Source organism: Oncorhynchus nerka, linkage group LG17 (assembly GCF_034236695.1).
Source record: "Oncorhynchus nerka isolate Pitt River linkage group LG17, Oner_Uvic_2.0, whole genome shotgun sequence".
In the NCBI taxonomy this organism is placed as follows: Eukaryota; Metazoa; Chordata; class Actinopteri; order Salmoniformes; family Salmonidae; genus Oncorhynchus; species Oncorhynchus nerka.
In genome coordinates, this window is record NC_088412.1 from 41,942,692 (window position 1) to 42,231,049 (window position 288,358).

The 288,358-nt window shown below is 43.2% G+C and overlaps 4 protein-coding genes, 1 long non-coding RNA gene and 1 pseudogene across 8 annotated transcripts; 3 read left to right on the forward strand and 3 right to left on the reverse strand.

The window, feature by feature from the left end:
• Positions 1-17,239: 17,239 nt before the first annotated feature.
• Positions 17,240-29,128, forward strand: LOC115145405 (aldehyde dehydrogenase family 16 member A1-like; annotated as a pseudogene).
• An 8,434-nt stretch (positions 29,129-37,562) lies between these two features.
• On the forward strand, positions 37,563-165,510 carry LOC115145273 (insulin receptor-like). Its single transcript, XM_029686714.2, has 20 exons — positions 37,563-38,746; positions 100,055-100,603; positions 134,086-134,410; positions 139,510-139,649; positions 139,861-140,008; positions 140,231-140,445; positions 141,435-141,561; positions 142,443-142,693; positions 142,920-143,087; positions 143,287-143,485; positions 151,368-151,651; positions 151,803-151,951; positions 154,602-154,758; positions 155,041-155,137; positions 155,283-155,350; positions 155,466-155,695; positions 155,932-156,205; positions 156,575-156,704; positions 157,165-157,299; positions 157,563-165,510. The coding sequence occupies exons 1-20, from the start codon at positions 38,668-38,670 to the stop codon at positions 157,921-157,923; spliced, it is 4,086 nt and encodes a 1,361-aa protein (XP_029542574.1). The 5' UTR covers positions 37,563-38,667; the 3' UTR covers positions 157,924-165,510.
• A 43,047-nt stretch (positions 165,511-208,557) lies between these two features.
• Positions 208,558-214,550, forward strand: LOC115145274 (claudin-18-like). Of its 2 annotated transcripts, none has more exons than XM_065003178.1 (5): positions 208,558-208,859; positions 209,765-209,812; positions 213,357-213,489; positions 213,678-213,797; positions 213,937-214,550. In XM_065003178.1, exons 1-5 carry the CDS (start codon positions 208,640-208,642, stop codon positions 214,070-214,072), a joined length of 657 nt encoding a protein of 218 aa, XP_064859250.1. In that variant the 5' UTR covers positions 208,558-208,639; the 3' UTR covers positions 214,073-214,550. The 2 variants fall into 2 exon arrangements, with proteins under 2 accessions (XP_064859250.1, XP_029542575.1); XM_029686715.2 differs by lacking the exon at positions 209,765-209,812 and adding an exon at positions 209,600-209,764 and having other exon boundaries at positions 208,560-208,859.
• Positions 214,551-229,394: 14,844 nt separating this feature from the next.
• LOC115121643 (vitellogenin-like) lies at positions 229,395-239,603 on the reverse strand. Of its 3 annotated transcripts, none has more exons than XM_065003181.1 (34): positions 239,564-239,603; positions 239,378-239,398; positions 239,085-239,236; positions 238,742-238,993; positions 238,491-238,652; positions 238,253-238,398; positions 238,011-238,161; positions 237,745-237,902; positions 237,517-237,682; positions 235,730-235,855; positions 235,268-235,486; positions 234,956-235,173; positions 234,764-234,861; positions 234,531-234,655; positions 234,336-234,437; positions 234,106-234,225; positions 233,824-234,010; positions 233,634-233,727; positions 233,364-233,549; positions 233,081-233,240; positions 232,748-232,961; positions 232,275-232,660; positions 232,180-232,203; positions 232,012-232,077; positions 231,695-231,901; positions 231,404-231,555; positions 231,159-231,306; positions 230,930-231,056; positions 230,646-230,829; positions 230,462-230,556; positions 230,238-230,332; positions 229,939-230,104; positions 229,693-229,854; positions 229,395-229,588 (listed from the first exon to the last, which is right to left on the reverse strand). In XM_065003181.1, the coding sequence occupies exons 1-34, from the start codon at positions 239,601-239,603 to the stop codon at positions 229,476-229,478; spliced, it is 5,022 nt and encodes a 1,673-aa protein (XP_064859253.1). In that variant the 3' UTR covers positions 229,395-229,475. The 3 variants fall into 3 exon arrangements, with proteins under 3 accessions (XP_064859253.1, XP_064859254.1, XP_064859251.1); XM_065003182.1 differs by having other exon boundaries at positions 232,180-232,239; positions 232,383-232,663; XM_065003179.1 differs by lacking the exon at positions 232,012-232,077 and having other exon boundaries at positions 231,695-231,985; positions 232,180-232,208; positions 232,268-232,660.
• An 18,535-nt stretch (positions 239,604-258,138) lies between these two features.
• On the reverse strand, positions 258,139-258,733 carry LOC135561330 (uncharacterized). Its single transcript, XR_010459377.1, has 3 exons — positions 258,619-258,733; positions 258,390-258,516; positions 258,139-258,290 (listed from the first exon to the last, which is right to left on the reverse strand). It is a non-coding gene; the product is annotated as an uncharacterized LOC135561330 (long non-coding RNA).
• Positions 258,734-267,545: 8,812 nt separating this feature from the next.
• Positions 267,546-277,776, reverse strand: LOC115145407 (vitellogenin). Its single transcript, XM_065003183.1, has 34 exons — positions 277,737-277,776; positions 277,551-277,571; positions 277,257-277,408; positions 276,914-277,165; positions 276,663-276,824; positions 276,424-276,572; positions 276,182-276,332; positions 275,916-276,073; positions 275,686-275,851; positions 273,895-274,020; positions 273,429-273,647; positions 273,117-273,334; positions 272,925-273,022; positions 272,691-272,815; positions 272,496-272,597; positions 272,266-272,385; positions 271,984-272,170; positions 271,794-271,887; positions 271,524-271,709; positions 271,243-271,402; positions 270,910-271,123; positions 270,545-270,825; positions 270,342-270,401; positions 270,165-270,239; positions 269,848-270,054; positions 269,557-269,708; positions 269,312-269,459; positions 269,083-269,209; positions 268,800-268,983; positions 268,616-268,710; positions 268,392-268,486; positions 268,093-268,258; positions 267,847-268,008; positions 267,546-267,738 (listed from the first exon to the last, which is right to left on the reverse strand). Exons 1-34 carry the CDS (start codon positions 277,774-277,776, stop codon positions 267,626-267,628), a joined length of 4,965 nt encoding a protein of 1,654 aa, XP_064859255.1. The 3' UTR covers positions 267,546-267,625.
• Between the last annotated feature and the right edge of the window lie 10,582 nt (positions 277,777-288,358).

Sequence of the window (288,358 nt, forward strand, 5' to 3'; positions counted from 1 at the left end):
TAATTTTACTTTTGTTAGTTTAAATGTAAGGGGTTTAAGGGATTTTGTTAAGAGGAGGGCGGTTTTTAGTTATTTGGAGGGTGTGGGGTTTGATTTTTGTTTTTTACAGGAGGTTCACCTGAGGGATGGAGGGGATGTTAATAGGTTTAAGAGGGAGTGGGACAAGGGGGAGTCGGTTTGGGGTGTTGGGGGGGTGCACTCATCGGGGGTAGGGATTTTGTGTGGGCACAGGGAGGTAAAAGTGGAGGATTCTTTTGTGGTAATGCAGGGGAGGGTTATAGGGGTGGATGTCACGATAAGGGATTGTAAATTTAGATTAGTGGTGGTGTATGGGCCACAGGTGGTGGCAGACAGGAGGGAGATGGTGGACTGTCTGACGCCCCTGTGTGTCACAAATAGGAAATTAGTGATAGGGGGGGATTTTAATACAGATTTAGGAAGAGGGGGGGATAGCAGGACTACAATCACGGACTACAAGAAGAAACCCAGCCCAGTCACGGACCAGGATGTCTTGCTCCCAGGCAGACTAAATAACTTTTTTGCCCGCTTTGAGGACAATACAGTGCCACTGACACGGCCTGCAACGAAAACATGCGGTCTCTCCTTCACTGCAGCCGAGGTGAGTAAGACATTTAAACGTGTTAACCCTCGCAAGGCTGCAGGCCCAGACGGCATCCCCAGCCGCGCCCTCAGAGCATGCGCAGACCAGCTGGCCGGTGTGTTTACGGACATATTCAATCAATCCCTATACCAGTCTGCTGTTCCCACATGCTTCAAGAGGGCCACCATTGTTCCTGTTCCCAAGAAAGCTAAGGTAACTGAGCTAAACGACTACCGCCCCGTAGCACTCACTTCCGTCATCATGAAGTGCTTTGAGAGACTAGTCAAGGACCATATCACCTCCACCCTACCTGACACCCTAGACCCACTCCAATTTGCTTACCGCCCAAATAGGTCCACAGACGATGCAATCTCAACCACACTGCAGCAGCGCCTCTTCAACCTCAGGAGGCTGAAGAAATTCGGCTTGTCACCAAAAGCACTCACAAACTTCTACAGATGCACAATCGAGAGCATCCTGGCGGGCTGTATCACCGCCTGGTACGGCAACTGCTCCGCCCTCAACCGTAAGGCTCTCCAGAGGGTAGTGAGGTCTGCACAACGCATCACCGGGGGCAAACTACCTGCCCTCCAGGACACCTACACCACCCGATGTTACAGGAAGGCCATAAAGATCATCAAGGACATCAACCACCCGAACCACTGCCTGTTCACCCCGCTATCATCCAGAAGGCGAGGTCAGTACAGGTGCATCAAAGCTGGGACTGAGAGACTGAAAAACAGCTTCTATCTCAAGGCTATCAGACTGTTAAACAGCCACCATTGAGTGGCTGCTGCCAACACACTGTCATTGACACTGACCCAACTCCAGCCACTTTAATAATGGGAATTGATGGGAAATGATGTAAATATATCACTAGCCACTTTAAACAATGCTACCTTATATAATGTTACTTACCCTACATTATTCATCTCATATGCATACGTATATACTGTACTCTACATCATCGACTGCATCCTTATGTAATACATGTATCACTAGCCACTTTAATTATGCCACTTTGTTTACTTTGTCTACATACTCATCTCATATGTATATACTGTACTCGATACCATCTACTGTATGCTGCTCTGTACCATCACTCACTCATATATCCTTATGTACATATTCTTTATCCCCTTACACTGTGTATAAGACAGTAGTTTTAGAATTGTTAGTTAGATTACTTGTTGGTTATCACTGCATTGTCGGAACTAGAAGCACAAGCATTTCGCTACACTCGCATTAACATCTGCTAACCATGTGTATGTGACAAATACAATTTGATTTGATTTGATTTTTAGCAGTGCGGGCGCCATTGCCAGGCTAATGGCTTGCCATGGTCTGGTAGATGGTGGTCTGCACACTACTCCGAAAATGGACGGTCCTACATGGCGTAACTCCAGGGGGGTTGAGCGGAGGCTCGACTATATTTTTGTACCCAGGTCTTTGGGTAAGTTGTCTGGGCGGCTGTTGCCTGTTTTCTTTTCGGATCACAACGGGGTGCTCCTGCAGGTGGGGTCGCCAGTCTGCCTCTTTGGTAGAGGGTACTGGAAGCTAGATCGGGATGTGCTGGAGGAGCAGGCTTTTGTTGACGGGTTTTATGGTTTCTTTTGGAGGCTTGAGGGCCTCCGGTCCATGTGCGAGGGGGTGTTAGAGTGGTGGGAATTAGTTAAGGTGAGGATTAGGGCTTTTATAATAGGGTATTGCAAGAGGAAAAAAAGGGAGGAGAGGAGGGAGGTGGATCGTATCCAGAGGTTAATTGAATACGAGGCAGGCAACCTCGGCGGGTCGTTTGACTGGGAGAGATCCGCAACCCTAAAGGCGCAGCTCAGGGAGTTGCAGGAGCGGAAGGCTCGAGCTTTCCTTGAGCGAGCGCATAGTGGCTTTCTAGAACATAATGAGACTTGTTCTGCTATGTTCTTTAAGTTGGTTAGGGCAAGACAGAGTAGGAAGGTAATGCATGGTGTTAGGGAAGAAAATGGTAGTATAGTTAGAGAACCAGAGGATATGGTCAGGGTGACAACTGATCATTTCAAGGTTTATTTAAGGAAAGGGAAATAGATGTAGAGCAGGGAAATGTGTTTTTAGAACACTTGTCCAGGCGGTTGCCGGAGGACATTAGAGAAGTGATGGAGGCCCAGATCTCACTAGAAGAGGTTGAGAGCGCTCTTAGGAGGATGGGAAAAGGGAAGGTGCCTGGGATAGATGGGCTGCCGGCTGAGTTTTATCTCAAGTTTTGGGGTATACTTGGACCAGTGGTCCTCGAAGTCTTGAAGGCCATCCTTGAGACGGGGTCCCGGGGGATCAATGGCTGTTGGTGTGCTGTCACTTTTATATAAGAAGGGGGAAGTAACAGACCTTGGCAACTGGCGGCCGTTGACCATGCTGTGTGTAGATTACAAGCTACTTGCAAAGGTTTTAGCAGACCGGTTGCGCACAGCCCTTCCCTACGTCGTTCATGAGGATCAGACGTGCGGGGTAGAGGGCCGCTCTATTAGATGGAACCTACAGTTAATCAGGGACTCCATCGCTTGGGTTGAAGATAGAGGTCTGCCTTTAATGGTAGCAGCGCTAGATCAGGCGAAAGCCTTCGATCGCGTGAATAGATCCTTTTTATTCAGAGTGTTAGGTCGATTAGGATTTGGGGAGAAGTTTATAGGATGGATTCGTACATTATATGTCGGAGCGGGGTGCCGAGTTAGTGTAAATAGTCACTTGGGTGATGTTTTTGACCTCTCGTCTGGGGTCAGGCAGGGGTGCCCACTCTCGGCTCTCCTCTTCGTTCTGTACATGGAGCCTCTGGGGGCTGCCATTAGGGCAGACACAGGGGTGGAAGGTTTGCTGATCCCTGGAAGTGGTGGGCTGCGTGTTAAGATGACGCAGTACGCCGACGACACTTCCTTGCTGTTGTGCAAGGACTCGTGCCTGACAAGGTCCCTTGCCATCTTTGGGGATTTCACCCGAGCGTCGGGAGCAGTTCTGAACCATGCAAAGTCTTCAGTCAAGTTTTTCGGAAGATGGCGCGGTAGAACGGATGTGCCTGGGGGGTTATCTCTCTGTGAGGGGGCCCTGAGGATTCTCGGGTCCATTTTGAGACCTCCGGCTCAGCGACGCTAAACTGGAACATGCGTATCGCAGTGGTACAGAGGAAGCTAGCAATGTGGAAAGCTAGGTATTTGTCTTTTATGGGCAAAGTCCTGGTCCTAAAGGTGGATGTGTTGCCGTCTCTTTTGTATTTGGCATACATCTACCCATTGCCGGCTTGTCTGAGGAGGCCTCTAGTGAGGCTTGTGTTTCAGTTTATGTGGAGTGGCAGGTGCGAGTGGGTCGCCAGGGCACGCATGATCTGTCCCATCGGGGAGGGAGGTAGGGGGTACCACATTTCCCCTCAAGCTGGACTCAATTTTGTTTCCTTCTTGTTAACGGAGCTTGCTCAGCCAGTGATACACCCGTCCGGTTACCTGCTACGGGTGTTTTTCTCGTATCAGGCGAGAAGCATAATGGTGTGGTCTAACACGGGTCCTCGGGCGGAACAGCTGCCGTGGCACTTTGGTCATGCGGCCAAGTGGCTGCGTGCGCACCCTGAGGTTGAAGTTGCCCGAGTAGGTTTAGATCACAGGCACCTGTACGAGGAGGTCAGAAGGGCAGGGAGTCCGGCGCCTGTAGTGGGCATCTCGGAAGTGGTCTGGGAGGGAGTGCAGGCGCGGGTCTGGATAACAGGCTCAAGGACCTGAATTGGTTGAGCCTTCATAAGTGTTTGCCTGTACGTTCCATCTTGTACCGGTATAATTTGGTGCAATCCCCCACCTGTCTAAGATCCTCTTGTGGCAGGGAGGAGACTGTGCGCCATGTCTTTTGGGACTGTGCCTTTGCCGGAGTAGTATGGGCTAGGGCACGGGTGTTGTTAGGTTTGGTAAAGGGGGATTTTGTATTGACGTGGGCCAGGTTAGAGAGGGGTGTAGGGAGAGCGAGAGGGACGGATAGGGACAGGTTTCTGCTCTGGCTTCTCATGAGTCTCTTTAAACGGGGCTGTGGGAAGCAAGGCAGAACATGGTGAAGACAGGGAAAGATTGGGGGTGGAAGGGATAGTGAGGAGGGTGGAAGGAGATTTGAGGGGGAGGATGAAGAGGGAGGAGAGGAAGTGGGGGCAGCATGCTGCTCGGGAGAGGTGGAAGGGGGGTTTAGGGCTGGGTGTCATTTAGATTTGTAAGAGGATAGATTAGGGACGGGGAGATAGGGAGAGGTATTTTGTAGGGTAACGGGGAGGGAAGATGCTCCCCTGAGGTTTTGTTTGTGGTTTATGTTTTAGTTTAATTAGTTTATTTAAAATACCATTATTTGTGTATGTATGTAAATTATGAGTTGTAAAGAATGAATGGTATTGAAGATAATAAATTATTTTTATTTAAAAAATAAATAAATAAAAAATAGGCTGTATAGGTTTTCACTTTCCGTTTGTTGTTTTTGTATTGTTCATGTTTTTTCTTCATTAAAGATGTATAGAACTAAAAAAATTTAAAAAATAGGCTGTAATTAGTTTCACGTTCCGTTTGTTGTTTTGCTTTGTATATTATTGAGTTATTTCATGTACGCATTCTTTCATTAAAGTCATGAGTAACCTACACGCTGCATTTCGGTCCGACTCTCTTTCTACAAACGAAGAACGCCTGTTACAGAAACACCCACCACTCACGGACCGAGCAGGATCTAAAGGAGGACGTTATGGACAGCAGAAGCATGGATTATACTACGTGGGAAGAAATCGACAGGTGGGCGGCCAATCCAGAGCGAGTGCAGGAGCCCGCCTGGGATTCCCTACAGCAATGCGAAGAGGGCTATAGACGTATGGATTCGAGAAGGAAAGCACGGCTATACAGAGTGAAAACGGAAAGTAACGGGGGAAAGCGCAGAGAGAGAGTGGCTGAGTCAGGAGTCAGACCTGAGCCTACTCTCCCTGTTAATCATGAAGAACAGTTGCAGTGGGAGAGACTGCACCATTTGGAGATTTGGACATGGGAGGAGGAATTAGATGGTAAAGGACCCTGGGCGCAGCCGGGAGAATATCGCTGTCCCAAGGAGGAAATAGAAGCAGCTAAAGTGGAGAGGCGCAGGTATGAGGAAGCAGCACGGCGACACGGTTGGAAACCGGAAAGTCACCCCAAAAAATTTATTGGGGGGAGGCTAGAAGGGAGAATAGTTATGCCAGGTAGGAAACCTGTGCATACTCCCTGTGCTCACCGTTGGGCTAGAGAGACCGGGCAGGCACCGTGTTATGCTATGGAGTGCACGGTGTTTCCAGTGCGGGTGCAGAGCCAGCTGCGACACATACCAGCTCTTCCTATTGGCCGGGCTAGAGTGGGCATCGAGCCAGGTAAGCTTGGGCAGGCTCGGTGCTCAAGAGCTCCAGTGCGCCTGCACGGTCCGGTCTATCCAGAGCCACCTCTACACACCAGTCCTCCGGTAGCAGCTCCCCGCACCAGGCTTCCTGTGCGTGTCCTCGCGCCAGTACCACCAGTTCCAGCACCACGCACCAGGCCTCCAGTGCGCCTCGCCTGTTCAGCGCAGCCAGCGCTTTTCTACTCTCCTACGCTGTTGGAGTCTCCCGCCTGTTCAGCGCAGCCGGAGCCTCCTGCCTGTTCAGAGCAGCCTGAGCTGCCAGTCTGCCAAGTGCTGTCAGTCTGCATGAAGCAGTCAGAGCTGTCAGTCTGCCCAGCGCCGCCAGTGCTCCCCGTCTGCCCAGCGCTGCCAGTGCTCCCAGTCTGCCCAGCGTCGCCAGTCTGCCCAGCGTCGCCAGTCTGCCCAGCGTCGCCAGTCTGCCCAGCGTCGCCAGTCTGCCCAGCGTCGCCAGTCTGTCCAGCGTCGCCAGTCTGCCAGTCTGCCCAGCGTCGCCAGTCTGCCAGTCTGCCCAGCGTCGCCAGTCTGCCAGTCTGCCCAGCGTCGCCAGTCTGCCAGGATCCGCCAGAAGTGCCAGTCTGCCAGGATCCGCCAGAAGTGCCAGTCAGCCAGGATCTGCCAGTCTGCAGAGAGCTGTCAGCCTGCATGGAGCAGTCAGAGCTGTCAGTCTGCATAGAGCAGCTAGATCCGCCAGCCAGCCAGGAGTTACCGGAGCCTACTACCTGTCTGAGCTTCATCTCAGTACTGGGCATCCTCTCAGTACTGGGCTTCCCCTCAGTCCCGGGCTGCCCCTCAGTCCCGGGCTGCCCCTCAGTCCCGGGCTGCCCCTCTGTCCCGAGCTGCCCTTCTGTCCCGAGCTGCCCCTCAGGCCCGGGCTGCCCCTCTGTCCCGAGATGCCCTTCTGTCCCGAGCTGCCCCTCTGTCCCGAGCTGCCCCTCTGTCCCGAGCTGCCCCTCAGTTATGTGGGGATCAGGGTGAGGACTATTAGGCCATGGTCGGCGGAGAAGGTGGATTATCCCAGGACGCGAAGGGGAGGAACTAGGACATTCATGGAGTGGGGTCCACGTCCCGAGCCAGAACCGCCACCATGGACAGACGCCCACCCGGACCCTCCCTATGCTCTTGAGGTGCATCCCGGAGTCCGCACCTTAGGGGGGGGGTTCTGTCACGCCTTGGTCAATATATTTTGTGTTTTTGGTATATGTTTGGTAAGCCAGGGTGTGACATGGTTTTATATGTTGTGTTTCGTATTGGGGTTTGTAGTAATTGGGATTGTGTTGATTAGGGGTGTGTCTAGTTAGGCTTGGCTGCCTGAGGCGATTCTCAATTGGAGTCAGCTGCTTATCGTTGTCTCTGATTGGGAACCGTATTTAGGTAGCCTGAGTTCGCGTTGTATTTTGTGGGTGTTTGTCCTGTCTCTGTGTTCTAGTCACCAGATAGGCTGTAATTAGTTTCACGTTTTGCTTTGTATATTATTGAGTTATTTCATGTACGCATTCTTTCATTAAAGTCATGAGTAACCTACACGCTGCATTTCGGTCCGACTCTCTTTCTACAAACGAAGAACGCAGTTACAGTGTGTACACATACAGTACCAGTCAAAAGTTCTGACACACCTACTCATTCAATGTGTTTCTTGATTTTACTATTTTCTACATTGTAGAATAATAGTGACGACATCGAAACTATGAAATAACACATGGAATCATGTAGTAACCCATTTTTTTTTTTTTTTTTAAACCTATCAAAATATATTTGAGATTCTTCAAAGTATTTGATGCCAACCAATTTTTCAACCCTTGTATTTGTCAGCCTGTTGCGGGCTTTGGTGTGTGTGTGTGTGTGTTCCCAAACAAGCACCAGTTGCGCTCTGATGCGGCTGATGTTGGTGCGATTTGGAGGATGACGAGGGAACAGGGGAAAGATAATCAGATCCACAAAGTCCCTTCTACCAGGTGACTGATGAGATATGTTGGCATGACTGCCATATTGCATCTCCATCCCAAAGCCCTTGCTTGGAAGTGTACTTCGCCAGACTGCTAAGAACCTTGCCCTCATCCAGGCCAAGGTGGCGAGACACGGTAGTGATGACACCATAGGCCTTGTTGATCTCTGCCCCAGACCGGATGCTCTTGCCAACATACTTGGTGTCCAACATGTATGCTGCGGCGTGTATGGGCTTCAGACAGAAGTCTTCACTCTTTTTGATGCATTTCAGAACTGCAGTTTCCTCTGCTTGGAGCAACTGTGAAGTTGGCAAGGCAGTACATATTTCTTCTCTTACATCTCTGCAAGAGGAGTCTGAACATCAGACAGGATGGCATTGTCTCCCTCAATCTGTGCAATGGCTGCTGCTATATGTTTCAGGTTGCTTACCACTTTCTCCCAAAATACATCATCCAGGAGGATCCTCTTGATGGGGCTGTCCATATCGGCGGACTGTGATATGGCCATTTCTTGGAGATATTCTCCTCCAGGAGAATGTCAAACATGATGACAACACCACTCCAACGGGTGTTGCCGGGCAGCTTCAATGTGGTGCTCTTACTCTTCTGACTTTGCTTGGGGAGGTTGATTACTGGTATAACTTGATGAACCTTCACATACCTAACCATTTCCTTGGCTCTCTTGTAGAGTGTATCCATTGTTTTCAGTGCCATGATGTCCTTGAGGAGCAGATTCAATGCATGAGCAGCACAGCCAATGGGTGTGATGTGAGGGGGGGAATCCTCCACTTTAGACCAAGCAACCATTTTCGCAGCATTGTCTGTCACCAGTGCAAATACCTTCTGTGGTCAAAGGTCATTGATGACTGCCTTCAGCTCATCTGCAATGTAGAGCCCGGTGTGTCTGTCCCTTGTGTCTGTGCTCTTGTAAAATACTGGTTGAGGAGTGGAGATGATGTCGTTAATTATTCCTTGCCCACGAACATTCGACCACCCATCAGAGATGATTGCAATAGTCTGCTTTCTCTATGATTTGCTTGACCTTCACTTGAACTCTGTTGAACTCTGCATCCAGCAAATGAGTAGATAAAGCATGTCAGGTTGGAGGGGTGTATGCTGGGTGAAGAACATTCAGAAATCTCTTGCACATTGCCTGTGAGCATCAGAGGAACCAGTTGCATATACAGCTTGAGCAAGACATTCATCAGCATTTCTCTGACTCCGTTGAGTCAAAAAAACTTCTGATTCCATGAGGACCATGAGCTGTTGCTATCGATAAGGTGTCTGATTCATCATTTCCACCTCAAATAGAAGTAGAGGGACTTTTGTCAGAGGTTTCTTGTTGTGAACTTTATGCACTTGGCCAGATGATTCTGCATCTTTGTTACATTCTTCACATGTGATTTGGCACAGTATTTGCAAATGTACACAGCTTTTCCTTCTACATTAGCTGCAGTGAAATGTCTCCACACATCAGATGGCATTTTCCTGTAAAGATTAGAAAAAAAAGAGTAAAATAATACAATTCAATGTACAGATAAATGGTTAAGCAGTTAGATTAAAGAACTCCTTTGAAAGATACATGTTTAAAAATGAAAAGTGTATAGAAACCGGTGAATTAACACTCCTCAGTTAGCAGGCTCAAGCAAGCTAAAACTCACATGTTAGCACAAACGAACTAGCAGAAATGACTAGTTAACAAAAAATAATTTACACTACTGTTCAAAAGTTTGGGGTCACTTAGACATTTCCTTGTTTTTGAAAGAAAAGCATTTTTTCCCCCATTTGAAAACAACATCAAATTGATCAGAAATTCAGTGTAGACATTGTTATTAACCTCTGAGCACAGAACTCTGTAGCGGGCTGAAATTCCACAACATACGGTGATCGCTACATAAATAGTCATATTAAACATTCATGAAAATACAAGTATCTCACATGTATTGAAAGCCTAGAATCTTGCTAATCCAACTGCGTTGTCAAATTTAAAACAGGTTTTATTGCGAAAGAATACGATGCGATTATGAGTATAGAGCATTTTGTGCTCTGCTTGTCGTGAATTCCGTCTCATTCCATTTTCGACGACGCATTCCAGGTAAATAACCCACACAGAACGTGACTTTTCCGGTCATGTTTGGTTTCATTGCAATCAACTGGTTTGTTTGTAACACAACCAAACCTGATGGGCCATTTCGCGGGACGTATTGACTGAAAGAAACCGATTTGAAGACAACAAGTCATGATATCACTGTGACTGTATTTTAACCCAATGACCACTGATCGTCTTGAAATCTAGCTGGGTAGATAACCATTGCCGTTTACCTCAGCTCATTGGCTATGTGTTGGAAGACCAACCCATGTCGTAAACTCTGGCGTAAAGAGTCATTCGCTATTGAAGTTTTATACCGGAATGAGCTACGCATTTTACACACAGCGTTGTTTTGGTAAACTAGCAGATTCAGCGGTTTATATATCAATCAGTATGGCGACTAAGTCAGGGAAATCTAAGTCTAGATATACAGGTGTACACACAATTTTAGAAATTCATCTGAAAAGTGAGAGATTGTTGTAGGACTATTCATTTAGCGATTCCCAAGTGGAGGAATATTTTCTGAACTGGGAGGACACCGGTTGTAGCCACTGTGTATAATCTGTAATGTTCCTGCAGAAGAGGAACAATGTCACGGTTTTGGACTGATAAGTTCTTCTCATGCTAATGCCCTTGTTTGACATTAATAATATAAAATATTACTTGTGTTTTTTAAAGTTTTTTAAAAATTTAGAAGCAATCTATACAGTGGGGCAAAAAAGTATTTAGTCAGCCACCAATTGTGCAAGTTCTCCCACTTAAAAAGATGAGAGAGGCCTGTAATTTTCATCATAGGTACACTTCAACTATGACAGACAAAATGAGAAATAAAATTCCAGAATCTCATTGTAGGATTCTTTATTTATTTATTTGCAAATTATGGTGCAAAATAAGTATTTGGTCACCTACAAACAAGCAAGATTTCTGGCTCTCACAGACCTGTAACTTCTTCTTTAAGAGGCTCCTCTGTCCTCCACTCGTTACCTGTATTAATGGCACCTGTTTGAACTTGTTATCAGTGTAAAAGACACCTGTCCACAACCTCAAACAGTCACACTCCAAACTCCACTATGGCCAAGACCAAAGAGCTGTCAAAGGACACCAGAAACAAAATTGTAGACCTGCACCAGGCTGGGAAGACTGAATCTGCAATAGGTAAGCAGCTTGGTTTGAAGAAATCAACTGTGGGCGCAATTATTAGGAAATGGAAGACATACAAGACCACTGATAATCTCCCTCGATCTGGGGCACCACGCAAGATCTCACCCCGTGGGGTCAAAATGATCACAAGAACGGTGAGCAAAAATCCCAGAACCACACGGGGGGACCTAGTGAATGACCTGCAGAGAGCTGGGACCAAAGTAACAAAGCCTACCATCAGTAACACACCACGCCGCCAGGGACTCAAATCCTGCAGTGCCAGACGTGTCCCCCTGCTTAAGCCAGTACATGTCCAGGCCCGTCTGAAGTTTGCTAGAGAGCATTTGGATGATCCAGAAGAAGATTGGGAGAATGTCATATGGTCAGATGAATCCAAAATATAACTTTTTGGTAAAAACTCAACTCGTCGTGTTTGGAGGACAAAGAATGCTGAGTTTCATCCAAAGAACACCATATCTACTGTGAAGCATGGGGGTGGAAACATCATGCTTTGGGGCTGTTTTTCCTCAAAGGGACCAGGACGACTGATCCGTGTAAAGGAAAGAATGAATGGGGCCATGTATCGTGAGATTTTGAGTGAAAACCTCCTTCCATCAGCAAGGGCATTGAAGATGAAACGTGGCTGGGTCTTTCAGCATGACAATGATCCCAAACACACCGCCCGGGCAACGAAGGAGTGGCTTCGTAAGAAGCATTTGAAGGTCCTGGAGTGGCCTAGCCAGTCTCCAGATCTCAACCCCATAGAAAATCTTTGGAGGGAGTTGAAAGTCTGTGTTGCCCAGCAACAGCCCCAAAACATCACTGCTCTAGAGGAGATCTGCATGGAGGAATGGGCCAAAATACCAGCAACAGTGTGTGAACTTTGTGAAGACTTACAGAAAACGTTTGACCTCTGTCACTGCCAACAAAGGGTATATAACAAAGTATTGAAAAACTTTTATTGACCAAATGCTTATTTTCCACCATAATTTGCAAATAAATTCATTAAATCGCACCAAACAGTGGGCTCCACAAACATCCGGAATTTTCAACTTCAATTGCTCCACCTCCACACTTAATTCTACCCCAGAAATCACTCCCTTCAATGGTGCCCTGTACGTAATTTGCAAATAAATTCATTAAAAATCCTACAATGTGATTTTCTGGATTTTTTTTCTTCTCATTTTTGTCTGTATCTATGATAAATTACAGGCCTCATCTTTTTATGTGGGAGAACTTGCACAATTGGTGGCTGACTAAATACTTTTTTGCCCCACTGTAAACATGTAATGTCATGAAATGTGAGATGCGTGTGTCTGCCGCCCCATCCCAACCCACATGAAATAGCCTATTTGAGGCTGTTGAGGGGAGGGCAGGCCCACAATGGCCAAAGTGAAATGGAGACAGTAGATACAGCTGGTCTGTTGTAATATAAAAGACAGATGTAGCAGGTATATAATAATATATTCAACCTTATGTTCCCTGTACTATATATATATATCTGTTTATTATACCTCAGCAGCACAATATTGTGTAGAGCTTTGACGAAGTGGGTGATGTTATATCCTTCCTGTTTGGCCCTGTCTGGGGATCTCATCGGATGGGGCCACAGTGTCTCCTGTCTCAGCCTCCAGTACTTATGCTGCAGTAGTTTGTGTCGGGGGGCTAGGGTCAGTTTTATATCTGGAGTACTTCTGTCTTATCCAGTGTCCTGTGTGAATTTAAGTATGCTCTCTAATTTCTCTCTCTCTGAGGACCTGAGCCCTAGGACCATGCATCAGGATTACCTGGCATGATGACTCGCTGCTGTCCCCAGTCCACCTGGCCTTGCTGCTGTTCCAGTTTCAACTATTCTGTCTGCTGCTATGGAACCCTAAACTGTTCATATTTACTCGGGGTGCTGTCCTGTTGCATCCTCTACAACTACTGTGATGATTATTATTTGACCCTGCTGGTCATCTATGAAAGTTTGAAAATCTCGGACATGTTCTGTTATCTCCACCCGGCACAGCCAGAAGAGTACTGGGCACCCCTCATAGCCTGGTTCCTCTCGGTTTCTTCCTAGCTTTTGGCCTTTCTAGGGAGTTTTCCTAGCCACCGTGCTTCTACACATGCATTGCTTGCTGTTTGGGGTTTTAGGCTGGGTTTCTGTACAGCACTTTGAAATATTAGTTGATGTACGAAGGGCTATATAAATACATTTGATTTGATAGAGGACTGAGGGTCTTCCAAATATTGAAAGTGTGTAAATAGTTACCCATGTTATTTTATGTGTGTATATATATATATATATAACACTTTTTTTCTCCATTTTTTTGGGGGGGAGGTGTGTTAGAATACCACTTTTGGCATTTTGTTTGTAGTTTTGTTTCAATGTATACCTTCACCAATTTGGCCACTTGGGTACATTTGGGCTACTTGTGTGGGACACCTGGGTGACTTCATGATAAATGTCATGTCGCACACTCATTTTGGAAGTTTTCATTCTGTAACTTTGCAGAAGTACTGTTGCCTTCTTATTTCATTGATATTGTCCCCATCTTCCTATCTGAATGTTTGTTTTATCTTGTTCATTTTAAAGATGATACAACAATAAAAATAAAAAACATGTTTTTTTTCTTTCATTGTATTATCAAAACCAGATCTATTGTGTTATATTCTCCTACATTCAATTCACATTTACACAAACTTCAGTGTTTTCTTTCACATGGTACCAATAATATGCATATCCTTGCTTCTGGGCCAGAGCTACAGGCAGTTAGATTTGGGTATGTCTTCAGGTGAAAATTGAAAAAAGTAGGGGGGTGGCTCTTAAGCGTTATGATGTAAATGACAATTGTAGCTGGAAATGGCTGATCTTTATTTTTATGAAATATCTAGAGGCCCATTATCAGCAACCGTCACTCCTGTGTTCCAATGGCACGTTGTGTTAACTAATCCAAGTTCATCATTTTAAAAGGCTAATTGATCATTAGAAAATAATTTAGCAAATATGTTAGCACAGCTGAAAACTGTTCTGATTTTAAAAGAAGCAATAAAACTGGCCTTTAGACTAGTTGAGTATTTGGAGCATCAGCATTGATGGGTTCAATTACAGGCTCAAAATGATCAGAAACAAAGAACTTTCTTCTGAAGCTTCTCAGTAATGAAGGCTATTCCATGCTATTGCCAAGAAACATAAGATCTCGTACCACGCTGTGTACTACTCCCTTCACAGAACCGCGCAAAAGGGCTCTAACCAGAATAGAGTGGGAGTCCCCGGTGCACAACTGAGCAAGAAGACAAGTACATTAATGTCTAGTTTGAGAAACAGACGCCTCACAGGTCCTCAACTGGCAGCTTCATTAAATAGTACCCGCAAACATCAGTCTCGCCAGCAAAGAGGCTACTCTGGGTTGCTGGCCTTCTAGGCAGAGTTCCTCTGTCCAGTGTCTGTTCTTATTCCCATCTTAGTCTTTTTTAAAATTGGCCAGTCTGAGATATGGCTTTTTCTTTGCAACCGCCGCTCTAATATCCAATAGTTCTTCCCGGCTGTATGTAAGAACACATTTCCTGAGCTAATAATGTAAAAAAAAAAAAAAGTACATCAAAAAACAAAATACTGCATAGTTTCCTAAGAGCTGGTCTCGATGCTGCCATCTCCGTCGGCGCCATCTTCTCGTTTGACCCTTCTCATGTTTTGTTACTGCGGTTACGTTATTTTCTTTCAATGCATTCAATAATATTATTAGTTTTCATTGTTGGACACATTGTGCGCTCTGCAAACAATCTATGCTGCACTTGTGAGAAACAAGTTTTTGTTTATTTAATTCCATTTACAAGTTCTGTCATTTTAGTCATTGTCTTTTGTTTGGAGCGTTTCTGTCAATGTTGAGTAAGGACATGCACACATAGGCCTATAGGCTACCTGGCCTGCATGCAAATGTAGGCATATAAATGTGACCTTTTGGGGTTCTGATTAAGCATAACCACTTTGGGAGGCTGTGGAGCTTCCCAAAGTAATGTTTTTTTCACCTCAAACAGCAAGCCAACAAAGTCTATTTTTCCATCCATTGTGAAAGACAATATTTCATTTTATTTCAAAAATCTTTCCAGCTCTCTCCCTTTCGTTTACCACTCAGCGTGAAAGGGAAAAATATTCAAATTATATGCATCAGGTGTAGACCTAAACAAGTGTCAAAGTAAAAAAAAAAGAACAGTAGCGATGTAATATACAGGGGGTACCGGTACCGAGTCAATGTGCAGGGGCACCGGCTAGTCGAGGTAATTGAGGTAATATGTACCTCAAGGTAGAGTAAAGGGACTAGGCATGGATAATAAGTAGCAGCAGCTGAAGAATTGGGGTGGAGGGGGACAATGCAAGTTGTCCGGGTTGCCATTTGATTAGCTGTTCAGGAGTCTTATGGCTTGGGGGTAAAAGCTGTTAAGGAGCCTTTTGGTCCTAGACTTGGCCCTCAGGTACCGCTTGCCATGCAGTAGCAGAGATCTATGACTATGGTGGCTTAAGTCTTTGGCAATTTTTGGGGCCTTCCTCTGACACCGCTTGCTATAGAGGCCCTGGATGGATGGATGCCAGGAAGCTTGGCCCCAGTGATGTACTGGGCCATACGCACTACCCTCTGTCGTGCCTTACCAGGCGGTGATGCAACCAGTCAGGATGCTAAAAATGTTGCAGCGGTGTAACTTTTTGAGGATCTGAGGACATATGCCAAATCTTTTTCAGTCTCCTGAGGGAGAATAGGTGTTGTCGTGCCCTCTTCACAACTGTCTTGGTGTGTTTGGAGCATGATAGTTTTGTCGGCAATGTGGACACCAAGGAACTTGAAGCTCTCAACCTGCTCCCTGTCAATGAGAATGGGGGAGTGCTCGGTCCTCCTTTTCCTGTAGTCCACAATCATCTCCTTTGTCTTGAACACGTTGAGGGAGAGGTTATTAGCCTAGCATCACACTGCAGGTCCCTGACCACCTCCCTATAGGCTGTCGCATTGTTGTCGCTGATCAGGCCTGCCATTGTTGTCTCGTCGGAAACCTTTGTGATGGTGTTGGAATTGTGCTTGGCTATGCAGTAAAGGGTGAACAGGGATTACAGGAGGGGACTGAGCAAGCACCCTTGAGGGGCCCCCGTGTTGTGGATCAGTGTGGCAGATGTTGTTACCTACCCATACTATCTGGGGGCGGCCTGTCAGGAAGTCCAGGAACCAGTTGCAGGGGGAGGTGTTTAGTCTAGGGATGCACCGATATGACATTTTTGTCCGATATCCGATATTTTCGTTGCCAACAAATACCGATAACAGACATTTAAAATTGTATCAGCCTTTTTAAGCATTCGTACAGTTATTGTTAACACACACACACACACCCACTAAGGCACTACATCTCAGTGCAAGAGGTGTCACTATGGTCCCTGGTTCGAATCCAGGCTGTATCACATCCAGCCGTGATTGGGAGTCCCATAGGGCGGCACACAATTGGCCCAGCGTCGTCCGGGTTTGGCCGTCATTGTAAATAAGAATTTGTTCTTAACTCTCTTGCCTAGTTAAAGGTTACACACACAACACACTGACCAAAAAGTTATTTTGTTGGCATTTACATATGTCCCCATTACCAGTAAAACATAATCGAAACCTATTTATTTCACTTGCTGTGCTGTTTCACTGTTCATTTGTTCAGTCTCAACCAAGATTTCATCATACATGTCAAACAGTGAAGTTTCAGCTGTCTTTCCATGTTTCCATCTTGTTCAGCTGTGTATGTAACATTTCACGTAAACCCTGTTTCTTGTCTGCATCAAAGTACCTAGCATCAAGCATGGTGGCGACACAGTAAAGAGGCTCAGAGAGAATTCCACCGACTCGCTTATTTACAGCCTCAAGTTCTTTTGTAAGTTTTAACCCCACAGTCTGTGGGGTTAACTTGTTGAGCGTGCATTTCAATGTCAATGCAGGGGGTATCACATCTGCTGCAGACGCAGTTGATTAGCTTTTTTATTTTTTTTAATTCTTTCTTTTTTCGCTTTTTTCTTGAGTCATTTGTTAGTGGCGCTAGGAGTGTGTTGATGTTTCAAACATGCTCTCAGGTGGCAGCAGCGGTATGAGACCCAGCACATTCTTGAGCATGCAATACGGCTTTTCTCAGTACGACATCCTCGTCGCCCCACTGTGCTGTCAGACTCAGAATGCTCATGGGGCTGACATCGCTGGTCCAAATGTCAGTCGTGAAGCTAATAACAGTGACGCCCATAGCAAGTAGCTCATGGATGTGCGTTTCAACAATACTGTGTAACTCCGGTAGGGCATCATCTGAAAAATAGCGCCTACATGGTAGTGTGTTCCGGGGCTCGAGGTGCTCGACCAGTCAGCGAAAGCCAACATCATCCAGGACAGAGAACGGTTGATTGTCAAGGGCAATGAATTCCATTTATCTTGGTGTTGTAATGGATTTCGCCTTTTGAGTTGTCTCGTTGAAATGTTCTTACTCCTTCAAATGACTGCTCGACCTGACCTTGTTTAGTTGTTGGAAGTGTGAGCTTAGTATTTTTCTGCTTTTGTTCAGTGTAGTGCTGTATTTTTAGTGGCGTCATTACATCTACCTACGTTAAATAGGTATGCACGTCAGCTTTGACATGGGTTTTGAACATCGGTGTTAAACTAGACGTCAGGCCAACTTACATAGGTATTCCTCTTGTCCAGATGGGTTAGGGCAGTGTGATTGCGTTGTCTGTGGACCTGTTGGGGCGGTATAGCAAATTGGAGTGGTCTAGTGTGTCAGATAGGGTGGAGGTGATATGATCCTTGACTAGTCTCTAAAAGCACTTCATGATGACGGAGGGGAGTGCTACGGGGAGATTTTCATTTAGCTCAGTTACTTTAGCTTTCTTGGGAACAGGAACAATGGTAGCCCTCTTGAGAGATATGGGAAGAGCAGACTGGGATAAGGCTTGATTGAATATGTCCATAAACACACCAGCCAGCTGGTCTGCGAATGCTCTGAGGACACAGCTGGGGATGCCGTCTCGGCCGGCAGCCTTGCGAGGGTCAACACGTTTAAATGTTTTACTCACGTTGGCTGTGGTGAATGAGAGCCCGCGGGTTTTGGTTGCGGGCTGTGTCGGTGGCACTATATTGTCCTCAAAGTGAGCAAAGAAGTTGTTTAGTTTGTCTGGGAGCGAGACTCAGGGTCCCCGACAGGGCTGGTTTTCTTTTTGTAGTCCGTGATTGACTGTAGACCCTGCCACATACCTCTTGTGTCTGAGCAGTTGAATTGCGACTCTACTTTGTCTCTATACTGATGCTTAGCTTGTTTGATTGCCTTGCGGAGGGAATAGCTACACTGTTTGTAGTCGGTCATGTTTCTAGTCGCCTTGCCCTGATTAAAAGCAGTGGTTCGTGCTTTCAGTTTTGTGTGAATGCTGCCATCAATCCACGGTTTCTGGTTGGGGAAGGATTTAATATTCGCCGTTGGTACATCACCGATGCACTTGCTAATAAACTCGCTCACCGAGTCAGTGTATACATCAATGTTGTTGTCCGACGCAATCCAGAACATATCCCAGTCCACGTGATCGAAGCAATCTTGAAGCGTGGAATCGGATTGGTTGGACCAGCGTTGAACAGCCCTGAGCTGTTCCTGTTTTAGTTTCTGTCTATAGGCTGGGAGCAACAAAATGGGGTCGTGGTCAGATTTGCCGAAAGGAGGGCAGGGAGGGCTTTGCATGAGTCGCGGAAGTTAGAGTAACAATGATCCAGGATTTTGCCGGCCCAGGTCACGCATTTGATATGCTGATAAAATTTAGGGAGTCTTGTTTTCAGATTAGCCTTGTTAAAATGCCCAGCTACAATAAAAGCAGCCTCAGGATACGTGGTTTCCAGTTTCTATAGAGTCCAATGAAGTTCTTTCAGGGGCGTTGAGGTGTCTGCTTGGGGGGGGGTGATATACACGACTGTGATTATAATCGAAGTGAATTCTCGGTCGGCATTTGATTGTAAGGAATTCTAGGTCAGGTGAGCAAAAGGACTTGAGTTCCTGTATGTTGTTATGATCAGACTACAACTCGTTAATCATAAGGCATACACCCCCGCCCTTCTTCTTACCAGAGAGATGTTTGTTTCCGTCGGCACGATGTGTGAAGAAACCAGGTGGCTGTATCAACTCTGATAACGTATCCCGAGTGAACCATGTTTCCGTGAAACAGAGAATGTTACAATCTCTGATGTGTCTCTGGAAGGCAACCCTTGCTTGGATTTCGTCTACCTTGTCAAGAGACTGGACATTGGCAAGTAGTATACTCGGGAGAGGTGGGCGAGGTGCCCGTCAACGGAGCCTGGCCAGAAGACCTCTCTGTCTGCCCCTTCTGTGGCGCCGTTGTTTTGGGTCGCCTGCTGGGATCCGATCCATTGTCCTGGGTGGGGGACCAAACAGAGCATCCGCTTCGGGAAAGTCGTATTCCTGGTCATAATGTTGGTAAGTTGACGTTGCTCTTATATCCAATAGTTTCTCCCGGCTGTATGTAATAAGACTTAAGATTTCCTGGGGTAACAGTGTAAGAAATAATACATTTTAAAAATCTAAAGACTGTGTTGTGGTCTAGTAGGCCATTCTATCATTTGTTTACGTTGGAGGGTAAACTTTGTCCTGAGCTTCGTGGATGGCCCAGCCTGGGTTTTTTTCCTCAGTTGACACCTCAAAGATTTGAACTAAAAAAACAGGTCAGTGTTTCTTTCAAGTTCACACAATTGCAGAATGCTTCGCAGGGGTTCAGAAGAGAGAGGACTCCTCTTCCTAGGTGGTAGTGGTACCTTGAACACTGTCAGACTCTGTGAATGGCTTAACCTGTGGCATTTGCTCAGTGGACACCTCAAACATTTGCCCGGAGTTTGGAGGTGGCTTGGTCTGTCGGAGGATTCAATCCATTGCCCTGGTACTTATTGGTGCTCAGATGAGTCAGCTTGAACACGTCCAGGGGCTTTGTTGATGGCTCCATGCACTGCTGGTTCGCAGGTGATGCCTCAATCTGTTGCAGAAGTTCAGCGGGCATTTAAAACATCTGCTTAGAAAAGGCTCACTCTTCAATCCCTTATCCTGATCCACTTGGTAATTCAAGTAGTTGCTTGCTTGGGTTCAGTAGGAACCTTGAGTACTTCCTGAGAACCATTGGATAGATCAATCCTTTCCCTGGCATTTTTAGGCAGGGTTCATAATTGGATTCAACAGGTTGTTCAGTCACACGTGTTCTCAGGAAGCATTTTGAATGGTTCTGAAACCTCTGCTGACTCAATTGGCCTTTGAAGCTCAGCAGACATCTGAAATGTGTCTTTGTCAGAGCTGGGACCGAGAACGAATTGCAAAAATCGCTGAAGTTGGAGACTTTTATCTCCCTCACCAACTTCAAACATCTGCTATCTGAGCAGCTAACCGATCGCTGCAGCTGTACATAGTCTATCGGCAAATAGCCCACCCATTTTTACCTACCTCATCCCCATACTGTTTTTATTTATTTACTTTTCTGCTCTTTTGCACACCAATATCTCTACCTGTACATGACCATCTGATCATTTATCACTCCAGTGTTAATCTGCAAAATTGTAATTATTCGCCTACCTCATGCCTTTTGCACACAATGTATATAGACTCCCCTTTTTTTCTTCCTTTTTTGTTATTGACTTGTTAATTGTTTACTCCATGTGTAACTCTGTGTTGTCTGCTCACACTGCTATGCTTTATCTTGGCCAGGTCGCAGTTGCAAATGAGAACTTGTTCTCAACTAGCCTACCTGGTTAAATAAAGGTGAAAAAAATTTAAAAAATGATAATTGAAAAACAGGCCATCAGACTGTCAAATACCCATCACTAGCTGGCCTCCACCCAGTACCCTTCACTGAATTTAGTCACTGTCGCTAGCCGGCTACCACCTGGTTACTTAACCCTGCAGTTTAGAGGCTGCTGACCTATGTACACAGACATGGAATCACTGGTCACTTTAATATTGGAACACTGGTCAAATTAATGTTTGCATTTTGTTTTACTTATTTCATATGTGTATATACTGTATTCTACTGTATATTAGTCAATGGCACTCCGACATTGCTTGTCCTAATATTTTATATATTTCTTAATTCCATTATTTTACTTTGAGATTTGTATGTATTATTAGATACTACTGCACTGTTGGAGCTAGGAACACAAACATTTTGCTACACCCATGATGACATCTGCTAAATATGTGTATGTGACCAATAAAATTTGATTTTGAAATACTTGTTCTGAGTTAAGTCAGCTGTCTCTTGATTTGTGTCAATACCAAAACCATGCTCGGTGGAATGCTTGTCAGTCTCTTCAGGCCCAGTTTCAGTAAACAATAGTGTGTGTAAACTTATGACCCACTGGAATTGTGAAATAATCTGACTGTAAACAATTGTTGGAAAATGTACTTGTGTCATATAAAGGAATGTTCTTACCAACTTGCCAAAACTATAGTTTGTAAGCAAGAAATATGTGGAATGGTTGAAAAACAAGTTTTAATGACTCCAACCTAACTGTGTGTAAACTTCCGACTTCAACTGTACAAAGCTGTGTACTACTCCCTTCACAGAACAGCTCAAACTGGCTCTAACCAGATTAGAAAGAATGGGAGGCCCTAATGCACAACTGAGCAAGAGGACAAGTACATTAGTCTCTACTTTGATAAACAGATGCCTCACAAGACTTCAATTGGCAGCTTCATTAAATAGTACCCACAAAACACCAATGTCAACAGTGAAGAGGCGACTCCGGGATGCTGGCCTTCTAGGCAGAGTTGCAAAGAAAAAGCCACGTCTCAGACTGGCCAATAAAAAGAAAGATTAAGATGGGCAAAAGAACACAGACACTGGACAGAGGAAGTCATCCCAGAGTCGGCTCTTCGCTGTTGAGACTGGTGTTTTGCGGATACTAACTTCCAGTTGAGGACTTGTGAGGTGTCTGTTTCTCAAACTAGAGAAACAGACCCCGAAATTTGAACAGTAGTGTATATGTAAACTCGATCTTTGTCTCCTTTTCTCAGGCTTGGCTTGAGCCTCAGTCTCGTGCTCTCGGCTTGTTCATTGATGGAAAGTTTGTTCGCCGTGCAGACAGACAGACATGCAATGTGACTGATTCTTCAGGTAAAAAGAGAACCTACTGGGGAGCTATCCCCTCAGTTTAATTTTATTGTTCTGTCTATCTCTTTCTTCCTCCACTAGCCACTGTTTTCTTGTTATATTTTAAATGCCTTGTTCATCAATATAATACTATTTTGACATATTTCTCTCCCTCTCCCTCCTTAGGTGGTACTGTGTATAGTACTGTGTGTGCTGTGAATGAGGATGTGTCCCTCTCTGTGTCCTCTGGGGCCAGTGGCTTCAAGGCCTGGAGTGCTCTCCCCTGTCATCTCAGAGCCAAGACTCTACTCAGGTAGCTACACTCTGTACTCCTTTACCTCTGTCTATGGTTCACTGATACACACCTTTACCTCTGTCTATGGTTCACTGACACACACCTTTACCTCTGTCTATGGTTCACTGATACACATCTTTACCTCTGTCTATGGTTCACTGATACACACCTTTACCTCTGTCTATGGTTCACTGATACACACCTTTACCTCTGTCTATGGTTCACTGATACACACCTTTACCTCTGTCTATGGTTCACTGATACACACCTTTACCTCTGTCTATGGTTCACTGATACACACCTTTACCTCTGTCTATGGTTCACTGACACACACCTTTACCTCTGTCTATGGTTCACTGACACACACCTTTACCTCTGTCTATGGTTCACTGATACACACCTTTACCTCTGTCTATGGTTCACTGATACACACCTTTACCTCTGTCTATGGTTCACTGATACACACCTTTACCTCTGTCTATGGTTCACTGATACACATCTTTACCTCTGTCTATGGTTCACTGATACACACCTTTACCTCTGTCTATGGTTCACTGATACACACCTTTACCTCTGTCTATGGTTCACTGATACACACTACATCTTTTCAACTCGCTCTAGGGTTGACTGAAATACACACTCATAATAATACTTAATTTAAAGTGTTTCTCGAAAATTATATATATATAAATTATGATAACAACTATCCAAAACACAGAACATTGTAAGCAGACAACAATCAAAGCTATGTGCAGGTGTCGTCAGGAGAACGGAATTAACATAGGTCCTTGAAAGCCTTTCTGAACAGCTCAGTCTTTAGCATGTGCCTTAAACGAGGCCAGAGACTCTCCAGCCCTGACAGTGACTTGAAAGCTGCACTGAGGTCCAGCACTATGAGGATGCTGGCAGCCCCAGAGTCAGCATTCATGAGGTCATTGGCAACCCTTACCAAGGTGCAGTCTCTGTGCTGTGTAGCTCTGATACTCTACTGGAAGGGCTCGAGAAGGTTATGAGTGGCCGTTGAAGTTTGCTAGACACAGCATGTTCAAGAAGCTTACTCAGAAATGGCAGGTTGGAGATGGGCCTGTAGTTCTGGAGGTTGTCAGGGTCAGATCCAGGCTTTTTAAGTACTGTTAAGACTGCAGCAAGTTTGAGCTGAAGAGGGACACAGCCAGTGGTGAGGGACTTGTTGATGATTTCCGTGAAGAAAGGCTCCAGTGCAGGTAAGCAGGTCTTTACAAGGGAGGTGAGTCAAGTGAGCAAGTGGTGGTCCTCATTGTTCTAACCAGCTTGGTTATGTCAGCTGCAGTGAAGGTGGAGAACCTTGACTCAGGGAGCAGAGGACTGGCTAGATCAACTACAGCGGCTGGAGAGGACAGGATGGTGTTATTAATGTTTTCAATTTTGCTTTGGAAGAGGCACAGATATTGATTGCATCGTTCTGGGGAGGCTAAGGCTGGAGGAGCTTGCTCACAGTAGAAGACGGCACCCAAGAGTTTCCACTGCCGTTGCTGATCAGTTGGGAGTAGTTTGATGTCTGAGCTTTAAGGCCTTTCTTTTTTTGCCTTTCTGATGTTGCTCAAACATCTGCACATGTACAGTTCAAGATGAAGGCCAGTTGCTTTGAGAGAGCGTAAGTGTACCAGGGAGAAGATTTGGGGAAAGACACTAGGCACATTTTCAAAGGAGCAACTTCATCGAGTATGGAAGCCAAGGCAGTGTGGTATTGAGCCACAGAGCCAGTAACTGGCAAGTTGGAGATGGATTCAGTAAGATGGCCTGTGTTTTATAGTTTTAAGACTCCTAAACTGAATAGAGTGTTTCTTGTGCTGAGTGGGCAGAGGAATAGGTAGGGTGAAGGTGATGAGTTTGTGGTCGGACAGGCTTGGCATAATTCCATCCACGCCTAGTGTCTTTCCCCAAATCTTCTCCCTGGTACACTTACGCTCTCTCAAAGCACGGGCTGTTATCTGTGCCCAATAATGTCTGTACCATGCTTTATGCTGCTTCTGTGTTGTGTTGTCATGTGTTGCTGCCTTGCTATGTTGTTGTCTTAGGTCTCTCTTTATGTAGTGTTGTCTCTCTTGTTGTGATGTGTGTTTTGTCCTATATTTATTTTGTTTTTTTATTTTATCCCAGGCCCTGTCCGGCCTTTTGCCTTTTGGTAGGCCGTCATTGTAAATAAGAATTTGTTCATAACTGACTTGCCTAGTTAAACAAATTCTTATTTTCAAAGACAGCCTACCAAAAGGCAATTGACAAAAAAAAGAAATGTCCTCTCACTGTCAACTGCGTTTATTTTCAGCCAACTTATGTGTAAATATTTCTATGAACATAACAAGATTTAACAACTGAGACAAGTATTTTCTGGGGGGAATGGCCCTAGCCCTCACCCTCCGATCCAACAGGATCCGGGCTCTTCGCTGGCCATGGCAGAACACTGACATTCCTGTCTTGTAGGAAATCACGCACAGAACGAGCAGTATGGCTGGTGGCATTGTCATGCTGGAGGGTCATGTCAGAATGAGCCTGCAGGAAGGGTACCACATGAGGGAGGAGGATGTCTTCCCTGTAACGCACAGCGTTAAGATTGCCTGTAATGACAACAAGCTCAGTCTGAAAAGCTCAGTCTGGGAAACAGTGTTTAATCCCTTTACAATGAACATCTGTGAAGTTATTTGGATTTTTACGAATTATCTTTGAAAGACAAGAGGGACGTTTCTTTTTTTGCTGAGGTGTGTGTGTGTGTGTAAATAAATAAATAAATCCCACACACAGTTAAAAATCCAGGCTATCTAATCAACATGACCAAAGGTTAATTTCCTAAAAAGTCATGAAAACAAACAGTTTCAAAACGGACCCGGTCACATTCTACCCTGACAAAGATACCCTTCCGGAAGGTAAAGATTTACTCTACCTTTTATGACCCTAGCGTTTCTGTTTCCCAGGCAACACAGTGGTTGCGATCCCTGGCGTGGGGACAGCGCCCCCTGTTCTCTTATTGTCACTGGGTTCTAAAGTGGCTCAAAACCCCCACGTCAGCTATGTCACTTACAGTGGCAACAAAAAGGTGGGCACACACTCAGACCAATTTTTTTTTTGTCAATAGGGGTTATGCTTCCTTTTTGATGTATTTTTCACGTGCATCTTCTTGCACTAACACTTGTCTCTTCTTACTAGCACAATTTTTTTCTGATAGCTTCTTTATTGAGGAATGTTTTTACTTGCTATGACTGTGGTATGCGGTTGTTTTTTCTACCCTCGTTGAAACCACTGACTGACTGTAAGTCGCTCTGGATAAGAGTGTCTGCTAAATGACCAGGATTCTATGTAAATGTAATGGGACCGTAATTAGCTGTGTGAAGTGAACATTTTCTGTTGGCGCAGCAGTGAATTGACAGTTGTCCCACGACAATCGTGTGTGCTTTGGATTGTGAACTTCCTCGTTTTCTCTCTCACACTAACTAAAACCTTTCCTCCAATCTCTTCTTTCCTTCTTTTTCAGGATGGAGAGATTCTGTGCAGGCATGGGTGTTCCCGTCTCTCTCTCTCCCTCTCCCTCGGAGCCACCTGTCCCTTCATCATCTTTGAGTCTGCCGATATCGACAGCGCCGTGGATGGAGTGATAGAGACCGCCTTTAAGAAGACCAGAGAGGAGAAACAGATGTCTTTCTTTTGTCAGTTGCTTTTTGAAGCCAAATCAGTGAGTCAAAAGATTCCAGTGAAAGAATAAGATGGCCAAAGGTGGTCAGTATTGTACAGTATGACCGATCTCTACCTCTCCCTCGCTCTATAAACTAACACAAAAATATACACATTTTAAAGCCTTCTCACACTGACTATATAGGCCTATATATGACTTATCTGAACAGTAGACTAATGAAATAACCTGCCTTCTCCCCCCTCTCCATCTTCATTTCGGTCTCTCTTTCTCACCCTCCCTCCTCATTGCCAGTGGATGCTGTGTGTCCAGGAGTCAGTGTGGGACAGTGTTGTAGCCCGTCTGAAGGTTCGGATGGCTGGGATGAAGAGTGTTCCTCTCCTGGCCGAGGGGGACCGAAGGCTGGTGGACGCTGCAGTACAGGAGGCCCAACAGCAGGGGGCCACGGTCAGTCACTACATTTACATTTAACATTTTAGTAATTTAGAAGTCATTTATCTAGAGCGACTTACATGAGCAATTGGGGTTAAGTGCCTTGCTCAAGGGGACATCGACAGGTGTTTCACCTTGTCGGCTTGGGGATTCAAACGAGGGCCCTTTCGGGTTACTGGCCCGATGCTTAACCGCTAGGCTACCACATACACTGAGTGTACAAAACATTAGGAACACCTTTCTAATTTTGAGTTGCACCCCCTTTTGCCCTTAGAACAGCCTCAAGTTGTTGGGTGTCGGACTCTACAAGGTGTCAAGTGTTCCACAAGGATTCGGGCCCATGTTGACTCCAATGCTTCCCATAGTTGTGTCAAGTTGGCTGGATGTCCTTTGGGTGGTGGACCATTATTGATACACAGAAGAATGTTGAAAAACCCAGCAGTGTTGCAGTTCACACATACACAATAGCACACATACAAAATCCATGTTTCAATTGTCTCAAGGCTGAAAAATGCTTCTTTAACCTGTCTCTTCCTCTTAAATCCACTTCAATCAGAGGAAGAGGAATTAACAGGTGACATCAATAAGGGATCATAGCTTTCACCTGGATTCGCCTGGTCAGTCTGTCATGGAAAGCGCAAGTGTTCCTAATGTTTTGTACACTCAGTGTGCAAACTATAACCTGTGAAGTAACTGCCCCTTCCTCTTTACTTTATGGGCTTGACGATTATATCATAACGTGTGAAAACACGGTCATTTTAACATATACAATTATATTAGTGTTTTGTGGAGGAACTTCTCCAGATGCCTTTTATGAAATATTTGACTTGAAGACCATTCAAAAAGCCTACAGCATTTAGTAAACTACAAGGCTACTTCCTGGTAAATGGCGTGTCACTTTCATAGCGTATAGCCCTTAGCACAGGTGGGGGGCATCAGTCACTCAATACCGCATAGGCATTTTGCACAAGCACTGCAGTGGGCAAAATAATCATGACATTTCAAAAAGACCTGAAGGCAGTAAATCCAATCCAAGTTCCAAATACTGCTTCTCGGAATTCCATCTCTTCACTATATGAATTATTTCCTCTTTATTTTTGTAATTTGCGTCTTCTTTGTTTTGTACCACCATTTTGTTAGATGTGGTGTTGAGCACAATTAATAAAAAGTACCTTTTTTTCAATAAATGCTTGTAAATTAGCTGATCCAGCCGTGTCCCCCGCCCTCCTCCAGTACTGCCTATCCCCCCACGGTGCTGTGTGGAGTAGCCCCCTCCTGCACCTGTGTGGTGACCCCATCCCCCGGCCCTCTGCTACCCCTCCTCTCCTTCAGGAGCCACGGGGAGGGCGTCACTCTGGGTAAGGAGGACCACACCATACTATTTATATGACCAAACCACACTCACACTAATGAAACACTCACATCTATCCAACTCCATCTGTCTATCTGTCTTGTCAGGGAACCACAGCCCTCACGGCCAGGCTGCCTCTCTCTGGACTGAAGACCTAACTCTGGCCCTGGAGGCTGCCAAGAGGTACAAGGGACACACGCACACAAATGCACCCATACTTACTTACACTTACACACACACACACTATCTTGATCTCCCAATATTAATCTCAAGTCACCACGACTGAAAACATTTTGTGTGGTGTATCCTCTCTGCATTAGATTGATAATTCCTATCACCCAGAACCCACCTGATGAATAATGGACTATGAGATATAACACACACACACCTTATTAACCCTTCCTCGACCTCTCTCCCCAGCCTGTCTGTGGGTTCAGTGTGGGTCAACTCCCACTCTGTTATGGACCCTTCCCTGCCTCTCTCTGGCCACAAGGAGAGTGGCAACTGCATCGATGGAGGGAAGGAGGTATGGACAATAGCCATTTTTTGTCCCTGTCCCTGTCCAGAGGGAATTTTGTATTTTCAGATCTTCACACATGCCTTCTAGGGTGTCGGGCTATAGGTTGTTTGTAGACAGGGTTCCTTTATATCTGATTGTCTCCTAAATTACAATTTCCTCCTTTTTTCTAGGGTCTGTTCCAGTTTCTCCGACCTTCCTCCTCTACCCCGCTCTTCTCCAGCCTCTGTTGATTACTCCAAGTTTGGAACGGCGGCATCACCGGCCATCATTCCAGAGGGATCTAATTTATCCAGGTGTGTGTGTGTGTATGTGTGTCTTCACTTCTTTCAAATATGCTTTTGCACTTATTCAGTCACTTGTAAGGTTCATTATCCCCCCCCCCCTGTTTCTATCTCTCCTTCAGTAACCCTCGTTCCTACCTGCAGTATGTGGGGGGGAAGCAGTGTAAGTCTGAGTCTGGCAGCAGTGTGTGTGTCCTGGCACCAGGGGGAACTGTTCTCGCCTACTGTCCTGACGGGGGGAGGAAAGACGTTCGCAACGCGGCCATTAAAGTCCAACCTGGGTGAGCTCGGCTCTAGGCTGGATTTTTATCAACCAAACGTCACCGACAGTGTCATCAAGGTCATATGGTACTGGGGCCATATGGAGGTGTGTTTGACCCCTGTATAATCGCATATCGGGGACCCACACCAACAAACAGCACTTAATTGTATTCCAGTAGAGTATGTAAGTGAGCCGTGTTTAATGGTCATCTAGTTTTGTCTCTTGGTCTCCCCCGCACCTCTTAAAAGCGGAAGATACATTTTGGGTGAATTTATTCAGTTGTGCAACTCACGAGGTGTCCCTCTTTCCCTTTAATACTAGCAAGCACCACAATCTCTTTGCAGAGCCCTCTGAGGTGTGGTGAAGGTGGTTATGGAGTACATTTAGTGGAGCATTAATCTTACTCTGGGCTCTGTACAGTATGGACTATCACATATAAATGCCTTCCTTCTCTAATCTCTTCCTTTGAAATGACTGGCATGAAAGGAGTTTGAAAAGAAAATGCATGCGAGTCTGGTACTCTGTGTGATTTTCACTGAGTATACCAAACATTAGGAACACCTTCCTACTATTGAGTTGCATCCCCTATTGCCCTCAACAGTCTCAATTCATCGGGGCATGGACAAGGTGTCGAAAGAGTTCCACAGGGATGCTGGCCCATGTTGACTCCAATGTTTCCCACAGTTGTGTTGAGTTGGCTGGATATCCTTTGGGTGGTGAACCATTATTGATAGACACGGAAACTGTTGAGCGTGAAAAAACCCAGTAGCGTTGCAGTTCTTGACAGAAACCGGTGCGCCTGGCACCTACTACCATACCCTGTTCAAAGGCACTTACATTTTTTTTTGTCTTGCCCATTCACCCTCAATGGCACACACATACAATCCATGTCTCAGTTGTCTCAAGTAGAGGGCAACCGATTGATCGGCATGGCCGATTTAATTAGGGCCGATTTCAAGTTTTCATAACAATCAGTAATCCGTATTTTTGGACGCCGACTACATTGCAATCCACGAGGAGACTGCGTGGCAGGCTGACCACCTGTTATGCGAGTGCAGTGTCAAAAGGACCTTGTGGCTGCATGGAGCCAAGGTAAGTTGCTAGCTAGCATGAAACTTATCTTATAAAAAACAATCAATCTTCACATAATCACGAGTTAACTACACATGGTTGACAATATTACTATTTTAACTAGCTTGTCCTGCGTTGCATATAATCAATGCGGTGCCTTCATTTAACATCGAATAACAGCCTACTTCAACTTTGCCACACGGGTGATGATTTAACAACAGCGCATTTGTGAAAAAAATACAACGGTTGCACCAATGTACCTAACCATGAACAGCAATTTGCAATTTGCAAATAAATTCATTAAAAATCCTACAATGTGATTTTCTGGATTTTTTTTTCTCATTTTGTCTGTCATAGTTGAAGTGTACCTATGATGAAAATTACAGGCCAATCTCATCTTTTTAAGTGGGAGAACTTGCACAATTGGTGGCTGACTAAATACTTTTTTGCCCCACTGTATGTGTGTATATATATATATATATATATATATATATATATATATATATATATATATATGTATGTATATATATATATATATATATATATGTATATGTATGTATGTGTATATTTGTATGTATACATAAATATTTTTTTATTTTTTAAATTGGGCGATTTAATACGTATCAGCTTATTTTGTTCTTCCAATAATCGATGTAGGCATTGAAAAATCATAATTGGTCGGTCTCAAGGCTTAATCCTTCTTTACCTGGCGACCTTGGTTAGCGTGCACTGCGCCCGGCCCGCCACAGGAGTCGCTGGTGCGCGATGAGACAAGGATATCCCTACCGGCCAAACCCTCCCTAACCCGGACGACGCTAGGCCAATTGTGCTTCGCCCCACGGACCTCCCGGTTGCGGCCGACCGGGAAGAAATTACTTAATAAATTGCAAATAAATTACTTAAAAATCATACAATGTGATTTTCTGGATTTTTGTTTTAGATTCCGTCTCTCACAGTTGAAGTATACATATGATAAAAATGACAGACCTCTATGTGCTTTGTAAGTAGGAAAACCTGCAAAATTGGCAGTGTATCAAATACTTGCTCTCCTCACTGTATTTGTGGCTCATATGATTTGAAAAACGAATCATCAGGAGTAGGCAGCGCCATAAGTAAGTGGGTAAACTGAGATATGACTAAGGAGTTACTGCTCCATGGTTGCAGGATCTTGTCTATTTTTTACAAGTTTTCTATTAAAATACATTGTGGAGAGCTCATTTATATATTTTGTTTAATGAATACCAAGTATGTCTACTGCTATTTGTAAGTTATTTTGTACATAATGTTTCTGCCACCGTCTCTTATGACTGAAAAGAGATTCTAGATATCAGGACAACGATTACTCACCTCACACTGGACAAAGATTTTTTTAACGAGTTAGATGTGAAGGATTTACTTCAGACACCCAACAAGGTCCACATCCCCATCATTGGCAGGAGAAAGAGACAGATATCGGGGACGTAGGTTGGGGTGCCTTGTAAGGATCCGACGGCGAGTGGGTAATCTGCCTCTACCTTCAGTCCTATTAGCCAACGTACAATCATTGGATAACAAAATAGGCGAGCTACGATCACGAATAGCCTACCAACTAGACATTAAAAACTGTAATATCTTATGTTTCACCGAGTCGTGGCTGAACGATGACATGGATAACATACAGCTGGCAGGGTTTATGCTGCATCGGCAAGATAGAACAGCTGCCTCCGATAAGACAAGGGGTGGCGGTCTGTGTATATTTGTAAACAACAGCTGGTGCACGAAATCTAATATTAACTTCTTGGTGACAGGGGGCAGTATTTTCACGTCCGGATGAAATGCATGCCCAAATTCAACTGCCTGCTACTCATCCCCAGAAGATATGCATATTATTAGTAGATTTGGATAGAAAACACTCTGAAGTTTCTAAAACTGTTTGAATCATGTCTGTGAGTATAACAGAACTTATTTAGCAGGCGAAACCCCGAGGCCAAACCATTCAGATTTTTTTTTTTTAGGTCACTCTCTTTTCAATGGTTTTCATTGGGAATCCAGATTTCTAAGGGACCTTCTTGCAGTTCCTATCGCTTCCACTGGATGTCAACAGTCATTGTAAATTGGATGAGGTTTTTCCTTTTTGTAATGAAGAAGTACGGCCATATTGAACGAGGGTAACTTGAAGTGTACTGTTAGATAGAGGCGCTTGACCAGAAAGCTAGCTACAGTTTGTTTTCCTCCTGTATTGAACACAGATCATCCCGTCTTCAATTTTATCGATTAATTACGTTAAAAAGTACCTAAAGTTGTATTACAAAAGTAGTTTGAAATGTTTTGGCAAAGTTTACAGGTAACTTTTGAGATATTTGTAGTCATGTTGCGCAAGTTGGAACCGGTGTTTTCCTGGCTCAAACGCGCCAAATAAATGGACATTTTGGATATATATCGACGGAATTAATCGAACAAAAGGACCATTTGTGATGTTTATGGGACATATTGGAGTGCCAACAAAAGAAGCTCGTCAAAGGTAAGTCATTAATTAAATCAAATCAAATTTATTTATATAGCCCTTCGTACATCAGCTGATATCTCAAAGTGCTGTACAGAAACCCAGCCTAAAACCCCAAACAGCAAGCAATGCAGGTGTAAAAGCACGGTGGCTAGGAAAAACTCCCTAGAAAGGCCAAAACCTAGGAAGAAACCTAGAGAGGAACCAGGCTATGTGGGGTGGCCAGTCCTCTTCTGGCTGTGCCGGGTAGAGATTATAACAGAACATGGCCAAGATGTTCAAATGTTCATAAATGACCAGCATGGTCGAATAATAATAAGGCAGAACAGTTTAAACTGGAGCAGCAGCACAGTCAGGTGGACTGGGGACAGCAAGGAGTCATCATGTCAGGTAGTACTGGGGCACGGTCCTAGGGCTCAGGTCCTCCGAGAGAGAGAAAGAAAGAGAGAATTAGAGAGAGCATATGTGGGGTGGCCAGTCCTCTTCTGGCTGTGCCGGGTGGAGATTATAACAGAACGTGGCCAAGATGTTCAAATGTTCATAAATGACCAGCATGGTCGAATAATAGTAAGGCAGAACAGTTGAAACTGGAGCAGCAGCATGGCCAGGTGGACTGGGGACAGCAAGGAGTCATCATGTCAGGTAGTCCTGGGACATGGTCCTAGGGCCCAGGCCAGTTGAAACTGGAGCAGCAGCATGGCCAGGTGGACTGGGGACAGCAAGGAGTCATCATGTCAGGTAGTCCTGGGGCATGGTCCTAGGGCTCAGGTCCTCCGAGAGAGAGAAGGAGAGAATTAGAGAACGCACACTTAGATTCACACAGGACACCGAATAGGACAGGAGAAGTACTCCAGATATAACAAACTGACCCTAGCCCCCCGACACATAAACTACTGCAGCATAAATACTGGAGGCTGAGACAGGAGGGGTCAGGAGACACTGTGGCCCCATCCGAGGACACCCCCGGACAGGGCCAAACAGGAAGGATATAACCCCACCCACTTTGCCAAAGCACAGCCCCCACACCACTAGAGGGATATCTTCAACCACCAACTTACCATCCTGAGACAAGGCTGAGTATAGCCCACAAAGATCTCCGCCACGGCACAACCCAAGGGGGCGCCAACCCAGACAGGCTGACCACAACAGTGAATCAACCCACTCAGGTGACGCACCCCCCCCAGGGACGGCATGAGAGAGCCCCAGTAAGCCAGTGACTCAGCCCCTGTAACAATTATATTTTTATTTCTGCGTTCTGTGTCGCGCCTGCAGGATTGAAATATGCTTCTCTCTCTTTGTTTACTATGGTGCTATCCTTTTCGCCAAAAAGCCTTTTTGAAATCTGACATGTTGGCTGGATTCACAACAAGTATAGCTTTAATTTGCTATCTTGCGTGTGTGATTTCATGAAAGTTTGATTTTTATAGTAATTTATTTGAATTTGGAGATCTGCATTTTCACTGGCTCTTGGCCAGGTGTCCCACATATCCCAGAGAGGTTAAGCCAGTACATGTCCATGTCCGTCTGAAGTTTGCTAGAGAGCATTTGGATGATCCAGAAGAAGATTGGGAGTATGTCATATGGTCAGATTAAACCAAAATAGAACTTCTTGGTAAAAACTCAACTCGTCGTGTTTGGAGGACAAAGAATGCTGAGTTGCATCCAAAGAACACCATACCTACTGTGAAGCATGGGGGTGGAAACATCATGCTTTGGGGCTGTTTTTCTGCAAAGGGACCAGGACGACTGATCCGTGTAAAGGAAAGAATGAATGGGGCCATGTATTGTGAGATTTTGAGTGAAAACCTCCTTCCATCAACAAGGGCATTGAAGATGAAACGTGGCTGGGTCTTTCAGCATGACAATGATCCCAAACACACCGCCCGGGCAACGAAGGAGTGGCTTCGTAAGAAGCATTTGAAGGTCCTGGAGTGGCCTAGCCAGTCTCCAGATCTTAACCCCATAGAAAATCTTTGGAGGGAGTTGAAAGTCCGAGTTGCCCAGCAACAGCCCCAAAACATCACTGCTCTAGAGGAGATCTGCATGGAGGAATGGGCCAAAATACCAGCAACAGTGTGTGAAAACCTTGTGAAGACTTACAGAAAACGTTTGACCTCTGTCATTGCCAACAAAGGGTTATTGACCAGATACTTATTTTCCACCATAATTTGCAAATCAATTCATTAAAAATCCTACAATGTGATTTTCTGGATTGTTTTTCTCATTTTGTCTGTCATAGTTGAAGTGTACCTATGATGAAAATTACAGGCCTCTCTCATCTTTTTAAGTGGGAGAACTTGCACAATTGGTGGCTGACTAAATACTTTTTTGCCCCACTGTATGTGAATTGAACCATATTGCTGGACTCCTGCCTGAGTATTCGAAATGTAACTAGTACCTTTGGGTGTCAGGGAAAATGTATGGGAGTAAAACGTACACATTTTATTTAGGAATGTAGTGGAATGAAAGTAAAAGTTATCAGAAATATAAATAGTAAAGTACAGATGCCCCCAAAAACGACTTTAGTAGTACTTTAAAGTATTTTACTTTTTTTTATAGTACTTAGACCACTGCTTTTGGAGGATGAGTGCACGACTGGTAAATAGTCACTTATGGATAGGTCAGTCAGTCAGTCAGTTGGCTAGCTACCGGTAGAGACTTATTTTAGTATTGCAGTAATGTTAAAGGGCTCTGGCTAGTGTTAGCCAGCTAGCTAGCTAGAAGGATGAAGTAAGAAGCAAACGTTAAACAGAGCTTGACCTCAGCAGGAGAAAAAAATAGGCTACTAAGTTCTCATCATAACTTTGCTTTACAGAGAGTACTGCTGAGGCAGTCTACAATGCATGCAGGAGGAGGCAGAGGAGACAGAGAGAACCTTTGTGAAGCTAGTCACAATAAGGATTAGCCACAATAGTGGAATTTGCAGTTGGCCTTCAAAATAAAAGGCCCTCATTGAAAGTGATGAAAATGTTTTCATATTGAGGAGTCATTACATATTTGGACTAAATAATAGTATAGAAGGTTGGAATGTTTTTATATAAATGGAACAAATACAATAATTTGTTAATTTGACAAATGTTGAAATCGCACTGTGGATGTTTTACACTTCAGAATTGCATTGGGGACATACTTATATTTCACTGTACAGCCTGACCTATGAATTGTAGATACATTAAATGGGGTATCAGTCTACTCAGTGACACCCACAGAAGACAACTGTGAAGAGATTACACAAATATTAGGGCCGTAGTTCATATTGCCAGTCTCCGAAACCACAGTGAAATGAGCCAACTTAAGTTTACCAGTGAAATTACTATGTGTATTGGACATAAATATTGCACTGTGCAGCCTTACAAATGGATTGTGGATCAATGAAATGGTCTACTCAGTGACACCCATAGAGCACAACTGATAAAAGTCTAAACAAATATTAGCATCATAGCTCTTATTGCGGAACTTTGACTGTGGGAAATCACCTCCCCATTCAGCCAACTGTGCATACTGACGTTCATATTCAAATAAAATTGTATTTGTCACATGCTTCGTAGACAACAGGTGTAGACTAACAGTGAAATGCTTACTTACGGGTCCATTTTCAACAATGCAGAATTAGAGATTAAATAACAAATAAAATAAAACATTGAAATAGTGACACAAGTAATAAATACAGGGAATAACAAATAAATAGTCAAAATAACATGGCTACATATAGAGAGTAGAAATTAACATGGCTATCAATATACAGGGAGTACCAGTACTGAGAGATGTGCAGGGGTACGAGGTAATTGAGGTAGCCATGCACTGTACAGCCTTACCTATGGATTGTGGATAATTGAAAGGGGGTATCAGTGTATTCAGTGACACCCACAGAACACAACTGTTTAGAGATTACACACATATTAGCATCATAGCTCTTATTGCAGGACTTTGACTGTGTGATATCACCTCCCTATTGTGCGTATTGGTTTGTTTCAAACCTGTCCACATGCCCATAGTTGGCAGCACACATGTAATCATAAACTCAGAGTGCAGCTGCATGAGACCTGATCGTAATGCCTGAGGTAACTTTGGGTTAACTTTGGATATACCTATAGGGCTAGTTAGGAACCATAGGTAAATTACACATTGTACATGGCAATATGTTAAAATTCCAATAGCTCCAAATTTCAATTACTTAAAAACTTCAAACCAACTTTAAAGTGTAGAAATTCATATTCAAATATTGAAAGCATTTAATGATAACAACTGAAAGGTGTGCAACATAAAAATATTTTCTAATTTCCATTGTGTAATTATTGATGGTCCCTAACTAGCCCCTGAGACAGGCTATCCAAAGTCAAACCTATTTTGACTCGGTCACACACCAGAAGCTAATTGGCTAAATGATTTGTCTAACTCTTCCCACCTGTGAACACACACACACAGACGAGACGCCTCATCAAACCACAACCAACTCATGTTTGAATTCAGTCATGGCCCATAGAGATAGACAGGACTTTAAATCTGCAACATTATAGCGTCTTTGACAGCACCATTGAGGCAACAATCCATTGGAATCCCCACCCAGTTGACTACTTTAAAGTTGTGGAAGTATAGTGGAAGCTTTCAATGGCAATGTCTATGCTAAAATGATCTATATCCATTATGAATCCTCTATCTATCTCTATGTCATGGCCGCTAGCATTGAACCAAATCTAAAACGAGGCCAAATCGGGAAATTCAGCCGCCCTTTAAAAGAAAAATGGGGTCGAGAATGGGCTTCCATACTAACACAATTTTGTTAGACTGTTGGTTTTGTATAATGCTATACACTGCAATCCACACATTGCTAGTTGTGCGCACCCGTACTCCAGTCCGTGTTTTCCTACATACCCTATCTGCCCCAGCTGACTGGTAGTAGTTGTTTACTGGTGGATAGACATGGAGAAAAAAAGGTGGGAACCTGAGAGGTGCTGTATACGGTAATCGAAGTTTTTCCCACATAGCAGTTTATTATGCCATTAAGTTTGTTTACCTCATATTTCTGATTCTGACAGCGGTTAATTATTTATTTAATTGCCGGTTTTGAAGCTTCGTTGTTTATATGAGCTGTTTTGCCAGATTATCTGAAGACGGGAGTTCTCACAGTTTTTAGCAATGTGCTGGAAGCGGGGGGATATTTGTTTAGTGGCTAAACGTAATGTTCGCTGGATCCATTTTTTTTTTTTTTGGGGGGGGGGTGTTTTTCATGTTGTCGTGGGCTGGCTGTAGCGACTGAATCAGTTCAGAGGAAGGTCGTTCAAATATTATCCACGTTTTTCCTGCACGTATCCACATTTCTTGGGATGTGTTCACATTTTTCCTCTCACGTTTTAAAACTAGGTGTTTTTCCTGTGATACGGCGAAGAAGTGCAACATTGGAGTGCATGAAACACTCAGCGACCTGTGGATTACAGCAAGCTAGCCAAGGTTAGCTAGCTTCTTGGGTCTATAGAAGTTCGGCTACATAGCTGGATTTTTGGAAAGAAGAGGACACCCAGATTTCTAAATTATCAAGCATTAATCTTAAAGAATTGCTTTATAATACGGAAATACGGTCTCTGAGTGCCTTTCAACAGTGGGACCTCGTTTATCGTGGAATGAGGCCGTGGCTAGTTACTTTCTAGTTTAGCTAACGTTAGCGGTGTGGGATTTATTTTTTCTCGAATCGGAATACTTTAAAAAGAAAAATCAAACATTAAAGTGAACTATCCCATACAATTGTGGGAAATGACTATTTTTATTCTCAAATGTGTCGCCAGAACACACGATCAAGCTATTTAGTGGTAATTTTTTTCAGGGAGAACCGAAATCCCAAAGTTAGCTGAGAAGATATTGCTGTTAATTAAGATACAACCACGTTGGACCCCTGGCCCCTTTTTAAGGGGGCTAACTGGACTAGCTAGCTTGATTTATCTTCTCCTTTTGAAAACTTTTTGTTTGTATTGGATTTCTTAAACGAACTTTGGATATCTTCAAAACACACAGAGAACACACTCGAAGTCACAATGCGGCTTGGGACTTCAGCGGTTGTTTTGGTTACTTTTATCTACATTGGATGTCAGTGTGTCCTAACAAATGGAGAAAGTAAGTAAAGCTATAGTTGTAATGCAATGTTATGTTGCTGACTATACACGCCACATTATTCTACTAACGAATTATTTGTTGCACATTTCTTTCTGCACAACATTTAAAAGTGAATTTATTGAAAATGAATTAAGTAAAGGATTATTCGCCGTGGTCAGTTGAACAATATGGTTGTTTCACCATTTTGTCACGACACAATTTTTACCTTAGGGTGGAAATGTGATTCTCATAGTTATGTTTCTAATATTTGCTTGCAAAATTATTACAGAATGCCCACCGCCTCTTAAAATATAGTATTGAGGCCTGGCGTTGATTCGTTAACCGGAGGGCCAGATTAGCTCCTGTTACTGGACTACGGTGGTCTTTTACAGCGAATCTAAACTGAAAGTTGCAGGATTCGCTTGCACAAATAGGCAGGCCTCTTCGTGGCGACTTGCTACACACAGTCTCGTTGTAGCAGGACATGTAAATGCATTTAGCCATCTTTAAGGTACCTGAAAACCCCATAAATGCAGGTTTAGCCTACATTCTGGGTTTGCTCTAGCTAACTTTAGCGATTGAAGAACTAGGTTTTCTGGTATGACGCTAATTAACTATCGCGAGCCGTATGAATGTTGTGCGTTCGATTGAATTATTTGCCGGAGGTAGAGGCGAGCAAAACCCTATCTAGTTATTGACTACGGTGTTTATATAGCTTGCTAGCTAGCGTCGATTGCTAACATCGCTCCCAAATGCCTAAACGACTATATGGGTTAGCTGCGTAGCTAGATTATATTGTTTACGCTTGTCCATCCCTCAAAATAAATGCCAAAAAATAATTTTGACATTCACACCGTCTCATTTCACCATGTCCCAGACAATTACTGTGAGGATGTTTACTACAGAGTAATTTAGTATTGAAATGGGAGAAACAAAACAAGATTATAGCTGTATATCCTATTCCTTGTGTTATGAGAAATTTTATTCCTTTTGTTATGCGGGGCATTTTGTATGGAAAAACCAGGCAAATCAATGTTTTTAAACTGTGGCTTGTAGCTACATTTGCAGTTTATTGATAGTTGTTGGCCTAGTCTTTATCACAGTTTTATTTGAGCTATCCACGTCTGAGAGAAATATAAACCCCACAGTCCCTGTTTTGATCCAAACATGTTCAGATCATGATGAAATAATTTCACAGCATACAATATGATTGTCTCTAATCTTCCATGTTTGCATGACTCAGAGCCATGCATATTATGAAGACCTGGTGCAAGATAAGGTGCTATTCCATACATTTTATTGAATCTACATTACATATTTATTTTCTAGCAATATGGAATGTTTTCTAGATGAGTGGACCTGGAGTAGCTTTTTTCAGACTTGACTGTGGCAATTTTGTGCTGCACTGAATTTTGCATAATGACAATGTCTAATTTACAGTCTTTGCATATTTCTCTTGCTACAAGACTGTCAGAATTATGCTGTTTGCTTCCTTGTAAAGCTGACATATCTCTAGAACGTTTTATCTAGAACATATGAGGCTGTTTGTAAACATTAAGGAAATAACTAGTAGGCATTCCAAATCCCCGGCTGGGATTTGGAGTCCCATAGGGCGGAGCACAGCATCCGGGTTTGGTCGGGGTAGGCCATAATTTTAAATACAAGGGGTGGCAGGTAGCCTAGTGGTTAGAGCGTTGGGCCAGTAACCAAAAGGTTGCTAATATTGTCTGGAACTGGAACACTGTCGATCCAGAGCATCCCAAACATGCTTAATGTGTGACATGTCAGGTGAGTGTGCAGGCCACTGGGACATTTTCAGCTGCCAGGATTTTTTTATTACCCCCCTTTCTCACCAATTTTGTGGAATCCAATTGGTAGTTAGTCTTTTCCCATAGTTGCAGCTCCCCTACAGACTCGGGAGAGGCGCAGGTTGAGAGCCATACGTCCTCCAAAACATGACCCGGCCTGGGCTCGAACCCGGGGCTGTATTAATGCCTTAGACCGCTGTGCCACTCGGGAGGCCCCCAAGATTGACCTCCTTGGTCAGAATGCCAAGTTTCACGTCTGGAAGACACCTGGCCCATCCCTGGTGAAGCATGGTGGTGGCAGCATAATGCTGTGGGGTTGTGTTTCAGCTGCAGAGACTGGGAGCCTAGTCGGGATTGAGGTGAAGATGAACGGAGCAAAGAACAGAGCGATCCTTGATTGGAACCTGCTCAAGGCTGCCGACTGGGACGAAGGTTCACCTTCCGACAGGACAACGACCCTAAGCACACAGCCACAACAACGTAGGAGTGGCTTTGGGACAAGTCAATGACTGTCCTTGTGGCCAAGCCAGAGCCCGGACTTGATTCCAATCAAACATCTCTGGAGAGACGGGAGAATAGCTGTGCAGCGATGCTCCCCATCCAACCTGACAGCGCTTGAGAGGATCTGCAAAGATGAATGGGAGAAACTCCAAATACAGGTGTGCCAAGATTGTAGTGTCATACCCAAGAAGACTTGAGGCTGTAATCACTGCCAACTGTGCTTCAACAGTACTGAGTAAAGGGTCTGAATACTTAATTGAAGTCAGAAGTTTACATACACTTAGGTTGGAGTCATTAACTCGTTTTTTCAACCGCTCCGCAAATTTCTTGTTAAACCTCTTAGAACTCCCCCCTACTTTGTGCAATTTCTGCCTGAAGACATACCCAAATCTAACAGCCTGTAGCTCAGGCACAGAACCAATGATATGCATATTCTTGGTACCTTTTGAAAGAAAACACTCTGAAGTTTCTGTAAATGTGAATTGAATGTAGGACAATATAACACAATAGATCTGGTTTAGATAAAACAATGGAAAAAAACATAAGTTTTTTATTTTTATTGTTGTATCATCATCTTTAAAATGAACAAGATAAAACAAACATTCAGATAGGATGATGGGGACAATTTCAGTGAAAAATAGAAGAGGGCAACAGTACTTGTATAAAGTTTCAGAATGATAACTTTCAAAATGAGTGTGCTACCCAGGTGTCCCACACAAGTAGCCCAAATGTACCCAAGTGGCCAAATTGGTGAAGGTATACATTTTGAAACAAATAACTATATACAAACTACCAAAATGGTATGGGTAACTATTTACACACTTTCAGTCCTCTAACAAATCAAATCTATTTATATAGCCCCAGCCTAAAACCCCAAACAGCAAGCAATGCAGGTGTAGAAGCACGGTGGCTAGGAAAAACTCCCTAGAAAGGCAAAAACCCAGCCAGTCCTCTTCTGGCTGTGCCGGGTGGAGATCAGTGGTTGTAGAGGGTGCAACAGGACAGCACCTCGAGTAAAAATGAACAGTTTATGGTTCCATAGCCGCAGGCAGAACAGTTGAAACTGGAACAGCAGCAAGGCCAGGTGGACTGGGGACAGCAAGGAGTCATCATGCCAGGTAGTCCTGACGCATGGTCCTAGGGCTCAGGTCCTCAGAGAGAGAGAATTAGAGAGAGCATGCTTAAATTCACACAGGACACCGGATAGGACTCTCATTCGGAGTCAGTGTCACTGTGAAAGAAAATGTTCAGTTAGAATAGTTTCACATATGAGCCCTTATTCAATAGGTATAATAAACAGATATATATATATATATATATGGGGTACAGGGAACATAAGGTTGAATATCTTATTATGACCTGCTAGATCTACTGTCTCTTTTATATTATGACAGACCAGCTAGATCTACTGTCTTTATTATATTACAACAGACCAGCTGTATCTACTGTCTCCATTTCACTTTGGCCATTGTTGTGGGCCTGCCCTCCCCTCAACAGCCTCAAATAGGCTATTTCATATGGGTTGGGGTGGGGCGGCAGTCACACGCATCTCACATTTCATAACATTACATGTTTATATATTGCTTCTAAAATAAAATAATATTTTATATTATTAATTTCAAACAAGAGCATTAGCATGATAAGAACTTACCAGTCCAAAACGATGTCCTCTCCCTTTCAAAAAATATTCCACCACCGCTAAATGAATCGTCCTACAACAATCTGTCTCACTTTCCCAATCAATTTATTCAAAAATGGTGTGTAATATCTGTATATCTAGACTTAGATTTAGCTTTCCCTGACTTAGTCGCCATACTGATTGATATATATAAACAGCTGAATCTGCGCGTTTACCAAACAATGCAGTGCGTAATATGTGTTTCTCTTTCCGCTATGAAACTTCAATAGCGGATGACTCTCTTTACGCTGGAGCTTACTACATGGGTTGGTCTTGCAACACATGAACTTGACCTATTGCCGTTTATCTCAGGTCATTGGCTATCTACCCAGCTAGATTTCAAGACGATCAGTGGTCATTGGGTTAAAAGACAGTCAATCAACAAAACAGCGGGCAAATCATTGGTGCACAATGATATCATGACTTGTTGTCTTCAAATCGGTTTCTTTCAGTCAATACGTCCCGCGAAATGGCCCATCACGTTTGATTGTGTTACAAACAGACCAATTGATTGCAGTGAAACCAAACATGACTGGAAAAGTCACGTTCTGTGTGGGTTATTTACCTGGAATGTGTCTTCAAAAATGGAATGAGACGGAATTCACGACACAAGCGGTTCACAAAGTGTTCCGTGTTAGGCTATAAAAACGGATTTTATCAAACAAAAGATCATTCATTGTGTAACAATGAGCATTGGAATTGCAAACAGATGAAGATGAAACTATTTTAATGCAGTTTGTGATTATGTTACGCCTGTGCTGGTTAATTAAAAAAAATGTATGCTCTATGCTCAGATAATCGCATCGTATTCTTTCGCAGTAAATCCTTTTTTAAATCTGTCAACACAGTTGGATTAGCAAGATTCTAGGCTTTAGATACATGTGAGACACTTGTATTTTCATGAATGTTTAATATGACTATTTGTGTAGCGATCACCGTATGTTGTGGAATTTCAGCCCGCTAGCGGGTTCCGTGCGCAGAGAGGTTAACAAACTATAGTTTTGGCAAGTCGGTTAGGACATCTACTTTGTGCTTGACACAAGTCACTTTTCCAACAATTGTTTACAGACAGGTTATTTCACTTATGCACTGTATCACAATTTCAGTGAGTCAGAATTTTACATACACTAAGTTTACTGTGCCTTTAAACACCTTGGAAAATTCCAGGAAATGGTGTCATGGCTTTAGAAGCTTCTGACAGGCTAATTGACATAATTTGAGCCAATTGGAGATGAACCTGTGGATGCATTTCAAGGCCTACCTTCAAACTCGGTGCCTCTTTGCTTGACATCATGGGGAAATCAGCCAAGACATCAGAAAAAAATTGTAGACCTACAAGTCTGGTTCATCCTTTGGAGCAATTTCCAAACACCTGAAGCTACCATGTTCATCTGTACAAACAATAGTACGCAAGTATAAACACCATGGGCCCATGCGGCCTTCATACCGCTCAGGAAGGAGGCGTGTTCTGTCTCCTAGACATGAACGTACTTTGGTGCAGAAAGTTTAAATCAATCCCAGAACAACAGCAAAGGACCTTGTGAAGATGCTGGAGGAAACGGGTACAAAAGTATCTGATATCCACAGTTAAACGAGTCCTATATCGACATAACCTGGGAAGCCGCTCAGCAAGGAAGAAGCCACTGCTCCAAAACCGCCATAAAAATGCCAGACTACGGTCTGCAACTGCACATGGGGACAAAGATCATACTTTTTGGAGAAATATCCAATATACAATGACCCTAAGTATACTTCCAAAGTTGTGGCAAAATGGCTTAAGGACAACCATGTCAAGGTATTGGAGTGGTCATCACAAAGCCCTGACCTCAATCCTATAGATAACGTGTGGGCAGAACTGAAGAAGTGTGTTATGAGCAAGGTAACCTGACTGTTACACCAGCTCTGTCAGGAGGAATGGGCCAACATTCACACAACTTATTGTGGGATGCTTGTGGAAGGCTACCTGAAATGTTTGACCCAAGTTAAACTATTAAAGGTCAATGCTACCAAATTCTAACCGAGTCTATGTAAACTTCCGACCTACTGGGAATGTGATGAAAGAAATAAAAGCTGAAAAAAATAATTCTCCTATTATTCTGACTTTTATCATTCTTAAAATCAAGTGGTGATCCTAACTGACCTTAGACAGGGAATTTTTACTAGGATTTATTGGTCAGGAATAGTGAAACTGAGTTTAAATGTATTTTGCTAAGGTGTATGTAAACTTTCGACTTCAACTGTATGTAAATGTGATATAAACGTTTTTTTATTTATTATATCACTTTGCTAAAATGTATATAAACCTGTTGCTTTGTCATTATAAATTGAAGAGGGACTTTAAAAAACTCAGTTTTAGTATAAGGCTGTAACATAATGTGCAAGTCAAGGGGTCTGAGTACTTTCCGAATGTACTGTACATAAGGTCATTTTCTGCAGAAAAGTATTCTGTTTGATGGCATTCTAAAAGAAGACCATGTTCTGTGAAATGTATTTTATACAAACCCACCATAGCTAGGATTTATAAAAGAGCCCTAAGCCATTGCGATGCAAATGTTTGTCTGAGAAGTTGTTTTCACTGGCCTTTGTTTTGTACCTTTTTTGATTCTGTATTCTATACAAGTATTTTTTTTGCATTCTGTTTATTAGATTAGAATATGGCCAAATGCCACAGATTAAGTCTAACAGGCAATGGTAATCTCAGGAGTTGTGAACAAAACGATTTCCGTGTCCTTTGTCTGTAAGGTGTTTGTGGGGAAGCAGGCAATACGCACTGTAAAATAAATTAACGTCTCGTTCCTCTTCCTAAATGTTTCAGGTTTTATCCCTCTCAACGTACCCTTTTCAGTCTCTCCCCTGTCGCTGTCACAATTTATAATCTGGTTTGTATGTGTTAAGTGAGCTCTTCCTCTCACACTCAGTGTTCACTAGGGATGCAACGGTACAGTGGGCCCACGGTTCGGTATGTATCACATTTTGTGGGTAACGGTACGGTTTCGGTATCATGTATTTAAGTTTTGTCTTGTATGACTCTCATACAGTGGATGAGTTTGCAACACGTAGCTCTCCCAGTCTAGTACAAATTGATCTGTCAGTGAGGTAGCTATGAGTTGCTCTGGAGGTCCATCTATCAGTGTAGAGAGTTAGATGGGGTGTCTGTCTTCGTTTTCAATTTCTCTCCGTGATGTTTCATAGTTTGAGATTTACTTTACTGCTGAAATGTGTGCGGGAGGGGACATTCTTCATTACATTTTTTTCATCAGGTGACGAAATCCTGAGTCAGTAACTGCCGAAAAGGGTTGCTTATCTTTGGCTCTGAATTCTCCCGCCCCTTTTGTGATTTCTTTATCTTTTTTCAGAATTTGTCACAGATTGTTGTTGGAAGGCAGCAGCGAGAGTGTTGTTTTCGTTAACGAGTGGACTCTCCTTGCTCCACCTGCAAGGGATATGGCTGGGTGATGGTGACGTAAGTTACATGTGTTAGAAGTGTTTCCACTCGAGTAGCCGACAGTGGCAATGCTTGCAGACTGTGTTTGTTTACGGTTTTCTTACCCTCATCGTATTGAACGCTGAATCCAAAATGTTCCCACACAGTGGATTTGAAAGACGGCGATGCCTCTTCAAATTTGCTGCTCTTGTCTCGCTAGCGCTTGCCATTGTCAAGTTGGAGCTGAGAGAATATTTGTTTTTTGTTTCCCCTCTTCATGGGTCCCCTTTAGGGAGGTTTCCTACTGAATGTCATTGCAAATCGTCCATTGGTGTTTTAAGGGGTAGGGTTGTGGGGTGTTTTTTTTTTGTGTCTATCTGCGTTGTTTTAGAACTTTTAAAACTTTTTTTGTACATAATGTTGCCACTACCATCTCTAAAGACTGAAAATAACTTCTAGACATCAGGACTGCGATTACTCATCACGGACTAGCAGAATCCTTTTTCTTCTTTCATGACTCTGACGAGCCCGAGAGGGATATACTGCTCTCTCGGGAACAGGCCCCAACTCCAGTGATGAGCGTGTAGAGGAGGCGGAGAAAGAGGCCAGAGGGCGGGCTGCCTTCTGAGGAGTAGGAGGCGCTCGAATAAACCCCCACTCCCCTCAGTTCTGCTTGCAAACTTTACAAACATGTACAAAAATAGTAAAAATTTGTTAAACAATGCAGATAAACAACAAAAAAACACAATATGTTGGGGGCACGTAAAACGTCTGCCTTTTCATAAATATACACGTTAACATGTTCATTCTGAGACATTTTTTTTCTCTCATTTTGTGTGCAAATGTCACATCTATAGTGCTGGAATTGCCCTTCTGTAAGTTTAAGGAATATTTCCTATTGTCTCCCAACTGTTCACTGTCACCTAAATCAGGTAGGCACATTTCCATCATATGATGTGGAAGTGCATGGATTTAAATGCTTTCCATCTGTATGTAATGATAGCCCTTGAATCTTTTCTGTCAGATTACTGTTGGCAGGCAGCACTGCTGCAAAACATTTTTTACTCCGAGATGGCAACCACCCTTCTCCCATTTAACCATTGGATACAGTTACTGTTATAACATTAAAATTATCAACAGGGCAAATGAATGGTGCTAGTCTAAGAACAATTGAGGCCTGAACAAATAATGGCGTGATGCTCATGTCTCCACTCTAGCAATGGGAGTCCCAATGGCGGGAAGGCAGGTGACAAGCTTGGCTCCAAAATTATTGGGATTATTTTTGACAGATTTTGTCGTGTGAAAACGCTCTCGCTCGCGTCTTCCTCTCGATTTAAACACATACACCAATGCCTTCCCCCTGCCAACTAAATTGAGAGATCACTTCTTTCTCTCTGACAAGTGGTTTCAACTTGCTATTTTCATTTGTAGGTTTGGTATAACAGAATCGGTCACATGGATACCCGAAACACATTAAAACATAATTATAAGTAATATAAAGAGCAAGTTAACCTTTCTAACCACACCCTTTTTGTCTCAACTCAAATTGTGCGCAGAGGAAACACTACTAAAACAGGAGTATCAATGAACATTGAATCTGCATTTTAGCCAAAGATTGTTATATTAGCTATCTAGTCTTAGAATTTTTTAAAATAAATGTGCTATAAGCATAAAACACAATTTACATTCTGAGAATTAAGGTAGGCCACTTGATTTCAACATCTGAACAAAGTTGACAGGCAAGCATGCTGTTCAATCAGTTGGAGATGGACAGAAGGGTGTGTTCATAACAATTCAACTGTTGCAATTATAACCATTTCCTGGCTACTTGCTAGCATGTGGACTTGTACTTGAGAGATTGTTTGACATCTGTGTTAATTTTCTGCAATGTCTAGTCATTATTTGTGAATGTGCGTTATGCATTGTTCCGGTAAAATGTGTTAACAAATGGGGCATTTTCATAGTAGCCTAGTGGTTAGAGCGGTGGACGAGTAACCGGAAGGTTGCAAGTTCAAACCCCCGAGCTGACAAGGTACAAATCTGTCGTTCTGCCTCTGAACAGGCAGTTAACCCACTTCCTAGGCCGTCATTGAAAATAAGAATTTGTTCTTAACTGACTTGCCTAGTTAAATAAAGGTAAAATAAAAAATAGATTGCTTTGAAAGCCAGATCAGTGATAATTGCAAAAAGTAGGTTAAACAATTTTGATACATTTTATTAAATTATTAGTGGGGCTTCTAATTTGCCTAATTTCATACGCCCTGAATTCATACACTGCATTTCAGCAAATAATATACTTTTTTACCTTTTGTACAATTTAAAAAATAAATCAAATAATCACGCTTATTTAGAGAACATTTGAACAATCTAGATTGGGATTGGTCAGGGTTATTGTTATATGCATTAATTTGATAGGTTACAGGTACAAAAGCCATGTGAAAAATGTCATAACAAAATGTGTCAATTAAAAAATAAATATATATATATATATTGCTGTAGTGTCTAGACATTATTTTGCTAAAATGTACATATCTTTAAGATAATTTCAGATTTATTAAAGCTGCAATATGTAACCTTTGGGGTGACCTGACCAAATTCACATTGAAATTAGTTATAGATCTGTCATTCTCATTGAAAGCAAGTCTAAGAAGCGGTAGATCTGTGTGCTATTTCTATGCTTCCTGTTAAGTTTTTCACAGCGGTTTAGATGGTGCATTGATTCTCTACACTGTACTTGCTTGTTTTGTCAAACTGAAATTAGGCAAACTATTCGAATTTTAGCAACTAGGAAATGGTGGTGTAATTTCTGCATAGTGCGTCTTTAAGTGACTAATACTTGTCATTATGTTTCAAAATCTGTAGTAGAATGACTGAAATCTGAACAGAATGACTGCAATTGAATTGGCTACAATTGGAAATGAAAGTAATGACAATCCACAGTTGGGTCACCTGCTTCTGTCCTCCCACTGTTATGTTCAGGGGAGAGGCTATACGGACACACCTGGTGGCCAAAATTGATGACGTATGTCGCAAAGTAAGAGTCTTTTTTTTTTTAACTACCTCAAGAATATTTCTAAAACAGTAGCAAGACAAGTTTTCACCAAATGGGCTTACACTTTATTTACTGCTCTAATGGAGCCCAATATGGTGACTGACTGGCTCATTCCCTGGCCTGTCTGTATACGGATAAAGCCACTGCAGACTGGGAGCTTGAGCCCAACCTCACTCTCTAGGACTGTTATTCATGTGTTAATGGACCCACTGCGTGTGTGTGTTATCAGTGGTGATGGTGAGTCCTGAAACACAAAGGTGTGTGAGACCCATAACAAGGTCTGGTGGTCTACTCTACCCATACTGTGGCGATGGCCGCCCCTTATTAACCTCTAGTGACACCCCATCCCGTGAACGGGACCGTTATCATCTGACCCTAATTAGCATAACGCAACGGACATAAATATTACTAGAAAATATTCCTATTCATGAAAATCACAAGTGAAATATATTGAGACACAGCTTATTCTTTTGTTAATCACCCTGTCATCTCAGATTTTCAAAATATGCTTTACAGCCAAAGCTAGACACGCATTTCTGTATGTTTATCGATAGCCTAGCATAGCATTTTGTCCAGCTAGCAGCAGGTAACTTGGTCACGGAAATCAGAAAAGCAATCAAATGAAATTGTTTACCTTTGAGCTTCGGATGTTTTCACTTACGAGACTCCCAGTTAGATAGCAAATGTTCCTTTTTCCCCAAAATATTATTTTTGTAGGCTTTTCAGTAGGACCGAGAGGAAAAATGGCTACCTCTGTATTTTACGCAAGAATCTCTCTGAGAGCCATCAGGTGACCACTTACGCAATGTAGTCGCTTACGCTCATTCGTCAACATAAAGGTGTGAAACTACGTCAAAATGCTGTAGACACCTTGGGGAATACGTAGAAAAAGGAATCTGGTTGATAGTCCATTCACTGCTCAATAGGGACGCATCGGAACGCAGAGCTTTCAAAATACGAGTCACTTCCAGATTGGATTTTTCTCAGTCTTTCGCCTGCAATATCAGTTCTGTTATACTCACAGACAATATTTTTACACTTTTGGAAACTTTAGTGTTTTCTATCATAAGCTGTCAATTATATGCATTTTCTAGCATCTTGTCCTGACAAAATAGCCCGTTTTACTTTGGGAACGTTATTTTCCCAAAAATGAAAATACTGTCCCCTAGTTTACAAGAAGTTAACTTTGACGATCTTCATCAGAATGCACTCCCAGGAATCATTGTTCCACAATAAATGCTTGATTTGTCCGATAATGTCCAAGTAGCTACTTTTGTTAGCCCGTTTAGTACACAAAGGCAAACGCTCGTGCAGGTCCATCTGAACTGCGGACGAAAAGTTCAAGAAGTTATTACAGGTCGAAGAAACTTGTCATACTAAGTATAGAATCAATCTTTAGGATGTTATCAATAAAGTTCCAACCGGAGAATTCCTATGTCTGTAGAGGTACCATGGAACATAGGTCGCTATCATGTGTAATGCGCGTGAACAGGACCTGGCTCTCTGCCAGACCACTGACTCAAAGAGCTCCCATCCGGCTCCACAACACAGTAGAAGCCTCAATCAAGTTTCTAAAGACTGTTAACATCCAGTGGAAGCCCTAGGAAGTGCAACTTTATCCATAGCCCACTGTGTATTCAATAGGGGCTGGGTTGAAAATAGACCAACCTCAGATTTTCCACCTCCTATTTGGATTTCCTCTCAGGTTTTTGCCTGCCATATGAGTTCTGTTATACTCACAGATATCATTCAAACAGTTTTAGAAACTTTAGTGTTTTCTATCCAATACTACTAATAATATGCATATATTAGCAACTGGGACTGAGGAGCAGGCCATTGACTCTGGGCACCTTTCGTCCAAGCTACTCAATACTGCCCCTGCAGCCATAAGAAGTTAAGTACTGTATGTATGACCGTTAAGGCTAGGCAATGAAGTTATCTACCGTAACCCTTTACAGACACAATGCAGCTACAGTAACATGTCGATTAGCGACAATTAAAAAAAAAATATATATATAATAATGCTGTATCTGTAGCGTTGATCTTTTCAGACAGTCCGGCATAGAATGGTCTATTGTTTCCCTGACAACAAATGTTGCTGATTGATGTTTTTTATGCTGTTTTTTTAGGGTATGGTAGCTAAATGTGTTTCTACTAAATGGCTTGGTAAGGCACGGTATTTAACATCCTTTTAAAGTACTATTTAAAAAAATATATAATTTAAAGATTAGAGGAAACCTAGTAGCTGGTATTGGGAGAAGCTAAAGCAAGATGGATTTTCCATACAGTTTTCTGTTTCCAAAACTGGAATCTGTAACAGTGGACTGCGTTTATGTAGACTATACCCTTTGCCAAAGTTTTGAGTTATTGCACACGCTCACTTCAGATAAGGCATTCGCTAACGGAAATATGCAAATAAATGGTAGAACGCGCCAATAGGATCTCACTAGCTCGTGTTTGACTGTCCACCTCCTTGCTTGGACTGCCCACTATGATTAATTTGCTACCATTAGAAATTACAGACCAGAGTCTATCTAGGGTTAGTTAAACAAATCTTTGGTGTAGCAGTTTGAGATGATTTGATTGACAGTCCTGGTCGCCTAGTGATTGACCGTAGTCCCGCTTCGGAAGTGGCATTCTTTTACAGACAAGTAAAATGCCTCTCCATATCTCCAGAGAAGGTTTCATGTCAGCATTTAAAAAAGATGTAGTGTAGCCTACCCTATTACCCTTGACATAAAGACTTTACTGTATGTTGCCTGTATAAACAGCCCATGTCATACAGTCCCGTTCTTACCACATTCTTGCCGGGATAAGCCTTTATCTCCCTTGCGAATGCCGGCAAGTTTAGGAGTGGGAGTAGACGTGGGCGGACGTCTATTTTTAATAAATCCATTGAACATAAGCCATCACAAAGAAATCCATTATTTGTTATAGGCAAGTTCTAAGAAACAGGACTAATATTTGGGGTTTAATTATGTTACTGATCTGTGCAGCATATAAGATGCATAGTGGCGCCATGCACATGAAATCAATAGTTATTTTGCTAATTAAACAGACAAGATACACTAGGTTACCCTGATGTCAACGCACACAAACTCTCTCACTAGCTACTTTATTAGGTACACCCAGTACCAGGTCAGACCCTCCCTTTCCTCAGGAACAGCCTATATGCTTCAGGGCATGGATTCTACAATTTGTTGGAAACATTCTTTGCTCAGTTGGTATCAAGGGACCTTAACATGCCAGGAAAACATTCCCCATACCAGTACGCCACCAGCCTGTGTGATTCTTGTCATTCTCCTTCGACCTCCCTCATCACCGAGCTGTGTTCGCCCACAGGACTTATGCTGAATGGATGTTTTTTTTGTTTGTTGCATCATTCTCTGTAAACCCTAGACACTGTCATGTGTGAAAAGCCCAGGAGGGCGGCCGTTTCTGAGATACTGGATCCGGCGCGCGTCGCACCGACGATCATACCATGCTCAATGTCGATTAGGTCACTTTTGCCCATTCTAACATTCAATTGAACTGTAACGGGATGTCCGTCTGCCTGCTTTATGTAGCAAGCCACTGCCATGTGCATCACTGTCTGTAGGCGTGATCCATTTAGTAGGCTATGGAATATAATGAAATGTAACAAAATACAAATAATAACTTCCCCATACAATTTGACTCACGGCAACATGTGTAACCACTGTCATATAAGTTATATTTTGAAAAAAGGCACATATGATCCACATGGTCCATCGCTTTCCTACCCTCACTCCGCTTTGTTAGGGAGCAGTCATAGGGTATTACATTGAGAGAATCTTAATCATGATACCAATAAAAAATAATGTTTATAGAAATCTATATTTTCAAAAGCGTTGTCTTGTGTTCATATTTCACAACTTTCTGGTGTTGCCTTTATGCGATTTAGCAAAATAATAGGCATACACTTGATTTAGACTACATTATTGCATGCTAAATGTTTTTCTTATTTGGCCAGCCAGAGAATTAACCAAATATACAGATGGGCCTCCTGAGCAGCGCAGTGGTCTAAGGCACATCGCAGTGCCGGGTTCGATCCCGGGCTGTGTCGCAGACCCATGAGGTTTGGCCAGCCAGGATATCCTTGTCCCGTTGCACTCTAGCGACTCCTGTGGGGCGCATGCACGCTGACACGGTCGCCAGTTGTACGGTGTTTCCTCCGAACACATTGGTGCGGCTGACTTCCTGGTTAAGCGAGCAGTGTGTCAAGAAGCAGTGTGGCTTGACAGGGTCGTGTTTCAGAGGACTCATGGCTCTGGAACTTGGACTCTCCAGAGTCCCATCGCTGCAACTCCTATACGGACAAGACTAACCACCAATTGGATATGACGAAATCGGGGAGAAAATAAATTAATATATTACAGTACCAGTCAAAAGTTACCACATTCTCATTCAAGGGTTTTTATTTTTTACATAGAATAATAGTGAAGACATCAAAATTATGAAATAACATACATGGAATCATGTAGTAACCAAAAAAGTGTTAAATCACAATATATTTTAGATTCTTAGCCACCCTTTGGCATTGATGACAGATTTGCACACTCTTGGCATTCTCTCAAGCAGCTTCACCAGGAATGCTTTTCCAACAGTCTTGAAGGAGTTCCCACATATGGTGAACACACGTTGGCTGCTTTTCCTTCACTCTGCGGTCTGACTCATCTCAAACCGGGTGATTGCAGAGGCCGGGTCATTTGATGCAGCACTCAATCACTCTCCTTGGTCAAAAAGCCCTTACACAGCCTGGAGGTGTTGGGTCATTGTCCTGTTGAAAAACAAATGATAGTCCCACTAAGAGCAAACCAGATGGGATGGTGTGTTGCTGCAGAATGCTGTGGTAGCCATGCTGGTTAAGTGTGCCTTGAATTCTAAATAAATCACAGACAGTGTCACCAGCAAACCACCGTCTCCATGCTTCACGGTGGGAACCACACATGCGGAGATCATCTGTTCACCTACTCTGTGTCTCACAAAGACACGGAGGTTGGAACCAAAAATCACATTTGGACCGAGAACCACCGGCCTAATGTCCGTTGCGTATGTATCTTGGCCCATGCAAGTTTCATCTGATTAGTCTACTTTTAGTGTTGAAAAAAATATTTGAAGCCTGATTCACGGTCTGCTCTGAACAGTTAATGTGTCTGTTACGTGAACTCTGAAGCATTTATTTGGGCTGCAATCTGATGTGCAGTTAATTGCTGATTTTCTGAGGCTGGTAACTTGAATTAACTTGTCGTCTGCAGCAGAGGTAACTGGGTTTTCCCTTTCTATGGCAGTCCATAGCGCTTGATGGTTTTTGCGACTACACTTGAAGAAACGTTCAAAGTTCTTAATTTTCCATATTGACTGATATTTGTGTGTTAAAGTAATGGACTGTCGTTTCTCTTTGCTTGTTTGAGTTGTCCATATTATGGCAAGAACAAGTTTTAAAAACAAAATAGGCCTATCTTCTTAATACCATGGGGAACTGATTAGCTGAAACGCATTAAGAAGGAAAGAAATTCCAGAAATGACCTTTTTAACACCTGTTAATTGAAATGCATTTCAGGTGACTACCTCATGAAGCTGGTTGAGTGCAAAGCTGTCATCAAGGCAAAGGGTGACTATTTGAAGAATCTCAAATGTAAAATATGTTTTGTTTAACACCCTTTGTTACTACACGATTCCATGTGTTATTTTGTAGTTTTGATGTCTTCTCGATTATTCTATAATATAGAACATGGTCAAAATAAAAACCCTTGAATGAGTAGGTGTGTCTAAACTTTTGACTGGTACTGTATGTGTCTATCTAATCACACAGACAGCTATTCAGTGAAACAAAATCACAGGCTTTTGGTCAGAAGATGGCCTAGGCTAAGTTACATAACATTCTGGCAAAATGTTGTGATCTGTGCTAGTAAATAAGCCAACTAGACAATATGATCATGAGCAGCACTCAACTTAGGTACTATTTCTACAGCCTAATTGCAGCCTAACCAATATCCAAATGGAGATTCCGTGAAAAGGAAACATCTGACGTTGATTTCTCAAGACGAGTCCCCACTTTTGTCTCTAAGCAGCCCGAAATGTTGCTGAAATAGTTGACCACGCAGGTAGGCTATTGCTTCAAATGAATTATAACAAATTGATGTTTGTGGAATTTCAGTGAGCAACATTTTAATGTCTTCAATTGCATTAGTCTACTTTATGCCAATATTTTTGGCATTCAGTGATATTTATTCCCACAGTAATTATTTATGGATCCATTCATTTGTGCTTAAGAAAACAGTCCTTGTGGTGGTCTATGTGAAGAGATGGGTGAAGTGACATGCCTCGCAAAGTTTAGAACTGCCAGGAGCATAGTAGTAACAGGCGCTGCCTAGCCAACATTACGACCGTATTGTGTTACAATGCCCTCTCAGCATTCCGGCTACATTTCATACCAAGCCGTAGGCAGAACTTGACCACAATCTTGACTAGAGCGATGTTCAAATACTCATACTAACCGTACTATTTGTGACTTAAATTGATGGCATATGTAGTATGCTTATTGGTCATAGTATGGCTATAGTTAGTATGCCAAAAGTTCCCGAATGTCGTACTACATTAGCCAACATTTCTGTGCTTTTAGTGCCCATAATGTAATTCTTCCTCAAATGGGCATGTATTCACCTTTTCAGATTTGAAGAACATTTTGGAAATTATACAGCCAACGAGAGCGCATTCAAATTCATTGCTTTAACTAATTGTAACAAATGTTGAGTAAAGTAATGACTCCAAATAAGTTGTTACACATTATGTTTGCTGACAATTTGTTAGCCACGCTATCCTGACGAACCGCATATCATTACAGCAGTATGTTAGCTAGCTACCAGTAGTATAACTATCTAACTATAACTACCCAAAGATTATTCACATCCTGCTTTGCTAAGTGGTATAGTCGTGCGTTCTCAATGGACATTGTTTGTTCGGGTGAGTTCGTAAAGTTGCTGATGAATTTACGAACGCTCAACGCCCGTTGAATGTTTCAGTAAATGTCGGCAAAAAAACGTAATTATATTGCCAGCAGCACACGTAGTCCCCAACTATCTGTATAACATGAAAACAGCCTAACCAGCTCTGCCAGGGTGAGAAATCGTCAGTGGGGTGTTCTCTCATTTGTGTCTGGCAGTAGCTTGTAAGCTAGCCAACGTTGGGTGGTCAGAATGCTCGGATCAACCCTCTGCAGGGCGGCAAGTAGCCTAGTGGTTAGAATGTTGGGCCAGTAACAAAAACGTTGCTACATCGAATCCCTGAGCTGACAAGGTAAAAATGTGCTGTTCTGCCCCTGAACAAGGTAGTTAATCCACTGTTCATAGGCCGTCATTGTAAATAAGAATTTGTTCTTAACTGACTTGCCAAGTTAAATAATAATTTTAAAAAACGTACTTCTCGGCTCTGAAGATAATCTGACAATGCTCTGCATTTACGAACATTCAGAGTGCACTCTAGGACTACAGATTGAATTCACGAACACACCCGAAGTTGTAAGATGTCTAGCTAGTAATTTATTATGCTAACAAGCTAGCAAGAGGTTGCGTAGCAACAGCATCAACTTCCGGTAGACAGGTGTAGCGCTAGTATGCTCAACTGAAAGGAGACCGTTCTTTTACAGTATACTAAAATGAACTAATAGTATGTAGTGTCTACTCATTCCGTATGTAGTATACTGTTTGTTAGTATGGGTATTCATACAGCTTTGATACTTGGTGGAAATAAAAGTAGAGGCTTTGTCGCTGGCAATACCTTTTTCATATATATAGAAAGATGTATATCAGACCAACAAACATGCCGTAGCCGAGGCGCTTTCAAGGCGGGGCATTCCATTATGTCTGAAAAGGGTAATCGATACAGGCTACCGGTAATGGAATCCTCCACCTGTTTGCTGGTAGAGACCCTGTACTGTGCACTGCAGAAGCAGACAAAGAACGACATACATGGAGTCGCCTCTCCTGCTTTCCTCCTGCCTGTGTAAACTGTTCCATGCTCGTGGCAGACAGCTAGCTGCAGAAGAGGGGGTGTGTGTGTGAGTGCGCTCAGTCAAAAGTCAAAATACTACAGCATGCCAAAGCCACGGCTCATGTTGTGCTTGGCTCTGTTCCAGTAGGATAATTTAACCATGGTTTATAATACTGTTGCCCAAACACTTGTTAATTATTGTACACTTGTTGATGTCCCCTTGCCTTCTCACTCCTCCTCCTCTTCCCCGCATCGGGTCCCTTGTTCTTGTAAAAGCAGCAAAGAAATATTTGTCTAACACTTTTTCAGTGGCAATTGACAATATTACTAGTGTCAAACTCACGTTAGTTTGCAATTTCTTCATGTAAAAACAGGCGCACTGGCAGTTTCCAGCCCTCACCCCAGGTTCGTCAATTTACCTGTCTAACATCAGCATTGTTGTGCTCAGATGGGAGGGGTTGGATATATTTTAAGTGTGTCCTTAAAAACATAATCCAAAGTGCTAAATTCAGGCAGGCTGGAAGGGATATTTAAGACCAACCAAAAGCTGGTTTTAGCGGTAACGCAGTTGGTTATGGCATGAATTTTGACAGTGGAAACGCAGCCTATCCAGCCATGACACACGCTGCCTATATGTGAATGGAACAAGAGTAGCCTAACGTGCTTTTGGTGCCTGTATACTTCGGATTTACAAACATAAACTTTTTTTTTTTTTTACCCTTTTGTTTTATTTGATTAAATACCAAGCATGCACAGGCCCACTTTATTTTAGCCATGCAGGTCCAGTTTTGGATTTGCATAAAAACCTTCCATAGGCTGCAATGTTTTTACATTATATGCCCACAGGGAGAATTTATATTGCCTGTAAGTGTGACACAGCATATATGTACATATACACTGCTCAAAAAATAAAGGGAACACTTAAACAACACATTAACTCCAAGTCAATCACACTTCTGTGAAATCAAACTGTCCACTTAGGAAGCAACACTGATTGACAATACATTTCACATGCTGTTGTGCAAATGGAATAGACAACAGGTGGAAATTATAGGCAATTAGAAAGACACCCCCAATAAAGGAGTGGTTCTGCAGGTGGTGACCACAGACCACTTCTCAGTTCCTATGCTTTCTGGCTGATGTTTTGGTAACTTTTGAATGCTGGCGGTGCTTTCACTCTAGTGGTAGCATGAGACGGAGTCTACAACCCACACAAGTGGCTCAGGTAGTGCAGGTCATCCAGGATGGCTCATCAATGCGAGCTGTGGCAAGAAGGTTTTCTGTGTCTGTCAGCGTAGTGTCCAGAGCATGGAGGCGCTACCAGGAGACAGGCCAGTACATCAGGAGACGGGCCAGTACATCAGGAGACGTGGAGGAGGCCGTAGGAGGGCAACAACCCAGCAGCAGGACCGCTACCTCCGCCTTTGCAAGGAGGAGCACTGCCAGTGCCCTGCAAAATGACCTCCAGCAGGCCACAAATGTACATGTGTCTGCTCAAATGGTCAGAAACAGACTCCATGAGGGTGGTATGAGGGCACGACATCCACAGGTGGGGGTTGTACTTACAGCACAACACCGTGCAGGACGTTTTTCATTTGCCAGAGAACACCAAGATTGGCAAATTCGCCACTGGCGCCCTGTGCTCTTCACAGATGGAAGCAGGTTCACACTGAGCACATGTGACAGACGTGACAGAGTCTGGAGAACGTTCTGCTGCCTGCAACATCCTCCAGCATGACCGGTTTGGCGGTGGGTCAGTCATGGTGTGGGGTGGCATTTCTTTGGGGGGGCAGCACAGCCCTCCATGTGCTCGCCAGAGGTAGCCTGACTGCCATTAGGTACCGAGATGAGATCCTCAGACCCCTTGTGAGACCATATGCTGGTGCGGTTGGGCCTGGGTTCCTCCTAATGCAAGACAATGCTAGACCTCATGTGGCTGGAGTGTGTCAGCAGTTCCTGCAAGAGGAAGGCATTGATGCTATGGAGTGGCCCGCCCGTTCCCCAGACCTGAATCCAATTGAGCACATCTGGGACATCATGTCTCGCTCCATCCACCAACGCCACGTTGCACTGTCCAGGAGTTGGCGAATGCTTTAGTCCAGGTCTGGGCGGAGATCCCTCAGGAGACCATCCGCCACCTCATCAGGAGCATGCCCAGGCGTTGTAGGGAGGTCATACAGGCACGTGGAGGCCACAAACACTACTGAGCCTCATTTTGACTTGTTTTAAGGACATTACATCAAAGTTGGATCAGCCTGTAGTGTGGTTTTCCAATTTAATTTTGAGTGTGACTCCAAATCCAGACCTCCATGGGTTGATAAATTTGATTTCCATTGATAATTTGTGTGATTTTGTTGTCAGCATATTCAACTATGTAAAGAAAAAAGTATAAGAAGAATATTTCATTCATTCAGATCTAGGATGTGTTATTTTAGTGTTCCCTTTATTTTTTTGAGCAGTGTATATCTATATTTCTTGTTAGCTACCCTTTGCCTGGTTAAGAAACACACATGGCATTTAAAAAATAGCAGCATTGAGGGCATCCGAGTGGCGCAGCAGTCTAAGGCACTGCATCTCAGTGCTAAAGGCGTCACTACAAACCCTGGTTCGATTCCAGGCTGTATTACAACCGGCCGTGATTGGGATTCCCATAGGGCGGCGCACAATTGGCCCAGCGTCGTTAGGGTTTGGCCAGGGTAGGCTGTTACTGTAAATAGAAATTAGTTCTTAACTGACTTGCCTTGTTAAATTTAAGGTAAAGAAGTATAATAAAACCATTTAGCTGTGTTTCTCTCTTCCTCGAGTATCGAAAAGTAGGCTGTCTTCAATATTTTAGTCTCTCAACCCTCCCACATTTCCCACTGTATTTCACAGCCAGTGTCATGTGTCTGACTATGATTAAATGAGATGACAGGCTATTTTATCAAATCGAGTACCTAATGTTTAATTGATTACGTGATTTTAATTAAAACATTCAACTCATTAATAACCTGGTGCACCACGCAAGTGTGTTTTTATAGAGCTGCTGTCTTCCGAATAAAATCTCAAAGATCTGAAGATATTTTACATCAGTCAGCAGTCAATCATTAACCGTCACCTAATTCAGTCTTATTCTGATTGCCGTAAAGTACTTGGTTATCTGCACGAACACTGGCTAACTATTTGAATCAGAAATACACAAATTGGCTTAATTTCTTCACTAAATACCAAAATCTGATTTATTTAAACATTTAAAAAAATATATTTTATATATACAACGCTGTCTGTGGGTGGACCATTTCAGTTTGTCCGTGAGGTGTACGCTGAGGAACTTAACTTTCCACGTTCTCCACTACTGTCCCGTCGATGTGGATAGGGGGGTGCTCCCTCTGCTGTTTCCTGAAGTCCACAATCATCTCCTTTGTTTTGTTGACGTTGAATGCGAGGTTATTTTCCTGACACCACACTCCGAGGGCCCTCACCTCCTCCCTGTAGGCCGCCTCGTCGTTGTTGGTAATCAAGCCTACCACTGTAGTGTTGTCCGCAAACTTGATGATTTTGGAGGCGTGCATAGCCACGCCGTCGTGGGTGAACAGGGAGTACAGGAGAGGGCTCAGAACGCACCCTTGTGGGGCCCCAGTGTTGAGGATCAGCAGGGTGGAGATGTTGTTACCTACCCTCACCACCTGGGGGCGGCCCGTCAGGAAGTCCAGTACCCAGTAGCACAGGGCGGGGTTGAGACCCAGGGTCTCGAGCTTGATGACGAGTTTGGAGGGTACTATGGTGTTAAATGCTGAGCTGTAGTCGATGATTAGCATTCTCACATAGGTATTCCTCTTGTCCAGAGGGGTTAGGGCAGTGTGTTTCGATTGCGTCGTCTGTGGACCTATTGGGGTGGTAAGCAAATTGGGAGTGGGTCTAGGGTGTCAGGTAGGGTGGAGGTGATATTGTCCTTGACTAGTCTCTCAAAGCACTTCATGATGGCGGAAGTGAGTGCTATGGGGCGGTAGTCGCTTAGCTTTCTTGGGAACAGGAACACTGTTGGCCATCTTGAAGCATGTGGGAACAGCAGACTGGAATAAGGATTGATTGAGTATGTCCGTGAACACACCAGCCAGCTGGTCTGCAGCCTTGCGAGGGTTAACACGTTTAAATGTTTTACTCACGTCGGCTGCAGTGAAGGAGAGCCCACAGGTTTTGGTAGCGGGCCGTGGCATTGTATTGTCCTCAAAGCGAGCAAAACAGTTATTTAGTCCGCGACGGGTCTGGTTTTCTTTTTGTAATCCGTGATTGGCTGTAGACCCTGCCACATGCCTCTTGTGTCTGAGCCGTTGAATTGTGACTCTACTTTTGTCTCTATACTGGCACTTAGCTTGTTTGATTGTCTTGCGGAGGGAATAGCTACACTGTATCTATTCGGTCATGTTTCCGGTCACCTTGCCCTGGTTAAAAGCAGTGGTTCGCGCTTTCAGTTTTGTGCGAATGCTGCCATCAATCCACAGTTTCTGGTTTGGAAATGTTTTAATCGTTGCTGTGGGTATAGCATCGCCGATGCACTTTCTAATGAACTCGCTCACCAAATCAGCGTTTTCGTCAATGTTGTTGTTGGACGCAATGCCGAACATATCCCAATCCACGTGATCAGTAGTCTTGAAGTGTGGAATCAGATTGGTCAGACCCGCGTTGAACAGACCTGAGCGCGGGAGCTTCTTGTTTCTGTCTGTAGGCTGGAAGGAGTTGTGGTTAGCTTTTCCGAAAGGAGGGTGGGGGAGGGCCTTATATGCATCGCGGAGGTTAGAATAACAAGGCTCCAGGGTTTTACCAGCCCTGGTAGCACAATCGATATGCTGATATAATTTAGGGAGTCTTGTTTTCAAATTAGCCTTGTTAAAATAACCTCACACTCAATGTCAACAAAACAAAGGAGATGATCGTGGACTTCAGGAAACAGGGGAAGCAGCCCCCTATCCACATCGACGGGACAGTAGTGGAGAAGATGGAACGTTTTAAGTTCCTTAGCGTATCACAGCCTGGTACGGCAACTGCTCCGCCCACAACCGTAAGGCTCTCCAGAGGGTAGTGAGGTCTGCACAATGCATCACCAGGGGCAAACTACCTGCCCTCCAGGACACCTACACCACCCAATGTCACAGGAACAACCACCTGGCTGGTGTAACCAGCCACTGCCTGTTCACCCCGCTATCATCCAGAAGTGCATCAAAGCAGGGACAGAGAGACCGAAAAACAGCTTCTGTCTCAAGGCCATAGACTGTTAAACAGCCATCACTAACATTGAGTGGCTGCTGCCAGCATACTGACTCAAATCTCTAGCCAATTTTAATAATGGAAAATTGGATGGAATAAATGTATCACTTGCCACTTTAAACAATGCCACTTTATATAATGTTTACGTACCCTACATTACTCATCGCTTATGTATATACTGTACTCTATACCGTCTACTGCATCTTGCCTATGCCGTTCGGCCATCTCCTCTGTATTTTTATGTACATATTCTTATTCATTCTTTTACACTTATGTGTATAAGGTAGTTGTTGTGTAATTGTTAGATTACTTGTTAGCTATTACTGCACGGTCGGAACTAGAAGCACAAGCATTTCGCTACACTTGCATTAACATCTGCTAACCATGTGTATGTGACAAATAACATTTGATTTGAAGATCTGAAAATGGTTGTCTAGCAATGATCAACTTGACAGAGCTTGACAAATTTAGAAAACAACAATGGGCAAGCTATTAGAGACCTAACCAGAAAGTCTCACAGCTGTAATTGCTGACGAAGGTGCTTCTACAAAGTATTTACTCAGTGGTATGAATACTTATGTAAATGATATTTCTGTACTTCTTTTTCAAATAAATTTGCAAGAATTTCAGAAAACATGGTTACACTTTTTCATTATGGGGTACTGTGTGTAGATGGGTGAGCATTTTTATTTAATTAATTTTTGAATGAACACTTTCAAAGGCACTGTATATTCGCTCTGCGTCTTTAAATGCTAGAGCAAACTAGCATCAAACTAATTTTGCCTCGGGGGCGCATTAGGTCTTTAACGATGTCCGTAAAAGCAGCACTGAAAATATTGTTACATTTCCTTGCCTTCAAAATTTCCCCAAAATCGGCCTTTTAAAGTACAGATGGTAGTTCCACCTCAAAAATCACAAGGAAGAACTTCGACACCCACCATTTCAAATTCTTCTGAAATAATTTGTTTTTAGAAACCAATAAGAATAGCACTCCTGCAACATTTGGTTTAAATAAATACTGAACAATAATATAAACTCAACGTGCAAATTTACTAAATTACAGTTCATTTAAGGAAATCCGTCAATTGAAATCAATTCAGGCTCCCCACCCACTGGGGAGCCTGTCCCAGCTGATAATGAGTTCTTCCCAACAAAAGTGTTTTATTACATACAGAAATACTCAGTTTCATCAGCTGTCTGAGTGGCTGGTCTCAGACGATCCCACAGGCGAAGAAGCCGGATGTGGCGGTCCTGGGCTGATGTAGTCTGCGGTTTTTAGTCCAGTTGAACGTACTGCCAGATTCTCTAAAACAATGTGTGAGGGAGCTTATGGTAAAGAAATTAACATAACATTCCTGCAGTCAGCATGCCAATTGCATGCTCCCTCGACTTGAAACATCTGTGGCATTGTTTTGTGTGACACAGCTGCATAATTTAGTGGACTTTTATTGTCCCCAGTACAAGGTGCACCTGTGTAATGATCATGCTGTTTAATTCTTCTTTTTGTATGCCACACCTGTCAGGTGGATGGATTATCTTGGCAAAGGACAAATGCTCGCTGACAGGGATGTAAACAAATAAATTTGTGCAGAGCATTTTTGGGGATTTGCTTTTTGTGCGTATGGAATGTTATTTTATTTCATCTCATGAAACATGGTACCAACACTTTACATGTGTTTATATTTTATAAGGCTAATTGACATGAACTCCCCTGAAAATGCAATATTTGAGCCTTTATGAATAAACATATAATTTGATCTCTGAGAAATTAAGCTAATTGATTGCACCCAAATTAGAGGTCGACCGACTGATTTTTCAATGCCGATACCGATTATTGGAGGACCAAAAAAGCAGATTCCGATTAATCGGCAGATTAAAAAAAAAAAAATATATATATATAAAATTGTAATAATGACAATTACAACAATACTGAATGAACACTTATTTTAACTTAATATAATACATTTGGTTTTAATAATGCAAAACCCAGTGTTGGAGAAGAAAGTAAAAGTGCAATATGTGCTATGTAAGAAAGTTAACGTTTCAGTTCCTTGCTCAGAACATATGAAAGCTGGTGGTTCCTTTTAAAATGAGTCTTCAATACTCCCAGGTAAGAAGTTTTAGGTTGAAGTTATTATAGGAATTATAGGACTATTTCCCTATATACCATTTGTATTTCATTAACCTTTGACTATTAGATGTTCTTATAGACACTTTAGTATTGCCAGTGTAACAGTATGGCTTCCGTCTCTCTCCTCGCTTCTCCCTGGGCTCGAACAAGCAACACAACAACCGCCACCATCGAAGCAGCGTTACCCATGCAGAGCAAGGGGAACAACTACTAGAAGGCTCAGAGCGAGTGATGTTTGAAACGCTATTAGCGTGCGATAACTAGCTAGCCATTTCACTTCGGTTACACCAGCCTCATCTCGGGAGTTGATAGGCTTGAAGTCATAAACAGCGCAATGCCTGAAGCACAACGAAGAGCTGCTGGCAAAACGCACGAAAGTGCTGTTTGAATGAATGTTTACGCGCCTGCTTCTGCCTACAGATACTTGTATGCTCAGTCAGATTATGTGCAACGCAGGACACGCTAGATAATATCTAATATCATCAACCATGTGTAGTTAACTAGTAGTTATGATTGATTGTTTTTTATAAGATAAGTTTAATGCTAGCTAGCAATTTACATTGGCTTACTGCATTCGAGTAACAGGCAGTCTCCTTGTGGAGTGCAACGAGAGAGCGGCAGGTCGTTATTGTGTTGGACTAGTTAACTGTGAGGTTGCAAGATTGGATCCTCTGAGCTGACAAGGTGGAAATCTGTCGTTCTGTCCCTGAACGAGGCAGTTAACCCACCGTTCCTAGGCTGTCATTGAAAATAAGAATGTGTTCTTAACTGACTTGCCTAGTTAAATAAAGGTATTAAAAATAAATAAATCTGCAATTCCGATTGTTATGAAAACTTGAAATCAGCCATAATTAATCGGCCATTCCGATTAATCGGTCGACCTCTAACCCAAATTGGCTTTCTGAAATGATTTGGAACAACCTAATAGGAATAAAAAAGTTTAAAGAAGTGTTAAGTTTTCCTGAATATGGCCAACGTGTTCATAATATACTCTACCTGTGCATTTTTAAATGCAGCTGTCTTTACCAAGAGGACCGCCCTTTCCTTATTAGGGGTCCTTCAGGCCAAGTATTAGTTACCCCTGGTGTTTGCCTGTGAGGAACGTGTTGACGGGCAGGGCTGCTGTGTATGTGAGCGGAGATGTAGTCTTCACGGTTCCAGTGAGGGCTAATAAGAAGACAAGTGTTGAGTTAAGGGCTGCTGGCCTGGGGGGGGAGAATAGGCAGGGGAGGGGTGTAAAGACACACAAGCCAAGGAGAGAAGATTGCAATGGAGTGAAGTAGGAGAGGAGACTTTGATGGAGAGGTGAATGGCGAGAGGGAGGAAGAAGGGGGCCTGCTGGGCTGACTTGGCATGGTCTGTGGGCAGACTGAGGCTTTCCATCAGTAGGCTGTGTGACCTGATGGCCTACAGCACCAACAAGCACCCCATTGAGGTCACCTGGCTGTTCCCCTCTACGTCCGCCTCTCTCCCTTGATCTCACTCCCCATGTCTTACTTACCTCCCTCTTGTTCCCTCCGTCCCAGTCTCATTTCCTAGTGTGGCTGTTCGCTAAGTGACTGTTCGCTAAGCCCCGGCCCCAGAATTTTGGGCTACCAATTTTAGCACTCTAATGGTTTGCAACTGTCGTCGAGTCCGACACCTCGGACAAGCTCACGTTTAAATCGCATTTAAGCCAGTGAGGACTATGGCAAAACTGATAAATTTCTTTAAAAAATAAATGGCAGGAGTACTTACTACTACGATTCCTGAAATGCAGAGCCTGTTGGAGTATTTTTTTTTCTAGTGCAACATTATACGTTGCTTGCTAGCTCAGCTTGTTAGCTAGCATTTCCTGATTAACAAAGGGGTGGTCTGTGTATAATTTCATTGTGTATTAGAAACACAGTTTGAGATTATTGCGAGGGGATTTTGCCAGCGGTTGAATGGGGAATTGGGCTTCCCTGGAGAATGTTGTCCGAGTTTGCAATAGTGACCAAGGGGGGCGTGGCTTAGCGAAGGGTCAATTGCAATTCGAGATGTGAACCCGCTAACCTGTCAACATTCAGGGCTTATCTGTCCAATTGACACCAGTGCATAATTGGCCGGCTGGCTCATGAACTGTCCCTGTTCCATGCAGTTGCTGTCTGTTCCTGTTAGCTGGTGAGCTAACTAGACTATGTTTCTGAGGGAGTGAATGGGCTCTGCTCAGTAGGGGGAGGGAGCAGAGCAGACACACAGACATGAGTGTCAGACCCTGCAGGTCTTTTATGTGGACATATAATTAAAGGCCCAGTGCAGTCAAATGCGATTTCTGTTTTTTTTTTTCACACTTTGATTGGTCTTTGAAATTGCTAAAATGATGATAATGCCCTTTTAGTGTAAGAACTGTTTGAAAAGTCCACCTACAATTTCAGCCTGTTTGGTGGCATGGTGTTTTGGCCTGCCTGGTGACATCACCAGGCAGTAAATTACTTAGTATACCAATAAGAAAGACTTCCAAACCTCTCTGCCACTTAGACCACTCCAAGAGAGTCTTGCTTGAGAAATTACTTTTTGCTAATAAGCTATTTTTGTTTGTTTTCATTTAAAATGGTCAAAAAGAATCACACTAAGTTACTTAATTGTTACCCAGAAATTATTTGATATTGAAATAAAAATGTCTGCATTGGACCTTAAGTGTAATGGCCGTCAGGAGCAAAGCAGGACTCCAAGGGGTGAGCCCGGGCAGTTTAGGCGAGGCTCTTTACTGCAGCCACTCTGTGTCGAAGGCGAGAGCCCCCTCTCGTCTGTTAGCTGCAATTCTTCCTGCACTTATTGATCATCTCTCTGTGTGGCACCCTTCCTTCTAGGAGAGGAAGCCATAGCGGTTTAATAGGAGCATCTAAGGCCACACCATCAGAGGAATGGTTTTGCCTCTGAAATCTGAATTCAGAGAGTCATTTCTAAAGACTTTTCTCTCCTGATTTGATGTTGAATTGTAAACATGGTGGCTAGTTCTTTTGGCAGCATTTTCCAAAGGCTTTGGCAGGAAGTTGAAAGAGATTAGAGGTTGACCGATTACTCGGAATGGCCGATTAATTTAGGGCCGATTTCAAGTTTTCATAACAAACGGAAATCTGTATTTTTGGGAGCCGATTTAAAAAATTAAAAAATAAAAATAAATAAATAAATAAAATAAATACATTTTAAATTATGCCTACATTTAACTAGGCAAGTCAGTTAAAACCTCTTATGGATAGGGGAGACGCTAGCGTCTCAAGTGGCCAATAGCCTCGGGAAATGCAGAGCGCCAAATTCAAATAAAACGCTATAAAACTCAAACTTTCATTAAATCACACATGCAGGGTACTCATGTACCCATACTCATGCGTGTTTTCTATCCACACCTACTAATCATATGCATATAATATATTCCTGGCATGAGTAGCAGGAAGTTGAAATTGTGCACGCTATTTATCCAAAAGTGGAAATGCTGCCCCCTATCCCCAAGAAGAACACATAAGAACACATTCTTATTTTCAATGACGGCCTAGGAATGGTGGGCCAACTGCCTCGTTCAGGGGCAGAACGACAGATTTTCACCTCGTCTGCTCGGGGATTTAATTTTGCAACCTTACAGTTAACTAGTCCAATAACTAGCAATAACGACCTGCCTCGTTCTCGTTGCACTCCACAAGGAGACTGCCTGATACGCGAATGCAGTAAGCCAGGGTAAGTTGCTAGCTAGCATTAAACTTATCTTATAAAAAACAATCAATCAATCATAATCACTAGTTAACTACACATGGTTGATGATATTACTAGATATTATCTAGCGTTTCCTGCGTTGCATATAATCTGACTGAGCATACAAACATACACGTTTCTGTAGGCAGAAGCAGGCGCGTAAACATTCATTCAAACAGCACTTTCGTGCGCTTTGCCAGCAGCTCTTCGTTGTGCTTCAAGCATTGCGCTGTTTATGACTTCAAGCCTATCAACTCCCGAGATGAGGCTGGTGTAACCGAAGTGAAATGGCTAGCTAGTTATCGCGCGCTAATAGCGTTTCAAACATCACTCGCTCTGAGCCTTCTAGTAGTTGTTCCCCTTGCTCTGCATGGGTAACGCTGCTTCGATGGTGGCGGTTGTTGTGTTGCTTGTTCGAGCCCAGGGAGAAGCGAGGAGAGAGACGGAAGCCATACTGTTACACTGGCAATACTAAAGTGTCTATAAGAACATCTAATAGTCAAAGGTTAATGAAATACAAATGGTATATAGGGAAATAGTCCTATAAAACCACCAGCTTTCATATGTTCTCATGTTCTGAGCAAGGAACTGAAACGTTAGCTTTCTTACATGGCACATTTTGCACTTCTACTTCTCCAACACTTTGTTTTTGCATTATTTAAACCAAATTGAACATGTTTCATTATTTACTTGAGGCTAAATTAATTTTATTGATGTATTAGATTAAGTTAAAATAAGTGTTCATTCAGTATTGCTGTAATTGTTATTATTATAAATAAATTGGCCGATTAATCGGTATCGGCCTTTTTGGCCCTCCAATAATCGGTATCGGCGTTGAAAAATCATAATCGGTCGACCTCTAAAAGAGAGATCGTGGAGATACCGACACCCATCTGTTTCTGACTGGGATGGGAGGGAGGGTGTATTACCAGCAGCAGACCTCTACTTTGTGGGGTGGCTCTGTGTGTATCCGGGCCCCGAGGGAGACTTTTGAGGCTGCTTGTTGCTTCTCGCCAGTGAAGTGGGAAAATGAAAAGGAGCATCACATGTTTCTGTGTTGAAGTTACCTTCTGTGTTTCTGTTTTTCTCACGCAGGCCCATATTTTAGGCCATTCCCAGTTTTCTGTTTATTTCCTGTTTCATAGGCTTTTCTTTGTTTCATAGGCTTTTGTCTGTGACCAAACAGACAAAAGCTGTTTGCTTGTATTTGGACATTGTGTTATAAAACCAGTACAGTATTACTACTTTACTGCCTATTACTGTGCGCGTTGTGTATAGACAATGGAGCTAAGGAATTGATACACAGATTTGGCCTCAGAATACCCCATTGACACAACAGACGAAAGACAATTTCCTCTGTGGCATCGTCGGTTCAGGGAAGGTCAATCCATGAGAGGTTGGCTAGCTTTCTTCTGTTCCTTGGGTCTGATGGGGCCAGGCAGAGGTGCATTAACCAGACACAGGGCTAGGCAGTATACCGTATTTTACTATACCGGTATTGATGCACGGACCAGTTTGGATTTTTACTTTACCTTCTATGACGGTATTTCAGTGTTTGGTTCGTTAAATCTGATACTCCACTGTTTGATAGTTTACTCCGCTACTTGCGTAGTCACTCTCCCTCTCTCACCGAGCCCTGCCCTTTGTCACTCAAGGAGCGCAGCTGTTGTTGCTTGAGATCATTTGCTGACCGTTTACCCTTCTTCAGTCTACATGGTCAATGCAGCAGATGCAACAATATGTTGATGACAACAATGCTGCTGTCCACTTGGTTTCATAATTTTGTTACCTTACAGCCTTATTCTAAAATTAAGGGAACAAACTATTGAATACACACAATTTCCCATAATGACCAAGCATAAACATGCTTTTAGAAATGTTAGAGTGTGTGTGTGTGTGGTATGTCAGGTTGGATGGGGAGCGTTGCTGCACGGCTATTTTCAGGTCTCCCAGGTTAAAGTCCAGGCTCTGGCTGGGCCACTGTAGGACATTCAGAGACTTGTCCCGAAGCCACTCCTGTGTTGTCTAGGCTGTGTGCTTAGGGTTGTTGTCTTGTTGGAAGGTAAACCTTTGCCCCAGTCTGAGGCCCTGAGCGCTCTGGAGCAGATTATAATCAAGGATCTCTCTGTACTTTGCTCCGTTCATCTTTCCCTCTATCCTGACTAGTCTCCAAGTCCCTGCCGCTGAAAAACAACCCCACAGCATGATGCTGCCACCACCATGCTTCACTGTAGGGAGGGTGCCAGGTTTCTTCCAGGCGTGACACGCATTCAGGCCAAAGAGTTCAATATTGGCTTCATCAGACCAGAGAATCTTGTTTCTCATGGTTGGTGAGTCCTTTAGGTGCCTTTTGGCAAACTCCAAGTGAGCTGTCATGTGCCTTTTTTACTGAGGAGTGGCTTCCGTCTGGCCACTCTACCTCAAAAGGCCTGATTTGTGGAGTGCTGTAGAGATGGTTGTCCTTCTGGAAGATTCTCCTATCCCCACAGAGGAACTCTGGTGCTCTGTCGGAGTGACCATCGGGTTCTTGGTCACCTCCCTGACCAAGGCCCTTCTCCCCCGATTGCTCAGTTTGGCCGGACGGCCAGGTCTAGGAAGAGTCTTGGTGGTTCCAAACTTCTTCTATTTAAGAATGGAGGCCACTGTGTTCTTTGGGACCTTAAATGCTGCAGAATTGTTTTGGTACCCTTCCCCAGATCTGTGTCCTTCCCCAATCCTGTCTCGGAGCTTTACGGACAATTCCTTCAACCTCATGGCTTGGCTTTTGCTCTGACATGCACCTTATATAGACAGTTGTGTGCCTTTCCAAATCACGTCCAATCAATTGAATTTACCACAGGTGGACTCTAATCAAGTTGTAGAAATATCTCAAGGATGATCAATGGAAACAGGATGCACCTGTGCTCAATTGAGTCTTATATCGAAGGGTCTGAATACTTATGTAAGTTATTTCTGTTTTTTGTTTTTTTAAATGTTCTATAATTTAACATTTTGCTTTATTATTGGGTATTGTGATTAGATTGAGAATTATTTAATTCCTTTTAGATTAAGGTTGTAACATAATGTGGAGATAGTCAAGGAGTCTGAATGCACTGTATATACAGGCAGTTTGTGGGACTGGTAACGGATAAAGACTGACTCTAATGCAGTTCTTAAGTATGGGGCGACCATTAAAAAAATCCTGGTTAGTGACATTTGAGGGGCAAAATGTCTCAATTGACTTAACACTTTAAATGTGTATATTTGTAGAACCCTATAAGGGAAGTGTAGACACAAAATGACTAAATTCTAAGTAATAGTAACGGAACAAAACTTGAGTTATGGATGTGACGGAAAAGGACATTTTAAAATATTAAATGATATCAAGCACATACTGAGTAACTGAATAAACATACAAAAACTCTATTCAAAGTTTTTTTTATAAACTCATGCTTTGTATTAATCTCACACCCTTTATGAAATGGTACCTCCTCCCCCTGTTGTCCACAAAAGGACACAGGGACTGGACAACTTGAGCTGCTGTCACCCTGGCAAGATGTACACAAATCTTGTGAGAAGATGAAATATTAGGCAGATACTGAGTAAATTATTCGAGCTAATCCCAATAGATTGTTATAAATTGTGTGGGCTGTAGGCCTAATATGTCTGACTACCGAAACACTACGCCTACAGTTTATCTTAATGGTGTTGTAGCCTAACATCTTTAGCTGAACTAATCCAACGTCTCAGGGGACGCCCCATGTTTGCATAACAATTAGAGATGAGGATTTAAACCATGCCACAACAAGGCCCCATAAACAAAGACCAGGCCCACTGAGTATCTCTCCCGTCCCGCGACACACCGCCTGTAGAGGGAATGGGTTGTGACGTGTTAATCCCCGGTATTCCTAGGTTTTTTCTTTATGTAAATGGTAGGGAGTTGGTCTGGCAGCCATATTCATATCGAGCTTTATTTAAACGGCACATTTCAGACCTAGAATGCAACGCAATGTGCTTTACAGGAAGAAACAAATAATAAATTAAAATAAAAGCTGAAATATTTACTACACAACAAACCAGCTAAAAAAACTAAATTACACAAACTGAACTGGCACCCTAAGAAAAAGCAAAGCTAAAATGTCTTAAGATCTTTTTTTTTTTCAATTTAAAGTTTGAATAAGTTTTCTTGTTTTTCAATCAACCAACAAAACACATTCCACATTCACAGATGTGACAGGCTTTAAAAAAAGAAAAAGTCAAAAAATAATAATACATTTGAAAAAATAAAAATACAATTAAAATGAATGATAAAGTCAAATAAAAGCATTTATTTTTCTTAATCCATTTGTTTTCCTTGGTGCATATATATATACGTACATACACACACACACACACATACATATGCACACGTAACTCAAAAACTAAATTAAAATAAACACACAAAAAAACATACCACTTGCAGCAGCACTATCAAGGTTCTTATCAGCTATTTCAAGCATTCGCTGAGACGACGGGCCAATAATTCGTTTTTAGGTTTTACAGTACCTTACACAACATGTATCTGCGCATTTCCCTAGTCACCCCGTTCACTCTGTCCAGTTTGAAATATAGTTGAATAGTGGAGACCAGAGTCTATCAAACTTGGGCTGTCTCTTGTGGAGGTGAAGTGAGCTTTTCAAGATGAAGAAAGTCAACGATCTGGTCAATCCACATTTTAAATGTAGGGGGGTATTAGAGGCCCACAATAGAAGAATACATTTCTTAGCAAAGTATTTAATAGTCATAAGCAAATTTTCTCTGTCAGGATCAAGAACAAAGTCCTGCTGGGCATTAAGAAGATAGATACACGGGTCATATCAAACTGTACCTCTAGTATTTTCTGTGCAGCAGTATCTCCCTACAGCTCCAAAATACATGCATATAGGTTCCACTTTCAGAGGTACATCTTTTACAGTTAGGAGACATATCTGTTTTCATTCTATGGAGTCTCAAAGGAGTATAATAAAATTTGTACAAAAATTTGTAATTAGATTCTTTCATTTTTACACTGGTAGAGGAGCAGTATACCCTGTCGCAAACCTCCGCCCATAACTCATCACTGATAGTCAGACCACGGTCCTTTTCCCAGATTATTTTCAAAGGAGTAAAGGAGGAGCTTCCTTTCTTAGAAAAGAGTCTATAGATGTAAGATATTTTGCCTTTAACCTGTTAAGTCTACCCCCTACTTTTTCAAACATTCTGTTAAAAATCGCGCAACATTTCAGTGTCCTGCTACTCATGCCAGGAATATAGTATATGCATATGATTAGTATGTGTGGATAGAAAACACTCTGACGTTTCTAAAACTGGTTAAATCACGGCTGTGACTATAACAGAACGTGCGTTTCATCGAAAAGCGGATCACTGAAAACTGGAAAATATATCAATGCGCCATTTGCATGTATTGTGTATTGGAAAGCAAATTAGATGGGGCTGAGATTGCAAGTCCTACAGCTTCCACACGATGTCGCCAGTCTTGTCATTTGCCTGCGCTTTGTTTCTTGGTCAAACGAGTATGAGAGAGTCCATTCCTTCCGGTCTCCGACAGGATGTTTTGGAGTAGAAATTTCTGAACATGATTTCAAGACGTGGAGCTATTGAATACACATCGCCCTGTGATCAATTTGATAGATTATTAACGTTTACTAATACCTAAAGTTGGATTACAAAAGTATTTCGAAGTGTTTTGTGAAAGTTTATCTATCGTCGACTTTTTTAATTAAAAAAACAGTGTATTTCCTGGATCACACACTTTTCATAGATCGATATTTAGGGTATATATAGACCGATTTAATCGGAAAAAAAGACCCAATAGTGATGTTTATGGGACATCTAGGAGTGCCAACAAAGAAGATCGTCGAAGGTAATGAATGTTTTATATTTTATTTCTGCGTTTTGTGTAGCGCCGGCTATGCTAATTATTTTGTTTACGTCCCCTTCGGGTATTTCGGGGTGTTGCATGCTATCAGATAATAGCTTCTCATGCTTTCGCCGAAAAGCATTTTAAAAATCTGACTTGTTGGCTTGATTCACAACGAGTGTAGCTTTAATTGAGTACCCTGCATGTGTGTTTTAATGAACGTTTGAGTTTTAACGAGTGCTATTAGCATTTAGCGTAGCGCATTTGCATTTCCAGATGGCTAGATGGGACGCATGCGTGTCGGGTCGACGTAAGAGGTTAATGGATTGTGTTGTGACAAGAAGGGTTTCAACTTCATTCAACTGAGTTCTAAACCTCCTCTTGGAGGTAAATGAGGAAATTACATGTCTAATTTGAAGATGTTTTAAAAAATGGGATCTTGGCACATCGAATTCACTGCAGAGCTCTTGAAAGGATTTCAGTGTAGGGGTTTTCTGATGAAATAGGTCTGAAAAGGTCCTGATTCCTAGAGTATGCCAAAGATTAAAGTTGGCATCCCTCAGGGCTTTTGGCAAGTCTGGGTTGCCTACTATAGGCGAGTGAGAACATATTTGGGAGGAAATGCCCAGGTATTTCTTAGTCCCTCCACGCTAGTAGGGTGCTGTAATTCACAAAGGTTTTGGCTATGTTGCCCACTTCACTAAAGTTACTAATGAATATAATTGAGCTTAAGGGCAATGAACCACAGGATTGGGCTTCTATCTGAATCCACGTTGACTCTTGTCTGTTTTTGATCCATGTTAGCATGTTGCGGATTTGGGCAGACCAGTAGTACAATTGAAGGGAGGGAAGGGCAAGACCACCCTTAGATTCAGGTTTCGATAGAGTGGAAAACTTGATCCTAGGTTTTTTATTGCCCCATATAAATTTGGTGATGCTTTGGTTAGTCGTTTTGAAGAAGGAAACTGGGAGATAGCATGGGAGCATCTGAAATAAGTAGTTCAGTCTAGGGAGGACATTCATACGGATTACATTAATTCTTCCTACTAAGCTAATTGGGAGGGAGATCCAGGTTTGGAGATCGTTCTTGATTCGATCCAGGAGTGGAAGATAATTTTCCTTAAAAAGGCTATTCAGATCTGGTGTTATGAAGATCCCGAGGTATTGAAACCCCTGTGTTTTCCATTGGAAAGGACAAAGTGTCTTCATAGAGCTGGTGAGTGTAATATTGAGAGGGCAGACAGTGGATTTGTTAAAATTGATCTTATAACCTGAAAACTTGCCATACTGAGCAACTGTGTCTAAAATGAGAGGGAGGGATTTCTCAGGGTTGGATATGTAGAGCAAGACATCATCCGCGTAAAGCGAAATCTTGTTCTGCAGGCCGCCTGCAGAAACACCCATAATACTTGGATTGCTCCTTATCAGCTCTGCCAGAGGCCCCGCCCCCAACAAGTAGAGCAGCGGAGACAGCGAGCACCCTTGTCTTGTGCCCCGTTCCAGAGGGAATCTGTCAGAGTTCAGTCCATTAGTAGTCACCATGGCATTTGGATAAGAGTATAGTGATTTGATCCATTTAATAAAATTTGGGCCCATATTGAACTTTTCTAAGACTGAAAACAGAAAGCTCCACTCCATCCTGTCAAACGCCTTCTCAGCATCCAGTGAAGCCAGCAGGACAGGGGTCTTCTGTGCATTTACTTGATCAATAATATCAAAAAGACGGCGAATGTTATCAGAAGAGTATCTGTCTCTAATAAATCCAGTTTGGTCCGCTTTTATTATTTTGGGAAGAAGAGTGTTTAGTCTTTTGGCGAGCAATTTGGTAATTATTTTATAGTCGAAATCCAACAAGCTTATGGGCCGGAAGGACGAGCAGGATAGGGGGTCCTTGTCCTTTTTTAGCAACACTGTAATGCGAGCTGTGTGCATTGAGTCTGGGAGAACTCCGTTTTTGCAAAATTCCTCCATCATTGGCATGAAGATAGGGCTGAGCTGGGGCCAAAAAGCTTTGTAGAACTCTCTGGGGAATCCATCTGGGCCTGGGGACTTATTAGGTGGCATGGAGGTAATTGCCTCCAGGATCTCCTCAGGAGTGAAGGGGGAGTTGAGATCTTCTTGGTCGGTCTCTGATAGTTTAGGTAGCGAGATTCCCTCTAGGAAAGAGTGGAGTTCTGCCTCCATGTGTTTTCTCTCAGAGGTATATAGTTTGCAGTAAAAATCATGAAAAGTTCAATTGATCTTTTTTGGGTCATATGTGACCTCGTCCTCTGCTGTTCGGATAGCCATGATTGTACGCTCTGACTGCTCCTTTTTTAATTGGTAAGCAAGCAATCTACTGGGCCTATTGCTATACTCATGGTATTTCTGTTTAGTAAAGAAACTTTTTTTTTATCTCCCGAGTGTAGTCCAAATTCAGTTTGGCTTTGGCTGCTTTAAGATGACTCCAGGAGGTGCTGTCTAGGGATTGTTTATGTATTTTTCCACAGCATTCCAGCTCCCTCTCAAGATCTAGCCTGTGTGCTTCCATTGCTTTTTTCTTAGAGGAAGCATATGCAATTAGATGACCTCTTAGTGTGGCTTTAGCAGCGTCCCACATTGTGGCCGGAGAAACAGGAGAATCTTTATTGTCTTGTGTGTAGTTGTCTATCCATGTAGTTACCAATGTATGGAACACGTCATTTGATAGCATGGAGGTGTTGAATTTCCAGCTCTTTGACCTCGGGATGTTTTTGCAGAGGTCAAAGCGGAGGTGGACAAAGGCGTGATCTGAAAGTGCTATGGGTCCGATTGTACAAGTGGCTGAATTTATGAAACTCTTTGGGATAAAAATGTAATCTATACGGGAGTAGGTGTTATGGACATTAGAGTAGTATGTATAGTCCATAGATGAGCTATTAGTCTCTCTCCAGATATCTATCAGTCCCATCTCTTTAGTAAGAGAGTTCAACATCTTTGCAGATCTAGGATTTGTGTTGGGGACTTGAGATGATTTGTCTAGGGTTGGGTTAAGGGTACAGTTAAAATATCCGGCCACCACGCCAAAGGAGACACAATGCTCATTGAACAGGGTTATAATTTTTGACATGAAGCCAGGAGTATCTGTGTTAGGGGCGTATATGTTTAATATAGTAATTGGTTGACCATATAGTGACCCAGTTATCAAAATAAATCTCCCCTCCGGATCAGATATGTTTTTGTCAATTATGAATGGAACATTTTTATGGATAAGTATGGCTGTGCCTCTACTGTTTGATTTGAAAGATGAGAAATACACCTGTCCCACCCAAGCTCTGCGGAGTTTGGCATGTTCAGCATCACAGAGGTGTGTCTCTTGTAATAGCGCGATGTCTGCTTTTTCCTTTTTTAGAGCACATAGTATCTTTTTTCGTTTTATTGCATGCCCTAGACCATGGCAGTTCCCTGTCAATAGATTTAAGGTACTAGTCATCGTCATCGAGCAGTAATCGAACTTTAGTGCAAGTCATCGCTGGGTAAAAGTGGATAGTTATTACAGCTGCGTTCACATAAAAGGAAAATAAATGGTGTACATAAAATAATAATCTCTGAACACCCCAGCCGAGTTCCCAAACAACTCGACACATCCCGTTGGATCTATTACCCCCCCGCTCAGTCTCAATTCTGTGTTCCGAATAAAACAAAAACCAGGAACAGTTAGCAACGCACAACGTCTCCTGAAACCCCACCTCTTTAAGGAATACCTAGGATAGGATAAAGTAATCCTTCTCACCCCCCCTTAAAAGATTTAGATGCACTATTGTAAAGTGGCTGCTCCACTGGATGTCATAAGGTGAATGCACCAATTTGTAAGTCGCTCTGGATAAGAGCGTCTGCTAAATGACTTAAATGTCTCCCTCTCCCCACCAAAGAAATGCCTCATCCTCTCCACCCCGCATTGAGTAAATAACACAGTTGCCCTCGTCCAGACCACAGTAAAAGAGGGGAGAAAAATAAAATCAATAGCCCAGCCTACATATACCTCCCCCAAGGGACATAGGGAACCCCAAGTAATAATAGCAACAACAAAAACAGGGAAATAAAAGTAGGCTGAAACATTAGTAGGCCTAGGTTAGGCTATACAGCCCATCCCTCTCAGTTAAAGGAAAATAAATATAAATTGAACAGCTATAATGACATTTAGGGGGTGGGTCTCTGGATATCGGCTATATGTCGTCTTACCTCCTTTAGTAATGGCATTAATCGCATTTAGTCATTGGTCTGTTTCTCATTGGCCAGGATTGTCTTTCAAAAACGTTTTGCCTCTTCGGGAGTTTTGAAGTGTCGCAAGGCTCCTTGGTGAAGAATCCTGAGCTCGTTTGGGTTTTGAATCCCCTGAAGATGCCTCGGTCAATGGAGTATTTCTTCACTTCGTCAAATTCTCGGCGCTATTCCAGCTGACAGGTCCTGGTGTAAAGTGAGTTTGTCGTTTCCCACTGTGATGGTGTTGTTTTTCGCCGCCTGTAGGACTCGTTCCTTTTCGGTGAATCTCAGGAAACGTATGGTGATTGGGCGCGGTGGTTGTCTGGCTGCTGGTGGGGGCCTCAGTGCTCGGTGAGCTCTCTCGAGTTCTATGGGCCTGTCGGTGGACAGGTGGAGCCACTCGGGAAGTTTGTCTTGCAGGTAGCGGATCAGTGGCATGTTTCCCTCTTCTTTTTCGCCCAGATTGAATAGAACACAATTATTCCTTCGCCCCCTGTTTTCCAGGTCCTCTGTTTTCTCTTCCAGATGCTCGATTTTCTTTTTAGCATATGCTATTGTTTCCATGGCATCTGTCAATAAGTTTTCCATGGATAGGATTCGCCCCTCTGCTTCAACCATAAACGCGGGGCGCCTGGACATCTTGTTGTTGATGTCAGGCAAAGCGTTTTCCAGGATTGTCACCTTACCCCCTATCGCACTGAGCTGAGTTAATGGCATCTAATTTAGTGTTTAGTTCTGTACGTTGGGATCTCAACTCAGAAAGGATGTCTTCGACAGAGTGCGAGGTTGGCATTCGTTGTGCCTCGTGGGGGAGCGGGTTCTCTTGCTCCTGGCTAATGGCGCTAGTTTTTCTGAAGCTAGCTTCTTCTTGGAGGCTTTTTCCGTCGCTAATACTCGAGTCCGGGTAAAAATGTCACCTGTAGTGTCGCCTTTTGTAGCCGCCATGACTTTTTCTTACTAAAGCTAAATGAGTTTGAACTTGGAGTGGAGGTAAGATTAGGAATTGGAAACTACTTGTGCGGAGCTCTTAGTTCATGCGACCATCTCGTTCAAGGGTCACGTGATCCCCCTTTAAGATCTCTTTTAAATATGTCCAGTTTCGGCACTTCTCAGGTTCTCCGGCAGGCTATTCCAGAGGCTGGGTGCATAACAACTAAAGGCTGCCTCTCCATGCCACTTGGTCCTAGGCTTTGGGATAGTTCATCTGCCAGAGATCCGGTGGGAAGTACTGGGTCTATAACTTTAAAATCATGTCTGACATGTGTTGGTATGCACAATCGTGGATTGATTTAAAAAACCAGTAGAAGAATTTTAAAATGTAATTTTAAAACTCACAGGCAGCAAGTGCAGAGACCTTAAAAACCAGTGTAATGTGTGCACTCCGTCTGGTCTTGGTCAGTACCTGTGCTGCAGAATTCTGTATGTTTTGCAGTTGACCAATTTCTATCTTGGGTAGACCAGACATGAGAGCATTACCGTTGTCAAGCCTCCTTGTAAAGTATGGATGAGTCCATTAGCCTGAGAAAGAATGGCTGCATCGTGGCAATGTTCCTCAGGTAAAAAGCTATTTTGGTCACATTCCTATCGTGTGATTCGAAATTGAGTTCAGAATCTAAAATAAGGCCTAGGTTTTTTACCTGGTGTTTTTTCTTTATTTCCCGTTAATTAAAATGTGCAGCTAGATTCTCTCTATTCTTTGGCTCCAACAGAAAGTACCTTGGTCTTGTCTTGATTTAGCTGGAGGAAGTTGTGAGCCATCCAAGCATTTAAATCTCTAATACAGTCTAATAATAGTTGTGTATAGTCTGCATAGAAGTGAAAATCAATGATGTGCTTAAGCCACATGTGACATGTATCTTTTTTTCTGAGTTATGTTCACCAAGAGTGACAAACTCTTGACCGGTTAAATGGGTCCTAAACCAATTTAGAACTGTACCGGAGATGCCAACCCACCTCTCCAGTCTGTCCAGAAGGATATCATGGTCAACAGTGTCAAATGCAGCACTGAACTCTATGAGTTCAAGGACAGAGAGCTGTTTGGCATCTGTGATCTCTGTGCTGTGGTGGGCACAAAAAACAGATGGGAATAAAAATAAATAAAAAATACAGCTGGCACTTAAACAATCATTTTAGCTTTTTGAACACCAATTCCTCCAGAATTTTGCTTAAGAAAGGAAGGTTGGAGATTTGACTGAAAATTGCGAAGAGCTGAAGAATCTAGATTACTTTCCTTCAAAAGGGGTTTCACCATAGCAGTTAAGGCATTGGGGAAAGTGCCTGTGAACAAGGAGTGATTAACAAGATCTTGCACTACTTCAGATATGCAATTAAACACTTTTTTTTGAAGGTGGTGGGGATAGGATCGAGAAGACAGGTAGAAAGCTTAAGTTGCGGTATCACTTTCCTGATCATGTCTGTGTCAACCAGGGAAAATACATTCGTAGTGCCTTTTTATGAGATTGTGCGCTAGGCTACCACACAAACTTCTCACCGGGTCTTGCTTGACTTATACCCAGCCAAATGTTGGTTATCTTATCTCTGAAATATGCAGCGAACTCATCACAATTCGATGGGGAGGAATGTTCAAATAGGCTTGCGAGGGTAGGATTTATCAGGCCATCAATGGTCGAGAAGAGCAGTCTCGAATTATTCTGATTTAATAGTGATCAATTTAACAAATGTGCCTGTCTGCCTTTCTAATTGCTTTGGTGTATATATGCCAAGTTGCTCTCAGAATATCATAATATTGACCTGTGACTTGGATTTTCTCCACTTGCGCTCGTGCCTTTCTGCAATTTCTCTTTAATTATTTTCCTCACTCATCCTATTTGGTTGGTTTGTTGCTTGTTCTACCTTTGTTATTTAAAAAAAAAAAAAAAAAATACTTGGAAGAAAGGAAATTATAAATGGGTAATTCCAGCATTATGGATGTAACATTTACACACACAATCGCAAACTAAAATATCTGACAAAATGGACAAACAAAACATAAATGAAACTTTTGATGTTTGTCTACAGTACCTCTTTGGGGGTGCTTATACCAAAAAAATCATGACTTCTAAATATTGGCATGTTGCAGAATAAAAAGCAAATAATGAGCATTATGGGTGTGACATGAAATGGACAATATGTTTGTGGCGACCAAACATGTTAGAAAAAGTCGGAATGTGTCAGTCTTACGTTAAAACATGGATAGCCTTTCTGAAGGATAGGCTTGGCTGAACACAAAAATAATAATTAAAAAAATATTAATCTTACATTATTACTTTGAGGGGAAAAACTATCATAATGGACTCTCCGTTATGGTTGTGACAGTCTGAAACAGAGTCAAATTGGCTGATTTTAAAAATATAGGATTTATATAATCTTCAATAAATATAGTACCCAACATCAGATTTGGACCATCATTTTTCCTAACAATGAGTAAGGTAAGACATGAGGAATCCAATAAAATGATCAAAAGCTACCCCTGAAAACGCAATAGTTTAGCCTTTATAAATAAACATGTCTTAGCTAGCTACTTTGCTCTGAAGTCGCCCACCGTAGCCGTTCGATCCCTGGTTCATTGATTGAGGAAATTATTTCACAAACCCTGTAGTGTATATATACGGTATGATAAACATACAGTTTATACAACAATGAAGTGTCTTTATGGTGGTCTTTGATTTGTAAATTGATAGGAAACGACGGTTTTCTCATTAGGCCTACATTTTGTAGTATTCATACGCTATCAGACTATAGAGATTGGAAACAATAGGTTTTTGGCCGCCACATCATAAACACATGACAAACGAAAACAAGGATGGAAGTGTCGGTCTTTGCTGTTTTTCTACACATTTTGCTTTGGCTTATGCCGTGTTCTTATGCTATCTAAGTGACTCAAACATTATATAAAACAATCAATGATGTCCACATGACATTTTGAATTTTTGATTCTCCCCGAATGTCTATTTTTTGTTGTTTTTCAAAGACGATCTTATGAATATATATAGCTCCATTATCTTTTCTACGTACTTTATATATCTGGTTTTGCCCTCTGCTGCTAAATGACTATAGGGGTAACAGTGCACGTCAACTGTTTGAACTGCAGGTAGGCTAGATGTTGACTACATGGTGACCATTTGTATACTGATCAAACAAATGTACAAACTGAATACAGATTAAAGATGACCTTACATGCAGTGTACAGAGCTGAAGCAAGAATCATCATGTCATGTAAACCAACATGACCTTTTACTGTCATGGAGAACAAAAGTGGACTTTTCCAGACTCCCCCCCCCCACTTTGATCTAAATATGATATGCCCTATATGCTATAGGTTCGGCTATATTATTGTTGAAATTGAAGTGGATGGATTGTGAGGTGATTTCTCTGCCATTCTGATGTCTGTCTTTAAGAATTTTTCTACAGCTGCTACCATTGTCTCACCTCCTTAAATGAGGTTTTTCGGCAAAAAACATCAGTCCAGAAATAATATTTAGATCTCTGTAGCTACGCTTAGTGAATCACTAAAAAGCTTTGTTTCAGTCGGTTGGCCCACTTGAATCTCGAGTGCATTCGGAAAGTATTCAGATCCCTTCTGTTTTTCCACATTTTGTTACGTTACAGCCTTATCCTAAAATTGATTGAGTTTTTAAATGTTTTATTGATCTACACACAATACTCCATAATGACAAATCGAAAACAGATGTTTTAGATAATTTTGCAAATTTATAAGAAATTAAAAACATTTCATTTAAGTATTCAGACCCTTTCAGGTGAGACTCAAAATTGAACTAAGGTGCATCCTGTTTACAACTTGATTGGAGTCCACTTGAGGTAAATTCAACTGTTTGGACATGATTTAGAAAGGCACACTCCTGTCTATACAAGGTCCGAGACAGAATTGTGTCGAGGCACAGATCTGGGGATGTGTCGCGGGACGGGAGAGATACTCAGTGGGCCTGGTCTTTGTTTAGGGGGCCTTGTTGTGGCATGGTTTAAATCCTCATCTCTAATTGTTTTGCAAACCACGTCCCCCGAGACGTTGGATTAGTTCAGCTAAAGATGTTAGGCTACAACACCATTAAGATAAACTGTAGGCGTAGTGTTTCGGTAGTCAGACATATTAGGCCTACAGCCCACACAATTTATAACAATCTATTGGGATTAGCTAGAATAATTTACTCAGTATCTGCCTACTATTTCATCTTCTCATGTGCGACCATTATACACGTGATTAAAAAAATCCTGGTTAGTGACATTTGAGGGGCAAAATGTCTCAATTGACTTAACACTTTAAATGTGTATATTTGTAGAACCCTATAAGGGAAGTGTAGACACAAAATGACTAAATTCTAAGTAATAGTAACGGAACAAAACTTGAGTTATGGATGTGACGGAAAAGGACATTTTAAAATATTAAATGATATCAAGCACATACTGAGTAACTGAATAAACATACAAAAACTCTATTCAAAGTTTTTTTATAAACTCATGCTTTGTATTAATCTCACACCCTTTATGAAATGGTACCTCCTCCCCCTGTTGTCCACAAAAGGACACAGGGACTGGACACCTTGAGCTGCTGTCACCCTGGCAAGATGTACACAAATCCTGTGTGGTCATGTCTACTAGAGGTCGACCGATTATGATTTTTCAATACCAATACCGATTATTGGAGGGCCAAAAAGCCGATACCGATTAATCGGCCGGTTTAATTATTATTTTTTATTTAAAAAATACATTTCAAAAACATGTATTTGTAATAATGACAATTACAACAATACTGAATTAAAACTTATTTTAACTTAATATAATACATCAATAAAATAAATTTAGCCTCAAGTCGATAATGAAACATGTTCAATTTGGTTTAAATAATGCAAAAACAAAGTGTTGGAAAAGAACGTAAAAGTGCAATATGTGCTATGTAAGAAAGCTAACATTTCAGTTCCTTGCTCAGAACATGAGAACATATGAAAGCTGGTGGTTCCTTTTAACATGAGTCTTCAATATTCCCAGGTAAGAAGTTTTAGGTTGGCCTCCCGGGTGGCGCAGTGTTTAAGGGCGCTGTACTGCAGTGCCAGCTGTGCCATCAGAGTGCCTGGGTTCGTGCCCAGGCTCTGTCGTAACCGGCCGCGACCGGGAGGTCCGTGAGACGACGCACAATTGGCCTAGCGTCGTCCGGGTTAGGGAGGGCTTGGTCGGTAGGGGTGTCCTTGTCTCATCGTGCACCAGCGACTCCTGTGGCGGGCCGGGAGCAGTGCGCGCTAGCCAAGGTGGCCAGGTGTTTCCTCCGACACATTGGTTCCGGCTGGCTTCCGGGTTGGATGCGCGCTGTGTTAAGAAGCAGTGCGGCTTGGTTGGGTTGTGTATCGGAGGACGCATGACTTTCAACCTTCCGTCTCTCCCGAGCCCGTACGGGAGTTGTAGCGGTGAGACAAGATAGTAGGTTGTAGGTTTTAGGTTGTAGTTATTATAGGACTATTTCCCTATATCATTTGTATTTCATTAACCTTTGACTATTGGATGTTCTTATAGCCACTTTAGTATTGCCAGTGTTACAGTATAGCCTCTGTCCCTCTCCTCGCTCCTCCCTGGGCTCGAACCAGCAACACAACAATAACAGCCACCACATCGAAGCAGCGTTATCCATGCAGAGTAAGGGGAACAACTACTCCAAGGCTCAGAGCGAGTGAAGTTTGAAACGCTATTAGCGCGGGCTAACTGGCCAGCCATTTCACTTCGGTTACACCAGCCTCATCTCGGGAGTTGATAGGTTTGAAGTCATAAACAGCGCAATGCTTGACGCACAACAAAGAGCTGCTGGCAAAACGCACTAAAGTGCTGTTTGAATGAATGTTTACGCGCCTGCTTCTGCCTACCACCGCTCAGTCAGATTCTTAGATACGTATATGCTTGTATGCTCAGTCAGATTATATGCAACACAGGACACGCACAGGACACGCTAGATAATATCTAGTAATATCATCAACCATGTGTAGTTATGATTGATTGTTTTTTATAAGATAAGTTTAATGCTAGCTAGCAACTTACCTTGGCTTACTGTATTTGTGCAACAGACAGTCTCCTTGTGGAGTGCAACGAGAGCGAGGCAGGTCGTTATTGCGTTGAACTAGTTAACTGTAAGGTTGCAAGATTGGATCCTCCGAGCTGACAAGGTGAAAATCTGTCTTTCTGCCCCTGAACGAGGCAGTTAACCCACCGTTCCTAGGCCGTCATTGAAAATAAGAATGTGTTCTTAACTGACTTGCCTAGTTAAATAAAGTTTTAAAAAATAAAGAAAAAAATTTGGCAAATCGTCGCCCAAAAATACCGATTTCCGATTTGTTATGAAAACTTGAAATCGGCCCTAATTAATCGGCCATTCCGATTAATTGGTCGACCTCTAATGTCTACTCAAGAACTGCATTAGTCTGTCTTTATCCGTTACCAGTCCCACAAATCTCCACATTTTGTTACATTACAACCTTAATCTAAAATGATTTAAATAATTATCAATCTAATCACAATTACCCAACAATAACAAAGCAAAATTTTAAATTATAGAACTTCCTAATATCAAAGGGTCTGAATACTTATGTAAGACTCAATTGAGCACAGGTGCATCCTGTTTCCATTGATCATCCTTGATATTTCTACAACTTGATTGGAGTCCACCTGTGGTAAATTCAATTGATTGGACATGATTTGGGAAGGCACACAGCTGTCTATATAAGGTGCACGTCAGTGCAAAAACCAAGCGATGAGGTTGAATGAATTGTCCGTAGAGCACCGAGACAGGATTGTGCAGACATACATCTGGGGAAGGGTACCAAAACATTTCTGCAGCATTGAAAGTCCCCAAGAACACGGTGGCCTCCATCATTCTTCAATGGAAGACGTTTGGAAACACCAAGAGTCTTCCTAGAGCTAGCCACCCGGCCAAACTGAGCAATCGGGAGAAAAGGACTTTGGTCAGGGAGGTTACAAAAAACCTGATGGGTACTCTTGACAGAGCTCCAGAGTTCCTCTGTGGCGGTGGGAGAACCTTCCAGATTGAATTCTTTGGCCTGACTGCTGTCTGGAGGAAACCTTGCACCATCCCTATGGTGAAGCATGGTGTTGGCAGCATCCTGTGGGGATGTTTTTCAGCGGCTGGGAAGGATTTTCAGCGACTGGGAAGGATTTTCAGCGGCTGGGAAGGATTTTCAGCGGCTGGGAAGGATTTTCAGCGGCTGGGAAGGATTTTCAGCGGCTGGGAAAGACTAACGGAGCAAAGTACAGAGATCCTTGCTGACTAAGATGGCACCGACAGAGATGGTCGCCTCGCTTCAGGTCCTTAGGAAACTATTCAGTAATAAAAAAAAAAAATGTATTTCTTACGTTGTCATCCCAGAAAATCTCAAGTGTTATTACATTATAGCCGGGAAGAACTAGTAAATATAAAAACAATGTCAACTTTGCAACATTATGACCAGGAATACGTCTTTCCGAAGCAGATCCTTTGTTCGGACCTCCACATGGGATCGGACCTCCACATGGGATCTTATCCCAAAGGCCGAAAACAATGCGGTCACCGCAGGAGAGGCAGACAGAGTGGCCTACTGATCAGACTTAGAAGGCGAGCGCACCATCCACCGCTTCCGAGCATATTACTCGCCAATCTCTAAACAACAAGGTGGACGAAATTAGGGCACGAGTTGCCTTCCAGAGGGACATCAGAGATTGTAAACATTCTGTTTCACGGAAAAATGGCTCACCTGGGATATGTTGTCAGTCGGTACAGCCACCTGGTTTCTTCACACATCGCTCCAACAGAAACAAACATCTCTCTGGTAAAAATAAGTGTGGGGGTGTATGCCTTATGATTAACGACTCATGGTGTAATCATAACATACAGGAACTCAAGTCCTTTTGTTCATCTGACCTAGAATTCCTTACAATCAAGTGCCGACCGCATTGTCTACCAAGAGAAGTCTCTTCGATTATAGTCACAGCCTCAGACAATCACATTGACATTTACGTTGACTCGGTGAGCGAGTTTATTAGCAAGTGCAACGGTGATGCTGTACCCACTGAATATTATAACCTTCCCTAACCATAAACCGTGGATTGATGGCAGCATTCGCGCAAAACTGAAAGCGCGAACCACCGCTTTTAATCATGTCAAGGCGACTGGAAACATGACTGACTACAAACAGTTTAGCTATTCCCTCCGCAAAGCGAACAAATAGTCAGTATAGAGACAAAGTGGAGTTGCAATTCAACGGCTCAGACACAAGACGTATTTGACAGGGTCTACAGTCAATCACGGATTACAAAATGAAAACCAGCCCCATCGCGGTCATCGATGTCTTGCTCCCAGAGAAATTAAACAACTTCTTTGCTCTCGTTAAGGACAATACAGTGCCACTGACACGGGCCGCTACCAAAGCCTGTGGGCTCTCCTTTACCGTGGCCAACGTGAGTAAAACATTTAGACGTGTTAACCCTCGCAAGGCTGCCGGCCCAGACGGCATTCTTAGCCGCATCCTCATAGCATGCGCAGACCAGCTGGCTGGTGTGTTTACAAACATATTCAATCAATCCCTATCCCAGTCTGCTGTGCCCACATGCTTTAAGATGGCCACCATTTTTCCTGTTCCCAAGAAAGCTAAGGTAACTGAATTAAATGACTCTCCCTGTAGCACTCACTTCTGTCATCATGAAATGCTTTGAGAGACTATTTTTGAGAGACCTACTGGGGCTTACCCCCAGTAGGTCCATAGACGGTGCAATCGCCTTCACACTGCCATGTCCCATCTGGACAAGAAGAATACCTATGAAGAATACCTATGTATGCTGTTTATTGACTACAGCTCAGCATTTAACACCATGGTACCCTCCAAACTCGTCATTAAGCTCGAGACCATGGATCTCAACTAGAGTTCGGCCGATTAATTGTAATGGCCTATTTAATTATGGCTGATTTCATAATAATCGGAAATCGGTGTTTTTGGACACCGATTTGGCCGTTTTAATTATTATTATTTTTACACCTTTATTTACCGTAATTGCTGGACTATTAAGCGCACCCGAATATAAACCGCACCCACTGAATTATTAAAAAATATGTATTTTGTACATAAATAAGCCGCACATGTCTATAAGCCGCAGGTGCCTACCAGTACATTGAAACAAATTAACTTTACACAGCCTTTAAACGAAACACGGCTTGTAACAAAAATAAATAGGCTTTAACGAAACACGGCTTGTAACAAAAATTAAACAGTAGCCTACCTGTAAAGTCATTGGTCACTATCTTCCTCCTCCTGTGCACTGAAACCACTGAAGTCATCTACTTCGGTGTCGGAGTTGAATAGCCTCAGAATTGCTTCATCCGATGTTGGATCGTTTTCATTGTCGCTCTCGTCACTTTCATCCGGAGGCAAATACCCCGCTGAGCTCATGCTGCCCCGTCAACACGCAGCAGTCCAGCCTTTCGAAAGCCGTTGATGATAGTGGATTTTTTGACAATGCTCCACGCTGTCAGGACCCACTGGCAGACTTGACCATAAGTTGCTCTTCGCATGCGGCCCGTTTTAGTGAAGGATTTCTCCCCACTTGTCATCCAAGCCTCCCACTGAACACGGAGCGCCACCTTAAATGCATGATTTACACTGATGTCGAGTGGCTGCAAATAATTTGGGCCATCTGCTTTTCTTCCCTCTGAAAGGTTTGTTGTCTTTTTGCACTGAGTCAGTTCCTCACGCTGCTGTTTACAAAGTCTTTTAATCGACTCATTAAGGCCAAGCTCCCGTGCAGCAGCTCTCTTTCCTTTTCCAACAGCCAGATCGATCGCCTTCAACTTGAAAAGCTGCATCATATGCATTTCTCCGTGTCTTTGCCATGAGGGTGATAAAATTACTACCGTAATCAGAATGATGGGAAGTTTGAGCGCGCTCGATTTACGTCACATTATGTGACAGTGCTCAGTTTTTTGGCGGGAATTAATCTTGTGAAAGCGGGAAAAATCCATAAATTAGCCACGTCATTGTATAAACCGCGAGGTTCAAAGTGTGGGAATAAAGTAGCGGCTTATAGTCCGGAAATTACGGTAATCTTTATTTAACTAGGCAAGTAAGTTAAGAACTTATTTTCATTGTTATCCTCTTAAGTCGACCCTCTACTTTTTTGAACATTCTGTTAAAAATCGCGCAACATTTCAGCGCCCTGCTACTCATGCCAGGAATATAGTATATGCATTTGCTTAGTCTGTGTGGATAGAAAACACTCAGACGTTTATAAAACTGGTTAAATCACTGCTGTGGCTTTACCAGAACGGCATTTACATCGAAAAGCACAGGAAAAACTGATCACTGAAAATGGGAAAATATATCCATGCGCTACTTGATCCCATTGATAAAGGTGAACCACAATTAATTGACTGAGGTTGCAGTACCTACAGCTTCCACACGGTGTCTAGAGTCTTGTCATTTCCCTTCGAGTTTTTTCTTGGTCAAACACATGCAGGGCACCGTATTTAATCCGGTCTAGGACCGGATATTTTCGTTGAGTTTCTAGCCGGACATTTTTCCAGACGGACAGCTAATGATCTTTACATCGCCTCCTGATGAATTTTATCGCTTATTAACGTTTACTAATACCTAAAGTTGCATTACAAACGTATTTCGAAGTGTTTTGTGAAAGTTTATCGTCGACTTTTTAAATTTAAAAAAAATGACGTTACGTTTTGAAACAATGTTTTTTTCGTTTATCACACAGTCTACATATAACGATATCTAGGCTTTATATGGACCGATTTCCAGAGCTCTAGTTGGGACGCAAGCGTCCCGAGTAGAAGCAAGAGGTTAATATTATCTTATTATTGTCAGGTTGGGGATTCAATCTTGCAACCTTACAGTTAACTAGTCCAACGCTCTATCCACCTGCCTCATTGCACTCCACGAGGAGCCTGCCTGTTACGCGAATGCAGTAAGCCAAGGTAAGTTGCTAGCCAGCATTAAACTTATCTTATAAAAAACAATCGATCATAACCACTAGTTAACTACACATGGTTGATGATATTGCAAGTTTATCTAGCGTGTCCTGCGTTGCATATAATCGATGTGGTGCGTATTCGCGAAAAAGGACTGTCCGTGCTCCAATGTGTACGTAACCATAAACATCAATGCTTTTCTTAAAATCAAGAAGTATATATTTTTAAATCTGCATATTTCACTAAAAGAAATCCAGGTTAGCAGGCAATATTAACCAGGTGAAATTGTCACTTCTCTTGCGTTCATTGTACGCAGAGTCAGGGCATATGCAACAGTTTGGGCTGTCTAATTTGCCAGAATTTTGTGTAATTATGACATAACATTGAAGGTTGTGCAATGTAACAGGAATATTTAGACTTATGGATGCCAACCGTTAGATAAAGTACGGAACGGTTCCGTATTTCACTGAAAGAATAAACGTCTTGTTTTCGAGATGATAGTTACCGGATTCGACCATATTAATGACCTAAGGCTCGTATTTCTGTGTGTTATAATTAAGTATTTGATTTGATAGAGCAGTCTGACTGAGCGATGGTAGGCACCAGCAGGCTCGTAAGCATTCATTCAAACAGCACTTTCTTGCGTTTTGCCAGCAGCTCTTTGCTGTGCTTCAAGCATTGCGCTGTTTATGACTTCAAGCCCTTCAACTCCTGAGATTAGGCTGGTGTAACCGATGTGAAATGGCTAGCTAGTTAGCGGGGTGTGCGCTAATAGCGTTTCAAACGTCACTTGCTCTGAGACTTGGAGTAGTTATTCCCCTTGCCCTTGCTCTGCATGGGCTTGCTCTGCAACAGCTTTCTTACATGGCACACATTGCACTTTTACTTTCTTCTCCAACACTATTTAAACCAAATTGAACATGTTTCATTATTTATTTGAGACTAAATTGATTTTATTGATTGTATTATATTAAGTTAAAATAAGTATTCATTCAGTATTGTTGTAATTGTCATTATTACATATTTTTTTTAAATCGGTATCGGCTTTTTTTGGTCCTCCAATAATCGGTAAACGAAAAATCATAATCGGTCGACCTCTAGTCTCAACCCCGCCATGTGCAACTGGGTCCTGGACTTTCTTACAGGCTGCCCCCAGGTAGTGAAGGTAGGAAACATCTCCACCCTGCTGATCCTCAACACAAGGGTGCGTTCTCAGCCCTCTCTGACCTCCCTGTTCACCAATGACTGTGTGGCCATGCACGCCTCAAACTCAGTCATCAAGTTTGCAGACAACTAACTTTTGAACGGTAGTGTAGGTCTTTCTGCAATTTTGTTTTGCCTTGAGTACATTTTCTATTTGGCTGGCTACTTCAGGTATTTGTGGAATACACTGCACTTTCATGTCATCTGACCATAGCATCGATTCCAATCCAAGTGCCAATGCCGTTTAGCTAACTCCAGGCATTTACCTTTTGTTGGTTGACATGAAATGTATCTCTTTGGCCACGCCAAAGATGGTGGTGATGGTGGGTTTGGTGTCGAAGTAAGGATGCATAAGCAGAAAATAACCCCATACCTACTGTAAAATATGGTGGTGGATCTTTGATGTTATTGGGCTATTTTTCTTCCACTGGTCCTAGTGGCCCCTGGTAAGGTCAACGGCATCAGGGTTTTGTAAGAGAATCAGTTCTATCATGGTGAAAATCAGACTTCTCTAACTGTTGTTAGCCAAACTTCCAGAGAAAAGCAGCATGACCACTGTTTACCTCTGCCATGTTTATCATATATGCATAGTCACTTTAACTTTTCATTCATGTTCATACTACCTCAATTGGGCCGACTAACCAGTGCTCCCGCACATCGGCTAACTGGGATATCTGCATTGTCCGACCCACCACCCGCCAAACCCTCTTTTATGCTACTGCTACTCTCTGTTCATCATATATGCAGTCACATACTACCTAAACCAGCCTGACTAACTGGTGTCTGTGTATAGCCTCGCTACTGTAGCCTTTCTTTTTTGTTTTATTTTTTTACCTACCTATTTATCACCTAATACCTTTTTTGCACTATTGGTTAGAGTCACTGTAAGGTCTACTACACCTGTTGTATTCGGCGCATGTGACAAACCTTGATTTGATTTAATGCGCATTTGCTTCATTCTGATCGAGAGTCGATAGTAATTTATGACTGTCGACTATCCAGTGATGGGTTCTGACTTCTAAACTATAATATCCTTGTTCATGGTACTGCGGGAGAGAGGGGAATGCAGAACATGTTATTGATAGACATCAGGTATCCTATGTGACGGAGAAGGGCCACAGTCTGGTTTCAGTTGTTGGGTTGTAATTTTAAATACTTGCTACACCAGAAGTTAATGGTTATCTGTAGGAGGAATGTATATAGGGGGGTCAATTAAGGTTGTATATGAGCCAGGGGCTTGGAATGTTACTGAGTAAAGGAAAGGCAATCACATGGTTGCGGTCACTAAGGGTGGATAGCTGTGGATTAGTGAAGAATGGGGACCCAGGTAAGGTCACATTAAGGGGGAAGGAACCGTTTATTAGCTATATCACTTAACTTCCTGCCTAGCATTAAAGATGTAATGTTTAGAGGAAGAGACTTCACCTTGTGCTGGTGGGAACATGTATTTGTCAGGTCAGACAGCTGAACAATTTGGTGAGCTTTTCCTAGTTGTCCGTTAGGTTCTAAATAAACTAACACCGGACATCTGAAAAAATGTCATTATTTGAATAGTAAATTATTTTCCAAGGTTCACCTCCTAATAGTTAAAAATTTGACAATGCACCTTTAGGTTAATAGCTGTCTGAAAAGAATGCCTGAAAATGTCAGCTTGTTTGACTGGGTGGGCTTTTTGGACTGCCTTTTGACATCACCAGGCGGTATAAGTTAATAGACCAATAACAGTGTGCCCTCTTCTCTGCCAATAACAGCTAATTTTCAGGTTACACTCATAGCTAGAAAGTTGTATATAATACCCTACAGTGGAGGAGCAATGGGAGAGTAATTCTGCTTTGAACTTAACCCCACTTTTGAGAAAATGGCCCTTGAATGTTTTGGTATACATACTGGAGAGCTCGAAGTTGTCCACACCCATTCAGCATTGTTCACACCCTCTTAAGCCAAGGTAGCCACCCTTTGCCTTGATGACCGCTTTGCACAGTCTTGGCAGTCACCTAGAATGCATTTCAATTAACAGGTGTGCGTTAAGGTAATTTGTGGAATTAATGCATTGAGCCAATCAGTTGTTTGGTAAAAAACCAAGTCCATATTATGGCAAGAACAGCTCAAATAAGCAAAGTCCATTATTACATTAAGACATGAAGGTCAGTCAATCTGGAAAATGTCATGAACTTTGAACGTTTCTTCTGTGCAGTCGGAAAAACCATCGAGCTATGATGAACTGGCTTTCATGAGGACTGCCACAGGAAAGGAAGACTGAGTTACCTCTGTTGATGATGGCACCGGAGATGATGGCTGCCGTTTTATTGTCTCTTAACCTGTCTAGGACACAGGTTCCGCTAGCGGAACCCCCACCCCCCCCAAAACATTCCGCTGAAAAGGCAGCGCGGGATATTAAAAAATATTTTTTTGAAATATTTCACTTTCACACATTAACAAGTCCAATACTGCAAAGGAAAGATAGACATCTTGTTAATCTACCCTTCATGTCTGATTTTTAAAACGTTTTACAGCGAAAACACAACATATTTATGTTAGATCACCACCAAATCCCAAAAAACACAGCCATTTTCCCCAGCCAAAGATAGTCACAAAAGCAGAAATGGAGATAAAATGAATCACTAACCTTTGATAATATTCATCATATGACACTCATAGGACATCATGTTACACAATACATTTATGTTTTGTTCGATAATGTGCATATTTATATCCACAAATCTCGGTTTACATTGGCGCCATGTTCAGAAATGCCTCCAAAATATCCAGAGTAATTACAGAGAGCCACGTCATATAACAGAAATACTCATCATAAACTTTGATGAAAGATGCATGTTTTACATATGATTAAACATACACTTGTTCTTAATGCAACCGCTGTGTCAGATTTTTTTACTTTACAGAAAAAGCATACCATGCAATAATCTGAGACGGCGCTCAGAGGTACACAACATTTCTCCACCATGTTGGAGTCAACAGAAATACGAAATTACATAATAAATATTCCCTTTGATGATCTTTCATCAGAATGCAGTGCCAGGAATCCCAGTTCTGAAATAAATCGTTGTTTTGTTCGATAATGTCCATTACTAGTGTCCATTTAGCTACTTTTGCTAGCACGTTTAGCTAGATTGTGCAAAGCTGTCATCAAGGCAAAGGGTGGCTACTTTGAAGATCCTCACATATAAAATATTTTGATTTGTTTAACATTTTGTTGGTTACTACATGATTCCATATGTGTTAATTCATAATTTTGATGTCTTCATTATTATTCTACATTGTAGAAAAATAGTAAAAATAAAAAAACCATTGAATAAGTGTGTCCAAACCTTTGGCTGGTACTGTAGCTGACAACATCTTAACTAGCTAATTTGTGTTAATTGATACAGGAAAATTTACTCAAGATCATTATTTACAAGTTAATGGCGGGCTTATTACAGAAAATGGCTTAAATGTTACGAAATAAAAGCAGGGCATTCTTCAGGATAATTTTTGAACTTGGACACTGTCTTGTTTGCCTAACGTTATATCCTAATTTGACTTTGGTGCAGGTCATGTTGTTTTTCACATTACTGTCTCTGGTAAACACACACTATATCAAATAAAATCAACATTTATTTGTCACATGCACAGGATACAGAAGGTGTAAACAGTACAGTGAAATGAGTACTTGCATAGTGGAGTTTTTTTTGTTTATACATGTAGATAGCTAGCTGAACAATGAACCATAATCCCAACTCATAACGTTACTACCCTGCATGAATCTACAGGTAGCTAAAGCTAACCAATGAGGGTCGATGTTAGCTAGTCAACATTAGGCTATAACTAGCAATTGAAATGGCTCTGAGATAGGAATATTATTACTACACAGATCATACATGTAACGTTAGCTAGCCAGCCACCGTTAGCTAGTTAGCTGACAGTGCGCTTTAACTTGGAATGAAAACGACTTTCTGACCAAATTTGAAATGTATAATATCGGAAAATGTAGCAAAGACTCTCTTAAACATATACATTGTTGAACACTTCTCCCTCTCTGTCACGGATGCCATGGTTGCCCTTAGTTTAAAGATCTTATCCGGTTTTATACAACACTATTCTATTTTTGACTGCCTCCGCATTTGTTTGCAATCAAACACCAAACTCTCCTTCGCTATCATACTCTGCTTCCACTGGGCATTCCAGTGACTTCAAAACTCAGTCCTCCAAAAGTGGAGAACATTAGCAACATTATCACAGTTTTTTGTGATATCTTTCAAAAAAGCTGCGTTAGAAAGGATGACCTACACATACTGAGAAGCTCATGTTATAGACACAGCCGACCAATCTGAACTCATCTCTCGGCATGTCCAGCCCACCCATTATCTCAGCCAATCATGGCTAGCAGGAAGGTTCCTGTCTTTCTTGCCTTTTGATATATAAAAAAAATAAGTTCACGTTCAAATGCCTCTGCTGTAAAGTAGTGACATGTGACGCCTAGTTTTCTCAAACCAGTAAAAATTGTTACCCAGAAATGATTTGATTTTCAGATAAAAATAGCTGCATTCAGCTTTAACTTGTTGGGCTAACAGTGTTTTATATAATACTTTCGCTGTATCCTGAATAGGGTTGCACATTTTGGGGAATATTCAGACGTGGTAACTTGGGAATTCCGTGGGAATTAACGGGAATAAATGCAAATTTAAACAAATACCGTTTTAAAATGTAGATGTTTTTTGCATTGGATATATTTACCATAATCGTATGGAGACAGAAACATAAACCTTTTACCTAATAAGTAGACATAATTGCAAATGATTAAATCCTTCAAATAGAAATATAAGTATTTAGTTACGAATTGAACTTTTAATTAAATGAGTTTACTTCACATGGGATGATTTCACTGAACAACAAAAGGAAATATTGAATGATCCCCAATGATCCATCGCATATTCCAAAAACGTTTTCAACATACATCTTCTCCCTCAATGTCCACATCTTGAACATCAGCCTCTGAGGCCTCATCTTCAGTTTCACTTTCCAACCTTGTTGAGGATGGCTCGTTGTCAGGCTCAAAAAGCCTCAAATTTGCCAGGATGGCCACCAATTTTTCAACCCTTGTATTGGTCAGCCTGTTACGTGCTTTGGTGTGCGTGTTCCCAAACAAGGACCAGTTGCGATCTGAGGCGGCTGATGTTGGTGCGATTTGGAGGATGATGAGGCAACAGGGGAAAGATAATCAGATCCACAAAGTCCCTTCCACCAGGTGGCTGATGAGCTATGGTGGCATGACTGCCATATTGCATCTCCATCCCAAAGCCATTGTTTGGAAGTGTACTTCGCCAGACTGCCAAGAACCTTGCCCTCATCCAGGCCAAGGTGGCGAGACACGGTAGTGATGACACCATAGGCCTTGTTGATCTCTGCACCAGATAGGATGCTCTTGCCAGCATACTTGGGGTCCAACATGTACGCTGCGGTGTGTATGGGCTTCAGGCAAAAGTCTTAACTGCAGTTCTGAAATACATCGAAAAGCGTTTTCTCTGCTTGCAGCAGTGGTGAAGTGGGCAGGGCAGTACGGATTTCTTCTCTTACATCTGCAAGCAGAGTCCACATCAGACAGGATGGCATTGTCTTCTTCAATACGTGCAATGGCTACTGCTATAGTTTTCAGGCTGCTTACCACTCTCCCAAAATACATCAACCAAGAAGAACCTCTTGATGTGGCTGTCCATATCAGCAGACTGATATGGCCATTTCTTGGAGAGACTCATTCCCTTCCAGGAGACTGTCAAAGATGATGACAACACCACTCCAACGGGTGTTGCTGGGCAGCTTCAATGTTGTGCTCTTATTCTTCTCACTTTGCTCGGTGAGGTAGATTGCTGCTATAAATTGATGACTCGTCACATACCTACCCATTTCCTTGGCTCTCTTGTAGTGTTGCCATTGTTTTCAATTATGTAAATTTGCCATGATGTGCCTGAGCAGCATAGCCAATGGGTGTGATGTGATGGTAGGATTCCTCCATTTTAGACCAAGCAGCCTTCATGTTTGCTGCATTGTCTGTCACCAGTGCAAATACCTTCTGTGGTCCAAGGTCATTGATGACTGCCTGTAGAGACTGGTGTGTCTGTTGTCCCTTGTCTGTTGTCTGTGCTCTTGCCGAATACTGGTTGAGGGGTAGAGATGATGTAGTTAGTTATTCCTTGCCCACTAACATTCGACCACCCATCAGAGATGATTGCAATACAGTCTGCTTTCTCTATGATTTGCTTGACCTTCACTTGAATGCTGAACTATGAACATCCAGCAAATTAGTAGATAAAGCATGTCTGGTTGGAGGGGTGTATGCTGGGTGAAGAACATTCAGAAATCTCTTCCAATGCACATTGCCTGTGAGCATCAGAGGTGAACCAATTTCATAAACAGCTCGAGTAAGACATTCATCCGCATTTCGCTGACTACATTCCTCCATTGAGTCAAAAGCACTTCTGATTCCAGGAGGACCATGAGCTGTTGCTATCGATAAGGTGTCTGATTCATAATTTTCACCTTGAATAGAAGTAGAGCGACTTTTGTCAGAGGTTGCTTGTTGTGAGCACTGAAGGAACTTTATGCAATTGGCCAGATAATTCTGCATCTTTGTTGCATTGTTCACATATGATTTGGCACAGTATATGCAAATGTACACAGCTTTTCCTTCTACATTAGCTGCTGTGAAATGTTTCCACACATCAGATAGTGCCCGTGGCATTTTCCTGTAAAGATAAGAAAGAAATTAGTAAAAAAAATCCCAAATACAATTCCATGTACAGATAAATTGTTAATCACTTAGATTAAACAACTCCTTTGTAAGATAAATGTTTTAAAATGAAACATGTATGGAAACAGGTGAATTAACCTCTCTAGGGTATGTGGGACGCTAGTGAGAAAATGAATCACTATCTTTGATGATCTTCATATGGTTGCACTCAGAAGACATTCATTTATTCAATAAATGTTCCTTTTGTTCATAGTCTCTCTTTATATCCAAAAACCTCAGTTTTGTTCTTGTTTTCTTCAGTAATCCACAGGCTCAAACACAGTCACAACAACAGGCAGACAAACACAAAAAAAATTGTATCCGTAAAGCTCATAGAAACATGTCAAACGATGTTTATATTCAATCCTCAGGTTGTTTCTAGCCTAAATAATCGATAATATTTAAACCGGACAATATCGTCATCAATATAAAAGGTAAACAACAAAGGCACTCTCTTGTTCGCTCGCATGAAAAAGCTCTGTGACACGGCAGGGTCCACTCATTCCGACTGCTATTACTCCCTCATTATTCAGAATACAAGCCTGAAACAATTTCTAAAGACTGACATCTAGTGGAAGGCATAGGAACTGCAATTTGAGTCCTAAGTCAATTGATACTGTAATGGCATTGAATAGAAAACTACAACAACAACAAAAATCCTTCTTCCGGAATGGATTTTTCTCAGGTTTCTGCCTGCCAAATTAGTTCTGTTATACTCACAGGCACTATTTTAACAGTTTTGGAAACGTTAGTGTTTTCTATCCAAATATACCAATTATATGCATATCCTATCTTCTGGGCCTGAGTAGAAGGCAGTTTAATTTGGGCACGCTTTTCATCCAAAATTCCAAATGCTGCACCCTACCCTAGAGAAGTTAACACTCAGTTAGCAGGCTCAAGCAAGCTGAAACCCATACAAACTAACTAGCAGAAATGTTTAACAAGTTAGAAATGATTTAAACACACTTTGCTGTAGGCTACTATTTACTAGTTAACAAAAAAACATGTATGTCATATAAAATATATTCACCCCACCCAGTATTGTAATCAAAACATACCAGAAAGCATGTGGTCCTTGACTCAGACAGTGTAGTAGTGTGGGCTCAATAGCATCTCATTAGTGTGCAAGAGCTTGAGAATCAGCTGTACATGTGATGGAAGAATCCACTGTGCATGCAGAGGGCTGCAATTTCATTGAATTGGGGATAGTTTAACCAAAATATGCCACAAGACCTAGAATTGCGTATCCCACAAAAAAAGATCACTGTTATATGCTAACGCTTTTGATGAATTTAAGCAACATTCCCCAAATTCCCAGGCTTAACTTCACATGGAAATTTACCGGAAGGTTTCCGACCCTTTGCAACCATAATCATGAATATAGTCACAGGTAAATGGGTTGACTGGCCCTTAGCTTGTGTGGTGTTGCGGTGCCGTGCAGTAGGAGCTTAGAGGATGCAGCAGTTTTATGAATTGCTCAGATTCCTTGTGTGTAATGTATTAGTGTTTTATCTACCTCTTGTGTTTTTTTAGCACACAATTTTACACTCATCCTGTTGATAAACCAACCCTAACCCAATGTTATGTCAATTTATTTACATTTCTGACTTGAATCAGCTGAATTTTTGAATGTTCCTGGAAATTACTAAGTAATACAATGCACCACTACTATGCAGCTACTGACGTGTCTTCTCTTCTCTTTTTATCCTGCTCTATTTCCCCCAGTCTGTCAGAGTAAGGATATCCGTAACAACGTGACCAACCTGCAGTTATTAGAGAACTGCACAGTAATTGAGGGCCACTTGAAGATCCTCCTCATGTTCAAGGCCAAGCCCGAGGACTTCAGGGGCCTCAGCTACCCCAAGCTGACCATTGTCACCGACTTCCTCCTCCTATTTAGGGTCTATGGTCTAGAGTCCCTCAGCAATCTGTTCCCCAACCTGACGGTGATCCGAGGCAACAACCTGTTCTTCAACTACGCCCTGGTTCTGTTTGAGATGGTGGACCTTAAGGAGCTGGGGCTCCAGAGCCTCATGAACATCACCCGGGGAGCCGTGAGGGTGGAGAAGAACCCGGACCTCTGCTACCTCTCCACCCTGGACTGGTCCAAGATCCTGGACACAGTGGAGGACAATTACATTGTGGCCAATAAGAATGACCGGGAGTGTGGGGATGTGTGCCCAGGCACGGCCTATGGGAAGACCACCTGTCCTCAGACTACCATCAATGGACACTTTGGAGAGCGCTGCTGGACTCAGAACCACTGCCAGAGAAGTAAGTGGCCTTTTTAAGATACTTAAAGTATTTCTGAAAGAATGGTAAAGAACACAAAAAAAAGAGTACTGTATATAAATGATTATATCTCAAACATTGGTAGCCCACATGTTTTCTTTGGTCATTTCCTGATACATCTGATATGTTCAGTTGGCATATGTGAATGTATGAAGGTCCAGGCCTAATTGCTTGGCATTTTCATCCAATTTAATTTGTTACCTATGCCAACTTGACGATTTAGACAAGGTTATGATGTTAAATATAGAAGAACTTGCGCTCTGCCTGGATGTCACTTTTCCTGTAGGTCATTTCACCTCATGCTAGCAGGAATTCTCCAGAGCTGTCTGTTTACCTGTCTTTCTGTGGTAAAAGTAGCAGGATGAATGAAGGTGACAGAGATAATGATAACTGTCTGGAAAAGAGATTTCCTACCCAATCAATTGACGAATGATGCTTTTGCACAGATGGCTTTTGTAACGATTTCCATAATAGAGGGATTGTTGTTCTTTCTATAATACGTCACGGGCCGTGCCTACTCCCCTTTGATTTTTCATTCATTGACTGGAGCATGTAGGGAATGTTTTTGTAATTATAAAATTTGGAGAGAGACTAGGCTGGCCTCATGTACAATTCAAAGTTCTCAGACAGACAAGCAGACCGACAATATAATTGGAAAGAGATGATGCATTTGCTGGGAGAGGAGAGAGGTGAGGGGCAGAGCTGATGGTGAAAGGTGCAGTGTGTGCCAATACAAATCTTACAGCACACTCCCTTGCTGTCATCCCCTCTCTTATCTGTATGTGTGATGGATCTGTGTGTTGTCTGTATTTGAATCAGTTGATGTACGGGTGGGTCTGTGTGTGTATGATAGAGCTTGGCGATATATCAAAGTAATTTGATAAATTAAAATGTATATTTTGGCATGAAATTCCAAAAGCCTGGATCGCAAGAATGAAATATTATTTTTATTATATATTTTTTGAGCATTTGTCCGCTTGTTCTCATTTGGTCTTTTTGGTCTCGTCTCCTTCGCTCCTTCTGTGCTGTGCACCTTCCCACTCATACACCAAGCCCCTGCCTCTCACAACAACACAGATGAAAGATCACTTTTTCATCTCTGACAGCAAGCAGTTTCAATTGGGTATTTGTATTTCAGGGTTTTACTGTAATAGAGGAGAACATAACCTTTCTAACTATACCCTTTTTATGACTCAATTGACAGCGAGCAGACCGGGAGTATCAATGAACATTTGTTTCTGGAAAATGAATGCTCAGTTTCTGTCACGCGTGGCACCATGTACCACTAGCAGCATTTTAGCTACAGACTGTTATGTGCTAGCTGTCTTGTCTGTGTTTTATAAATGTGCAATGAGCATAAAAATAAGCATTTATATAAGGAATTGGCATTCTGAGAAATAAGCATCTTATCCAGCCACTTGATTTAAACATTTAAACAAAGTGGACAGGCTAGCATGGTGTTCAAACTGTTGGATGCTGACAGGAGGGTGTGTTCATAAATTAAACTGTTCTACCTTGTTAGCTAGCACATAGGCCTAGATCAGGGGTCAGCAACCTTTTTTGTGCGGAGTGCCAATTTACAATATATCTTAACATGTCTCACGATCTGCCTGCCAGTTATGATTTTCATATGTGCATTACAACTAATTGTGTCTCCTGAATATCTAAATGCCCACATACGGAAGAATTCCAAAGCTCACTAAACAGATGCGATGTCCATTAGCACCAAGGGTTTGAACTTGGAACCCAGATTCTCTTGGTGGATGATAATGACATTTAAGCACAGGTTGGCCAATCTTAACTTCAATCAGCTTTGTGAATCCTTTATGTTGATTTTTTTTTTTGACTTCATGTTGATTTGTAAATACACTGCTTTGCTTTTCCAACCTGGACACGGCCTTCTTGATTCCTTCAGCCTTGTTCGCCTCATCCTTGAAGTTTTTCTCATGTCTCTTTTCAAAATAATGCCGTACACTTCCAGTCCGACAAACAGTTTTACAACAGAGAGCGCTAACAGACCGGGCCTTCAGTAAACCAATTCCACATTCCTTTGTCCAAGAGGCAATAAATGAGCAGACATCTGCCTTAGTTTTTTTTTTGCTGATGACATTTTGCGCTCTGATCTTTTTTAACCTGTTGCTTCTACTCGGGACGCTTGCGTCCCAACTAGAGCTCTGGAACTGCAAATGCGCTACGCTAAATGCTAATAGTATTAGTTAAAACTCAAAAGTTCATTAAAATACACATGCAGGGTATCGAATTAAAGCTACACTCGTTGTGAATCCAGGCAACAAGTCAGATTTTTAAAATGCTTTTCGGCGAAAGCATGAGAAGCTATTATCTGATAGCATGCAACACCCCAAAAGACCCACAGGGGACGTAAACAAAATAATTAGCATTTCGGCGTTACACAAACCGCACAATAAAATAGAAAACATTCATTACCTTTCACCATCTTCTTTGTTGGCACTCCTAGATGTCCCATAAACACTATTTGGGTCTTTATTTTGATTAAATCGGTCCATATAAAGCCTAGATATCGTTATATGTAGACTGTGTGATAAACGAAAAAAACATCGTTTCAAAACGTAACGTCATTTTTTAAAATTCAGAAAGTCGACGATAAACTTTCACAAAACACTTCGAAATACGTTTGTAATGCAACTTTAGGTATTAGTAAACGTTAATAAGCGATAAAATTCATCAGGAGGCGATGTAAAGATCATTAGCTGTCCGTCTGGAAAAATGTCCGGCTAGAAACTCAACGAAAATATCCGGTCCTAGACCGGATTAGATACGGTGTCCTGCATGTGTTTGACCAAGAAAAAACTCGAAGGGAAATGACAAGACTCTAGACACCGTGTGGAAGCTGTAGGTACTGCAACCTCAGTCAATTAATTGTGGTTCACCTTTATCAATGGGATCAAGTAGCGCATGGATATATTTTCCCATTTTCAGTGATCAGTTTTTCCTGTGCTTTTCGATGTAAATGCCGTTCTGGTAAAGCCACAGCAGTGATTTAACCAGTTTTTTAAACGTCTGAGTGTTTTCTATCCACACAGACTAAGCAAATGCATATACTATATTCCTGGCATGAGTAGCAGGGCGCTGAAATGTTGCGCGATTTTTAACAGAATGTTCAAAAAAGTAGAGGGTCGACTGAAGAGGTTAAATAACAAAAGAAGGCTTGCTAGCTGCTAGCCGTGTCAAAACAATGTTCACATCTTCAGTGCCGCCTTGGTTTTGAATTTGGCGGGAGAGGTGAGCCAGGTCATGTTGCGCTGAACTAATAATATGAAACTCCTGCAAATTCATGAAAGCCCATTGGCTAATCAGAATTGACATACTTCGGACTACACCATTGCATTGAATACCAATGTAATTTTGGAAACCAATGCAGGAGTGTGTGAGTGTGTATATAATGACTCCAACCTAAGTGTGTGTGTGTGTGTGTGTGTTATATATATATATATATAACAGTTGAAGTCGAAAGTTTACATACACTCAAGGTTGGAGTTATTTAAAACTCATTTTTCAACCACTACACAAATTTCTTCTTAAAATTTCTTCGGGATAGGGGGCAGTATTTTCACATCCGGATGAAAAGCGTGCCCAAAGTAAACTGCCTGTTACTCAGGCCCAGAAGCTAGGATATGTATGATTGTATTGGATAGAAAACACAAAAGTTTCTAAAACTGTTAAAATAATGTCTGTGAGTATAACAGAACTGATTTGGCAGGTGAAACCCCGAGCACAAGCCATCCAGGGAATTTGTTTTTTTGAGGTCATTATGTTTTCCAATGGGAATCCAGATTTTTTTGGGGCCCATATTGCAGTTCCTATGGCTTCCACTAGATGTCAAGTCTTTAGAAATTGTTTGATGTTTGTCTTTTGCGAAATGAAGAAGTAATGCTGTTCTTTGTACGTGTCACTCTGAAGGTCTCCAGTATTTTGGTGCGCGTGAACAGGAGCGCCCTCTGTTATTTTTCTTCGGTATTGGAAACTGTTTATCCCGTCTTAAATTTGATAGATTATTTACATTTTAGGATACCTGAGGTTTGATTAGGAACGTTGTTTGAAATGTTTGGACCAAGTTTACAGGTAACTTATTAGGTACTTTGTAGTAATGTTGGAACCAGTGTGTTTCTGAATCAAACGCGCCAAATAAATTGACATTTTGGGGATATAAAGAAGGAATTTATTGAACAAAATGACCATTCATTGTGTCACAGACATTTGAGATTGAAGATCTTCATCTTTTTGCAATGGTAAGGCATTTATTATATGGCTATTTCTGACTTTTGTGTCGCACCTGCCTGGTTGAAAAATGATTTTCATTTGTTTGTATGCGGGGCGCTGTCCTCAGATAATTGCATGGTGTGCTTTCGCCGTAAAGCCTTTTTGAAATCAGACCCAGCGGCTGGATTAACAAGAAGTTAAGCTTTATTTTGATGTACTACACTTATATTTTCGGGAATGTTGAATATTTATATTTCTGTAGTTTATATTTTGGCGTTCTGCAATTGCACTGTTGTCAAATCAATCCCGCTAACGGGATTCGAGCAGGACTTGCGCTTAAGGGACCCCTAAGAGGTTATTAACAAACTATAGTTTTGGCAAGTGTGTTAAGACATCTACTTTGTGCATGACGCAAGTAATTTTTCCAACAATTGTTTAAAGACAGATTATTTAACTTATAATTCACTGTATCACAATTCCAGTGGTTCAGAAGTTTACATACACTAAGTTGACTGTACTTGGAAAATTCCAGAAAATTATGTTATGTCTTTAGAAGCTTCTGATAGGGTAATTGACATAATTTGAGTCAATTGGAGGTGTACCTGTGGATGTATTTGAAGGCCTACCTTCAAACTCAGTGCCTCTTTGCTTGACATCATGAGAAAATCAAAAGAAATCAGCCAATACCTCAGAAAACCTCCACAAGTCTGTTTCATCCTTGGGAGCAATTTCCAAATGCCTGAAGGTACCACGTTCAACTGTACAAACAATTGTACGCAAGTATAAACACCATGGGACCACGCAGCTGTCATACCGCTCAGGAAGTAGACGCATTCTGTCTCCTAGAGATTAATGTACTTTGGTGCGAAAGGTGCAAATCAATCCCAGAACAACAGCAAAGGACCTTGTGAAGATGCTGGAGGAAATGGGTGCGAAGGTATCTATATCCACATTAAAACGAGTCCTAAATTGACATAACCTGAAAGGCAGCTCAGCAAGGAAGAAGCCACTGCTCCAAAACCGCCATAAAAAGCCAGACTACGGTTGGAAAATGCACATGGGAACAAAGATCGTATATTTTGGAGAAATGTCCTCTGGTCTGATGGAGAAAAAAAAATAGAACCGTTTGGCCATAATGACCATCATTATGTTTGGAGGATAAAGGAGGAAGCTTGCAAGCCGAAGAACACTATCCCAACCGTGAAGCACGGGGGTGGCAGCATCATGTTGTGGAGGTGCTTTGCTGCAGGAGGGACTGGTGCACTTCACAAAATAGATGGCTTCATGAGAAGGAAAATAATGTGGATATATTGAAGCAACATCTCAAGACATCAGTCAGGAATGTCATCGGGAAGTTAAAGCTTGGTCGCAAATGGATCTTCCAAATGGACAATGACCACAAGCATACTTCCAAAGTTGTGGCAAAATGGCTTAAGGACAACAAAGTGAAGGTATTGGAGTGGCCATCACAAAGCCCTGACCTCAATCCTATAGATAATTTGTGGGCATAACTGAAAAGACGTGTGCGAGCAAGGAGGCCTACAAACCTGACTCCGTTACACCAGCTCTGTTTGGAGGAATGGGCCAAAATTCACCCAACTTATTGTGGGAAGCTTGTGGAAGGCTACCCGAAACCTTTGACCCAAGTTAAACAATTGAAAGGCAATGCTAGCAAATAGTAATTGAGTGTATGTAAACTTTTGACCCACATGGAATGTGATGAAATAAATAAATGCTGAAATAAATCATTCTCTCTACTATTATTTTGACAATTTACATTCTTAAAATGAAGTGGTGATCCAGCTGGCCTAAGACAGAAATTTGTACTAGGATTAAATGTCAGGAATTGTGAAAACCCAAGTTTAAATGTATTTGGCTAAGGAGTATTTAAACTTCTGACTTCAACATATATCGTTTTTTTAAACAGCCAAAAAGCGTGTTAAATGTCCAGCCAAGGCTTAGCGCTCCACGCAAATTAAATAAATATATGAGGACTTGTGAAGTGTCTATTTCTCAAACTAGCCAGTAATGTACTTGTCCTCTTGCTCAGTTGTGCACCGGCGCCTCCCATTCTTTCATTCTGGTTAGAGACAGTTTGTGCTGTTCTGTGAAGGGAGTAGAACACAGCGTTGTACAAGATCTTCAGTTTCTTGGCAATTTCTTGCATGGAATAGCCTCAATTTCTCAGAACCAGAATAGACTGACGAGTTTCAGGAGAAAGTTATTTGTTTCTGGCCATTTTGAGCCTGTAATCGAACCCACAAATGCTGATGCTCCAGATACTCAACTAGGCTAAAGAAGGACAGTTTTATTGCTTCTTTAATCAGCACGACAGAGTTCAGCTGTGCTAACATAATTGCAAAATGGTTTTCTAATGATCAATTAGCCTTTTAAAATGATAAACTTTGAATAGCTAACAACTTGCCATTGGAACATAGGAGTGATGGTTGCTGATAATGGGCCTCTGTACGCCTAAGTAGATACTCCATAAAAAATCTGCCGTTTCCAGCTACAGTAGTCATTTACAACATTAATGTCTACACTGTATTTCGGATCAATTTGATGTTATTTTAATGGACAAAAAAAATATTCTTTCAAAAACAAGGACATTTCTAAGTGACCCCAAACTTTTGAACGGTAGTGTATGCGCTCCGGCACTGCACACACACACACAGACAGGCATTCCTTGTCATTGCCTTTTCAGAGAATACAAAATGCTGATGCATTCAGATGCATTTTCTAATAAGTTAAATACATTTAGTTGATTTCCAAATGTGTGACACATTTGATAGAAGAATTGGAAGTGACCATTCTTTAAATGATGTGCAGCTTGTAAATGCTTCATAAAGCCTTTATAAACACTACATAAATCACATCTATTACCATGTGTCATGTTTTAAAGTGTTCATAAAGGTGGCATAACTGATATAACAACCACTGTCAAATGTGACAACCAACTGTCAAATACGACATAAGCCTGTACTTTATAAAGTGTGGCACTAACGCTGCTTAATAAAGGCTTTATAAATCATATTTAATTGAGGCTTCACAAAGCATTTAACTTTGTCATGCATCTTGGTAGACAAGCTAAACTAACTATTCACAGCCCTGTAATTGTCAATGTGATTGCATTGCTGGACTTCTTGAAACTTAATGTACTTGTATTGTTTTTAAAAATATTTAAAAAACAATTAACGTATGGTTTAAACTGGTTTTTAATTTGTTTTTTTTGTAGGGAAAATTCCCTAATTGTTAATACATATTGTGTTAACTTCATTAAGTCTATATGTATGTGTTTTTAAATGACCCAAGGTGTCTAACTTGAAAGGAAGTACAGCGCCATGTGAGGTGTAAGGGATAATCAACAAGAGGCTATGCGTTTTTTGGAAAATGATAAACGACGTGGACGGTTGCATTATTTTCCAGAGAACGCATAGAGCCCCGAGTTGATTATCCCTTTTATACCATGGTTATATAATTTAACACATTTGCTGCTAGGAATGTGTTAATTTGCAGGTATGAATGTTTTCAACATCGACTGAAGTAGCTAGCAAGTTACTCAATAGCTACAGTAGTTGCCTTGCTAACCAAACACACAGACTTGCTAGTTTAGCTAACCAAACCATCAGTTATAGCTTGCTATTATGGAAATGTTTTTAATTCGACTGTTGCTTTTAAAAGCAGCTCAAACAGAACATGTAAGAATGAACTATAGCGGGGCCTCCCGAGTGACGCAGCGGTCTAAAGCACTGCATTGCCGTGCTTGAGGTGTCACTACAGCCCCGGGTTCGATCGCAGGCTGTGTCACAGCCGGCCTTGACTGGGAGCTGCTGGCCAGGATTTCCTTTCCCCATTGCGCTCTAGCGACTCCTTGTGGCAGGCCGGGTGCCTGCAAGCTGACAACGGTCGCCAGTGTTCCCTCCGACACGCTGGTGTGTTATACATTTTCTTTATCGGCCTTTTAAGCATTCTAGTCAGTTAAATAGTTAACACATGGACGCAGCAGTGTAAGGCACTGCATGTGCAGTGCAAGAGGCGTCACTACAGTCCTGGTTCGAATCCAGGCAGTATTACATCAGGCCGTGATACGGCGGCACACAATTGGCCCAGCATTGTCGAGGTTTGGCCGGGCTAGGCCGTCATTGTAAATAAGAATTTGTTCTTAACTGACTTGCCTAGATAAATATACACTGCTCAAAAAAAATAAGGGGAACACTTAAACAACACAATGTAACTCCAAGTCAATCACACTTCTGTGAAATCAAACTGTCCACTTAGGAAGCAACACTGATTGACAATAAATGTCACATGCTGTTGTGCAAATGGAATAGACAACAGGTGGAAATTATAGGCAATTAGCAAGACACCCCCAATAAAGGAGTGGTTCTGCAGGTGGTGACCAGACCACTTCTCAGTTCCTATGCTTCCTGGCTGATGTTTTGGTCACTTTTGAATGCTGGCGGTGCTTTCACTCTAGTGGTAGCATGAGACGGAGTCTACAACCCACACAAGTGGCTCAGGTAGTGCAGCTCATCCAGGATGGCACATCAATGCGAGCTGTGGCAAGAAGGTTTGCTGTGTCTGTCAGCGTAGTGTCCAGATCATGGAGGCGCTACCAGGAGACAGGCCAGTACATCAGGAGATGTGGAGGAGGCCGTAGGAGGGCAACCTAGCAGCAGGACCGCTACCTCCGCCTTTGTGCTAGGAGGAGCACTGCCAGAGCCCTGCAAAATGACCTCCAGCAGGCCACAAATGTACATGTGTCTGCTCAAACGGTCAGAAAGAGACTCCATGAGGGTGGTATGAGGGCCCGACGTCCACAGGTGGGGGTTGTGCTTATAGCCCAACACCGTGCAGGACGTTTGGCATTTGCCAGAGAACACCAATATTGGTAAATTCGCCATTGGAGCCCTGTGATCTTCACAGATGAAAGCAGGTTCACACTGATCACATGTGACAGACGTGACAGTCTGGAGACGCCGTGGAGAACGTTCTGCTGCCTGCAACATCCTCCAGCATAACCGGTTTGGCGGTGGGTCAGTCATGGTGTGGGGTGGCATTTCTTTGGGGGTCCGCACAGCCCTCCATGTGCTCGCCAGAGGTAGCCTGACTGCCATTAGGTACCGAGATGAGATCCTCAGACCCCTTGTGAGACCATATGCTGGTGCGGTTGGCCCTGGGTTCCTCCTAATGCAAGACAATGCTAGACCCCATGTGGCTGGAGTGTGTCAGCAGTTCCTGCAAGAGGAAGGGATTGATGCTATGGACTGGCCCACCCGTTCCCCAGACCTGAATCCAATTGAGCACATCTGGGACATCATGTCTCGCTCCATCCACCAACGCCACGTTGCACCACAGACTGTCCAGGAGTTGGCGGATGCTTTAGTTCAGGTCTGGGAGGAGATCCCTCGGGAGACCATCCGCCACTTCATCAGGAGCATGCTCAGGCGTTGTAAGGAGGTCATACAGGCACGTGGAGGCCACACACACTACTGAGCCTCATTTTGACTTGTTTTAAGGACATTACATCAAAGTTGGATCAGCCTGTAGTGTCGTTTTCCACTTTAATTTTGAGTGTGACTCCAAATCCAGACCTCCATGGATTGATAAATTTGATTTCCATTGATAATTTTTGTGATTTTGTTGTCAGCACATTCAACTATGTAAAGAAATTCAGATTCATTCAGATCTAGGATGTGTTATTTTAGTGTTCCCTTTATTTTTTTGAGCAGTGTAGTTTACACACCACACTGACCAAAAAGTTATTTTGTTGGCATTTACCTATGTCCCCATTACCAGTAAAACATAATCAAAACCTACTTCTTTCACTTACTTGCTGTGCTGTTTCGTTGTATATTTGTTCAGTCATTTAATTCTCAACCAGGATTTCTATGGAACGCCGTTTAGGTCTTTGACGTGTCAAATAACACTATTTGACATGTCAAATAAGAATGTTGACAAATCAGGACCTGAATGACTGCACGTCAAATAATAATTTAACTCGCTCATAAATTTCTTACGTAGTTATTACACAATCACTCGTATTTCATGTCGCAACGATTCATCGATACGTATGCTATGATGCTGCAGTTGTCTCGCGCACCTACAGTGGTGGTCATAAAGAAAAACGCCAGCTTGCTTATGAATGCAAAAAAATGTAGTTCTTACCCAAAAACATAGCAAAACGACATCTGTTTCAGTAACTATAGGTAGTTAGCTAACTATATAGCCCGGTGTCATCTACAATAACAAAAATGTAAAAGACAGTTCTTATTTGATTGATGGTGGTTGGACCCATCTATGTGAAGGTAGCCACAATAAGAATTAGTCTCAATAGTGGGACTTTGCGGTTAGCCTTCAAAATAAAAGTATGGCATAATTCTACTATTTGTTTTCATTTTCATCACTGTCAATGACATACTTTTATTTTGAAGGTAAACCGCAAATTCCACTTGTGGCTAGCTTCCGATATATCGTGCATATTAATTCAGACCTTTTACGCAGTACTTTGTTGAAGCAGCTTTGGCAGTGATTACAGCCTCAAGTCTTCTTGGGTATGATGCTACAAGCTTGGCACACTTGTATTTGGGCAGTTTCTCCCATTATTCTCTGCAGATCCTCTCAAGCTCTGTCAGGTTGGACAGCTATTTTCAGGTCTATCCGGAGATGTTTGTTCAACTTCAAGTCCGGACTCTGGCTGGGCCACAAGGACATTCAGAGACATGTCCCGAAGCCACTCCTGCATTATTGGCTGTGTGCTTAGGGTTGTTTCCTGTTGGAAGGTAAACCTTCGCCCCAGTCTGAGGCCCTGAGCACTCTGGAGCAGGATTTCATTAAGGATCTCTGTACTTTGCTCCGGTCATCTTTCCGTCTGGCCACTCTACCGTAAAGGCCTGAGTGATGGAGTGCTGCAGAGATGGTTGTCCTTTTGAAAGGTTCTCCCATCTCCACAGAGGAACTCTGGAGGTCTGTCAGTGACCAGCAGGTTTTTGGTCACATCTCTGACCAAGGCCATCCCCAGATAGCTCACTTTGGCTGGGCGGACAGTTCTAGAAATAGTTTTGGTGGTTACAAACCTCTTCCCTTTAATATTGATGGGGGCCATTGTGTTCTTAGGGACCTTCACTTCTGCAGAAATGTTTTTGGACCCTCCCCCAGATTTGTGCCTCGAGACATTCCTTCCCGGTGGACTCCAATCAAGTTGTGGAAACATCTCAAGGATGATCAATGGAAACGGGATGCACCTGAGCTCTATTTTGAGTCTCATAGCAAAGGGTCTGAATACTTACCTAAAGGTATTTCTGTGCTTTTAAAACATTTGCAAACATTTCTATAAACCTGTTTTCCCTTTGTCATTAAATCGCATTTTATTGGTCGCATACATATGGTTAGCAGATGTTATTGCGTGTGTGGAGAAATGCTTGTGCTTCGAGTTCCGACAGTGCACAACATCTAACAAGTAATCTAACAATTTCACAACTACCTTAGACACACAAGTGTAAGGAATGACTAAGAATATGTACATATAAATATATGGATAGCGAACGACGTAGGCAAGATGCAGTAGATGGTATAGAGTACAGTATATACATATGAGATGAGTAATGTAGGGTATGTAAACATTATATAAAGTGGCATTGTTTAAAGTGACTAGAGATACATTTATTACATCCAATTTTTTATTAATGAAGTGGCTAGAGATTTGAGTCAGTATGTTGGCAGCAGCCACTCAATGTTAGTGATGGCTGTTTAACAGTCTGATGGCCTTGAGACAGAAGCTGTTTTTCAGTCTCTCGGTCCCAGCTTTAATGTACCTGTACTGTCTGGAGAGCCTACAACCCTCTGGAGAGCCTGAAAGCATTGCCTTTAAATGGTTTAACTTGGGTCAAATGTTTCAGGTAGCCTTCCACAATCTTCCCACAATAAGTTGTGTGAATTTTGGCCCATTCCTCCTGACAGAGCTGGTGTAACTGAGTCAGGTTTGTAGGCCTCCTTGCTCACACACACTTTTTTAGTTCTGCCTACACATTTTCTAGGGGATTGAGGTCAGGACTTTGTGTTGGCCACTCCAATACCTTGACTTTGTTGTCCTTAAGCCATTTTGCCACATCTTTGGAAGTATGCTTGGGGTCATTGTCCATTTGAAAGAGCAATTTGCGACCAACCTTTAACTTCCTCACTGATGTCTTGAGATGTTGCTTCAATATATCCACATTTTCTTTCCTCATGATGCCATCTATTTTGTGAAGCACTCCAGTCCCTCCTGCTGCAATACACCCGCACAACATGATGCTGCCACCCCTGTGCTTCACGGTTGGGATGGTGTTCTTTGGCGTGCAAGCCTTCCCCTTTTCCCTCCAAACATAACAATGGTCATTATGGCCAAAAAGTTCTATTTTTGTTTCATCAGACCAGAGGACATTTCTCCAAAAAGTAAGGAAAAAAAGTTGTCCCCATGTGCAGTTGCAAACCGTAGTCTGGCTTTTTTATGGCGGTTTTGGATCAGTGGCTTCTTCCTTGCTGAGCGACCTTTCAGGTTATGTCGATATAGGACTCGTTTAACTGTGGATATCAGATACTTTTGTACCTTTTCCTCCAGCATCTTCACAAGGTCCTTTGCTGTTGTTCTGGGATTGATTTGCACTTTTCGCACTAAAGTACATTAATCTCTAGGAGACAGAACGCGTCTCCTTCCTGAGCGGTATGACGGCTTCGTGGTCCCATGGTGTTTATAGTTGCGTACTATTGTTTGTACTTATGACCGTGGTACCTTCAGGCATTTGGAAATTGCTCGCAAGGATGAACCAGACTTGTGAAGGTCTACAAACAAAACATTCGGAGGTCTTGGCTGATTTCTTTTGATTTTCCCATGATGTCAAGCGAAAAGGCACTGAGTTTGAAGGTAGGCCTTGAAATACATCCACAGGTACACCTCCAATTGACTCAAATGATGTCAACTAGCCCATCAGAAGCTTCTATATCCATGACATAATTTTCTGGAATTGTCCAAGCTGTTTAAAGGCACAGTCAACTTAGTGTATGGAAGCTTGTGAACCACTGGAATTATGATACAGTGAAATAATCTGTCTGTAAACAATTGTTGGAAAAAGTACTTGTCATGCACAAAGTAGATGTCCTAACTGACTTGCCATAACTGTAGTTTATTAACAAGAAATATGTGGAGTTGTTCATAAACTCGTTTTAATGACTCCAACTTAAGTGTATGTAAACTTCCAACTTCAACTGTATACTTCTGGGATGAGTAGTGCAAGAAATGTAATCATCATTATTAATGTATAGTGATCCATTGGTTAGTGGCCAATGACTTCAAGTCTGTATGTAGGCTGAAGCCTCTCTGTTAGTGATGTAAAATAAATGTAAAAAACTAAATTCTGCATTGCTTCCTAACGACTAGAAGTGAGGCGTCCCTCTGTCGGCGCCATTTTGTGTGATTATGTTGGATTTTGTATAGATTAAGGAAAAATATATTTAGTCCATTTTAGAATAAGGCTGTAACATAACAAAATGTGTAAGAAGTGAAGGGGTCTGAACACCGGACTGTTTTTCATCTTACAAAAGTATTCATCCCCCTTTGAGTTTTTCCTATTTTGTTGCATTACAACCTGTAATTTAAATAGATTTTTATTAAACGCTGTGTGTGGCGCAGACCCAACACCCAACACAGCATCATGCTGTGGGGATGTTTTTCATTAGCAGGGAGTGGGAAACTGGTCAGAATTGAAGGAATGATGGATGGCGCTAAATACAGGGAAATTATTGAGGGAAACCTGTTTGTCTTCCAGAGATTTGAGACTAGGACGGAGGTTCAACTTCCAGCAGGACAATGACCCTAAGCATACTGCTAAAGCAACACTCGAGTGGTTTAAGGGGGAACATTTAAATGTCTTGGAATGGCCAAGTCAAAGCCCAGACCTCAATCCAATTGAGAATCTGAGGTATCACTTAAAGATTGCTGTACAGCAGCGGAACCCAATCAACTTGAAGGAGCTGGAGCAGTTTTGCCTTGAAGAATATCCATAAAAACTCAGTTTAGCTGGCGCGCTTCAGTCAATAATCCACCCAGTTTCCCTCCATCAAAATGCACACAAAGTGAATCCCAAACGTTATTAATAAACTTTTCCAAACAAGTCAAACAACATTTATAATCAGACCTTAGGTACCCTAATACGTAAATAAACGATACAATTTAAGACTGAGAATCGTTATTGTCTTTACCAGAGAATAATACCAAAGAACGCGCTCTCTTCCACGCGCTTGGAAACACTACTGCCAAAATGGGAGCCCCTTAGAAAAACTACAATTTCTGGCTCATTTTTCCAAAAACCAGTCTGAAACTCTTTCTAAAGACTGATACCTAGTGGAAGCCCTAGGAACTGCAATCTGGGAGAACTTTGCCTTGTAATAAAAGTGACAGCCATTGAAAATAGTGCTAGGCTGAATTTTTTTTCGGGGGGGGGGGTTTGTCCTCGGGGTTTCGCCTGCCATATCAGTTCTGTTATACTCGCAGACATTATTTTAACAGTTTTAGAAACTTTTGTTTTTTCTATCCATATCTGTGAACTATTTTTAGGCATATCCTAGCTTTTGGGCCAGAGTAACAGGCAGTTTACTTAGGGCATGCTTTTCATCCGGACGTGAAAATACTGCCCCCTACCCAAGAGAGGTTAAGGACAACAAAGTCAAGGTATTGGAGTGACCATCACAAAGCCATCAAATCAAATCTAATTTTATTTGTCACATGCACATGGTTAGCAGATATTAATGCGAGTGTAGCGAAATGCTTGTGCTTCTAGTTCCGACAATGCAGTAATAACCAACGAGTAATCTAACCTAACAATTCCACAATTACTACCTTATACACACAAGTGTAAAGGGATAAAGAATATGTCGCATCCGCTACAAGACCATGGTGCTTGCCTACGGAGCTGTGAGGGGAACGGCACCTCAGTACCTCCAGGCTCTGATCAGACCCTACACCCAAATAAGGGCACTGCGTTCATCCACCTCTGGCCTGCTCGCCTCCCTACCACTGAGGAAGTACAGTTCCCGCTCAGCCCAGTCAAAACTGTTCGCTGCTCTGGCCCCCCAATGGTGGAACAAACTCCCTCACGACGCCAGGACAGCGGAGTCAATCACCACCTTCCGGAGACACCTGAAACCCCACCTCTTTAAGGAATACCTAGGATAGGATAAAGTAATCCTTCTCACCCCCCTTAAAAGATTTAGATGCACTATTGTAAAGTGGCTGTTCCACTGGATGTCATAAGGTGAACGCACCAATTTGTAAGTCGCTCTGGATAAGAGCGTCTGCTAAATGACTTAAATGTAAATGTAAAATATATGAATGAGTGATGGTACAGAACAGCATAGGCAAGATGCAGTAGATGGTATAGAGTACAGTATATACAAATGAGATGAGTAATGTAGGGTATATAAACATAGTGGCATAGTTTGAAGTGGCTAGTGATACATTTATTACATAAAGATGGCAAGATGCAGTAGATGATATAGAGTACAGTATATACATATACATATGAGATGAGTAGTGTAGGGTATGTAAACATTATATTAACTGACCTCAATCCTACAGAATGTTTGTGGGCAGAACTGAAAAAGTGTGTGCGAGCAAGGAGGCCTACAAACCGGACTCATTTACACCAGCTTTGTCAGGAGGAATGGGACAAAATTCACCCAACTTATTCTGGGAAGCTTGTGGAAGGCTACCCAAAATGTTTGACCCAAGTTAAACAATTAAAAGGCAATGCACCAAATACTAATTGAGTGCATGTAAACTTCTGACCCACTGGGAATGTGATGAAAGAAATAAAAGATGAAATAAATCACTCTACTATTATTCTGACATTTCACATTCCTAAAATATATATATATATTTTTACTAGGATTAAATGTCAGGAATTGTGAAAAACTGAGTTTAAATGTATTTGGCTAAGGTGTACGTAAACTTCATACTTCAACTGTATGTTTTCTTGGAAAACAAGGACATTTCTAAGTGACCCCAAACTTTTAACGGTAGTGTATGTCTTATGCTAAAGTGTACTGTTAGCTAGCTAACATTAGCTGGCGGGCTCCCTAGCAGATGTTATTATTCGTTTCCCAGAGGTGTTTGCTTTTCTAGTTAGATCCTAATGTTAGCTAGCTAACCCGTTGGAATATGGCCGGTGTCAGTAAATGTCTGCTGGTTAGGCTGTTTTTATGTCATCCAGAGGTAAACAAATCATCAGCCAGAGCATCAAGTGTGCGCTCCGAGAGTGAAACGAGATGTGTGTGTCTAAAACTTAAGAGGGTGTGAACGATGCTGAATGGATGTAGACAAAGAGCTCTTCACTAGATACCAAAACATTCAAAGCCAATTTTCTCGTGAGTTTACAAGTTGATCAACTTTCAAAGCAGAATTACTTTCCCATTGTTCCTCAAATGCAGTGTATTACATACCATTTTGTAGCTCCGAGTCTCTAAAAACACCATTTCACATTTTGCTACATAAGACCGAATCCAGGTGGTGAGTCACATAGGCTTTTTTGTTTGTTATTGACCCATCTACCAATAGGTGCCCTTATTTGTGAGGCATTGGAAAACCTCCCTGGTCTTTATGGTAGAATCTGTGTTTGAAATTCACTGCTCGACTGAGGGACCTTACAGATAATTGTACGTGTGAGGTACAGGGATGAGGTAGATATTCAAAAATCATGTATTGTAATACTTCTTAGGCACATTTGTATTCCTATTCTTAATTAGGCTTGCCATAACAAACGTGTTGAATACTTATTGACTCAAGACATGAATTAGTAAACAATAATAAAAACCTAATTCCACTTTGACATTAATGGGTATTGTGTGTAGACCAGTGACACAAAATCTCAGCCTGTAACACAACACAATGAGGAAAAAGTCCAGGGGTGTGAATACTTTCCGAAGGCACTACTCTATTTCAACAGTTGGTACATTGCACAATCACTCAAGTAAATAACATTTCTCTCCCTCCATTAGTTACAAGAGGTGACTTTCAGAAGTCAAATACAAGCCAGTCTATTACTTTTACAGTTGCAGTGCTAGAGGAGGGTGTAATGTAGGAAAGGTGGAAGGGACTTGGGCAATGGCGCACGAGTAGATTAGAAGCGAGGGAATGGGAACTCTCACCCTCTCCTTGGCTGAAAGACTAGTATGCACACTCCCCCAAAGACACACACTTCGCTGTACATGCGAGAAGCATTGCATCATGTTCTAAAATTGGCTCCTGCTTTGACACACACACACACACCACTTGACTAAACTAGTGCCTATCACATGACAGGGAGAGGGCCATCATACCTGCTCCACTGCCCTTTCCACAGCAAAGGAAACCACTCTCACTCCCATCTCTCCTTCTCCTTTCTCACTATCACCCATTAGGGCAATTCCACGATAACAGATTGATGTTGGCTCAGATTTTTCACTTTAAACCAATGATTGCAAAGTTAAATAAACCAACTCTATGCACAAGGATGACTGAATTTCCACTGAAAACGTTACAGAAACACATTTATTTGCAAAGTTTAGTAACAGAATGATGGCACAAACCGTCATTCAGTTACCAAACTTTGAACCTGCACTAGAGAGATTATTGCACACCGATTTGGCCGATTTTTAAAATGTGTTTATATATATATATATATATTACACCTTTATTTAATCTTCATTTAACTAGGCAAGTCAGTTAAGAACACATTCTTATTTTCAATGGCAGCCTAGGAACGGTGGGTTAACTGCCTCGTTCAGGGGCAGAACGACAGATTTTCCCCTTGTCAGCTCGGGGGATCCAATCTTACAGTTAACTAGTCCAACGCAATAACGACCTGCCTCTCTCTCGTTGCACTCCACAAGGAGACTGCCTGTTACGCGAATGCAGTAAGCCAAGGTAATATGCTAGCTAGCATAATCAATCATAATCACTAGTTAACTACACAAGGTTGATGATATTACTAGTTTATCTAGCGTGTCCTGCGTTGCATATAATCGATGCGGTACGTATCGTTGCTCCAATGTGTACCTAACCATGAACATCAATGCCTTTGGGACACTGGGAGACCAATTCACCTTTCAGCAGGACAATTACCTAAAACACAAGGTCAAATATACACTGGACTTGCTTACCAAGATGACGTTGAATGTTCCTGAGTGATCTAGTTACGTTTTTGACTTACATCTATGGCAAAGCTAGAAAATGGCTGTCTAGCAATGGTCAACAACCAACTTGAAAGAGCTTGAAGAAAGAAAGAAAAATCCAGGTGTGCAAACTCTTAGACTTACCCAGAAAGACAAACTGCTGTAATCACTGCATAAGGTGATTCGAACATGGATTGATTCAGTGTGAATACTAATGTATATGAGAATCCTGTATTTCATTTTCAATAGCTTGTCTAAAAATGTCTAAACACGTTTTCACTTTGTTATTATGGGGTGTTGTGTTTAGATGGGTGTTTAAAAAAAAATGTTTTCAGGCTGTAACACAATGTGGAATAAGTTAAGGGGTATGAATACAATCCAGAAGGGATGTTGGTTATTAATGGTAACGTATGCTGGTGTTTTTTTTTTTTATAAACCTTGATTCCTGCCTGTAACGAGGTCTGTCACCTGAGGTGTCCTGAGAGGAGAGAGGGAGAGGCCGAGGGTGAGAGAGAGATGGAGGAAAGCCCCTTAACTTCACTAGTGTAGGGGGCAGCATTCAGAATTTTGGGTGAAAAGCGTGCCCAAATTAAACTGCCTGCTACTCAGTCCCATAAGCTAGGAGATATGCATATATATTTAGTAGATTTGGATAGAAAACACAAGTTTCCAAAACTGTTAAAATAATGTCTGTGAGTATAACAGAACTGATATGGCAGGCGAAAACCAGAGGAAAATCCAACCAGGAAGTACTATTATTTTCAAAGGCTGTTTTTCCATTGAAAGCCTATCCACCATACAAAGACTTAGGACTCAGTTCACAATCTCTATGACTTCCTCAACATGTGACCAGTCTCTAGGCATTGTTTCAGGCTTTTACTCTGAACAATGGGGGAGATACACCGCTTTCAATGAGAGGACAGTGGAAATTTCCATTCATGAACCAAGCACGTGATCGGGAGCACGCATTTCTTGTTTACCTTTTCCATCCATTTTGTCCGGTTGAAATATGATTGATTATTTATGACAAAAACAACCTGAGGATTGATTTTAAACATTGTTTGACATATTTCTACTATCTTTTATTGTACCTTTTTGACTTTTCGTCTTGGTTTTGAGAGCGCGCATTGTGCCCTTTTGGATTTCTGAACTAAACGCACCAACAAAATGGAGGTATTTGGACATAAAGATGAACTTTATCGAACAAAACAAACATTTGTTGTCTAACATGGAGACCTGGGCGTGCCAACAGATGAAGATCATCAAAGGTAAGTGATTCATTTTAATACTATTTCTGACTTTTATGACACTCTCCTTGGTTGGAAAATGGCTTTATGGGTGTCTGTGGCTAGAAGCTGACTTGACATAATCGCAAAGTGTGCTTTCGCTGTAAAGCCTTTTTGAAATCTGAAACAGTGGTAGCATTAAGGAGTAGTTTATCTGTATTCGTATGTTTAACACTTGTCTTTTATCAATGTTTATGAGTATTTCTGTTATTTGATGTGGCTCTCTGCACTTTCACCGGATGTTTGTTTGAGACCATGCATTTCTGAAGATAACACACCAATTTCAAATGAGGCTTTTGGACATAGATTAACTTTATTGAACAAAACACACATTTATTGTGTAACATGAAGTCCTGTGAGTGCCATCTGATGAAAATCATCAAAGGTTAGTGATTAATTGAATCGCTATTTCTGACTTTGTGAGCCCTTTCCTTGGCTGGAAAATGGCTGTGTGGTTTTCTGTGACTAGGTGCTGACCTAACATAATTGTTTGGTAGGCTTTACAGCGAAAGCACACCAATTTGAAATCCAACACTATGGCTGGATTTACAAGAAGTTTATCTTTAAAATGGTGTAAAATACTTGTATGTTTGAGGAATTGTAATTATGGGATTTCTGTTGCAATTTCACTGGCTGTTGTCGAGGTGCGTCCCACTTGTACCAGAGAGGTTAACCTCTTGCTTCTACCTGAGACGCTTGCGTCCCAACTAGAGCTCTGGAAATGCAAATGCGCTACGCTAAATGCTAATAGTATTAGTTAAAACTCAAACGTTCATTAAAATACACATGCAGGGTATCGAATTAAAGCTACACTCGTTGTGAATCCAGGCAACAAGTCAGATTTTTAAAATGCTTTTCGGCGAAAGCATGAGAAGCTATTATCTGATAGCATGCACCAATACACTACAACACAAAAGCCACGCAGGGGACGTAAACAAAATAATTAGCATTTCGGCGTTACACAAACCGCACAATAAAATAGAAAACAGTCCTTACCTTTCACCATCTTCTTTGTTGGCACTCCTAGATGTCCCATAAACACTATTGGGTCTTTATTTCGATTAAATCGGTCCATATAAAGCCAAGATATCGTTATATGTAGACTGTGTGATAAACTAAAAAAACAGCGTTTTCAAAACGTAACGTCATTTTTTAAAATTCAAAAAGTCGACGATAAACTTTCACAAAACACTTCGAAATACGTTTGTAATGCAACTTTAGGTATTAGTAAACGTTAATAAGCGATAAAATTCATCAGGAGGCGATGTAAAGATCATTAGCTGTCCGTCTGGAAAAATGTCCAGCTAGAAACTCAACGAAAATATCCGGTCCTAGACCTGAAGAAATACGGTGCCCTGCATGTGTTTGACCAAGAAAAAACTCGAAGGGAAATGACAAGACTCTAGACACCGTGTGGAAGCTGTAGGTACTGCAACCTCAGTCAATTAATTGTGGTTCACCTTTATCAATGGGATCAAGTAGCGCATGGATATATTTTCCCATTTTCAGTGATCAGTTTTTCCTGTGCTTTTCGATGTAAATGCCGTTCTGGTAAAGCCACAGCAGTGATTTAACCAGTTTTATAAACGTCTGAGTGTTTTCTATCCACACAGACTAAGCAAATGCATATACTATATTCCTGGCATGAGTAGCAGGGCGCTGAAATGTGGCGCGATTTTTAACAGAATGTTCAAAAAAGTAGAGGGTAGAAGGAAGAGGTTAAGGAAGAAGTGAATGTTCCCTTTGTCGGGAGAGGCTCTCTCGTTCTCTCCCTCTTCACGGCTTTGAAAAGAGCAATTGGGAGAAAGTGAGCGAGTGTGAAAGATGGCAGGCAGACGTGGATGATAAAAATGGCCCTGATCTCAGGCATGTAAAGGATGCCAGATGGCTGTGGACAAGTGACTGATCTGGGCAGGGATTCCATCAATCGGTGTTGCGGCCCTCTTCAGGGTGTAAAGTCAGGGCTTGGTTGGGCACTTGCAGGGCTAATGGACCAACTGGGCCCTGGTGATGTCAACTCACAATAAGACACGTTGAGCGACTCTCCTGCCCCTCTCTCCCCTCCCTTTGTAAACAGGTTTTCACTCTCAACCAGGCAGCGCAGCCTGAAATGGAGGCCAGCTCGGGGTAGGAGGGAGGTCTGGGCCGGTGTTTGTTCAGCTACTAATTGCGGTCTCGGCTAGATATAGGCAAAGATAACTATTAGCTGATCCTTTCTCCTCTTATGAATCAGATTTATTAGACAGAAAACAGGGATGCCCAGAGTATCTTCCTATAACAATTACATGCGAGAGAGAGACAGATAATTGTCTGTTCCTCAAGCACACTGTTCAGTTGATGTGAATGTTCGGCCACATATGCAGCCTTCTCTTGCACCACTGAAGGAGCTTTCCAGGTCAAAGTTCGTAGGCTGTGGAGGGCCCCTCCCCCCAACTTTTGTCCCAGACGAAGGCTGTGTCACTGTCAGCGCCATCCAACTCGGCAGCATCACACACACAGGGCCCTATAACATCCACGAAGCGTAGAACGCAGACGGAATCACTGAATCCAGACATTAAAACAGAATTCAACAACATTAATAAATGTATTGAACTTAGTGCCCAACATTATCATAAGACGTGAGCAAAATGCATCAGTGATTTATATTTTCCTTCAACTTTCTGAAGAGGCAACATGGGATTGCCCCTGTCTGTGTGCACATTTGTCTACCACTTTGTTTAGTGATTTATAACATATTTGACAGAATGTAAACTTCCTGCCTCCCACATTGTCTCACTCAGTAACTTTCCATAAACCTAGCTCTTATCCACCCTCCATTGACCCCAATATACACATTCATTACACATGTAAAGTACTCAATAAGTTCTAGTATGGTAACATGAATAAGTGTATTTCAAGCTAGAATCCAACACATGAAAGCTTTTCGTCTGCTTCTTTTTTTCCCCTAACCATGTGACCACTTGACAAGGGAAAATGTATGGAAAACCCCTACTTTTGTTATTGGCTACAAACAGGGCCTAGAGTTCCTCTCTTGCTCTTGCCTTCCTTCTCCACAGATCATTGTCCTTATCTTCCAGTCAGCACATCTTTATCATTCTCTCTTTCAAGGCTCCTGAGTGTCACAGCGGTCTAAGGCACTGCATCTCAGTGCTAGAGGCGTCACCCTGGTTTGAATCCAGGCTGTACATTCAGCACAGGAGGGTAGAGAAGGAAATATAAGCTACAGGGCCCAGACAGTTAATAAGACTATGGCAGTCGGTGGCCATTTTGCATTTTTCTCTCATCAGGTTCTCACAGGGCTCAGCATTCTGAAACTCCTCTGAGATGGAACTCACAGGCACATGTTGGTTGAGAGGACATGGCTGTCTCTGCCCAGAGATATGCTTGTTATTGGGAGTTTATATAGTGTTTTGATTTTTAGCTTTGGAAGTGATTGTATAACTTTTTTTTTTTAGATTACTTCCATGCATTTATTTTGAACCATAATAAGGCCGAGGATATGTGGTTAGTTATGACCTTCCATATCACCACTGTTCTATGATTTCATTACAGGTGGTTTTTACAAGAGGCTGTCACCGTTTTGAATCACAGGATCTCTCTGGCCTGCCTGGCGGTGGGATAAACAATCCTGTTGCCGCAGCCATGGGATATGCTATGAGAGGATAATTACCAGAGTGACTTACAGGAGCAATTATGGTTAAGTCCCTTGCTCAAGAGAATATCAACCATATTTTTTCCCCCCACCTATTCAGCTTGGGGATTCGAACCAGCCAACTTTCGTTTACTGGCCCAGGGCTCTTAAAGGGGTATTTTGGGAATGAGGCCCTTTATGTCCCCAGAGTTCAATGAACAAATAGTAGATACAATTTTTATATCCAATATGAAGGAAGATGGAGGTAATTTTGCAAGCCAATGCTAATTAGCGTTAGCGCAACGGCAAAGTCTATGGGCATCTGCTATCAGGCTGGGACCATTGACTGTGCGAACTTGCTACACCTCTACCACGATACTTACCCGACAGTTGTGCCCCTCAGAGCAGGTCAGTGTGAACAGAATTGTCTCGTTCAGCCCAACACTCCTACAATATAAATGGAAATAGCCAAGCAATGATTTTGAAACAGCTGAAATGTGTATATACATTTTCCTACTATTTGAGACTTGTTTTATTGAGTTTTTACCTGAAATTGTTGTAACAGCCTGTTACATTCTGAAATTGCCGGCTGCACTGAGCCACGTAAACTATGGAAACCCATCACCAAAATAAATGTATGATGTCGAGAGTAGATCTATCAAAAAGGTTATGTTTTAGCATTTTTAACATTATGGGGTGATTTCAGGTCCCAGAGTGGTATGGGGGAATTGTTTTCTTGTGGCCCAGAGTTTTTCCTGATCTGTTGGGTGCTAACTTAACCAACTCCGGACCCTAGTAGGGTAGGACATAGTAGTTAATCAGCTGTAAAAAATAAAATAAAAAAATGCTATGAGCTATGATGGGACCAGATTTGATATCTCGTCAGGTCATATGTCTTTTAACTCCTGGTATAAAACTTCTGACCTTAGGGAGGATGAAAACATTAAAACCCTGTCAAACTGCAGCAACCTTGTACTTGTTCATATGAATTTACACAGACTAAGAGACAAACAATGCTATTGGACAGTAGAACTAATAACCGGCCATGAGCTTGCTTTATGCAGTGTTGCATCATGTTGGCCTTTGCATCTGTAATGAAAGTTATTCATACAGTATTAGTATCACTATTGTGTTGATTTGATTTATTCCAGTCAATAATGTTGGATTAAAAAGGCCTAGGTAGCCACCCGAAATTTGAATATCAACCAAATTTGATCACATTCACATTTTCCCAGATCACAAAAAATGAGCCTATATTAGACTATAAATACATTAGGGCTGACCCTTTTAGTCGACTGGTCAATTCTTTGGTCGATACGCTGTTGTTCGACCGAGATGTCTTTATTTGAGCAGTAGCAAAACAAAAACAAAAAAGAGGTCCACAACCTGAAGAACGGGAGAAGGGCAAGATTACAGCAATATGTAAGTCTTTGAGAGAGGACATGAGTTTTGTGTGTGAATCCATGATAACAATGAAGAATAAATCGGACTATCTCGAGGGACAATCCCGGTGGAACAACATGGTTGTGGACGGAATTGCAAAATCTCCACTTGAGACCTGGACGGAGTCTGAGGACAAAGTGAGGGAAATGATCTCTGTGAACTGAAGATGGACCACAGGAAGATTCAGGTGGAGCGTGCCCACAGGACTGGAAAACCCACCACCGGCCCAGGTGACATGCCCAGGCTGATAGTGGCCAAGTTGCTGAGGTTCATATTAATATGCAGTACCAGACAAAAGTTTGGACACACCTACTCATTCAAGGGTTTTACTTTATTTTTTACTATTTTCTACATTGTAGAATAATAGTGACTACATCACATCTATGAAATAACACATATGGAATCAGGTAGTAACCAAAAAAGTGTTAAAAAAAAGTGTCAAATCAATTAATTTTAGATTCTTCAAAGTAGCCACCCTTTGCCTTAATGACAGCTTTGCCCACTCAACCAGCATTCCCTCAACCAGCTTCACGTGGAATTCTTTTCCAACATTCTTGAAGGAGTTCCCGCATATGCTGATAACTTGTTGGTTGCTTTTCCTTCACTCTGCAGTCCAACATTTCAAACCATCTCAATTGGGTTGAGGTCGGGTGATTGTGGAGGCCAGGTCATCTGATGCAGCACTCCATCACTCTCCGTCTTGGTAAAATAGCCCTTACACAGCCTGGAGGTGTGTTTTGGGTCATTGTCCTACTGTAAAACAAATGATAGTCCCACTCATCGTAAACCCGATGGGAATGGCGTGTTGCTGCAGAATGCTGTGGTAGCCATGCTGGTTAAGTGTGCCTTGAATTCTAAATAAATCACCGACTGTGTCACCTCCATGCTTCACAGTGGGAACCACACATGCAGAATTCATCCGTTCACCTATTCTGTGTCTCAGACCACCCCTCAGTCAGACTGCTCTATCAAATATAAAATCATAGACTTAATTATAATATAATAAACACACAGAAATACGAGCCTTAGGTCATTTAATAAGGTCAAATCTGGAAACTATCATTTCGAAAACAAAACGTTTATTCTTTCAGTGAAATACAGAAACGCTCCGTATTTTATCGAACGGGTGGCATCCATAATTCTAAATATTGCTGTTACATTAAACAACCTTCAATGTTATGTCATAATTCTGTAAATTTCTGGCAAATTAATTATGGTCTTTGTTTGGAAGAAATGGTCTTCACACAGTTCGCAACGAGCCAGGCGGCCCAAACTGCTGCATATACTCTAACTCTGCTTGCACAGAACGCAAGAGAAGTGACACAATTTCCCTAGTTAATCTTGCCTGCTAACATGAATGTCTTTTAACTAAATATGCAGGATTAAAAATATATACTTGTGTATTGATTTTAAGAAAGACAATTGATGTTTATGGTCAGGTACATTGGTGCAACAGTGCTTTTTTTTGCAAATGTGCTTGTTAAATCATCACCCGTTTGGCGAATTAGGCTGTGATTCAATGATAAATTAACAGGCACCGCATTGATTATTTGCAACGCAGGAGAAGCTAGTTAAACTAGTAATATCATCAACCATGTGTAGTTAACTAGTGATTATGTTAGGATTGATTGATTTTGTTTTTTATAAGCTAGCTAGCATTAAACTTATCATGGCTCATTGCTGCACTCGTGGTCAGCCTGCCACGCAGTCTCCTCGTGGAGTGCAATGTAATCGGGCATAATTGGCACCCAAAAATGCAGATTACTGTTTGTTATGAAAACTTTAAATTGTCCCTGATGTAATCGGTCAACCTCTATTACCTAAAACACACATCTTAAGTAAAGGAATGGAATAAGAATATGTACATATAAATGTATGGATGAGCAATGACCAAGCAGCATTGGCAAGATGCAATAATGGTATAAAATACAGTATATACATATGAGATGAGTCATGCAAGATATGTAAACATTATTGAAGTGGCCAATGATTTCAAGTCTGTATGTAGGCAGCAGCCTCACTGTGTGTTAGTGATTGCTGTTTAACAGTCTGATGGCCTTGAGATAGAAGCTATTTTTCAGTTACTCAGTCCAAGCTTTGATGCACCTGTACTGACCTCACCTTCTGGGTGGTAGTGGGGTGAACAGGCAGTGGCTCGGGTGGTTGTTGTCTATGATGATCTTTTTGGCCTTCCTGTGACATCGACTGCTGTAGGTGTCATGGAGCGCAGGTACTTTGCCCCCGGTGGTGCGTTGTGCAGACCGCACCACCCTCTAAAGAGCCCTGCGGTTATGGGCAATGCAGTCGCCGTACCAGGCGTGATGCAGCCCGACAGGATGCTCTCAATTGTGCATCTGTAAAAGTTTGAGATTTTTAGGTGACAAGCCAAGTTTCTTCAGCCTCCTGAGGTTGAAAAGTCGCTGTTGCGCCTTCTTCGCCACACTGTCTGTTTGGGTGGAACATTTCAGTTTGTCAGTGATGTGTACACCGAGGAACTTAACTTTCCACCTTCTCCACTGCTGTCCTGTCGATGAGGATAGGTTGGTGCTCAGTGAGCACTGTTACCGTCAAGTAGGTTTTGCTAGGGCGTTGTGGATGGGTGTAAGCATCTGTTTCTGATTCGTGTGTGTGTGAAAGAGACACACGCACATCTTTCACACACAGAAATGATGGAGAGAGATTGAGGAGGGGAATGAATGAACAGGCTGTGTTTGGCCAGAATAGGAATGTTGCGGGGCAGTGTTAGTTGCAGTATTAGCATTGTGCTAGCTAGTAGTAGGCTCTGAGCAGGCCTGGGGTTAAAAGGGCTTAGAGAGAGGGAGCAGGAGAACGAGAGAGGAGGGAGCGCCTCCTAGGCAGCGAGTGGTGGCCTCACGTATTCTCCCAGTGTGCCTCTGTCTGTTCTGTCTATCGAAGGGTTAACCCTGGGCAGCTCTCCTCCCCGACATGGAGGGGGCCATTGAATGGCTGCGTTCCACGGCCAGCAAACACATTGGTTAAGGGTGAGGGTGGATCTGGGTGGGAGCTGTACTCCGGCATGTACTCTTCCTGGGAGATCAGGAATCTGATTGCCAACACACAGCATGCCGTGGTCACAGCATGTACGCAGCAGCACAGAGAGACACATGGGAGTATGTTGCATTTGTGTGTGTGTGTGTGTGTGTGTGTGTGTTCTCTGCTCAGTGTGAAGAAAAACAAAGAAAATGGCTCTGATCGCAGAGACTGTAGGCTCCAATGTTGGATAAGGCCATAGGTGTTTCAGATTTCAGTTTTTCTCCCTCGTGTTTTTGACCTCCGTCCTTCGCTTGCCCATCTATCCCTCTTTAATTTCCTTCAGCCAGCCTGCTCCCCAACCTTCCCCTTCCCACCCCTCAGATCTCACATTACCCCTTCTCCAGCCCCCTCCTTCTCCCGTCCTCCCTCTCCCGTCCTCTCATTTCAGACAGGCAGTGAGGAGGCCTGCCCCTGCCTCCTCGCTGAGAGGCAGAAGGTCCTTCCTTGTTATTCTGCTGGTAGTAAGCGTGTGATGTCCTCACCGTCGTGTCAACCCTCGAAGGTTGGCTGACTGACTCATTTTAATTCTTCTCCTTTCCCAATAGTTTTTTTCCTCTCAACTGTTGAGGAATAGTGAGCTCAGTCAGCATCATCACCCTTCCCAAAAAAGAAGTGTGTTTGCAGGCCTGTAACATTTTCCGCTAGGGTGAGCACAGCAGCAGATATTTCAGAATTGTGTGTGTGGTCTTGCCCTGAGGAGGAAGAGATGATGACTCCCAACCTGATGTCTGTCTCAATGTGTCCTCACACCATGCTTACAGCGGCTCCAGATAGCCCCACACTGGAACGCACGCACGTATGCACATATACCTCGTCACTTTTTTTAAACAATAAGGTCACGAGACAACTGTTTGAAAAGTGATCTGGACTTTTTCCAGTTTCAGTTGAGGTTGTACAATGATCTAGCCACAAATGACTGCTAGCTTTTGTGTAGAGTCATACTTTCCCTGACATCACCACTGTATTGTATCACTGGAATTAAGCTTATAGTACATTTTTAACCAGGATTTCTGTTTGAAGACATGGGTTAGGCGAATTTGAACGTGTGCAGATAACCATGTGTTATTGTGGTTGTTGTGGTGACTGGACTAGACCTGAGCCACAGGTAATGTTGTGTATCACTTTGTTAAAGTAATGGGCATTAGTAGAATAAACAGGAGGGGGATATAGTCAGTCAGGATGAACTTTGTGGAGTAAAGTGGTATGTTTACTGTCTGACTCCCTCGTGAAGAAAACCTAAAGCAAAGGATCTTTAAGTTGTGTAACTAGCGGAGAGCTGAAAGTCCTGCTTCCATGTTTAGATATGTGGAAGTTGTGATGCAGGTTGTTTTGACACTGTTTATGGACTGGTTGTGTAGTGTCTGAGCCCAGCTGAGGCTGCGGTGGGTTATTTTTGACCATGGCCGGGGACCAGGGAGCTCTGACTGTGAACTAGGTTGTTGTTAGAAAGGGGTCATCCCACCAGGCAGGTGCTATATGCAACTGGGAGAGAGTGAGATACTCTCTGTGGTGTGGTGGTTTTCTCTGGGCCTCTGTCAGGCCAGACAGCTGGATTTCTCATCTGCAAAACTTTAGCCCTGTCCAGCCCCAACCCCATCCCAGCTCAGACCAGGCCTATACCACTTCCCAGTCCAGCCTAGCTTTGTTCAAGCCAGACCAGCTCAATGAGAAGCAGGAATGTGGATGTCCTTTGTGTGGCGATGGCCTAGGAGCGGTCCAAATGTATTGTGACTGTTTTAGGCTTATGGTGGGGTGGTACATTATACTTTTCGTCCCCTCTTTCAGGCCCCTCGCTTTAATGCTGCTGATCAAATACACACTTAAGCTCCTTCAACTCTCCATCCATTGGACTCTCTCATATAACATAGGGCCACTGACATGCACTGTTCACTTAAACAGACACACTGTAGTAGTAAACAAACAGACCTGTAAAAAATAGCAGAATTAGTAATAGATACAACAGAACAGATGACAGCAGCTTCCTCTCCTCCTCATTTGCCAGTTACTTCCTTCTGTGTTGCTCCCTTCTGTTAGCCCGTGGTGTGGTAACGGTCAGGGTGCGTTGGAGGCTCCCTCCCTCCAGAGGGCACTGGCTAGCAGGCAGCCATGCATACAGGACCCTGAGGTTTCCACCCCAGAGCCTGGATCGAGAGCCTGGATCCCAGAGTCAGAAACCTCTAACCTCCCTCCTCAGCACTGCCTCTCATTTTCTCCTCCTTCTCCATTTTTGGGTTTAGTGTTTTGTCCCCACCCCTCCCACTTCCATTCTGTTGTAAAAGAATGCTGTGGTTGTTTGAGTTGGACCCAGGCAGCTCATGTCTCTCCTGCTTGCCAAACACGTGGGACAGACACACAGCTTTTATACAGCAGCCTCTCAAATCCCCTCACATTGTTCCGTCTGGGATGTCTGTCTCCATGGCGGGCCGGTGTCAGCACAGGGAGCAGGTGACTCCCAGCAATGCTGCTGGGCCATTTCCGGTTACCGGTACCGGGAGCCCAGCCTGGACCGGGACCCAGATCCTAACCGCTGTCTGCCTATATCCCCCCAGCGTTACCTAGAAACACAGCAAAGAGATATTCTGGCTCAGAGGTGATCCACCCTGGACTTTGGGAAGGCTGTCTGGAGAGATCCATGGGTGGTTTCCCCCCGGAATAAATTAAATGTAACTGACACAAATTCCACACTTTCGGTTTCTAGCTATTGTTGGCTAGAAGAGCTGTATTGTTCCAATAGTAGGAGTGAGATCAGCTGTATGGCTGAGGTAAACACTGCAATAGTGTAAAAGTTTAGCTAACCATACAACACTATGCACAAGTACCACGCTTAACAATTTTCACTGAAGATTTTACAAAAATGAATTTAGTGGAATTGTGCAGTTGCGAACTTTGGTACCGGAAAGACAGTAAAATCACCATGTTTTTATGCGATCATGTTTAAAAAAAAAAAAGAAGAAAAACTTAAATATCTGCTCCGAATTCAGATTCAAAGACGAAGAAATAATTGGATGTCAGCTATTATTGAACTACAGTAAGTGAAGTGCATTTACACCCCGTAAAGGCATTATGATAACGGAATGACATTTTTACATTTACATTTAAGTCATTTAGCAGACGCTCTTATCCAGAGCGACTTACAAATTGGTGCGTTCACCTTAAGACATCCAGTGGAACAGCCACTTTACAATAGTGCATCTAAATCTTTTAAGGGGGGGGGGTGAGAAGGATTACTTTATCCTATCCTAGGTATTCCTGAAAGAGGTGGGGTTTCAGGTGTCTCCGGAAGGTGGGGATTGACTCCGCTGTCCTGGCGTCGTGAGGGAGTTTGTTCCACCATTGGGGGGCCAGAGCAGCGAACAGTTTTGACTGGGCTGCGCGGGAACTGTACTTCCTCAGTGGTAGGGAGGCGAGCAGGCCAGAGGTGGATGAACGCAGTGCCCTTGTTTTGTTTTTTTTTTGACATAATGAGTCCCTGATCTATACTACACCGAAATGCATAATTATGGATATGAATGTCATTCTCATGTTTCACAAGTTTGGACAACACAGCGTAAGGCAGTACTGCACAGTAGAGTACAGTGCAGTGCAATACAGCAGAGTAGGGTAGAGTTATGTGCAGTATAATTCAGTATAGTACAGTACAATGTACTGTACTATACTCTACTGTACTATACTCACTGTATTGTATTTTACTGTAATGTACTGTGCTATCCAAACTGTTGAAACATACTTCTATGATCGGTTTAGATTTGGTCCAGTCCGGTCCACCTGTGGACGGTATCAAGGCCAGGATGGACTGACCAAATTTCAACTACTTTCGACGTCCGGTGTAGGTCGGTGCTCAGTGGGTGACGATGCTGGCCACAATAAATGGAAAGAAACGGGGCTCATTCGTTGGTGTCAGTAAGAGTTGGGAGAGGTGACATTTAACTGGAGAAAGAGCGAGCAAGGGGGAGGGGTTGTTCAGACGGGCTGTTTTAACTCTTGGTTTGACCACCAGACGACAGAAAGACAAAACATTTATGAGCTGAACATAACAGTATGCGGAGTGGGAGGACAGTAGCAGATAACCCAACTGTAGTTTGTGACTATTATGATTTCCCATTGTGGCCAATTCAGTTGCAGTAATTCCGTTACAGATTTGTTTATTGTTCCGTTACAGGTTGGTCATGGAATTATGAGTTTGTTTATAATTTAAGTGATTCAAACTTTATCAGTAAAATCACTAACTAATTGATCTACCTTTACGTGTTACTTCTGTGAACTTTCATTATCCTCCCTCACGAGCGAGAGAATATATCAAACCTATATGTGTGTTTTTGGTAACGAAATTACAAGGCAGTATTTCTTAAACTTACAGAAGGCAAACAAATTCTCAAACTAAATCTAGTGTTGATATTAGTTGGCAGCGTTCTTTACGTCAACATTGTGTTTTTCTAATACCTTGACTTTTTCGAGAAGACCCATTTATCCAGAAATCAAATCCTTTACTGATGCCAAGTTTCTAACATGGAAAATGGTTGAAGATTTTATCTATGCCTTCATTTCCCAAAAATATAGACTCTTAGCTTTCATGACACACCCTATTTGGAATGCTCCTATGAACTTCACATGTTAGTGCTCATGGGGCCTTTTCGGTGGAAATTCCCATATACAGTTCAAGTCGGAAGTTTACAAACACTTAGGTTGGAGTTATTAAAACTTGTTTTTCAACCACTCCACATAATGACACTCGTTATGTTTAGAGAAAAAGGGGGAGGCTTGCAAGCCGAAGAACACCATCCCAACCGTGAAGCACGGGGGTGGCAGCGTCAGGACGGACTGGTGCACTTCACAAAGCTTGGTTGCAAATTAGTCTTCCAAATGGACAATGACCCTAAGCATACTTCCAAAATTGTGGCAAAATGGCTCAAGGACAAGGTATTGGAGTGGCAATCACAAAGCCCTGACCTCAATCCCCAAGACAATTTGTGGGCAGAACTGAAAAAGCATGTGTGAGCAAGGAGGCCTACAAACCTGACTCGGTTACACCAGCTCTGTCAGGAGGAATGGGCCAAAATTCACCCAAATTATTGTGGGAAGCTGGTGGAAACCCGAAACGTTTGACCCAAGTTAAGAAATTTAAAGGCAATGCTACCAAATACTTAATGAGTGTATGTAAACTTCTGACCCATTTGGAATGTGATGAAAGAAATAAAAGCTGAAATAAATCATTCTCTCTACTATTATTCTGACATTTCACATTCTTAAAATAAACTGTTGATCCTAACTGACCTAGGATGGGGAATTTTTACTAGGATTAAATGTCAGGAATTGTGAAAAACTGAGTTTAAATATATTTGGCTACGGTGTATGTAAACTTCTGACTTCAATTGTATATAGTGTGACTTTCTTTTGACGCAGTTTACTCTCCGTTAGTCAGCACCTCTGCAATCATTTGGGTGTGAGTCAACTCATTTGGGGGGATGCTTTTTACTCAGGGAGACCGGGTAATATATTTGATCCAGATGTTAGTGATATCTACAGTCTGAGCCGATTCAAGACTGAATTCAGACAGCCCCCTGTATTGAGTTTGAACTCTAACCATCATCCCTCTCGCTCTCCCTCCCCCACTCATTCTCCCTCCACAGTGTGTCCCTCCACCTGTAAGCATCGGGCCTGTACCCAGCATGGCCACTGCTGCCACGACCAGTGCCTGGGAGGCTGCTTGGAGGCAGGCAAAGCCAGCAGCTGTGTGGCCTGCCAGAACCTCCAGCACCAGGACACCTGTGTGGACCACTGTCCCCAGGGATACTACATCTTCAAGGGCTGGCGCTGCGTCTCTCTCTCCTTCTGCCAGGACCTTCACAACCAGTGCAAGAATGGAAAGAGCAGCGACTGCCATGAGTACGTCATCCACAACAAAGCCTGCATCCCAGAGTGCCCCTCAGGGTACACCACCATCAACTCTACCGCGTAAGTCTTAGATCTATAACATGACAGCCGTTTACTAAGGGTTTAACGATTCACCAACACGCATCAGTCCCCTGTTTACATGTTTGAGATATGAGTACATCGGTCCCCTGTTTACATATTTGAGATATGAGTACATCGGTCGGCGGGACTCAAAACCCATCCAATTGTAGAATGTATTGGTCAGGAAATCGGTCCAAACGTTACGAATTGCCAGTTCAAAATGTTTTTGCTCAATTTACTATATCTTCCCGGCCTCCCGAGTGGCACAGCAGGGTAAGGTGTCACTACAGTCTCCCGGTCACAGCTGACTTCGGTCACCAGCTGGACAGTGTTTCCTCCGACATATTGGTGTGGCTGGCTAACGGGTTAAGCGAGCAGTGTGGCTTGGCAGGGTCGTGTTTCGGAGGATGCATGGCTCTCGACCTTCGCCTCTCCCGAGTCCGTAGGGGAGTTGCAGCGATGGGACAAGACTGTAACTACGAATTGGATACCACGAAATTAGGGAGAAAATGGGTTTTTTACTATACCTCTGAGATAATACTGAGTCCTCTCCTTCTGTGTTGAACTTAGCATGTAATTGTGTTGAGTCATTGATCTACAAGTCATTCTGCATTCAATATTAGTAGCCTAGTCAAAGCCTGCCAAGCCACACTGCTCGCTTAACCTTCCGGCGCCGACAGAGATGGCCGCCTCGCTTCGCGTTCCTAGGAAACTATGCAGTTTTTTGTTATTTCTTACATTAGTACCCCAGGTCATCTTAGGTTTCATTACATACAGTCGAGAAGAACTACTGAATATAAGATCAGCGTCAACTCACCATCAGTACGACCAAGAATATGATTTTCGCGAAGCGGATCCTGTGTTCTGCCTTTCAACCAGGACAACGGAATGGATCCCATGCGGCGACCCAAAAAAACGACTCCGTAAAAGAGGGAAACGAGGCGGTCTTCTGGTCAGACTCTGGAGACGGGCACATCGTGCGCCACTCCCTAGCATTCTTCTCGCCAATGTCCAGTCTCTTGACAACAAGGTTGATGAAATCCGAGCAAGGGTAGCATTCCAGAGGGACATCAGAGACTAACGTTCTTTGCTTCACGGAAACATGGCTCACTGGAGAGACGCTATCTGAGGCGGTGCAGCCAGCGGGTTTCTCCACGCATCGCACCGACAGAAACAAACATCTTACTGGTAAGAAGAGGGGCGTATGCCTTAAGGCTAACGAGACGTGGTGTGATCAAAGAAACATACAGAAACTCAAATCCTTCTGTTCACCTGATTTAGAATTCCTCACAATCAAATGTCGACCGCATTATCTACCAAGAGAATTCTCTTCGATTATAATCACAGCCGTATATATTCCCCCCAAGCAGACACATCGATGGCTCTGAACGAACTTTATTTGACTCTTTGCAAACTGGAATCCATACATCCTGAGGCTGCATTCATTGTAGCTGGGGATTTTAACAAGGCTAATCTGAAAACAAGATTCCCTAAATTGTATCAGCATATCGATTGCGCAACCAGGGCCGGAAAAACCTTGGATCATTGTTACTCTAACTTCCGCGATGTATATAAGGCCCTGCCCCGCCCTCCTTTCGGAAAAGCTGACCACGACTCCATTTTGTTGATACCTGCCTACAGACAGAAACTAAAACGGGAGGCTCCCACGCTGAGGTCTGTCCAACGCTGGTCCGACCAAGCTGATTCCACACTCCAAGACTGCTTCCATCACGTGGACTGGGATATGTTTCGTATTGCGTCAGATAACAACATTGACGAATACGCTGATTCGGTGTGCGAGTGCATTAGAACGTGCGTTGAATATGTCGTTCCCATAGCAATGATTAAAACATTCCCTAACCAGAAACCGTGGATTGATGGCAGCATCCGCGTGAAACTGAAAGCGCGAACCACTGCTTTTAACCAGGGTGACTGGTAACATGACCGAATACAAACAGTGCAGCTATTCCCTCTGCAAGGCTATCAAACAAGCTAAGTGTCAGTATAGAGACAAAGTAGAATCTCAATTCAATGGCTCAGACACACGAGGTATGTGGCAGGGTCTACAGTCAATCACGGACTACAAGAAGAAAACCAGCCCAGTCATGGACCAGGATGTCTTGCTCCCAGGCAGACTAAATAACTTTTTTGCCCGCTTTGAGGACAATACAGTGCCACTGACACGGCCTGCAACGAAAACATGCGGACTCTCCTTCACTGCAGCCGAGGTGAGTAAAACATTTAAACGTGTTAACCCTCGCAAGGCTGCAGGCCCAGACGGCATCCCCAGCCGCGCCCTCAGAGCATGCGCAGACCAGCTGGCCGGTGTGTTTACGGACATATTCAATCAATTCCTATCCCAGTCTGCTGTTCCCACATGCTTCAAGAGGGCCACCATTGTTCCTGTTCCCAAGAAAGCTAAGGTAACTGAGCTTAACGACTACCGCCCCGTAGCACTCACTTCCGTCATCATGAAGTGCTTTGAGAGACTAGTCAAGGACCATATCACCTCCACCCTACCTGACACCCTAGACCCACTCCAATTTGCTTACCGCCCAAATAGGTCCACAGACGATGCAATCTCAACCACACTGCACACTGCCCTAACCCATCTGGACAAGAGGAATACCTATGTGAGAATGTTGTTCATCGACTATAGCTCGGCATTCAACACCATAGTGCCCTCCAAGCTCGTCATCAGGCTCGAGACCCTGGGTCTCGACTATGCCCTGTGCAACTGGGTACTGGACTTCCCGACGGGCAGCCCCCAGGTGGTGAGGGTAGGCAACAACATCTCCACCCCGCTGATCCTCAACACTGGGGCCCCACAAGGGTGCGTTCTGAGCCCTCTCCTGTACTCCCTGTTCACCCACGACTGCGTGGCCACGCACGCCTCCAACTCAATCATCAAGTTTGCGGACGACACAACAGTGGTAGGCTTGATTACCAACAACGGCGAGACGGCCTACAGGGAGGAGGTGAGGGCCCTCGGAGTGTGGTGTCAGGAAAATAACCTCACACTCAACGTCAACAAAACTAAGGAGATGATTGTGGACTTCAGGAAACAGCAGAGGGAACACCCCCCTATCCACATCGATGGAACAGTAGTGGAGAGGGTAGTACGTTTTTAAGTTCCTCGGCATACACATCACATCTTTATGTACATATTCTTTATCCCCTTACACTGTGTATAAGACAGTAGTTTTGGAATTGTTAGTTAGATTACTTGTTGGTTATTACTGCATTGTCGGAACTAGAAGCACAAGCATTTCGCTACACTCGCATTAACATCTGCTAACCATGTGTATGACAAATAACATTTGATTTGATTTGAAAATGTGCGCACCCTGCGCAGCTTCGCACGCTGACCAACAAGAGGTAGGCTTATTCCTGACCTGGCACATCTGCGGGTAACCTTCAGCATTCAAAATGTTTGTATAATGAGTTGCACAATAATAGTCCTTATTAGTTGAGTGACAACCAATGTAATTTGCTAGGTTATTTTTTTATCAAATGCCCTGTTGAAAATTGTGTTTTACCGGAATAAATGAAGCCTAAACTACCCCCCGGAGACGACTCATCTGGCTATACATTCGATTTAATTTCGATTGTTCAGGTTCAACAATCAGCAATAGTTTTGGTAGTTTTGCTTGAAACAATCAGTTGTCATTTTTAGATATACCGGGTAAAGTATATACTTTCATAATGAGGACATCAGTCACTTTTGCAACCCACACAGTATGGCCCACGCAGGAGACCTTGAAGAAGAGAAGCTCACTCCAGGTCATCAAAACATTCAAACGGTCTAAACCATTCGATTATGAGACTGGGGTGAAATCCAAAGTTGTTCATATATTCATAGGCAATGTCATAGCAAATTTGTAAAGATAAATATTGATGCATTTCTATAACATATACACAGGGTGTCAGGAAGCGGGTGCAGAAGATGAGTTTAATAATAAGAAACATGAAGATAATCAAAACAGGACAGGGCATCGGCTTTGATGTTCTTTGAACCTGGCCTATATCACAAGGTCTAGTGAAGAATGGGGCCCACCTTGCTTGGCGCTGGTTCAGCCCCCTCGCTGTCCGTATGTACTCCAGGTTCCCGATGGTCAATGAGGAAGAGAAATGCTTCCTTGGCGGCCTCCAGCAAGTCTCCCCACTCTTCTAATGCCAACTTCACCGCCAAGAGCTCCCGGTCACTGACGTCATAGTCCCTTTCTGCAGGAGACCGTTTTTTGTTGTTGTAGTAGTATGCACATGGATACAAATGTCTGTGGGTTACCTTGACGTTGGGACAGGACAGCCCCCATGCCCACTTCTGAAGCGTCCACCTCCACCACAAAGGGCAACGTAGAATCTGGATTTTCTGCAACGGGTGGCGGTGAAATGCCCCTTCAGTATACAGAAGGCGTCATCGGCTGCAGGACTCCACACCAACGTATGGCTTTGCTGTGCATAAGGCTTCTTTTTACAGTCTATGGCCCAAGGAAACATTGCAGACACAGTGATTTGAGCTATCTGATTGGCCAATGGTAGGCCGAGAGGTGCACTTGATTTGCTCTCTGGGCTTTCCGGGTAGGCAGAGTTCTACCTAAAAGACACATGAAATGGTTAAAAATGGAAACAATTTGCCTTCCCAGTGCTAGGGCTGCTGAATCAAGTGCACTTACCACCAACAGCACAAAACTAATGAAAAAATAAGAACGCAAGGCTTTATAGTCTTTTTTTTTTTTTTTTTACAGAAATGTTTGGTGATTGACTAGGAATGCCGTGATCGACCGATTGGTGACCACTGGTATATGGTGATATAGATGTAGACAGGAGAAAGTGTTTGTGTTCTGGGGACGTTGTTCACCTCCTGAGTAGTGCAGTGGGGCTGTAAGAACAATCAGTGCCTCTTGGGGTTTTGGCATCTTTTGAGAAATGTCTCAAACTTGACGACACTGATTTTGATCACACAGACCACCGTTATTTCATTCCTTTGCTAGGATGAAATGTCTATATCAGCTAGCTTGTTGTGAGGTGACACCATGTGTTATGAGTATGTGGCAGTGGACCATAACCAGTGTCTTTGTGTGTTTTTCTCTTTGCAGGTTGAACTGTACCCCGTGTGCGGGGCTGTGTCCTAAGATGTGTACAGGGCTGAAGACAGTGGACTCTGTGACAGCAGCCCAGGCTTTGAGAGGATGCACCGTGCTCAACGGCAGCCTGATCATCAAGATCCGTGGAGGGAGTGAGTACAGTATACACCTACCACTTCAATACCTCCTCATCTACCCCTTCCAACCAATCCTCACCTACCTAGTATATTATATAGTCACTTAACAGACTCTCTTAGTGATTTTTTTTGTCAGGTGCTCAAAAGGCTTTACATTGAAAGTAATTGGAACTCACAGACCCACTACCAATGTGAACTGACTGTCTGTTTCCCCTCTCTCCATCAGACAACATAGCAGCAGAGCTGGAGGCTAACCTGGGTCAGCTGGAGGAGATAACAGGCTACCTGACCATCAAGAGAGCCTATGCCCTTGTCTCTCTCTCCTTCCTCCGCAAGCTACACATCATCCGTGGAGAGACGCTGACCCAAGATGGGTAGGTCTCGGGTAGTGTGCACTATATAGGGAAAAGGGTACCATTTCAGATTTTTCGGTTGGAACATTGTCCAAATTAAAACAGTACTTGGGAGCATAGACCAGTGTGCAGATTATTATATATTTTTTTTAAATTTCTACTGCCATATCAGATTTTTCTTAGGTCTTACAGACTGACTAGTTTGTTCATTTTCTCAACCGCTTTCTTCGTGTACCTTTTCAGGAACTACTCGTTCTACGCGCTTGACAACCAGAACCTGCGTCAGCTGTGGGACTGGAACAAACACAACCTGACCATCCTTCAGGGACGCATGTTCTTCCTTCACAACGCCAAGCTGTGCATGTCTGAGATCCGCAAGATGGAGGAGGTGACGGGCACCAAGGGGAGAGACATCAAGAATGAAATCGCCGGCAGGACCAATGGAGACCAGGCCTCCTGTAAGACCAGACAACACTTTAGACAAAAAATATAATACTATTAATATGTAGTAGACGCTAAAAATAATATATGTAGTAGACTCTATTAGTCAAAGGTTACTTACAGTTAACGTTGACTATTAACTTCTTGGCGCACCGATCCCTTTAGCGGGATCATTTTTGTCATCATCCGCTGAATTGCAGAGCGCCAAATTCAAATTAAATTACTACAAATATTTAATTTTCATGAAATCACAAGTGCAATATACCAAAACACAGCTTGTTAATCCACCTGGCGTGTCAGATTTCAAAAAGCTTTACAGCGAAAGCAAACCAAGCGTTTGTTAGGACAGGTCTCTCAGCAGACAAAACATTACAAACAGCTGGCAGCAAAGTAGATTGCTTTTCTGACTTTCGTGACCAATCACATGAATCGCTTACCTTTGATGATCTTCGGATGTTCACGAGACTGTTACACAATAAATGTTGGGTTTTTTCCCTAAAGATTATTTTTATATCCAAAAACCTCCATTTGGTTTGTGCGTTTTGTTCAGTAATCCACAGGCTCGTGCAAGTCACGACGGGCAGACGAAAATTCCAAATAGTATCCGTAAAGTTCGTAGAAACATGTCAAACATTTTTTATAATCAATCCTCAGGTTGTTTTTACAATAATATTTCAACCGGAATGTATTTTTTTTCAATAGGATAGAGAGAGAGAAAAGGTCTGCTCCAAGCTGCTCGCACATGCAAAAATCTAAGGACACCCAGCTATCCACTGACGCGATGTGATCATTCTCGCTCATTTTTCAGAATGAAAGCCTGAAACTATGTCTAAAGTTCACTGTGTCTAAAGTCCACTGTTCACACCATGTGGAAGCCATAGGGAAAGGAATCTGGTTGATATCATCTTTACCTCTTCTACAATATTGCTATTCTCTCACCTCCCTCATTTGCCCTGATCACTCCTCCCTTGGCTGATGTCTGTCTGTCTCTGTTGTTGGTCTCCAGGTGAGAACCAGGTGCTGAAGTTCACCACGGTGCGCACGCAGTCAGACAAGATCCTCATCAAGTGGGAACCCTTCTGGCCGCCTGACTTCAGAGACCTACTAGGCTTCATGGTCCTCTACAAAGAGGCGTAAGTAGGAAGCAATACATTAATACATAAATACCTAGAGGTGTACTGTACTGAAAGTAAATTAGTACCCTTGTCTGAGCCAGAATGGCCCACAGGGAAGGAACCTGTCATCTGTTTCTGTAAGGTGAGGCAGCTTGATAGACACCCATGGAGCAGACGCTAGTCTATGGCAAGGGTATTGTAGGTAGAAAAACATGAACACATAAATTAAGAATAAACACAAATACATTCAGAAAGAGGTAGAAGTACTGTCTGATGGACATTCCGGTAAGCAGTATTGTAAGACGGACATGCCGTGTCATTATTTAAGCTCCCAACACAGTATATACTTCTTAGCTGTATCACAGAACAGAACAGGTGTCTTTTTCTGAATGAAACATGCTGTTTTAGAAGCATCGATCAGCATGTGGTGTACAGTATGTGTAATGACTATTCTCTTCTCTTTGCATTACTCTTCAGAAAGCTTATACCACACCATGTGAATAGGTGTCCTGGTTGCATTTCTTTGCGGTAGAACTGAATATGTGAATATTGAATTAGTCTCTCGCTCATCTCCTACAGTATAAGAATGTGATGGGTCTTACTGTAGCTCTAGCATTGAATGATTCTTCTTTATTAAAGAAGGGGCTAGTAGTGGGCATTTTGTTAGCGGCTGTATCGACTATGAATGGTAGCTGCCACTTTCTACTTTTGGATGTGCGTAATTAGGCCACTCTCCTGTCATCGTTTTGAATCCAAGTCTCTTCTCAAGAACGTAGTAATGTGTGTGTGTGTGTCCCGCCCTTCCAGACGCTAAAATAATGTGACGTAGTTTGACTTGGCTTAGGGTATATTTCTACTATTGAGTATTTGTGTGCGTCTCTGTCCCCTTCCTTCTCCAGGCCCTATAAGAATGTGACAGAGTTTGATGGCCAGGATGCGTGTGGCTCTAACAGCTGGGTGATAGCTGACATAGACCCTCCACCCCGGGCCTCGGAGGGGAAGGAGCAGGGAGAGCCTGGCTACCTCATCCATACTATGAAACCCTATACCCAGTACGCCATCATGGTCAAGACCCAGCTCTCCGCCTCAGATGAACACCAGGTCCTCGGGGCCAAGAGTGAGATCATCTACGTCCGCACCAATGCCACCAGTGAGTCACAAACAATCCTCCGTTCCTTACAACATTCTAATCTACTACATCTCAAATCTTGTGGCCCAACAAATGCATAAAACAGTGTCTCTAGCTAGCAAGCTTTAACTCAAGTAATTTGTCTTTTGCTGTTAACCAAAGTCTAGAGAAACTAGCGGCGATCCACCAATAGGTCCCAACCCGCTAGTATGACGACCAACCCTACTTTAACCATGTTGTGTTTTAGAGCCGTCGGTGCCGCTGGACCCCATCTCATCATCCAACTCGTCCTCTCAGATCATCCTGAAGTGGAAGCCCCCCACGGACGCCAATGGCAACATCACTCACTACCTGGTGTTCTGTCAGCAGCAGCCCGAGGACAGCGACCTCTACAAGTTTGACTACTGTCAAAAAGGTGAGACACAGAGGATTGTTAATTATTCAGAGGTTTACTTCATATCATAGTTACGAAAAGGTTGATAAATCATATCAAATGATCTCATAGTCTGTTGACCATTGAAAAGGGGGTTTCAGGGTCCACTATTTTGTGTGTGGGATTCAGTTGCGATGTGACGTTTGGGATTCTAACCATGTCTCTCTCTGTCTGTGTGCAGGAATGAAGCTGCCGTCGCGGGTGCCTACCCATCTGGACACTGACGAGGAGCAAAAGTGGAACCAGACAGACGAGTCTGGGCCAGGGAACCGCTGCTGTGCCTGCCCCAAAACAGACACCCAGCTCAAGAAGGAGGCTGAGGAGTCTGAGTACCGCAAGACCTTCGAAAACTACATCCACAATGAAGTGTTTAAAGTCAGGTATGATAGCACAGTATTACCGCTGCACTCACTTTGCTGTGGCGCTGTGCCATGGCAAAATCATTGCCGCCACAACAAAAAATATGGAACGTGAACAAATATTTCTGCTGAGTCTCACTTTGAAGATGCTATAACAGCCCACATTTACTCTTCCTCTGCAAACAAAACAAGTAATTCATAGAAAAATCTGATAACACCATAGTAGAATAGTTTATCTATTTACCTAATGGGCTTGTTGTTGCGTGTTCTTTGTGAGAAAAATATTCCTCTCTTGGTGCATTTCAAGTTACTAGTGCCATAGGGTGGGAAACATGCATATTGACAAGCAGTCAATGCACAACAGTTCTTGCAATCGTGAAAACAGCAGTTTTAATGGAGTTCTGACAGAGTGAAAAACCATTAACTTCTGGTGGAGCAAGAATTTCAAATTACAACCCAACAGTGGCCTTTGTTAAAAAGAAGGGATCCCAGCTCTCCATTCCTACTTTATTTATTTCTAAACTCCTAAATATGTGCAAACTGCACCATTTTAAACCCAGAATTTTTAGCAGCGGCATGGTGAAACACGTTACCGCTCCACAATTAGCAGTGAGTGCATAGGGGAGAGTGGGGCTAAATGTAACACCATTCAATTTTAGGGTAGCCTGGGGTACACTACCTCAAAATAATTAAAAGGGATTGACTTAAAAAATTGTGATGAGACAGATACTAGTTTTAGTTGAGCAAGAGACGTGGCAACCAGGGGAGTAAAAATTGTGATTAAGTTTGTGAGAATTACAGGCAGAGCATGTTCTAGCCCAGTTGGCAGTTACCCTAACAGGTAGGCCTACATTATTATTCACTGTGTTTATGCATGTTTTATGGGACATAAAATGCATCTATAGGATAGAAACTAGTTAAAAGATCACATTTGGGATCTGGCTAATGATTAAACCCAATAGGGTAAATGCAGATAGGTAACCCCATTCTTCAGCCTATTTATTTGCGCTTTGCTGCATCAGTTGGGCTACAGGTGATAATGTTTATTGCTAATAGCATACCTTATAATATGGACAATGCATAGGCTATATACATGGCCCAATATGTTAAATAATTGTAACAAATAATTTTATGAATGTGTTATTGGGCTCGTTTCTGGAGTTGGAAATTATATTTTAAACGGTGTCAGCATACTTTTATTTTACCTCATTTTGGAGTAGAATGTCCTTTTAAAAAGTCACCAGAACAGAACTTCTCAGAACTTTAGTCAATGTTTATTATGAGTATTTCTGCAAAATCACCAGATGTTTTGGAATCAAAACATTACTGCACGTATCGCTCCAATGTAAACTGAAATTTTTCGATATAGATATGCACATTATCGAACAAAACATACATGTATTGTGTAACATGTTGTCCTATGAGTGTCATCTGATGAAGAACATCAAAGGTTAGTGATTAATTTGTATCTATTTCTGCTTTTTGTGACTCTTGGCTGGAAAAATGACATCAGTTAGGAAGTTAAAGCTTGGTTGCAAATGGATCTTCCAAATGGACAATGACTCCAAGCATACTTACCAAGTTGTGGCGAAATGGCTTAAGGACAACAAGGTCAAGGTATTGGAGTGGCCATCACAAAGCCCTGGCTTCAATCCATTAGAAATGTTGTGGGCAGAACTGAAGGAGTGTGTGCGAGCATGGAGGCCTAGAAACCTGACTTAGTTACACCAGCTCTGTCAGGAGCAATGGGCCAACATTCACCCAAGCTTGTGGAAAGCTACTTGAAACGTTTGATCCAAGATGAAGAAATAAAAGCTGAAGTAAATCATTATCTCTACTATTTCACATTCTTACAATAAAGGGGTGATCTAAACTGACCTAAGACAGGGATTTTTTACTAGGATTTGTGAAAAACTGAGTTCAAACGTATTTGGCTAAGGTGTATCCCGACTTCAACTGTACCTTCATAACAAAGTGTTTGAGATCAGGTATTATGGCATAACTAAAGTAACTTCATAATTAAGTATTTGAGACCAGGTATGATTATAGCCGAGTTACCTCCACAACAAAGTGTGTGAGATCAGGTATGAGAACAGTGGTTCCATCACAGTGAGATGTTGGCGTAAGAAACAACAGTTAGCTATATACCTCAGATATTACCCCAGAACTCAGGGAACCCTGAAAGTAATTGATGGCTACCTCCTACACGCCTAAGAAGTCTATTAAATGAACATGAGGGGAGAGGATGATGGAGTCTGATGACAGTTAGTCCCCATTTGATTAGTTAATGCCTCGGCCCCCTCAACTTGTCAGTCAATCAGAGCACAACAGCCAGCAGCTCTGCGTCAGTGGTGGTATGGCAATGTCTCTCTCTGTGTGACAAATTAAATGCCTGCTCAACCCAAGCGTGATAATTAGTGAAAGCCTATGCGTTTCAATTCCCCTTTTATTGCGATTCCAGGAACATGTGAGAAGAGAGTCCGTGTAGCGTAATGTTTTGACGGCACCAAAGTCTCTTTGGCAGGTGGAATAGCAAGCAGAGCTGGCTTTCAAATGCACCGTTGACTGACATGAGGCCCCTGGGCTGACACACACACACACTGTGACATACACACACCCTCACATTTCAACCATAGGAAGGCATTTGTATAATAGTTGCTGAGGCGAGGCATGGGTAATCACCAAGCAAATCCAGTATCTGAGTCAGTCTCTTCCGCATTGCCGCCGTTTCAAACGACTGTGTCCGGCCTTGGCAGTTCTGATTTAGCTCCCAGTTCATAAGCGGATAGATGTTATAAATCAATTAATCTGTGTGTTTCTGTATGGATGAGGGTAATTGTTCCTACTGCTAGACTGGCCTGGGCTAGCTGTAGTCTAGTAGCTGGTTAGGGTGTCTGGGCCCTGACTGAGAGTGTCCCTGTAGCTGTTATTCACATGGTTACAGGAACACTGTGCTCCTTACAGCACAGCCTCACAGGCAGGGGCCCTGCTCTCCCTTTGTTTGTCCCCGGATTATACAGTCAGTGTGTGTGTACTAGCGTGCCATCCGGCTAGCCCTGACCCTTTTGTGTGGTGTGTGTGACAGCCTTTTGAACAAGGAGTTCAGACACAACAGTGCCAGCCTAGTGAGCAAGGAGTTTAGAAACACAACAGTGACAGCCTAATGCACAAGGAGTTTAGAAACACAACAGTGACAGCCTAATGCACAAGGAGTTTAGAAACACAACAGTGACAGCCTAGTGAGCAAGGAGTTTAGAAACACAACAATGACAGCCTAGTGAGCAGGGAGTTTAGAAACACAACAGTGACAGCCTAATGCACAAGGAGTTTAGAAACACAACAGTGACAGCCTAGTGAGCAAGGAGTTTAGAAACACAACAATGACAGCCTAGTGAGCAAGGAGTTTAGAAACACAACAATGGCAGCCTAGTGAACATGGAATTCAGACACAACAGTGTCATGACGCTGGCCTGGGGGTAGGTTTATGACAGTCATAAATACCTCTTCCCGCCTTTTTCCTCTCTCTACCCTACTGATGTGACATTTGAAAAACCCTTGGTTAACATAGAGATTCTGGGAACATCAGAAGGTGGGGGGAAATGAACCATATTTTTTGGTAATCCAGTTGAACCAGTTGAGCATATGCGTTGGTACTTAATGAATGTTACTTAAGTACGTTGGTACTTAATGAATATGATGTCAGTTCGGTTGTCATCTGAGACATTCTCATCACTGATAGGATGACATAAACTCTACAGTGGAAAGTCTATACATTGTAGTTATCAGATTCACATGGAATTGTTGTACAATTTAAATGTTTGAATATAAAATTATTGGTGAAAAGATTAAATGTCATTTTAGCTTCCAAATTAGAGTTTTGGGTTTTCATAAGGTTAGGGCTCTGCTCAATCAGTGGCCCGCCCCTGTGAAGGACATGTGTTATAAAACTATGAAAACACACCCTTCTCCCTCCACTATATAAAATGTAACCTCCTGTTCCAAGTACGTGAGGCCTGCAGCCTTTACGTTAAAAGGGCAAATAACTTGCTGTTCCGGGTACATTAGGATGACGATCCGATGTCAGAAGGGTTAAGATAATAACTACAGAATGAAGCCAACCTCAGCCTAGCTTTGGTTGCGAATGGTATGAACTTTGAACTCTTATTCACTACAGAACTGATACCTCCTAGCCGTTGAGTTAGCAACAGCTAAAACCGATAAAAACGACAGAGTATCCCATCTACCAACCAACGCCGACACTACAACGTATCCAATTTACCACCAGAGACATTCTTCAAAGGACTCGGTTGGGCAACACGGCCTTCCATCTACCACCAACCTACCGAAGCGCAGCTTGGGGGGAAAATATTTATTGCATTTTCCATTTCCAAATGGCCGGTAATTTAGAATGAATAAGATACTGTATTTACGATAGCATGGCTTCTCCCTTTGTTCCTCAAGTCATCCCGCTCCTTCACTCAAACCCAACCCCCTTTTTTTTGAGTAACCAGCTGTCATATCTGTTCTGCGCGCTTGGGACGTTTTCCTTTATGACGTAATTTGTAATCAAGGTATGATTCATTCTGTGTATATGTAATTCTGTGTGATTAGTTAGGTATTTAGTAAATAAATAATCAAACCCAATTTTGTATTGCTGATTCAACTTGTTAGCCAGGGTTCGTGAAGATAACCAAGAATTTACAACTTTCAGATGAGACTGAATTAAGGTGACGATTAATATTGACTGCTATTGATGTAAAATATTACTAGAGTTTATTTGGAAGATGACTGCTCTATAAATATTATTTTGTGGTTCCCCGACTTTCTAGTTAATTACATTTACATGATTGAGCTAATCAGGTAATATTAATTACAGAGAAAGGATTTTATAGAATAGCATGTCATATCACTTAATCCGGCATAGCCAAAGACACGACAACAGTGACAGCCTAGTGAACAAGGAGTTCAGACTAGAGGTCGACCGATTAATTGGCATGGCCGATTTCAAGTTTTCATAACAATTGGTAATCTGCCTTTTTGGACATTGATTTAGGCAGAAAACATTGCAATCCATGAGGAAACAGGCTTTGACCACCTGTTACGTGAAAGCAGTGTCAAAAGGACCTTGTGGCTGCAATGAGCCAAGTAAGTTGCTAGCTAGCATTAAACTTATCTTTAAAAAAAACAATCAATCTTCACATAATCACTAGTTAACTATACATGGTTGATGATATTACTAGGTTAACTAGCTTGTCCTCCGTTGCATTTAGTCAATGCGGTGCCTGTTAATTTATCATTGAATCACAACCTGATTCAACATTGCCAAACGGTTGAGGGTTTAACAAAAGCGCATTCGTGAAAAAAGCACATTCGTTGCACAAATGTACCCAACCATGAACTATGCCTTTCTTAAAAATGTTCTATGCCTTTCTTGAAATATACTTCTGTGTATTGATTTTTTAAAAACCTGCATATTTAGTTAAAATAAATGCATGTTAGCAGGCAATATTAACAAGGAAATTGTGTCACTTCTCTTGCGTTCAAGGCAAGCAGAGTCGGGGTATATGCAACAGTTTGGGCTGCCTGGCTCGTCACGACCTGTTTCTTCCTAACAAAGACCGTGTTTAATTTTCCAGACTTTTACATAATTACGACATAACATTGAAGGTTGTGCAATGTAACAGCAATATTTAGACTTAGGGTTGCCACCCGTTCGACAAAAAACAGAATGGTTACGTATTTCACTGAAAAAATAAACTTTTTGTTTTCAAAATTATAGTTTCCGGATTTGACCATATTAACGACCAAAGGCTCGTATTTCTGTGTTTATTATAATTCATTCAAACAGCACATTACTGTGTTTGCGAGCAGCTTTTAGCAATGCTTGACACACGGCACCGTTTGACTTCAAGCCCATCAACTCCCTTGATTAGGCTGGCAATACTAAAGTACCTATAAGAGCATCCAATAGTCAAAGGTATTCGAAGTGCAAATGGTTTAGAGAGAAATAGCCGACGCGTCATAATTCCTATAACTACAACCTAAAACTTCTTAACTGTGAATATTGAACCACCAGCTTTCCAATGTTCTGAGCAAGGAACTTAGCTTTTTTTTTTTTACATGGCACATATTGCACTTTTACTTTCTTCTCCAACACTGTGTTTTTGCATTATTTAAACCAAATTGGACGTTTCATTATTTATTTGAGACTAAATAGATTTTATTTGTGTTATATTAAGTTAAAATAAAAAGGTTCATTTTCATTCAGTATTGTTGTAATTGTCACTTACAAATGTATATAAAAATCGTCTGATTTAATTGGTATCGGCATTTTTTGGTCCTCCAATAATCGGTATGGGTATCGAAAAAAAATCTGTCGCGCAATGACAGGCCAACATAGACACTCAACAACATAAAACACAGCTAACCCTGCCTTGTAAATGGCACCACACCTTCATGGCTTTCCCAATCTTTTCTTATGAAGGTATTGGGCTGAAACAGTCACTCAGACTTCCACCTGGGGTCAGCCAGTATGGCTGGTGTCATCATCATGCCTAGTTAGCTCCTCTTTCCGCTCATCCCCTCTAAACCTTACTGGTGCTGCTATAACTGGCAGAGAGAGAGAGAAAAGTAGAGGGAATAATATATGCCATTTAGCACATGCTTTATCTAAAAATACTTATAGTCATGCGTGCATACATTTTACGTATGGGTAGTCCCGGGACTCTAACCCACAATCCTGATGTTGCAAGATACATGCTCTACCAACTGAGCTTCAGAGGACCAAGTAAATTAATGGACTGTCTGGAACCCACCGTGACCCAGTCCAGACCTGGCTAGTTCTGTTTTTTTGCTGCCATTTTGGTTGACTCCAGTGAGTGGATTTCTGTCTATTGTTCTACTGACTGTCTGTATTTCTCTGGTAGTGTAGTGACATGGCTGAGATGGGTGAGTATGTTCAGTTGTGCTGTCTGTCTGTGCATCACCAGGCAGCAAGCACTCTGTCAAAGAGAGCCTGTAATCAGACCCAGGCAGGCCTGTGACATCATTGTGGGCCCAGCCAGGCAGCCAGCATTCTGAAGACTCACTGTTAGACAGATACATTGATTGATAGACAGATATATAGATAGTGCCCCTCCATGCAGATGTCAACCTGACTGCTGAGGAAGAAGTTGCCTTAGTCTACCAAGGGATCTGATCCAAGGTCAGATTACCATCCCTCAATTTGAACCTCAACCATTAGGAGAAAAGATTTTTGACCCAGAGGGAGGTTGGATCTTCCCTCTTGCTACTCTCTGTAGCAGCAGGAACACAATGTAACAAGCCATCAGCCTCTCCCTGTGCTGTTCTCAGTGCTTCTCAGTCTGCACTCACCTCAGATGTAAACACACCCAGTAATGTCTGGATGCCAGGCTCGCTGAAGCCTCCTGCGCGCCATCTAGTGTTGATGAGTGTAGAGGAGATTTTTTTTAGTGTTAAAGGTCAAGCAGCATAGCTGAGTTAATGGGCACTGTGGCCAGAGAACAGGACTACTTACCAAGGACTAACTCACAACATCGTTATCTTCACCTAACGCTTAATGGAGAATAGGAGGACAATTCATGTATTTGGTCAAACACCTGGTATTTTGGAGTTGTGGGCTGTGTTGGGTAGATACAATGGGTTTCTGGGATGGAGTAACTAACATTGATTTTCAGCAGAGATCTATACGGTAGGTAGGTAAGTTCCAGTATAGGAAAACCAGGTTGTCGGTTTATTGTGAAAGTTTGTTCATAATGACTTCCGCTTACAACTTTCATCTTAGCTCTTTTTAGCATAATACGCCTCATCTCACCTGGCTTCTCATCTCCCTCTCCTGTCCTCTACTCTCCTCCTGTCGCTCTCCTCCCCCTTTCTCCATCAGACCGTCTCGTCGGCGCCGCTCAGTGGGCGTGGCCAACGCCACCCTTCCGCACTTCCTGACCACTCCCCCCACCCTGCCCAACACGTCCACCACGCCCAGCCCAGATGGCGAGGGGGTGGAGGGCTCTAAGGTGACGTTGGTGGTGTATGCCAAGGAGTCGACCGTCATCTCCAACCTGCGTCACTTTACCAGCTACCAGATAGAGATCCATGCCTGCAACCACCCCACAGACCCCCAACGCTGCAGCATGGCTACCTACGTCAGCGCCCGCACCATGCCCGAAAGTAAGGCTGTACATGGAGTCAGACACACATATGAACTACAGCTTCTCTGCAAGTAACATAATGCATATTTGTACACTACACAGTACAGACACTATTCTTTCATATTGCCCTTGCTGATCGTTCTTCCTGTATTCTGCTCCTCTCCCTGCAGAGAAAGCTGATGACATTGTGGGCCAGGTGACCCATGAGATGGTGTCGGAGCACCCAGAGTCTGTCCACATCAAGTGGCTGGACCCCAAAGCCCCCAATGGCATGATCATCCTGTACGAGGTCAACTACAAGAGGTTGGGAGACCTTGAGGTTAGTATGAATACTAGGATGAAATTACTTAACTGTGTTTCTATCAATCGATTTCCCCCTGCTTTTTCTTGTTTTTTAAATATTTTCTTACTTGATTCTACAGAATTTCAATATGTTTGATTAGTTTATTACGTGTATACATGGTAGCTACAGTCTGAGTTTGATCTTTGCTCATCCTTTTTCAACCATTGTCTGCGCTCATAAACATGGATACCTAAACAACAACAATAATTGTGTGATGGTAGGGACGCAGGGCTGTCTTCCATACAAAAACAAAATGACTTAGGAACTGTGCACAGTTTGAGAGGTGTGAGGCCACTTGGAGACACCAGTTAGACCTCTCACTCAATCCCTTTTTAATAATTGTTCTTATTTTACACCTATTCCAAAATGTAAATGAATATTCTTAGTATGGTACTAAATGTATCCAGAATATTTTCAGATGTCCTTAATGACAAATGCTGTGAAAAGTACAGTAAATGTAAAATGCAAATAAAATCAACAGTGTAATGTTTGGAACTGTTGTGTCCTCACCTTTGGTCTGATTATTTCAACTGCTACCATGATCATGTGAATGCTTTTTATAGTTCTTCTGTTAGAAACATTTAAATGTGGCCCTATCCATATATGCCAATGTCCAAGAGTGTAAGGGGTTTAAAGGAAGATATTTCAAATATTTAAGTGTGAAAGATAACAAGATTTGCTGATTTTGTTTTATGTAAATAAAATCATTTACAAGTCTGAGTGCTAGTATGCTAGGTTAAAAGCTGTTTGATTCACAGAAACCCTACTTTGTTGGTGAGGAGAAGCCTCAGGGAAAGACACATCGACAGTGGGGAGAACAAGTATTTGATACACTGCCAATTTTGCAGGTTTTCCTACTTACAAAGCATGTAGAGGTCTGTAATTTGTATCTTCGGTCCACTTCAACTGTGAGAGACAGAATCTAAAACAAAAATCCAGAAAAACACATTGTATGATTAAGTAATTAATTTGCATTTTATTGCATGACATAAGTATTTGATACATCAGAAAAGCAGAACTTAATATTTGGTACAGAAACCTTTGTTTGCAATTACAGAGACCATACGTTTCCTGTAATTCTTGACCAGGTTTGCACACGCTGCAGCAGGGATTTTGGCCCACTCCTCCATACAGACCTTCTCCGGATCCTTCAGGTTTCAGGGCTGTCGCTGGGCAATACGGACTTTCAGCTCCTTCCAATGATTTTCTATTGGGTTCAGGTCTGGAGACTGGCTAGGCCACTCCAGGACCTTGAGATGCTTCTTACGGAGCCACTCATTAGTTGCCCTGGCTGTGTGTTTCGGGTCGCTGTCATGCTGGAAGACCCAACCACGACCCATCTCCAATGCTCTTACTGAGGGAAGGAGGTTGTTGGCCAAGATCTCGAGATACATTGGGGCGGCAGGGTAGCCTAGTGGTTAGAGCGTTGGACTAGTAACTGGAAGGTTGCAAGTTCAAACCCCCGAGCTGACAAGGTCGTTCTGCCCCTGACTTGCCTGGTTAAGTAAAGGTAAAATAAAAATACATGGTCCCATCCATCCTCCCCTCAATACGGTGCAGTCGTCCTGTCCCCTTTGCAGAAAAGCATCCCCAAAGAAGTATGTTTCCACCTCCCATGGTTGGTGTTCTTGGGGTTGTACTCATCCTTCTTCCTCCAAACACGGCGAGTGGAGTTTAGACCAAAAAGCTCACATGACATTCTCTCATTCCTCCTCTGGATCATCCAGATGGTCATTGGCAAACTTCAGACGGGCCTGGACATGCGCTGGCTTGAGCAGGGGGACCTTGCGTGCGCTGCAGGAATTTAATCCATGGCGGCGTAGTGTGTTACTAATGGTTTTCTTTGAGAATGTGGTCCCAGCTCACTTCAGGTCATTGACCAGGTCCTGCCGTGTAGTTCTGGGCTGATCCCTCACCTTCCTCATGATCATTGATGCCCCACGAGGTGAGATCTTGCATGGAGCCCCAGACCGAGGGTGATTTAACGTCATCTTGAACTTCTTCCATTTTCTAATAATTGCGCCAACAGTTGTTGCCTTCTCACCAAGCTGCTTGCCTATTGTCCTTTAGCTCATCCCAGCCTTGTGCAGGTCTACAATTTTATCCCTGATGTCCTTACACAGCTCTCTGGTCTTGGCCATTGTGGAGAGGTTGGAGTCTGTTTGATTGAGTGTGTGGACAGGTGTCTTTTATACAGGTAACGAGTTCAAACAGGTGCAGTTAATACAGGTAATGAGTGGAGAACAGGAGGGCTTCTTAAAGAAAAACGGTCTGAGAGAGCCGGAATTCTTACTGGTTGGTAGGTGATCAAATACTTATGTCATGCAATAAAATGCAAATTAATTACTTAAAAATCATACAATGTGATTTTCTGGATTTTTGTTTTAGATTCCGTCTGTCACAGTTGAAGTCTACCTATGATAAAAATTACAGACCTCTACATGCTTTGTAAGTAGGAAAACCTGCAAAATCGGCAGTGGATCAAATACTTGTTCTCCCCACTGTATATTATAAACCCTGGTGTTCAGAGTCACACTGTTTATACAAAGCCTTGTGCGACTTAGTGCTATAACTGTGACGTAGCCATGTTATAACCACTCTATAACCTTGTAATAATGTGTTCCAGGAGCTGCATCACTGCGTGTCCAGGAAGGCCTACACCCAGATCGGCGGCTGCAGGCTGAGAGTGGTGCATCCTGGGAACTACACCGTGAGGATACGTGCCACATCGCTGGCAGGAAACGGCTCCTGGACTGAACCCACCTTCTTCTTCATGCCCGACAGTAAGTCCTGCCTGCCTGCTCCAATGGGAACTGGACTTGCTTACACTTTCTGGAAAACAAATGTGAGCAGTTCATTTTGCTATGAGAGTGACGGGGTCGGCAGGTAGCTTAGACGTTAAGAGTGTTGGGCCAATAACTGAAAGGTCGCTGGTTCAAATCCCGAGTCGACTAGGGTAGCAGGGCACTTAACCCTAATTGCTCCTGTAAATTCCTCTGGATAAGAGTGTATGCTAAATGACAAAAATGTAAATTAGTGACCAATGGCTGCTGTGTTTGTTGCAGAGGACACCACTTCACTGAAGATTATCATTGGCTCAGTCATCTGCTTCATCCTGCTGCTATTCGTAGGAGGTGGAGTCTTCATGATCTTCAAGAAGAAGTAAGACTTGATTGATTAGATGTTTGGTATAATTGTTTTATTTATTTAAAAAATATATTCTTTACAATGACAGCCTGGCAAGACAAATAGACAAATTAAATATGCAAGGATACCTTTGACTAATCTGTGTGACTGTGTGTTCCAGACAAACTGAGGGACCCACTGGACCTCTGATCGCCTCGTCCAACCCAGAGTACCTGAGCGCCAATGACAGTAAGGACAACCAAACCCACACCTCAAACTGGTTTTGCAAGTTTGTTTTCCTGTGAGGTAGTGTACATGTTAAAGTGTACTAAAAAGGATAACTTTCTCCATTTGTATTGTGTAGTGTACGTGCCTGATGACTGGGAGGTGGCGAGGGAGAAGATCAACATCTTGAAGGAGTTGGGTCAGGGCTCATTTGGCATGGTCTACGAGGGCATCGCCAAGGACATTGTGAAGGGCGAGCCGGACACGCGTGTGGCGGTGAAGACGGTCAACGAGTCGGCCAGTCTGAGAGAGAGGATAGAGTTCCTCAACGAAGCGTCGGTCATGAAGGCCTTTAGCTGCCACCACGTGGTTAGGAGCTTATTCATTCACTTTCGTTACTAACCACTATCTATTATCTGGGTATGATGACTGAGAATGTATTCTCTGGTAAGAAGGTTGACACAGTACTGTAGATTGAGCTTTTTGAGCAGATGGAGTTTCATGGCCGTACGTGTCATGCATTGGAATCCGTTTATATTGAGTACAGTTTTTTTTTATAGAGAAATATATAATATCTCAATGGTCCTGACTCTCTCTGTCTGTAGGTGCGTCTGCTGGGGGTGGTGTCTAAAGGCCAGCCCACTCTGGTGGTGATGGAGCTGATGACCCACGGGGATCTGAAGAGCTTCCTGCGCTGCCTCCGACCAGACTCTGAGAATAACCCCACAGGGAATCCCCCTCCCACACTGAAGGAGATGATTCAGATGGCGGGGGAGATAGCAGACGGCATGGCCTACCTCAACGCCAAAAAGTTTGTCCACAGAGATCTGGCCGCCAGGAACTGCATGGTGGCTGAGGACAACACCGTCAAGATCGGAGGTGGAGTACAGTAGAATAACAGAGTACACGATCACACTCAGTTTCAACAAGTAAATCAGAACTGTGTGAGCCTTTCATAATTCAAGAGTCATGTGGCTCGATGTATGACGACTGTCTCGTGTGTCTGTGGTTGATGTATGACGACTGTCTTGTGTGTCTGTGGTTGATGTATGACGACCGTCTCGTGTCTGTGGTTGATGTATGACGACTGTCTCGTGTGTCTGTGGTGGATGTATGACTGTCTCTCCATGACTTTGGCATGACCAGAGACATCTATGAGACAGACTACTACAGGAAGGGTTAGAGTTATGATGTGATGATGCTATTTTACTGTAGGTTGTGTTTTCACTGTTCCTCTCCTCCCCTTAGACTTTGGCATGACCAGAGACATATATGAGACGGATTACTACCGTAAGGGAGGGAAGGGTCTGCTTCCTGTCAGGTGGATGGCTCCTGAATCTCTGAAGGACGGAGTGTTCACCGCACATTCAGACTGCTGGTGAGTACAGTAGGACACACCTGGCTGCCACGGATGTCTGATGGGATTTTCTGCTCGTTCTTTTATTATTCCCCCCTCTATTCAATCTCTCTAACCTCTTCTTCTTTTTTTTGAGAGCATGTTTTTCCACTCCTCCTTCTTACCCCCTTCATGTCTACAGTAACTCTATAACCACTTTTTATTCAGTGACACTAGTCTAGGGGTATTTCAATCTTACCCTGCAGCCTACGTGGGTCCAGACTACTGATGGTTTTCTGTTCTGCCTGATAATTAATTGCACCCAGCTGGTGTCCCAGGTCTAAATCAGTCCCTTATTAGAGGTGAATAAATGAAAAAAGCAGTGGAACTGGCTTTGATGTCCAGATTTTAATTTGAAGTCACTAGTCCTTTATTTCATTATTCACATCCTTTTATTGTTTTTGGCTTGAGATAATAATGTGTTGTACTTGTCTATCTCCAGGTCATTTGGTGTGGTATTGTGGGAGGTCAGCACCCTAGCAGAGCAGCCTTACCAAGGCCTGTCCAACGAACAGGTCCTCAAGTTCGTCATGGACGGAGGATACCTAGACAAACCAGAGAACTGCGTAGAGAGGATGTACGTGTCTCAAACACTAGACTTTTAGTGCATTGTGGGATCTGTAGTATTTTACTTTGATGTGCCATACCAGCCATACAAAGTACATGAGGTATATATTTTGATTTGGTTAAGTGTTTGAGTTACCACTACTACATGCCTACAGTATTACTTGGGCTAGTTTTGCTTCAATGGGGGACCAACAGAGGTGAGCGGCTTGTGGATAGAGCTCATAGATTTATTTTTCTCATTCATTCATCTTTCTCCCTCTTCTCCTCCCTCAGCCACAACCTGATGTCGATGTGCTGGCAGTACAACCCCAAGATGCGTCCCACCTTCCAGGAGATCATCGAGATGTTGAAGGAGGATGTTCACCCCAGCTTCCAGGAGGTCTCCTTCTTCTACAGCGAGGAGAACAAGCTCCCCGAGACAGAGGAGTTTGACTTGGACCTGGAGAACATGGAGAGCATCCCACTGGACCCATCGTCCTACTCCCAGAGAGAGGACAGCGACAGTGTATCCAGAGACAATGGATCCAGCCAGAACCTAAGGGGCAACTATGAGGAACACGTGCCCTACGCACACATGAACGGTGGCAAGAAAAACGGACGAATCCTATCATTGCCGAGATCCAGCCCTTCCTAACATTTCCTAAGGTTTTCTTCCTCCTTTCAAACTATTTAAGTTGTTTAACTCTTGCAGAAACCCTTAAGAAAACTGATCTCAGGACATGTATTTTCTTCCTCACAGCTGCCAAGCATGGTGGGACACACAATGCAAACATTTTGGTATATGTTGAAAGACATTTTTGCATTTATCCAGAATCATCTACTACAACTATCTACTATCTTTATTTTTTTGTTCACTATTGCCATGTTTCCAGGACTGGTTGATGGAAAAAGAAGAAAAAAACTGTGAACACTTCTTGCCCTTTCCACGCTGCCCCATCTCTCTTCCATTCTCTTGAAAACCTTTTCAGATAGTGGCCTTTTTATTTGTGGCCTGTTAACAAAGAGAAGTGTCCATCAATACTTGTATTAATTTCCTTTGAATTTCCTTTGAAATTAGATAAGGTTTGAACCATGGGACGGCATAAACTCTCTAGAACAAATGTCTATTCGTAGAGAAACTTTTTATTTAATTTTTTTTGTGCAGAATTCCAAACTTTACGGAGATTATTTTGGTTGTTTGGTGAATAGTTCTAATTTATTAGCATTTTTTGTCTAATTTTTTCAGTTTTATTTCTGAGTCCTCACATTATGGCTGAAGGATATTTAAACAGTTAAAAGTTGGGCAAAATAGTTCCTCAGACTGACCAATAGCTGCTGCTTTCATATATTTTTGTGGATATAGAATATATAATATATATAGTATATATGGAATATTTGGTATTTATATCAATATTTTATATAGAATATATACAATATAGATGTTTTTGTACATATTTCTTATTTGTAATGTTTTCATCTGAGGCTTTTCTGGTAAGATGGGGGGGGGTTTTCGGTCTTTTCTCTCTCTCTAACCCCAGATATCACACTAATCGGCCGCCAGTGCTCTGTTGTCTTAGACCTCCACACGTGGTTTTACTTCTCTTTCAACCCCTCAGGAGAACCCTGTTCTCCTCAGCAACAAAGGGCAGCCCACTATTTTAGAAAAATCATGGCATCTTTCAAATGTTGTTCGTCCTGTCAGTAGAAGCGTTTGGGTGGGCCACTATGCTAAAATGACAAGAACCAAAAACTGAAATGGGAATGAATGGTGCCTTGGTCTGATGGAGCCATGGTGTAGATGTCCATGTTGTGTTAAAATGTGTCTGTTTGGTTGATCATTAGCGATCTGTTTGATTGATTGATGTTATCGGTGGGGCTAGAAATGTGATGTCTGCTTGCTTGGACAGTTTGTCTTGGCCTGATGATTGTACTTGGCTTGTGCGCTCTTGGCTTGTGCTGTTGGTAGTGGGGTTTTATAGGGTTATAGTTGGGTCATAGGAGACCCATCTACCTATCTATCTCCTCCACTGGAGTCAGAAGCCCATATAGGTGGATGTATTGCAGGACCACATACCATCAGGGCTTTGAGAGAGATATAATGCAGTGCTTCACATGGGTAACGAGCATCAGCTCTACTCCAGCACAACCCCCATGTCCTCAGACAACTGGGTTTGTTTTGACCCTACCACCACCCTACGCCCTCTCCCCACATAACGATCGCCTCATTGGCTGTAATGTTCGCTGACACAGGAAGGAGGTCAGAATCAGGCTGCTGGTGGAATTTTCCATGTTACTGTGGTTGAATGCTTTTGATTTTGAACATTTTGGAAAGTTCCTATTGCATTCAGAGTCCACAGCGGGCAGCAGCGAAAGAGAGGGAGGGAGCCGTTAGATGAAGGTGTGTGCGTGTCGGTGTGTACTAACGGAGAGAGGTGGTGTACAGGTGGTGGTATGTTATGAGTCAGGACACGCTGTAGCTGTACAACAAGTGCTGCTTTACCCCCAGGGCTGGGCTAACATTCTACTATTGGCAGTGGAGACCGTGTTCGGACTTGCTGTGTGCCCGTTATTCACAACCCCTTCTCCCTTCCACCCGAAAGAAAAAGATATTGAACTTATTTCCCCCTGCTTTTAATTTGGGTTTCTTTCAATCCCACACCCTCCCATTTGGATTGTGGTGTACCCCTCCCCACAATTTGGATTGTAACCCATCACTCTAATATCTAAAGATGGGTTGTGAAAGTGTAAACCTCTGTCCATTTACATTCATATTATTAAGTTCCATACAGACATTTAAACATTCCTGTCAGCTTCTTCCCAGCACAAGACAAAGTCCTGATTTGTTTTTAAAGTATACACACACTTATTCTATGTGGCACAAATCACAAATTGGTCTTAACTACATAAAGATTGATTGAAAAGTGTCTACATGGCATTCCCATTGAGAAGCACAAATAGCCCAATCATTAGTAGTTCACACACACACACACGTCTCTATTTGTCCCATTATCCCTCCCTCTAGCCAAAGGCAGTGATACTCATTGTCTATTGTCAGAAGCATTGATAAGGGACAGAAAAGCACAGACAGGAGCTAAGGGTAAGTCAATCTGACCAGCAGTTTGAGCCTGTGTGGCTGTTAAGAGCTTACAGTTATAGGCCTGGTGTTATTAACCCTAACCTGCCCATTCATCTTCGCCCAGTTATCACTGTTTACCCCTCTATGTCTGTATGTCTGTCTGTATCGGCGATGGTGGAACCGCATCAGCCTCCACCCAGTGCCTTCTCAACCAACCACAGACCAGAGAGATGGCTGTACATTGCACAGGCTGGTTACTGTTTGTTTGTTGGCACATACTCATGTTAATGCGTGTAGCTACAGTGTGTGTGTGTGTATTTATACATGTTAGACAGAGTGAGAGAAATACGACTCGTAGATGGGAGCTAAATCCATACCGTAAATCTCAAGTAGTACTTAGAGATGATGAGAAAGATATGACAGTTGCTAAATAACTTCTATCTCTCTGTTTCTACGGGGAACATCGGCTTGTGAGAGAGGTATGTGGCTAGTTTTTGGTCAGTTGTTGTAAGGGTTGAATGGCAAGTTAATTTAGTGCTATGGTGTTCAAAGTTTAAGCAATGTTAAACCACCTTTCTGGTTCTCGCTGATTCTTGATCTACTCCACTTACTCGAATGCCCCCCAAAATGTTAGTTTTTTTTCCTCAATCAGTTACACTCTCATACATTTTTACTTTGTAAATACTAAAGAATATATTGTCTGGAAAAAAAGAGTGAAAAAGTGGGAAACCTCCCTCACAACTGTGCATACAGTACATGCCCATAACGAGAGATAAATGGTGGATCTCTACATATGACCATTGTCTCTTTATGGCGGTGTATACAAGTGTATGCAATTTTCAATTCAGAAGATCACCATCATCTTTGAAAAATTACAGATATTTAATATTTTATTTATTGTATTATTGTATATATAAAAAAAAAACACTGTTCGCTTTTTGTCCGTTTTTTAAATATTGAAAGTCAGGTAAAAAAAAAAAAAAAAAAAACTAGTTAAGGGTAGAGCTATAAATGTGAAAAGGAGTTGGTAGTTGTAGTTTCTATGCATTTGGCCACAGTCTACCTCAGTGGGTGTTTGGAGGAATCAGTTTGAGACTACAGCATCTTTCTTCGTCTGTCAGTCTGTTGGTATCCCTGTAGTTCAAAACAGAGGACAGGGACAGCCCCTTTAAAGAGATTAAAAAGATAAGACCCTGCGTGTTTCTCAACATGCGTACTAACATGCTCCGAGCACGCAAATTGGACCACGAGAGGGTCGGTTTATGAGTCCAAATCAAAGTATACATAATCTCGAATGCGTACTCCGTTTTTAAATATTTTTGAAGCATGCATCGATGCACACTTCAACAGAAAGTATGCAAAGAAATATGACGCAACCACGTAAAAAATGATATAACATTTTTTTTTACATCAATGGAGGGCATTAGTTCAGCTGAAGAGAGAGAAAATACACATCAACCTCGGAATGAAATGCATATTCACATGTCATATGTTGCCAGACTACAATATTTTTTTCTTGATACCTTCATAAATACCTGCTGTTTACCTGCCTACTTACAATAGATTGCAAGCCCATAATTAGTCAATAGGGCTAACTGGCTAGCTACTACTGTTATATTTGTTTTAGATCATTTTTGCCTGTTAAACTATCTGTTTAGTTACATTATTATGATTCGCATATAGCTGATAGTTATGAAGTAAAACGGTTGCTTTGTGTATATCTTGTTTCATCTCTCATGCCATTGTCCTGGCTGGAAGACGGTTCAGTGAATGGCTAAATCCATAGTATGTCAATAGGGCTAACTGGATAACTAGCTAGCCACAAAGAATTGGTAGCTACCCGTGAAAAATGTACATCTACCTGGCATAACATTAGTTTCAGGTCATTTTTTGGTTAACTAGCTGGCTAGCTAGATTATTACGATTCACATATCTATCTGATAACTATGAAGTAAAACGTTTGCTTTGTGTATATCTCGTTTCGTCTATTGCTGCCATTGTCCTGGCTGAAATACGTTTCAGTGAATGGGGAGGTGAAGCGTAAGGTAATATACAGTTCAAGTCGGAAATTTACACACACTTGGAATTAATCATTCTCTCTACTATTAATCTGACATTTCAAATTCTTAACATAATGTGGTGATCCTGACGGACCTAAAAAATGAATTTTTACTAGGATTAAATGTCAGGAATTGTGAAAAACTGAGTTTAAATGTATTTGGCTAAGGTGTATGTAAACTTCCGACTTCAACTGTAGTAGGGGGGATGGCGAATGCTTCTCTACACTCTCGTCCTCACAAGAACGTACTCGAGAACGTAATCGGAGAATGCACTCGGAGCATGAGTGTGGAGTAGGGTAGAATGCATATTGAGAAACACCCTGATCAGAATAAGAAGAAAGTAACACGTTTTGACCCAGTAATTATCCTGATTAAGAACTTTTTTTCTCATATTCAAACTCTACATTATCTTAACAACCAAGTAGGTTAACCCCCAGTGTTGTGTGAAGCACAACCTCAATGCGCTTTTAAATGTTGCCCCAAACTTTAATTTGACTGGAAATGTATTAGAACAGGTATATCAGTCAAGAATGTAGTAATATGACAACCTTTTGACTGGTGATTAATTATGAAAAATGTGCGTTTTAGGTTCCCACTCCCATTATTTGAATAGGCTTTCAGATTCCAAAGCGTCAGGTTTCTTTTTGAAATGAACATAATTTTTACATACCCTGTAACAACGGTTAATGTAATAGCTGTTGTTACATACCCGCTAGCTGATAGTTGCTTTGTGAGCGAACTAGACTGCTTTGCTTTTGTGCATTTATTGTTCTAGGGAAGACTTGATTTGAGCTTTTTTATAGAAATTCTGCATCAAGACAGAGTAGTCCAAATCATGATTGCATATTTCTTGATCACATATCCATAGTCTGCAATAGCTCAGCCTTGGTCATGCTTTTCACCATTGACTCACCATAGATGAAATCCTCAGTGTTGGTTTGTGTGGGTATATACACTACCGTTCAAATGTTTGGGGTCACTTTGAAATGTCCTTGTTTTTGAAAGAAAAACACTTTTTTTGTGTTCATTAAGATAACATCAAATTGATCAGAAATACAGTGTAGACGTTAGTTGTAAATTACTATTGTCGCTGGAAATTGACAATTTTGTTTGAAATGGAATATCTACGTAGGCATACGGAGGCCCATTATCATCAACCATCACTCCCGTGTTCCAATGGCACGTTGTCTTAGCTAATCCAAGTTTATCATTATAAAAGGCTAATTGATCATTAGAAAACCCTTTTTGCAATTATGTTAGCACAGCTGAAAACTGATATTCTGTTTAAGGAAGCAATAAAACTGGCCTATTTTAGACTAGTTGAGTATCTGGAGCATCATTAAATAATGGTGCTCCAGATACTCAACTAGTCTGAAATAGGCCATAGGTGTGTTCGATTACAGGCTCAAAATGCCCAGAAACAAAGAACTTTCTTCTGAAACTCATCAGTCTATTCTTGTTCTGAGAAATGAAGGCTATTCCAAGCTAGAAATTGCCAAGAAACTGAAGATCTCGTACAAAGCTGTGTACTAATCCCTTCACAGAACAGCACAAACTGACTAACCAGAATAGAAAGAGGAGTGGGAGACCCTGAGCAAGAGGACAACTAGTCTGAAGAAGGCCAGTTTTATTGCTTCTTTAATGAGCACAACAGATTTCAGCTGTGCTACATAATTGCGAAAGGGTTTTCTAATGATCAATTAGCCTTTTAAAATGATAAACTTGGATTAGCTAAGACAGCATGCCATTGGAACACAGGAGTGTGTCTAGTGTGTGTATATATATATCTCCCAGAGTCCCTGTTCTTCTCAGTCAAATACGGATAGCATTTAGTCTCAAGGCCGTTTAATGTATCCTCCAGAAGTGTTTTTATTTCTCTGTTCTGTTGTTTTCCCTTAATGTTGTATGTATTTTTTTTCTACTGTGAATATCAAGAAATGACCTTATTGTTATATCAATGCCATGGAATGGGTCTGTCTGGACACTGCATGCCTCCGCTGGTCAAAGGACTAGATTTGAACTTCTCAGGGAGGCACGTGTATCGGGGGTTGGGTGATGGAAGGAGCTTCCAACCTGTTTCTGACTGAAGTGCAAGTGCTCTTGGCATCCTAGCAAATCATATTTTAGGGGAGATGTAGCTTAGAAGTTGTCAACAAACAACCACCCTCTTGCAAATCAAATGTTCAGCCTTTAAAGTTAATGATCTGATTGTATGCCTGTTATCATTGTGATATGTGGTGTTCACTGCCCCCAGCTGGCTGGATGGGGGAAGTGCAGCATCAGGACTCGAGTGTGTAGCCAGGGCTCTGTCCCATAGTGCCTTGCTCAGACAGACTGCCCTCCTCCTGACGACACAGCCAGCCAGACCCTCAGTGCCATGGACTGGACTAATCTGGTCCGGACTGGACGGTCTCATCTCCCAACGTCCCAGCAGGATAATACTGGAGTATTAACGTATTATGCATTCTAAGACAGGAGATAATTGTGTTCTGTACTCATCGCTGCAGTGAGAAGGATGCAACACATCCCCTTTGCTTGGCTGGATGATTCATGATATAACTGTATTGGGATAATTGCTGTATGTGGACGATATTCATGGTTTCACCAAAATGTTGATCTTCTTGTCTCTACTGGTGCAAAGCTCTTGCTTGAATTCTGCATGAACCCAACCATCCCCAGCTGATTTAGTTTTTAATTTAATAGAATTTTGTATTTTGGCCATCTCTTTGTTGATGATAGTCCAACACCCAAAGCACATGGGATCATGTATAATTAGCAACTATTGATTGCATGACATGGGGAGAATAGAACTCCCATTTAAAATAGTGGCAGATATCGGTGAAAAATTGTATCACTTGATTTAGGGAAGTTTAGGTTTAGTTTGAAACTCAAATCAAATGTTATTTGTCACATGTCTAGTAAACAGCAGGAGTAGACTAACAGTGAAATGCTTACTCACTCTGATAACCTGAAAATGGAGTTTGACAGAGCATGCTAGTGCTGCAGCGCAGGTTGAGAACAAAGCATTGTATTAATTTTATTGTTTTAAAAAGAAAGTATTACATTTAGAGATGTTTATTTCTATTCCTTTTGGGGGGGGGGGGGGGGGGGGCAAATACAATTACTTTTCTGTCTAATCTTTTACTACCCTTGTAGATTATTGAATTGAACATTGTTGTCAATGTATATAACGTTTTCTAAATGAAATACCAAAGTTAGATGTTTTTAGTCATGACACTACCCCAGTATGCAGAGCAGATAAAAGTACTGTACTCTAGATGTACTATGGAGCAGCACAACGCTGGCTGGATGGGCTACCTGTGTATCATATGACATGTGGCCTAAAACGTTCATTTGATCATGTTCCATTCCGTTGTAGATGCATGTTCCCGTGTTTGTGAACAACATGCTAACGGGTGGGCAGTGGTAAGAACGCATGTTTTATTTATTTTGATCTCAAAATATCACACATTGCTATGTTATGGGGGGGGGGTGTGTTTCTTTCTGACCAACGGCCTACAGAAAAGTCATCTAGATTTAGTTGACATTTTGCTTTTCGATGTGAAAAACTGGAAAAGACCACTGCACGTTCGTGGAGGAAAACACAACATGAAATCCTAAATAAATAAATAAGCTATAAAGTGTATCAGAAACTATGGTGATATCCCAATCTAATGGCTATGGGGCAGTATGAAGAAAAACACCGTCGCTATGTATTATGTACAATGTCTGTTTAGTAGTGTAATGAAATGTGTACGTGTTTAAGGCTATGGTTGGTATGACTTAAACAGAGACGCCACTTTTACAACTGACTCTGCTCGTCTACATAGGCGTCGATGTAATGATTGATATATTATATTTGCCCTTGCTGAAAGTTTTTGTTCAATGTCACGTCAAATTTATTGAAGTGTAATTGTTTGACAAATGGATGAGGGTCAGGTGGGGGGTTCAGTATAGTAGTGGTGGGTGTGGTTGTGGTGATATTGAGGGTTTAGGGGGTAAAGGGATCCTAGTCATGCTGTCTTGCCAGTGGTCTGCTTCGTTTTGACACAGCTCGCTACATGTTAAGGTCTCTAGCCCCGAGAAGTTTTAGGTGTCTGTATCGTCCTTGGTTAAAGTCTTGCCATGGGTTGTGTTTGTTTATATCTGATTGCTGCTCCTTCTTCTGTGCACATAGATGGCCACAAAATGCTTTGTGTGTAGGCTGGCAGGATACCTCTTCATGAACCTCTGTCATGTTATTTTTTTTAGAAGATTTACTGATGTATTCGTCATTGATAATGTATAGCTATATTTGTCACACAGATGCATATACAGGTGACGTGTATGTGTATCACACCCATGTACAACCACAACGATAGCTACATCCCAACACTGGATCAGAATGTGCCATTATATTTGTGTATATCACATATATAAATATCATATTAATGTTCTTGTCACTTCCACACACAATTACACATGTGCAGGATCAGAATGTGCCATGACTAAATAATGCCTGACAATTTATTTTTTCTATATTTTCAAGGAGAAGCAGTGACATGTACAGAACATTTTGGAATGATATGAAAATAAAATCTTACTGTGTGTAAATGATTGTACAATTAACTGTTTATATTAAAATCATGAATAAAATTATTGGATTTTTTTTTTTTTTAAATGTCAACTAGGTCAAATGAACTAAATGTAGCAATCCCTCTCCAGATGGTACTGCGATGGCATTGCAGTTTTAAACTGATCCACTTGAGTGAACTGCAATGCAGACCACTAGTATCTGCCAAACGGTTTGTATTTTACAGTACTAAATCAAATCAAATGTTATTTGTCACATACACATGGTTAGCAGATGTTAATGCGAGTGTAGCGAAATGCTTGTGCTTCTAGTTCCGACAGTGCAGTAATAACCAACAAGTAATCTAGCTAACAATTCCAAAACTACTACCTTTATAGACACAAGTGTAAGGGGATAAAGAATATGTACATAAAGATATATGAATGAGTGATGGTACAGAGCGGCAGAGGCAAGATACAGTAGATGGTATTGAGTACAGTATATACATATGAGATGAGTATGTAAACAAAGTGGCATAGTTAAAGTGGCATGTACATGTATTACATAAAGATGCAGTAGATGATATACGTATACATATGAGATGAATAATGTAGGGTATGTGAACATTATGTTAGGTAGCATTGTTTAAAGTGGCTAATGATATATTTTACATAATTCCCATTATTAAAGTGGCTGGAGTTGAGTCAGTGTGTTGGCAGCAGCCACTCAATGTTAGTGGTGGCTGTTTAACAGTCTAATGGCCTTGAGATAGAAGCTGTTTTTCAGTCTCTCGGTCCCAGCTTTGATGCACCTGTACTGACCTCGCCTTCTGGGTGATAGCCGGGTGAACAGGCAGTGGCTCGGGTGGTTGTTGTCCTTGATGATCTTTATGGCCTTCCTGTGACATCGGGTGGTGTAGGTGTCCTGGAGGGCAGGTAGTTTGCCCCCGGTGATGCGTTGTGCAGACCTCACTACCCTCTGGAGAGCCTTACGGTTGTGGGCGGAGCAGTTGCCGTACCAGGCGGTGATACAGCCCGACAGGATGCTCTCGATTGTGCATCTATAGAAGTTTGTGAGTGCTTTTGGTGACAAGCCAAATTTCTTCAGCCTCCTGAGGTTGAAGAGGCGTTGCTGCGCCTTCTTCACGATGTTGTCTGTGTGGGTGGACAGAACCAAGTATTTAGAGTTAGGACATTGAGGTTTCTGCATTGTGTTTACATGACATTACAGCATTCTATGGCAGCCATGTTAGCTCATCATTAACATAATATGGGAAGAATGTATTCACTATGTAACTGAATGTCTAGAATTAGAATAATACTCCAAATTCTATAAATTGGTCAAACTCAATATATGGCTCTGACTACGAGTAGGATAATATTTTGCATAACCAGAGAGAACAGAACATGAGCTGTTGTTAAATGACATGATTTCATATTTCTTTTAGACTGTTCTAAGGCCAGTTTTGCATTTCCCTCGCCTGATGGGATTTGGGAAGTGTAAGCTGATCCTGGATCTGGTCCTGAAATAGGTCAACATCGACAACCTGGACCAACTCGTGTTTAACTCGATAGGATCCTTGTGTGACCTCTTTATTCAAATATTTGTCACATGCTTCTTGGTAAACAACAGGTGTAGACTAACAGTGAAGTGCTTACTTACGGACCCTTCCCAACAATGCAGAGAGAATTTTGTTGTAAATAATAGAAAAATAATAACACAAGTTACGATAACTTGGCTATGTACACAGAGACACGGTACTGAGTCGATGTGCAGGGGTACAAGTTCATTTGAGGTAGAAATGTACATATACAGTTGAAGTCGGAAGTTTACATATACTTAGGTTGAAGTCATTAAAACTCGTTTTTCAAACATTCCACAAATGTCTTGTTAACAAACTATAGTTTTGGCAAGTCGGTTACTTTGAGCATGACACTAGTCAATTTTCCAACAATTGTTTACAGACAGATTATTTATCTTATAATTCACTGGATCACAATTCCAGTGGGTCAGAAGTTTACATACACTAAGTTGACTGTGCCTTTAAACAGCTTGGATAGGTTAATTGACATAATTTGAGTCAATTGGAGGTGTACCTGTGGATGTATTTCAAGGCCTACCTTCAAACTCAGTGCCTCTTTGCTTGACATCATGGTAAAAATCAAAAGAAATCAGTCAAGACCTCAGAAAAAAAATGGTAGACCTCCACAAGTCTGGTTCATCCTTGTGAGCAATTTCCAAACGCCTGAAGGTACCACATTCATATAAACAAATCAAATCAAAGTGTATTTGTCACGTGCGCCGAATATAAAAGGTGTAGGACTAACAGTAAAATGCTTACTTACAGGCTCTAAGCAATAGTGCAAACAATAGTAAGAAAATAAATAGAACAACAGTAAAAAGACAGGTTATATACAGTAGCGAGGCTATAAAAGTAGCGAGGCTACATACAGACACCGGTTAGTCTGGCTGATTGAGGTAGTATGTACATGTAGATATGATTAAACATTTACATTTAACATTTAAGTCATTTAGCAGATGCTCTTATCCAGAGCGACTTACAAATTGGTGCGTTCACCTTATGACATCCAGTGGATCAGCCACTTTACAATAGTGCATCTAAATCTTTTAAGGGGGGGGTGAGAAGGATTACTTTATCCTATCCTAGGTATTCCTTAAAGAGGTGGGGTTTCAGGTGTCTCTGGAAGGTGGTGATTGACTCCGCTGTCCTGGCGTCGTGAGGGAGTTTGTTCCACCATTGGGGGGCCAGAGCAGCGAACAGTTTTGACTGGGCTGAGCGGGAACTGTACTTCCTCAGTGGTAGGGAGGCGAGCAGGCCAGAGGTGGATGAACGCAGTGCCCTTGTTTGGGTGTAGGGCCTGATCAGAGCCTGGAGGTACTGAGGTGCCGTTCCCCTCACAGCTCCGTAGGCAAGCACCATGGTCTTGTAGCGGATGCGAGCTTCAACTGGAAGCCAGTGGAGAGAGCGGAGGAGCGGGGTGACGTGAGAGAACTTGGGAAGGTTGAACACCAGACGGGCTGCGGCGTTCTGGATGAGTTGTAGGGGTTTAATGGCACAGGCAGGGAGCCCAGCCAACAGCGAGTTGCAGTAATCCAGACGGGAGATGACAAGTGCCTGGATTAGGACCTGCGCTGCTTCCTGTGTGAGGCAGGGTCGTACTCTGCGGATGTTGTAGAGCATGAACCTACAAGAACGGGCCACCGCCTTGATGTTAGTTGAGAACGACAGGGTGTTGTCCAGGATCACGCCAAGGTTCTTAGCGCTCTGGGAGGAGGACACAATGGAGTTGTCAACCGTGATGGCGAGATCATGGAACGGGCAGTCCTTCCCGGGAGGAAGAGCAGCTCCGTCTTGCCGAGGTTCAGCTTGAGGTGGTGATCCGTCATCCACACTGATATGTCTGCCAGACATGCAGAGATGCGATTCGCCACCTGGTCATCAGAAGGGGGAAAGGAGAAGATTAATTGTGTGTCGTCTGCATAGCAATGATAGGAGAGACCATGTGAGGTTATGACAGAGCCAAGTGACTTGGTGTATAGCGAGAATAGGAGAGGGCCTAGAACAGAGCCCTGGGGGACGCCAGTGGTGAGAGCGCGTGGTGAGGAGACAGATTCTCGCCACGCCACCTGGTAGGAGCGACCTGTCAGGTAGGACGCAATCCAAGCGTGGGCCGCGCCGGAGATGCCCAACTCGGAGAGGGTGGAGAGGAGGATCTGATGGTTCACAGTATCGAAGGCAGCCGATAGGTCTAGAAGGATGAGAGCAGAGGAGAGAGAGTTAGCTTTAGCAGTGCGGAGAGCCTCCGTGATACAGAGAAGAGCAGTCTCAGTTGAATGACTAGTCTTGAAACCTGACTGATTTGGATCAAGAAGGTCATTCTGAGAGAGATAGCGGGAGAGCTGGCCAAGGACGGCACGTTCGAGAGTTTTGGAGAGAAAAGAAAGAAGGGATACTAGTCTGTAGTTGTTGACATCGGAGGGATCGAGTGTAGGTTTTTTCAGAAGGGGTGCAACTCTCGCTCTCTTGAAGACGGAAGGGACGTAGCCAGCGGTCAGGGATGAGTTGATGAGCGAGGTGAGGTAAGGGAGAAGGTCTCCGGAAATGGTCTGGAGAAGAGAGGAGGGGATAGGGTCAAGCGGGCAGGTTGTTGGGCGGCCGGCCGTCACAAGACATGAGATTTCATCTGGAGAGAGAGGGGAGAAAGAGGTCAGAGCACAGGGTAGGGCAGTGTGAGCAGAACCAGCGGTGTCGTTTGACTTAGCAAACGAGGATCGGATGACGTCGACCTTCTTTTCAAAATGGTTGACAAAGTCATCTGCAGAGAGGGAGGGGGGGGGGAGGATTCAGGAGGGAGGAGAAGGTGGCAAAGAGCTTCCTAGGGTTAGAGGCAGATGCTTGGAATTTAGAGTGGTAGAAAGTGGCTTTAGCATTAGAGACAGAAGAGGAAAATGTAGAGAGGAGGGAGTGAAAGGATGCCAGGTCCGCAGGGAGGCGAGTTTTCCTCCATTTCCGCTCGGCTGCCCGGAGCCCTGTTCTGTGAGCTCGCAATGAGTCGTCGAGCCACGGAGCGGGAGGGGAGGACCGAGCCGGCCTGGAGGATAGGAGACATAGAGAGTCAAAGGATGCAGAAAGGGAGGAGAGGAGGGTTGAGGAGGCAGAATCAGGAGATAGGTTGGAGAAGGTTTGAGCAGAGGGAAGAGATGATAGGATGGAAGAGGAGAGAGTAGCGGGGGAGAGAGAGCGGAGGTTGGGACGGCGCGATACCATCCGAGTAGGGGCAGTGTGGGAAGTGTTGGATGAGAGCGAGAGGGAAAAGGATACAAGGTAGTGGTCGGAGACTTGGAGGGGAGTTGCAATGAGGTTAGTGGAAGAACAGCATCTAGTAAAGATGAGGTTGAGCGTATTGCCTGCCTTGTGAGTAGGGGGAAGGTGAGAGGGTGAGGTCAAAAGAGGAGAGGAGTGGAAAGAAGGAGGCAGAGAGGAATGAGTCAAAGGTAGACGTGGGGAGGTTAAAGTCGCCCAGAACTGTGAGAGGTGAGCCGTCCTCAGGAAAGGAGCTTATCAAGGCATCAAGCTCATTGATGAACTCTCCGAGGAACCTGGAGGGCGATAAATGATAAGGATGTTAAGCTTGAAAGGGCTGGTAACTGTGACAGCATGGAATTCAAAGGAGGCGATAGACAGATGGGTAAGGGGAGAAAGAGAGAATGACCACTTGGGAGAGATGAGGATCCCGGTGCCACCACCCCGCTGACCAGAAGCTCTCGGGGTGTGCGAGAACACGTGGGCGGACGAAGAGAGAGCAGTAGGAGTAGCAGTGTTATCTGAGGTGATCCATGTTTCCGTCAGTGCCAAGAAGTCGAGGGACTGGAGGGAGGCATAGGCTGAGATGAACTCTGCCTTGTTGGCCGCAGATCGGCAGTTCCAGAGGCTACCGGAGACCTGGAACTCCACGTGGGTCGTGCGCGCTGGGACCACCAGATTAGGGTGGCCGCGGCCACGCGGTGTGGAGCGTTTGTATGGTCTGTGCAGAGAGGAGAGAACAGGGATAGACAGACACATAGTTGACAGGCTACAGAAGAGGCTACGCTAATGCAAAGGAGATTGGAATGACAAGTGGACTACACGTCTCGAATGTTCAGAAAGTTAAGCTTACGTAGCAAGAATCTTATTGACTAAAATGATTAAAATGATACAGTACTGCTGAAGTAGGCTAGCTGGTGACCATGCATACTGTATATGATGAACAGTGAGTAGCAGTAGCGTAAAAGAGGGGTTGGTGGGTGGCGGGACACAATGCAGATAGCCCGGTTAGCCAATGTGCGGGAGCACTGGTTGGTCGGCCCAATTGGGGTAGTATGTACATGAATGTATAGTTAAAGTGACTATGCATATATGATAAACAGAGAGTAGCATCAGTGTAAAAGAGGGGTTGGGGGGCACACAATGCAAATAGTCCGGGTAGCCATTTGATTACCTGTTCAGGAGTCTTATGGCTTGGGGGTAAAACCTGTTGAGAAGCTTTTTTTGTCCGGTACCTGAGGGGGGAAAGGTTTTGTCGTGCCCTCTTCACGACTGTCTTGGTTTGTTTTGACCATTCTAGTTTGTTGTTGATGTGGACACCAAGGAACTTGAAGCTCTCAACCTGCTCCACTACAGCCCCATCGATGAGAATGTGGGTGTGCTCGGTCCTCCTTTTCCTGTCGTCCACAATCCTCTCCTTAGTCTTGGTTACGTTGAGGGATAGGTTGTTATTCTGGCACCACCCGGCCAGGTCTCTGACCTCCTCCCTATAGGCTGTCTCGTCGTTGTCGGTGATCAGGCCTACCACTGTTGTGTCGTCTGCAAACTTAATGATGGTGTTGGAGTCATGGCTGGTCATGCAGTCATGGGTGAACAGGGAGTACAGGAGGGGACTGAGCACGCACCCCTGGGGAGCTCCAGTGTTGAGCATCAGCGTGGCAGATGTGCTGCTACCTACCCTCACCACCTGGGGGCAGCCCGTCAGTAAGTCCAGGATCCAGTTGCAGAGGGAGGTGTTTAGTCCCAGGATCCTTAGCTTAGTGATAAGCTTTGAGGGTATAAGGGCAGTGTGGAGTGCAATAGAGATTGCATCATCTGTGGATCTGTTTGGGCTGTATGCAAATTGGAGTGGGTCTAGGGTTTCTGGGATAATGATGTTGATGTGTGCCATTACCAACCTTTCAAAGCACTTCATGGCTACGGATGTGAGTGCTATGGGTCTGTAGTCATTTAGGCAGGTTTCCTAAATGGGCACAGGGACTATGGTGGTCTGCTTGAAACATGTTGGTATTACAGACTCAATCAGGGACATGTTGAAAATGTCAGTGAAGACACCTGCCAGTTGGTCAGCACATGCCCGGAGTACACATACTGGTAATCCATCTGGCCCCGCAGCTTTGTGAATGTTGACCTGTTTAAAGGTCTTACTCACGTCGGCTACGGAGAACGTAGCATGCCTCAGTGTTGCTTGCCTCGAAGCGAGCAGAGTGATTTAGCTCGTCTGGTAGGCTTGTGTCACTGGGAAGCTCACGACTGTGCTTCCCTTTGTAGTCTGTAATAGTTTGCAAGCTCTGCCACATCTGACGAGCGTCGGAGCCGGTGTAGTATGATTGTAATCCAAGGCTTCTGGCTGGTGTATGTATGTACAGTCACTGTGGGGACGACGTCATCAATGCACTTATTGATAAAGCGAGTGACTGATGCGGTGTACTCCTCAATGCTATCGGAAGAATCAAGGAACATGTTCCAGTCTGTGATAGCAAAATAGTCCTGTAGTTTAGCATCTGCTTCACCTGACCACCTTTTTATAGACCAAGTCACTGGTGCTTCCTGCTTTAATTTTTGCTTGAAAGCAGGAATCAGGAGTATAGAATTATGGTCAGATTTGCCAAATGGAGGGCGAGGGAGAGCTTTGTACGCATCTGTGTGTGTGGATTAAAGGTGGTCTTTTTTCCCCCTCTGGATGCACATTTAACATGCTGATAGAAAAGAGGTAAAACGGATTTAAGTTTCCCTGCACTAAAGTCTTCGGCCACTAGGAGTGCTGCCTCAGGATGAGTGTTTCCTGTTTGCCTATGGCCTTATACAACTCATTGAGTGCTGTTTTAGTGCCAGCATTGGTTTGTGGTGTTAAATAGACACCTATGAAAAATATAGATGAAAACTCTCCTGGCTAATAGTGTGGTCTACAGCTTATCATGGAGATACTCTACCTCAGGCGAGCAAAACCTTGAGGCTTCCTTAAGCAGGGGGACACGTCTGGCACTGCAGGATTTGAGTCCCTGGCGGCGTAGTATGTTACTGATGGTAGGCTTTGTTACTTTGGTCCCAGCTTTCTGCAGGTCATTCACTAGGTCCCCCCGTGTGGTTCTGGGATTTTTGCTCACCGTTCTTGTGATCATTTTGACCCCACGGGGTGAGATCTTGCGTGGAGCCCCAGATCGAGAGAGATTATCAGTGGTCTTGTATGCCTTCCATTTCCTAATAATTGCTCCCACAGTTGATTTCTTCAAACCAAGCTGCTTACCTATTGCAGATTCAGTCTTCCCAGCCTGGTGCAGGTCTACAATTTTGTTTCTGGTGTCCTTTGACAGCTGGAGTCTTGGCCATAGTGGAGTTTGGAGTGTGACTGTTTGAAGTTATGGACAGGTGTCTTTTATACTGATAACAAGTTCAAACAGATGCCATTAATACAGGTAACGAGTGGAGGACCGAGGAGCCTCTTAAAGAAGAAGTTACAGGTCTGTGAGAGCCAGAAATCTTGCTTGTGTGTAGGTGACCAAATACTTATTTTCCACCATAATTTGCAAATAAATTCATTAAAAATCCTACAATGTGATTTTCTGGATTTTTTTTCTCATTTTGTCTGTCATAGTTGAAGTGTACCTATGATGAAAATTACAGGCCTCTCATCTTTTTAAGTGGGAGAACTTGCACAATTGGTGGCTGACTAAATACTTTTTTGCCCCACTGTATATATATATATATAGTACTTTAATAATAAATTCAGTAGTTCTAAACCTGTGACTGCCTCCTGCCTACTCCTCTTTACACTTGTGACATATAGGGTGTAATCATTAGTCCAACAGTTGCAAACAAGAATTTCTATTGGACAAATTCAGATGCGTTTATCCCCATTTCCTCTACATCTGCTTCTGTTTAAGAAACATTTTTAAACAGAATACACCCCTGATCATGCGTAAACACAGTTCACTTTCATAGCAGCCACGTTGTATTCCTTCTCACATCTATGCGCTCTCCTCCTCTCATCTTTTCCCTTCGCTTCTGGACTTCAATTCACAACACATCATCCGAAAAAAACTTTCCAAGCCAAACCATATCATAACAGCTACATCGTTGTCACAGTAGCTAAAGTAATGTCATTGTCAAAATAGCTAATAAAAGTAACACATTTCTAATCCCGCTACAATCATGCAGTAACATTACAGTGTACAGTCAGTATGCAGTTTAGCACGTTCACGGACAGGCCTCGTGGCAATAAATTTGTAAAACCAAAAGCTTGACTTGGAAGACTTCCAGTGTTGTGTTGGATAGTCATAGCCAGCTAGCTAACACAGCATTCCTCTGTTTGAGCAGGGTGTTTGAGTAGACTAAACTACCTAGCTGCCTTTGCCATCTAAGTAAGTGAAACTGAAATTGAAAAAAAAGACAAAATCTCTCTCTCTCTCTTCATTCTCCTTCATTTTGGAAGAAATTAATCTCTTCAAAACTGTTCAACTATTGTCTTTCTCTCTCTTTATGTCAACTACTCACCACATTGCATGCACTGCAGCACTGGCAAGCTGTAGCTTATGCTTTCGGTACTAGATGAATTATCTGATCCTTTGATTGGGTGGACAATATGTCAGTTCATGCTGCAAAAGCTCTGATAGGTGAGGGGCACGCAAGATGGAGGTCAGTGCAGAAGTGTTTTTTGGTAGGAATTTTGAGATTCCCTCACCCAAATATGACCAATTGGTCATTTCTAAGGTCAGAAAACCCTGTATGAACATGGTTTATTTTATCTATCAAGTAATTGATTACTTTCTGCAAGTTATTCACCTCAAACTCTAAAGCGACAACATTAGATATTCAGATCAGCTTGCTAGCTCAAAAACTAGCTTGTCTACATGGAAACTTCCATGACCAGAACCAAAATAAAAGAAATAGATAAATCATCAGGTGGACAAATTAAAAGCAAAATATGGTATGGTTTTGATACTCCTCTTCAGAATGTAACTGTGGGGGGAAATAATGCTGTTAGTGATAGAAAGAATTGGTGTGCACGGACAACAATGCTGACAACCTGCGCCCATCCAGTCATCAGCTCAAGCCCTTACCTCACCTCTTGAGATGCAAAACGATATTGTGTTGCTTTTGACAGCAAAGATAGATGAAAGGGCAGATGGCTTGGAGGACATGGTTAGGAGGAATATGATGAAAATTCCCTGATGAGCTTTCCTAGAGCGCTAAAGACAGATGTGTTCCAGCTTGTCCATACTACATCCTGTCAAAGCAGATCGTGTGATGATGAGGCTCATTGCCAACATTACATGGTATTTGTCATTAATAGCCTGACGCTTCTTATTCAGTCATACAGACCCCCCTGTGAAAAACACACTTTTTTCAGACATTTCAGATACTCTGACAACATTAAGATCACTTTGTCTGGCTCTTGCATTGCATTTTCATATGCATTTTGAACATACAAATCTATGAAACACCTTTGTTTCACATAGATATCGCATACGTACGAAGTGCATCAGAATCACATAGCAATCGGGCTCTGTGCTTGCCTGGTCCTATAAACCTCTGAAGAATGTCCCTGACCTAAAAAGCATTTTCATCATAAAAATCCTGGAAGCTATTAAAAGCTTTTTTCTTCTTTTTGCTAATGCAGAGCCACTGGTTCTGAGCCAGCATATATCATACATGTCTTTGGTTTCATGTTTAAAAGCGATATTAAAAAAATACTTTATTTGGCACTTATATCCCCTGTGGAATATGCAAACTTTAGGTATACAAACTATTATTCTACATTGTTTCCGTCAGGGTTTTTTCCTGTATTTCAGAGTTCCCAATTTCCAGAATTCCTCTTCTCCCAACATTCCCAGGTGTCTCAGCTGCTAATCGCTAATGCTCAGATAATGCCTCTCATTTGGCCATTCGATTTTCGACAGTCGGTTCCATGTATCCCTTTTATCCTTGATGTTTTTCAGGGGCACTCAAAAGGTCAAGTGTCAAATCTGGTTAGAGAGCTCACTGATAAAGATGGCACAGAGGCATTAGAGTGGGATTAGAGTGAGGGAATCTGGAGACTTTGCACACCCCATTCCCATTCCATTCCTTACCCATTCCCTACCCACAACAAATAATTTTTTAAGATGACAGGCTCGCCCGGGCTTTTCTCGTGAACTCATTTCAATCGAGTACAAGCTTAACTGATTGACAACAGAGACAGAATATAATAAGGAATTTGATTGAATAGTTGGGGTAGGCCTCATCTTCGAGGAATGCCCCCCCCAAAAAAAAGTTACCAGGGAGAAGGGACATGGTGGAGTAATTGTGGTTGGATTTAACGATTGAAGACAAGATAAATACATGTAAAAGAGAATAATTTGAAGAATAGAACAAAAGTTGCTGTAATCGAAAATATCATATGAAATGTTTTTGGTTGAAATGAGGTGTCTGTGTGTACCTCTACCCAGCCATGCATGCCTTAAGAGGTATGCAGGATTAAAATGAAATCCTAACTGACTGTTGAACTCAACAGCGCATGCCGTAATGCTACATGTATGATTGACATGGAACGCTAACCGAGCGTTAGGCCCACTGTGCACCCCCTGAAATGCGGGAAGATATGGACACCTGCCTGAGTCCTGGCCCAATGCTGACCTACTGAGTGCCTCGCATTGTTACTCTGATTTATTTAGAAGAAATGTTACACATGATGGTAGGTAGGACCAAACCACACATGCTGCAAATTGATTTGTCAAATATGCTTCAAACCCAATCGTGCATTCGGTAAACGAGTGATGGGGACACACGACAAAAGTTTTTTTGGACCCAAAAGCCGGGTGTAATATGAATGACCGCCACATACATGCGTGTAATTGGAAACTCGCAAACTAAATTAGCTATTGATAGCTACGGTAAGGAGCCATTGCTGAAAAGAGGTCAAATAGATTGGGCCTAACAAGTGAGGTGTAGCAGAGCACTAGCCAGAGACCTAGCTGCTGGAATTATACCTAATGTAGCTGTGGTGGTTACTGCTCCAATTCTGAACAAAAGAGCAGTTAAAGGGGCAAAATAGCACCTTTATATTACTTAAGGAGAGGAATGAATAGGAGGGATGGAAAGAGAATGAATGATGAGGAAAAGAGCACGGTCGAGTGTGAATAAGTGTAAGCATAAAGCAAGAAAAAGGATAAGTGTAAGAGTGCGCTATCATGAAAGTACCGCAGGAACCCAATTTAGAATGCTAGTGATTAAGGTGAAAAGACCAGATCAGAAGCACTAAATCACGTGAAGGAAATGAGTGATAGGAGTTGTGAATGCCATTGAAGGAACCATGAAAACCAGTAAGAAGACGACAAGCGGATTGAAACACCTTGTCTGAGGCTACAAGCATACACTGTATTTTTTAACTGTTCATTTTAACATTTTGTTTCTGTATTTATGAATAATGGTGGGATAAACTTATATTTAACTTTCGTCGTGTAGAATAATAGGAAATGTCAGTAAATGCGAAATACATTAAACTTCCTGTATTTTTTACAGACATGCATCCCTTTTTCACAACAATAAGCTGTAGAAATACAGTAATAGACATTAAAGAGAAAATACAAAATGTACTATTGTTGAATGGATATTTAATTTAGAGTAAAAATAATGATTTCTGATGTTTATAAACAGTATAAAACTATGCAAGAGAATGTAAAAAGAATGCTACCGTCTGTGATTGTACAGATATCACTACATTACAAACATGTACATAACTACCTTGACTCTCAGGTGGAAGACCATGCTACATTGTCTTCTTTTTAAACATTAATATCACCACTTCAGCAATTTCGTCCTCATCAGAGTATGATTCATTATGATCGTTCATTATGATCGTTCATTATGATCTAACATTCTCTTCCATATCAGACACTTCCTCCTCTATTTCAAAGTCACCATCTTCTACATCACTTTTCCGAACTATTAAAAAGGTTAGTGTAATTAAAGGCTAGTCAATATTTCACATTGCATTTCGCAATTTCCATTAGAAACCATTTGACAACGAATCAGAAGCACGTTGGAGGCGTCATTCAAACGCCCGCGCACACAACTGGCGCCAATTGAATGCAGTTGGCAGCAGCTTGGCACATGCGTTGATTGGAGAGTGGATAGCTATCACACCAAGGTGAGCGTTACCACCAAACAGTTTAACATAAAGTTTAAATAGTTGCCGAAGTTGCTAGATGTGCAGCTCATTAAATCAAATCAAATCAAATGTATTTATACAGCCCTTCTTACATCAGCTGATATCTGAAAGTGCTGTACAGAAACCCAGCCTAAAACCCCAAACAGCAAACAATGCAGGTGTAGAAGCACGGTGGCTAGGAAAAACTCCCTAGAAAGGCCAAAACCTAGGAAGAAACCTAGAGAGGAACCAGGCTATGATGCATGACCAGTCCTCTTCTGGCTGTGCTGGGTGGAGATTATAACAGAACATGGCTAAATGTTCAAATGTTCATAAATGACCAGCCTGGTCAAATAATAATAATCACAGTAGTTGTCGAGGGTGCAACAGGTCAGGACCTCAGGGGTAAATGTCAGTTGGCTTTTCATAGCCGATCATTGAGGGTATCTCTACCGCTCCTGCTGTCTTTAGAGAGTTGAAAACAGCAGGTCTGGGACAGGTAGCACGTCCGGTGAACAGGTCAGGGTTCCATAGCCGCAGGCAGAACAGTTGAAACTGGGGCAGCAGCACGGCCAGGTGGACTGGGGACAGCAAGGAATCACCATGCCAGGTAGTCCTGAGGCATGGTCCTTGGGCTCAGGTCCTCCGAGAGAGAGAAAAAGAAAGAAAGAAAGAAAGAGAGAAAGGGAGAGAGAATTAGAGAGAGCTTACTTAAATTCCCATAGGACACCGGAAAAGACAGGAGAAATACTCCAGATATAACAAACTGACCCTAGCCCCCCGACACATAAACTACTGCAGCATAAATACTGGAGGCTGAGACAGAAGGGGTCAGGAGACAATGTGGCCCCATCTGATGACTTTGTGTTAGCTAATATTGTAGAGTTTGTGGTTGGCTGCTCACATGCGTTAGATAAAGTCAGCAAAAAAAGAATGTCCCTTTTTCAGGACCCTGTCTTTCAAAGATAATTAATAAAAATCCAAATAACTTCACAGATCCTCATTGTAAAGGGTTTCAACACTGTTTCCCATGCTTGTTAAATGAACCATAAACAATTAATAAACATGCACCTGTGGAACAGTCGTTAAGACACTAACAGCTTACAGACGGTAGGCAATTAAGGTCACAGTTATGAAAACTTAGGACACTTAAGAGGCCTTTCTACTGACTCTGAAAAACACCCAACGAAAGATGCCCAGGGTCCCTGCTCATCTGCGTGAACGTGCCTTAGGCATGCTGCAAGGAGGCATGAGGACTGCAGATATGGCCAGGGCAATAAATTGCAATGTCCGTACTATGAGACACCTAAGACAGCGCTACAGGGAGACAGGACAGACAGCTGATCGTCCTCACAGTGGCAGACCACATGTAACAACACTTGCACAGGATTGGTGCATCCGAACATCACACCTGCGGGACAGGTACAGGATGGCGACAACAACTGCCCAAGTTACACCAGGAACGCACAATCCCTCCATCAGTGCTCAGATTATCCACAATAGGCTGAGAGAGGCTGGACTGAAGGCTTGTAGCCCTGTTGTAAGGCAGGTCCTCACCAGACATCACCATTGCCTATGGGCACAAACCCACTGTCACTGGATCAGACAGGACTGGCAAAAAGTGCTCTTCACTGGCGAGTCGCGGTTTGGGGTGATGGATTCGTGTTTATCCTCATAGGAATGAGCGTTATACCAAGGCCTGTACTCTGGAGCGGGATCGATTTGGAGGTGGAGGGTCCATCATGGTCTGAGGCAGTGTGTCACAGCATCATTGGACTGAGCTTGTTGTTATTGCAGGCAATCTCAACGCTGTGCGTTGTACTCTTCCCATAGGCTCATCCTGACATGACCCTCTAGCATGACAATGCCACCAGCCATACTGCTCATTCTGTGCGTATATAGTGCAGTCCATGAGGAGGAGATGCACTGCAGTACTTAATGCAGCTGGTGGCCACACTAGATACTGTCTGTTACTTTTTATTGACCCCCTTTGTCCAGGGACACATTATTCCATTTCTGTTAGTCACATGTCTGTGGAACTTGTTTGTTATGTTCATAAAAATATTTACACATGTTAAGTTTGCTGAAAATAAACAAGGTTAACAGTGAGAGGATGTTTCTTTTTTTGCTGAGTTTAGCTAGCTAATACTACCTGATCTAGCTACCAACCAGACCTTGGCTAGGTATCAGCAAGACAGCTAAGATAAGGAAACGTTTTTTGTAACATATGTTGACAGTTAACATTTTATTTAGTCTGAATTTTGAAGCATTGACATTCAGGTATTTAGCTAGATTGCTGGCTGCATTTCATAACCTAGCTAGCGTGCTAACTTCCTAGCTAGCCCACGCTAACCTTGGTAGCTAAAGTAGTTTGCTGTAAGCCAATCCCACCCGATGACATGTTTTTCTCTCTCTTTCTTCAACAGTTACTTGAATTGGAATTGTGGAAATTCCCTGCAATCCTCAAACTGAAGTAAGATTCATAGCTAGCTTAGTTTAGCAAACTGAGTAGCTTAGCATGGAAGTACAAATAAATAAATCGCTGTTGTCCCCTTTTGAAGTCAATTGTCATTGTAATCAAGCTATTTTTATCCAAGGTGAAAAGGATAGTACTTAATGAAGTATACCCAAAATACCCCGCAGGAAGGATCGTTCCTTTGCTTTAAGTAAGTACATAAGAAAATGCTATACATTTACTTTTAAAAAAAAGTGCACATACACCCAAAACTTAAATGGGCTCAAAGTATGACGATATGATTGACAAGAAAATATTTTCAAGGTGGGTGTCAAGTCAGATAAAATGTTGTCTATTTCAAATAGTTCAAATCACTTTTGGAAAGCTTTTTGACCTATACTACCAATGATTTCAATCTACACAGACATTAGAACGGTCTCATCTATGCTCAGTTTCTCAGACTCTGATTAAGCCTAGTCTAGTCCTCCTATTCATGGTGTGTCAAATGTAGTTTTATGGCTTTTAAAGTGTTTTAAATGATATAAACAAGGCGTTTAATTTCCAAATAAACAAGTCGACTTATCTCTCTGACCATTAAGGGAAATAAAATAAACAGTAAACCAATATGCACTCTAAGGAACAAAAAGGAGACTTAACAGAAGCGATACTGATGAATAGGAGCAGAGGAGTCCGACTCCTGTCAGGTTGTTGTGTGACGTCCGAAGCTTCCAACGTCATTAGGCACGTGGTGTTGTAACTTTGACAACTGAACTGGGAGTCAGAGCTTGTTTTTTAAAAATTCTTCCCATCAATACATATTACTATTTAAATAGCTTTTATCAAATGTTTTATGTAATAATAATAATAATATTTAAGCAGACAATTGATAGCAAGATGTATATGTTACAATGGGATTTAAATTTGGATTAGAAACTCAGTGATGATAATGTATGTGGTGTCAGAGAGTAAAGTATGGAGTTAAGAGAACCCCAAATGTGTTTCTTGTGCACTTTCACGGGTGTTAGATACAACACTGAAAGCACAAGCTCACCACCGGCTAGCTCAAGTTCAAGCGCAGTAACTGGCACTTCAGTTTTGTAGTTCCTTGGAATAGAATTCCATCTGAGCTTGCAAGAAGGCTGGAGAATAAGGAGTGCCCAACTGGAAGGGAGAGTAACATGAAGTTATTCGCCTGATTTTAGGTCAAATCCGTACTGTTTGTCTGATGACAGGAAAGAAGCATTTGAGTGAAGTAGCCAGAAAGATGGTGTTGACTTATCCTAAGGCATTCCAAGATGTTATCAAAAGTGAAATTGTTGGTAGTGGACACGACTCCCTCACTAAGCAACTGCAGAGCCGAGTTCATAACTTAAAGCGAGGGAACACCCCCCTTTCCCTAAGAAGACAGTCACGTGAGACAGAGGATCCATCATCCAAGAGGATATGCCTGGATTCGTACGGCTGTATCAACTGGCGACCAGGACAGCTACCAGCCAATGAAACTACAGAAACACACAAAAAATACACAAGACGAACTAAAGAAGATGTACAAAAACACAAGCAAAGACAAGAGTGTTGAAAAGAAAATGGCAGCAACCTCTATTCCCAAAGGAAATACGTCATTTGTGGTATGGAGACCTCTGACATTGCCAAAGAATGGCCATATCTACACAAGACCCCTGGCATCAAGACTCATTTTAGAGAACTTACTGATGTTGATCTCAATGAGAGCATAACAAAGCCTTGGTGAGAAAATGTGTGAGAATTATGTCCTACTTCAAAACTCTCCCTCGTGAGTGGAGGAGCAAGATTGCCAGGACACTGTCAGATATAGAAACTGTCAAAGAAGCCAGAAGCCAACCGACCTGGGTCTGTTTTGCTGCTACTTATATCTTCTTCAATGAAGAAGAGAACAAGATGTTCCTCAACTTTGATGAAACTTGTCTTCCATCGGAAATTGACTGCGCAATGCTGCCAAGCATACCATGCATCACTGCTTGTGGTAATACATTTTTTGCGTTTTCACTTTACATACCCAAGCGAAATCAGGGGTTTTCCGGAAGTGTATTATTTTGGAGCCACATACGTTTTACTTTAGTACACTGAATAGTATTAAAAGTAATCATTATATGTAAGTGTGTTAAAAATAACCCATTTTTTTGTACTTCACTATACTTACAATACAGGATTGGACATAGCATTTTAATACACTTAAAATATATTTCTAATTTAAACTAATAGCTTATTTTAAGTATTAAAAGTATTGAGGCTAGTCCTGCATAACAATAAAACAGGACAAGTAGAAAAAGAACGAGACAAAAATAACCAAGGGCAATTTAAAGTGTTTTAAATGATATAAACAAGGCGCTTAGTTTCCAAATAAACAAGTCGACTTATCTCTCTGACCATTAAGGGAAATAAAATAAACAGTAAACCAATATACACTCTAAGGAACAAAAAGGAGACTTAACAGAAGCTATACTGATGAATAGGAGCAGAGGAGTCCGACTCCTGTCAGGTTGTTGTGTGACGTCCGAAGCTTCGAACGTCATTAGGCACGTGGTGTTGTAACTTTGACAACTGAACTGGGCGTCAGAGCTTGTTTTTCTACTTATTACTATTTAAATAGCATTTAAATACTATATAGTGTTCTAATGTGCAACTTAAGTGTTTCCAAAATAATACAAGTATACAGCTTTTTTCTATTGGGTAACAATGTGTCAGACCCGTGTGGGTGTGTGTGAGGGAGATAGAATGGGAGTTTGAGGGAGAGGGATGGAGCAGGAACAAAAGAGGGAGATGGTGGGTGAGGTTGCAGGAGGTAGTGAGAGAGATGAGTAAAGAGAGGAAGAGTTTGTGAATGTAAGATAGTGGTAAAACATTTCACCCCTTGTCTGTCATTACCATAGGGAGTTCTCCTCTGACTGCTGAAAACGTCATGGTTTCTGTGGACCGGATCATCCTGAATGGCATTCTTACCTTCAACGATGCCCTGGTAATGATGTTTGTGTTTGTGGCATATTAATGCTTTAACATAAATTACCCCTCTGACCTGGCAGCAACATTGGAGTTCCTGCAGAGGTATGAATTCATCCCTTATTGCCCACTACAATTTCATTTGAAGTGACTGACTGTATAGTTCTACCAGGATTTCTTTGTAGAACCTGGGAAAGTAGCGTGTAACGTTATATTGCGCACCTATTGCAATAGACATTACTTTCTTTGCACACGTTATAACTAACTCTAGTTTGGTGTTGTCATCTAGGATGCATTACTGTTAACTACAACTTTCAATTTCAAAACAGAACCACACCAGTCCCTTGTTGGACAATAGAAATCTAAGATTTCAGGATACACTTTCTATGCACCCAATAACCTTTCTGGTGAAAAAACATTGTCACATTAACTGTATCGTAGACATTTTCTAATATTACATTGCACATATCCTACATGTAGCATCTTTAAATTAGATAAATAGATTTTTGCAGGTACATTTTTGTTAGTCAACAAATCAAATGATTGTATCTGAAGGGGAAGAGGACCACTGCCAGTGATTAAGAATGGCGGACACACTAGTATAGAATGACATTATAAATGTTATTTCATCCAACGCAGATGCCTGTTCAAGATCAACCCAGACAAGGGTTCCAAAGTGGAGAAGAACTCAAGAAAACAGCATGGAATCAATCCAAAAGTTATTTCTCTGATCTCAAAGATTGCAAATTGAATGGAGGGAGTAGCTTTGCGCACACACACATACAGGCACTTAAATCCACCGGCTGTAGGCAGTCAAGAAGCAGACAGATGATTAAAAAAATGTTTCAACTGAATGTTTCTACATTAGCATGTTGTCAGTTGCTTTTAAGTGAATGTTTGACACAGTATATGTAAAGATCGAGTTCAATAAATGTTTTTGCACTAGGATCGACATACCTTGTCCTATAAACATCTCCCAATTCTTTATTTTCACAATCAATGCCAGCAAAAAAAAAAAAAAAAAGGTAGAAATAGGAGTTAATGTCGTAAAATTGCAGTAATAATTCCAGAGTAATTCCAGACTGACACAACATAGCCAGTAAACGGAAGACATTTTGTTTATGACGATGAAATACAAATTCAATAAAAATGCCAAGAGTGATGAGAGTTAAAGTCTACTGGGCTCATAAAGAATGGATAACATATTCCATTTGAATCGCTGATGAATCAATTGATAAAATTACCCATGTTGCAAAGCACCACTTGAGCAAGGCTAAGATTACAAGGATACGATGACTCGCTTACAGGGTTATGAAACATGTGGTCTCTGATTATTATACGATACCAATCCACGATTGCTGCGATGGATTGTCGTGAGGCCGTTCGACGAGCTCTCTTGAGTTTACCATAATAGAGTCCATTCCTATGCAACCAAATAGCTCTGAACAGCACTCAGTCTGTGTAGATAAGTGGACGGGAGTTCACACGCCCGGGAAGGCATGACCATGGATGACACACAAATGTTATATTGCATTCCATCCATTGAGCCACTTCCAACAGCATAGATATGCCCTTTTCCCTGTAGAGCAAAGCTAAATTGCAAAAGAAAGTTTGACACAAGACAACATGTTGTTTAGCAAACAGCCATATTAAGATATGTGTTGTAATGGTGTTGATATTGCCTGCCTTGACAGCAGAGGGCGCACTTGTTAATTGTAACAGCCTTTACTGCAGCAGCTTAGATCTGAGTCCACTCCTATAGCTCTGAAAAGCACAACAGCAATTGGCCTGTGTAGACCAGCGGATGGGAGTGCTCACGGATGGGAGTGCTCACGGCCGGCGGGGCACGACCATAAAAGACGATGTGAATGAGTTGTCAAAAACTGTTGCTGCAAAACAACAAGTGGGAGACAGAAGGTTTGAACTGACATAAATACTCCCATAGATTCATGCCCATTGGTTGAAAAAAATGAAGTGATTATTGCACGAATGAAAAGGTTAATCAGTAAATGTGGTGGAATTGCCTTAGTGTACCATGCTCGTAGGCTGAAGTTAATAGGTGAATGACATTCCGCATACATGCTAATAGGAAAGGAGGAGAGATGTGACACTAAGCTGATGAGGTAACATTATGACACTACCATATAAATACCTGCTATACTGATGAGTGAAATAGGAAGCGATGTGAATTGCGAGTTTACTAGAAGAATTAAACGTGACGATCCATTCAGACCAGCCTTACTGATTGATCTTTCGTAAATACATTATCTTCTGTTTTATGTGTGCTATTTCTATGCTTCCCGATCTTAAGTTTAGTTTTTGCGTCTTTTACTTTTGGTTTTGTACACCAGCTTCATACAGCTGAACATACAATATTTTTTTCTTATGGACAAGATATTTCACAACAGTTTAGATGGTACAATGCTTCTCTACACAATGACTGCTTGATTAGGCGAATCTTTAGCATTTTTGCAACTAGGAAATGAAGGAGCGATTTCTGCATATTGCAGCTTTAAGTTTACTTTCTTTCAAAGGGGCAATCTGGGATTCAAACAACAGCTGAGTGGTAGGTAAGGCTGGATAATTCTAACCACTCTCAAATCGATAGAACTATGGATGCAAGGACTGACCATCCATGAGACCAAAATAATAGTTTTAATCCTATTTTGAAGCGATACAGTGTTTGTTTACTTTTACATTTCTTAAAAATAAACATGCTTATATTTTGGTTTATAATGCAGCAAGGCAAATTAACTAAACTCATGAGGCATACATATTCTTCTAATTTAAAGAGATTATCCTGTGCTTTTGTATACTTTTGTTCCAGTAGTTCTGAAAGTAGGGTCCACAATCATAAAGTGGTCCCTGAAAATTGCATACTACGTCATAATTTACCACATCATTGCTCTCTCTCTCTCGCTACTGTATGCATCTTGCTGTGTGAGCATCTTGTTAGCTGTCACTCAAATGGCGAGGGGCTGAAGCTCATTGGCTAGACCTCGAATTGGGGGAAAATGTTGCAGCACAGCTTCCAAATAAACAGTCGCTTTCAAATTATGTATTTGGTGGCTAATTGAGTTAAGACAGTAATTCTGCATGTATGAACTACACATTGGCACATCCAGCCCAAAGCAGGAGGTTTAAAAAATACTTTGTAGTTGCCAATGTTCCGGAGCATGTCTCAGATTGCCCCTTCAAACATAGTCAAGAAAGAATTATGAGTAATTTTTTTTGTTCACACAGAGTAGCCATGGAACTAATCTCTATTTAATTCTCTGTTCCGCAAAATGTAGTTTCTGGAGAATGCAAAACCTTGCCCGTCCTGTTTACATCTTTCTCTAGGACCCGTACAAATCAGCTGGGCTAGACAATCTGGACCCTCTCGTTCTAAAATTATCCGCCGTCATTGTTGCAAACCCTATTACAAGTCTGTTCAACCTCTCTTTCGTATTGTCCGAGATCCCTAAAGACTGGAAAGGTGCCGCAGTCATCCCCCTATTCAAAGGGGGTGACACTCTAGACCCAAACTGTTATAGACCGATATCCATCCTGCCCTGCCTTTCTAAAGTCTTCAAAAGCCAAGTCAATAAACAGATCACTGACCATTTCGAATCCCACCGTACCTTCTCCGCTGTGCAATCCGGTTTCTGAGCTGGTCACTGGTGCACCTCGGCCACTCTCAAGGTACTAAACAATATCATGACCGCCATCAATAAAAGACAGTACTGTGCAGCCGTCTTCATCGACCTGGCCAAGGCTTTCGACTCTGTCAATCATCGTATTCTTATTGGCAGACTCAATAGCCTTGGTTTTTCAAATGACTGCCTCGCCTGGTTCACCAACTATTTCTCAGACAGAGTTCAGTGTGTCAAATCGGAGGGCCTGTCGTCCAGACCTCTGGCAGTCTCTATGGGGGTACCACAGGGTTCAATTCTAGTGCCGACTCTTTTCTCTGTATATATCAACGATGTTGCTCTTGCTGCTGGTGATTCCCTGATTCACCTCTACGCAGACGACGCCAGTCTGTATACATCTGGCCCTTCCTTGGACACTGTGTTAACTAACCTCCAAACGAGCTTCAATGCCATACAACACTCCTTCGGTGGTCCTTAACTGCTTTTAAACGCTAGTAAAACCAAATGCATGCTTTTCAACCGTTCGCTGCCCACACCCGCCCACCTGACTAGCATCACTATAAATACCTAGGTGTCTGGCTAGACTATAAACTCTCCTTCCAGACTCATATTAAACATCTCCAATCCAAAATTTAATCTAGAATTGTCTTCCTATTTTGCAACAAAGCCTCCTTCACTCACATCGCCAAACATACCCTCGTAAAACTGACTATCCTACCGATCCTCGACTTCGGTGATATCATTTACAAAATAGCTTCCAATACTCTACTCAGCAAACTGGATGCAGTCTATCACAGTGCCATCCCTTTTGTTACCAAGCCCCTTATAACCCCTACCACTGCGACCTGTATGCTCTAGTCGGCTGGCCCTCGCTACATATTCGTCGCCAGACCCACTGGCTCCAGGTCACCTATAAGTCGATGCTAGGTAAAGCTCCACCTTATCTCAGCTCACTGGTCACGATAACAACATAATAACCACCCGTAGCACGCACTCTAGCAGGTATATTTCACTGGCCATCCCCAAAGCCAACATGTTCTTTGGCCGCCTTTCCTTCCAGTTCTCTGCTGCCAATGACTGGAACAAATTACGAAAATCACTGAAGCTGGAGACTTATCCTGTCTGGGAACGGGGTTCCGCCAACAGCCAGTGAAATTGCAGGGCGCCAAATTCAAACAACAGAAATGTCATAAATCAAATTTCTCAAACATACAAGTATTAGGCACCATTTTAAATATAAAATGATCGTTAATCCAGCCACAGTGTCTGCTTTCAAAAAGTATTTACAGCGAAAGCTCCACAAATGACTGTTAGGTCACCACCAAGTCACAGAAAAACACAGCCATTTTTCCAGCCAAAGAGAGGAGTCACAAAAAGCAGAAATATAGATCAAATTAATCACTAACCTTTGATGATCTTCATCAGATGACACTCATAGGACTTCATGTTACACAATACATGCATGTTTTGTTCGATAAAGTGCATTTTTATATCCAAAAATCTAATTTTACATTGGCGTGTTATGTTCAGTAGTTCCAAAACATGCAGTGATTTTGCAGAGAGCCACCTCAATTTACAGAAATATTCATAATAAACATTGATAATAGATAACTATTATACATGGAACTTTAGAACTTCTCCTTAGTGCAACCGCTGTGTCATATTTCAAAAAAACTTTAAGGAAAAAGCATAACATGCAATAATTTGAGTACGGCGCTCAGAGCCCAAACCAGCCAAAGAAATATCCGCCATGTTGTGGAGTCAACAGAAGTCAGAAATAGCATTATAAATATGAACTTACCTTTGATGATCTTCATCAGAATGCACTCCCAGGAATCCCAGTTCCACAATAAATGTTTGATTTGTTCAATAAAGTTAATAATTTATGTCCATATACCTCCTTTTGTTAGGGCGTTTGGTAAACAAATCCAAACGTGCGTGCAAGTCCAGCGGAAAGGTCGGACGAAAAGTCCAAAAAGTTATATTACTGGTCGTAGAAACATATCAAACGAAGTATAGAATCAATCTTTAGGATGTTTTTGACATAAATCTTCAATAATGTCCCAACCGGAGAATTCATTTGTCTGTAGAAAAGCAATGGAACACGATGTAAGTTTCACATGACCGCGCGTCACGAGCCCGTGGCTCTCTGCCAGAGAGCTCATTCCACTCTCATTCAGCCCCCCTTCACAGTAGAAGCCTCAAACAAGGTTCTAAAGACTGTTGACATCTAGTGGAAGCCTTAGGAAGTGCAAAACGACCAATATCCCACTGTATCTTCAATAGGGTCTGAGTTGAAAAACTACAAACCTCAGATTTCCCACTTGGATTTTCATCATTCAAACAGTTTTAGAAACGTCAGAGTGTTTTCTATCCAATACTATATAATATAGTACTTATAATATGCATATATTCACATCTGGGACTGAGTAGCAGGCAGTTTACTCTGGGCACGCTTTTCATCCAAAAGTGAAAATGCTGCCCCCTATCCCAATGATGTTATATATCCTTCACTAACTTTAAACATCAGCTATCTGAGCAGCTAACCGATTGCTGCAGTTGTACATAGCCCATCTGTAAATAGCCCACCAAATCTACATACCTCATCCCCATTTTGTTTTTATTTACTTTTCTGTTCTTTTGCACACTAGTATTTCTACTTACACATCATCATCTGCTCATCTATTACTCCAGTGTTAATTTGCTAAATTGTAACTACCTCGCTACTATGGCCTACATCCTCACGCCAGTTGCACACACTGTATATAGACTTTTTTCCCCCTATTTTTTTCTATTGTGTCATTGACTGTACGCGTGTTTATTCCATGTGTAACTCTGTGTTGTTGTTTGTGTCTCACTGCTTTGCTTTATCTTGGCCAGGTCGCAGTTGAAAATGAAAACTTGTTCTCAACTAGCTTACCCGGTTAAATAAAGGTGAAATACAAAATTTAAAAAAATGAATGTTTCAGGTGTTAACTCCAAGACGTTATGTGTCTGGTAAAACAACGCTTTGTAGTTGAATCCCAAATGGCACCTGTTACCTACATAGTACAATACTTTTGACCAGAGCCCTATGGGAACTAAAAGGGAATTAGGGTGCCATTAGGAATGTAGTCACTGAAAGTTAGAATGCAGAAAATGCTTGTGTACAAAACATTAGGAACATCCAGGTAAAAGCTATGATCCCTTACTGATGCCACATGTTAAATCCACTTCAAATTGGTGTAGATGAAGAGGAGGAGACAGGTTAAAGAAGGATTTTTAAGCCTTGAGACATGGATTGTGTATGTTTGCCATTCAGAGGGTGAATGGGCAAGCCCAGAGATTTAAGTGCCTTTGAACGGCGTATGGTAGTAGGTGCCAGATGCACCAGTTTGAGTGTACCAAGAACTGCAACGCCGCTGAGTTTTTCACGAGCAACAGTTTCCCATCTGTATCAAGAATGGTCCACCACGAATGCTGTTTAAATGAGGAGTCAACTCATATTGTCGGACTACTACTTGGCATAAAAGGCCTGGTCGTGTATTGCCCCTCACACGTTCCTAAAATCACAAAAGTGCCTCATAACCTAAAACTGCTAACACTCCTTATACCAAGTTCACAGTTTTCTTTTTAAATGAACTTGAACCCAGAGAGAATTCTAACAGAACACATTTGTCTGGCGAAACATTAAGGACTTTTTAACTTTTCAGTGAAAGGAAGCTAATCTAAAAATGTATCGGCAATATAATTCCACTTTATAGAAAAATCTCATTAATGCAATTGAGAAATCGCACCAATCAAATCAACAAACAGTCCTTCAGGCATAAACGAGAGATAAACCTTTCAATGAATATGAAGAGAACCAACATAAGCCTTTCAAATATTAAAACACACGCTATATGCAAATCAACACAACAGACAGACCTTGTGCTCGTCTCCCCCCCCACCAGGTGTCTCCCATCTCCTCCCTTTATCCCCTGTGTATTTATACCTGCGTTTTCTGGACCAGCGCGTGTTCCAAAGTGCCCGTTTTCGCTAGTTTTCCCAGTTCTCTGCCTGTCATTCTGTACCTGCCTGACTCTGATTTGATCACGACTCTTTGCCTGCCCCTTGTACTTTAATCAACTGAGACTCGTACTATCCGACCTCCTCAAATCAAATTGTATTTGTCAAATGCAACACTTACAGTGAAATGCGTACTTACAAGCCTTTAACCAACAATGCTTTAAGAAGTTAAGAAAAATAAGTGTCTGGTAAAAAAAATAGAAAATAAAAGTAACAAATAATTAAACGGCAGCAGTAAAATAACAATAGTGAGGCTACATACAGGGGGTACCGGTACAGAGTCAATGTGGAGGCTACATACAGGGGGTACTGGTACAATGTGGAGGCTACATACAGGGGGTACCGGTACAGAGTCAATGTGGAGGCTACATACAGGGGGTACCGGTACAGGGTCAATGTGGAGGCTATATACAGGGGGTACCGGTACAGAGTCAATGTGGAGGCTACATACAGGGGGTACCGGTACAGAGTCAATGTGGAGGCTACATACAGGGGGTACCGGTACAGAGTCAATGTGGAGGCTATATACAGGGGGTACCGGTACAGAGTCAATGTGGAGGCTATATACAGGGGGTACCGGTACAGAGTCAATGTGGAGGCTACATACAGGGGTACCGGTACAGGGTCAATGTGGAGGCTACATACAGGGGTACCGGTACAGAGTCAATGTGGAGGCTATATACAGGGGTACCGGTACAGAGTCAATGTGGAGGCTATATACAGGGGTACCGGTACAGAGTCAATGTGGAGGCTATATACAGGGGGTACCGGTACAGAGTCAATGTGGAGGCTATATACAGGGGGTACCGCACAGAGTCAATGTGGAGGCTATATACAGGGGTACTGGTACAGAGTCAATGTGGAGGCTATATACAGGGGGTACCGGTACAGAGTCAATGTGGAGGCAATATACAGGGGGTACCGTACAGAGTCAATGTGGAGGCTATATACAGGGGGTACCGGTACAGAGTCAATGTGGAGGCTATATACAGGGGGTACCGGTACAGAGTCAATGTGGAGGCTATATACAGGGGGTACCGGTACAGAGTCAATGTGGAGACTATATACAGGGGTACCGGTACAGAGTCAATGTGGAGGCTACATACAGGGGGTACCGGTACAGAGTCAATGTGGAGGCTATATACAGGGGGTACCGGTACAGAGTCAATGTGGAGGCTACATACAGGGGGTACCGGTACAGAGTCAATGTGGAGGCTATATACAGGGGGTACCGGTACAGAGTCAATGTGGAGGCTATATACAGGGGGGTACCGGTACAGAGTCAATGTGGAGGCTATATACAGGGGGTACCGGTACAGAGTCAATGTGGAGGCTATATACAGGGGTACCGGTACAGAGTCAATGTGGAGGCTATATACAGGGGGTACCGGTACAGAGTCAATGTGGAGGCTATATACAGGGGGTACCGGTACAGAGTCAATGTGGAGGCTATATACAGGGGGTACCGGTACAGAGTCAATGTGCGGAGGCACCGGTTAGTCGAGGTAATCGAGGGAATATGTACATGTAATAAACGCAGAGTAGCAGCAGCATAAAAGAGGGGTCTGGGTAGCCCTTTGATTAGCTTTTCAGGAGTCTTATGGCTTGGGGGTAGAAGCTGCTAAGAAGCCTTTTGGACCTAGACTTGAGGCTCTGTTACCGCTTGCCGTGCGGTAGCAGAGAGAACAGTCTATGACTAGGGTGGCTGGAGGATTTGACTATTTTTAGGGCCTTCGTCCGACACTGCCTGGTATAGAGGTCCTGGATGGCAGGAAGCTTGGCCCCAGTGTTGTACTGGGCCGTACGCACGACCCTCTATAGTGCCTTGTGGTCGGAGGCCAAGCAGTTGCCATACCAGGCAGTGATCCAACCAGTCAGGATGCTCTCGATGGTGCAGCTGTAGAACCTTTTGAGGATCTGAGGACCCATGCCAAATCTTTTCATTCTCCTGAGGGGGGATAGGCTTTGTCGTGCACTCTTCACGACTGTCTTGCTGTGCTTGGACCATGTAAGTTTGTTGGTGATGTGGACATCAAGGAACTTGAAGCTCTCAAGCTGCTCCACTACAGCCCCGTCGATGAGAATGGGGGGGTGCTCAGTCCTCCTTTTCCTGTTGTCCACAATCATCTCCTTTGGCTTGTTCACATTGAGGGGGAGGTTGTTGTCCTGGCACCACAAGGCCAGTTCTCTTACCTCCTCCCTGTAGGCTGTCTCGTTGTTGTCGCTGATCAGTTCTACCACTGTTGTGTCATTGGCAAACTTAATGATGATGTTGGAGTCGTGCCTGGCCGTGCAATCATGAGTGAACAGGGAGTACAGGAGGGGACTGAGCAAGCACCCCTGAGGGCCCCCCGTGTTGAGGATCAGCGTGGCGGATGTGTTGTTACCTACCCTTACCACCTGGGGGTGGCCCGTCAGGAAGTCCAGGATCCAGTTGCAGAGGGAGGTGTTTAGTCCCAGGGTCCTTAGCTTAGTGATGAGCTTTGAGGGCACTATGGTGTTGAACGCTGAGCTGTAGTCAATGAATAGCATTCTCACATAGGTGTTCCTTTTGTCCAGGTGGGAAAGGGCAGTGTAGAGTCCAATAGAGATTGCATCATCTGTTGATATTGTTAGGGAAGTATGCAAATTGGAGTGGGTCTAGGGTTTCTGGGATAATGGTGTTGATGTGAGCCATAACCAGCCTTTCAAAGCACTTCATGGCTACAGACGTGAGTGCTATGGATCGGTAGTCATTTAGGCAGATTACCTTAGTGTTCTTGGGCACAGGGACTATTGTGGTCTGCTTGAAACATGTTAGTATTACAGACTCATAAAAAACATGAGTTGGCACACACCCAGAAAAATGTGTTTGTGTGGAGGTGCTGACTTACGGCAAATAAACTATCAAAATAAAGAGAGTTGCACACTCCATATATAAACTCCCAGTAATGTATTGGGTATTTACCAATGTTTCGGCATAACTGTGCCTTCTTCAGGGCAATTCCATGAATTCGTGAACAAGGTTATGTAGACAGATTGTAATTAGTGCAAATAATGACAATAGTTAGGGGTGTGTATTAATGATTAAGGTAATTAGAATGAATTAGTGAAACTGTTAAAAAACAATAGATTTTGGCAAATTAAATATTAGGCTATTGTAATCAAATAGAAACATAATTGAATATTGTACATAATATTAGCATCAACATAAATGATTGTTTAATTGAATTTCACATATTGAATTTTTTTCTATATAACTTCATATTCGTCACATGTAATCTTTTGGTTCAAACATAATAAGCATAATAAGCATCATGAACAGGGGGAACATATCAGGTGTCCTCTAATAAGCTGTAGAAAGAATATATCAATTTATAAGACTTGTTAATAAAAGAAAGAAAGAATTGTTCATAATAAGTTGGTCATGAGGTCAAAGTCAATATTCAGACCACTAGGGGTCAATGTTTTTAGATAGGATATCCAGTAAGCCTCCCTTTGTAGTATTAGGATCTCAATGTTACTTCCTCTCCTTGGCAGAGCAACATGCTCAATGCCTGTGTATTTGAGGGAGGAGATTGGATGGTTAGCTTGAACTATTTGACACCTGATTGAACTGCAGTGTTTAGCTATGAATTGTTTGAATTGTCTTTTCGTCTTTTCCACATGAACAGGTGATGAGATTGCTCCCATGGTCTTGCATGTGATGATACCCCTAACAGGAATTCTTCGAACTGTATGTGGGTGTCTAAAAGAAGGATGTTTTTTTATAATACTATTGCACAGTGCACATGAGCCACATTTGTAGTTCCCATTTTGGAGCAGTGGCTTCTTCCTTGCTGAGCAGCCTTTCAGGTTATGTCAATATAGGACCCGTTTTACTGTGGATATAGATACTTTTCTACCGGTTTCCTCCAGCATCTTCACAAGGTCCTTTGCTGTTGTTCTGGGATTGATTTGCACTTTTCACACCAAAGTATGTTCAACTCGAGGAGACAGAACAAATCTTTTTCAAGAGCGGTGTGACGGCTGTGTGGTCCCATGGTGTTTATACTTGCGTACTATTGTTTGTACAGATGAACGTGGTATCTTCAGGCATTTGGGAAATTGCTCCCAAAGATCAACCAGACTTGTGGAGGTCTACAAATGTCTTGGCAGATTTCTTTTGATTTTCCCATGATGTCAAGCAAAGAGCCACTGAGTTTGAAGGTAGGCCTTGAAATACACTGCTCAAAAAAATAAAGGGAACACTAAAATAAAACATCCTAGATCTGAATGAATTAAATATTCTTATTAAATACTTTTTTCTTTACATAGTTGAATGTGCTGACAACAAAATCACAACAAAAATGATGTAAAAATGTATGAACACATGGAGGTCTGGATATGGACTCACACTCAAAATTAAATAGGAAAACCACACTACAGGCTGACAGTAGTGTGTGTGGCCTCTACGTGCCTGTATGACCCCCCTACAACGCCTGGGCATGCTCCTGATGAGGTGGCGGATGGTCTCCTGAGGGATCTCCTCCCAGACCTGGACTAAAGCATCCGCCAACTCCTGGACAGTCTGTGGCGTTGGTGGATGGAGCGAGACATGATGTCCCAGATGTGCTCAATTGGATTCAGGTCTGGGGAACGGGCGGGCCAGTCCATAGCATCAATGCCTTCCTCTTGCAGGAACTGCTGACACACTCCAGCCACATGAGGTCTAGCATTGTCTTGCATTAGGAGGAACCCAGGGCCAACCGCACCAGCATATGGTCTCACAAGGGGTCTGAGGATCTCATCTCGGTACCTAATGGCAGCCAGGCTACCTCTGGCGAGCACATGGAGGGCTGTGCGGCCCCCCAAAGAAATGCCACCCCACACCATGACTGACCCACCGCCAAACCGGTCATGCTGGAGGATGTTGCAGGCAGCAGAACGTTCTCCACGGCGTCTCCAGACTCTGTCACGTCTGTCACATGTGCTCAGTGTGAACCTGCTTTCATCTGTGAAGAGCACAGGGCGCCAGTGGCGAATTTGCCAATCTTGGTGTTCTCTGGCAAATGCCAAACGTCCTGCACGGTGTTGGGCTGTAAAGCACAAACCCCACCTGTGGACGTCGGGCCCTCATACCACCCTCATGGAGTCTGTTTCTGACCGTTTGAGCAGACACATGCACATTTGTGGCCTGCTGGAGGTCATTTTGCAGGGCTCTGGCAGTGCTCCTCCTCCTCCTCCTTGCACAAAGGCGGAGGTAGCGGTCCTGCTGCTGGGTAGTTGCCCTCCTACGGCCTCCTCGACGTCTCCTGATGTACTGGCCTGTCTCCTGGTAGCGCCTCCATGCTCTGGACACTACGCTGACAGACACAGCAAACCTTCTTGCCACAGCTCGCATTGATGTGCCATCCTGGATGAGCTGCACTACCTGAGCCACTTGTGTGCGTTGTAGACTCCGTCTCATGCTACCACTAGAGTGAAAGCACCGCCAGCATTCAAAAGTGACCAAAACATCAGCCAGGAAGCATAGGAACTGAGAAGTGGTCTGTGGTCACCACCTGCAGAACCACTCCTTTATTGGGGTGTCTTGCTAATTGCCTAAAATTTCCACCTGTTGTCTATTCCATTTGCACAACATCATGTGACATTTATTGTCAATCAGTGTTGCTTCCTATGTGGACAGTTTGATTTCACAGAAGTGTGATTGACTTTGAGTTACATTGTGTTGTTTAAGTGTTCCCTTTATTTTTATGAGCAGTGTACATCCACAGGTACACCTCCAATTGACTCAAATGATGCCAATAAACGCATCAGAACCTTCTAAAGCCATTACATAATTTTCTGGATTTTTCCAAGCTGTTCAAAGGCACAGTCAATTTAGTGTATGTAAACTTCTGACCCACTGGAATTGTGATACAGTGAATTATAAGTGAAATAATCTGTCTGTTAACAATTGTTGGAAAAATTACTTGTGTCATGCATAAAGTAGATGTCCTAGCCGACTTGCCAAAACTATAGTTTGTTAACATCAATTTGTGGAGTGGTTGAAAAACAAGTTTTAATGACTCCAACCAAGTGTATGTAAACTTCTGACTTCGACTGTACACATTGAATTGATTTAGCAGACACTCTTTATCACACAACCTGACCTCGTGCCTAATTCCTCACTCCTCCCTAATCCACGGCTGTTTTACCTTATCAGTGACTGAAACCAGACTGTTGCCCTTTGCCTCCCTCCTTAGGATCCATGACATTTAACAATAACGTGTTTTGACACGAATGTGAACGATCTGCACTCCCCCTTGTCTCACTTAAGTAACTTTCCATACACCTAGTTCTTATCCACCCTCCATTGATCCCAACATATACAGCACCAGACAAACGTTTGGAACACCTACTCATTCAAGCGTTTTAATTATTTTTTTTCTATTTTTTACATTGTAGAATAATAGTGAAGACTTTTAAATAACACATACGGAATAATGTTGAAACAAAAAAGTGTTAAACAAATCAAAATATATTTTATATTTGAGATTCTTCAAAATAGCCACCCTTTGCCTTGATGAAAGCTTTGCACACTCTTGGCATTCTCTCAACCAGCTTCATGAGGTAGTCACCTGGAATGCATTTCAATTAACAGGTGTGCCTTGTTAAAAGTAAATTTGTGGAATTTTTTTAGATCGGTGGACATCTGTCCTTTGGTCTGTATTTCATAGTTTTGATGTCTTCACTATTATTATACAATGTAGAAAATAGTAAAAATAAAGGAAAACCCTGGAATGAGTACGTGTGTCCAAACTTTTGACTGGTACTGTTACATTCCTTATACATGTAAAGTAATCAATAAGTTATAGTATGGTAACAAGTATATTTCAAGCTAGAACCCAACAATACATTGGAGTGTAGTTTAGCCGAGTGTAATACAAAATACTCAGAAGTAATAGAAATACATGTTTCAAATACATGTAACAGAAATACTGCCCATCTGTGCCTCGAATGACCAATATTTTGCAACCGTCTGTCTGAATGCAGGTCTCTGACATTTGTTTTCATGGTATCAGCCTTGGTAAAATTGGTTTCAGTTCATTACAATCATATCAGTGTTTGCTATTTACCTTCGCTTCGCTGGCTGGTGGTAATACAGAACTGAGTCCACACACTATCAACAGAGTCATCTGGTATCGACATCAAAAAGTAATCACAAAAACATAGTGAGACAGAACAAATATAAAGGCTTGGTATCTACTTCTGCACTTGAAGAACGATGATGATTTAGCATAATACATGTTAATTAAGGTATACATAAAAAGTATTGTATAGAGGAAGAGAATACACAGAAAGCATGTGAAGGACAGGGCTCCAGAGTGGCACAGCGGTCTAAGGCTTTTCTTCTCAGTGCTAGAGGTGTCACTACAGACCCTGGTTTGATTCCAGGTTGTGTCACAGCCCCATAGGGTGGCTCACAATTGGCCCAGCGTCGTCCGGGTTAGAGTTTGGCCAGGGTAGGCCGTCATTGTAAATAAGAATTTGTTCTTAACTAACTTGCCTAGCTAAATAAAGGTTCAATAAAAAATCTAATTAAAAAACAAATGTATTTGGATTCGTTCTGGTGTTGGTTCCGAAGGAGGCTTCAGACCTGAAACATACCTAATGTAAAATATTGTAGATTAAATGTCCACTTATTTGTACTGCAGGTTTTCAGGTTGGGTTTTATTGATAATGACAACGGTACAGAGAAACTTATTGTGAGGCAGCCTTTTATCCAACACCAGAGCGCTCTCCAAGCTCATCACTATGTTCAGGGCCCTGGGTCTGAACCCCTCCCTGTGCAACTGTGTCCTGGACTTCCGGGCAGACCAACCCCAAATGGTGTAGGTAGGGGGGGAAAAAACTCCACCACACCAGACCCCACGTTATAACCGCAGGCCCGGACGGTTTTGTGTGGATGAATAAAGAGCAAACCATAACCTGAAAGGCCGCTCAGCAAGAAAGAAGCCACCGCTCCAAAACCGCCATAGAAAAGCCAGACTACGATTTGCAAATGTTGATGTATTTTTTTTATTTCACCTTCATTTAGCCAGGTAGGCAAGTTGAGTACATGTTCTCATTTACAACTGCGACCTGGCCAAGAAAAAACCACAGCAGTTCAACACATACAACAACACAGAGTTTTACATGGAATAAACAAAACATACAGTCAATAATACAGTTGAAGAAAATATATATACAGTGTGTGCAAAAGAGGTAAGAAAAGGGAGGTATAAGGCAATAAATAGGCCATGGTGGCGAAGTAATTACAATATACCAATTTGACACTAGAGTGATTGATGTGCGGAAGATGAATGTGCAAGTAGAAATACAGGGGTGCAAAGGAGCGATATAAAAAAAAAATACAGTATGGGGATGAGGTAGTTGGATGGGCTATTTACAGATGGGCTATGTACAGGTGCAGTGATCTGTGAGCTGCTCTGACAGCTGGTGCTTAAATCTAGTGAGGGAGGTAAGAGTCTGCAGCTTCAGTGATTTTTGCAAATCATTCCAGTCATTGGCAGCAGAGAACTGGAAGGAAAGGCGGCCAATAGTAATTGGCTTTGGGGGTGACTAGAGAGATATACCTGCTGGAGGGCGTGCTATGGGTGGGTGCTGCTAACGTGACCAGTGAGCTGAGATAAGGCAGGGCCTTACCTATCAGAGACTTGTAGATGACCTGGAGCCAGTGGGTTTGGCGACGAGTATGAAGCGAGGGTCAGAGCGTTCAGGTTGCAGTGGTGGGTAGTATATGGGGCTTTGGTGACAAAACAGATGGCACTGTGATAGACTGCATTCAATTTGTTGAGTAGAGTGTTGGGGGCTATTTTGGAAATGACATCTCCACAGTCGAGGATCGGTAGGATTTTCAGTTTTACGAGGGTATGTTTGGGAGCATGAGTGAAGGAGGCTTTGTTGCAAAATAGGAAGCCGATTCTAGATTTAATTTTGGATTGGAGATGCTTAATGTGAGTCTGGCAGGAGAGTTTACAGTCTAACCAGACACCTAGGTATTTATAGTTGTCAGAACTGTCCAGAGTAGTGATGCTGGACGGGAGGGCAGGTGTGGGCAGCGATCGGTTGAAGAGCATGCATTTGGTTTTTACTTGCATTTAAGAGCAGTTGGAGGCCACGGAAGGAGAGTTGTATGGCATTGAAGCTCTTCTGGAGGTTAGTTTAACACAGTGTCCAAAGAAGGGCCAGAAGTATACAGAATGGTGTCGTCTGCGTAGAGGTGGATCAGAGAATCACCAGCAGCGAGAGTGACATCATTGATGTATACAGAGAAGAGAGTCGGCCCGAGAATTGAACCCTGTGGCACCCCCATAGAGACTGCAAGAGGCCCGGACAACAGGCCCTCCGTTTTGACACACTGAACTCTATCAGAGAAGTAGTTGGTGAACCAGGCTAGGCAGTCATTTGAGAAACCACGGCGGTTAAGTCTGCCGATAAGAATGTGGTGATTGACAGAGTCGAAAGCCTTGGCCAGGTCGATGAAGACGGCTGCACAGTAATGTCTCTTATCGATGGCAGTTATGTTATCGTTTAAGACCTTGAGCGTGGCTGAGGTGCACCCATGACCAGCTCTGAAATCAGATTGCATAGTGGAGAATGTAAGGTGGGATTCGAAATGGTCGGTAATCTGTTTGTTAACTTGGCTTTCAAAGACCTCAGAAAGGCAGGGTAAGATAGTTAAAGGTCTGTAGCAGTTTGGGTCTAGAGTGTCTCCCTCATTGAAGAGGGGAATGACCGCGGCAGATTTCCAATCTTTGGGGATCTCAGACGATACGAAAGAGCGGTTGAACAGGCTAGTAATAGGGGTTGCAACCATTTTTGCAGATCATTTTAGAAAGATTTGGGTGAAGATTTGGGTGAAGGAGAAATGGTGGGGGTTTGGGCAAGTTGACCGGGGTATGGGGTAGCCAGGTGGAAACATGGCCAGCTGTAGAGAAATGCTTATTGAAATTCTCAATTATAGTGGTTTTATTGGTGAGAGTATTTCCTAGCCTCAGTGCAGTGGGCAGCTGGGAGGAGGTGCCCTTATTCTCCATGGACTTTAGTGTCCCAGAACTTTTTTGAGTTTGTACTACAGGATGCAAATTTCTGTTTGAAAAATCTAGCCTTTGCTTTCCTAACTGCCTGTGTATATTGGTTCCTAACTTCCCTGAAAAGTTGCATATCATGGGGGCTATTCGATGTCGGCAGAGAATGCCACAACTTTGTTCTCCAGGTAAAATTTTGGGATGACCACCAGGACTTTCAATTACCTCTGCTGTTTCTCCTTTCAATTCAATAAAATCAAGCAGTTTTGTTTCCACAGATGTGCTGCCATCATATATCTTTACAATATCTGACTACTATTGGCAGCAACTTTACATGTCCATGATTGGACGCATCAATGGACAGGGACACAAATTCAACCTGGTCTAGGTCCTGTGTTACCTAAGTAGTTGCCCATATCTTTACCTTTCCTCCTCTATCTCCTTCACTCTTCTTCCTATTCAGTCTTCCTCCTCTCCTTCCTCTCCACTCTCGAACAGAAAATATTATGCTAATGTTATCCATGAAAATGTCTAAATATATTTTCACACTAATTATAATGCCAAACCATTAAAATTGTAATCTACAAGTAAATATTTTCATAATTAATTGTGCATTACTTTAATATAATCATATTTTCAAAATAGCCCTTCCACTGCATGTTTACATGTGAAAGTTTTTAATCTAGCTACCATGACAGTAGCTAGCTAACCTAGCTAGCTAACGTAGTCTACATAGCTAACATTAATTAGCATAACCTATTTTAAACCTTTCGAGCAGATCATCTAGCTATATAATAAATTGTGACATTATAACATCACTAGCTAGTATCTCAAACGATTGTATGATTGTACCTGGCATGAAAATAGATTTGTGGTGATGTTGTGGATTCACTTGACCCTTGATAGCTTCTGGCTGAGTTTTCCACAGCAGTTTTCTCTAAAACTAGTGTGAGCAAGTAGTTAGTAGAAGAAGAAGAGTGAATGCTATAGCGAGCAGCCCCCTCTGTTGGCCAAAACAAGCACAACGCAATTTAGACGTCAACTGGTAGGCTCTGCTGCCCAGTCTTTCTTGCCACGTAAAATATTATTTCACTTTGCGGTCTGTTTTTAACTAGCAGTTAAAAAAGGGGACATTTCAGGTGATAGCTCCAGCCGGGGACAGGCCACCAAAAATGGGGACTGTCCCCGGAAAAAGGGGACGTCTCGTCACCCTACTAAATAAGTAATCGTTGTCCACTAGGTCGAAGGCTTTCGACAGGTCAATAAAAAGGGCCACACAGTGTTAATTTTTTATCCAAACAATTAAGAACATAATTTAAAGGTCTGAAACCTGACAGGTGTGCATTTAGTATATATTTCATAGTTAAAAAATTAGTATTTACCAAGGATTCTATAATTTTTGCAGGGCAAGACAGTTTGGAAATGATGCGATTAATTATCTAGGTCACATGGGTCATCACCTTTCTGAAGGTGGGAATATATATATTTGCAGACCCAAGGGATGGTATCTGAAATAATTGTAAGGTAAAAAAAAAATGTGTTAAACATTCTGAGATCAGAGGAGCAGAAAGCTGAAGCAAGAAAGAATCAAGTAAATCAGCCCCAGTGGATTTTTTTTAACATCCAACTGTCACAAGGCGTCTATCACATCACAAGTAGAAAGTTGTTGAAATTAAAACAAATATTCACTAAAGGCTGGGAGAGGGGCAGGCAGTCAACTGGACCTGTAACTTAAAGTAAAACTCCACCCCAAAACTATCTTCAGGTATTTGTTTCATTAGTCCCATTGTTGATATAGTCCCAAAATATGTTGCATGTCAGTAATCTAATTTTCAAGATACTGTATGTAACTTGCAAAATACATCAGTACAGCAGGTATGAACGTGTGTTCCAAGATGGCATAGTAGCCGGACGTCTGTTTTGTCTTGTCCCATCCCGTGTATATATAGTTTTTTCCGTATATATTTTGTATATATTTTTTATATTTTTAATCTCAATTTCCATCTACGGACTGAACATACTCTCCTGCAACCCGCCTCACCCAATGTGGTACGGATCTGCTATTTTTATACTTTAGAACCGGAACCCCCATCATAAGTTAGCCAGCTAACTAGCCACTAGCTAGTAGTCAGTTAGCCACTGCTAGCGGTCATCACTGTTAACTCGGACATCAGCCAACCTCAGCCCGGTCAATTCATACCAGTCTGCACAGCGAGATATCAACCCAGAGCAAATCGGGCAGATTTTTCTCTACCACATCTCCAAGCTCTGAACCTTTACACCGGATCATCGCAGATAGCTGGCTGCTATCCGAGTGACTACTCACGGCTAACGTCTCTGTGCCGAAGCAAGCACCAGATAGCCTGGATCTAGCCTCGAGCTAGGCCCATCTCCCGGCTAGCCGAAGAGATCCATCAGCCAATTCCTGGGCTACGATACCTCTTTTGCCAATTGGCCTGAACCCTTGACTGCTGACACGGAGCCCCGCCGATCCATCACGACTGGTCTGCCAACGTAACCAGCCGAGGGGGTTTCAACAGGCTCTTCTGTTGTGCTCCTGCCTGCTAGCTGTCTGAATCGCCGTGTCTCCAGCTTGCCTAGCTACTCGACCTGGCCCGGGTATCCTGGAAGGATATTTACCTCATCCCATCAGTAGAGTATGCCTGGTTGCTCTTTAAAAGTGCTTTCCTCGCCATTTTAAATAAGCATGCTCCATTAAAAAAAATGTAGAACTAAGAACAGATATAGCCCTTATTTCACCCCAGACTTGACCGTCCTTGACCAGCACAAAATCATCCTGTGGCGTTCTGCATTAGTATCGAATAGCCCCCGCGATATGAAACTTTCAGGGAAGTCAGGAACCAATATACTCAGTCAGTTAGGAAAGCTTAGGCTAGCTTTTTCAAACAGAAATTTGCATCCTGCAGCACTAATTCCAAAAAGTTTTGGGACACTGTAAAGTTCATGGAGAATAAGTGCACCTCCTCCCAGCTGCCCACTGCACTGAGGAAAGGAAACAATAAATCTACGATAATCAATCATTTCAATAAGCATTTTTCTACGCCTGGCCATGCTTTCCACCTGGCTACCCCTACAGGGGCCAACATCTCAGCACCCCCCACAGCAACTTGCCCAAGCCACCCCCCCCCCCCCCACCCCCGCTTCTCCTTCACCCAAATCCAGACAGCTGATGTTCTGAAAGAGCTGCAAAATAAATCAGCTGGGCTAGACAATCTGGATCCTCTCTTTCTAAAATGATCCACCAACATTGTTGGAACCCCTTTTACTAGCCTATTCAACCTCTCTTTCATATCGTCTGAGATCCCCAAAGATTGGAAAGCTGCTCCCGGTCATCCTCCTCTTCAAAGTGGGACACACTCTAGACCCAAACTGTTATAGACCTACATCCATCCTGCCCTGCCTTTCTAAAATCTTTGAAAGCCAAGTTAACAAACAGATCACCAACCATTTCGAATCCCACCTTACCTTCTCCACTATGCAATCTACTTCTCAGATAGAGTTCAGTGTGTCAAATCAGAGGGCCTGTTGTCCGGACGTCTGGCAGTCTCTATGGGGGTGGCACAGAGTCGTGCCGACTCCTTTCTCTGTATATATCAATGATTTCGCTCTTGCTGCTGGTGATTCTCTGATCCACCCATACGCAGATGACACCATTCTGTATACAAACATCTGGCCCTTCTTTGGACACTGTGCTAACAAACCTCCAACAGAGCTTCAACGCCATACAGCACTCCTTCCGTGGCCTGACTTAGAATATGTGGACGACTACAAATACCTAGATGTCTGGTTAGACTGTAAACTCTCCTTCCAGACTCACATTATTAAGCATCTCCAATCCAAAATTAAATCTAGAATCAGCTTCCTATTTCGGAACAAAGCCTCCTTCACTCACGCTGCCAAACATATCCTCGTAGAACTGACTATCCTACCGATCCTTGACTTCGGCAATGTCATTTACAAAATAGCCTCCAACACTCTACTCAGCAAACTGGATGTAGTCTATCACAGTGCCATCTGTTTTGTCACCAAAGCCCCATATACTACCCTCCACTGCGACCTGTATGCTCTCATCAGCTGGCCCTCACTACATATTCGTCCCCAAAACCACTGGCTCCAGGTCATCAATTAAGTCTTTGCTAGGTATAGCCCCACCTTATCTCAGCTTACTGGTCACCATAGCAACACCCACCCATAGCATGCACTCCAGCAGGTATATTTAACACTTACTTTGGCTGCCTTTCCTTCCAGTTCTCTCTTGACTGGAACAAATTGCAAAAATCACTAAAGCTGGAGTCTTATATCTCCCTCTCTAACTTTAAGAATCAGCTGTCAAAGCAGCTTACTGATCACTGTACCTGTACACAGCCAATCTGTAAATAGCCCACCCAACTACCTCATCCCTTTATTATTACTGACCCTCTTGCTCTTTTGCACCCATGTATCTCTACTTGCACATCATCATCTGTACATCTATGACTCCAGTGTTAATGCTAAATTGTAATGATTTCGCCTCTATGGCCTATTTACCTCCCTACTCTTCTACATTTGCACACACTGTACATAGATCTTTCTATTGTTTTATTGACTTCACACTGCTTTGCTTTATCTTGGCCAGGTTAAAGTTGTAAATGAGAACTTGTTCTTAACTTGCCTACCTGGTTAAATAAAGGTGAAATATATATTTTTTAATGATGAAAGTGAGATGAGCTCTCATTTTTATGTCTCTGTGTCCAGTCTGAAGGAAGTTGGAGGTATCCAGTCATTGCGCTAACGCTAGTTAGCATTGGCTCTTGAAACTACCTCTAACTTCCTTCCTACTGGACACCCATATACATGGATGAACTTCTCCCTCTCTGTCACGGATGCCATGGTTGCCTTTAGTTTGAAGATGTAATTCGGAGACAGGTGTTCTCTGTGTTCTCTTTTCAACTACCTCCGCATATTTGCAATTAAATGCAAACATTTTCTCCATCTCTGATTCCACTAGGAATTCCATTGATTTTAAAACTCGGTAATCCAGAAAGTGGAGAGCATTAGCAATTAGAAAGATTACCCATACATACTGAGCAGTTTATGTTGTTGACAGAAGCCTGCTAAATGGCAGACCAATTCGAACTCATCTCCCGGCATGTCCAGCCCAATCATGGCTAGCGGGAAGGTTCCTGTCTTTTTTCGTGGCTTAACCTAGGCTAGTATAATTTAACAATTTTATTCTTATTTACAGATGGCGTACACATTTGATGGCATTTCTGCCCAAATAAATGTTTACGTACAAATGCGACTCCTGTGAAGTAGTGACATGCAATTTATGTGTAGTTTCCTGAAACTAGTCGCATATGGAAACAAGGTTAAGGTAAGGCACAACCTTTTGTCATTAGTCACGCTTCCCGAACAAACAACCGTTGCCCGAAACTGTGACAGCAACTCCGGACAATTTTAAGCAAACATCTGATAAGGTTGGTTCCCTGTTCAAGAGTACGTAGTGATAAGAACCCGAGGATAGAAGGCCAGTTCATGACTTCAAGCAAAGGTGTCTGACATCAAACAGGAACGGAAGCTAAAATGGGCACCTCAGTGATTCAGCAAATCGGCTTCATTTTGGGTGTGTTGGGCCAGTTTTTCATATCTGCTGCTACAGCCATGGATATGTGGGGTTTACAGGACCGGTCCTTCTCAGTCATAACAAGTGTTTACACTTACTCTGGACTCTGGAAATCATGTGTAGAAAACTCATCTGGAATGACCCAATGCAGGCCTTATTTTACCATACTAGGGCTGCCAGGTAAGGTTTGCTTTATTGACTTGTAAGAAGTTAAACATTATGTTTCTTTCACATACATTTAGCAAATATAAATGCCAATGGATGGTCAGCACTGTTAACTTGATCTCGATCGAGCTTTGTATGTCGAGTGCCTCTCAAGGGTGTGACTCTAGATAAGATATGGTAATTGTTTCTATTAGTTGATATTAGTAGTATAGTAGTAGTATAAAACAAACTTTTTTTTCTTTCTTTGAGCATGTCTAATCTAGTTTCTTCAGCAACGTTTAATCTTTAAAATTGTGTGTTAAAGGCGGGAAGTGAGATTATCTTCCATATAGTTTAGACAGTGGATCATTTTAATGTGAGTAGAGTCTAGGGCCATGATCAATAAAAGGTAACGTTGTTTTTGTCTCAAAAGTTATATTGATTTAAACATGTTTATTAGAGCAGTTAAGTCTTTAAATAATTGGTCAAATTAAATTCAAGAACAGGAAGTGAGATTATCTTCCAGGCACAAAATATAGTTAAATGGCCCATGAAAACAGGAGTACTATAGAGCCCTAATCAATAAAACATTTTTGTCATTTGGATGTACATTTGAAAATGAATGTAGTTTTAGTTTTTTTAATGTTGGAAAATCTATGATCTAAATTAAATACCACAGTACTTTGGTAGATACGTATGATACACACAATCACAGGTCATGACTTAAGTATCAAAGTAAGACTTTTATCTGACGTCTGGTTTTGTTTGACCCGTAGTTATGCTCCAAGCTGTGCGGGCACTGATGATAGTTGGGATAGTTCTGGGAGCCATCGGCTGTCTGATCGCCATCTTTGCCCTCAAGAGTCTGAAGATGGGAAATATGGAGGACAATGTCAAGGCTACCATGACACTGACCTCTGGGGTCATGTTTCTGCTTGCAGGTGAGGTGATGTCTTTTACCGAAGTTTTGGTGATGTTCCTGCTCGCAGGTGAATCCTTTCTTGACACCACACTCCAAAAAGCAAATCTTGCAGGCTCTGGTTTTGTTTCGTCTTGATTATTGTCCAGTTCTGTGGTCGAGTGCTACAAAGAATGACCTAGACTGCAGCTGGCCCAGAACAGAGCAGCACGTCTTCATTTTATTCAGAGGGCTAATATAAATATTATGCATGACAGTCTCTCTTGGCTAAGAGTTGAGGAGAGTGACTGCCTCACTTTTTATAAGAATCATTGTGTTGAAATGTCTAAATTGTTTGCATAGCCCACTTACAAATTGCTCTGACACACACACTTACCCCACCAGTCATGCCACTAGGGGTCTTTTCACGGTCCTCAAATCCAAAACAATGTCAGGAAAGTATACAGTGTTATTTTGAGCCATTATTTTATGGAACACCCTTCGATCTCATATTGCTCAAATGAACAGCAAACCTGGTTTAAAAAAAGATTAAGCAACACCTGACACCTCCCCCCTATTTGAAGTTTGTGTGTATTGTGGTTAACCGTGGGGTGTTGGGTTGAGCGTGCAGAAATGGGCACAGAGAAGGTTCCAGTCAGAAAACACAACTTTATTAGGCAACAAAAACACCAAAATAACTTAGGGTTGGCTTGGTCCTTCTCCTCATGTATGGCTCCATGCCTCCAAGAGCTTTGTTCCCCTCTGTAGGTTCACTCCTTGCCTCTCTCTTTGTCCTCCTCACGGTGTGCCATGGTGCTCCCTTTATGTGGCCTGCATGGCTGGTTGTCACTCTCCACTAATTACCTCTACTTGGTGCCATCTTCATCTGTCTTTTGGTTCGGGGGACCAGCCATTCCCTAATGGCTGCGTTTTGTTTTCTTCTTGGGGCTTCACATTTCCCCGCCCAATTCGATAGCCCAGGTACTCCACCTTGGCGTAGCCCAGCTTGCACTTGTGGGGGTTTGCGGTAGGCCCAGACTCCCTTAGCGCATCCACCACCGCCTGTAACCTACAGAGATGGGACTCCCAACTGTCACTGTGCACAATTATATCATCCAAATAAGTCACAGCGTACTCATGGTGTGGGCGCAGGACGCGGTCTATGAGTCGCTGGAAGGTTGTTGGGGCCCCGTGGAGACCGAAAGGAAGACACCGGTAGTGGTATAGCCCCCTCCCATCAAGTGGGGCAGCAGCTGGTCCCAGTTTCTCCCGTCTCTCTCGATTACCCTCCCCATGTCCCTCCTCCACAGTGCCTGGAAGAGAGGGCAATCTCTACAGAGGATAATTGGCACGGGCAAGTTAGGAACAGCCCCCATGTGCATCTGGCACTCCCCCATCACCCTTGGGGTGGTTATCTGCACCGGCACGGTTGGGTACCACTTTGTGTCCCTGTTTACAGGACACTGTGTACAGGACACAGGACACTGTCATCTCTTCATCCCCCGGTTCGTCTTCCCACTCTCTTGTTAGCCACTGCGGTTGGGCCAGGGTCACCATGCTGCCAGAGTCCAGCAAAGCGCTGGTGTCGATGCCATTGATTTGTACTGGAACCATTGGAGGGGCCGTCTCGGTGTGCGCCCAACAGGAGGTGACAACTAGCCATCCGGGTTACCTTGGAGCTGGGGGATGCGGAGGGCATGGACTCCTCCTGGCCGGGGCAGCTCCACGCGAGGTCTTGCAGCACTCATAGCGGCGCCTCTGATCTAGGTCTAGCAGTGGACGTCGTCATCGGTTCAGGTCGCCCTCCTGCTTCCCGGCCTTGGCTAGTTCTGTCCGAGCCCCCTTCAGTCCTTCGCCTCTCTCTGCGCTTTTCTTCCCCCTCCATGCGTGCACTCTTTCCGCCCAGGCCCCTTTCAGCAGGTCCTGGATGTTTTGGTCAGGAATTCCTCCAGGTTCTGCAGGCTCTCCGCCGCCTTCATCTCGTAGTGGAGGGCCCGAAGATACAGATCCAGGACAACCTTATCGATTATTGGGAGGGCCAGTACGTCGGTCAGTAGCCAGCCCTTGGTAAGGCACACCAGGTCGCTCATCTGAGCGTGGGGAGGGATAGTGGAGTCAAAGGCCCAGTTGTGGACCAATTCATAACAGCTCAGGATCTCGTGTTTGAGTCCCTCATAATTTGCCTCCTGATCTGCGTTCAAGTCAAAGTAGGCCTTCTGGGCCTTCCCGGCGAGGTAGGGTGCTAAAAGGCTGACCTACTTGGGCTTGGGCCTTCCCTCTGCACCGTCATCTCGAAGGTGCACAAATACGTCTCCACATCATTTTCCTCCATTAGCTTGACCAGGAACTGATTTTGACCAGGAACTGACTCCTAAGCCCTCTCAGAGGTTTTGTTAGCACTGCTCGTCTAGCGCTTGCTCCTGGCGAGCCTGTTGCGTCTGCTGGCTGAGGATAAACTGAACCAACAGTTCCTCCATGGTAATCTCTGTATGCTCGACCCCACGGCACCCAAAGCTACTGTATTCTCCACCATATGTGGTCAACGTGGGGTGTTGGGTTGAGCGTGCAGAGATGGACACAGAGGCAGTGAAGTTCTAGTCAGAAAACACGACTTTACAAAAAATAAACATAACACCAAAACAACTTATGGTTGGCTGGGTCCTTCTCATGTTCAGCTCCGTGCCTCTGGGAGCTTTGTTCCCGTCTGTAGGCTCACTCCTTGCCTCTCTCTTTGTCCACCGGTTATGTGGCCTGTACAGCTGGTTGGCACTCTCCTTTAATTACCTCTACTTGGGGCCATCAGCGTTGGGGCGCCCAGCCCATGTACTCCCAGCAGAGTTTAGGCACATACCTCCCCTCTATCACCAACCACCAGGGTAGACCTCCTGGGATACCACAGTATGTATTGATATGTAGGCTACATGTGCCTTTTTTAAATGTATGTAGTTCTGTCCTTGACCTATTCTTGTCTATGAATGTTCTGTCATGTGTGGTAAACCATGGGGTTTTGGGTTGAGCGTGCAGAGATTGACACAGAGACAGGGAGGCTTTAGTCCGCAAAAACAACTTTAGTAAGACAGAAAATAAATATACCAAAGAAATAACTTGCTCGGTCGTCCTTCTCTCTCTTAACTGGTGTCCGTCTCTCTCCCTTCTCCCTCACGGTGTGCCATCGTGCTCCTTTTATTTAGCCTCCGCGGCTGGTTGGCACTTTCCTCTAATTACCTCCACTTAGCTGTCCGTGTCGGGGTGCCCAGCTCCCGTATTCCCAGCAGAGGGAGCCAACGTCGCCTCACGTACCTCCCCTCTATTACCATCCCCCGGGGTAGACCTCCTGGGATACCACACATGTTTTATGTGGACTGTTGGAAGAGTAGTTGCCTCTTTTGCAAACAGCTAACCAGGATCTTAATAAAATACCAAATACCAAAATACCATCTTATGTATTGTGGTATTGTTTTGATTATGTTTTGTTATTGATGTTTTGATATTGATGTTCATAACTGTCAAGCCAAATCATTCTGATTAATTTTGGGTTTAAAGTAAAAGAAAAATGTCTGTGATCTGAAGGTGACAATTGACACATTTTCTTCTTCTTCTTAACCAAAATGTAAATATAATTTTCCTTCTCCTAGGTGTCTGTGGCATTGCTGGAGTGTCTGTCTTTGCCAACCTAATCGTGTCCAGCTTCCGGTTCACCACCTATGCAGACAGTGGATATGGAGGAGAAGGAGTACTGGGAGGACTTGGAGGATCTCTCACTCCCAGGTACATTAACTGCAACATGAGAAGGATTCACTTCTCCCAAATGGCACCCTATCCTTTAGATTCTGGTCAAAAGTAGTGCACTATGTAGGGAATAGTGTCATTTAGGAGGCTGCTTTGGTGTATAAACTGGAATCAATCATAATGTCAAGTAATTTTTAGTGTGTCAGTGTATCACTTCTGTTTTTCAGGTACACCTTTGGCACCGCCCTCTTTGTGGGGTGGATAGGCGGGGCTGTGTTGGTCATAGGAGGAGTTATGATGTGTATTGCCTTCAGAGGGATGATTCCATCAAAGGAGAAGCGACAAGGGTAAATTCCATTTTATCCACCAGAAAATTAGAGTTCTAAGCTAGAACCATGCTCTTCATCCTCTTTCTTATTCTTACTCACAAATATGAATAATAATTATACATTTATTTGAATAATTTCGTTTTCTTTCTGTCCTCAGTTATGGGGTGGCCTACAAAGCTGCGTCCCAACACACAACAGTGTACAAGGATGACGCGAAACCCAGACTCGCCTATGACGAGTCTTTCAGAGCCCAGATTATGAATGGAAGACACTCCAACCAGCAATATGTGTGAAGAATATAATATTATGTACTAGTTAGAGGTTTTCTGAAACTAAACAATACTATTTTCATATTTCAATGACAATCCCGTGCAGCTCTAAGGGGCTTTGAAGATTGCATAGAGGGTTGCTATGAAGGAAAACCTTTTTCAGGTTTGATTAGTTATTTTTGTACTTATTATTTTGGGATCTCTCGAGTGGCGCAGTGGTCTAAGGCACTGCAACTGAGTGCTAGAGGCGTCACTACAGGCCCTGGTTCGATTCCAGGCTGTATCACAACCGGCCATGATTGGGATTCCCACAGAGCAGCGCACAATTGGCCCAGCGTCGTCCAGGATAGGGTTTGGCCATCATTGTAAATAAGAATTTGTTCTTAACAGACTTGCCTAGTCAATATAAATATATTCTGTGTTTTGAGATTTGTTATTCTGCATTTAAGGGGACAATATTGTAATTTTCTAATGCATATTAAAAGTTAACAGAATTTCTAAATACTATACTTGTCTTTTTATACTCTTATGCAGCATTAAATATACAGACAAAATGCTGATAAACACATTTTCTCATGTTAATGATTTATTTGGAGAAATATATTATTAATGTATGAATGCATTTGCATAAAATAACCCACAGACAGTAACTCTGGAACTGTATAAGCTATAAACACCAAACCAACTTTCACATGTGCATGCTACTCTAACTTCAAATTCTTTAAACCTTTTATTAACTATACACATTTGCATAAATTAGCATCATATAATTCACCAACAGTAATTCTTGAACAGTTCAAGCTAGAGACACCTAACCACATTTTACATGTTCAGGCATTTTTTTTAAATCGACTATAACTTTTCTAATTTGCATAGATTAGCATAAAATAATCCACCGACAGTAACTCTTGAACCGTTCAAGCTAGATACACCGAACCAACTTTCATATATTCAGGCTATGATAACTTTTCATCGCCCTACGTTTTCAACCATAATCCGTCACTATTACTATAGCGTATTTCAAAACCATATATACTTTAAAACAAGCTAGCAAACACACCACATTTTCTTCAGGAAATGTACTTTTCAGTGATCACTGTTAGCCTAAAGATTTTTTTACAAGCTCTTCGCTACACCCGCAATAACATCAGCTAAACACGTGTATGTAACCAATAAAATGTTATTTGATTGGAGTTTATTTATTAGAACTACAGCTAGCTATCAGTAGGTATACATAAAAACCTATTCTACATAGTTCTTTAACTACCACAAAAATAATTTTAAAAGGCTGTCATTACCACATGATCCACCATCATATTCCTCTCCCCAAATAATAGCCTAAAACTGTATAATCATTGGATCATTATTCAACTAAAATCAAACGTAATTTACACTGTATGTTTTACAAAAGTGAATGATTCAGAGTTGCTTCACATGATCCCGCCTTTTATTCCCATCTTCTGACAGAAGATTGCTTTGTCCTATGTCTTTCTTCTTTGTTTTTACACGCAACAACTGTGGTTCAGACAATTTTGTGATGTAACTGCCCCACAATCCAAAATAATAAGTATGATAGTAGTTTAAGTAATCAGACCTATTATTTCAATAAATGTAACCCTTTAGACCTCAATAGAATAGAACAAATGACAATTACAAGTTAACTTAGTTTTAAAGAGCACAACCTCTTCTTTAATAACACTCATTTTGTCTTCCCTTGTATAAAGACACTGTCAAAAAACGAGAGAAAAAAGTAGAGTATTTAAAGTGTAGTAAATTTGACTAAATTACTCACAAAATGTACCAAGGTTAATATATTATACTTACAAAATGTATTGTGGCAAACCTCTTCAAGGTTAGGAGCGTTTGTCACAAACTAAGTGGTAAACTGTCACCAAATCACCCAAGAATGAGAGTTCTTTCGAACAGGACAGTACCTGTGTGTTTGTTTCTCCATCCTGGTCCACCCAGGCCGTAGGCGAGGTCAAGGATAGCAGGGTTCGGTACACGAATCGGGTTCTCGGTAGGTCCAGGTCCAAACGCCAACAGGTAAATCCAAAACAATCCAGCTCATACACGGTAAATCCAGCCAATCTCTATAGTCTCTTTCTCTATTGTTCATAGATCCTTCCAGCACTCTCTCTCCTTCTTCCTGGTTTTTCTTGACCCTTTATCTGTGGGTCGGCTCCACCTTCTGAGGGTTCCCCTTGCTTCTGGGACTTGTAGTTTTGGTGGTCGGCCATTTTGTGATCTGTAGTTCTGACAGGGGTGGCCATTTTAGTGATCGGGCAGAGCCCGTTTATTAGTTCTGCTCTCACATATCTGCCACTTATCACTCGACCCCCTTCTTTGCCACATATCTCTCCCCCTAGATCCGACCCCTTAGGTCAGGCTACCGCAGCAAAATAAGCATGCATGCGGGATAACCCATCCGCGTTTCCCATTTCCTTCCCTGCTCTGTGTTTCAAGTCAAAATGAAACGGTTGGAGACTCAAAAACCACCGCATCACCCGAGCGTTCTTCTCTTTAGCCCTATGCATCCAGGTGAGTGGGGCATGGTCACTGATGAGGGTGAAGTGGCGCCCCAGCAGGTAGTACTTCAGGCTTTGTAAAGCCCACTTTACTGCCAGCGCCTCTTTCTCAACGACCGAGTAGTTGGTTTCCCGTGGTTCCAGCTTCCTGCTTAAAAACAGGATGGGGTGTTCCGCCCCTTCTACTTCTTGGGATAGCACTGCTCCCAAGCCGACCTCTGAGGCATCCGTCTGAACCACAAACTCTTTCTCAAAGTCTGGTACCACCAGCACTGGATTACAGCAGAGAGCCTCCTGTAATGTCCTAAATGCTTTGGTGGTCCTTTCATCCCATTTGACCATGTTTGGCCCTCTGGCTCTAGTCATGTCGGTAAATGGGGCGGCCACTGTGGCATAACTTGGGATGAACTTCCGGTAGTAACCGGTCAGCCCTAGGAAGGCTCGAACCTGCTTCTTATTTACTAGTTTCGGCCATTCTCTAATTGCCTTCACCTTCTTATGTTGGGTTTTGATTAACCCTCTTCCCACAGTGTATCCCAGATACTCTGTTTCCTCTAACCCCACATAACACTTGGCAGGGTTTGCCGTGAGCCCTGCCTTTCTAAGGGCGTCTAACACTGCCTGTACCCGGGGTAAGTGAGATTCCCAATCTGGGCTGTAGATCCCCACATCATCTAAATAAGCTGCGGCGTATGCTTTGTGCGGTTTTAGGACTTTGTCCATGAGCCGTTGAAAGGTGGCTGGGGCCCCGTGTAAGCCGAATGGCATGACGGTGTATTGAAACAAACCGTCAGGTGTTGCAAAGGCTGTCTTTTCTTTGGCCCTGGGGGTCAGAGGAATTTGCCAGTACCCTTTTGTCAGATCAAGGGTCGTAATGTACCGAGCATGACCGATTTTCTCCAGTAGTTCATCTACTCGGGGCATGGGGTAGGCATCAAACTTCGAGATTTCATTTACCTTCCGAAAGTCGTTACAGAACCGCAAAGACCCATCGGGCTTGGAGACGATCACAATTGGCCTAGACCACTCACTATGTGACTCTTCGACCACTCCAGCTGTCAACATTTTCTCAGTCTCTGCTCTAATCGCGGCCCGTCGAGCCTCGGGTACCCGATATGGCCTCATACTCACTTTTCTCCCTGGTAGGGAAACGATATCATGAGCCGTAACCTCAGTTCGGCCAGGTACCTCTGAAAACACATCTCTGTTTTTCTGGATCAGGGTCTTTACTTCCTGTACTTGCGCTGGGGGCAGAGTGGGTGAAATATTTACTTCGGCTGTCTCCTGAATGTGTGTGGGGTATGTGACCATTAGTGTTTCTCTCTCTCTCCATGCTTTTAACAGGTTTATGTGATAAATCTGTTCCTGGGGCCGTCGACCTGGCTGTCGGATCCGATAATTGACTTCTCCTATTCTCTCCAGTACTTCATATGGTCCTTTCCATGTGGCTAGTAGTTTACACTCTACCGTGGGGATCAGCACTAACACCTTATCTCCCGGTTGAAATTCCCTCAGGGTAGCCTGCCGGTTATAAGTGTGCCGCTGGTGTTCCTGTGTTTGTCTCATGTGCTCTCTGACGATGGGCATGACTGTGGCTATCCTGTCTTGCATTTCCGTGACGTGCTCTATGACACTAGTATACGGGGTGGATTGGTGCTCCCAGGTTTCCCGGGCGATGTCTAAGATTCCCCGGGATGCCTCCCATATACCAGCTCAAAGGAGAAAACCCCAGCGAGGCTTGAGGAACCTCTCTAATGGCAAACATCAGATACGGCAACATGCAATCCCAGTTTTTCCCATCCTTATCGATTACCTTCCTGAGCATTGACTTCAGGGTTCGGTTGAATCTCTCAACCAGCCCGTCCGTCTGAGGATGGTAAACCGATGTCCTCAACTGTTTCACCTGCCACAGTTTACAAAGGTCCGCCATAAGGCGGGACATAAAGGGGGTCCCCTGGTCTGTAAGGATCTCCTTTGGAAGCCCTACACTGGTGAACAAGAGCACTAATTCCTTTGCGATATTTTTGGAAGTCATCGTCCGAAGGGGAATGGCTTCTGGGTAGCGAGTGGCATAATCTAGAATGACCAGAATGTATTGGTGCCCTCTGGCGGATTTGGGTAGTGGGCCCACTAAATCCATCGCTATCCTCTCAAATGGCGTTTCGATTATGGGGAGTGGCACTAACGGGCTTCTAAAAGCTGGTCGGGGAGCTGTTAACTGGCACTCCGGGCACTCTCCACAATGCCGAGCCACTTCAGCTTGAATTCCTGGCCAGTAAAACCTCCTTACAATCCGGTCTCGGGTTTTATCGATACCAGGGTGTCCACCCAGAATGTGCCCATGAGCTAGATCCAGTACTGTCCTCCGGTACCGAGTGGGAACCAACAACTGTTCCACCACATCAACCCCTATTTTCGAGACTCTGTACACCAAACCCTTTTTCATGATGAAGTGGGGAAAACTATTAGGCATCATCCCAACATTTATGGGAGTACCATCTACGACCTGCACATCTGCTCTGGCTTGCTGCAGGGTTGGATCCTGGTTTTGGGCCGTCCCAAAATTAGTCAAGGACCCTGCCAGGTTTGCTGGTTCTAGATCGTCGTCCTCTGGATTCAGATCGCATTGCATCCTGATGAGCTATTTGTTGAGCTCTAGTTGCCTCTTGTTGGGCGGCCGCCGCTTGTAACAGGGCCTGTATGGCTCCCTCCATACTCATTTTCCTGAGAAACTGTCCTAACCAAACAAAGCCACAAAAAAACCTGACTCCCCTTTGGAGTGCTACCTGAACATTTTTTAAGTTTTCTTCTACCTAACCAGTGGTATGGTTAGTCCATGCCTGCATCCTCCACCCACGTGTGGCAAACCTCTTCAAGGTTAGGAGCGTTTGTCACAAACTAAGTGGTAAACTGTCACCAAATCACCCAAGAATGAGAGTTCTTTCGAACAGGACAGTACCTGTGTGTTTGTTTCTCCGTCCTGGTCCACCCAGGCCGTAGGCGAGGTCAAGGATAGCAGAGTTCGGTACACGAATCGGGTTCTCGGTAGGTCCAGGTCCAAACGCCAACAGGTAAATCCAAAACAATCCAGCTCATACACAGTAAATCCAGCCAATCTCTATAGTCTCTTTCTCTATTGTTCATAGATCCTTCCAGCACTCTCTCTCCTTCTTCCTGGTTTTTCTTGACCCTTTATCTGTGGGTCGGCTCCACCTTCTGAGGGTTCCCCTTGCTTCTGGGACTTGTAGTTTTGGTGGTCGGCCATTTTGTGATCTGTAGTTCTGACAGGGGTGGCCATTTTAGTGATCGGGCAGAGCCCGTTTATTAGTTCTGCTCTCACATATCTGCCACTTATCACTCGACCCCCTTCTTTGCCACAGTATTTACATGTAGATATATATTTTTTTATTATGCAAAATGTGACCAGAGGACAATATTAATTTTAAATCCCACACAAAGTAGGCTATTTGATTGACAATGATTCTTACTTCTGTAACAATGTAAAAATTCCCCCACACAATGTAAGCATTTATGACGGCAATGTTGAGCCTCCCCCAAAACACATACTTCCACCATTTTCTGCCTGTGCGTCCAACATTGTAATAGCTCCTCAGTTGGTCAAGATGGTCAACCCCGTCCATTTTCTTGTTGTAATCTTCCTGCCACTTAAAAAACAACAACTCCAAAACCCCTGCCAATGTCACTTTAGGCCCACGCTGTGTGATACTTTCCTTCTTCTTCCTCCTTTCACTCTGCTTCTTCCTCTCCCTCTGCTTCCTCCTCTCCCTTTTCCTCTGCATGTTTCTCTTGCTCTCCATGTTCATCCCCCTCCACTCTCCTCTCCCTCCTCTTCACTCCCCTCTCCCTCCTCTTTCTCCACTCTCTTCTCACTCCACCCCTCCCTCCACATCTCTATACCTCCAATCATCTCTAACTCCTCTTCCTCCCTGCCTTTTGCTGCTGAGCCCCGACTCTCCACATCACTTCCCTCACTTTCACTGACCTAGAGTAACAGAGTTTAACCTGTTGCTTCTACTCGGGACGCTTGCGTCCCAACTAGAGCTCTGGAAATGCAAATGCGCTACGCTAAATGCTAATAGTATTAGTTAAAACTCAAAAGTTAATTAAAATACACATGCAGGGTATCGAATTAAAGCTACACTCGTTGTGAATCCAGGCAACAAGTCAGATTTTTAAAATGCTTTTCGGCGAAAGCATGAGAAGCTATTATCTGATAGCATGTAACACCCAAAAAGACCCACAGGGGACGTAAACAAAATAATTAGCATTTCGGCGTTACACAAACCGCACAATAAAATAGAAAACATTCATTACCTTTCACCATCTTCTTTGTTGGCACTCCTAGATGTCCCATAAACACTATTTGGGTCTTTATTTCGATTAAATCGGTCCATATAAAGCCTAGATATCGTTATATGTAGACTGTGTGATAAACGAAAAAAACATCGTTTCAAAACGTAACGTCATTTTTTTAAATTCAAAAAGTCGACGATAAACTTTCACAAAACACTTCGAAATCTGTTTGTAATGCAACTTTAGGTATTAGTAAACGTTAATAAGCGATAAAATTCATCAGGAGGCGATGTAAAGATCATTAGCTGTCCGTCTGGAAAAATGTCCGGCTAGAAACTCAACGAAAATATCCGGTCCTAGACCATAGGAGATACGGTGCCCTGCATGTGTTTGACCAAGAAAAAACTCGAAGGGAAATGACAAGACTCTAGACACCGTGTGGAAGCTGTAGGTACTGCAACCTCAGTCAATTAATTGTGGTTCACCTTTATCAATGGGTTCAAGTAGCGCATGGATATATTTTCCCATTTTCAGTGATCAGTTTTTCCTGTGCTTTTCGATGTAAATGCCGTTCTGGTAAAGCCACAGCAGTGATTTAACCAGTTTTATAAACGTCTGAGTGTTTTCTATCCACACAGACTAAGCAAATGCATATACTATATTCCTGGCATGAGTAGCAGGGCGCTGAAATGTTGCGCGATTTTTAACAGAATGTTCAAAAAAGTAGAGGGTCGACTTAAGAGGTTAAACAATTTAAAGGCAATGCTACCAAATACTAATTGAGTGTATGTAAACTTCTGACCCACTGGGAATGTGATGAAAGAAATAAAAGCTGAAATAAATCATTCTCTCTACTATTATTCTGACATTTCACATTCTTAAAATAAATTGGTGATCCTAACCGACCTAAGACAGGGGATTTTTACAAGGATTAAATGTCAGGAATTGTGAAAACTGAGTTTAAATGTAGTTGGCTAAGGTGTATGTAAACTTCCGACTTCAACTGTATCACATCTGACTATAGTTTTGACACAGCCAGATCAACAGTCCGGACAGTAGTATATATAATAGTATCACCTGCATATAGTTGAACATTTTTAACAGATTGGCCAATGGTGATTATATAAATAGTGAAGAGAACAGGTCCCAAAATCAACCTTTATGTACTTGAAAAAATTCATACTTAACCCCATCAATCATGATGGCCTGAGTTCTGTCACTAAGATAATCATGAAACAGGCGTCAGAGCTCAGGCATATCAAGGACAATTTATTCAATAAATAACATAATCAACAGTATCAAATGCTTTTGACAGGTCCACAAACAAAGCAGCACTTTTACTTTTAGTGTTTATAGCATTGACAAGATCATGAACAACTAAAGTTTTTAATTAAAAAAAAATATATATATATATATTTCACCTTTATTTAACCAGGTAGGCTAGTTGAGAACAAGTTCTCATTTGCAACTGCGACCTGGCCAAGATAAAGCAAAGCAGTTCGACACATACAACAACACATGGAATAAACAAACATAAAATCAATAATGCAGTAGATAAAGTCTATATACAGCATGTGCAAATGAGGTAGGATAAGGGAGGTAAAGGCAATAAATAGGCCATGATGGCGAAGTAATTACTATATACCAATTAAACACTGGAACAGTAGAATGTGCAGACGATGAATGTGCAAGAGGAGTTACTGGGGTGCAAAGGAGCAAGATAAATTAAGAAATACAGTGTGGGAATGAGGTAGTTGGATGGGCTATTTACAGATGGGCTATGTATAGGTGCAGTGATCTGTGAGCTGCTCTGACAGCTGGTGCTTAAAGCTAGTGAGGGAGATAAGAGTCTCCAGCTTCAGTGATTTTTCCAGTTTGTTCCAGTCATTGGCAGCAGAGAACTGTAAGGAGAGGCAGCCAAAGGAAGAATTGGCTTTGGGGGTGACCAGTGAGATATACCTGCTAGAGCGCGTGCTACGGGTGGGTGCTGCTATGGTGACCAGTGAGCTGAGATAAGGCAGGGCTTTACCTAGCAAAGACTTGTAGATGACCTGGAGCCAGTGGGTTTGGCAACGAGTATGAAGCAGGGGCCAGCCAACGAGAGCATACAGGTCGCAGTGGTGGGTAGTATATTGGGCTTTGGTGACAAAATGGATGGCACTGTGATAGACTGCATCCAATTTGTTGAGTAGAGTGTTGGAGGCTATTTTGTAAATGACATCGCCGAAGTCGAGGATCGGTAGGATGGTCAGTTTTATGAGGGTGTGTTTGGCAGCATGAGTGAAGGATGCTTTGTTGCGAAATAGGAAGACGATTCTAGATTTAATTTGGGATTGGAGATGTTTAATGTCTGGAAGGAGAGTTTAAAGTCTAACCAGACACCTAAGTACTTGTAGTTGTCCACATATTCTAAGTCAGAACCGTCCAGAGTAGTGATGCTGGACAGGCGGGCGGGTGCAGGCAGCGATCGGTTGAAGAGCATGCATTTGGTTTAACTTGCATTTAAGAGCAGTTGGAGGCCACGGAAGGAGAGTTGTATGGCATTGAAGCTCGTCTGGAGGTTGTGTCCAAAGAAGGGCCAAAGGTATACAGAATGCAGCAAGACCAACATCATTGATGTATACAGAGGAGAGAGTCGGCCCTAGAATTGAACCCTGTGGCACCCCCATAGGAACTGCCAGAGGTCCGGACAACAAGCCCTCCGATTTGACACACTGAACTCTATCAGAGAAGTTGGTGTTGGTGAACCAAGCAAGGCAATCATTTGAGAAACCAAGGCTGTTGAGTCTGCCAATAAGAATGTTGTGATTGACAGAGTCGACAGCCTTAGCCAGGTCGATGAATACGGCTGCACAGTAATGTCTCTTATCGATGGCGGTTATGATATCGTTTAGGATCTTGAGCATGGCTGAGGTGCACCCATGACCAGCTCGGAAACCAGATTGCATAGCGGAGTGGGGATGCTTTAATAGTGTTATGCCCAGTCCTAAACCCCAACAAAGTTGTACATTTGCCAAGGATTCTAGAATCTTAGCTAGACAAGGAAACCTTGAAAAGGGGAGATAATTATTAAGATCACTACTATCCCCACCACTATGAAGTGGTAGCACAAGAGCTGATTTCCAAACTTTTGGAATACTGGAATATATTTCTTGATAATGTTTAATAAAACATTTTTGGTTATTGAGCCAACAATGATGGGCGCTGCACACTTAAGCAGCCCGGGATCCAAGTGGTTACCCCCTGTGGATTTATTGTTGTCTATTGCTAGCAGAGCATCCAGGACCTTTTTTGTAAATAGCCTAAAAGAAAAGCTTTGACTATAATTTCTCTGATCATTCAGCAAGTTTCCCCAATCAGCATTCAGCCTAATATTATTGTGAATAGGCTTAGAAGTTCTTTCAAAGAGAGCCCGCTGAAATAAAATGGTGATTAAATGCATCACTGATGACACTTTTTCTGTAATGATGCCAGTGTCAAAATTAATTTGTTGTGGCAGACAGGAGGAAGAGGATCTCTTTAGGGATTTGACAGTTTTCCAAAATGATACACAATGATTCCTCAGTTGCTTAAAAGCTTGCCAGTCCGGGCCTAAGCCTCTGTTCCTGGCCTTGGCCCAAGCATCATCTCTATTATCCCTATGATGAATGACTTCTATAATAATAATAATTTTGGAATGTACCAGGCCTTCAATCCACCTTTAACCCTTTTTTACGGTAGCTGTAACACCCGGGGTGTAGTGGAGGAAGAAGTCAGGCGCAGGAATAGGAGAGTTCAGGGTAGCGCTACTTTATTTGCACCACAACGGTGAAACAACGCCAACCCAAACAAATGCCCCAAACACGGGGAACTTAAACAGTCCAGCAAAATACAAAATACACGGACAACCGTGACCTACAGCCGTGTACAACATGTACACTGAAAACAATCCCGCACAACCAGCAGACGGGCCGGCTTGTAAATAAAGCCCAACCAATTATCCTAAACTAAACACAGGTGAAACTAATAAACAGAAAAGGGGGAAAAGGGATCAGTGGCAGCTAGTAGGCCGGTGACGACGACCGCAGAGCGCCACCCGAACAGGAGGGGGAGCCACCTTCGGTAGGAGTCGTGAGAGTAGCATGATTATTCACAATAGTAAGTCATCTGCAAAAAGGATCCAAGCTAAATTAGGTTCAGGGATAGCTGAAATACAATCAAGGTCAATCATATAAAGATCATGTAAAAAAGCCTGTTCACTGGAACTTTTTAAGGTCCTCTTTGTGATGACACAAGTCTTAGTTTTGTATTCTCACATCTCTCACATAAACAACTGGGCAATGGTCACTGTATTGACACCAGTTGAACTAGGTAACTCCTCGAGTTCACAAAGGTTAGCCGAGGAAGAACGGGACCCCTATAACAGTTATGGATACATTTTTTCACCAGACAAAGGCTTAAAGACAGTAGCTCACATTGTTGGGCAAGGGAAATGGATTTCAGTAAAGAGTAAATGTTTTAATAAGTATGGCCACTCCACTACCTCTACCTGTCTGTCAGCTCTGAACACATTATAACCCTCAAAATGTATATTAGAGTCCAGAATGTCCGCAGCGATACAAGTTTCAGTCAATACCAGCATGCCCATATGTCTGCATAGCCCATATCTTGATGTAATCTAGTTTAGGAAGTAAGCTCCTGCTGTCCATATGCATCAACCCAAGTCCTTTACAATCTTTACATTTTTAAAGTCACATGGAGTCTACAACTCAAACAAGCTATGCTCAATTGGCAGTTGCAGGTCCGGTCTCATGGTTGATGTTAATACAGTTGGTATGGCTATAAGCTTGGTACACCTGTATTTGGGGAGATTCTCCCATTCTTCTCTGCAGATCCCCTCAAGCTCTGTCAGGTTGGCTGCACAGCTATTTTCAAGTTTCTCCAGAGATGTTTTATTGGGTTCAAGTCTGGGCTCTGGCTGGGCCACTCAAGGACATTAAGAGACTTGTCCCGAAGCCACTCCTGCGTTGTCTTGGCTGTGTGCTTAAGGTTGATGTCCTGTTGGAAGGTGAAACTTCAACCCCAGGTTGAGGTCCTGAGAGCACTGGAGCAGATTTTCATCAAGGATCTTTCTGTACTTTGCTCTGTTCATCTTTCCCTCAACCCTGACGAGTCTCCCATTCCCTACTGCTTAAAAACATTACATTTAACATTTACATTTAAGTCATTTAGCAGACGCTCTTATCCAGAGCGACTTACAAATTGGTGCATTCACCTTATGACATCCAGTGGAACAGTAGTGCATCTAAATCTTTTAAGGGGGGTGAGAGGGATTACTTTATCCTATCCTAGGTATTCCTTAAAGAGGTGGGGTTTCAGGTGTCTCCGGAAGGTGGTGATTGACTCCGCTGTCCTGGCGTCGTGAGGGAGTTTGTTCCACCATTGGGGGGCCAGAGCAGCGAACAGTTTTGACTGGGCTGAGCGGGAACTGTACTTCCTCAGTGGTAGGGAGGCGAGCAGGCCAGAGGTGGATGAACGCAGTGCCCTTGTTTGGGTGTAGGGCCTGATCAACATCCCCACAGCATGATGCTTCCACCACCATGCTTCCCCGTAGGGATGGTGCCAGGTTTCCTCCAGATGTGACACTTGCCATTCAGGCCAAAGATTTCAATGTTGGTTTCATCAGACACGATAATCTTGATCTCATGGTCTGAAAGTCCTTTAGGTGCCTTTTGGCAAACTCCAAGTGCCTTATAATGAGGAGAACTTCCGTCTGGTCACTCTACCATGAAGGCCTGATTGGTGGAGTGCTGCAGAGATGGTTGTCCTTCTGGAAGGTTCTCCTATATCCACAGAGGAACTCTGGAGCTCTGTCAGAGTGACCATCGGGTTCTTGGTCACATCCCTGAGTAAGGCCCCCCTCCTCCGATTGCTCGAATCTTGGTGGTTCCAAACTTCTTCCATTTAAGAATGATGGAGGCCACTGTGTTCTTGGGTACCTTCAATGCTGAAGAAATGTTTTGGTACCCTCCCCCAGATCTGTGCTTTGACATAATCCTGTCTCGGAGCTCTACTGACAATTCCTTCAACCTCATGGCTTGTTTTTTTGCTCTGACATACACTGTCAACTGTGGGACCTTATATAGACAGGTGTGTGCCTTTCCAAATCATGTCCAATCAATTGAATTTACCACAGGTGGACTCTAATCATGTTGTAGAAACATCTTAAGTATGATCAATGGAAACAGGACGCACCTGAGCTCAATTTTGGGTCTCATAACAAACCATCTGAATCCAAGGGTTTTGATTGGGGAAGCAGCGAACCTTCACTGTGGTGACAATGTCGTCGATGCATTTCCTATTGAAGCCAGTAACGGAGGTGGTTAGCTCATCAATGCTATTGTCTTAGTCCCGGAATATATTCTAGTCAGCGCTAGCAATGCTGTCCTGTAACATAGCCTCCGGTTCAGAGGACCATTTCTCAATGCAACACATCATGGGTACTTCCCCTTTGAGCTTCTGCTTGTAGACAGGGAGCAGGAGTATAGAGTCATGATCTGATTTGCCAAAAGGGTGATGAGGAAAGGCCTTGTATGCTTGCTTGTGGCTAGAGTAGCATTGGTCTTTATCCCCCCTTGTGGCGTAGGAGTTGTGTTGATGGAAGTTGGGAATATGTGTCTTAAATGACTAGGAATTGAATGACAAGGAACTTAATGACTAGGAACTAACAAGGAAAGCAGCCTCTCATGGTTTCCTGCCTGTTTTTCTTATCCTGAGATTGAACATATACAGCAATCACGATAACAGCTGAAAACTCTCTCGGGGGTAGAAAGTTTGGCATTTGTCCATCAAGTATTCCAAGACGAGTGAGCAATGGGTAGAGACTTCCATTGCGCTAGAGTCAGGACACCATTTACTGTTGATGAAGAGGCATACACCTCCTCCCGTCAATTTTCCTGAATCCAATGTCCTGTCCGCTCGGTGAATGGAGAATCCATCGAGTTGGATTGGCATGGGGGCAAGGCCAAGTGTTTTTGGGACGGACAAGGCCCCTGACTGTGTTTTGATAGAGCCATAATATTTTGACTGCTGAGTGACAGAGGGACAAGTTAGTGTGGTTTTTAAGGTAATGTTTTTGTTCGTAGATGTCATTTGTATAGATTTCATGTCAAAAGTATTTTTATTGTATTACCTTTTGTTAAAGTCATGTAGTTTTATACATTTGAATGTCAGACAACATAATGTATTTGTTTTCATAGTCAACATAGTTTTTTCTTAACCTGTTATGGTTGCAATCCCGATACCGGGATCGATATGACAACTACCAGTGAAAATAGAGGGCGCCAAAAGTCAAAACACAGAAATCCCATAATTACAATTCCTAAAACATACATGTGTCTATTTTCGTTGATAATCCGATTCCGATCTGATAATCCGATTTCAAATAGGCTTTTCAGCGAAAGCACTACAAACGATTATGTTAGGTTTCCACCAAACCACAATAAGCAGACATTTTCCAGCAAAATATAGCCTTCACAAAAACCAGAAATAAAGATAAAATGAATCACTAACCTTGAATTATCTTCATCAGATGACACTCATAGGACTTCATGTTACAGAATACATTTTGTTTGATAAAGTTCATATATATATTTTAAAAATCTGAGTTTACATTGGCGCGTTAGATTCACTAGTTCCAAAAACATCAAGTGATTTTGCATAGCCACATCATCACTCAACAGAAATACTTATCATAAATGTAGATGATAATATAGGTATACACATGGAATTATAGATGTACCTCTCCTTAATTCAACCGCTGTGTCAGATTTTTTTTTAAACGGAAAAAGAAATGCATGCGATAATCTGAGCTCAGATTTCTGACTTCCTGTTTTGACTTCAACTCAGGATTTTGCCTGCCAATATGAGTTCTGTAATACTCACAGACATCATTCAAACAGTTTTAGAAACTTCAGAGTGTTTTCTATCCAATACTAATAATACTATGCAAATATTAGAAACTATGACAGAGTAGCAGGCCGTTTGGTATGGGCACCTTTTCATCCAAGCTACTCAATACTGCCCCTGCAGACATAAAAAATTAAATATTGAATATCATTTTAGAATGTGCATTCAGTGAAATGTTGCTGATACACCAACACCAAATGTGAAAAGAGATATAGTTCTTTACATTGATTTATGAAATTGACAAACTGTCTTTCCTTTCAATTGATTGTGATGACAACAAAACAATATTGGTCGATGCAGTGCAATGGAATTGGTATACTGAACAGTCATAGCAAGTTGCGCGTGTTTACAATATAACTCCTCTGTCAAGCTGAAGGTGTTTTTGGCACTGACGGTTTTTTTTTTATAGTTTTTTTAATTTCATCATTCACCATGAAAAGTGATTGCCATTAAATTTCTCTTATTAGAGGGCTCTTTTTGCAAATGAAAAATGTGGAAAATGTATCAGAGACCATCTTTGAATGCACAGTTGGATTTATTACAATTTGAGTGGTCAATAATGTTGTAGGTTACATCTCAGTGATGTGAAATTACATATTTTCTGTTATAAAAGTTACAGTATATGCTCCACCAGAGCACTAAATGCACTGCTCAGAGCAGCGACAGGCCACATGGGCTTCTGCCTTCTCCATCAGGTCCACACTCTTCTCATAGATGCTGCTCAGACCTTCAGAGCGGTTCAGGTTGGAATCTGTAATAGGAAAGAAAGAAATTAGGAACTGCAGATCAGTATTTATTGGATACATCAGAACAGTATGGTGTCTTCAGTAAAACAGTTGTCCATTATAGACTCACCGACGGGCAGGCAGTGGAAACCGATGGTGGTGGGGGTGGTCCTCACTGGGAGGCATCCAGGCAGACAGCGCAGCACAGGCTCAACAGAGTAGCATTTGGACTCCCTGTCATCAACAATCACCTGCTTCTCCAGCTTCACAGACTCGAGCTTCATGAGACATTCTGACATAGAGAGGTACAGCAATAATATGTTAACTAAATGAACTGACATTTGTAATGCAGCATAAGCGGTAGGCTAAGACTTACCAGACGCATCACGGCAGCAATCAGAAGGAAGCACCCAGGAATGGGCAAAGCTGACTGAGCTCTTGGTCAGGCGGCCACTGGGTGTACGGTACTCCTGTCTGTCTTCGCCATCAGCCATTCCACAGAGTCCACAGGTCTGTCCCTTCATCCAGTCCACAACTTTAATCTGAGTGCCAAAATCACACAACAACTTAGAACAACTGTAGCTTATATTTTGGTAGCCCTTTAAACAAGTAATACGCTATTCATACATTTAATGATACAGTATTATTGATATTATGACATAAGATTCCAATCACCTTCCATGAGTTGCTATCAAAGTAGACTTCTTGGAGACCATGGCTTTTGGCATAGAGAGACACGCCTTCACCCTTCCGACCGATCTTGATAGAACCTTAGGGAAGAAAATAAACAATGTTGTAGTTTATGGATGAGGCCATTTCTATTATCTTATTACTGCAGTACATTAGAATATTCTAGTTATTGTGATGTTGATAAATATGGTTGAAGGAGCATGAGAAACCTGAGGGGTCCTGGTATGGGAGGTTGTCCTTGGAAATTTCCATTTCATTGACCTTCACTATCACATCATTGTCCTCAGGGTACAGGTCAACATCACTGGAAGTGTCAAAGATAATATTTCATACATTGTTATTGATGGAAATATATTTGTGTCAAAAGCAATTGTTTTCTAAAACAATACTCACATGTCAGAGATTTTCACATTGATGTGGTTTTCTTCAGATGCGTGATCCTTCTTCAGCAGAACCATGAATTTGAGCTCTATGGTGCAATCCTGAGCCAAAACTTGGTAGCAGGAGAGAGGCATTTTGACCGGGTACTTCCTGTTGTTGAATGTTGTCAATGTGTCTCCGACCATGCTACATTTAACTGGAAAACAATAGTGTTAATTTATACCTTCCTTGCCTTTTTTAACGTTGTACTGTGACATTGTTTTGTTTTTTAGTTTTTTTTAATTGTTTCTGCTTACCTGCGTTGACTTCAGAAAACAAGTAGTGGATTTGGTTAACAATGTTGTCATCAAAGGGAGAAAGATCAGTCATAGACTCAATGGGCAGAGAACAGGGGAGGTTCACACCCAGTTTATACAGTGTCATCTGTGATTTAGATACACAAATCAGAAACAGTCAACCAAGAAGAGAAGTCTGGAGAAATAAAACAGCAGAAAATGCTATTGTGGGAAAAACAATGTTCCTCACCTTGGGTGTTTTCAGAATGACATCCAGGGTCCTTTCAGATGTTGCAACCACAGTGAATTGAATCTGTTTCTCACTATTTTTTTCTTTTTGAATTGGAACCAAGTCAGCCAGGTAATATGGGATGTACCCAGGGATGAATTCAGACACGCTAGAATAGAAAAGGTTACACAAATCAGAAGTTGTTCTTGATTTGTTCTGTAACATTATTCAGCTATCACTAGTAAATAACAAATGAGTAACCGTACATCCTAACATAGCGCCAAACAGCCTTGGGAACCTTGGGGAGTTTGTCCCAAGACAACCTCAGACGAACTGCAGGGCTTGGACCAACAAGACCAGTCTCAGCAGTGATAAAGGTGTTATAATCCTTGCACTCTGCACCCCAAGCAATCTTGGCCTAATTAGGAGAACAAAATAAAGTGTACATTGTTTTAGTATACCTTAGTTGTTATTGCTACCCACGGTACAACCTAAACATTAAAAAAATGATCAGAAAACTTATATTGTAGCACCATTTACAAGATATTTGATCTTACAGTGACTTTGTGTTTGCTGAGCAGAACACCATCAGCACACAGTTTCCAGTTGTCGTTCTCATCAAGGGCAGCCATAATGATCTGCAGTCTGGAAGTAGCTTTGTTCAAGTAAGCAGTAACCTGGTATCCCTCTATCTTATTGTCAGCTCTCACTAAACGGAAGAGGATGATCACCTTAGGGGCATGTTTATTGCCAAGGAATTTGTCCTGAGAAGAGAAACACATTTCAAATCTTAATTCATCTCTGCGCTCTCTCCCAATGGCACACAATGAAAGAGATGATAATCTTGACTCAAGTTATGATGGTGAAGTGTCACCTGCTTGTAGATGGCAAAGGGACTGCTCTTGCTTCTGGAGATGACATTGGAGGTGGCTTGAGAGTCCTGCAAACAAACAGCAAAACCCAGGGTATTTACGGAAAAACTTTTATACAAACATTTATTTTTGTCAACCATACCGTAGATGAAAATTCCTCAATATTGTACCTTGTGATTCTTTTTGAATTTGCGGTCGTTGGGGTCGTAAGGCTGGTCGGGGCCGTCGGGCTATTTGGGTAAAAATACCAATACATTCAATAAATTCTCTTCACATTTTTAACATCTATGTATGTTTGCAACAGGTCTGTGCCTTGTTTGTCAACTCCATAAATATCTGACTCAAAGAGTTTTGTGAGAAACAGTAGCCTTACCTCGGAGATGCGGGAGCTGGAGGAGCTGGAAGAGCTGCTGCTCTCTGATTTGCTGGATCTAGAGCAGGAACTACTAGAGTGAGAGCTGCTGGAACTAGAGGAATCTCTGGTGCCGTTCTTCCGATCAGGCACCAGAATTTTCTTGAGCTTCAACAGTACAGTTTTTCCCTTGGGAGCTTCCTCCTCTTCGTTCATGGTGATGACTTTGATAATCTTTTCTGCAGCCTTGGGTCCAACTTGCACTTCAAACTCCAGCCTCTCGATGGCGGGTTCAGATGCTGCTAAAAATGGAATGCATTATAAATAGCTAAACAAATTGTTGCATGTATATGCTGAACTTGGCTTATTACCAAATGAATGCTTACATGGTTTCACAGAAATAAGGACTGAATGCTTTCCAATCATGTAGTAGAAAAGAGTGTTTCTGATGAAGGCAGCACTGTCTGAGGCAAATTCAAAGCATGCTTTGACTCCAAGCCTTTCGACACAGATTGTCTCCTCAAGATGGACTACAATTGCCTTAATGATGGGCTTGAAGTTGGATGGCAAATCAGAAGAGAGGATCTCGGAAGATCTTGACTGAAAAAATGATATAAATTCACAAAATGTATCAAATGTCTGGGGTCTGTGGTTAATAATTTCTGATTGGCAATGCTTATGTGGATTTAGTTTTGAACAAGTATTTCATACAAACTCACCAAACTTCCAGCAAAAGAGGCAGCAGAGGCTGCAATCATAGATGTGAACTTATCCCTGGACTGCTGTGCGCTTCTTGCTACTCCTTGGGCAGGAATCAAGGGAGTTATTCTCTCGACTGGGACATCCTCCATATTTCTTGCCACAGCAAAGGTCTCAATGCTGTTTGAAGGAACATAGATCTCAAGAAATCTGTAGTGTGGCAGCCGTGTTAAAAAAATATGAACTTAATGTAAACAGCTATTACATCCTCTCTTTTCTGACCAAGAAAAAGATTGCCCTTACTGTGCGACAGCAATATGCTCAGGAGGGGAAACAGGGAAAGCTTCCATCTTGAAGTTGCCATTAGCGATGTCAAGCTGTGCTGCAAATTTTGCAGGGACAACTGTGCGGACCTTAGCTCTTGCCATAATAGCAGCCTGGATGAATGCAGTGTTCACTCCCATCACAGCAAATGTATGCATGACAATGCTACAGGAAGAGGAGACATTTGTTAAATTTACCAAGATTTGTGGTATTAATGATGTCATCAGAAAATATTGGTCTTATACCTACTTTGGTCTAACTTCGGCGTGTAGCTCAATGTTTGTTTCCAATAGCTGGGCAGCATGGAAGGGTTCAGGCAGAGCAGGTGTCAGAGTGGCACGGACTATGAACATAAAGATAAAAGCACATTCATATGGGAGATCAGAGATCTAGCGAAGAACTACTAATTACTAAGCAAGAACTATTATGATATAGTTACCATTGACGTATGCTTTAGCGACAGCAGCAGTGTAGTAACTGAGCTCCATGGGCAAACCAACAGCGGTGGGGAAGATGCGACGCACCTCTGCAGCCAGCAGGGGCTTAACATACTGGAAAGTTGCTCCAGCCAACAGTGCCTTCAAGGCATTTTTTCCCAAAGCGCGTGCAGAAGGACTGTTGGCAAGCTGTGGGATATTATTAGGTTTAGCTGTTTTGTCCCTCAACTGTGAATGTTTTATGAATACTTTTGGAGACTATTAAGTTATATCATCTGTTGTACCTGAAGTGCCTGATCGATGATGGACTTGTCGATGTTGGCAAAGGCAATTTCCTGTCCAAAGAACTTCACATATATGGAGGCTAGGGGCTTTCTTGTGGCTAGGGACCTCCAGTCAGACAGCTGTGGATAGATGAGTAAAGCAAACCTGATTGATCAATTTAATTTTAAAAATCCACAGGGATTGAAGCAATTTAAGATAAATGTGTAACGTAGTGATTCTTGATACTTACAGCCTTAATGACACGCCTCATCTTGGTGATCCTGTCAGCATTTTCAGGAGCTGGGGGTAATTTCAGAAGAGCCTCCTGGATTCCCTCAGTTCTCACTCCAACCTAAGGGGCAAACATTAAGCTTGGACAGTTAAAAAGTGTTTTAAATGTTCTCAATCATTATCATTTCAAGGAAATTTGAAAAAAAGCCTTTACCTCAAGAACATCAGCAGCTGCTCCAGCAAAGTAGGTGCGAGCTTTGGCCACGACAGTTCTGGGGAAAAGGGTGGCAGCATCGTTGATGTAGAAAGCACTGGCAGCAGCACCAATCCTCAGGGGATCTTTAAAATGGGGAAAATGACTGTTAATGATTGACTTTGTTGATGTTTAGTGAATGATGCTAATGGGCCAGTCGTTGCAAGCCAAGGAAGATAAGAGGAGGACCTTACTGGAATAGGCATCCAGGTGGATGGCTTGACTGAAGTGGCAGCTCAATCTTCTAAATTTGGTGCTGAGCATCTTGACAGCAACATTGCAGGCAGCAGCACTAAAATGAAGGAATAGCACCTATGTTATTAAATCTGATTCCATAGATATTGAGAGAGATGTATGGACATGTAAAGGTGAAAGAGTGCTCTTACACTGAGGCAAAGTCAGGGGCGGTGCTCCTGGTCAGGGACTTCATGTGAGAGTAGGTGAAGCTAGCCACCTGCAGATTTTTCTCTGTTTTCAGAATGCTAGCTAAAGTAATCACCAGGCCCATTGGGGGCTTTGTCTCAAACAGAACAATGCAGGCAAGCATGCGGAGCTCTGGGTGGAGAGCCTTGTCCATGAACAACTGCACAGCAACTTCCTGGACCTATTTCACAACAATAATGCAGAGATTTGAATGGACTTTGCCAATGAGAATGATGATGTTGTCATTTGCAATTTAATGGAGGGACTGTACTCACCATTCTAGGCTCCCTCTTAGCAATGTTCCTCAGGGCCAAGACTGCATCAGCCTGGACTGTCAGGGGCAGAGCAGCAGCTGCAGTTCCAAACACGGGCAGGAGCTTTGTGATTGGTTTAATGCTAGCAGGATGGCCAGCATTACCCAGAGCTTTAAGAACCATGGAGAGTTCCTCAAATTTGCTATTAGCAACAGCCTGAACAGCAAGTTCGTGGATGGGCTGTGGGAAGACATGTACAGTAGGTATGTTTGAATAACCTCAATCAGTAGATCATCATATACATGAGATGACATCTACCTATTTGAAGAGTATCCCACTAGCACCTACTTTGCTGATAAATCTTTTTTCGAGGGAAATGTACTTGATACGATTGTGATATGTTGCTATCTCACCGATCTATCGTAAGAGCATCTGTTAAGTGACTCAAATATAAATGATTATAGGAAAATACATCCAGTTTACCTTCACAAGTTCAGCGGGGCAGTTGGGATATTCAACACAGTATTTGGAAACCATGGTACCATAACCAAGCATGGCGATCTCACGTAGAACTGGGTGTGTCTGAATCTTGTGGTTGAAAGCCAGGCTCTGGTGGTGAAAAAGGTATTGTTTTGAGTCATCTTTATACAATTTCTTACAAAATATTGAAGAGATAGGACAGTGTAGAAGGAGTAAAGTGGTCCAGGATTCACAACCAGACGGTTGTGAGCACATATGTTACCAGCTTCAAAAAACGAGGCATATGTCGCACATCACTACTTCATAGGAGAGGCATTTGCAGTTTATTCTTTCAGAAATGCCTCCTGGAACATGTGAATTGTCATGTGTCTTCTAAAAAAACTTGTATGCCATCTGTAAATATGAATACAATTGTTAAATTAGGAGCCTCGTTGGTTTAGCCATGGAAAAATACCTTCCCGCTAGCCATGGTTGGCTGAGATAATGAATGGGCTAATGAATGGGCTGGACATGCCGAGAGATGAGTTTGTGTTGGTCTGCTATTTAGCACACTTCTGTCTATAACATGAGCTGCTCGGTATGTGTCAATAATCCTTGCTACAGTGGCTTTTTTGAAAGATATAATGCTAGCTATGGAGATCTGCAAATGTGTTGCTACTGCGCTCAAAACATTGTTGCCCAGAATTTATTAGGTGCTATTGACAAAGATTAGCGTGGAACAGTTGTGATGGACTACTTTCTGTACACAGTCAGTGTGAACCGAAGTGACTTGACACAACAACGGGCCCAACAAGCTGTGGCTTGCTACAAACCAAACAGAAAAGACACACTGCCATGAAGTGTTCATCCATGTATACTGGTAAGAGTGTAGCTACATTCTCAGATATTACAAGTTTCAAATTCTGTCAGAAAGTCATTTTCATTGCAAGTTAAAGCGTACTGTTAGCTAGCTAGCAAATGTTAGCTTGCTGGCTTGCTAGCTAACGGCACGTGTATGATCTCTGTAGTAATATTATTTGTATCTCAGAAAGCCACTTGTAATTGCTGATTACGGCCATCGATTGTATTTCATGAACATGTGTACATGTCCAGACAATAGTAACCATCCACTTAGCAACATGTGGCTGAGGGTGGATATATAATTTATTTCACATGACCCATCAGTTTTGGACAAGTGTCTGGGTAAGCATAATGTATAATTATAAAATAATTATAAAATATTTTTATCCGGACACTTTCAAAGTCAGATTAGGATATAGGCCAAGGACTAGATAAAGGTCATTTTTAACTGGAGTTTTCCTTATTTTAGGCTACTACTTTCACCACTTTTAGTTTTGAAATGTTTGGTTGTTTACTACACTACCTTACTCACTCTGTTTAGCTCATGGTCTCACATGTGAATCCTTAAAGAGATGGGTGGGGCTAGGGCTTTAGAGGGTGTGAACAATGCCGAATAGGTTTAAACGCAGAAGCTCTCCAGTAGTTGTAGGAAAAAATTCAAGGGACATTTTCTCAAAAGTAAGGTTACAAGTTGACCAACTTTCAAAGCAGAATTACTTTCACATTGTTCCTCAACTGTGGTGTATGATATACCGTTTTGTAGATCTGAGTCTCTACTCTAAATAAAAAAAACACCAAATGTTGCTACATAAAACTGAATCGAGGCGCTGGGTCACATATGTGTTGAAGGTAGTGGTGTTAACCACTAGACCACCTCATGCTACAATTTTTAGTCATCTTAATGAAGAAATCTATAATAATGCTTAAACATCATTTAAAGGTTTACTTACTTCAACAATCTTGACAGTCTCCAGATCAGCAGCCACCATATGCACAGCGGCAACCAGAGCCTGAGCAGCCTCAAAAATAGTGATGTCACCAGCCAAAAACTTCTCCTTGATGAATCTCACAGCCACTGATCTTCCGATGGAGGGGACAGCATCCAGGATCCAGTGTCTGAAAAAAAAGGTTTTCTGTCATTGTGTCTTTGTTTGAGCAATTGAGCAATATTTTTTTACCTGTGAGCTGGTTTGGCCTTGAACTCAGCCCAGATGGCATTAATAGTCTCAGAGCTTGCCATGCGCAGGAGCTGAATAAACTGCAGAAACTTAAGAGGAGCATCTTCATGGACCGGTGCCGTGTTGTATGTGACCAGATGATTCAGGATCTTCACAGCCTAAACAATTATAATGAAGTGTTTGTATTAAACCTTTGTTATCTGTGGCTTTACATATTGTCAGGCTTTATGTATCAAATAATAGATAGAGCCATTGAGTCACTGTACCTGAGCACGTGCGTTGCTGATCTTAAGGAGCTGAATGGGCATCTGGAGAATCTCAGTGGCAAACTCATACCGGATGGATCCACGGTGAACATAGTTATTATCGGGGACAATAATTGGATCCTTCTTGATCTCAACGAAAGTCAACATTTGTCTGTGAAAGGTAGTTCATGGGAAACTTTTAAACCTATAAGCTTAATAAAATGAAAATGTTTTCCTTCTGTACCACAAATCAGTCAACATACTTTGCTTCCATTTGGGCAGCTCCTGACATCTCATTGAATGGTGTGAACTGATGGAGCTCAGTAACAGTGGCCTCCAAGATCAGAGCACCATTGGCAGAGGGCTTCATGAGGTATTTGTAAGTGGCAGCTCCCATCAGGGCCTCCCTCTCTGTTTAGACAAAACACAGAGTTGTATTGTCATGTGAAGTGTTTCTGGTTATGTTTTTCCAACCCCCAAAATAGATAATTATGCTCATACCTGCCGGCACTCTACACACTTCTCTGTGTAAGCCAGACCAAAGTCCTTCATGATTCTCTGCTGGCAGTTATTGAGATCCTTGCTCTTGGTCAAATGGATGCGCTCTGCCTTGGCATCTTCCCTGATCACATAGTGGGTCTTGCACACTCCCTGAGCTCCAGCCTAACACAAAAGAGAGCATGAGTGAGGAACTCAAACATTGCTTACTGAAACATGTTTTGCATCTATATATGAACATATACAAGTTTTACCTCCTGCAACTCATAGACGTTTTGTGTCTTCTTGATGTTGAGCTGAAGAATGTTCAGGATACCTCTATGGACATTCAGCACTGTTTCAGAGACAGCAGTGGGGGCAAATACCTTACCCACAACACCATCGGCATACTCAAACTTGATGGGAATCGAGAACTGAGCAGCCAGGGCTGAAGTGAGTTTTGCAGCTGGGACGAAAGGATCGTTGGGCCACACACCACTGTACTCAAAGATCTCAGGGTTCACAAGCTACAAGAAGATATCAATTGATGTATTAGTCAATGTAATGGACATCACATTAAGATATTGTTTGTGTGGGAACTTCATGTATAATAAATACCTTCAGCAAGTAGGTATTCTCTGCAACTGCACTGATAAGAACTTTGCTGATGACTTTTACTCCAGCTCTAGCCAGACCCTCCTCAGGCAGACCACCCAGGAGCAGTGCCTCATACTTGTACACATAGGTCTTACTGGCAGCAAAATCAGGGGCTGTAATAACAATCAAAACATATTTGATGATCTTGTGATCTGAGAACTGGTTTTACTTAATTTATTCAACTAGAAAAAAATGTAGAAGTGAAACTACCTAATAAACATAAGTAAAAATCCATAAAAATAATATGTACTTACCAAGGTTAACAGATTGACTCGCTACAAGATAAAACAAAAATTATTGTCACAATATGTTACTGAATGTTTAAAAAAAAATGTCATAGATACAGAATTGTACATTTCAATATTTACATAACATAGTTATATTTACATGAAATTAGTTATAATATCTGCACTAGAATAAGACAGAAAAACTGTACTTACCCACAAGGGCTAGAGTCAGTGCAAGTACTACTGCTCTCATGGCCAGTGTGATGTGAGGAACAACAGTCCCAGTCCGCCTTTTAAAGAAGTGCAATATCTACAAAAACAATCGTAACAAAATATATAATTAACTAATGTTTCATAAGTTGAGTTCAGTATGTGCTCATAATAATGTCTGTTGAGTTGGTTATCACTAGTTCTGAGGTGGCCACATACACCCGTAGGTTAGGTTAACCTGCCCCACTGCCATTTAGCCCTTCACAGATCAATGTCCATCTAAGTCAGTTCTTTAATGAAAATTATCTGGAGAATCACATGTTGTTTTATCCAACAAGTTATGTGTACCTTCATTTTTCTTTAAATATTACATTAGTTATTTTTCTCTATTTATCTGATAGACTGCATCCAATTTGTTGAGTAGAGAGTTGGAGGCTATTTTGTAAATGACATCGCCGAAGTTGAGGATCGGTAGGATGGTCAGTTTTACGAGGGTGTGTTTGGCAGCATGAGTGAGGGATGCTTTGTTGCGAAATAGGAAGCCGATTCTAGATTTCATTTTGGATTGGAGATGTTTAATGTGAGTCTGGAAGGAGAGTTTACAGTCTAACCAGACACCTAGGTATTTGTAGTTGTCCACATATTCTAAGTCAGAACCGTCCAGAGTAGTGATGCTGTGCGGGCAGCGATCGGTTGAAAAGCATGCATTTGGTTTAACTTGCATTTAAGAGCAGTTGGAGGCCACGGAAGGAGAGTTGTATGGCATTGAAGCTCGTCTGGAGGTTAGTTAACAGTGTCCAAAGAGGGGCCAAAGGTATACAGAATGGTGTCGTCTGTGTAGAGATCAAATCAAATTTATTTATATAGCCCTTCGTACATCAGCTGATATCTCAAAGTGCTGTACAGAAACCCAGCCTAAAACCCCAAACAGCAAGCAATGCAGGTGTAGAAGCACGGTGGCTAGGAAAAACTCCCTAGAAAGGCCAAAACCTAGGAAGAAACATAGAGAGGAACCAGGCTTTGTGGGGTGGCCAGTCCTCTTCTGGCTGTGCCGGGTGGAGATTATAACAGAACATGACCAAGATGTTCAAATGTTCATAAATGACCAGCATGGTCGAATAATAATAAGGCAGAACAGTTGAAACTGGAGCATATTTTTTAATAAGAATGTTCACTCCACTACCTCTACCTGTTTGTCAGCTATGAACACATTATAACCCTCAATATGTATATCAGAGTCCAGAATGTCCGCAGAGATACAGGTTTCAGTCAATACCAGCATGCCCATATTTGTCTGCATAGCCCGTATCTTGATGTAATCTAGTTTAGGAAGTAAGCTCCTGCTGTCCATATGCATCAACTCAAGTCCTTTACAATCTTTACATTTTTAAAGTCACATGGAGTCTACAACTCAAACAAGCTATGCTCAATAAGCAGTTGCAGGTCCGGTCTGATGGTTGATGTTCATACAGTTGGTATGGCTATAAGCTTGGCACACCTGTATTTGGGGAGATTCTCCCATTCTTCTCTGCAGATCCTCTCAAGCTCTGTCAGGTTGGCTGCACAGCTATTTTCAAGTTTCTCCAGAGATGTTTTATTGGGTTCAAGTCTGGGCTCTGGCTGTGTAACGATCTGAGTGTAGTGGGTGAGGAGTCAAGCGCAGGAAGCAGAGAGTTCAGGTGAGTGCCATTTTAATGCACCGACAAACGGCGAACATAAGCCAACCCACACACGGCGTAATGAACAAACAGGGGGACTTAAATGGTCCAGGAAAAACCCACAAAATGGGAAAAACACAAAACCCATAGACGTGCACACAAGTACACTAAAACAGATGGTCACAATAATTAATCCCGCACAAGGAACTCTGCGGGCCGGCTGACTAATAAAGCCTACTACCTAATTCAAAACAGGTGCACTCAATCAACACATAAGGAGGGGGAGGAAATAATCAGTAGCAGCTAGTAGGCCGGCGACGACGACGACCACCGAGCGCCACCCGAACCGGAAGGGGAGTGTCCTTCGGTCGGAGTCGTGACAGTACCCCCCCCTTGACACGTGGCTCCCGCAGCGCGCCGACACCGGCCTCGAGGTCGACCCGGAGGACGAGGCGCAGGGCGATCCGGATGGAGGCGATGGAAATCCCTCAACATTGACGGATCCAAAATGTCCCTGGTGGGTACCCAGCACCTCTCCTCCGGACCGTACCCCTTCCAGTCCACGAGGTACTGCAGGCCCCTCACCCGGCGTCTCGAATCCAGAATGGCCCGTATCGTATACGCCGGGGACCCCTCGATGTCCAGAGGGGGAGGAGGGACCTCCAGTACCTCACCATCCTGTAGGGGACTAGCTACCACCGGCCTGAGGAGAGACACATGAAACGAGGGGTTAATACGATAATAGGAAGGGAGTTGTAATCGATAACACACCTCGTTTATTCTCCTCAGGACTTTGAACGGCCCTACACACATTTACATTTTACATTTAAGTCATTTAGCAGACGCTCTTATCCAGAGCGACTTACAAATTGGTGCTTTCACCTTATGACATCCAGTGGAACAGCCACTTTACAATAGTGCATCTAGGTCTTTTAAGGGGGTGAGAAGGATTACTTTATCCTATCCTAGGTATTCCTTAAAGAGGTGGGGTTTCAGGTGTCTCCGGAAGGTGGTGATTGACTCCGCTGTCCTGGCGTCGTGAGGGAGTTTGTTCCACCATTGGGGGGCCAGAGCAGCGAACAGTTTTGACTGGGCTGAGCGGGAACTGTACTTCCTCAGTGGTAGGGAGGCGAGCAGGCCAGAGGTGGATGAACGCAGTGCCCTTGTTTGGGTGTAGGGCCTGATCAGAGCCTGGAGGTACTGAGGTGCCGTTCCCCTCACAGCTCCGTAGGCAAGCACCATGGTCTTGTAGCGGATGCGAGCTTCAACTGGAAGCCAGTGGAGAGAGCGGAGGAGCGGGGTGACGTGAGAGAACTTGGGAAGGTTGAACACCAGACGGGCTGCGGCGTTCTGGATGAGTTGTAGGGTTTAATGGCACAGGCAGGGAGCCCAGCCAACAGCGAGTTGCAGTAATCCAGACGGGAGATGACAAGTGCCTGGATTAGGACCTGCGCCGCTTCCTGTGTGAGGCAGGGTCGTACTCTGCGGATGTTGTAGAGCATGAACCTACAGGAACGGGCCACCGCCTTGATGTTAGTTGAGAACGACAGGGTGTTGTCCAGGATCACGCCAAGGTTCTTAGCGCTCTGGGAGGAGGACACGATGGAGTTGTCAACCGTGATGGCGAGATCATGGAACGGGCAGTCCTTCCCGGGAGGAAGAGCAGCTCCGTCTTGCCGAGGTTCAGCTTGAGGTGGTGATCCGTCATCCACACTGATATGTCTGCCAGACATGCAGAGATGCGATTCGCCACCTGGTCATCAGAGGGGGGAAAGGAGAAGATTAATTGTGTGTCGTCTGCATAGCAATGATAGGAGAGACCATGTGAGGTTATGACAGAGCCAAGTGACTTGGTGTATAGCGAGAATAGGAGAGGGCCTAGAACAGAGCCCTGGGGGACACCAGTGGTGAGAGCGCGTGGTGAGGAGACAGATTCTCGCCACGCCACTTGGTAGGAGCGACCTGTCAGGTAGGACGCAATCCAAGCGTGGGCCGCGCCGGAGATGCCCAACTCGGAGAGGGTGGAGAGGAGGATCTGATGGTTCACAGTATCGAAGGCAGCTGATAGGTCTAGAAGGATGAGAGCAGAGGAGAGAGAGTTAGCTTTAGCAGTGCGGAGTGCCTCCGTGATACAGAGAAGAGCAGTCTCAGTTGAATGACTAGTCTTGAAACCTGACTGATTTGGATCAAGAAGGTCATTCTGAGAGAGATAGCGGGAGAGCTGGCCAAGGACGGCACGTTCAAGAGTTTTGGAGAGAAAAGAAAGAAGGGATACTGGTCTGTAGTTGTTGACATCGGAGGGATCGAGTGTAGGTTTTTTCAGAAGGGGTGCAACTCTCGCTCTCTTGAAGACGGGAGGGACGTAGCCAGCGGTCAGGGATGAGTTGATGAGCGAGGTGAGGTAAGGGAGAAGGTCACCGGAGATGGTCTGGAGAAGAGAGGAGGGGATAGGGTCAAGCGGGCAGGTTGTTGGGCGGCCGGCCGTCACAAGACGCGAGATGTCATCTGGAGAGAGGGGGAGAAAGAGGTCAGAGCACAGGGTAGGGCAGTGTGAGCAGAACCAGCGGTGTCGTTTGACTTAGCAAACGAGGATCGGATGTCGTCGACCTTCTTTTCAAAATGGTTGACGAAGTCATCTGCAGAGAGGGAGGAGGGGGGAGGGGAGGAGGATTCAAGAGGGAGGAGAAGGTGGCAAAGAGCTTCCTAGGGTTAGAGGCAGATGCTTGGAATTTAGAGTGGTAGAAAGTGGCTTTAGCAGCAGAGACAGAGGAGGAAAATGTAGAGAGGAGGGAGTGAAAGGATGCCAGGTCCGCAGGGAGGCGAGTTTTCCTCCATTTCCGCTCGGCTGCCCGGAGCCCTGTTCTGTGAGCTCGCAATGAGTCGTCGAGCCACGGAGCGGGAGGGGAGGACCGAGCCAGCCTGGAGGATAGGGGACATAGAGAGTCAAAGGATGCAGAAAGGGAGGAGAGGAGGGTTGAGGAGGCAGAATCAGGAGATAGGTTGGAGAAGGTTTGAGCAGAGGGAAGAGATGATAGGATGGAAGAGGAGAGAGTAGCGGGGGAGAGAGAGCGAAGGTTGGGAAGGCGCGATACCATCCGAGTAGGGGCAGTGTGGGAAGTGTTGGATGAGAGCGAGAGGGAAAAGGATACAAGGTAGTGGTCGGAGACTTGGAGGGGAGTTGCAATGAGGTTAGTGGAAGAACAGCATCTAGTAAGGATGAGGTCGAGCGTATTGCCTGCCTTGTGAGTAGGGGGAAGGTGAGAGGGTGAGGTCAAAAGAGGAGAGGAGTGGAAAGAAGGAGGCAGAGAGGAATGAGTCAAAGGTAGACGTGGGGAGGTTAAAGTCGCCCAGAACTGTGAGAGGTGAGCCGTCCTCAGGAAAGGAGCTTATCAAGGCATCAAGCTTCCGGCAGGGCACGCGGAGGGGTAGGTTTCGGGTCGAGAGCCAGACCCTGTCCCCTGGTACAAACACGGGGGCCTCACTGCGGTGGCGGTCAGCACTCCTTTTCTGCCGTCCACTAGCCTGTTGAAGGGATTCCTGGACGGCCCTCCAGGTCTCTTTGGAGCGCTGCACCCATTCCTCCACCGCAGGAGCCTCGGTCTGGCTCGGATGCCACGGTGCCAGGACCGGCTGGTACCCTAACACACACTGAAAGGGGGACACATTAGTAGAGGAGTGGCGTAGTGAGTTCTGGGCCATTTCAGCCCAGGGGATGTATCTCGCCCACTCCCCTGGCCGGTCCTGGCAGTACGACCGCAGAAACCTACCCACCTCCTGGTTTACTCTCTCCACCTGCCCATTACTTTCGGGGTGATAACCGGAGGTCAGGCTGACCGAGACCCCCAGACGCTCCATGAACGCCCTCCATACTCGGGACGTGAACTGGGGGCCCCGATCAGAAACGATGTCCTCCGGCACCCCGTAGTGCCGGAAGACGTGGGTGAATAATGCCTCCGCAGTCTGTAGGGCTGTTGGGATACCGGGCAACGGGAGGAGACGGCAGGACTTAGAGAACCGATCCACAATCACCAGAACCGTGGTGTTGCCCTGAGACGGGGGAAGGTCGGTCAGGAAATCTACGGATAGATGTGACCATGGCCGTTGTGGAACGGGGAGGGGTTGTAACTTCCCTCTAGGAAGGTGCCTAGGAGCCTTACTCTGGGCGCATACCGAACAGGAGGAGACATAAACCTTAACGTCCCTAGCCAAGGTAGGCCACCAATACCTCCCCCGAAGGCTCCCCACTGTCCTCCTCACCCCAGGGTGACCCGAGGAGGGTAGGACGTGAGCCCACCGAATCAGTTGGTCCCGAACACCAAGCGGCACGTACCTCGGCCCCGCCGGACACTGAGGAGGCGCGGGTTCAGCCCGTAAACCCCGCTCGATGTCCGAGTCCACCTCCCATACCACCGGTGCCATCAGCTTTGAGGCCGGAAGGATGGGAGTAGGTTCGGTGGACCTATCCTCCGTGTCGTAAAGGCGGGACAGTGCGTCCGCCTTCACGTTCTGGGAGCCCGGTCTATAAGATAAAGTGAACCGGAATCGAGTGAAAAACATGGCCCACCTTGCCTGCCGCGGGTTCAGTCTCCTAGCTGCCCGAATATACTCCAGATTTTGGTGGTCGGTCCAGATGAGAAAGGGGTGCTTAGCCCCCTCAAGCCAGTGTCTCCACACCTTCAGAGCCCTGACCACCGCTAACAACTCCCGGTCCCCCACATCATAGTTACGCTCCGCTGGGCTGAGCTTACTCGAGAAGAAAGCGCAGGGGCGGAGTTTTGGTGGCGTACCCGAGCGCTGTGATAGCACGGCACCCACCACAGCCTCGGACGCGTCCACCTCCACTATGAATGCTAGAGAGGGGTCCGGATGCGCCAACACGGGTGCATCCGTGAACAGTGCCCTCAACCTGTTGATAGCTCTGTCCGCCTCTGCTGACCATCGCAACCGCACCGGGCCCCCCTTTAGCAGTGAGGTAATTGGAGCCGCTACCTGGCCAAAACCCCGGATAAACCTCCGGTAGTAGTTGGCAAAACCCAAAAACCGCTGCACCTCTTTTACCGTGGTGGGAGTCGGCCAATTACGCACGGCCTTACTGCGGTCACCCTCCATCTCCACCCCCGAGGTGGAAATGCGATAACCCAGAAAGGAGACGGCTCGTTTGGAGAACACACACTTCTCAGCCTTGACGTATAGGTCATGCTCCAGCAGTCTACCAAGCACCTTGCGTACCAGAGACACATGCGCGGCGTGAGTGGCTGAGTAGATCAGAATGTCATCGATATAAACAACCACTCCCTGCCCGTGCAGGTCCCTGAGAATATCGTCTACAAAGGATTGAAAAATGGCTGGAGCATTTTTTAACCCATACGGCATGACGCAGTACTCATAGTGGCCCGATGTGGTACTAAACGCGGTTTTCCACTCGTCTCCCTTCTGAATACGCACCAGGCTATACGCGCTCCTGAGATCCAATTTTGTGAAGAACTGCGCTCCCTGAAAGGATTCCACTGCCGTAGCAATGAGAGGTAGTGGGTAGCTGAACCCCACTGTGATGGCATTTAGACCTCTATAATCAATACACGGACGCAATCCTCCCTCCTTCTTCTTCACAAAAAAGAAACTCGAGGAGACGGGTGAAATGGAGGACCGAATGTACCCCTGTCCCAGAGACTCCGTGATATATGTCTCCATAGCCAACGTCTCCTCTTGGGACAGTGGGTACACGTGACTCTTGGGAAGCGCAGCGTTACCCTGGAGATCTATCGCACAATCCCTTCCCGGTCGATGTGGTGGTAATTTAGTCGCCTTCTTTTTACTAAAAGCGATTGCCAAATCGGCATACTCGGGGGGAATGCACACTGTGGGACCCTGGTCTGGACTTTCCACCGAGGTGGCACCGACGGAAACTCCCAGACACCTTCCAGAACACTCCTCTGACCACCCCTGGAGAACCCCTGTTTCCACAAAATTTTAGGATTGTGCCGGGCCAGCCAGGGAATCCCTAACACCACTGGAAACGCAGGCGAATCAATAATATAGAGACTGATACGCTCCCTATGATTCCTCTGCGTTACCATGTCCAGTGGGATTGTGGTCTCCCTGACCACCCCTGACCCTAATGGCCGGTTATCTAGGGAGTGCACGGGAAAGGGAGAATCTATCGGCACAAGCGGAACACCTAATTTAATAGCAATTCCGCGATCCATAAAGTTCCCAGCTGCGCCTGAATCGACTAGCGCCCTATGCTGGGAAGAGGGAAAAAATTTAAGAAAAAAAATCAAGACAAACATGTGACCAACAGGGGGTTCTGGGTGAGTCTGGTGCTGACTCACCTGGGGTGATCGAGAAATGTTCCGCCTGCCATCTCGACTCCCAGACGGACCCCCCCAGCACCGATCGGCCGTGTGTCCTCTCCGAGCACAGTTGGTGCAGAGGGAGCCTCCTCCTCCGGTACCCCTCGGCAAAGCCCCTCCCAACTCCATCGAAACAGGAGTAGAGGTGCTGGGTGGTGGAACACACAGGACCATCTCCGAACGCCCGCGGGCAGCCAGCAGATTGTCCAGTCGGATGGACATGTCAATCAGCTCATCTAATGAAAGAGCGGTGTCCCGACACGCTAGCTCCCTGCGGACGTCCTCCCGGAGACTACACCTGTAGTGGTTGATAAGGGCCCTGTCGTTCCACCCGGATCCTGCTGCCAAGGTACGGAACTCCAACGCGTAATCCTGGGCGCTCTTTTTCCCCTGCCGAAGATGGAATAGTCGTTCTCCCGCCGCTCGGCCATCTGGAGGATGGTCAAACACGGCGCGGAAGCGGCGAGAAAACTCGGGGTAGTGCTCCTTAGCTGAGTCTGGGCCATTCCAAACTGCATTTGCCCACTCCAGAGCACAACCCGTGAGGCAGGAGATGAGGACATTCACCCTCTCCGCTCCCGAGGGAGTAGGTCTGACGGTGGCCAGGTACAGTTCTAGCTGGAGTAAGAACCCCTGGCACCCTGCTGCCGCTCCATCATAGACCCTCGGGAGCGTAAGACGGAGGGGGCTGGAGTCGGGAGATGGGGAGTCCTGAGGAGGGGGGGCCGAAGGTGGAGAGAGGGGACCGCTTCTCTCCCATCGGTCCATTCCCTTCATCACCAGATCCATCGCCGTTCCGATCCGATGGAGAACGGTGGTGTGATGTAGAACCCTCTCTTCCATCGATGGGAGGGGAGTGGCTGTTGCTCCTGCTGACTCCATTCCTCAGTGGTGCGGGATTCTGTAACGATCTGAGTGTAGTGGGTGAGGAGTCAAGCGCAGGAAGCAGAGAGTTCAGGTGAGTGCCATTTTATTGCACCGACAAACGGCGAACATAAGCCAACCCACACGAACACACACGGCGTAATGAACAAACAGGGGGACTTAAATGGTCCAGGAAAAACCCACAAAATGGGAAAAACACAAAACCCATAGACGTGCACACAAGTACACTAAAACAGATGGTCACAATAATTAATCCCGCACAAGGAACTCTGCGGGCCGGCTGACTAATAAAGCCTACTACCTAATTCAAAACAGGTGCACTCAATCAACACATAAGGAGGGGGAGGAAATAATCAGTAGCAGCTAGTAGGCCGGCGACGACGACCGCCGAGCGCCACCCGAACGGGAAGGGGAGTGTCCTTCGGTCGGAGTCGTGACAGGCTGGTTCACTCAAGGACATTAAGAGACTTGTCCCGAAGCCACTCCTGTTGTAACGGTTTTCTTTAGGTGAAGTAGAGGCGGACCAAAATGCAGCGTGGTTTCTTTGATTCATGTTTAATAACAAAAGATAAACACGAACACTACAAAAACAATAAACGTGGAAAACCAAAAACAGCCCTATCTGGTGCAAAACACAGAGACAGGAACAATCACCCACAAACACACAGTGAAACCCAGGCTACCTAAATATGGTTCCCAATCAGAGACAATGACTAACACCTGCCTCTGATTGAGAACCATATCAGGCTAGACATAGAAATAGACAAACAAGACATCCAACATAGAATGCCCACTCAGATCACACCCTGACCAACCCAAACATAGAAACATACAAAGCAAACTATGGTCAGGGTGTGACAGTACCCCCCCCAAGGTGCGGAGTCCGGCCGCAAAACCTGAACCTATCGGGGAGGGTCTGGGTGGGCATCTGTCCGTGGTGGCGGCTCTGGTGCTGGACGTGGCCCCCACGTCACCGTAGTCTTAGTCCCCCACCTTGTCCGCTTCCGTGGCCTCCTAGCCACGGCGACCCTACTTAATGACCCCACTGGACTGAGGGGCAGCTCGGGACAGAGGGGCAGCTCGGGACAGAGGGGCAGCTGCTTGGGACAGAGGGGCAGCTGCTCAAGACAGAGGGGCAGCTGCTCGGGACAGAGGGGCAGCTGCTCGGGACAGAGGGGCGGAAGCTCTTGGCTGAGGGGCTCTGGCGCCTCTGGGCTGACTGGCGGCACCTGGCTGACTGGCGGCACTGGCTGCCCCTGGCTGACTGGCGGCACTGGCGGCCCCTGGCTGACTGGCGGCACTGGCGGCCCCTGGCTGACTGGCGGCACTGGCGGCCCCTGGCTGACTGGCGGCCCCTGGCTGACTGGCGGCACTGGCGGCCCCTGGCTGACTGGCGGCACTGGCGGCCCCTTGCAGACTGCCGGCACAGGCGGCGCTGGGCAGACTGGCGGCACAGGCGGCGCTGGGCAGACGGGCGGCACTGGCGGCGCTGGGCAGACGGGTGGCTCAGGCGGCGCTGGGCAGACGGGCGGCACTGACGGCGCTGGGCAGACGGGTGGCACTGACGGCGCTGGGCAGACGGGTGGCTCAGATGGCGCTGGGCAGACGGGAAGCTCCGGCAACGCTGGGCAGACGGGAAGCTCCGGCAACGCTGGAGAGGAAGGCTCTGACAGCGCTGGACTGAGTAGCTCTGGCGCCTCTGGACTGAGGGGCGGGAGCTCTGGTAGCGCCGAACAGGCGGGAGACTACGGCTGCGTTGGAGAGGAGGAAGGCTCTGGCAGCGCTGGAGAGGCGGGAGACTCCGACAGCGCTGGAGAGGAGGAAGGCTCCGGCAGCGCTGGAGAGGCGGGAGCCTCTGTAAGGATGAGCCGGAGAGACAGCCTGGTGCGGGGGGCTGCCACTGGAGGGCTGGTGCGTGGAGGTGGTAACGGATAGACCGGACCGTGCAGGCGCACTGGAGCTCTTGAGCACCGAGCCTGCCCAACCTTACTCGGTTGAATGGTCCCGGTCGCCCTGCCAGTGCGGCGAGGTGGAATAGCCCGCACTGGGCTATGCAGGCGAACCGGGGACACTGTGCGCAAGGCTGGTGCCATGTAAGCCGGCCCAAGGAGACGCACTGGAGACCAGATGAGTAGAGCCGGCTTCATGGCACTTGGCTCGATGCCCACTCTAGCCCGGCCGATTCGCGGAGCTGGAATGTACCGCACCGGGCTATGCACCCGCACTGGGGACACCGTGCACTTCACAGCATAACACGGTGCCTGCCCGGTCTCTCCAGCCCCCCGGTAAGCACAGGAAGTTGGCGTAGGTCTCCTACCTGGCTTCACCACACTTCCTGTGTTTTCCCCCAAGACATTTTTGGGGCTGACTCTCGGGCTTCCATCCACGCCGCCATGCTGCCTCCTCATACCAGCGCCTCTCCGCCTCTCCTTCTCCAGGCTGTGCCCAGGGTCCTTTACCTTCCAATTCTTTCTCCCATGTCCATTCCTCCAAATAGTGCAGCCTCTCCCACTGCTGCTGCTGCTGCTCCTGCTGCTGCTGCCTCTGTTGCATCTCCTGCTGCTGCTTGTTACCACGCCGCTTGGTCCTGTTGTGGTGGGTGATTCTGTAACGGTTTTCTTTAGGTGAAGTAGAGGCGGACCAAAATGCAGCGTGGTTTCTTTGATTCATGTGTAATAACAAAAGATAAACACGAACACTACAAAAACAATAAACGTGGAAAACCAAAAACAGCCCTATCTGGTGCAAAACACAGAGACAGGAACAATCACCCACAAGCACACAGTGAAACCCAGGCTACCTAAATATGGTTCCCAATCAGAGACAATGACTAACACCTGCCTCTGATTGAGAACCATATCAGGCCAGACATAGAAATAGACAAACAAGACATCCAACATAGAATGCCCACTCAGATCACACCCTGACCAACCAAAACATAGAAACATACAAAGCAAACTATGGTCAGGGTGTGACACCTGTGTTGTCTTGGCTGTGTGCTTAGGGTTGATGTCCTGTTGGAAGGTGAACCTTCAACCCCAGTCTGAGGTCCTGAGTGCACTGGAGCAGATTATCCACCAAGGATCTCTCTGTACTTTGCTCTGTTCATCTTTCCCTCAACCCTTACTAGTTCCCATTCCCTACTGCTTAAAAACATCCCCACAGTATGATGCTTCCAGCACCATGCTTCCCCGTAGGGATGGTGCCAGGTTTCCTCCAGAAGTGACACTTGCCATTCAGGCCACAGAGTTCAAATGTTGGTTTCATCAGACACGATAATCTTGATCTCATGGTCTGAGAGTCCTTCAGGTGCCTTTTGGCAAACTCCAAGTGCCTTATAATGAGGAGAACTTCCATTTGGCCACTCTACCATGAAGGCCTGATTGGTGGAGTGCTGCAGAGATGGTTGTCCTTCTGGAAGGTTCTCCTATCTCCACAGAGGAACTCTGGAGCTCTGTCAGAGTGACCATCGGGTTCTTGGTCTTATCCCTGAGTAAGGCTCCAAATTTGTTGAGTAGAGTGTTGGAGGCTCCGGTAGGATGGTCAGTTTTACGAGGGTGTGTTTGGCAGCATGAGTGAGGGATGCTTTGTTGCGAAATAGGAAGCCGATTCTAGATTTAATTTTGGATTGGAGATGTTTAATGTGAATCTGGAAGGAGAGTTTACAGTCTAACCAGACAACTAGGTATTTGTAGTTGTCCACATATTCTAAGTCAGAACCGTCCAGAGTAGTGATGCTGTTGAAAAGCATGCATTTGGTTTAACTTGCATTTAAGAGCAGTTGGAGGCCACGGAAGGAGAGTTGTATGGCATTGAAGCTCGTCTGGAGGTTAGTTAACACAGTGTCCAAAGAGGGGCCAAAGGTATACAGAATGGTGTCGTCTGTGTAGAGATGGACCAAAGAATCACCAGCAGCAAGTCCGACATCATTGATGTATACAGAGAAGAGAGTCGGCCCTAGATTTGAACCCTGTGGCACCCCCATAGAGACTGCCAGAGGTCTGGACAACAAGCCCTCCGATTTGACACAATGAACTCTATCAGAGAAGTAGTTGGTGAACCAAGCAAGGCAGTCATTTGAGAAACCAAGGCTGTTGAGCTATATCCTTCCTGTTTGGCCCTGTCCGGGGGTGTCCTCGGATGGGGCCACAGTGTCTCCTGACCCCTCCTGTCTCAGCCTCCAGTATTTATGCTGCAGTAGTTTATGTGTCGGGGGGCCATGTTCTGTTATAATCTCCACCCGGCACAGCCAGAAGAGGACTGGCCACCCCACATATGCTCTCTCTAATTCTCTCTTTCTTTCTCTCTCTCGGAGGACCTGAGCCCTAGGACCATGCCCCAGGACTACCTGACATGATGACTCCTTGCTGTCCCCAGTCCACCTGGCCGTGCTGCTGCTCCAGTTTCAACTGTTCTGCCTTGTAATTATTCGACCATGCTGGTCATTTATGAACATTTGAACATCTTGGCCATGTTCTGTTATAATCTCCACCCGGCACAGCCAGAAGAGGACTGGCCACCCCACATAGCCTGGTTCCTCTCTAGGTTTCTTCCTAGGTTTTGGCCTTTCTAGGGAGTTTTTCCTAGCCACCGTGCTTCTACACCTGCATTGCTTGCTGTTTGGGGTTTCTGTACAGCACTATATAAATACATTTAATTTGATTTGATTTGAGTCTGCAAATAAGAATGCTGTGATTGACAGAGTCGAAAGCCTTAGCCAGGTCGATGAATATGGCTGCACAGTAATGTCTCTTATCGATGGCGGTTATGATATCGTTTAGGACCTTGTGCGTGGCTGAGGTACACCCATGACCAGCTCTGAAACCAGATTGCATAGCGGAGTGGGGATGGTTTAATAGTGTTATGCCCAGTCCTCAACCCTGATTGGTTTACATTCAAAATACATTTATTTGGAAAAAAAAAGGAGCAAAGTTGTACATTTGCCAAGAATTCTAGAATCTTAGCTAGACAAGGAAGCCTTGAAAAGGGGAGATAATTATTAAGATCACTACTATCCCCGCCCCTATGGAGTGGTAGCACAAGAGCTGATTTCCATACTTTTGAAATACTGTCTTTCTTGATAATGTTTAATAAAACATTTTAGGTTATTGAGCCAACAATGATGGGCGCTGCACACTTAAGCAGCCCGGGATCCAAGTGGTTACCCCCTGTGGATTTATTGTTGTCTATTGCTGGCAAATCATCCAGGACTTTTTTTTGTAAATAGCCTAAATAAAATGGTGATTAAATGCATCACTGATGATATTTTTTCTGTAATGAGGCCAGTGTCTAAATTAATTTGTTGTGGCAGACAGGAGGAAGAAGATCTCTTTAGGGATTTGACAGTTTTCCAAAATGATACACAATGATTCGATTCCTCAGTTGCTTAAAAGCTTGCCAGTCCGGGCCTAAGTCTCTGTTCCTGGCCTTGGCCCAAGCATCATCTCTATTATCCCTATGATGAATGACTTCTATAATAATAATAATTTTGGAATGTACCAGGCCTTCAATCCACCTTTAACCCTTTTTTTTACGGTAGCTGTAACGCCCGGGGTCGTTTGGAGAACACACACTTCTCAGCCTTGACTTATAGGTCATGCTCCAGCAGTCTACAAAGCACCTTGCGTACCAGAGACACATGCGCGGCGCGGGTGGCGGAATAGATCGGAATATCATCGATATAGACAACCACGCTCTGCCCGTGCAGGTCCCTGAGAATCTCCTCTACAAAGGATTGAAAGACGGCTGGAGCATTCTATAACCCAAACCGCATGACAAGGTACTCATAGTGGCCCGATGTGGTACTAAACGCTGTTTTCCACTCGTCTCAATCCCGAATACGCACCAGACTATACGCACTCCTGAGATCCAGTTTTGTGAAAAACTGTGCTCCGTGAAATGATTCCACCGACGTAGCGATGAGACCTCTATAATCAATGCACGGACGGAGACCTCCCTCCTTTTTCTTCACAAAAAAGAAACTCGAGGAGACGGGTGAGATGGAGGGCCGAATGTACCCCTGCCCCAGAGATTCCGTGACATATGTCTCCATAGCCAACGTCTCCACCTGGGACAATGGGTACACGTGATCTCTTGGGAAGCTCAGTGTTTACCTGGAGATTTATCGCACAATTCCACTGTCGATGAGGTGGTAATTTAGTCGCTTTCTTCTTACTGAAAGCGATTGCCAAATCGGCATATTCAGGGGGGATGCGCACCGTGGAACCCTGGTCTGGACTCTCCACCGACGTGGCACCGATGGAAATCTTCCAAAACACTGGAGACAAGGAGAACCCCTTGTCTCCACGAAATCTTAAGATAGTGACTAGCCAGCCAGGGAATCTCCAGCACCACTGGAAACGCAGGCGAATCGATAATGAACAGACTAATTTGCTCCCTATGATTCCCCTGCGTCACCATGTCCAGTGGAACCGTGGCCTCCCTGACCAACCCTGACCCTAACAGCCGGCTGTCTAGGGAGTGCACGGGGAAGGGAGAATCTATCGCCACGAGCGGAACACCCAGCTTGATGGCGAGTCCGCGATCCATAAAGTTCCCAGCTGCACCTGAATCGACTAGCGCCTTATGCTGGGAAGGGGGGAAAAATCAAGGAAAAAAATCAAGACAAACATGTGACCAACAGGGGGTTCTGGGTGAGTTTGGTGCTGAATCACCTGGGGTGACCGAGAAGCGTTCCGCCTGCCCTCTCGACTCCCAGACGGGCCCCCCCGGCACCGATCGGCTGTGTGTCCTCTCCGACCGCAGCTGGTGCAGGGGGAGCCTCCTCCTCCGGTACCCCTCGGCACGGCACCCCTAACTCCATAGGAATGGGAGCGGTGGCGCTGGGTGGTGGAACGAACAGGACCCTCTCCGAACGCCCGCAGGCAGCCAGCAGATTGTCCATCCGGATAGACATGTCGATGAGTTCATCAAGGGAGAGAGCGGTGTCCTGACACGCTAGCTCCCTGCGGACGTCCTCCCGGAGACTACACCGGTAGTGGTCTATCAGGGCCCTGTCGTTCCACCCAGGCCCAGCGGCCAAGGTCCGGAACTCCAACGTGAAATCCTGTGCACTCCTCTTCTCCTGCCTAAGGTAGAACAGTAGCTCGCCCGCCGGGTGAATTCCGGGTAGTGCTCCTTCACCGAGTCTGGGCCATTCCAGACCGTGTTCGCCCACTCCAGAGCATGACCTGCCAGGCAGGAGACAAGGACACTCACCCTCTCCGCTCCCGAGGGAGTGGGCCTCACGGTCGCCAGGTACAGTTTCAGTTGAAGCAGGAACCCCTGACACCCCGCCGCCGCTCCATCATAGTCCCTCGGGACCGCAAGACGGAGAGCACTGGAGCCAGAGGGGGAGGGAGGAGAAGGGGGATCCAGAGCTGGAGGAACCGATGCCCATCGTCTAGTCCATCGCGGATCCTATCCGATGGAGGACGGAGGTATGGTGGAGGACACGTTCCTCCATCGATGGGAGGGGGTTGGCAGCTGCTCCCGCTGACTCCATTCTTTAATGGTGCGGGATTCTGTAAAGCCCGGGGTGTAGTGGAGGAAGAAGTCAGGCGAAGGAAGCAGAGAGTTCAGGGTAGCTCTACTTTATTTGCACCACAATGGTGAAACGACGCCAACCCAAACAAATGCCCCAAACACGGGGAACTTAAACAGTCCAGCAAAATACAAAATACACGGACAACTGTGACCTACAGCCGTGTACAACATGTACACTGAAAACAAACCCGCGCAACCAGCAGGCGGGCCGGCTGGTAAATAAAGCACAACCAATTATCCTAAACTAAACACAGGTGCAACTAATGAACAGAAAAGGGGGAAAAGGGATCAGTGGCAGCTAGTAGGCCAGTGACGACGACCGCCGAGCGCCACCCAAACAGGAGGGGGAGTCACCTTCGGTAGGAGTCGTGAGAGTAGCATGATTATCCACAATAGTAAGTCATCTGCAAAAAGGATCCAAGCTAAATTAGGTTCAGGGATAGCTGAAATACAATCAAGGTCAATCATATAAAGATCATGTAAAAAAGCCTGTTCACTGGAACTTTTTAAGGTCCTCTTTGTGATGACACAAGTCTTAGTTTTGTATTCTCACATCTCTCACATAAACAACTGGGCAATGGTCACTGTCTTGACACCAGTTGAACTAGGTAACTCCTCGAGTTCACAAAGGTTAGCCGAGGGAGGACGGGACCCCTATAACAGATATGAATACATTTTTCACCAGACAAAGGTTTAAAGACATTAGCTCACATTTTTGGGCAAGGGAAATGGATTTCAGTAAAGAGACAGAGAAAATGTGTTTTAATAAGAATGGCCACTCCACTACCTCTACCTGTTTGTCAGCTATGAACACATTATAACCCTCAGTATGTATATCAGAGTCCAGAATGTCCGCAGAGATACAGGTTTCAGTCAATACCAGCATGCCCATATTTGTCTGCATAGCCCGTATCTTGATGTAATCTAGTTTAGGAAGTAAGCTCCTGCTGTCCATATGCATCAACCCAAGTCCTTTACAATCTTTAGATTTTTAAAGTCACATGGAGTCTACAACTCAAACAAGCTATGCTCAATAAGCAGTTGCAGGTCCGGTCTGATGGTTGATGTTCATACAGTTGGTATGGCTATAAGCTTGGCACACCTGTGTTTGGGGAGATTCTCCCATTCTTCTCTGCAGATCCTCTCAAGCTCTGTCAGGTTGGCTGCACAGCTATTTTCAAGTTTCTCCAGAGATGTTTTATTGGGTTCAAGTCTGGGCTCTGGCTGTGTAACGATCTGAGTGTAGTGGGTGAGGAGTCAAGCGCAGGAAGCAGAGAGTTCAGGTGAGTGCCATTTTAATGCACCGACAAACGGCGAACATAAGCCAACCCACACGAACACACACGGGCGTAATGAACAAACAGGGGGACTTAAATGGTCCAGGAAAAACTCACAAAATGGGAAAAACACAAAACCCATAGACGTGCACACAAGTACACTAAAACAGATGGTCACAATAATTAATCCCGCACAAGGAACTCTGCGGGCCGGCTGACTAATAAAGCCTACTACCTAATTCAAAACAGGTGCACTGAATCAACACATAAGGAGGGGGAGGAAATAATCAGTAGCAGCTAGTAGGCAGGCGACGACGACCGCCGAGCACCACCCGAACGGGAAGGGGAGTGTCCTTCGGTCGGAGTCGTGACAGGCTGGTTCACTCAAGGACATTAAGAGACTTGTCCCGAAGCCACTCCTGTTGTAACGGTTTTCTTTAGGTGAAGTAGAGGCGGACCAAAATGCAGCGTGGTTTCTTTGATTCATGTTTAATAACAAAAGATAAACACGAACACTACAAAAACAATAAACGTGGAAAACCAAAAACAGCCCTATCTGGTGCAAAACACAGAGACAGGAACAATCACCCACAAACACACAGTGAAACCCAGGCTACCTAAATATGGTTCCCAATCAGAGACAATGACTAACACCTGCCTCTGATTGAGAACCATATCAGGCTAGACATAGAAATAGACAAACAAGACATCCAACATAGAATGCCCACTCAGATCACACCCTGACCAACCCAAACATAGAAACATACAAAGCAAACTATGGTCAGGGTGTGACAGTACCCCCCCCCCCCCCCCAAGGTGCGGACTCCGGCCGCAAAACCTGAACCTATGATGTGGTTTTGTTCAGATGCGTGATCCTTCTTCAGCAGAACCATGAATTTGAGCTCTATGGTGCAATCCTGAGCCAAAACTTGGTAGCAGGAGAGAGGCATATTGACCGGGTACTTCCTGTTGTTAAATGTTGTCAATGTGTCTCCGACCATGCTACATTTAACTGGAAAACAATAGTGTTAATTTATACTTTCCTTGCCTTTTTTTAACGTTGTACTGTGACATTGTTTTGTTTTTTTGTTTTTTTATTGTTTCTGCTTACCTGCGTTGACTTCAGAAAACAAGTAGTGGATTTTGTTAACAATGTTGTCATCAAAGGGAGAAAGATCAGTCATAGACTCAATGGGCAGAGAACAGGGGAGGTTCACACCCAGTTCATACAGTGTCATCTGTGATTTAGATACACAAATCAGAAACAGTCAACCAAGAAGAGAAGTCTGGAGAAATAAAACAGCAGAAAATGCTATTGTGGGAAAAACAATGTTCCTCACCTTGGGTGTTTTCAGAATGACATCCAGGGTCCTTTCAGATGTTGCAACCACAGTGCATTGAATCTGTTTCTCACTATTTTTGTATTTTTGCATTGGAACCAGGTCAGCCAGGTAATATGGGATGTACCCAGGGATGAATTCAGACACGCTAGAAGAGAAAAGGTTACACAAATCAGAAGTTGTTCTTGATTTGTTCTGTAACATTATTCAGCTATCACTAGTAAATAACAAATGAGTAACCGTACATCCTAACATAGCGCCAAACAGCCTTGGGAACCTTGGGGAGTCTGTCCCAAGACAACCTCAGACGAACTGCAGGGCCTGGACCAACAAGACCAGTCTCAGCAGTGATAAAGGTGTTATAGGAAGGGATCAGTGGCAGCTAGTAGGCCGGTGACGACGACCGCCGAGCGCCACCCGAACAGGAGGGGGAGTCACCTTCGGTAGGAGTCGTGAGAGTAGCATGATTATCCACAATAGTAAGTCATCTGCAAAAAGGATCAACCAAGGATCAACCAAGGAAGATAAGAGGAGGACCTTACTGGAATAGGCATCCAGGTGGGGATGGCTTGACTGAAGTGGCAGCTCAATCTTCTAAATTTGGTGCTGAGCATCTTGACAGCAACATTGCAGGCAGCAGCACTAAAATGAAGGAATAGCAACTATGTTATTAAATCTGATTCCATAGATATTGAGAGAGATGTAATGACATGTACACTGAGGCAAAGTCAGGGGCGGTGCTCCTGGTCAGGGACATCATGTGAGAGTAGGTGAAGCTAGCCACCTGCAGATTTTTCTCTGTTTTCAGAATGCTAGCTAAAATGATCACCAGGACCATTGGGGGCTTTGTCTCAAACAGAACAATGCAGGCAAGCATGCAGAGCTCTGGGTGGAGAGCCTTGTCCATGAACAACTGCACAGCAACTTCCTGGACCTATTTCACAACAATAATGCAGAAATTTGAAGAAGTGCTCTATCGACAAAAACAATCGTAACAAAATATATAATTAACTAATGTTTCATAAGTTGCGATCAGTATGTGCTCATAATAAAGCCTGTTGAGTTGGTTATCACTAGTTCTGAGGTGGCCACATACACCCGTAGGTTAGGTTAACCTGCCCCACTGCCATTTAGCCCTTTACAGATCAATGTCCATCTGAGTCAGTTCTTTAATGAAAATTATCTGGAGAATCACGTGTTGTTTTATCCAACAAGTTATGTGTACCGTAATTGCTGGACTATTAAGCGCACCTGAATATAAACCGCACCCACTGAATTATTTAAAAATATGTATTTTGTACATAAATACGCTGCACATGTCTATAAGTCTCAGGTGCCTACCGGTACATTGAAACAAATGAACTTGGTCACTATCTTCCTCCTCCTGTGCACTGAAACCACTGAAGTCATCTCCTTCGGTGTCGGAGATGAATAGCCTCAGAATTGCTTCATCCGATGTTGGATCGTTTTCATTGTCGCTCTAGTCACTTTCATCCGGAGGCAAATACCCCGCTGAGCTCATGCTGCCCCTTTAACACGCAGCAGTCCAGCCTTTCGAAACCCGTTGATGATAGTGGATTTTTTGACAATGCTCCACGCTGTCAGGACCCACTGGCAGACTTGACCATAAGTTGCTCTTTGCATGCAGCCCGTTTTAGTGAAGGATTTCTCCCCACTTGTCATCCAAGACTCCCACTGAACAAGGAGCGCCACCTAAAATGCACGATTTACACTGATGTCGAGTGGCTGCAAATACTTTGGGCCATCTGCTTTTCTTCCCTTTGAAAGCCTTTGTTGTCTTTTTGCACTGAGTCAGTTCCTCACGCTGCTGTTTCCAATGTCTTATTATCGACTCATTAAGGCCAAGCTCCCGTGCAGCAGCTCTCTTTCCTTTTCCAACAGCCAGATCGATCGCCTTCAACTTGAAAGCTGCATCATATGCATTTCTCCGTGTCTTTGCCATGATGAGCGTGACAAAATTACTACCGTAATCAGAATGATGGGAAGTTTGAGTGCGCTCGATTTTACGTCACATTATGTGACGGTGCTCAGTTTTTTGGCGGCATGAATCTTGTGAAAGCGGGAAAAATCCATAAATTAGCCGCGTCATTGTATAAACCGCGAGGTTCAAAGCGTGGGAATAAAGTAGCGGCTTATAGTCCAGCAATTACGGTACTACAACCTTAATTTTTCTTTAAATATTACATTAGTTATTTTTCTCTATTTATCTGATAGACTGCATCCAATTTGTTGAGTAGAGAGTTGGAGGCTATTTTGTAAATGACATCGCCGAAGTTGAGGATCGGTAGGATGGTCAGTTTTACGAGGGTGTGTTTGGCAGCATGAGTGAGGGATGCTTTGTTGCGAAATAGGAAGCCGATTCTAGATTTAATTTTGGATTGGAGATGTTTAATGTGAGTCTGGAAGGAGTGTTTACAGTCTAACCAGACACCTAGGTATTTGTAGTTGTCCACATATTCTAAGTCAGAACCGTCCAGAGTAGTGATGCTGTGCGGGCAGCGATCGGTTGAAAAGCATGCATTTGGTTTAACTTGCATTTAAGAGCAGTTGGAGGCCACGAAAGGAGAGTTGTATGGCATTGAAGCTCGTCTGGAGGTTAGTTAACACAGTGTCCAAAGAGGGGCCAAAGGTATACAGAATGGTGTCGTCTGTGTAGAGATGGACCAAAGAATCACCAGCAGCAAGTCCGACATCATTGATGTATACAGAGAAGAGAGTCGGCCCTAGATTTGAACCCTGTGGCACCCCCATAGAGACTGCCAGAGGTCTGGACAACAAGCCCTCCGATTTGACACACTGAACTCTATCAGAGAAGTAGTTGGTGAACCAAGCAAGGCAGGCATTTGAGAAACCAAGGCTGTTGAGCTATATCCTTCCTGTTTGGCCCTGTCCGGGGGTGTCCTCGGATGGGGCCACAGTGTCTCCTGACCCCTCCTGTCTCAGCCTCCAGTATTTATGCTGCAGTAGTTTATGTGTCGGGGGGCTAGGGTCAGTATGTTATATCTGGAGTACTTCTCCTGTCCTATTCGGTGTCCTGTGTGAATCTAAGTGTACGTTCTCTAATTCTTTCCTTCTCTCTTTCTTTCTCTCTCTCGGAGGACCTGAGCCCTAGGACCATGCCCCAGGACAACCTGACATGATGACTCCTTGCTGTCCCCAGTCCACCTGGCCGTGCTGCTGCTCCAGTTTCAACTGTTCTGCCTTATTATTATTCGACCATGCTGTTCATTTATGAACATTTGAACATCTTGGCCATGTTCTGTTATAATCTCCACCCAGCACAGCCAGAAGAGGACTGGCCACCCCACATAGCCTGGTTCCTCTCTATGTTTCTTCCTAGGTTTTGGCCTTTCTAGGGAGTTTTTCCTAGCCACCGTGCTTCTACACCTGCATTGCTTGCTGTTTGGGGTTTTAGGCTGGGTTTCTGTACAGCACTTTGAGATATCAGCTGATGTACAAAGGGCTATATAAATACATTTGATTTGATTTGATTTGATTTGAGTCTGTCAATAAGAATGTTGTGATTGACAGAGTCGAAAGCCTTAGCCAGGTCGATGAATATGGCTGCACAGTAATGTCTCTTATCGATGGCGGTTATGATATCGTTTAGGACCTTGAGCGTGGCTGAGGTACACCCATGACCAGCTCTGAAAGCAGATTGCATAGCGGAGTGGGGATGCTTTAATAGTGTTATGCCCAGTCCTCAACCCTGATTGGTTTACATTCAAAATACATTTATTTGGGAAAAAAGGAGCAAAGTTGTACATTTGCCAACGATTCTAAAATCTTAGCTAGACAAGGAAGCCTTGAAAAGGGGAGATAATTATTAAGATTACTACTATCTCTGCCCCTATGGAGTGGTAGCACAAGAGCTGATTTCCATACTTTTGGAATACTGTCTTTCTTGATAATGTTTAATAAAACATTTTAGGTTATTGAGCCAACAATGATGGGCGCTGCACACTTAAGCAGCCTGGGATCCAAGTGGTTACCCCCTGTGGATTTATTGTTGTCTATTGCTGGCAAAGCATCCAGAACGTTTTTTTTGTAAATAGCCTAAAAGAATAGCTTTGACTATAATTTCTCTGATCATTCAGCAAGTTTCCCCTATCAGCATTCAGCCTAATATCATTGTGAATAGGCTTAGAAGTTCTTTCAAAGAGAGCCCGCTGAAATAAAATGGTGATTAAATGCATCACTGATGACATTTTTTCTGTAATGAGGCCAGTGTCTAAATTAATTTGTTGTGGCAGACAGGAGGAAGAGGATCTCTGTAGGGATTTGACAGTTTTCCAAAATGATACACAATGATTCCTCAGTTGCTTAAAAGCTTGCCAGTCCGGGCCTAAGCCTCTGTTCCTGGCCTTGGCCCAAGCATCATCTCTATTATCCCTATGATGAATGACTTCTATAATAATAATAATTTTGGAATGTACCAGGCCTTCAATCCACCTTTAACCCTTTTTTACGGTAGCTGTAACACCCGGGGTGTAGTGGAGGAAGAAGTCAGGCGCAGGAAGCAGAGAGTTCAGGGTAGCGCTACTTTATTTGCACCACAACGGTGAAACAACGCCAACCCAAACAAATGCCCCAAACACGGGGAACTTAAACAGTCCAGCAAAATACAAAATACACGGACAACCGTGACCTACAGCCGTGTACAACATGTACACTGAAAACAATCCCGCACAACCAGCAGACGGGCCGGCTGGTAAATAAAGCCCAACCAATTATCCTAAACTAAACACAGGTGAAACTAATAAACAGAAAAGGGGGAAAAGGGATCAGTGGCAGCTAGTAGGCCGGTGACGACGACCGCCGAGCGCCACCCGAACAGGAGGGGGAGCCACCTTCGGTAGGAGTCGTGAGAGTAGCATGATTATCCACAATAGTAAGTCATCTGCAAAAAGGATCCAAGCTAAATTAGGTTCAGGGATAGCTGAAATACAATCAAGGTCAATCATATAAAGATCATGTAAAAAAGCCTGTTCACTGGAACTTTTTAAGGTCCTCTTTGTGATGACACAAGTCTTAGTTTTGTATTCTCACATCTCTCACATAAACAACTGGGCAATGGTCACTGTATTGACACCAGTTGAACTAGGTAACTCCTCGAGTTCAAAGGTTAGCCGAGGAAGAACGGGACCCCTATAACAGTTATGGATACATTTTTTCACCAGACAAAGGCTTAAAGACAGTAGCTCACATTGTTGGGCAAGGGAAATGGATTTCAGTAAAGAGTAAATGTTTTAATAAGTATGGCCACTCCACTACCTCTACCTGTCTGTCAGCTCTGAACACATTATAACCCTCAAAATGTATATTAGAGTCCAGAATGTCCGCAGCGATACAAGTTTCAGTCAATACCAGCATGCCCATATGTCTGCATAGCCCATATCTTGATGTAATCTAGTTTAGGAAGTAAGCTCCTGCTGTCCATATGCATCAACCCAAGTCCTTTACAATCTTTACATTTTTAAAGTCACATGGAGTCTACAACTCAAACAAGCTATGCTCAATTGGCAGTTGCAGGTCCGGTCTCATGGTTGATGTTAATACAGTTGGTATGGCTATAAGCTTGGTACACCTGTATTTGGGGAGATTCTCCCATTCTTCTCTGCAGATCCCCTCAAGCTCTGTCAGGTTGGCTGCACAGCTATTTTCAAGTTTCTCCAGAGATGTTTTATTGGGTTCAAGTCTGGGCTCTGGCTGGGCCACTCAAGGACATTAAGAGACTTGTCCCGAAGCCACTCCTGCGTTGTCTTGGCTGTGTGCTTAGGGTTGATGTCCTGTTGGAAGGTGAAACTTCAACCCCAGGTTGAGGTCCTGAGAGCACTGGAGCAGATTTTCATCAAGGATCTTTCTGTACTTTGCTCTGTTCATCTTTCCCTCAACCCTGACGAGTCTCCCATTCCCTACTGCTTAAAAACATCCCCACAGCATGATGCTTCCACCACCATGCTTCCCCGTAGGGATGGTGCCAGGTTTCCTCCAGATGTGACACTTGCCATTCAGGCCAAAGATTTCAATGTTGGTTTCATCAGACACGATAATCTTTTTCTCATGGTCTGAAAGTCCTTTAGGTGCCTTTTGGCAAACTCCAAGTGCCTTATAATGAGGAGAACTTCCGTCTGGTCACTCTACCATGAAGGCCTGATTGGTGGAGTGCTGCAGAGATGGTTGTCCTTCTGGAAGGTTCTCCTATATCCACAGAGGAACTCTGGAGCTCTGTCAGAGTGACCATCGGGTTCTTGGTCACATCCCTGAGTAAGGCCCCCCTCCTCCGATTGCTCGAATCTTGGTGGTTCCAAACTTCTTCCATTTAAGAATGATGGAGGCCACTGTGTTCTTGGGTACCTTCAATGCTGAAGAAATGTTTTGGTACCCTCCCCCAGATCTGTGCTTTGACATAATCCTGTCTCGAAGCTCTACTGACAATTCCTTCAACCTCATGGCTTGTTTTTTTGCTCTGACATACTCTGTCAACTGTGGGACCTTATATAGACAGGTGTGTGCCTTTCCAAATCATGTCCAATCAATTGAATTTACCACAGGTGGACTCTAATCATGTTGTAGAAACATCTTAAGTATGATCAATGGAAACAGGACGCACCTGAGCTCAATTTTGGGTCTCATAACAAACCATCTGAATCCAAGGCTTTTGATTGGGGAAGCAGCGAACCTTCACTGTGGTGACAATGTCGTCGATGCATTTCCTATTGAAGCCGGTATCGGAGGTGGTTAGCTCATCAATGCTATTGTCTTAGTCCCGGAATATATTCTAGTCAGCGCTAGCAAAGCTGTCCTGTAACATAGCCTCCGGTTCAGAGGACCATTTCTCAATGCAACACATCATGGTTACTTCCCCTTTGAGCTTCTGCTTGTAGACAGGGAGCAGGAGTATAGAGTCATGATCTGATTTGCCAAAAGGGTGATGAGGAAAGGCCTTGTATGCTTGCTTGTGGCTAGAGTAGCATTGGTCTTTATCCCCCCTTGTGGCGTAGGAGTTGTGTTGATGGAAGTTGGGAATATGTGTCTTAAATGACTAGGAATTGAATGACAAGGAACTTAATGACTAGGAACTAACAAGGAAAGCAGCCTCTCATGGTTTCCTGCCTGTTTTTCTTATCCTGAGATTGAACATATACAGCAATCACGATAACAGCTGAAAACTCTCTCGGGGGTAGAAAGTTTGGCATTTGTCCATCAAGTATTCCAAGACGGGTGAGCAATGGGTAGAGACTTCCATTGCGCTAGAGTCAGGACACCATTTACTGTTGATGAAGAGGCATACACCTCCTCCCGTCAATTTTCCTGAATCCAATGTCCTGTCCGCTCGGTGAATGGAGAATCCATCGAGTTGGATTGGCATGGGGGCAAGGCCAAGTGTTTTTGGGACGGACAAGGCCCCTGACTGTGTTTTGATAGAGCCATAATATTTTGACTGCTGAGTGACAGAGGGACAAGTTAGTGTGGTTTTTAAGGTAATGTTTTTGTTCGTAGATGTCATTTGTATAGATTTCATGTCAAAAGTATTTTTATTGTATTACCTTTTGTTAAAGTCATGTAGTTTTATACATTTGAATGTCAGACAACGTAATGTATTTGTTTTCATAGTCAACATAGTTTTTTCTTAACCTGTTATGGTTGTAATCCCGATACCGGGATCGATATGACAACTACCAGTGAAAATAGAGGGCGCCAAAAGTCAAAACACAGAAATCCCATAATTACAATTCCTAAAACATACATGTGTCTATTTTCGTTGATAATCCGATTCCGATCTGATAATCCGATTTCAAATAGGCTTTTCAGCGAAAGCACTACAAACGATTATGTTAGGTTTCCACCAAACCACAATAAGCAGACATTTTCCAGCAAAATATAGCCTTCACAAAAACCAGAAATAAAGATAAAATGAATCACTAACCTTGAATTATCTTCATCAGATGACACTCATAGGACTTCATGTTACAGAATACATTTTGTTTGATAAAGTTCATATATATATTTAAAAAATCTGAGTTTACATTGGCGCGTTAGATTCACTAGTTCCAAAAACATCAAGTGATTTTGCATAGCCACATCATCACTCAACAGAAATACTTATCATAAATGTAGATGATGATATAGGTATACACATGGAATTATAGATGTACCTCTCCTTAATTCAACCGCTGTGTCAGATTTTTTTTTAAACGGAAAAAGAAATGCATGCGATAATCTGAGCTCAGATTTCTGACTTCCTGTTTTGACTTCAACTCAGGATTTTGCCTGCCAATATGAGTTCTGTAATACTCAAAGACATCATTCAAACAGTTTTAGAAACTTCAGAGTGTTTTCTATCCAATACTAATAATACTATGCAAATATTAGAAACTATGACAGAGTAGCAGGCCGTTTGGTATGGGCACCTTTTCATCCAAGCTACTCAATACTGCCCCTGCAGACATAAAAAATTAAATATTGAATATCATTTTAGAATGTGCATTCAGTGAAATGTTGCTGATACACCAACACCAAATGTGAAAAGAGATATAGTTCTTTACATTGATTTATGAAATTGACAAACTGTCTTTCCTTTCAATTGATTGTGATGACAACAAAACAATATTGGTCTAAGCTATTGTATTTGTTGTAGATGCAGTGCAATGGAATTGGTATACTGAACAGTCATAGCAAGTTGCGCGTGTTTACAATATAACTCCTCTGTCAAGCTGAAGGTGTTTTTGGCACTGACGGTTTTTTTTAAATAGTTTTTTTAATTTCATCATTCACCATGAAAAGTGATTGCCATTAAATTTCTCTTATTAGAGGGCTCTTTTTGCAAATGAAAAATGTGGAAAAATGTATCAGAGACCATCTTTGAATGCACAGTTGGATTTATTACAATTTGAGTGGTCAATAATGTTGTAGGTTACATCTCAGTGATGTGAAATTACATATTTTCTGTTATAAAAGTTACAGTATATGCTCCACCAGAGCACTAAATGCACTGCTCAGAGCAGCGACAGGCCACATGGGCTTCTGCCTTCTCCATCAGGTCCACACTCTTCTCATAGATGCTGCTCAGACCTTCAGAGCGGTTCAGGTTGGAATCTGTAATAGGAAAGAAAGTAAGAAATTAGGAACTGCATATCAATATTTATTGGATACATCAGAACAGTATGGTGTCTTCAGTAAAACAGTTGTCCATTATAGACTCACCGACGGGCAGGCAGTGGAAACCGATGGTGGTGGGGGTGGTCCTCACTGGGAGGCATCCAGGCAGACAGCGCAGCACAGGCTCAACAGAGTAGCATTTGGACTCCCTGTCATCAACAATCACCTGCTTCTCCAGCTTCACAGACTCGAACTTCATGAGACATTCTGACATAGAGAGGTACAGCAATAATATGTTAACTAAATGAACTGACATTTGTAATGCAGCATAAGCGGTAGGCTAAGACTTACCAGACGCATCACGGCAGCTATCAGAAGGAAGCACCCAGGAATGGGCAAAGCTGACTGAGCTCTTGGTCAGGCGGCCACTGGGTGTACGGTACTCCTGTCTGTCTTCGCCATCAGCCATTCCACAGAGTCCACAGGTCTGTCCCTTCATCCAGTCCACAACTTTAATCTGAGTGCCAAAATCACACAACAACTTAGAACAACTGTAGCTTATATTTTGGTAGCCCTTTAAACAAGTAATACGCTATTCATACATTTAATGATACAGTATTATTGATATCATGACATAAGATTCCAATCACCTTCCATGAGTTGCTGTCAAAGTAGACTTCTTGGAGACCATGGCTTTTGGCATAGAGAGACACGCCTTCACCCTTCTGTTTGATCTTGATAGAACCTTAGGAAAGAAAATAAACAATGTTGTAGTTTATGGATGAGGCCATTTCTATTATCTTATTACTGCAGTACATTAGAATATTCTAGTTATTGTGATGTTGATAAATATGGTTGAAGGAGCATGAGAAACCTGAGGGGTCCTGGTATGGGAGGTTGTCCTTGGAAATTTCCATTTCATTGACCTTCACTATCACATCATTGTCCTCAGGGTACAGGTCAACATCACTGGAAGTGTCAAAGATAATATTTCATACATTGTTATTGATGGAAATATATTTGTGTCAAAAGCAATTGTTTTCTAAAACAATACTCACATGTCAGAGATTTTCACATTGATGTGGTTTTGTTCAGATGCGTGATCCTTCTTCAGCAGAACCATGAATTTGAGCTCTATGGTGCAATCCTGAGCCAAAACTTGGTAGCAGGAGAGAGGCATTTTGACCGGGTACTTCCTGTTGTTGAATGTTGTCAATGTGTCTCCGACCATGCTACATTCAACTGGAAAACAATAGTGTTCATTTATACCTTCCTTGCCTTTTTTAACGTTGTACTGTGACATTGTTTTGTTTTTTTGTTTTTTTTATTGTTTCTGCTTACCTGCGTTGACTTCAGAAAACAAGTAGTGGATTTGGTTAACAATGTTGTCATCAAAGGGAGAAAGATCAGTCATAGACTCAATGGGCAGAGAACAGGGGAGGTTCACACCCAGTTTATACAGTGTCATCTGTGATTTAGATACACAAATCAGAAACAGTCAACCAAGAAGAGAAGTCTGGAGAAATAAAACAGCAGAAAATGCTATTGTGGGAAAAACAATGTTCCTCACCTTGGGTGTTTTCAGAATGACATCCAGGGTCCTTTCAGATGTTGCAACCACAGTGAATTGAATCTGTTTCTCACTATTTTTTTCTTTTTGAATTGGAACCAAGTCAGCCAGGTAATATGGGATGTACCCAGGGATGAATTCAGACACGCTAGAATAGAAAAGGTTACACAAATCAGAAGTTGTTCTTGATTTGTTCTGTAACATTATTCAGCTATCACTAGTAAATAACAAATGAGTAACCGTACATCCTAACATAGCGCCAAACAGCCTTGGGAACCTTGGGGAGTTTGTCCCAAGACAACCTCAGACGAACTGCAGGGCTTGGACCAACAAGACCAGTCTCAGCAGTGATAAAGGTGTTATAATCCTTGCACTCTGCACCCCAAGCAATCTTGGCCTAATTAGGAGAACAAAATAAAGTGTACATTTTTTTAGTATACCTTAGTTGTTATTGCTACCCACGGTACAACCTAAACATTAAAAAAATGATCAGAAAACTTATATTGTAGCACCATTTACAAGATATTTGATCTTACAGTGACTTTGTGTTTGCTGAGCAGAACACCATCAGCACACAGTTTCCAGTTGTCGTTCTCATCAAGGGCAGCCATAATGATCTGCAGTCTGGAAGTAGCTTTGTTCAAGTAAGCAGTAACCTGGTATCCCTCTATCTTATTGTCAGCTCTCACTAAACGGAAGAGGATGATCACCTTAGGGGCATGTTTATTGCCAAGGAATTTGTCCTGAGAAGAGAAACACATTTCAAATCTTAATTCATCTCTGCGCTCTCTCCCAATGGCACACAATGAAAGAGATGATAATCTTGACTCAAGTTATGATGGTGAAGTGTCACCTGCTTGTAGATGGCATGGAAGCTAGAGGCACTGCTCTTGCTTCTGGAGATGATATTGGAGGTGGCTTGAGAGTCCTGCAAACAAACAGCAAAACCCAGGGTATTTACGGAAAAACTTTTATACAAACATTTATTTTTGTCAACCATACCGTAGATGAAAATTCCTCAATATTGTACCTTGTGATTCTTTTTGAATTTGCGGTCGTTGGGGTCGTAAGGCTGGTCGGGGCCGTCGGGCTATTTGGGTAAAAATACCAATACATTCAATAAATTCTCTTCACATTTTTAACATCTATGTATGTTTGCAACAGGTCTGTGCCTTGTTTGTCAACTCCATAAATATCTGACTCAAAGAGTTTTGTGAGAAACAGTAGCCTTACCTCGGAGATGCGGGAGCTGGAGGAGCTGGAAGAGCTGCTGCTCTCTGATTTGTTGGATCTAGAGCAGGAACTACTAGAGTGAGAGCTGCTGGAACTAGAGGAATCTCTGGTGCCGTTCTTCCGATCAGGCACCAGAATTTTCTTGAGCTTCAACAGTACAGTTTTTCCCTTGGGAGCTTCCTCCTCTTCGTTCATGGTGATGACTTTGATAATCTTTTCTGCAGCCTTGGGTCCAACTTGCACTTCAAACTCCAGCCTCTCGATGGCGGGTTCAGATGCTGCTAAAAATGGAATGCATTATAAATAGCTAAACAAATTGTTGCATGTATATGCTGAACTTGGCTTATTACCAAATGAATGCTTACATGGTTTCACAGAAATAAGGACTGAATGCTTTCCAATCATGTAGTAGAAAAGAGTGTTTCTGATGAAGGCAGCACTGTCTGAGGCAAATTCAAAGCATGCTTTGACTCCAAGCCTTTCGACACAGATTGTCTCCTCAAGATGGACTACAATTGCCTTAATGATGGGCTTGAAGTTGGATGGCAAATCAGAAGAGAGGATCTCGGAAGATCTTGACTGAAAAAATGATATAAATTCACAAAATGTATCAAATGTCTGGGGTCTGTGGTTAATAATTTCTGATTGGCAATGCTTATGTGGATTTAGTTTTGAACAAGTATTTCATACAAACTCACCAAACTTCCAGCAAAAGAGGCAGCAGAGGCTGCAATCATAGATGTGAACTTATCCCTGGACTGCTGTGCGCTTCTTGCTACTCCTTGGGCAGGAATCAAGGGAGTTATTCTCTCGACTGGGACATCCTCCATATTTCTTGCCACAGCAAAGGTCTCAATGCTGTTTGAAGGAACAAAGATCTCAAGAAATCTGTAGTGTGGCAGCAGTGTTAAAAAAATATGAACTTAATGTAAACAGCTATTACATCCTCTTTTCTGACCAAGAAAAGGATTGCCCTTACTGTGCGACAGCAATATGCTCAGGAGGGGAAACAGGGAAAGCTTCCAACTTGAAGTTGCCATTAGCGATGTCAAGCTGTGCTGCAAATTTTGCAGGGACAATTGTGCGGACCTTAGCTCTTGTCATAATAGCAGCCTGGATGAATGCAGTGTTCACTCCCATCACAGCAAATGTATGCATGACAATGCTACAGGAAGAGGAGACATTTGTTAAATTTACCAAGATTTGTGGTATTAATGATGTCATCAGAAAATATTGGTCTTATACCTACTTTGGTCTAACTTCGGCGTGTAGCTCAATGTTTGTTTCCAATAGCTGGGCAGCATGGAAGGGTTCAGGCAGAGCAGGTGTCAGAGTGGCACGGACTATGAACATAAAGATAAAAGCACATTCATATGGGAGATCAGAGATCTAGCGAAGAACTACTAATTACTAAGCAAGAACTATTATGATATAGTTACCATTGACGTATGCTTTAGCGACAGCAGCAGTGTAGTAACTGAGCTCCATGGGCAAACCAACAGCGGTGGGGAAGATGCGACGCACCTCTGCAGCCAGCAGGGGCTTAACATACTGGAAAGTTGCTCCAGCCAACAGTGCCTTCAAGGCATTTTTTCCCAAAGCGCGTGCAGAAGGACTGTTGGCAAGCTGTGGGATATTATTAGGTTTAGCTGTTTTGCCCCTCAACTGTGAATGTTTTATGAATACTTTTGGAGACTATTAAGTTATATCATCTGTTGTACCTGAAGTGCCTGTTCGATGATGGACTTGTCGATGTTGGCAAAGGCAATTTCCTGTCCAAAGAACTTCACATATATAGAGGCTAGGGGCTTTCTTGTGGCTAGGGACCTCCAGTCAGACAGCTGTGGATAGATGAGTAAAGCAAACCTGATTGATCAATTTAATTTTAAAAAGCCACAGGGATTGAAGCAATTTAAGATAAATGTGTAATGTAGTGATTCTTGATACTTACAGCCTTAATGACACGCCTCATCTTGGTGATCCTGTCAGCATTTTCAGGAGCTGGGGGTAATTTCAGAAGAGCCTCCTGGATTCCCTCAGTTCTCACTCCAACCTAAGGGGCAAACATTAAGCTTGGACAGTTAAAAAGTGTTTTAAATGTTCTCAATCATTATCATTACAAGGAACTTTGAAAAAATGCCTTTACCTCAAGAACATCAGCAGCTGCTCCAGCAAAGTAGGTGCGAGCTTTGGCCACGACAGTTCTGGGGAAAAGGGTGGCAGCATCGTTGATGTAGAAAGCACTGGCAGCAGCACCAATCCTCAGGGGATCTTTAAAATGGGGAAAAATACCTGTAATTGATTGACTTTGTTGATGTTTAGTGAATGATGCTAATGGGCCAGTCGTTGCAAGCCAAGGAAGATAAGAGGAGGACCTTACTGGAATAGGCATCCAGGTGGATGGCTTGACTGAAGTGGCAGCTCAATCTTCTAAATTTGGTGCTGAGCATCTTGACAGCAACATTGCAGGCAGCAGCACTAAAATGAAGGAATAGCAACTATGTTATTAAATCTGATTCCATAGATATTGAGAGAGATGTAATGACATGTAAAGGTGAAAGAGTGCTCTTACACTGAGGCAAAGTCAGGGGCGGTGCTCCTGGTCAGGGACATCATGTGAGAGTAGGTGAAGCTAGCCACCTGCAGATTTTTCTCTGTTTTCAGAATGCTAGCTAAAGTAATCACCAGGCCCATTGGGGGCTTTGTCTCAAACAAAACAATGCAGGCAAGCATGCGGAGCTCTGGGTGGAGAGTCTTGTCCATGAACAACTGCACAGCAACTTCCTGGACCTATTTCACAACAATAATGCAGAGATTTGAATGGACTTCGCCAATGAGAATGATGATGTTGTCATTTGCAATTTAATGGAGGGACTGTACTCACCATTCTAGGCTCCCTCTTAGCAATGTTCCTCAGGGCCAAGACTGCATCAGCCTGGACTGTCAGGGGCAGAGCAGCAGCTGCAGTTCCAAACACGGGCAGGAGCTTTGTGATTGGTTTAATGCTAGCAGGATGGCCAGCATTACCCAGAGCTTTAAGAACCATGGAGAGTTCCTCAAATTTGCTATTAGCAACAGCCTGAACAGCAAGTTCGTGGATGGGCTGTGGGAAGACATGTACAGTAGGTATGTTTGAATAACCTCAATCAGTAGATCATCATATACATGAGATGACATCTACCTCTTTGAAGAGTATCCCAATAGCACTGACTTTGCTGATAAATCTTTTTTTGAGGAAAATATACTTGATACGATTGTGATATGTTGCTATCTCACCTAGCTATCGTAAGAGGATCTATCTGTTAAGTGACTCAAATGTAAATGATTATAGGAAAATACATCCAGTTTACCTTCACAAGTTCAGCGGGGCAGTTGGGATATTCAACACAGTATTTGGAAACCATGGTACCATAACCAAGCATGGCGATCTCACGTAGAACTGGGTGTGTCTGAATCTTGTGGTTGAAAGCCAGGCTCTGGTGGTGAAAAAGGTATTGTTTTGAGTCATCTTTATATAATTTCTTACAAAATATTGAAGAGATAGGACAGTGTAGAAGGAGTAAAGTGGGTCCAGGATTCGCAACCAGACGGTTGCGAGCACATATATGACCAGCTTCAAAAAGCTAGGCGTATGTCGCACATCACTGCTTCACAGGAGATGCATTTGCAGTTTATTCTTTCAGAAATGCCTCCTAGAACATGTGAACTGTCATGTGCCTTCATAACAAACTTGTATGCCATCTGTAAATATGAATACAATTGTTAAATTAGGAGCCTAGTTGGTTTAGCCATGGAAAAATACCTTCCCGCTAGCCATGATTGGCTGAGATAATGAATGGGCTAATGAATGGGCTGGACATGCCGAGAGATGAGTTTGTGTTGGTCTGCTATTTAGCACACTTCTGTCTATAACATGAGCTGCTCGGTATGTGTCAATAATCCTTGCTACAGTGGCTTTTTTGAAAGATATAATGCTAGCTATGGAGATCTGAAAATGTGTTGCTACTGCGCTCAACAACATTGTTGCCCAGAATTTATTAGGTGCTATCGACAAAGATTAGTGGGAAAAAGTTGTGATGGACTACTTTCTGCACACAGTGCGAACCGAAGTGACTTGAAACAACAACGGGCCCAACAAGCTGTAGCTTGATACAAATCAAACAGAAAAGACACACTGCCATGAAGTGTTCATCCATGTATACTGGTAAGAGCATAGCTACATTCTCAGATATTACAAGTTTCAAATTTAGTCAGAAAGTCATTTTCATTGCAAGTTCAAGCATACTGTTAGCTAGCTAGCAAATGTTAGCTTGCTGGCTTGCTAGCTAACGGCACGTGTATGATCTCTGCAGTAATATTATTTGTATCTCAGAAAGCCACTTGTAATTGCTGATTACGGCCATCGGTTGTATTTCATGAACATGTGTACATGTCCAGACAATAGTAACCATCCACTTAGCAACATGTGGCTGAGGGTGGTTATATAATTTATTTCACATGACCCATCAGTTTTGGACAAGTGTCTGGGTAAGCATAATGTATAATTATAAAATAATTATAAAATATTTTTATCCGGACACTTTCAAAGTCAGATTAGGTTATATTATAGGCCAAGGACTAAATAAAGTGTATTTTTACCTGGAGTTTTTCCTTATTTTAGGCTACTACTTTCACCACTTTTAGTCTTGAAATGTTTGGTTGTTTACTACACTACCTTACTCACTCTGTTTAGCTCATGGTCTCGCATGTGAATCCTTAAAGAGATGGGTGGGGCTAGGGCTTTAGAGGGTGTGAACGATGCCGAATAGGTTTAAACGCAGAAGCTCTCCAGTAGGTGTAGGAAAAAATTCAAGGGACATTTTCTCAAAAGTGAGGTAACAAGTTGACCAACTTTCAAAGCAGAATTACTTTCGCATTGTTCCTCAACTGTGGTGTATGATATACTGTTTTGTAGATCCGAGTCTCTACTTTAAATTTAAAAAACACCAAATGTTGCTACATAAAACTGAATCGAGGCTCTGGGTCACATATGTGTTGAAGGTAGTGGTGTTAACCACTAGACCACCTCATGCTACAATTTTTAGTCATCTTAATGAGGAAATCTATAATAATGCTTAAACATCATTTAAAGGTTTACTTACTTCAACAATCTTGACAGTCTCCAGATCAGCAGCCACCATATGCACAGCGGCAACCAGAGCCTGAGCAGCCTCAAAAATAGTGATGTCACCAGCCAAAAACTTCTCCTTGATGAATCTCACAGCCACTGATCTTCCGATGGAGGGGACAGCATCCAGGATCCAGTGTCTGAAAAAAAAGGTTTTCTGTCATTGTGTCTTTGTTTGAGCAATTGAGCAAGATTTTTTTTTACCTGTAAGCTGGTTTGGCCTTGAACTCAGCCCAGATGGCATTAATAGTCTCAGAGCTTGCCACGCGCAGGAGCTGAATAAACTGCAGAAACTTAAGAGGAGCATCTTCATGGACCGGTGCCGTGTTGTATGTGACCAGATGATTCAGGATCTTCACAGCCTAAACAATTATAATGAAGTGTTTGTATTAAACCTTTGTTATCTGTGGCTTTACATATTGTCAGGCTTTATGTATCAAATAATAGATAGAGCCATTGAGTCACTGTACCTGAGCACGTGCGTTGCTGATCTTAAGGAGCTGAATGGGCATCTGGAGAATCTCAGTGGCAAACTCATACCGGATGGATCCACGGTGAACATAGTTATTATCGGGGACAATAATTGGATCCTTCTTGATCTCAACGAAAGTCAACATTTGTCTGTGAAAGGTAGTTCATGGGAAACTTTTAAACCTATAAGCTTAATAAAATGAAAATGTTTTCCTTCTGTACCACAAATCAGTCAACATACTTTGCTTCCATTTGGGCAGCTCCTGACATCTCATTGAATGGTGTGAACTGATGGAGCTCAGTAACAGTGGCCTCCAAGATCAGAGCACCATTGGCAGAGGGCTTCATGAGGTATTTGTAAGTGGCAGCTCCCATCAGGGCCTCCCCTCTCTGTTTAGACAAAACACAGAGTTGTATTGTCATGTGAAGTGTTTCTGGTTATGTTTTTCCAACCCCCAAAATAGATAATTATGCTCATACCTGCCGGCACTCTACACACTTCTCTGTGTAAGCCAGACCAAAGTCCTTCATGATTCTCTGCTGGCAGTTATTGAGATCCTTGCTCTTGGTCAAATGGATGCGCTCTGCCTTGGCATCTTCCCTGATCACATAGTGGGTCTTGCACACTCCCTGAGCTCCAGCCTAACACAAAAGAGAGCATGAGTGAGGAACTCAAACATTGCTTACTGAAACATGTTTTGCATCTATATATGAACATATACAAGTTTTACCTCCTGCAACTCATAGACGTTTTGTGTCTTCTTGATGTTGAGCTGAAGAATGTTCAGGATACCTCTATGGACATTCAGCACTGTTTCATAGACAGCAGTGGGGGCAAATACCTTACCCACAACACCATCGGCATACTCAAACTTGATGGGAATCAAGAACTGAGCAGCCAGGGCTGAAGTGAGTTTTGCAGCTGGGACGAAAGGATCGTTGGGCCACACACCACTGTACTCAAAGATCTCAGGGTTCACAAGCTACAAGAAGATATCAATTGATGTATTAGTCAATGTAATGGACATCACATTAAGATATTGTTTGTGTGGGAACTTCATGTATATTAAATACCTTCAGCAAGTAGGTATTCTCTGCAACTGCACTGATAAGAACTTTGCTGATGACTTTTACTCCAGCTCTAGCCAGACCCTCCTCAGGCAGACCACCCAGGAGCAGTGCCTCATACTTGTACACATAGGTCTTACTGGCAGCAAAATCAGGGGCTGTAATAACAATCAAAACATATTTGATGATCTTGTGATCTGAGAACTGGTTTTACTTAATTTATTCAACTAGAAAAAAATGTAGAAGTGAAACTACCTAATAAACATAAGTAAAAATCCATAAAAAATAATATGTACTTACCAAAGTTAACAGATTGACTCGCTACAAGATAAAACAAAAATAATTGTCACAATATGTTAGTGAATGTTTTTCAAAAAATGTCATAGAAGCAGAATTGTACATTTCAATATTTACATAACTTTGTTATATTTACATGAAGTTAGTTATAATATCTGCACTAGAATAAGACAGAAAAACTGTACTTACCCACAAGGGCTAGAGTCAGTGCAAGTACTACTGCTCTCATGGCCAGTGTGATGTGAGGAACAACAGTCCCAGTCCGCCTTTTAAAGAAATTTTCTGTCGACAAAACAATCGTAACAAAATACATAATTAACTAGCGTTACATAAGTTGAGATCCGTATGTGCTCATAATAAAGCCTGTTGAGTTGGTTATCACTAGTTCTGAGGTGGCCACATACACCCGTAGGTTAGGTTAACCTGCCCCACTGCCATTTAGCCCTTCACAGATCAATGTCCATCTAAGTCAGTTCTTTAATGAAAATTATCTGGAGAATCACGTGTTGTTTTATCCAACAAGTTATGTGTACTACAACCTAAATTTTTCTTTAAATACTACATTAGTTATTTTTCTCTATTTATCTAACCACTAAATAAAAATGTACACAAAGGCTCTTGTACTTTAGAAGTAGAACCCAGTAGAGATAAGTAGCAACACAATGCAAAATAAAATATTTTGTCTAGTTTTGGATCAGTACATGTATGATCAATTCTAATATGTTAGAGAATGTGATAAATTAGAATACTAGTAATGTCAAAACTCAACGAGTTTTGGCACTTGAACATGGGTCAGCCATTGGTCCAAGCTTGTCCTCAACACTATTGAAGTCCTTGAACAAGTATTTGTAATTCAGATGAACCAACCATGTGTCAACAATGGTCAGCTTGACCTAGAGATAAGACTCTGCCATCTTGTCAGTCAATGACACTGAATATGCAGGCCTACAACAGGTTTGTTGTTCGATCCAGATGTTTAAATTCGACTGAAATATTAATGTGTCAATTTTATAAAAATGTTTGGACAGTGAGACATTTGTTGTTGTTTTGGCTCTGTACTCCAGCAATTTTGATTTGAAATGATACTATGATGGAGGTTAAAGTGCAGACTGTCAGCTTTAATCTGAGGGTATTTTCATCCATAATGAGTAAACCGTTTGGACATTTGAGTAAACCATTTGGAAATTACAGCACTTTTCACATACCACCCCCCAACGCATCAAACTTGGGCAGGGTTTAGCCATAATTAGGACTTTGTGGCAGCGTTAACTAGTAACGATCAGGGGGAATGATGGCAAATACTTTACTCAGTAAGGTCACTCCCATAGAATTCTATGATCACTCCAACTAAGGCTAACTATGAATGGCTGATATCCCAGGCTGATATGTGCTGTGTTCGGGACGACTTTACACCAAGAAACACTTACCCTGATGAAAGCTCCCAACATAAGGAAATTGAAAGTGGCTTTTACTGTAACCAAGTTACATGTTCCTCAGTACACAAACCCACACACAACAACATAACGAGCCATATCGTGCAGTGCTGGGCCCAGTCAGGTCTTTGACACATTCACTCACTCCCACGCTGAAAGATCAGCCACAAAATGTTGGCACCGTTATAACAGGTTGTGAACAAGCCCTGGTCTCCAGCATGGGAACAGAAAAGGAATACCTGGTGAGGTAGTCTCAGGTTGGACTACTCCAAATCATCTTGGCTCTGACACACACACCCAAACACAAGCTTTGGAGGTCCATCTCTCCATTTAAATATCTCTCACACCCTACAATAACCTGTGGATCATGAGAGAACCTTCATAAATTAGCAGAATATTAAAAAACTATTTATTGACACCTCATGTAGTGTCCTGTAATACTTTGTTTGAAGTGAAACACCTTCAGTCATTCATAACACATTCATAAACATCCTATCCGTCACACCCTGATCTGTTTCTCCTGTCTTTGTGCTTGTCTCCACCCCCTTCCAGGTGTCGCCCATTTTCCCCATTATCCCTGGTGCATTTATACCTGTGTTCTCTGTTTGTCTGTTACCAGTTCGTCTTGTCTCGTCAAGCCTACTAGTGGTTTTCACGTACTCCTGTTTTCACTCTAGTCCCTGTTTTCCCGGTTTTGACCATTCTGACTGCCCTGACCCTGAGCCTGCCTGCCGTTCTGTACCTTTCGGACTCTGGATTACTGACCTCTGCCTGCCCTGGACCTGTCGTTTGCCTGCCCCCTGTTTTGTAAATAAACGTTTGATATTTTGAACTCCATCTGGGTCTTATCCTGAGTCGTGATAGTACAAACTGGCCATGACGGACCCAGCAGACTTGGACCAGCTCCACCATGCCGTCTCCTCCCAAGGAGCCACCATTGGAAGGCACGAGGAGTTGCTTCGTGGTCTTATGGAAGGTTTTGCATTGGATACATTGCTGGAGCAATTCCGCGGGTTGTCTGTTAGGCAGCCTACCACGAATGTAACTTCCCAGCCCCTCAGTAACCCGACTGTCAGCAGCGCGTCTCTCCCGGCCACCCCGGCTTCCTGAGAACCCTGCTTACCTCCTCTGGAACGCTTCGCTGGAAAGTCGGGAACCTGTCAGGCGTTTCTCGCTCAGTATTCCGTCATCTTCGAGCTGCTGCCCTCCTCCTTTCCCTCGGACTGCTCGAAGAAAGCGTACCTCACCACGCTGATGTCCGTTGGACATATGCAGTGGATTTCTGTACATTTGTGGCTAAGAGTGCCTGGAACCCGGAATCGCTGTTCGCCACGTCCCTGCGTGGATTATCGGAGGACGTTAAAGATAAACTAGCAGCCCAGGAACTACCAACAGATCTCGACTTGCTCATCGCCTTAACCATCTGGATCGATGGGTGGCTACGATAACGTAGGAAGGAGAGGTCTGATTTCACCTCGCCTCCGAGGCATCCCGGAAATCTCCGACATCTCCGTTTCCTAGAGAATCCGAAGTTACCCGAGATTTCCAGAGAGTCTCCGAAGTCTGACGAATTGCCTCTTCCCGAGCCGATGCAACTAGGTAGAGCTAGGTTGTCTCCAGCCGAATGTTTACGCAGGCTTAAGACGAAGAGTTGCCTGTATTTCTGGACTACTGGTCATTTCGTGTCCTCATGTCCACTAAAAGACCAGGCTCACCGGTAGGGCTGAGTACTCTGGTGGACCATACGGAGAACTTTCCCTCTCCCCTTACTCATACCCCTCTCCATGCTATTCTGCTGGGGAACTAGTCGAAATCTCTTCGGGTACTCATCGACTCTGGGGCCGATGAGAGTTTTATGGACGCCACCTTGGCGTCTGAGCTGGGCATCCCCACTCAGCCCCTTTCCATTCCCAAGGACGTTAGAGAGCTGGATGGGCGCTCAGTAGGCAGGGTCACCCACAATACCACTCCCATCAACCTACGAGTGTCAGGGAATCACGGCGAGGCTATCCAATTCATGCTTATTAAGTCTCCACAGGTTCCCGTGGTATTGGGATTCTCTTGGCTCCAGCGACACAATCCCCTCATCGACTGGACTGTTGGTGCCATCATGGGCTGGAGCCCATTCTGTCATGCCCACTGCCTGAAGTCGGCGCAGCCTGCCCCGCGACGTCTTCCTGTGGGCTTGGAAGTTGCCCTGGACCTCTCCGCCATTCCCACAGAGTACCAGGACATCCGGGAATTTTTCATTAAGGCTCGGGCCACTTTGATTCCTCCGCATCGATTTCCTGTGCATTGACTACCGGGACCTCAATAACATCACCGTTAAGAACTGCTACCTGCTACCGCTCATTACCTCAGACTTCGAGTCGCTCCAGGGGGCTTGCGGAACACCTACCTACCACCTGGTGCAGATACAGGAACGGGACGAGTGGAAGACTTCAACACGGCCAGCAGTCACTACGAATATCTGGTCATGCCATTTGGTCTAACCAACGCTCCTGCTGTGTTCCAGGCCTTGGTTAATGATGTGCTCTGCGACGTGTTCAACCGGTTCGTCTTCGTCTACCTCGATGATATTCTCGTTTTCTCCTGCTCAGCCCAAGAACACGTGAGTCACATCCGACAGCGCCTCCTGGAGAACCAGCTTTTTGTGAAAGTGGAAAAGTGAAAATTCCATCGCTGCACCATTCCCTTCTGAGAGAGAGGTGGTGGATTGGCCCCAACCTACGTCCAGAGTGCAGCTGCAATGCTTCCTGGGTTTTGACTATTTTTTTGCCGCTTTATCCGGGGCTACAGCACCCTGGCTACCTGTCTGCACTCACCTTTGCCAAGGTTCCGTTCACATGGTCCCTAGCTGACCGGGCATTCTGGGACCTCAAGCACCGCTTCACTACAGCTCATATATTAGTTCACCCTGACCCGTCCCGTCAGTTTGTGGTGGAGGCCGACGCGTCGGATGTCAGACTGGGTGCTGTCCTGTCCCAGCAGGTCCTGCCTTGGACCTCAAGCTGCATCCCTGTGCCTTCTTCTCCCATCCTGGGGAAATCCGAAACCTGAAAAAACTAAATTGAATTTGGGAGGGGGAGAAACTGAATTAGGCAAAACATTTAAAAAGATTTTAAAAAGGCCCTACCAACGTTTTTTTGCTATGCATGACTGCACTTTAGAGTGTGTGTCATCCTGCAGCACAGCATTTTGGGGAATGTTGAGGTCAGGTCAGATATTGGCTTTGCACCGAAGTTGGAAAGAGCTTGGGCCATCCTATACATATTTTAGAGTAATATAATACAATATATACAATTTAGCAGACACTTTTATCCAAAGTGACTTATAGGTGGTCCCAGGAATAGAATCCACTATCCATTTCTTTGTGTGTTTTTTATCCTGTCACTGCAATGCTCTACCAAGATGCACAAGGTTATACATGTTTGAACCCTCAATTTAATATGATTTATAAAGCCTTTATTAAGCGGTGCTTATTCCACCCTTTATAAAACACAAGCTTATGTCATATTTGACAAAGTATGTTATGTCACATTTGACATGGGTGGTTATGTCACATACCACATGTATGGACCCTTTATAGAGCATGACATACAACGCTCTAACCACAGACTCACACATACACACGGACACACACACGGACACACAAACACATGCATATTGACACCACACCCACACATCACTCACACTCTTCGCGTAAACTGTTGCTACTCTCTGTTTATTATCTATATTATCTATTATCTATGCATATCTATGTCACTTTACCCCTACCTAAATGTACATATGACCTAAATTACCGACTAACACGTACCCCTGCACATTGACTCGGTACCTCGTTATTATTATTTTTTATTATGTTACAATATGTCCTTTAGCAAATATTTCTTACTAAGTTTTTTATATCTCTGCATTGTTGGTTAAGGGCTCAAAAGTAAAATCATTTCATGGGAAGGTCTACCTACACCTGTTGTATTCAGCTTATGTCACATACAATTTGATTTGATATTCTGAACACATTCTCTCAATATATTCAATTGAGTATGTCAACAAAATTCAAAAATATCTCGAACAGTCGCCCAAGCATGAGTTTTCTTTATGTGCGTGATGTCAGAATGCACTCACTTTTCCTAAATGTGATTGACACCCAACAGGAAAGTTGCCACGCTGCCCTCAAATCAAAGCATGCTGCTTGCTAATTATCTGTTTCAACTGGTCAATTTCAAATGATTTTCTAACAAGTTTATTTTCTAACAACAGTTTGAATTGAGGTGTGTTCCACCTCCTAATTAATTCAGATAAGAAGTAGCCCATTTCACTGTTGCAGACAATTTATGTTTGAGGCTTTACTGAGAATGACAAACTTCTCTCTTTGAGGAGAGCCCAAGCACTCCCCTAGTGTTTCCCCAGATCAAGTATGAAGACATTGCGCATCTCTAGTCAGAACAGGCCTTGCACAAACATTTTCCGCTTTCATTGTTGTTTTCCTTACAAATAATAACTTTGGACATTTCTGGGTTCCTATCAAAGTAAATGCCTTATTTTTGTGTTGTTGTTTCATCATAAGGAATTCAGCTGCTGTTATCTTAGCTGCCATGCATCTCTTTTCTAAGCAGTATTACATTCCTCCCTTGTGCTCACTAGAGATGTGATACATTGTAAACAAGTCTAGGTGTTAGGTCGCTATCTTATGTTTCGTTTTTTGTCAGCGCAACCTGTTGTTTAGACTGGTTTATGGAATGAGTTTGGCTGTGGATGTGTTCCATGTGATGTTTGGATAATGAAGTTCACATTTATCTTTTACAGTAAAATAGAGTTGTGAAGATCTTTATTTCCCATCAGTACAAAACATTGTTTAGATGCTTTTCAGACAACAATGCTGTTTAGACGTATTTGTCGCATCATACGTTCTGTTGCTACTGTTACAATCACATATTTTCGGTGGTATGCTGCAGAGACCACTCAGCAATGATCACAAATATGTGATCGTGCGCATCAAAGGTTTAAAACTCATAGTGGCCGTCGACACCCTTTCTTTAAATTACTTACAGTGACTGCGAACGGTGTTATTTTTCTAACAATAATATCTGTGTCAAAATTAACTTGCAAACAACCTGTTGTCGTATTTGTGTGTCTGTTGTCATAAGCCAGAAACCGTAAACAGTGTGTGCTGTCAGTTGACTTTTCAAAGTTCATTACTCAAAATGACAGCGCCGAAGCGGACATGACTTTTCATTGTGAAAGAGGCTGTAACTATGTTGGTTGGTGATACCGATTCGGACACATCCTTGCACTTTGAAAAGCAATGAGGTCGAGTTGAGTGAAATAAGTTAACAGCAGATATATGATATGTGTTTTGTCAATGTTTGATGCTGTGAAATTTGGAGAAGAGCTCTGAGATTAGCACATCCTGTCAAGATCATTTGGTTGGTACAGGCGAGCACTTCAGGAATGGAGCTCAAATTATTGTCGTCTGTCTCATGGAAATAGCTGCAGTGTTTGGCTGTATATAGTCAGCTAAGTAGTTGGTTGTTTTGTCCTGTTTCTACCGATGTAATTCAAATAGAAAGGTACCAAGCTGTTTTCTATAGCTAGCTAGTTAGTCTGTCAGGCAAGAAAAATTGTGTGTAGTGGTAAAATTGGGCTGCGCTCACATAGCGTCACAAAGCTCGCCAGCCAGCCATCTAGTTTTTTTTCTCACAAACATAATCTTTACAACGTTATGTCCTCAATCTGAGCAGTTTATTTTTGGATGCAAAATTCAGACATTCACAGAATTAGCAACAGCATAACACAATTCTCATCCAAATCCTAGCACTAAGTGAGGAAAGAGTGAGCTAACACAAGCGGTCATATTTAGCTAATCCTCAGCTGATAGAAACCATAATATTCTGTAAAACGATGTTGGAGAAATCAACATGACATTTTCTGTTAACAGCTCTGGTGGACATGCTTGCAGTCAGCATGCCAATTGCACGCTCCCTCAAAACTTGAGACATCTGTGGCATTGTGTTGTGTGACAAAACTGCACATTTTAGAGTAGCCTTTTTTTGTTCCCAGCACAAGCTGCACCTGTGTAATGATCATGCAGTTTAATCAGATTTTTTATATGCCACACCTGTCAGGTTGATGTATTATCTTGGCAAAGAAGAAATGCTGACTAAACAGGGATGTAAACAAATTTGTGCACAACATTTGAGAGAAATATGTTTTTTTGTGCAAATGGAACATTTCTGAGATCTTTTCTTTTCTTTTCATATTATACTTATGAATATTATTTACATGAGCACAGAAAATGTGACCATACTCTCTTTCATTCATATATCATTAATGCTATTTAGGGCTATATAGTATTTGCAACCATCAACAGCTATTGTTTCAATTCAATCCAGGGTTAAAATAGAAACAGATTTAAAATGTAATGATATTTAGTGATATCTCATTGTGTTTGATTGTCAACGCAACCAAATATCACAATTTGAATGATATGTATCTTCTGCTTGGATAGTTCCATCTCTGCCACTGACTTAGTCTAGCTTAAATTTGTTTTCAAATTAATTATTGAAATGTTGGGTTGACGTCTCCATCTCAACCAAATATCTATCTTAAAGAATCGGAATAAATCAAATCAAACGTTATTTAAAGTGAATTTAAAGTTTGATTTGATTTAGTCGTAACTACATTTTTGGTTGAGACGGAGACATGAATTCAAAATAACAATTATTAATTTGTAGACAAACTGGAAGTAAATCCAGACAGAGGCACAGATGGAAGTATCCAAGCATTACATACATCTCCTTCAAATGTTGATATTTGGATGCAACCTATTACATTGAATGTTGGATTCACTTTTCCAATTCAACCAAAAATAACAGTTAAAGAATGTAATTAAGCCAGTGGCTCAGATGGAACTATTCAAGAAGTAGATACATCTCCTTTAAATATTCATATTTAGTTGCATTGTCATCCAAACACAATTCAATTTTACTTTTGTAGTGCAGTAAATAGCCTAAAGTTCTAAATCTAACAAACTAATGTAATATTCATCCTTAAAATGAGTAACGCATCTATTGCCACATTGAGGTCACTGAAACTAAAGGTCTTCTTATGTAATAACATAAAACGTGCATGTTCAAGTTAGCATCAGTAGGTAGTCGCAGGTCTGTTGGGATCTTCACAATTGCTGTGATAATCTACGTAGAATCTCGAAGGGCATTGATCACTTACACCATGCACTTTCAACTGCAATCCAGGTAATTTGGTTCTACTATTAGAAGAAGGACAGGGATAAGTAACACATGATCTGTTTTATAAATAAACAAAATATCTTACATTGTATTCCAATTTGAACTTTACTGTGCTTTTAAATGGTTGGAAATGCAGTGATAGACATTTGGGTGACAACTAAACCAATACTCTGACATTGTTTTTTCATTGGAATTTGGTTGTGCTTTTAGATGGTTGAAAGCATAGTGATACACACTGGAAATTCAGCTAACTTTTGACTGTCTTTTTGAGTGAGTGAATATAGGTTGAAATCTTATTGATCAACGTCTCAACCAAATACAGTGGGGCAAAAAAGTATTTAGTCAGCCACCAATTGTGCAAGGTCTCCCACTTAAAAAGATGAGAGAGGCCTGTAATTTTCATCATAGGTACACTTCAACTATGGACAGACAAAATGAGAAGAAAAAAATCCAGAAAATCACATTGTAGGATTTTTAATGAATTTATTTGCAAATTATGGTGTAAAATTAGTATTTGGTCACCTACAAACAAGCAAGATTTCTGGCTCTCACAGACCTGTAACTTCTTCTTTAGGAGGCTCCTCTGTCCTCCACTCGTTACCTGTATTAATTGCACCTGTTTGAACTTGTTATCAGTATATAAGACACCTGTCCACAACCTCAAACAGTCACACTCCAAACTCCACTATGGCCAAGACCGAAGAGTTGTCAAAGGACACAAGAAACAAAATTGTAGACCTGCACCAGGCTGGGAAGGCTGAATCTGCAATAGGTAAGCAGCTTGGCTTGAAGAAATCAACTGTGGGAGCAATTATTAGGAAATGGAAGACATACAAGACCACTGATAATCTCCCTTGATCAGTAACACACGTTGCCGCCAGGGACTCAAATCCTGCAGTGTCCCCCTGCTTTAGCCAGTACATGTCCAGGCCCGTCTGAAATCTGCTAGAGAGCATTTGGATGATCCAGAAGAAGATTGGGAGAATGTCATATGGTCAGATGAAACCAAAATATAACTTTTTGGTAAAAACTCAACTCGTCATGTTTGGAGGACAAAGAATGCTGAGTTGCATCCAAAGAACACCATTCCTACTGTGAAGCATGGGGGTGGAAACATCATGCTTTGGGGCTGTTTTTCTGCAAAGGGACCAGGACGACTGATCCGTGTAAAGGAAAGAATGAATGGGGCCATGTATCGTGAGATTTTGAGTGAAAACCTACTTCCATCAGCAAGAGCATTGAAGATGAAATGTGGCTGGGTCTTTCAGCATGACAATGATCCCAAACACACCGCCCGGGCAACGAAGGAGTGGCTTCGTAAGAAGCATTTCAAGGTCCTGGAGTGGCCTAGCCAGTCTAGTTGAAGTGTACCTATGATGAAAATTACAGGCCTCTCTCATCTTTTTAAGTTGGAGAACTTGCACAATTGGTGGCTGACTAAATACTTTTTTGCCCCACTGTATGCTGAAGTAGTTTGTGTCGGGGGGCTAGGGTCAGTCTGTTATATCTGGAGTATTTCTCCTGTCTTATCCGGTGTCCTGTCTGAATTTAAGTATGCTCTCTCTAATTCTCTCTCACTTTCTCCCTTTTTCTTTCTCTCTTTCTCCCTTTCTTTCTCTCTCTCGGAGGACCTGAGCCCTAGGACCATGCCTTAGGACTACATGGCCTGATGACTCCTTGCTGTCCACTGTGCACCTGGCCGTGCTGCTGCTCCAGTTTCAACTGTTCTGCCTGTGGCTATGGAACCCTGACCTGTTCACCGGACGTGCTACCTGTCCCAGACTGTTTTCAACTGTTTTCAACTCTCTAGAGACAGCAGGAGCGGTAGAGATACTCTGAATGATCGGCTATGAAAAGCCAACTGACATTTACTCCTGAGGTGCTGACCTGTTGCACCCTCGACAACCACTGTGATTATTATTATTTGACCCTGCTGGTCATCTATGAACATTTGAACATCTTGGCCATGTTCTGTTTATAATCTCCACCCGGCACAGCCAGAAGAGGACTGGCCACCCCTCATAGCCTGGTTCCTCTCTAGGTTTCTTCCTAGGTTCTGGCCTTTCTAGGGAGGTTTTCCTAGCCACTGTGCTTCTACACCTGCATTGTTTGCTGTTTGGGGTTTTAG

What these genes read in the sequence shown, in the direction of transcription:
- LOC115145273 (XM_029686714.2), top strand. Translation starts at nt 38,668, where the DNA reads ATGCGGCTTGGGACTTCAGCGGTTGTTTTGGTTACTTTTATCTACATT. An exon ending in ACCACCATCAACTCTACCGC is followed by an intron (nt 134,411 to 139,509) that starts GTAAGTCTTAGA and finishes TTCTCTTTGCAG; the next exon opens with GTTGAACTGTACCCCGTGTG. An exon ending in ACCGCACATTCAGACTGCTG is followed by an intron (nt 156,705 to 157,164) that starts GTGAGTACAGTA and finishes GTCTATCTCCAG; the next exon opens with GTCATTTGGTGTGGTATTGT.
- LOC115145274 (XM_029686715.2), top strand. Translation starts at nt 208,640, where the DNA reads ATGGGCACCTCAGTGATTCAGCAAATCGGCTTCATTTTGGGTGTGTTG. An exon ending in TACCATACTAGGGCTGCCAG is followed by an intron (nt 208,860 to 209,599) that starts GTAAGGTTTGCT and finishes TTTGACCCGTAG; the next exon opens with TTATGCTCCAAGCTGTGCGG. An exon ending in GGTCATGTTTCTGCTTGCAG is followed by an intron (nt 209,765 to 213,356) that starts GTGAGGTGATGT and finishes TCCTTCTCCTAG; the next exon opens with GTGTCTGTGGCATTGCTGGA.
- LOC115121643 (XM_065003179.1), bottom strand. Translation starts at nt 239,603, where the DNA reads ATGAGAGCAGTAGTACTTGCACTGACTCTAGCCCTTGTGG. An exon ending in ACTGACTCTAGCCCTTGTGG is followed by an intron (nt 239,399 to 239,563) that starts GTAAGTACAGTT and finishes TTTATCTTGTAG; the next exon opens with CGAGTCAATCTGTTAACCTT. An exon ending in TCAGCAAACACAAAGTCACT is followed by an intron (nt 231,556 to 231,694) that starts GTAAGATCAAAT and finishes TCTCCTAATTAG; the next exon opens with GCCAAGATTGCTTGGGGTGC.
- LOC115145407 (XM_065003183.1), bottom strand. Translation starts at nt 277,776, where the DNA reads ATGAGAGCAGTAGTACTTGCACTGACTCTAGCCCTTGTGG. An exon ending in CCACCTGGATGCCTATTCCA is followed by an intron (nt 272,816 to 272,924) that starts GTAAGGTCCTCC and finishes CCCATTTTAAAG; the next exon opens with ATCCCCTGAGGATTGGTGCT. An exon ending in CCCATACCAGGACCCCTCAG is followed by an intron (nt 268,487 to 268,615) that starts GTTTCTCATGCT and finishes TTCTTTCCTAAG; the next exon opens with GTTCTATCAAGATCAAACAG.